Source organism: Strigops habroptila, chromosome 2 (assembly GCF_004027225.2).
Source record: "Strigops habroptila isolate Jane chromosome 2, bStrHab1.2.pri, whole genome shotgun sequence".
Classification (NCBI taxonomy): domain Eukaryota; kingdom Metazoa; phylum Chordata; class Aves; order Psittaciformes; family Psittacidae; genus Strigops; species Strigops habroptila.
The window spans coordinates 42579051-42867408 of record NC_044278.2 but is presented as its reverse complement, the minus strand read 5'-3'; the positions used below and the strand labels follow the sequence as shown (position 1 = coordinate 42867408).

Below are 288358 nucleotides of genomic sequence, written 5' to 3'. Positions count from 1 at the left end.
GTATCTAGGAACTGTGCACTGTTGACAAAAGGATGAAAGAATCTGAGAATAAAATGAATATATCTAAAGTGGGAAATGAGATTTATGTATGAAAGTCAAAGCGACAGTCTTGCCCTTTAAAGCAAACTGCATTTGCGGAAAACAAATACGTCTCAATACTTAGTTCACACAGAATTCGGGAGGTTTCTACACATATACATGGGGATCTGCTTACATAAACTCTGGTGAAGAATACGAACAGAGAATAATAGGAATAATTTATTTCTTTTTTTAGTACCGAATCAGTAATACTGAAGGAAATCAGTACACTGCAACTTCTTTTTCATATACAATTCAGAGGTGTCAACAAACACTATTCCAAACTTAACATGAATTTTATTGCCTGAGTCTGTATGAGGGAGGACAACATCTCTTTTCATTCCATATACAATTCTTAAAAACAACACTGTAATTAAATGATTCAGAAATACTCAATCGTGGAGCAATTATTTTTCCTAGTGCTTTAGAATGTTTCAAAATCCCAACAGAAAGCCCCCATAAAAATGTAGAGGTCCCACTGTACATAGTGTCAGTAAAAGTCTATTGTCTACGGTCTCCAACAGAAGTTTTGTGGGTTTGTTTGTCCTAGAAGTTGTCTCTACTTCCAGCTCTCCAACACAGGCATGTCAATAGGTAGATTCCCCTCTTTTGGCACATGGTGCCAAGCATTAACAGAGAAGGCATCAGCCAACAGACTTCTATTATTTTCCCAGTGTCTGTTTAGCCCACCAACACCATGCAATCAAACATTCAAGCTTCTTACTGTTTCTCTGGCTCTTCCTGTCCCTCCTGCTGGGAGATGTCACAACATTGTACATCTGTAGATCCTTGGCTTTACCAAGGAACTGCCACTTGGGAACTTCCAGCTCTTGAGGTGCTTTCACAAAGATCCTCACAGTGTTACCTCTTGGGGAAGCCCAGCTAGTATTAAGAAAGAAAGTAGATGACTTCCTTTGACAGCTTTTAAAGGTATCAGACTTTATTACTGGCTTTCTCCCCACTACCACCATCTTTATCAACTTCACCTTCTAATTAGGTCTCATAAAGATGAATCTCCTCATCTTACTTAAAAGATTCATTGACCCTCTGGCATACTGTTATAACCCAGTAACCTGTGAATGTAGTAATTAGGACATTATAAAACACAGAGTTGACTGCACACATTTCACATTTAGAGGAAGAGACATATGCTGTGTTGCGAAGAGAACCAGCTGAGGCAAGAAAAGCCCAAAGTGAAGCACAAATTAATATTTTAAGAAAGAAAGTGGATATTATTCATGGAAAGAAGAGATTGATTGGAGCAACAAACTTCAAGGAGAGATGAAAAGGATAGCACTGAATTTTCTTCAAGAAAGCTCCAGGAGCAGGAAGTAATAAAAAAGAAGCAAAACACAGAGGGAAGGGCAGCAATCACTCATTGATTTTTGTAACACATTCCTAGCACATCAGACTAACTGTAACAGAACACATGATAAGAAAGTAGTGAAGAATCAACTCTTATTACATGCTGCTCGTAGTGTGACCTGTGACATGAAGATGGACCCAAATTGTCTTCTTTACGTTCACACATTCATAGAACTCCTCAAGGATATTCATGCAAATTCAATAAGCACAACTTAACTATCAAGAAAATCACAACACCTTTCCTAAAGTACTTTTCCTGTGAAGACAACTGGCTCATTTTATTCTTATTTACTATTACATTGTCTTTCAGGCAATAAAAAAAGTAGAATGTGTCAAAATGTCTGACAACACCAAACAGCAACAGAAAGATGAAGCTGCAGAAACAAGCCAGAGCTATACATCACTGCGAGTACAAAGCAGGACTTCAAACACTTGTTTCAGACATCCCTAAAAGTAATGGTTTATGAACCACATACTTGGCTTTTTAATCAACACAGACATACTGCCTTCAACAGGAGTACACTGCACAACACTTAAACTAATATATCATGCTTAGCTCTACGTCAAAGTGAAAAACGTATTAATTGTGTACATGGAACTGTACCTAATTGTACCAATGGACAATGTAGCTCATTAAATTGCTAGATTTAATGACAAGATTGCTAACAGTACAGAGATATCTTCAACATCCTTTGGATCATCCTGGATTATCTCTTCAGCTTTTCCTCTCACATAATTTTTAATTTCCGTGGTAGTTAATCCTTTTATAGAGGAGGTTTTGAGCAAACACTTTAATTTTTGATTTTATAAGTGGTATATGATGTGAATTGATTTCCATGATATCCTTTTTCCCTTGTGCCCTTTTGCTGATTAAGCTCTGCAATAATATTATGTAATGAAGCCCACACATCACCCTTCCCTCTTTTATAAAACAGTCACATCACACCATGTACTTTTACAGGCACCACAGAAAAATGCCTTGCTGGTTATAAAACCCACACACCATTATTTTTTTTTTTTCTTCTTTTTTTTTTCTCCGTGAAGATCCTGATTTGCTTCTTCAACACCAATTATTTATCCCTGTAGCAGCCTGAAAAAATAGGCAATGTTAGTCTCTCTTGTAAATCCTGAATAAGCGATGTTAATGATTACAGTTTACAAAACCATTACTGCTGGAGACACCTAAAAGTTCATCAATGAAATAAAGTGCACCTTAAAGTCTAGTGGTATTCCTATTAATCAAAGCTTTTCCACTTTGCAGAAGCAGGCACGCTTTGTGAGCATGTGTGTCTGGGTAACTCGGCTTGCTGTAATTCCAGAAACATTTGTCTCCCATGGAGAACCATGCAGCCAACGGGAATCAATCAGGTACGATATGACCTGCAGAAAAACAGGGATCCAGTCCACTGACTTAGGTGCACACCTTCTACCTCGCCAGTAGGGTGCCTGTGAAGCTGGTCCCTTAAAGCAAAGCCTTTCATTTCATGTTTGGTGGGTAGAAAGAGGAAAGGTCACGGTGATGCATAGACAAACTTTGAAGACATTTCAAAATCCAATCATTCTCTTTTTTATTTATTCTTCATTATATTATATATATACACTACACTGCTGTAGGTTATTCAGCAATATGGGATTATTCCATCTGTCTTACCAGTTCTTTTTTTCCCCCTTTTCTTATTTCCCCAGTTATTTTCACCTCTGGCTCTTCACATTAGGAGGTCTTTGTCTTCACTGTCATTGACTTTTGGAATCGTTTGTTCCCTGTAGTGTAAACTGTACTTACAGAAATGTGCCACCATTTTGCACATACCTCCTGCAATCTGGACAGATCATATCAAATACACCAGGATTCTTTATATTGGATATTCTCACTAGGAAATTTAAGAAACAAAGTGAAAATCAAGTTGAAAGGTCTTTAGTTGCTTGACCCAGAAGCTTCCAACACAAGCGCCCCGCAGCAGAGTCTCTGTGCCTCTGCTGCACAAACGTGTTAGCGGTCACTGGCATCAAAGGCTGGCTTTGACATATTCCTCTATAAACAGTTATTTCTCACTAGGGTATTTGAAATTCCCTCATGTTATAACTTGAATTTTACATTTCTAGTACCTCAAAATAGCTCAGGAATGATGTACAGAATCAGTGGATATTATAGAGATGTTTAGGAAAGAAAAATAGTGTCAATGCTTGGAAAATGATGAAAAAATCTCCAATTTCCTGCATAGCTCTAAGATTTATTGTTCCCACCATTCTCTGTGTGAAGAGAATACACATATAGATATAATTCTTCCTATAACTTTCAAGCTGGTTTGCTGAATTTGACATGGAGGTAGAGGAATTAGATACACCATTTTCTAACATGTTTGAAGTTGGTAAGTGACTGGGTAAAACGGGGACCAGTAAGGGACAGACTGACAAGTTCATCCTCAATTGTGAAATAGGTGTTCTGAGTTTCAACAGAGAGAAAAGCATTGGTCAGAGCTTAGATTGTTAGCAAATTCAGCTATAATTCATCTGCAGTAAATCACACGTTGCTGCTTCTACTGCTCCCAGAACTGTTTGGTATATGTTTATTTTAGGGCTCTGTGCCTGCCATAAATTTGGGGTTGTTTTTCAAACAGTGACAGTGATATATTGGTATGACTGTGCTGGCTCCCAGAAGTGGGACTGTAGACATGCTGAACAAACAGAACTTCATGTTTCCTTTCTTAAAAAAAAATCACCTAGCATGAAATTCATCTATGGTCAGAGTCCATAAACATGGTTTACTGTTGACCACAGGGGCTATGAAAGAGTACACCCAAGAACATTTGCTGCAGGGTGAATTTCAATTAGTAGTATGCTCCAGCTGAATTTCTTTTCTTTTCTTCTTTTTTTTTTTTTTTCTTTTCCCTGATGATCTAAGTTAAGCAGTATCAGGATTTTCTGAGCAACATTGGACTGGATTAGATCTTCTAGGCAGGCCATCAGTGCAAAGACAAATGACCCTAAAAGCAGCCTTTTCCTTTCCAGACTTTTTCTCTATTTCAGCTGAAGTGAGAGAACTGAGAGAACTGTTTCATAGAATAAAATTAAGGAAGAAAATATTTTGTGTGTCCTGAAAGTGTAGTATCAGAAGAGTGTCCACCGTTGCTGGGAACAAGGTAGGAGACATGGTCAGAAATGTAGTTCAGAAATGGGACGCTCTCAGAGACTGATGTTTCCTATGTGGACCAGGGGGATTTCTGTGTGCAAGACTCCGTGCTCAGTAAGTGAAAAGAAGGGGCACAATGCAGGATGGGGATACCAGGGGAGGAGCAGGGGGAGACCCAGGAGGTGAACCATCAGCACATCAGTGGGATAGGATGACCACGAAAGCACAAGCCACAACAGGCTGGGTATCGCAGGAAGCAGGGAGGGATCAGGTGCCAGTGCAGGTGTACAAGGAAGAAGAGAAAATGAGTAACCTGGAAAGCAGTGAAAGGGTGAATGGCAGAGACACAAGAATATTGAACACTCCACACCCAGAGGAACGGAGGACAACAGTGTACATTTGCTTTTGACAGCAAATACTTTCAAAGCCCACTAGCTGACCACATTTCTTGTCCCTGGCAGCAGCTGGTCCATATAGAATAAAAAGACTAGTTATTTCTTAGCCAGGGAGATTACATACCAGGATGGCTTTAAAGATGTTGCTTCAGTTCTATGCCCACTGATAGCAATTTTTGAAGACAACCCAAATTTTGGTGTTCCAGTGCATTTGAGTAGCTGACTTTGTAAACGTAACCTTGTGTTCATCTCATAATGTGTGTGTGTTAATAGAGATATATGATTAAAGGGAAAATGCCAGAAAACTGGGACTATGTATAAACTATGCAGCTGGCACAAATCCTGAACTAAGAGAGATACAAGGTTGTTGCTACTTGTTCCTTCTCTACCCACCACCAGACAAAATGGGATGTTTTCCTAAACTGGTACACATTATGTTTGTTGGCAAGGCTAACGGAGAATAAAAACTCAAGAACAGCTTTTTTGTTGTACCTGCTGTTTAGATGGACTAACAACTCAGTGTTATAAACACAGCTGTAGTCTTTTCATCCACCAAAAATGACTTTTTAAATTGTGAAATGTGGGTTTGGAAAAAAAGGAGGAGCAGAAATGGTTGTGAATGCCGCTTATATTTTTATGATGATGCTTTGAAGTAAGGCTAGAACACCAAAGCTCTGAACGTTACAGTGAGAAAATGCAGACTGAAATAATTTTAAATCTCCTTCTCCAGACCCCTTTACATCCTTCCTTGTCTATGATAACAGCACACTCTCTGATCTCCCTTCAAGCTATACACACACAAATTGCTAAAGCCATTTTTTTCTCTTTTGACCTAATTGTGACACTTCCAGCTTTGAAACATTATTTATGCTGTCTTCTCCTCTCCGTTTTTTTCTCCTCTGTGCTATCTCCTTCAAAGACCCATGCAATTCTCTTATTCCTTACTTAATCCCTCTGACATGCTTCCACATGCCCTCACTCCTTTGCAGGTGCTTCCCAATCTTTTCTGACAGCTTACGCAAGAGTTGACTCCTACAGTTCCAATTATTTGCAAGATTTTACAGTGTTTGGGGTCAGATCCTGGCAAGCAGAGATAATGTCTTGCATTGTGCAATCTTTTTTTTTTTAGGAAGATTTTTCTAAAGCTTCCTGTGAAACTTTTTGGTTCACAAAAAGGAAAATATGGAAACAAAACTGAAACATATATGAATTCTTATGCTGATTGTGGAAAGGCTGAGTAGAAGTCTGTTGGAAAGCAATGGAGTCCTGGGATCCACACAAACTTCGCCTTTGCTTGGAATGCATCTTTTGAGGTTTATCATTGGCATGAACTGCATTTGAAACAAAAAAGTGCCAAAATTATCATCCCACACTTACTTAGATCTCATGATCACCATCTAGAGAAAAAGTTTTTCTTACCACATGTGAAAACAAAACATGGTTGATAAAGATGATATTTGACAGAAAGAATGTGGTCACTAGTTAGACGCCTCATAAAACTGTGATAGCTCTCTGTTCCACAAACCCTTTGCTTTCAGAGCATGAGGTGTTTTGGATGGAATGGTGTGATACCATTTCTATATGTATATATATGTAGTATACCTATTGCTATTCTACCAGCTGATGTGAGTCCAGATTTCAGCCCTGTGAAAACTGTGTTCTTTCAGGCCACTCAGCAACATGTTTGAATACCTGTTCTGTTTGTCCTGTCCTGTCCTGTCCTATCCTATCCTTCTTACAACATGCTCATCATCACGTTGCCAAAATCTTTCAGCTGAATGTTACACAACATTACTCAAAACTGTTACATAGTTTTTACAACTTTTCAACAGTTATTCTCCAGAGAATGCACTCCTGAAAATATAAACACATAATTTCGTATTACACCAACTAATTAATATTTTAAAAAAATCAGCATAGTTTCACAAAATACGAAGTGAGTTCTTACATTCCTGAAACTACAAGGAGACTCAGTTAGACAGAGGGTATTTTTCAGAGTTGGAGCTAGCCTCTGGAGTTAGCACCCTCACAGCCATTCCTGTGGCCAGAAAATCACAGCTGATAGGTTTTGGTGAATTTTTTTAGATCACACACTACCAATAAATTTTGAATCTGACTGCCTTTATAAAACTAACCACTGGGTCTTATTTGGGTGTCTGTTATCGTCTTGATTTCAAGGGGAAGTTCTCGGTGTAAACTGGACGTATAGAAGTGTCTATGGATCTGACTTCTAGTGGTTGTAGGTTATAAATTAGAATTGTGGGTTTTGTGAAAGGTATCTGAAAGCTGCTGCCTCCAGAATCAAAATGACATTGTGTGCTTTGTCCCTGAAGTGACTGCTAGGGAGGAACGTCATCCACTTAAACTTCAATATTTGCTGTTTTAGTTTCACTTCTGTGTAGTTCCTGATCCAAACAGATTTGAACTGCAAGTCCTAATGATGCATAGCACAAAGTGGTATGACCTTTTAGAGTAGACCTCAGGGTCCTAGTGTTACAACAATGACACAAAAAGATACTTACAAAACTAAAGAGCTCAAAGTTAAAATTTCTCTTTTAAGATCAATGAAAAGATTTTATTTGAAGAAGTTCCCCGTTTCTGTGAATAATGAGGCTGCTGCCAGACAGCCTAAGAGATATGTCCCCTCGGGCAGTGGTATACAACTTAAACCAAGTGAAAGAGACTACAATATATTAGTTAATCGGTGGACTTCCAGCTTCTCATTAAGAGTCTCCACTGAAGTTTCAGTAACTCCTAAGCATTAAGTAACAAAATAGAACCCACTTCAGGGATCCAGCCAACAACGGATTAATTCAGCAAACTTCTTCACCTAGTGTGGGGATTGAGTTTTAATCCTAAATCTAAGGAGTATTAAAGAGGAAAATGCCATAAACACAGATAGGCCAAGACAAAAACAAACAATCAAAACCCTTCAAAACAAAAACAAACAGGGCAAGACAAGACAAATTTTTTGCCATAGAGTTTGGAAAAAAACTACAGGACTTGGATTGCCTGACACCATTAAGAGCTTTCTCAAAGGAATATGAATGTTACCATCTATAAATTACAGTCTTTACAGTTGAACATCCCTGAAAAGTTTGTTTGTTCTTTAAAGTTTGACTTACTACAAATAAAATAAGGGTTTAGCTAGTGGAGCATCAGAAGCATTAAATTTGCTGAGATGCTCTGAAGACCCCATGTCTCCAGTCAGATGCCGGGAAGCCTCGGTTTCAATTATTTTGCATCTTGTGGTGGATAAAGATTTCAGTCGTGTTATGTCAAGGCTGAAGTGTGAGTTTATTAGACTTATTATCACTTATTAGACACAAGATCAACAAGTGGAGGAGGGGACAGGCAGAGGACGAGGTAAAAAGGAGGAGACATGCATTGGAGTGCCTGGCCACTCTTTCCCCATATTCTCCAGCTTTGGTAGACATCTGAAGTTCTCTCCATCAAAACAGGTCTCTCCCATGTGGACTTTCATGATGTTTGCCAGAACTGATCTCTGTGAGTACTCTGCTGCTCTGTCAGATGTCACTGAGCGACTGGAGGCTTCAAAGTTTCTAAGGATGGGCAGGACACATGCGTATATGAACCACTATGGCATAAAACTTTTCCTTTAGGAAACCAGGCTAAGACCAAATCCTTTGACATGTACATTCTATGGCATACAGTCATGAGGAAGTGTTGGAGGACAAGAAGGAATCGAGAAGGAATCATCTTTGGGAGCCACATAAATACAGCATTCTGGGAAATTTTATAGCATGTTCAACTACTGTACATTTTCCTAAAAAGTCTTGTGTTCTTTGACAGAAAAAAACCCAGAAAAATACTTTTGTTTTTCTAAGAGCTTCATTTTCATCTTCCGCATGGTGTTACAAGTTCATGAGGATAAAAAAAGACAGGAAGGCAAGGAAAGGCAATAAGTCCATGCAGCTTATTCTAATCAGCAATGCTACTGTTTCAGTCAGCTATCTGGCTAAATGGTCCTCCACTTTGAGTTTTAGTATGACAAGTTCCCAAGAAAGAAAAAAAATTCTAAAAATTTTAACGTGTAGGAAAAAAGTCTACAGACTACAAGAGCCAGTAAGAATGTATTATTCTGGTAACTTTGAAAGTAGGTTTGCTGTAAATTAGAGGGCTATAGAAAAATATTTTTCAAGGAATTCTGAGTTTCTCCTTACCAAGAGATACTGCCATTTTTCCCTAACTTAAGTCAGAACAACCCTAGAAGGGCTTGTCATCAGTTATTCTGCTGACAAAATACTATTTATGCAAGGTAGTGAAGACCTAAGGAAGTTACAAAGGTCTTACAGAATCATGGAGAAACACAGTGACTGTACTAGAGTGGTCCTTTCAGCTGCACAATGTACGCTTATATATTGCTTTTCCATATCTCAGTCTCAGTGCCAGGGATTTATTCAATGCATGGAAGTATGAAGATGAACAATGTTTTTTCTCACCTTTACAGAAAGCAGTTCTACAACTGCAATGAGCAGATATTCTGCACAATGCAATGGCAGTGAGGGAGGCTTGAGTTTTAAGCTCAATTATCCTGTGCCAAAGGAGCTGCAAAACTTTATACAGAAAGTGAGGAATTTCTCACTATGGGAGAATCGGTGGCTTACGTCAGTTTAGACTCAGTATCTATTCTTATTTTTTCCTATATTTTAGGAGATGATGTTAATGATTCTGCTTCAAGTCTGAAAAGAAAAGTTAGAAAGAGTGTAGAAATACCTAATAAATTGTCTGGGCTACATACCTAAATTTGAGCATATTTGCACTATTTGTGTTACTCTTCAAAGAGATGGTGTCTTAAGCAAAAATTAATGTTTAAATCTGTGGAGCAAAATGTAGAAAATATGGTTGATTATTAAATGTTCTTGACTGAGTAATTCAACAGAACAAGACATAGAAAGGGAAAAGATCGAAGTATTATGTTAATAAGCTTGCAAAAAGGTGGTGAGGGTAACATCTGTGAGCTATATATAGTAGGGGGCAGAGGAATAACAAGTAAGACAGCCACTGTCAGAGATGGAAAGACTCACCTAAAGGATAAGGTATTCCATCTAACAATCTCAAGCTCAGGGATCTACAGATCTCCCACGGGCTCTGTCTTTTCGTAGTTTGTAATCTTCCATTTCTTCTGTGAGTTGTAGTACCGTGAACATACTCATTTGTATTGAGGATAATTTGATTTTTTATTAAATCTGTTTTGTGCCAAATGAAAACCCAAAGGGTATTATCTGTATTAATGTATACAATGAATAGCATTTTTTAACCAGTTGAATGACATTTTGTCAATTTTGAAAAGATCAGTAGGACAGCAAGGTGAAACCTATCATCAGCCCAGACTGGGAATAAAAAGAAAACATGAATTTCAGAAATAGCTCTTAACTCTTGGACCTCTCCCACTTTCCTCAATACAGATGATGAACTACAAGCACATGTGATTCATTGGTTTCTTCCTGGTAATCCCACTGCACAAATTTACCTGACACCATGACATTGATGAAAAATGTTTAGAAGTTCAAGCTAATTAAAAATTGGAAATGTAAATAAGAATTTGTAGTTAAGCTTGGACCATTGATAGACTAGTTTAACCTGTACTCAGAACACTAATTCATAGGTATTTTATATTAAGAGCAGGTAATCCAGAGTTTTTATTTATCCCTTTCTGGTAAAATCTCTGTGAAAATCCCAAAGATTCCACCCACAGTGACTTTGAACTGCAAGTATGCTGACCTTTAAAAATCAACAACACTTTGTGGTTTTGTTCATATCTTGCCCTTCAGTGACAACTACGATAAAATCAACGGCAGACTGTCAGTGTCTTGGACCATGGACTTTCAGTGAATCGCCAACTCTTCAGATCCCTTGTAATTCATGGTGCAGTTTTTCCCTCAAGCCAGAGATCACTGGTGTGGGAAGTACAAGATGTCAGTTGTGACTTTGGCTCTAGCACCTTGATAATAAAACTATACTGCCTTCAGCCCTAAGGCAAGAACAGCTGTAAATTGTATCAGCTGACTATGGTACCAAAGCAGCTTTGAGTCTCACAGGTTGCTATGATGGGTATTTGACATATAAAGTGCTACTTTGGGGTCCCATAGACAGGAAGGCTTTGCAGGCTCAACAGCATCCCAAAGAACATAGATTACTGGGAACAGAGGGAGGGAACAACAGAACCTGATAACTTGAAAACATTTTTTGGAGACAAATGCTGCTCCAACTCCACCTCAGTGACTCTCAGTGTAAAGTATTTGTTATATTCTTGAAACACCAGAGGTATTGGGGAACTCAGCTCTTGGGCTGCTTTTGAGGAAGCTGCTGATAAACTCTGGCTGGATGTAAAACCACCCTAAGCTGTGTGACTCATGTGGTTGCCTCCACCATGCCTATTCTTCCTCAAAACTCTGTGTTGCTGCTTCTGATTCATGTGAGCTGTAGGGGTTGTCTAAACTCAGACTTCAGGGGGCATTCTTCAGTGGTGTGGACCTCACCCTTTAAGAACTGAAGTTTCAATATACCACCAGTACCAGCAAAGTCTCCAAATAGCTATTGTATTGTCGTGGTTTGAGCCCAGCTGGTAACTTGGAACCATGCAGCCGCTTGCTCACTCCCCCCGCTTCTTCCTCCCCCCGCTCCTGGAGGGATGGGGAGGAGAATCGGAAGAATGTAACTCTCACGGGTTGAGATAAGAGCAGTCCAGTAACTAAGGTATAATACAAAACCACTACTGCTACCACCAATGATAATAATGATAAGGGAAATAACAAGGGGAGAGGATACAATTGCTCACCACCTGCCGACCGATACCCAGCCCGACCCTAGCAGTGATCTGGGCCTTCTGGGTAACTCCCCCCGGTTTATATACTGGGCATGGCATGCTGTGGTGTGGAATACCCCTTTGGCCAGTTTGGGTCAGGTGTCCTGTCTCTGCTTCCTCCTGTTTTCCCCTCCTCCCTGGCAGAGCATGAGACTGAGAAAGTCCTTGGTCAGAGTAAACATTACTTAGCAACAACTGAAAACATCGCTGTTATCAGCGTTGTTCCCAGGCTGAAAGTTAAAAAACACAGCACTGCACCATCTACTAAGAAGGAGAAAAATGACTGCTATAGCTGAACCCAGGACATGTATCAATGGCAGCTAGCAAACGTGTAATGGTAACCCTAGAGCAGCGTGGGAGAAAGAATGGATAGAAAAGCTTTAACTTGGAGTTAGCTCTCTTGTATTGATATAACTGCAGTTACCATTACAAGATTACTAAGTACAATTTTCTCCTGTGTCTCATCTGAGGTTCTTTCCCTTGTTTCTCTAGCAATTTTGAGAATATTTATGTTTCTATTAGTCTTCTATTAAGATATTTCTCATCTTTTGTTTTATGATCTCACATTGGTTTTCCTTTGATAGAACATCTCTTTTGTCAAGGATCTTCTCTGTGATATTTGGATACAACAGTCTTTGAAAGAAATTAGTCCTTGATTAGTCCCTGCCCATTTCTCCTCTCTCTCTTTTCCTTTTCTTAAACTTATCCCCAAATTTCTGTGAAATCACAGATTTCAACTTAAAACTTGAATTCCTGAGATTAAAACATATGCAGTTAGTCCTGAAGACATTTCTTTTTCTCTCAATCACTATGTGCGTGTTTTTCTGCTCCTGTCCTGTACCTTTGCCATATCTGTACTGGACAGCACATTAAAAAAGAGGATGAAATGGATTTTCTGCCTTTCTGGTGTAATTTCTTTCTCCCATCGGTTTCTATGAAAGGATCAAAGACATCTACTGAGATAGCAGGAAGAGGTTTAAAATATGTTTGTCCTCCATTTTCCTGCTGCTCTGCCTGAGTCCCTTTTTCCTTTTGCCATTTACAGCACTAGTAGCTTCATTAACAAGGGGTTACAACCACCATACCTGCCCTGATTCTCCAAGGAGTCTCTTCGTGTCTTTGGCTACCTGTTTTGCTACTGCTGCACATTCAAACCAGGCCCTTTTCCAGCTAGTTTGACCTGGTCAGCAAAACAACAAAAGTAGCTCTAGCCTGAAGGTATATCCTGATTGAAGGAATCCCTACTGGGTACATGCCTCCTCAGCCTGCACAGAGCCTCTCCAGCTGCGTCCCTGCATACTCCGTAAAGCTGTTGGAACACGGATACAGACCAGGAACAGAGGGGCAGCTGAGGCTCCTGATGCCTTAGCCATTTGCGACTGGTTCTTAATCATCTGTTGGAACTATGGATCACGCGCCTTAGCCAGAACTGGTCTCCATGCTAGTCAAATTTAAGCAGAAGAAACAAATAGATCAGATTTCACAGCATGTGCAACCTACTCCTCCTCAGCACCCAGGGACTGAGAGTTTTGTCACTATCAGGCTCGGCTCGGATTAGCACATCACACTTACTTCAAGCAGTTGTAAAATGTCTGCCTTTTCTGCATAAGAAAACAATTTGGATGCACTCCCAAAACACTGAAGGGAAACAGGCAAAGGTAAGTCAGCTCAGCATAGAAACCATAAGAACAATCATTCTCAGCCAGTGAAGGAAGCTGACAAAGTATTTACCAGCAACCTCTAGAAGTTCAGAAAATCAGTAGCAAAGAATGCTCTGCCACTACGACATGTAGCTCACCAGTGGATTTTTTATGAAATCAAGATGACGCTGAAAATAGAAGGACCTCCCAAGAGCTTGTTTTGTACCAAGGATGTGCCAATTCTGTTGGGATCTGAATAAGAAAGGCAAAAGTACCTTATTGTATAAAGAATAGAATATAAAAGGTGATAGCAACAATAGAGAAGGTGACAACACTTCTGATGCTAACAGATCTAGTAGAAAAGGTAATGGCAATATTACCCCCCTGCTGATGCTGGGAACCCCAACTACCCCAGCACTGGATAAGCCTCTTCATATGGATTATGGCACAATGTACATATCCTGTCTGTGGCCAGGTTAGTTGTTGTGGTGTAGGGCTTTTATAGGATTTTCTTAGAAGTAAACAATTCTATTTATGAATTCTGCTGCCAGGTAGAGCAATGCTTATGAAGACATGCTGCTTCATCTGAATATAAGACAAAGTATGTAGGTGCTGTTGTCCACATGTACTGTGTGGGACCCCCACACAGGCATCTCTATTTATCAGTTAAGTTGGTCCAGGAGTCACCAAGTTATCTGAGAGTGGTACACTCCTACACATCTCCACAGGAACGAGCTAAGGATAGTCATGAGATGGGCTCAGGTTACTTATCATGCTAACATACAGGTCTCTACAACCAAGGCCTCTGTCTATATGTGGCTCAAAATCACTATCACCCAGTTACCCCATCTTCTGCAGAGGCCCGCTACACAGATCAAGTGAATCATAGGAAATCTGCTCTATCCCAAAACCTTACTCCCCCTGCATACAGAAAAGGAAATGTCATATTCCGTGAAAATCAGTTAGTTATTGGAAGATTTTTTAGCTGAGCCAGAAAAGGACTGGAAAGAAAGCTACAATCTACAATCTCGGTACATTTAAATGTTTCTTGATTTTGTAAACAAAGTTGAATTGACAGGTAAAATAGCGATGTCATTCTGTCTGCCTTTGAAAACAGCTGTCAAGGAAGATCAAATCCAACAGTATTTCCAGTCTAAAAGTAAGCTCTGAAAAGCACTGTACTGCATGCATTTCTCAGTCATGCTTTGTTCCTTTAGTACTGCTCTGGCACAAATGGGTTCTCAAACCAGCTGATAATGTTGATCACCTTGGAGGGACAGATAAAGGAGTCTCTCATGAGAAGACTGAGAACATTCCTCGCTTCTAGGTCTTGTCTGCCCTGCCACTGGGGAAAGCGCTTCCATCTCTGGACACCAATTTCTGTACCAAGGAACACATATGTGGCCCTTCTGCAATCACAAGATGGTCCGCCTTGGGCAGGAAGTGCAAGCAAGCTCAGCATCCTCATCTTTGAAGATAAATTACAGCAATTCAAAAATTCTAACTTTTTCTTATTGGCATCTGGAATTGACCAGTCATACCAGTTCTGCTTAACAAGCTGACACTTGGCTAAAGTATCAGACCTCTAGAATGATGCTCTGCTTTACTCATACTGATGCCCTGATTCGCAAAAGGCAGATGAAATTGTGAGTTGGATTCCTCTACTTTGATGCAGAGTGTGTAACAGACATGTAGAAAACTTAGTCTACCATCAAAACTTCCTTCATAGCAGGCTAGCTGACAGATAAATCTCTCATATAGTTATTCAGACTCAGAAATAATGAAACCATTTATGCAGAATCTGGACAGTCTAATCTTTGCCTTTTGTATTGCCTAAAGGCCCAGTTGAAGCAGGAATTATACCCACCAGAAACCTTTCTTTATGTCTTTTCACAACGTTTTGCAGAGGAAAAAAGTTCTATGAATCATACTTTGTTTTGCTCCAGAGACAACTACTAATTCAGCCTCAAAACATCAGTGCTCTCCTTATGTGCATCTTCTGAAATACTTTCTGAGCACAGTGCTGGTTATTTGCAGTATTTTATAGTAATTTACAAAACCACTGGATACCAGATTCTTGTTAGACATAAGCGAAACCTCAAACTCACTGAAGCCCAGGACTGCTGTGCTGGTTTAGGTGTTAAGTCCCTCTTGAAACACATGGCAGTCAGACCCCTCACGAGTTGTCTTGGTAGGGCTGACCCTGAGCTGGTAAGTGAGGCCCTCCTACAACTTAGTGATTGTGCTGGAGGACAGCTCGGAGAGGAGACTCTTGCTTCATGTCAGCCAGTTGGACAAGCACTACATCTTCTTTCCTGCATGGGTTTGGCGACAGTAGTACCATTCCTTTCTATGGCCTCAGAAGGTGAATGTCAGTCTATTCAGACCTTCACAAGCCTATTTTGATTTTATTTGTGACATTTCTATTGAGGCCACATTTGGACAACATGTGGATTAAATGAATGATGTGCAGTCTTCCAGGAAGCTTTTCATATGCTATTCACTTCCAGCAGAAGGAAAGGCTTTCTCAGCTTTCCATTTTAAACATTGAATCAAACTGAGTCTGCAGATTATTGTTTCCTCATGCAAAATGAATGAATAATTAACTGTCCATGGAGTTCTCTGTGTAGTTCCCATCCCTGAGGAATTTTAGCAGCTTACGGAGTACTCGAGATTCATGAACACAGGAAATGCAGTCTCCGCGTGAATATTTATGATTATTCCACATCATATTCTGCCAATAATCCTACTGTTGTTAAAACATGAATCCAAAACTAATAATTTATAGCACATGTGATGATGATACATTTCAAATAATGCACAATATAGAATCATAGAATCATAGAATCAACTAGGTTGGAAAAGACCTTTGAGATCACCAAGCCCACCACTAAACCATGTTACTAAGGGCAGACTGATCTCCCCTCATGGCTGCCTCTCACAATCTCCACTCACAGCCACCATCATCTGCCCCCTCGTAGTGGCCCACATTGTATAGCTGCCACCCCTACCCCTCATGGACACCCCTCATCTCCCCTCAAGATCTCCCCTCATGGCTACCTGTCATGGCCCCTGGTTACCCCCACTCTCACCTGGTGATCTCCCCTTACCCCTCGTGGCCACCCCTCCTGTCCCCTCACAATTTCCCCTCATGGCTGTCCCTCCTGTCGCCTCATGATCTCCCCTCACCCCTCATGACCGCCCCTCTTCTCCCGTCATGATCTCTCATGGCCGCCCCTGCTCTCCGCTCACGATCTCCTCTCACACCTCATGGCTGCCCCTGCTCTTCCCTCACGATCTCCCCTCACATCTCATGGCCACCCCTCCTGCCCCCTCACAATTTCCCCTCATGGCTGTCCCACTTCTTGCCTTACAATCCCCCTTCATGACCGCCCCACCTCTCCCCTTATGATCTTCTCTCATGGCCGCCCCTGCTCTCCGCTCACGATCTCCTCTCACCCCTCATGGCTGCCACTCTCCCCCTCCCGCCAACCAACGTCCCTGATTGCTTTTGTTTTGTTCATACTTATTTTCTTCTCATCAAGAGGAAAAAAAAAAGGGGGGGGGGGGGATCGATATTATTTAAGGTGATGGAATTTTGCTGTTTTGTACAGACCGATGGAAAAATTCAAGCTCAAGTTCACAGAGATAAGTTTCTACATCAACATCTATATTTAGGCATATAAAAAAGTGTCCTGGTTTTCTTACTAGAACATCTGCACTTTGTTATTTTTTCAATATACATGTATTTGTCTGCCGCACCAGTTCAGAAGTTTTCACCACCTACATTTTAAAGCAGTTCTCTGTCCATTCATGGCAAGCAGCCGCTGACAAAAGTATGTAAACTAACAAGTCTTTAGAGAGCTCATCTTAAAAATGTTTCAGAAATCACCAAAAAAGTACCCTCAGCAAGTCCCGCTGCAATGAAATATAAACCACATGGGTTGGGAGCTTTTTTCTGACAGCTGCGTTAGAGGAGGGCTATGAAAAGCATAATTTGTCATTCCAGTTCTGACAGGCATTTTTAATAAACTGTGATCTTTCACAGGCGGTTTTGGCAGCAGAAGGGGTAACACACAGGTTATATGCAGCCTACTAGGATTTATTTCCTTGCCTTTTGTCCCTAATTGATGGCTGCCAATGTAACCTCTTCCTAAGGTAATGCTGCCACTTTCCTTGCGGCAAAAGGACGTGGGGCAGCATGAGAAGGGCCCACAGTCACGATGAAGTCCTCGGAGCAGCTCCCCGAGCTACCGGACAGCCGGCAGCGCTGCCCAGCCCTCACGACCGGCAGCTGCAGCCGTCGTGACAGGAAAGGCTTCACAGCGCTGCGCTCCGCGGGGGCTGAGGGGCTGACCCCGGCTCGGGCCCACAGGAAGGCCCCGTCCTCGGAGGCCCTGGCCGGTGTGAAACAGGGCAGGACACCCCGACCCGGGCCGGAGAGGCTGTGCAGCTCGCTCCGGAAGGTGCCCGGCCCTTCCCGCTGAGCGGCGCCTGGGCGGTTTCCAGGAGACCTGCGGGGAAAGAGCGCGGGAGTGTGATCACCTGCAATTCCAATGGAATAGCTTGCACTGATACACACCCAACATGTATTACAGTAGCTGTAAAAGAGTCATTAGGGTGGGATGCAAATATTCGGAATGAACGATGTACAAAATTTGGCAAGTGCTAATAGAACCATTAAAGCACAGCTGAATAAAAAATATGTGTCTTTTCCCCTCAATGGAAGTGTTTAAAAGTATTCAGACCCTGAAAATTAAGCTCTACATGTTGTTCAGGAAACACAGTAGTGTTACACCCCTAGCATTGCAACCCTGTCTGTCTCAGCCACATTCCTGACAAGCTCTCCCTCACTGGTACTCCATGTCCAGCTGCCCCAGCAGCATGCTTTTTCCCCTGCCCTATCAGCTTATAATGGATCCGCTGGGACAGACCCAGCCTAATCCAGAAAAACAAAGAATAGGATTAGTTTAAGATTATCCAAAATCTTTCAATCTCCCCTCTTCTCTCCTGCAGACTCCCCACTATTTTCCAGCACAGACTCCTTTACAAAAACCTTCAGTCTGGAAAAAACTTGTCTAAATATGGAAAACCTTTTCTGGTTTGTGGGTATTGTTGCTCTAATATTGAAGGACATCCCCTTCTTATTTCAAAAGTGCATGGCCATATTGGATTTATTCCTGTTCTGACTGAAAATATGTAGAGCTAACACTTATGTAGAAGTATAAAATTGTTTCAGTGGCTTTTGCAAGCTGAATAAAATCAAATTCCCAGAACATCCTGGGTGCTTCTTCCTAGCTGTAGATGCTATAATGGGAATCTTAGCAACTAATGAGTAAACTTCAAGAAGGCTTGAAGCTGCTGGCAATGAAGACTCAAATGTTTGGAATCTTTCAGAGCAATCAGTTCCCTGGTGAAATAAAACTCATCTGGAAATCTCAGGAGCACTGTCATTGCAAGGTCAGCAATTCAAGCCTATGATGCCACAAAGCCAGTTCGTGATATCTTGAGGGGTGCTTCTGGCAGGAGAAAATTAAGAAAGTAGAAAATTAAGATGGTAGAAAATTAAGATGGATATAAAAGAAAAAAGCATCTTTAGAGTTGAGCCAAAATTAAATTTCTCCATCTTTTATGAAAATGGTGGTTAGATGAAGCAGAGACATCCAAGAAGAGTCCCACCTGAGGGGAGAAACCTTCAGTCTGCATTCATATTTTTGTAGATAACAGAGAAACCAGGGAAGAAACTTAGTAAAAGTGCCAGAGATAGGAAGAACTTTTGGACTTCCCCCCCCCCACACACACACACATTCTCAAACATAAGAAATGAGAACAGACAATAATTCACAAAATCTGATATTCCTGGTGAATATGCTGAACCTGCTGGAATTTACTTGGCTCTGACTTTCAGAACTGCTTCATTCTGACTTTAAGACGAAAGCTTGGATAGGTCATCAAGTAATCCAGACTGGTTCTATTTGTTTTCACTCTTTCTTAACACATTTTTCTTGAAAGACATTAAAGGTACACAGTGTATGTAAGGAATCAAAATACCAGATACAACTGCATACATCTGCAGAAATACGGAATTAACATCTCCATGGATATGTTGGAAAGAGGGAACGGATCCTGGCTGAGTTTCGTAGGAAGCAGAACTGCAAAATGTATTTGTGTCCTCTAGGAACTGCTTTGTGCTCAAGAGTCTGGGTGCTTCAACTGCTGTCTTTGCGGAGCCTAGGCAAAAGGACAGTTTAGCCTGGGGACTAAGTCACCACCTTAGTTGGTTCCCTTACTAAGGCAGGTGTCATATTCTGTTGTGGATTTTATGTATTTTGTAAACAGGAATTTGTTCTATACAGTTCACTTATTCCTGGGAGCAGAAGTCTCACTGTTTTTGAGATCATTTCCAGAAACAGTATTCCTGAAGATGGCACATTTGGAATTGGCATTATTCATACTGCTGCATAGCAGCAGTTGGCACCCTTGTCTATCAAAGGTGCTACCTAAGCAATATAAAATATAACCAATACCCACAAGGAGAAAAAAAATATTATTTCCTACTCCAAAATATATCTCTGCAGAGTACCTGTTTCATTGCATTTAATCTAAGTTACTATAGAGTAGATGAACACCCTGCCTGCAACCATGCTATTTTTTAAAAGACATCAGTGATTCAGCTGAATGGTGACTAAGCCACTGCCAAATTTTCCCTGTTAGCTTGTGCCTATAAAAAGATGCTTTGCTGGAATGTATCATCTGCAAATACCACTATCTTGTTGGAGTGAATAGGGGTTTTCCAGTCACACTATATTACTTTTTTCATAATTTAAAAATATATGCATATGAAGTTTTTAATAGATTTCAAGGAGGTATCAGGTCATACACTTGAGCTGTATTGGTTTTGTGGGGCAAGGTTTTGGTAGAGAGGGGCTACAGAGGTGGCTTCTGTGAGAAGGTGCTAGAAGCTTCCTCTATGTCAAATAGAGCCAATGCCAGTCACCAAGCCCATCAGCAACGCTGGTAGTGCCTTTCTGACAACATATTTAAGAAGGGGAAAATGTTACTCCACAGGAGCAATTGCAGCCAGAGATAGGAGTGAGAATATGTGAGAAACAGCTCTGCAGACACCCAGGTCAGTGTAGAAGGAGGGGAGGAGGTGCTTCAGGCACTGGAGCAGCCTGTGATGCAGACCATGGTGAAGCAGGCTGTGCCCATGCACAGTGGAGGTCCACGGTGGAGCAGATACCCACCTGTAGCCCAGGCAGGACCCCACGCCAGAGCAGGGGGATGCCCAAAGGAGGCTGTGACCCCGTGGGAAACCTGCGCTGGAAACTGTGCTGGAGCAGGCTCCTGGCAGGAGCTGCAGCCTCATGGAGAGAGGAGCCCACAGTGAAGAAGGTTTGCTGCAGGACTTGTGACCCATGGAAGGACCCACACTGGAGCAGTCTGTTCCTGAAGACTGCAGCCCATGGAAGGGACCCACACTGGAGCAGTCTGTTCCTGAAGGACTGCAGCCCATGGAAGGGACCCACACTGGAGCAGTCTGTTCCTGAAGGACTGCAGCCCATGGAAGGGACCCACACTGGAGCAGTTCATGAAGAACTGCAGTCTGCAGAAAGGACTCCTGTTAGTGGAGGACTGTCTCCAATGGGAGGGATCCCACGCTGGAGCAGGGGAAGGGTGGGAGGAGGAAGGAGCGGCAGAGACAACGTGTGATGAACTGACCCCAATTCCCATTCCCTGTCCCTCTCCACCACTGATGGGGAGGAGGTAGGGAATTCAGGAGTAAAGTTGGGCCCAGAAAAAATGGAAGGGTAGAGAGAAGATGTTTTAAGATAAGTTTTTATTTCTCATTACCCTACTTTGATTTGATTTGCAATAAATTAAACTAATTTCCCCAGTCAATTCTGTTTTGCCTGTGACAGTAATTGGTGAGTGATCTCTTCACATCCTTATCTTGACCCATGGGCCTTATTTTCCTCTCCCCTGTCCAGCTGAAAAAGGAAGTGATAGAGTGGCTTTGGTGGGCACCTGGTGTCTACCCAGGTTCAATCCACCACGTGACAGACAACAGAGAGAATGCAAAAGAGGTATTGTATGTGACCATTGGCAGAAACTGTCTAATTTACTTTATATTAACTGAATCTATCTTCTAAAAGGACAAACAGATACATTCCAATGAACAGAAAAGCAGAATCATCTCACATCCTGGATGTCAGTTTGCAGTTCAAAAGATGCTGGTTCAGTGGCTTGCTCTCTACAGATTGCTGCCTTTGGTAAGTACGGTACTATGTCTATGAACTAGAGATGACATTGCCTACTTCTACAAACATTCCTGCCTGCAAGTAGACAGCTAATATAGCAGAATAAGGAGAGGAGAAGGCGAGTTCTTAATTTACATCAGCAGAGGGAAAGAAATTAAATAGGTGAAGTAAGCTAAACTGGAAATGAAGTTAGGGAACAACTATTACAGTTTCTTGAGTAGGGCACTTAATTCTTCTATACTTCCTTTGGAAAATTCCTTCTAGGGACTGTAGCAGAAGCTCCTGCTCATGACATTCATCGGGTGTAAATCTGGAAAAAATAATAATCCTGGCAGTTCACTAGAAGGTTTGTCTGGTCTGGAAAAACTGATTTCCTGGGAAATATTTTTTTAAAATCTGCCCATAGTTCTGTCTAATTTCTCTGATGATTTACAAGACTAGATATCCTATTTTATTGCCATGGTGAGAGCGAGTCTTATAAAGCACAGACTAGTGCTTCAGACTAGCGCTTGTCCTTCTTTTCACCTTGATTTTAAAATCTCCCAGCTTGTGCCAGTGAAAGCTGTTACACATTTAATTAGCTATTTTGGTTGATGCAGAGTTAAAGACAGTTCAGTAAATAACCCATCTATTATTTCCATCCTCATAAGTCAATAGTGAAAATGATGTCACTCACCAGACAGCATATGCAAATAAATGTGTATGTGATAGACTGCAGCTGAATTTGCTGGCATCTAACAAGTGTTTAATTGCTTTGGAGTGCTACTAAAAAAAGCAATATTATTAGGACTTTTTTCTTGAAAATTGGGTTTAGAAGCATACGGTCAGTGTTGAATAATCGTAGTCTTATAATTAAAACTAAATAGGTTAGAAATTACAAGGTAGAAAAGCTCAACAGCGTGTATATTTATGGCTAAACAGATTAGTGTGTGGTGGGGGATGCTTGTGTGTAGGTCTTAACATTGTGCTCAAGTAACATGCCTGCTGGGAATTACCATTATGGCTTAGGAAGAACTGTGGTTATCTAAGGAGGCCTCAGGGAAATGAATTCTTAGTTGGGGCTGGCATGAGTATAAATTAACCAATTAAGGCACCTGTATCAATACAAGCAGCCTGACTCATTGTTTAATAAGATAATTGGAATTCTGTAGAGGAAATAAGGTTGATTACAAGGATCAAACAGAGGGAAAGTTCTCTAAGCATTTGTCTCTAGCTTGTCACAAGCTGTAGTTTAGGGTCCAATGAATCTGTTATGAGGCTGCTGATGTGGAACAAACAGGAGTATGGGGAGTGAAAGATCAGATCGTTACCTTTTAATGCTTACAACAAAATTGTGTACATACTTATCTGTGAATAAATAGACAAAGCTCTGCATGTTGAAGAATAAACATGAAGTCTATATTCCAACTTTTTGTATGTATTTTAATTCCCCAAATATCCTAGTTCTACCTGATGAATTGTTCTTGATACAATGCAATTTAGCAGATGATTTTTCCTATCACTTCACATATGCCTATAAAACAGTTTGCAATGCGACTCCAATCCTAAGTACTTTTAAGTGTCTAATCCTTGGCTTTGATGGGTAGATTTGCCCATCAAAGCATATGATGAACAGCTGGTGGAGAAGAAAAAGTTAAAAGAGCTGAGGAGCTATTGGGTTCTTCAATTCAAGGAGGTATGATGGTGGATGATTTACTCTCTATAAACAGAAGACAAACTGATCTCCACAGAGTGGGAAGAAGTCAAAGGATATTCACCATATTCTCAGGAAGACATCTTTCACAAAAGGTCAGCAGATCTTTCACCGGACTTCAAAGAACAAAATGAAATGGCATCTGTGGTTTCTTGTGTCCAAATGTATGTTTTCCTTTGAAGAATTCAAAATATTTTTGGGAAACTGAGGCCTATTTAGCTTCTCTTTTATGTTTCTGAAGAGTAAAAATTATGCGAGAGAAAAAAAAAAGAAAATTGAATGAAACAAAAGACTTGGCATTATCTTTTCTTCATGTGTCAGATGAATGTTTTGGGTGTACCAGACATGCCATATTTTGTCTAGGATATCCACTGAGAAACAATAAAGAACATGCAACTGTCTCTTCATTTATTCCCATTCTCCTGCCTTTCCCCTCCACTCCCCTCAGCCTTAAATCTGACAGCCACCATTGGAGGTGGAGTTGAACTGAAACCAGTTCCTAAAAAAAAAAAAAAACCCAAAATAACGAAGGTATATCACCCAGCACCAAACAAACACAGTTATACAGTATGCAGAATCCAAATACAGTTAGACTCCATGATCTTCAAGGTCTTCTCCAACCTAATGGTTCTACGATTCTAGGAATTTTGTATGTACTCTTTGGGGAACTACTGGCTGTGCTCAGAGATAGCATTAGACCCAGGAGGTTCCTCACAAAAGGGTAAGGCTCAAGCCTTATCTCTCATCCTGCACAAAATAGTTGTAGTACTACTTGATCTAGCCTATGGAAAACATGGACAACTACCCTGCCCGCCTGCAAAACCCAGCTTTGCGCTCTAGACAATCTGTCATTGAATGATTTCATTAGTATTTAGTCATCATGTTTTTCTGTAGTGGGCCACTGCGATGCAGTGTGTTTCTCCCTAAAATCTGTACTAAACTATTGCTGTTCATGCTCAGAAAACATACTCATGGAATGAAAGAGCGTACACTCGCTTTAACATTCCCTAGTGTGGTATGCCCTGAAATAAGGGAAAAACTGTGATCCCTTGAAGTTTTTATCTATAATGGAGTAATTAATATATAGAATATAGCATTCCACATACCTAGAAATAGAGTAGTGCCTAGTAGAAACACTCAACTGAAATGTACTTGAAAACACAGAAAATTAAAATGCTTGTATTTTATGCTATATTTCTCTGTATATACATTGCATTGTTTACTTTTGAATTCCAGCTCCTACTTTTTGCAGGGCAGGGATTTCTAAAGGACTCCAACTGTAATACACTGTATCTCTTAGGATGTATTTCTTCCATGTGGTACACTATGAGAATCCTGTAGTTCAATTTGGGAACTGTAGTAGCAGTTGAGAACCATGAAATCAAGGAAGGACCAGGACTATAACTCTGTTTAGGTTACAGGAATTTTCAAAGAAGACTCTTCCATTCCAGGAGTATAAAAATATTTTCTTTTGATTGAAAATGTCTAATATTTCTGACCAACAGTTTTCCAGTTTAATGGAACACTGACATTTCAGCACTTTGAAAATTTTACATCAAAAATAAATATGAAAAAGGATGGAAATTCTCAATTTCATAATAAATGACACTGTCTAGGACACATAGCACATCATATGTTATCAAAACTTAACAGTAAAATAAATAAAAGTATACTGTAGGCTCTGGAACACATGCTGAAATATTTACTATTTTCTATGACGAGAGTCTATCGATCTTATCAAACTTCTCTGATAAACTTTGCACCTTCTGGACCTGGTGATTTTTGCAGACTGTACAAATGAAACTAGCAATTCTTTTCTAGCATTACACACATAGAAATAAAATGTGTGCTGATGGAAACTGAGGTCATGCAGAAATTCTTTAAATGCAACCATATTGAACATGCATTAGGATTCCTCCATAGAAGAAAATCAGACAAACAATCACATTAGGAGAAAAGGATGAAAAAATACGCACTTTCTACAGGCACGCAATGAAGTTAGTGTCTCAGCAGATACGAGATTCCACTTTGAAATTTGTTTCATGGACCTGAAGCTTAAGCAAGTGGAATGACTCAAGGGTCGTTGACAGGAGACAGAGAAAGAACTGAGATGTAGTCGTATGTGCCCTGAGCAGTTTTCTCGCTACAGACCCCTCCAATGCATGTATATCTTGGAACTAAATATTATAGATAAATCATTGCTGAATACAGCTATCATGGCTTTCAGATATGCCTGTTCTGGAAAACCTCACAAACAAAAAGAAAACCAAAAAAAACCCAACTTCTTACACCACAATAAAAATAATGTGTTCTGCTTTTGGCATTTTATATAGCACAAGGTAAAGTATACTCTATATTGCCAACCACAGCAGCTCATGATTAGGACTCTGAAATCTCTCTCTTTTATCTGAAATGTTTTCTGAAAGCAAATTCAGGCAGATAGATAGAAAAGGGGAAGCAAACACACTTACCCCACTCTGCAATAGCAATTAATCAAGAGATCTACTTGAGAAACATTAAGTGAAACACCAGATTCTTCGAATAAGATGATAATTGAAACACAGGTGTTGAATATCCAGCGATCTATCTGCAGATCTGCCTTCTCCCAGAGAATGGAAAAGGCACAGAAGGATTAGCCTATGGTGAATGACATTGTGGGGAGGGGAAGAGCTGGTCTGTGAAGGGAGGAAAAGTCTATCTCAACCTAAAATTTGTCATCAGCTACATTGAACAGGGAGTCTTTTCAAATACATGAAAAATGACATTGCTATTCATAGAGTACGCATAACACAGGTTGCCACACTAAAGTGTTACCAATACTGTCCCAGGGACCAAGAGATGTTATGCATTCAGCTGCAGAACACCACAGACCAAAGGTGTGCTCAAGTGGGAATTACAGCTAATACAGTAAGAATTATCCAAGAGTTATGTGTAACTAACCCCTGCAGTTTATTGCCAGAAAAAAAAAAAGAGCACTGAGGCTTTTAGCATCTCTCTTTACACTTATACTGCATTTCAGGAAATGAGAAACCTTTCATCTCTGGCTACAAGGCAGTAGTAATGTTTTGTTTTGACATAAGGTCTGGGGAACAGATTCACCCGAATCACTCATTGATTTGCACAGCTACAAAGAAAGGGTGCACTTTCAGCCCATTTGTAGCCCCTACTGCCTTTTTAAATATATTTTAAGAAGTGCACAGCTTCACAAGCCAATCAGTTCAATAAAGCTGCATGCATAAAAATATGTGGATAATTCTCATCTGGCTTCTTCATGCAGTTTCATGGGGAATCTTGGCTGCAGGCCAAACAACTGCAAAAGCAAAGCTTTTTCCCCTCAGCATTTTAGTGAAGTGCACATAATACATCTTTAAGTAAATTAGTGTTGAAACAGGTTTCAACAGCTTCATCTTAGGAAGTCAAATGCAAACCAAAAATAGATGCTGTTTTCAATTTCCTGAGCAGCAAAGTGATTTGAAATAATCCCTTGCCACACGAAACAAACAAATAAAAAAACCCACTAAATTTGGTAATTATTCAATAAATACATGTGCTTATTCAGTATTTAAATTCGGGACCCAAGAAATTATTTATTAGAGAGGGTCACTCAACCAGCAATGGCAGAAACAAGTGTGACACTCCAAGAAAACTCCTTCCACTGTACTTAGATGCTCTGTGGTATTTACAACAGAAAACTCAACTTGGAGTATGCAATGGTTGTTAAAGGTATCTCTACAGAGCAGTGCAGAACATCTAAATAGTCATGTACTGTAAGCATACCTATGTTTTAAGTGACAGGCAAAGTATAAGTGAAGATATGAGCAGATACTGCTTTTACGAATAAACAGTAAAATACTGTCTAAACAATACATGTTTTAACATCAACTTGAATTATGAAAAGGAGAAAAAAAAAAAGGAAAATTCCTACAGAATGGCATAGCCATCAAATCAGTTGTAAATATAGCAAGCATTTTAAAGCAGAAGAGCCCTTACCTTTATTGCCTTTAGGTCTGATAGGATTATATGCAGTTTCACAGGTAACTACTATCAGAGTTGCCTGAAATAAGTAATTGCATTTTCAAAAATGGAAATGAGATGGTCTCACTTGAAGGTTTAGTACTTCCTTAAAATATTTATGTAGCAGAAGTGGTCCCTGCCAAAGAACTATAGATGTGTTGAATGAGAGGACAAAAAAACCAACCAAACGAAAAAAAAGCAGCAGCTAAGCATTAAGCTCCGTTTTTACTACATACTTCTCCCAAAAGTATAAAAACATAGTGTATGATTTCATAAAGACAGTTGAGATAAAATCCCTGAAAGAAGATTTCTGTTTCACTGAATGTACTTGACTAGTACAAACCAGACTGTCCCTAATTTTGCTAAAAACACATACATGTTAAATTATTTTTCTTGATGCCTGTTAGTAGAATTGGCAGCAAGTAACTAAAATTAATTACTTTTTGTATCATTTTTGGTAATGTGAGTGTGATGTTCTCCTGTTTGCTTTTCTGAAGGTTATGTCTATGACACTCATCATTAGTGGCAGTTTCTCTACATGTAAGGAGGCAGCATGGTTATCATGACAAAGCAGTAGGATCCCTTTATCTCCAACTCTGTAGGACAAAAAGAAAGGGGAGAACAAGGGAAATGTTTATAACATTTTATGTAAGAAATGCTTGATTTTATTCTGCTTATGTGGAATCACATCTCAAGAAAGTGAAAGGAGAAAAAGGGAAAGTATTTCATGGATCCTTAGAAAAATAACAAATGGGTTGTTAATTGGCAAGTGCTTAAATGGCTGGTTCTAATCAGGGTAAATGGACTTGTTTTTCCAACACTGGGTCTCACATTTAAACAACAAGAAACAATTGAAAAATCTCTGCTGAAGAAAGCAAGAGGAAGTGGGTTGTCGCCAGCTGTTCAAAGACAAGATCTTGCAACAAATGTGTAGCAGCAGATGCCATGTGAAGCATGGGGAATGTAAACGCATATGAGTCACCACATAAGGTTGGAGGGGGGGACAAACTGCAGGCCAGATCCTGGGGAAAAAAGATATTTTGGCTTTAACAGTTTCTCCACTTGCTTTGTACTTTGTTCACGTACACAGTATAATTTTTTTTTCTTTTGAAAGAAGGTGTCCTTAAGCCCTGTTAAAGAAACACAAGCATGAGGAAAGTATCTTACAGAGATATTATGCAATGGGCCTATCACATCAAAAAGGAGATGGTCCAGCATCATTTTCTGTCCATCAGGGAAAGTAGTTTTAAACACTTGTCCCTCTCCTCTCTTGTTTTACGTTAACAATAATAAAAATTGTTAAAAGGATAATTTTTACAATTTGCAACATTTCACTGATTTGTTTTCTACATCATAAATGGCTCAACTGGTACACGGGGGAAAAAATAGAAAATTTGTGTAGTAGCAGAAATAGAATAGCTACCCGCTGTTTCTCATAGTGATAATCCCAAGGATCCCATCTCAGGTAGGGTGCCCCTTGCCAAGGGGGGAAGTCTTTTTAACAGTTAAAGTATGATGGAACTTCAACTGCAGGTGACACTAGGATGTGGTCCTGGAGAGTTCAGTAAAATCCTATTTCTTTAAAAGAAATGGGAAGGAAAAGACAGGGAGGAGTCCCAGACTCAGCTCCTGCCTTGGCTGTCTCAGCTGTACATACCTAGGCACTCTTATGCTGTAGTTGCTATAAAATACACACTGATTTACACAATCCCATAATCTTATAACAAGACAGGTCATTGAGGATTATCAAATTTTCATCTATTTAATTACAAAATTCTCTACTTGTTTTTGCCCAGCAACAAAAAGCTCTCACATAGAGAGGGGGAAAAAGGCATTAGCAAAAGACTTTGCATAGAGGTGGATGGTTTTTTTGTGTTATGCTAACATGTGACAGATCCTGAGAATTACTTTCTGCCAGCTGCCCTGAGGCAGCCATTCCTGATTTCTCCACTGAATTCAAACTACTTAACAAACCACAAACAGGAAGAGGCTTTAAGATTGTTAAGCTCTGGGGGACAAATTAATTAGGAAAGGAATGAAATCAGCTTCTACTGCCCTTCATTCCTTGCTTGTCAGACATGCTGTTGAAAGAAACTGCTAGTGGCATCATACATGATTCGGCCCAGATTCTTCTCCAGGCCCATGATGCAGTCACTTCTCTGATCATGTTTACCATTGCTGGTGGTTGGGTTGCCACCATCAGAAGGGATGGGACAGCATGGGAGAGCGTGACAGCACCCATGCTTGTTCCTCAGACCTCAAAGTTTAACTGCAAGGTCACCAAATCTATAGCTCACAGTGTTTTATTCTTCAGCGATAAAAGCAGACCACAAAGCAGTTGTTGTATTTCCAAAGGAGGGGAAGTCTAGCCTGACTTGGTTTTGTCGTAAGTGATTAGATTTTACATTGTACTTAGGTACTTATCCTAATCTAATTAGCATGTTGGTTCAAAATCAGCCTAGCAGAAAACCTCTCATTTTCTTACCCATTGTGCTTCATTTATCACCTGGATTTCTCAAAATTGTGAGGGTTTGGGGTTTTTTGTTGTGTTTGGTTTTTTTTTTTTTTCCTCTGACTAGGCCCATTTCTGCTTAGTTTATAAAATTTGAAACATTCATAGCCCAGGGTTCCAAAAGCAATGAATATTTATAATCCCATCTTCCCAGCACACTCAGAGGTGTCTCGCAGCATGACTTCACATTAGAAATGTCCCACCTGTGGGGATCATTCAAAAAACCACAGATTACAAGCCTGTACAACATAGAACAAGGTCAATACCCAAATTATGGGAATTATTACCTTAAAAAAGGTTGCATATCTGATGAAGCACTGTACCAACACTGACTTGTAGATGCTGCACTAGCACAACTCTCCTCTGTGAAGATAGTATTTCAGCTATTAAGTTATGACATTATTTCCCAGTTCTTGTTCTGAGCCTTCTCATGAGTGAGCTGCAAATGGCATAATGCACACCTCTCACCATTTACAAAGGTATCCCCTACCTTCAACAGCAAGGAACAAAGCTACCTTCAGAGCACACAGAAATATTATAGTTTAAAGAACTCGGTGACTAGTGACAAATCACAGGCAGGACTCCAATGATGACAGTTGCTTAGAAAATCATAGAATGGTTTGGGAATACTGCAAGCAAAACTGTGTGACCCTGCAGGTATTTTCTGTTAATTCATTGTAAGTATTTTTCCTTTTCTAGACTGACGCCACACTTAAGAAAAAAACAACCCTCACCCCATCCATCTCCAAAAATGCAAGAAAAACTTACCATTGATTGAGATGATTTTCATATTCAAGACAGCTATGAAGTTTACCATCAGTTTTAACAGCTGTCAAGCAAATATGGTTCCTTCCATTTTGCAGACAGGAAATTAAGGTGCAGCAGCAGCACTGGAATTAGCAACTATCTAGAGGGCATTTTAGGCCAAGAAAGTTTTGCCATTGATTTTAATCAATGATGCTCCAAGATATAATGTATCCTCCAGTATCCTGCCCTTTCCTATTTTCCCCAAACTTAGGGTGAACCATCAAATTGATGCTTGCCCTGTAAATCCCATAAGCTATTAATGCAGTTCCCTTAGCTGGAAGATAGATTAATGACCTGAAACTACTGTGGAATATTTGCTACTTCAGTGCAAATTAGTATCATATTTTACCCTTATTTTATGCCCACATCCAGCACTTCCTTCTGCAAAGGATACCAGAAAGAGCTGGATATTTAAATGTCGAAGTTCTAAATCTTCTCTTCAAATTTTTAATCAAACTGTTTAACGCATGAGTCTTAAACTTCTGCATTTCCTTTTTTTATACTTTTCTCACCTCATATTTTTCTGCTAAGAACAAAGAAAAATTTGAAACTTCAGATGTGTTTAGGAGTTTTTTTAAATACTAATAAAGTTTTAAAATGCTTTATGTTCTTCAGGACTCCACTCTCCTCCATACTCCACAGGTTGGGCTGGGACTGAATACAAATGTCTTCCATTTCACTCAAGTCTAAGTTCTCAGTTTTAAAGTAGATAGTCTTAAAGTTTCTAGGTATTGCATGCTATCCTGTAAATATTTTCTTGTCCACAGTCTCCTATCTTTTTTTTTTTTTTCCTTTTAAATATGTATTATTCTTCCACTGCCTAAAACAACATAGTTCACTCAATACATTTCTCTGATACTGGATTCAGTTTCTGGAGAAAGCAAACTCATGAGAACGTTAAAATGGCTGGATGCCTAAGACACATGTTTAGTTATAGAAGACTCCAGTCAAGTCTTATTTCTGTAGGAATTAAAACTTACGTCAAAGTCTCAGTTTCTCAGGCAGGCACATCAGGCTATTAGAAGAAATAAAGGAAGTGGCAGTGGAGGAAAAGTCAAAGTTGTTTTCTCTCACTGCTGCTTCTTGCCAGAGCTTTTCAAAAGTTTGGTCTTTATCTACAAACAGTAAAAATAGGTTGAAACTGTAAACTTTCAGGAAAACTTTCTTTCCTTCTACACTTCAAACCCTCAAAATTAAAAAAACCAAACATAAAAAAAAAGTTATGAAAATCAAAGCAAAACCCCCCAGCAGTTTAGAATGAAACTATGCATTTTATTTTATGGTCTATATTTGCTATTATTAGAATTTACAAAGAAAACATAGCCACTTTACAAAGGCTTTACTGTTGAATCCTAGTGGTCTGTTTTGGCACCAGCGTTAGGTACCAAATCACAGGCAAATCACAAGGTAAATTGAACACAGACTTGCAACCACAGTTACTTACACTTAATCAAGCTGCCTTGTAAACCTCATTAGTTGTTCTTGAAGATCATTGTGGTCAAAACACTTTCCGGGAGTACATTTCAGACACTAAACCCTCTCTATTAGAAACATTTTTCACGTCCAGTCTAAACATAATCAAAATAGACTAGAATAGGCTATTTCAGTTGCAAGCGACCTACAAGGATCATCTACTACAACTGTCTGAACAATTCAGGGCTGACCAAGCTAAAGCATGTTATTAAAAGCATTGTGCAAATGCCTCTTACACACTCACAGGCATGGGGCATTGACCACCTCTCTAGGAAGCCTCTTACGGTGTTTGACAACCCTCTCAGTAAAGAAATGTTGTATCTACTTCCTTTGTCAGGCTAGTGACTTTTCTTTCCCATCCCATTTTCTTGCCATCCCATTTCCCAATTGTGCTCTTTCTTATCACTCTTCAAAGCAGCTGATCCTCTTAACAGTCCTTCTCCCTCTAGTAACTGGTCTCCTCCCTGTCCTTGTTGGCATGCTTCTGTGGGTCGTCCTTTCTGTCTGTGGATAAATCTGCCACATCTTCCTGTTCAACAAGGGTCTCTAAGTCTTCCTGTCTTCTCTTTCCCACATAATATCCTCAGTGGCCATCTGAATGCCACCGTTTGTGTGACTGTGCAGTTTAGTCCTTCTCCCTTCCAGTTTGTGAAGGTACACTGGCAGATGATTGGGCCATGTCCTGAGATGTAGCTCCGTGATCTGACCATGAGAAATTACTGGATGTGGCAGAAAACAGAGCAAGAAGTTAACAAGTGTTATGGCTAATACCATGAAGAATGACTGAATTTCACAGATGGTTAAGAGGGAGTGATGTGAAGATCGCCAAATGGGAGGTTTAGATTGGATGTTATTCGCCAAGAGGATTGTCAAGCACTGAACAGTCTGTTCAGGAAAGTGGCTTAGTCACCATCCCTGGAGGTATTTAACAGACGTGTAGATGTGGTGCTTAGGGACATGGTTTAGTGGGACTTGGCAGTGTTAGGTTAACAGTCAGACTTGATGATCTTAAAGGTCTTTTCCAATCTAAATGACTCTGTGATTCCATGAAATCGATTAGCTAGGTAACCCTATCAGAAACACCAAGTTTGGATACAAAGGTAGCAAAAGTGGGACGTGTGTAAAAAGTAATCAGAGTGGGTTTTGATTTGAGAGGAGACAACGTTAGAGAAAGAGAAGTGATCAAGCTAAATGGGAGAACAGGCATGGGAAATGGAGCAGAGGGGTACAAAAAGGAGCCAACTGAGTTGCTGGCCAGTATGCTTGAGCTCTGTACATGATCATCGCAATCCATTCTATCTTCTTATTCAACTCAACTCTTAACTATTTTCTGTTAGGCTTTGCCTAACATGGGAATTATTGCACAGACACTTCTTGTGAGAAATAGCTGCAGTCAGGTGTCTGCAGTTGGATGATCTATTGCCCACAGCTTCTGTATCCTGTCATCCTTGTTTGCTTCATTTTTTTCCCTTGAAGTTAGGAAAGAGAGATAAAAGACTACAGCAGCAAGGGAGGTAGCAGTGTAGGGTACATGAAAAAACAAACTCCCCCATAAAATCCTATCCAGACACTGCTGTTTATTGTTATTGGTTCATTGGTGCCCAAGTTGCTAAGCTTTTTGGCAGGGAAAATCAGAACATACTGGACTCCACTCTGCTGTAGCCAGCATGCGTTCAGTACCCAATGCAATTAGTTTAACGTCAGCTCGAGTATCTCTGCACTGCAGCATTGCCATAATCTGTTTCAATAAAGAAGATAGAGAGTTAAACAACTACACCTCCACTCAAAGCTTCGTCTTGTTCTTTTATCCTAGAGGTAACACTACAAGCAGCACTAACAAAAAGAAATAAAAAAAAAAATAAATTGGCAGTAGTATTGCTCCTGATATCTCAGTAACTTTAACTGGAATAATCTCAGCAAATTAGATCATTTCAAGAGCCAGCAGAAGCTTTCACAAAAGCCACTGAGACACCAACTGATTTATATACAACACTGACGCAGGGGGGAATATTACTAAACCAAAATTCAGTGGAAAAAAAAATACAATCTTTGGGTTTCAGCCTTGATTTAATAATTGAAACATCACATTCCCTAACATTACACGTGACATGCTGTGGTATCTCTTCTCTAATGTGCCATACTCACAGACAACTCCCTGGTTTAGATGTTACTAGTCTGCTATTTGATACATAGTGTGCCTTAATTCTGCTGTTTTCAGGTAAATCGAAAGTCATGGCTATATAACATGTAGATACCCATGCATTTGCACTTGTCTTTCCAATGGAGCCTTCCCAAATGATCAGTTTAGAAAGGCCAACACCATTTGGCTGGTACCATTCTCTTGAAATCCAAACTGTTTGAGAAGATAAATTATTGTTGCTACATGCATAACACCTGACATATTTTACCCACTGAAATGTGCTATAAAATACATTTCCAGTGACTGTCAGGGAAAGAAGGATTGGTGTTGGCTGCCACTAGCAACAAGTCCCTTCCTCCAGCCTTTTGCCTGAGTTGTACAAAGCTGCCATAAAGATTTATCTACACCCATGAAGTTGGACTTGAGGAAAACTGGGCTCTCAGGTACTTCCACAAATTCTCTCAACTTTAACTTGTGAAATAGATGCTGTCTTTTGACTGTTAGCTCAGTGTGAGAGGATGACAAGGAGGAGAGTCTGGGCTCTTGTTCAGTAATGATACTGCTGCTCTCCATTTGTCAACCAGCCAGGGACAGTTTGTTGTGCAAGTGTTATCATTTTACTAAGCAGATCCCCCGTGTCACACTACAGCTGGCAAACATCAGAAACAGAATTAGCTCCATTAAAAGCATGTGCTGTGCACCAGCCTTCAAATGGGACACACTTCCCACATTTGAAATCTTCACTCTGGCTTCCCCACATCCCCCTTGCCACCAAACTTTTAGAATACCAAGTTTGAAGGTTTTCAGCCTCCCGAAAAAGAAAACCAAAACCACTTAGCAGTCACACAGTGAGAAAGCTATCTTTTCCAAAATGTTACATTTAAGATTGATTCAGAATCATAATGGAGTGACCTCAGCTGAGAAAAGGGAGAAAATAAAGTTAATTAAAGTGCTGTCCAGCTGGAACTTGAAAATTCTTCAACAGAGGGAATATATCACACCTTGCCTCTTCCCATGTACGTTGAAAAATAGCAACTGCTGTGGATTTAATTAAAGCTTTGAGTTAGTTTTTAGTTAATACACTTTACTTGATTTGTTATTATTCAATCAAGATGCAAAGTCATAACCCTCATCATGAAAAAGAATGATTTCCTCCATTATGATAATCTACGTGATTGTTGGTTTTGAATTTAGGCAGAGTTTTTATAATACCTGGGGAAAGCTGGAAAACATAAATACTACTAACTTAGCTGGTTTAAATTGGCCTTGTTCATTTGATTCAAAGGTGGAGGTTTTTGCTTGCTATATTTTGCTCGATAAATTTTGGTTGTTTCTCAACAGCATATTTCAAACTAAAATGTCATATTTAGAGATAGATACTCAGAGATTGCACAAGCCTCCTTCTTCATCAAAGCCCATAAGTCAGGGTCCTTCACTTGTGAAGAACTATGCTGCAGCTAATTGATTATGGGCCCACCTCGAAGCACCAGTGTACTTCCTTACAATCTCTCTGTGGTTTCCTTGTCACCTACAGAATCCAAACCCCAGCTTACCAAGTACACCTGCACATAATTAAAAAAAACCCCAAATATCAAACACATTCCCTGTCCCAACAAACTATCAGCATAACAACTCAGAGGCATTTTGGCATCAAGAGCAGTAACTTTTATATCAGCATTCGTCAGGTCCAGTGCCACATTGTGAATAAAGGATGAATTTGAAAGCACCACAGGGGTGGATAACTCAATCCACAATTGCCCTGTTAGTTGTGGAGAGAAATCTGAACTGGTATGAGACTGGTGAGCTTTACTCACATACAGTTCTTCACCAACAGGGCTCCGGTATTTTCAGAGGCCATTTGCAAAGCTTGAATAGAGCTGGGATGGCACGTGGCCCAGGTTAATAACATGCTCCAGATACTGACTGATCTTGACCTGATGTTGGCACTGCCCTCCCAGGCATGGGCATGCTGGGAAGCCAAAAAACATACTACAACAATCGGTTTTCACCATCTGAACATGGTCCCTACCACACTCTATCTGGTGGATTGGATTAATTTTTGCAAATTGAAAATAAATCCCTCTAGCCTAATTGCTAAGTCAAATCTATGAGCTGAAGCCATTGCCTACCTGTCTGCCTCAGTGGCCAGGGAAAATGGAAAAACAACCACATTACAGATTTACAGTGTGCCTTCAGTTACTAGTGTTAAGCAGTAGAGGAAACTTTTTACCCTTCTAACTTAACCGCTTCCCCAAACCACACAGAGAATCTGTATTTCTTACTTCATTCTCCATTAGTGTGGTACACATCAGGGGCACAGTCAGTGAGCCTATGTAGACCTGAATCTATATAAAAAGACAACCCATGGTCTTTAAAAATATACATACTAACAAGATTGTAGTTAAGGTGAAAATGTTAGCAAAGCAGGGTTCACTTTCATCTGGAGAGGTGAACAGCTTAACAAAATACATGCAAGGCTTCTAAGAATGGGTAAATGAAAGAAAAACTTGTATCCAGTAGTTATCTGGGAGATCCCACAGGGTCGTTGTGTAAGTATGAGCTTTTCACAGCATAATCTGTAACCCAGGCAACCCAGATATTTTTAAAGGTGACAGGATTGGAAAATAAGGTCTCCACTACCTGCAGTCTGAGATAACCATTACAAAAAAGCAGAGGCATCGGCAGGGAGATTTATCTGGTGATAAGGAGATGGGGAGAGGCTGAGGAGCTACGGAAGGATCAGTCAGGCAGCTGTGGAGAAGAAAATGATCTCTGGTGCCTACACACATGCAACCTGCCACACTGCTCACTTACAGGGTCTGTTTCATTTTTTTCTTTGTTTTAAGTTGACCTATGGATTTAATAAATTAAAACGTAGTTAGAAAAAGTACAAGTAAGAATAATGAGAATTTTAAAAGAGGTTTCCCTCAATCAGCATTATGATAGAAAGTAGGAAAGATAACAGAGAGCTGCTGCTCTCTGTGGCTTTCTGTCCTACTCCCCACCTCAGCAATTATGATTTTATGTCACATCAAAGATTCATAGAATATGGATTTAGATGCAAGAAAATGATACCTGGATTTTAGAGGAACTATATTCTTCATATTAACATTTTTTAATCTTTGTGGTTTTTCCATTGTTTCATATCCTCTGCAAAAGGAAAGGAAAAAACCTCACAATAGTTTTTTAAAATAATAAAAACCTTTCTTTTGATGTCTTCTGTCCTGTAGACAAATGAAAGAATATGAAACACAAATTAATCCTCTAGTTTAACATAAAATGTGGTGGATAAATCTATAGAAAGCATTAAACAGTATTGATGTACTTCTATTTAAGTTTTAGAAATGTGTTTCTATGTGTCTAGGATAAACCAGGAAAATAGATAAAAAGACTTAATACACATTTTAATGTTAAAAAAACCCCAAAACCAAACAGAGGCATGAAACTCATTAGGTATGGAAACTGAAATTAAAAAATCAGTATTCCTGAAAGTAATTTTCCACATTCATAGCAGTGCAGAAAAACCAAATCTAAGGCAATATGGTAAAGAGAAATATCACTCATGTAGCTCCTTCTAGAACAAGAAGTAGTGCTGACAAATATACATAGCATAAGAAAATGTTACAACACTCAGGAAGATCCACTTGGAAAAAAATGCTTCTCTTTAGAAATTGTCTACTGCAGCCTTTGAATCAACTCAGTGTCTGTTTTAGAAACACCAGATACACACTCTCATCTATGCTGGTGAAAGACCCCGTGGCCTGAGGATGAACCACCCCACAGAGCACGCTGCAGAAAGCAGAGGTCCAGCAGTGGCTCAGCCTCTCCATTGAGGGCAGGTACAGGGTAGAGTTAGTGTGCCTATGATGATTCAGATTAGGGTTGATTTGAATTAACTACTACCATGTAAATGGTAGCCTGAAAGATTTGTTCCGCAACACACATACTCACCACTCGGACGAGTCTGAATATACAGCACAAACATTTGCCAAGTGTCTAGACAAGCATTTGCAGTGGTATTAGCTGAGTAAATTTACAGTGAGTTTGCACAAGCTACAACAAAGCCGTGAACATCAATCTAGAGAAGACCAAAAAAAGTAACACAAGGAGTTAATTCCCGTCTTTTAGGTGACGCAGTGGGTCAGACACATATACACAAGAAAATGCTTCAAGAAAGCACAAGAAACAAAAAGGTGAGAAGACATCTGTACGCAATACCATGCAAGCCAGTGTGTTAAGACAATACCCAGCTTATGTTCTACTTGCTTCTGTTTCCTATTCCTCGTGAAATTAAGTAGCTAGAAAGGATGGATGATACCTTGTGGTAGAAATAGGTGAATTGAAAGGGAGGAATGAAGAAAGTAAGAGGAGTAAGAGAGGCAATCAAGTGAAGGTTGAGCAACTTTTGCCAATTCACTGACCTTGGTATATTCTGTTAGATTTTTAAAACATAATTTTTTCTTTGAAAAATACTCATCATTGGCCACATGCCTGGATGAGTCAAAAAGGAGACACATGGGTACTCATCAGACAGATTTAACATATTGTCGTTGCTCTCTGGAAATTATTTCAGCTAATGAATGTTCCAGAACAGAAAATTCTTCCTTTGGTCCAAATATTACAGAAAATATTTAGTTTAAACGAGTCTGCCAGCATAGTGTCACTATAAACCTATATCTTTGACTGCACTGATAGCAGCCAAATATCCATGAAATAAATAAACAATGAAGGGAAAACTAGGGCATCTATCATACTATGGAATGAGGAACACAGTCAGAGTTAGTTTTACTAAATGCTTACCCAGAATTTCTGTGCTTCTATGTTTCTTATACAGAAACGTTGACATTGCTTAATATTCTATGCTGATTTTTTATTTCCAAAAGAATTCATAAATTAAGAAGTCTATTGTGCTCAGAGTAAGGTTATGATCACTGTACGATACGTCAAGACATTCTTTCAGACTCACTGAAAATACAACTTCATGAAAATCGCTGCTACTGCTAACAACTCTGTGAAGTTCTTTGAAGTGCCGTGTGACTGTCAAATATGTCAGTTGCTGAGAGAGCCTCTCATGATGCTAAAGAATGAAGTATTCAATTTGTGAGTCAGGAAAAGTGGAATAGAGAAGTGCTGAGACAGAACTGCGCAGGTTCAATAGTCCATTCAACAGTGCTTGAGTTGGACACACAAACATCAGATGGCAGAGGTAAATCAAAGTGCCTCAGGTTGCCCACAAGCTCTGCATGGCACAGTGGGACCCTCAGAGCCATTAGAGAGTCCACCCACATGCTGCACTGCAACCATATGAACATCCTTGCAGAACAGAGGCCAAAATGCAGAGGTAGGAATTAAGGGAATAACATGGGGAGGCACGTATTTGGAAAGCTGATCTGGGCAATTCAAACTGAAGAGAGTGACCATGTGGCAACTCAAAAAGCCCTGAGTGACCTATTCATTCTCAAGCGACTGTGTGGCATCCCACAACCCCTTGGGTTAGATGTAGAATCTCTGGAGCACCCAGTTGCAGGTTGAAGTTCTGCTGTTTGGGGAGGGTGTTTCACAGCCTCTCCCGCAAAGTTATGTTTTTTTACAGGGTAAAAGAATACAGACTCAAATGCTGGTTGTCAGGGCCAGTTCCTAATGTTCTGCATTATACAGGACACTCTGATTATGACCCTGTTATTTTAGCCACTAGGTAACGTAATGTAAAACCCGCACTCTAAAACAAAAAATAGTAACATCCCTCACACTCACACAGCTTTGACTGTACTAAGCATTTTTCCAATATATTAGGAAAAAAAAATAAAAAGAACACATGAAGAACATTTGGTCCTTTTCATTTTCAAGTTATAACTATGCTTCCAAACTAAGGACTGCAAAATAAAATTATGATGTCATAGGACTTTGAGTTGGCATCTTTTTTGTAACACAATGCAACACATTTTTAGTTTCTTCATCTCTAAAGTCACAAAAGAAACGCTGTTGCTCTACTGACAAAAACAGGTTTCTCATTTCCATTCTCAAGATACCTCCAGTTTTTGTCAAGTTGAATCTGAGCTAGCTTAGAGATTGTTATTTTTTTAATGTAATGGCTTAGCTCTTAAACAGCAGACATATTTATTTGAAGAAAATAAACCAAAACAATTTTACTTCTCTTTCTAATATCTGAACATTAAAAGTATTGCTGCATGCTTTTATTCTCCAATGTTCAAATCTGACTCCACCAGCTTCTTACATTTTTAATTTATTTCTTATATTTATATCTAAACTTGAATCTGCCTTCCCAAATTCCTTCCAACTCATGCCAAAATGTGGCAAGAAGTGAAGATGTGCTATATGCCTAAAAATCACTTTGATGTGTTATTCCGCCTTGTGTTCATGTGATTGGCACACTTTTTTTGTATATCACAAGAGACCACTACCCTGGTGAGCAGCTCTGTGGGTGAAGAGATGGCCAGGTTTGCTAAAGGTGAAAGATGAAGCATTGAAGTCCATGAAATTGTTAATCTGAAAATGCACATCAAGCATGTGCCAAGACACAAAGCCATGTGACTAAATGAGATGGTGTCAACCTTGTTTTAACACTGCCTGGATTTTATATCACAGCCTTAATGTTGTTTAATCCAAATATTACTATCTGGCTGTCAAAAGGGTTGTCAAAACTTACTTTAATTAAAAGTAGACATACAGCTAAGGGAAGTTGAGGGAAATTACTGGCCTGTAGGGTTAGGCAGGAAGAGCATTATTCACACTCTCAGTAATGCGTGGATGTCTGTGAAAGACCCAAGAAAGAATCAGAGTTTTTAGAAAGAATAATCTCTATACCAGTGTGCAGATTAACCTTGTAATCTTGTAATCACAGATCTTTCAATCTATATGAACAATAACTTCCGAAGAATCTGTTAGAAATAATGAAGCTATGATTAAGTGCAAATAAAGAAAGCATGCCAAAATCTGAGGTGGCTGGCTAGTCATAGAAATATTTTTACATGTTTGAACTAACAGAAGATTGGAATACTTGGTTGGAAGTTTTCAGAGGAAATAAACTTTCTTTGGAAAATGTCATTTTGCGCCTGGGGAGTTCCACTCGGAAAGTTCATTTGGCATTAAAGCACTCCAGACAGTTCATGTCTGGTAGCAGGAATACCATATCTGCACCATATCCAAGCTATCAGTCTTGTCAGCTCATTAACTGGACCTCTATATTGCATGAACACAGCTACCTGGCCCTGTGATCTGAGCAAGCCTGCACAGACCTACATGGGACAGCCTGTTCTCCCCAACCGGGCCACACTGCCTCAACCCTGAGTTGCCTCTGCCTCAGTTGAATCTGCCTTGAGAAAACAGATGAGCCCCCACTGATAAGACTTTAATAGGAGTTCCACATTGCCATGTATTGCAGATAGCAAGACACACATTATTAGAGCCCATTTGGAGCATTTCCTCAAACAGGAATCTTACTGCTGCTTCAGTACCTGTCACAATTCATCAATATTTATTTTTTTTAAAGGTGGCATCCATTGTATTTATTTTATTTGTTTTTTCAATATTTACACAGAATGTAATGATCCGCTAATTGTTCATTAAGTGCTAGGAGTTCATTTATCTTGTTACAAACCAAACTAGGAAATCTCCAACTGTTTCACAAGAGCTCATAACCAGAGATTTATCAGCTGTGGATCAGTATGCACAACCAGGGTTTTCAGAAGTCCTCAGTTCCATGTTAAATATCCAAGAGAAAGACATATTTCTTAAAACCACAAGCACAACCTAGCCACTCCACCTGGAGCCTGCAGGGTAGGTGGATCTTTGGAGAACAGGTATTGAACTGCCCCTGTGCTAGATTGTTCTTGTGGTTCCCATTTGCCTTGTCCCTCTTCCCGCCACCCTGATTTCATGGCCAGAACACTAGATCTCAATCATCCTGAGGGATAATGAACAAAATTGCAATACAGATAAATAATATTAACAGCAAGACTCTTGAAACCTTCTGATAGGTAAGCAAAGAAGACTCTGTTCATACCATTACACCTCTATGTACTATAATGCAGTTATCCTAAGTCCTTGCTCCTTGTTTAATCATTAACCAACAGGTTTTCTGGTGTTGGTCTATGGCTGGGTTGTACTAGCAGCCATTCTGGATATATTCTAACTTATCACGTTGGAATCTGTCAAGTTACTCCAGCTTTACTCAGAAAGGTACAGAAAAGGACCCAGCTCTATGCAGCATGTTGGTGCAAGGCAACGCGGATATTATAAGATCATAGTAATAGGTATCATCTCCTGTACCTCAAAGAGTTATCATGTTCACACACTGCTGCAGGTATGTGACTAAAGAGGTGATACTATTTTTCAGGGTAAAGCTGGAGGTTACTAAAATAGTTTTAGATGAGTTATTGCATGTATTTTATGATCTTTTTCATAATAATTTAAGTAAGTTTGGCAGATTTAGGTCATGCCACAGGTTAAAATAACCATTATTATTCAGAAACAAAAAAAGGAGATATCAGAAAATAGGAAAATGCAGGACATATTTGACAAAACCTTAGATGAAAAGACAGTCCTTGTAGACCTCTAAAGGCTAGCAAAGACTGTGAGTACCACAAGCTTCATGGTCAGCAGCTCTCCATCGCATCTCTCCTCTCAGTGGGAGCACTGAGACAACAAGCAAAACGTGCCAGAAAATAGCTACCCTCCTTGATTTCTTTGATTTAGAATTTATTCCTTTATTCTAGTCAACCAAGGGCTCAGCAGATAATTGTTTTATAAAAAGAATTACGAGTATCAGAACTTCAACAGCTCTGAAACGTCCCTTGGCAAGCAAACTACTAACTCTTCCACCCACTCAGTACACCCCCACTTGTGAATTGCTATTAGCATTGCAAATGCCTTTCCCTTTTCAGAACTATTGATTGTGCTGTTAAATAGCAGCAGAGACTTAACTGAAAATTTGCTTTAGCTTCCATTCCCCATTATCTATCTGTGTGTCTGTCTGTCTATATATCTATTATCTATCTATTATCTATCTGTCTGTCTATCTATCTATCTATCTATTTACCTATCTATTAAAAAACATCCAATTCTATACAGCTACCACCATTACACAACTATCTAGCTATGGGCAATATGTATTTTTTATTATTATACCCACTCACCTTTCAAAACCTTTATTTGACACAGTCTAAGTATTCTTCCTAATATTTAGGGGAAATGCTCCCATTGTACATCCCCCACTGAGCAGATCCTATATGAAAATGTCATGCCTAATTAAACGAACTTACTTGGCCAGCTCATCCATGAGTCTCTGGTTTTCTCACTTAGTACTTTGCTTTGCACCTGTATATATGGATATACATGGATATGTTGGTTGTAATGAGAGCGAGACCAATATATAATTGCTCTTACATGCAGACATTGCTTGGAAAGGCGGACAGAAGACTGTATTCTGATTGGCAGGAGTTCAAAAAACCTGCAACTGTGGGCAGCAAGAAAAACACCACACTGATAGGAGTATTCTTGATACGCCTCATGCAACCTCTGTGTAAAGTCATCAACGTATCACATGTTGCAAGACTAGCAGGAACATCCTATACATAATTCTTTGTAAATTGCTGTGGCACCATGAAAAGATTCACAGCACAGCTCTGTGTCCAGGCAGGGAGGAGCCAGAAAGATTGCAATTCAAACAGCATCTGAAAAATGAGGATGAGCAGGCTATGGAAAATCAACACATCAAAAGGGCTTTGTCTACCCCAGTCACAGACAAGCTCGAACAAGGCTTCATTTGCATTTGCACAAACAGCAAAGTGCGCTACAATAAGCTTCCCTAAATTGATTAGCCAGAAGGAGGGGAAAGCAGACCTTCCTAGCAATGCTTTGAAGATTCATTTGCATGCAGGTGCATGCTTCGACTTCACAGGTATCATAGGAATGAGGTGATGCAGAGCAGGGGCAGCCACTCCAGGAGACCCACCTTGGGAGAGCCCACGGAGCTAATCCTCAGTCACAGCTACCAAGGCAGTTTTCCACAAAGTGCTCAGTTACAGCTGGGGGAACAGATTAGGTTTTGGCACAAGTTTACCATGCTTAATTTGATGCTTTCATAGCAGCAGCTCCATCCCTGTAATCAAGAGCTTTTCTCTTTGCTTTCCTATTTTGATTTTAAGTTTGCCTAGCCACAGTATTTTGACAAATTTACAGTGCATCAGTGTTAGGAATGTAACACATTCAAGTAATGTTGCAGACAAGCCATATGTAAACTGAGACAAGCCTGGATACCCATGGGGTCACAATGAAGTGCAAGGTACAAGAAGAAAAGTTTCACAGGGAGGGGTTATTCAGTGTTTTTTGACACAGAGCTTCAAACTGAGAGAATCCACTGCTTTGAAAAAGTCTCACATCATCACATATGTCCCTTCTAATAAAAACATCAGGTAACCTTATGTTCCAGATATAAAGTACTCAGATAGCTTGGTTATTGACTGTGCAATGGCAAATTTTTCATTAAAGCTGGTTTCTAGCTGTATCTCAGGAACCGAATGTTTATTTAAGTGAAAAGTGACCCTGAAACCATTGCTACTGAGGATCTGACCTTATGTGGGAAAGTCTGCTCAGCTCATCGGACAGATTGCAATAATATATCTGAGAGGTGAAAGATAAAAGCTCAAGTACAACTGGTGTGGCAAAAAAGGTTCTCAAAGGAATATATTGTTCTATCAACACTGCCTTTCATAGAAATGTGCCAGCTTTAGGGATGGTTTCTAAGATTCAGGGGAGTCTGGGGACCAGATAGAAATCTCCTCTTGAAAATGAGAATTTAAATTATTTCCTGGACTGGTCTGGACCAAGCAGGCATAGCAGACCCAGGCCAAAAAAGCATAATCCCAGAAGAAAACTGTCACATATACAGCTGGTCTGTATGAGGAGAAGGGGAGGGAGAAGGGGAGCTTGAACTTACAACTCCTGCACGCCAATCAACTTTTTTAACTAATTGACCCTTCTGAGACCATTACTTTCCTACTGGTTAGCTATTCCTTCCTTCTTATATCTGCAAGCAAGAGGGTAAATTTTCCTGTGATAGGAAATTCAGCCACATATTACATCCTAAGGAGAGTAGTTTCAAAGTGCTTGTTTTGCTCTTGAGACTCTGTGAGGCAGAGCCTATTTGCTTTAATCTCTATGAGTTCAGAAATTCAGTGACCTTTTTATATATGTATATGAAAGTAAGATCGCTCACGAGGCAGGTGGCCCCACACTCTTGCAGCTCTAATTTATAATTTTTCATTGGAACTACATTTGACTGCTCTAGTTGCAGCACCTCTAACTGAGCTACATGTCTCAGATTTCACCCAAGGTAATTTCCAGCTAATGATAAGTTTATCACTTGCTTTTACATTGATTTATAGAAACTGCAATGAAAGATCAGGGAAAAAAAATCTGTTAGCTTTAAACTGTTTCTTTTTTTATAGCAAGCTAGTTACATTAAGTCAAAAAGGATATTAAACTGCCACTCTGTCATCCAAGAGCAAGCTGAATTAGATTTGCTTATTTGACAAAATTCAGCAAAAATGAATTCATGTTTCCTTAAATGTTGCATACACACAAATATTCTTAATGTTTAGTGAGCAGGCAGTTTAGTAAACATAACAGCGTGCTATAAAACCTCAGCAGCATCTGAGTGTGAACATCAGAAACATCAGAAAAAGGAGGTACACACACAGAATAATATGCTTGGACTGAAATCACCATTTCCGTGTACAATTGCATAGTTTATTAGAAGTGATTTTTAAGCCAATTAGTAAATTAGATCAGGGTGTTCTGAGCTTCTTTTTCATCAATCTGCAAAACATTAAAAACAATGAAATAATTATACTAGGCATTTCTACTGAAGTGGTTATAGGGCAAGTTGCTACATTTTGGGCTTACTAAGGAGTTTATAGCCAAATCCCAAAGTATGGGACTCTGACATAAAATGAACCCTTTTACTGCAGCTGTGTTTATTTTCATACAGAATGTGCCTACTTTTGTGCTTTATTTCAGATCATGATCATGCTTTTGAAGGCAGACCTCACAATTGGTGCCATTTGGCATGCTTTGATTCATATGGTGGAAAGGTCTCAGAGGATTATTTTCTAATTAACCAGATTCTTTTCAAATTATATGAAATTGGAAGATGAGATTCAGGAACACACGTATTGCCCTCCAGATGCTATGATCATTTTGTTCTTTGGACCTGACCAGAGCTAGTTTGAAGTAAAGCTTACCTGAAACGGGGGAAAACTGCCAACATCAGGTCTTCAGCACCAGTTGGATCTCTTCTTATGGCACTGAACTTCTTGCACATGTAGGAACAGACTACAGAGTCCAGAGACTTACAGTAAGCACCAAAAATTCCCTTCCCCTCTTCACAAGAAAACACAACCACAGTGAACTGTGGATTTTCCAGGCAAGTGCTTTTGACTCTCTGAGGTATGAGTGAGATCATAAATTATCCAGCTACTAAACCACAGAGAGGTTTAACCTGATCTTTCCCAAATAGCAATTAACCTAAAGTTATCCTACAAAAACACCAATGACATTTCAAATCAGGTTGGGATGTGTCATTAGGAGAACATTGCCTATGTACCTACATATTTGCTGGCTTACATGAAAACCTCGGAAATAGATATCCACTTTTTGTCTTTATTTTAGACTGTAAGGTCACTGGCTTAGGGACCACATCATTGTGATACAAGAAGAATGAAAATTCCCATCCTGTTTATGATTTGTATTTGCTACTGCTAATCAATTCGGCAACAACATCTCCCTCTATTTATTTCATGAAAGCTAAGCGTGCTGGTCCAAACATTTGGCAATTAGGGATTTTCATTTCTAGTGAAGTTATGCACTAATGATGCATCTCTAATTAAGTTATGCACTGTTGCTGAAGTGTCTCACAAGGACAGTCAGCCTCAGTAATACATAGCCTCCCACAACACATAATGGCATTACTTAAATTTCAAGTATCTAGAGTTCTTTAAATACTTAATTTTAAATTTTAAATCAAACCATAAAAGTTGAACTGCATATTTTGAGTTAAGTACAAGCTGTGCTTTCTATGACCTTACACATACCTATAGCATTATTTTGTTTGTGGATGATAAATATCAGGAGTTATAGCTAGTTTTCACGCAGACAGGCACTCATTAGTGCTCCCAAGGACGGTTTGGGTGAATGTCACCCCTTAATTCAATACCCCCTCAAGGAAGTTTGACTGTTAATGCAGCCTCAGACAAGTGCCAGTAGTATGTAGCACATACATAATTATGTAGTTGTCTTGAGTAGCAAGTGACACTTGCATGACATACATTACCCATAACAGAAAAAATATTACTACCAAGCTTTGTGGAAAAGGGTTTCCTGTGTATAGAGGAACTAAATTTGGATGCCTAATCAGACACTAAAGCAGCCATTACCTGATTCTGTTTATCATTTAAGCAGGCAATAATTGTACTTGTCTCTGCCAAGGAACATCATAATTTCCAAAGTAGTGAGTGGAAGGCAGTGATACGCTGGGAGGAATTAGGAAATCCATGAGCTAGATGGGAAACTCTCTGATTCTAAATGGAAATGGAAGGAGAGCCTGGCACATCAGGGTCAGCAGGCTTCTACCAGCCAGGACTTTCAGGACATGCTGTGTAGACCATATTTGAGTCCTTGCCCATATATAGGAGATCCACTTTATACCTTGCCAAAAGAAGGAGTTCCACAGGGTCTCCTGGATTTGATAAAAGGATAAACCCAATCTTGGGTTCCTGTGTTCCCATTGTCTACATTTTTATAAGGTTCTGTGAATGTGCAACTTAATTTTGGCATTGTAGATGTGTACTTCACTTTCCTCTTATTTGTGTCATGCCGTTCCTACTGGCATAGCAAGCTTTAAGAGGATGGCACTGGAGTGCTTTAACAAAGTCCACCTTTGCAATACAATCCTCCAGGGTATCTATAAAGCAGCAGGGTTCACTCCATTTTAATGCAAGGGTCATCTTGGAAGCTGGTAATTCAATAATCTGTGTGGAAGAAGCTTCTTTCACTGTCTAGCAGCACAGGACTAACTCTGGGAAGCTGTAGGGAAGTTAGAAGCAAGTGGTATGCCTGAACATTGAAGGTCCTCCAGGAGTTCTTAAAAACAGCAAAGCTGAAGCAGGACTTCTGCTTGTCTGTCCTTTAACTTAAATCATAGCTGTTCCCTGGCAACACAAGACCAATATGCAATGTTTTGGAGATTCAGCGTACATTTGCTTTGTTTGCTTTCTCTTTATTTGAAGAATATAAATGAGTGTAGAAAAAAAGACAAAATTTTCAGCAGAAATCTTGTTCCCAAGGCAGAGAGCAGATGACTGGAATAGAAAAACTTTTGCTTGGTAAAGGACAGGGTGGTATTACAGAACCATGAACAGAGCAGTACTCTGTAAAATGAACTAAACAGAGCCTAATGGGCCAGTCAGGTGTATGAACAGCATGTCTACATTTTTGTAGACATCAAAAACCTGCTTGCACAGAAGCAGTAATGCCATTGATAAACTTCTCAGAGAACTTGGAACATAGCTAATGTGTAATTGCTGAAAGACAGGTACAGAGTTCACTCCAGACTGGGACAATGAACACTCTTTTGATTTTCCAATGGAGGACCCTGCTGGTGGTGAAGCAGAAGTTATTTCAAGTGTAGAGATGCAGAAGCAGGGAGCAGAAGAACTTGCTTATAAGAGGTAGCTAGAATTGCTGAAGAATATTAAGACTGGCTGGGAGTTAAGGCTGAGCTAAGTAGCTGTGGGGCAGCTGACTGGCCATATGCTATGAGGAGAACTGGTCATGCTAATCTTAGAGAAGACTCCTATACTGAGGAATAACTTAACCTTTTTTGAAAGAGTGCAAAATGTTCACAAGGTAATAGAAGGTCCCAAGATGTACATTATCAACAGCAGAAGTGGAAAGCTTAGCCCACTTTAGCACTATACTACCTGAGAATGTGATATAATCTGTGTAAAGAAGCTTTACGGTGAGTATTTGACATCTTTCAAGATATGCAGTGCCAAAGCCACCAGAGCATCTAGAAACATAATGAAAGGCTAATGGAAATATCTGTTAAACTTGCTAGCTCTGCTAAGTGGGTAAAGTGTAAGGAGAGCTTGGTTTACAGAGACACCATAACAGGCTCCAAGCCAGCTTTCAGTAGCAGGGGAAAAAATTAACATCTCAGTGGAGGTCCAGAAAAAAGGCAAGAGAAAATGTGCCTGCAGAGGATTTAGGGCTCATTCACAGAGCACAAGAAGAAACTAAGAATACCAAGACCTGTGCAGCTAAACTCCAGAATTCCAGCACTAAACACATTTTGCTATTCTGAAGCTAAAACTTCCCCAGCAGATGCTGCAAATCCTGCCAATTTTTGTAGTGGTTTTGTGAGGTGGGCAGATGTGCCCATTATAAAACCATTGCCTTGCACATAGCATTTCAGTACAACTTAGTTACTACCAGCATGTCTATTCCCATGTTTCTATTCCCGCTTATTTTCCTCTTTGTAGTGGATGAAGCGCAAACAGAGAGACCCAGCAATTAAACTGTCATTCACAAAGCCTGGAATTGAAGCACATTGTTTCAACAGGGGCATCTGTGCCTGCATTTGCATTATAGCTAGGTCCTTCAGTGGTTTCACAGTCGCCTCAGGGCTTATTTCATAGCCAAGCTGCTATTTAGTTCCCTTTGAGCAACCTCTTCTGCAGAGGAATTTCCTCTGTCCTACAGTTAAAAAGCTTCACAGGACAGTCTCATGTAGCACCCTTGAATGGTAAGCTCCAAGTGACCAAGGGTTATATGCTTTTAAACATGTACACCTATCTGGGAGCTACAGAAAGACTATTTCTGCACAAATAATATATGCTCACAGCACCAGACGTCTGTCAGATAGCAGCAAGAGCTCACTATGGGTGAGGCAGGGAGTGTTGGGGCAGTGGGGCAGGATGCAGCAAGGACCTCCTCCAACAATCCCAGCCCACTGCAGCCAGAGATAGCAAGGAAAGCTGGGCCAGGAAGGGTGACCAGGACATCCAGAAGCAATGGGGCAGCCAGGCACAGCCATGGGAACGGAAGGGCTGCAGAGCCAAGACAGGGAGCCAAGAGCAGGGTGATGGGCAGGTGTGGGCATGGCTAGAGTAACCATGCAGGGACCCACCTCCAGGGCCAGAGATGCACTTCAGCTCCTGAGCTAAGGGATGATCTCCACAGGAGGCTTCTCACATCTCCTTTTTACAACCGAGTTTTTTCCCCAGCCACAGCTGACCCCTGCTTGCCCATCAGCATCTCATCAGAGCTTGATGGCCTCAAGCACAGGCAGCCAAACACCAGGGGAGGGAGGAACAGTCTGCAGCAACACCTGATGGGCTCAGAGCTCTGATATGCACATCACTTTCATAAGCCCTGGGCAAGGAGTCCATTGACTATGTAGCTTTACATACAACTGAGCACAGTGGGACCCAGCTGATCACAGCTTTTAGGCATCATGACAGGATAAATGCTAAAATCCAACCAAGATATACATTTGAACTGCATGTGCATACTCAACAATTAACACAGAATCAGTGACCAAGGTGCACACAGCTTCCTACAGTATTTGTATAGAGTCAAATGTTAAGTGCACTATCTAGCACCACCAGTAAAGAACAACAAATCTCAGAGAATTGTATATCCTTTGAAGCTCCCAATTTGCTCAGTAGATCAGTTGTCCATGTTGTTGATCTCACATCTCCCATCTTAAGCAAACGCAAAAAGGGAAAGAAGGGCACTTGTGAGATTGTAGCAATCCACCTTGAAGCAAAAGACTGTTTTAAAAAGCTGAATGTATTTTTCAACATAGTCAAAGACAGAATATTTCAATATTCAGCTAAACTGCTCAGGACTCTCCAGAAAACTTGATATAAAAAAGAAAAAATAAGTGAGAAAGTCCCAAATTCAGGAGATACTGATATGATTTTTGGTATCTCTGTCTGGTATTGTGGTACATCTGTCTGAGCAAATGCAGAGAAAGCCAAACTCCATCTGCCTGCATTCAGCTGCCTTGACATCAGCCATAGATTATCCGAAAGCCACAAGCTTGCACAGTAGGTAGGGCTGCACATCAATTTTCACATTGGAGTTGAGCACACTGGTTTGCCACCAAGCAAGTGTGGTAATCCAGTCTCTTGGCCAGGGCTGCCTCATGTCCCACCACCCCTGAACTCACTTGAAGAGACCTGCCTGTTTTGCTCTCCCCTGATGAAATTTATTCCTGTGTGGAAAGCCACCACAAATCTTCATCTTTCTTAGTTTCTTACGCTATGATTAGACGATTTATTCCCCTTGCACTAACCTTCTGCTTTTGAGTGAATTTTTCTTCTGATAGGAAAAGTATTTTCCCTATGTAACAGGTTTTCATTAATCCTTTTTACTGCAGCGTCCTTTCAAAATCACAGGCTCCAGCATATCTCCAGTTAACACCTGGTGACAGCTGTTTTAAAATCTTCGTATGTTTCAGTATGCAAGAGATGGCTGGCCAAAGAGGACAAAGATACTGGCATTACAGCACAAATAATGGTGTCAGGTCAGAGATGAATAAGGATGGTGTTTTCAGGCTAGATAGGGTAGGAAAGGACAGGGCACACAGGCACACAAAAATTGAGGGGCAGATGGGGAAAAAGTGATAGGAAGACAGGGAGAAAGGATGAATGATACCAAAGTTTATAAAACTTTACATATTCCTTGAGGCTTAGCAGTATTTAGCCAGAAGCAGGAGTTCATTTTATTTAAAAAGGCTCTATCTCAGCATTACAGAAATAGACTGGTCTCTGACTGGCATTACATTAATCAGTCTCATTATTGCTATTATAAGAAAACTTATCTCCATAGTTATGCAGGGTATAGCTACAGACATGTAGAATATGGCTCCAGAAGAACGTGAGCAGGGACTACCGAAGCAGCTGATTTTCTAACAGCAGTGGAGCTATTCCCATATTTGTCCAACCTCCTTAGCTCTGTGCACTGTTCCTCAGAAAACCAGCCTCTGCCACATCCCAACACAACAGATGTATCTCAAGATCTGCTCATTGGTGATGAAGCATTGCACAGAATACTAGGTACAGAACAAGAGATGGTATCAAGCAGTTGCTTAGTTATCTTTTCTTGCTCAAAGTCTAGAAAGGAACAATGGTGAAGCTAATTAATTGGAGGCAATTAATTGCAGGTGTTTGCACAAAGAAAAAAGTACAAAATGAAACAGAATGACTTTGGATGTGGTCCTATCTTTTTCTGCCTTGTCTTGATAATTCATATGGGGTTACCCATTTGACATCGAGGGAAGGGTTCAGTTTGGTGTGAGGTTTTCAGTTTGGTGTGAAGACTTTTACATGTAGGCATTGCTATGTAAATATCTAAACTCTATCTTTAGATAGTGGATGCTAAGTATCTCCTTAGGAAGAGGTCATTTGAACACCTGCCTGTTATTCAGATGCCTAAACATACGCTTAGGCTTAGCATCATGTTTGGGTGCTGTGAAGCCACCAGACCGGCCCCCGGCTCATGCTCCAAGGAGTGCAGAATGCCTCCTGGCCCCCTCTGGTGCTGGCCAGCCCTGAGCAGGGGGACTGCTGGGCACCTCAGAGTGCCCTCAGAGCTATCTGTGGGCAATTGACGACTGTCCTTAATGGCCTTGCAGGTGCCCTGGCCCTTAGGCTGGGTTGACTGTATCTCCTTTGTCAGGAAGGAGAGCTTAGACTCTCATGTGCTTGTTCACATATAGACACTGAAGCTCAGGTGTCTTAATCCCTTTAAACCCTGGGAGAGGCCTGGTTATGAAAGATGGGGTATACAGGCATTGCTTGTATTATATTTCATTTTTTATCTCCAATTTTTAACCAGTTTTCACATGATAATCACACCCAATTTTTGATACTGTTCCTCCTTAACACAATTTTTAAATTATCTAATTCTCTTTATTAAATTATTAAATTAGCATTGAATTGCTACAGTAACATTCTTCCTCCCCCTTACATTTTTCGCTTAAAAAAAAAAAAGAACAACAGAAAAAGCAAATGTAGAAATTATTCTGACTATCTAAAATAACTTTCTGTATCTATTTCCACGAATATGTAGCATGATTTTGTGCTCAAATAATGCTCTGGAAGATAGATGGTCTCTGTCAGCTGAAGTTCCAGTTATGTAAATGAGGTAATTTACCAGATCTTTATCAAATCCATGAACTTTTTCGTTGATTAAAAAAAACAACCAACCAAACAACAAAGAAGTCTATCTTTGCACACAATTTTTTTATTTTTCTGAGTACATTTGTTTTATAAATGAGCTCTCTGCAAGTGTTTCTGTCAAGGTTTTAGTTCAGATCAGGAATGTATTTCTGAAGCCTAATTTCCCAGTTTTTCCCAATTACCATGCCTTGGTTTGCACTGGGGATCAATCTCAGGGTACATGGATTAGATTTCCTTCAGGTGAAACTAAACTGGAAGGTGATCTTCAGGAATGCACCTCCTGTTGTCTAATTCCTAATATGCCTTCATTTCCTGGGATCAGAGTAGACATAGTCTAAGGTTAAATTAATCTGGAATCAGGTACAATGTGTAGGTACAGATCCTCAGCAGCAAATGGATCCCATTACAGATCCAGTCCTGTTGAGCTGCAGTATTTGCTGAACTAGATGCAGAATCAGAGAGCTAGAGCATTAGATCCTCAAAGCAGCAGAAACTTCTTCAGTTTTAGTAGCATGCAACGACGCAAACAAATTTGCCCAAAACTATGCAGATTGCCTGTCTGAAATACTTCTAAGCATCTTCTAGTGTGAAGCCATCCTTCATGAACAGTTTTTTGCCAAAATACATGGTAGGTTTGAAAGTGCTTAGTCCTATTTTTCAGTCAGGGAATTAAACTGTGCCTGAGGATGCCTTCCCAATCCTTCCCCAAAGCAGACACATGAGTCCCACACAACAAGCTGCTGTCCAAACCACAGGATTATTTTTCTTGTTTATTTCTATATGTAGAAGATTAACCCCTTTATTTATTTTCTTTTTTTTTTTTTTTTATACTGTGTAAAAGACCATATATGATGCTGCTTTAACTGCTAGGGCCAGGACAAAACACTATGGTGAGCAGGATATGTGATGGTTTCTATTATGGAATTTCAGCTACTCCTCCAACATATCTTATGCCAGAGAAAAGATACTCGACAACATGAATCACTGCTCTGACCCAGTATTAACAATTCCTGGCAATCAGAAAGGAAAGCTTTCTATGGCAGCAGTGCTAGTAGTTTTAAAAATGCTCCCAAATGAACTTTTACCTTCTGAAACCACCTAGATCTTGGTGGAATTTATGTTATGGTACCAGGGATGAATGCATGTGGAATTCTCAGTCTTGATCTTCTGTTCATACCTTTGGATTTCACTTCTATTCCAGGTTTCCTTCAACATGCCTTAATTTCCCTGTTTCTCTATTTCTTTTGGTGTGCACTGTGTATCCCCACACACATGAATCTATGTCATTCTGAATTATCACCTTTCTTCTTCAAGGAATGTGGTCACACTCAGTGTTGACACATACAGAGTTCTTTTCAGAGGATTAATTTGACCTCCAAATTGCCTATCTTTTTGTCATTGAAAGATATTTGACATTCATTTCTCTTCTGATTCTCCTTTACTACTTACAAGTCTAAAGATGCAGACATACACACACAAATAGGTATATATGTATGTGTTGGTGTGTACACTTATATACACATACACGCACACTTTCTTTCTACACGTTGATCTACTGACATGCACAAAAGATTGGTTTGTATCTATACAGGCAAGTCTCCATCTCTTCTCTGAAAACTCTCTCACCTACATGATTTTTTTTCAACTTTTCACATCTTTATAACAAATTATTTTCTAGCCTGAGCTTTACCAGTCTTCTGGCTGTTTTAGCATTTGGGCAACCATTTAACTGCTGTTTTTCAAAAGCTATGGTGAAACTAGAAACCACAGAAGTTGTAAGCAGGGAGACCTTCCAAGGTAGCAATAATCTTCAGAACAAAATGCAGGTTTATCTAAGTGTTACTGTACAGGAAATCAGCAGCATGCACAGTAGAGAATCAAGCAAACATCCAGATGAATACATTGCATAAATTATGAAATATTAATAATAAATAATGCATAGCATCTTGATAGCTTTTTTGGCAGAACTATGAACTACATGGTTGATGGAACAGGATATAAATACAAGACTTGAATTTTAATAAGGCATTTGAAACATTTTGAAATATTCTTACATTTATTGGTTTGGACATTCTCAGGGTACCATGCTTTACCTACCTGTAATATCACACTGAGACACCTGACATGTTATTTCCACCGCCCTTCCCTTTGACACTGTCTTCACATTTGGGAAAATGATGGGGCGTGTGTGTTAGTTTTACGTGTGCCATCATGCTGATGGGACAGTAATCTCTTTTCTTCTTTTAAAAACTGAACTGAGATGTTCTGCGTTATTTACAGTCTCACTTTCAAGGCTGCAGAACCCACTGTTCAAGCATCGCTGAAGGTCAACAAGTACTGGGAAGAACTGTTAATTAACTTCAGTTCCAAATGAGAAGCATAGCAGGGAAACCTGTTGAGAAACCACACAGCCTGTCTTTTTGACTAAGGCTTTGGAGAGAGACTTGGGAAATTGAAAAAAAGCAGCAAACTGAACCAAAACCTGCTGTTTGTAATGTGGGGACCATTATGTGGCTTAACCTCATAAAATCCAAACAATAATCAGTTTCTTAGTTCACAGGAGGAACCCACCGAGGAGAAACACAAATACCTAAGGCATTGCACTAAGGACCCTGGTGGTACTACTTGGAAACACTGAGGGAGATACATATTGGAAAAATTAAGAAGAATATATCTCATCTCATGAATCACATAGTGCAGCATAGATATTCTGTGGCAGAAAGAAAACAGAAAGGTAGCAATTCTGAAAAAGATCTAAGGAGTATACACAGGAAAAAGGATCAGAACTAGGATTGTGGTATTCAGTAACAACAAAAAATAAAACTAACAGCTAGCACAATTTGTAGCTCTTTCATTAGATGCTCCATGGTGTGCAGTCTGTAAAACACAGTTGTGGAGCAGGGAGGCATCATGTTTGCCAGTGGTCCCGTGAGCTTACCAAGGTGACCTGGAAGATGGGGAGGTTTGGGTGGTCCTTCCCGATAGAGTATTCCTGAAAGCACATCCCAAATACTCCCATCTGGCTACTTTCAAGCCAGGATGAATTGGAAGTAGTTCAGACAAAAGCAAGACAAATGACAAAGAGCTAGAGGGAATGACTTCAAAGGAAGGATTAAATGAGCTAAAATATGCATAGCATGGCTAAGGAACAACTGTAGGTCAGAAGACAGGGAATACAGTAACTGCTAGCCATTCTTAGAGGTGTAAACAAAGAGGTGTCTCATTGACAATAAATAGGGAAGAGGAAGAATTCATCATCTTACTAATATTCTTTTGCTTCAATTTTTGCTTGGTAATGGTAGCTTTACCATATCATCATGGACTGCCAGCAGGAGGAAAAAGGCAAGCACTGAAAAAAATCCAACCCTTTCCCTTACCAGTGCACTTTGAATTCTGTTTTATAATTCGATTGCCTCCTTTTCTTTCTTACTTTTCTTACTGCTCTAGGCTAGGCTCATCATTACACAGGGCTAAGAAACCAGTTCTCTCTCAATCCAAGAACATTTCAACAGTGCACTTTCAAAATAATTTATGAACATTTCCAGCATTGCTACCAGATTGCTCCTTCTTCTATGCCTTGTTATTGCAGGACTAAGCAGCCTTGGGATTCTTTAGACTCTTATGATTTCAATAAAATAAAATAACAATTTTTGAGCATGAGAATTCCTCCTCTTATCTGTTTCGCTTTGATTTTTTTTTTTCCCAGATGCGTCTTTAGGTGCCATGCAGAGAGATGTGAAAACAGACACATAAGTCTCACCTCCAGGAGGAATATGTCTTGTTCTGGCATCATTTCCCTGCAGACTGCAGCTAATCAGGGAGGACAGAAACTCCAGCTGTGCTCTCCAGCAGACAGAATTTATGCCTAGGACTGTTCTTTCAATATTATTGTCCCCTATCTTTAAATGCTAGTTTTTCAGCAGCCACCTTTGTATTATTTTCTTTCCGTTAGATTTTTTGTTGATTACTAACAATGATCAGCTTTTTCCAGTAAGCATTATTTTCTCCAGTAAATCCTTTGAGGATGTCATTCCTACTATACCTTTTCTTCCGTCTTACTCTTTACTCTCTGGTGTAATTTATATAACTCCTTCTGTGTTATCTTTGACATCAGAAGGTCAGTACCTAGACTGCCTTTAATCATGCAAGTGAATGCTTAGCACTGGGGAAACTTTTCCTGGAGCATGAAAGACCGGTGTTCTTTCAAGCAAGAACATTAACCCCTATTGATATGAAAGATTAGTTTTGCTAAGAAGGGTTTTAAAAGCATAAGTTACGAACATCTAATACTTTATGTTCAGTATGAGACCCATTTGACCAAGAACTGGAAGAAATGAGACAAATATCACTGAATTACAGTAGTTACGGCTGTGCAAAACTCACATACTGGGAGTTGCTTCATCTGCTCTACACTCTACTCTTTTCATTATGGAAGAGCTCCCTACGCTACAATTTACTTTCTTTTTCAGGTCATAAATATGTTTACATTCACAATGTAAAAAAGAAGTAACATAAAAAACTACATTTTAAAGCAAAATAAGCCTGTGGAACCTATGATGATAGGTTGAAAATTTTTAAACTGAATAGCTTTCACTGGAGTTAGTAGCTTAAGTAGTGTGAGAAAATTCATAGGGATGTGTTTATTTTGATGAAACTTCCAAAATTGGTTTTGAGTAAGCTATTATGAGAGTGGAGTGCTGCATTTTGCATTTTGGCAAAGTAAAGCATTCTGGTTTTTTTCTTTTTTTTTTTTTTTTTTTATAGAAACCTCTCTGTGATATATAGCTATACTTCTATGCAATATCATGCACATATAATAATCAGAATTAGATTTCACATTGCAATTTTTTATATTGACAAAACTGGAGGAATCAAAGGTACTAAAGGTGTAATGATTGGAATACTACATGGGAATTTCTGATTTTTTAATTGTATTTAGAAGTGAAAAAATGGAATTCCACTTCTTTACAGGGTCTGGTAAAACTTTTTTTTACTTTTTTTTTTTTTTTCCTTCCTGTGGCTTTCCTGGTGGACAAGCAATCAAATTTAAAAAAGGGTAATCTTTTTCCAACCTTTGGCTATAGCTAACAATACTACTTACAGACAGCAGTTTGAAAAGTTACAGTATAATTGATGTAGCATGAAGTGAGTCAGGAGGGCAAAGTTGATATGCAGATACTAGCATAATCCATTCCTCAAATTCCAGGGAAGCTTACATTCTTTCCCAGCATGTCATTTCCTTATAGCAAAATAGTTCTACCTTCATAGCACAGACCTCTCTTGGATGCACATGCAGCAGCTTTCACATCCTGAAAGACAGCCTCTAGTCTTCTCTGCTGTCATAGACCCTGGACACTTGGAGGAGAAGACAAATGCCTGAGTATTATTTTTTAGCACAGAAAGCAGCCGCTAAACAGCAGCCTCTACATGCAGCTGTTTCTACACAGTACATCACATCAACTCAGAACTAAAGGCATGAATAAACCTTTTAGCTTCCTGATAACATGTAAACATGTTCAAATCAGTTTTGCAGTAGATTACTGATTCTTATTTATTTTACTGCCTGAAAACATTTGAGAGTGGCCCAGAGCAGAACATTTTCTTGGTTTTAATTTATTTAATTGTTTGAATAAGCAGACATAAAAAGAAAAATGCAAATGAGCTTGTTTTCTGGAGGGATGAATGCACTAGTAGCTTTCCAGTGGGACACTGTTTTCAATCTGCAGCATGCATGCTTGTGCAATTACAAAATTGCAGAATAGAGTCGAAAATTTAGAAACCACCTTATTTGGGCTCATGATTAAGCTTTCAGGTCCCCTTTAGTAACGCAACCATTTGGCAAATCTGACCATACACTTGTGAGATGAACCTGTTTTGAAATACCTAGTTTGCCTGTGCAGCATCCAGAAGTAAACAGTCACATCTGTGATATCCTGCTCTCAAAATCAATACAGTGAGAGTTTCTTCTGCTGGCTCAGTCTCTGCATTCAGCATGGACACTGGTATGTGAATGCGAAGGGACAGAGGGATATGAAAAAGAAGTCAAGAAGTCAAAGCAGAAAAACACTTAATTAGCGTGTGGTGGGGTTTCTCCCTCAGCCTTTCTGCTGGATTCCTCCCCAAAGATTACATAACCAGTCAGAAAGCTCAGCACCACTTCTCCATACCTCCAGATGTACTCATATGGCACAGAGGTACTGCAGTCATGATTGGCTATTTTCTAGCTAGACACGTCAGAGGAGATCCTATACGATCTCCTTCCTAACAGCTGCTTTTCAGAAACAGAGCCAGTCTTAATGACAGAAGCCAGCAAATGCAGTAGTTGCTCAGCACATATGAAATGAGGCCACTTGCATTAAAGAGCTTATAAATGCATTTAGTTTTCTAATTTCGGGATCTAAATTGAGGCAGGAAGTCTAATTGATCATACATTTTTCCTTTTTTACCCCTCTGTAGATGTGCAGATCTTTAATTCTCAGTGTTGTGTATACACACTATAACCTGTCTATGTATAAATCAGTGAAATAGTCTTCTTATATATAAACTCAGTTTTCCCTAATCAGTGTACATACATAAATATGCATGAAAAAACTACTTCACATGCTAGTGCAGCCTCATTCATTTCTCTGTTCTTTTATTCAGCAGTATTAGGGTCTGGTTTTTTTCATGTAGTCAAACTCCATTGACAGTATGTAGCTGTCATGGGTCTGTCTCACAGGCTTCTATGTATCAGAGACTAGCTTTAAAACTGTTTTGACAGGTTAAAAGCTGGGAATTTTCCAGGACAGGATGGAGAGAAGCAAGAATGTGAGAAGTGAGAAAGAATATTCCTTGACACCCCCTAATCTCCTCAGTGCAGATGGCACTGTCTTTTTCAAGTAGTTTCTGTGCACAACAGCCATTGCAAAAGAACTAAAGTCTGAATGCTGAAAACAGTCTTCTTGGGAGATACACACATATTTGTATGTACGTCCATCCAATATGCACAGTCGTGCATGCACAAGTGGAAATTTGTGCAAAGCTTCTCTCTTCTTCCTACCCCATCCATTCACTAAAAGTAATTGCTCCCCTAGATGCTGTAGGCCACATTGTTAATTACTGTCTTTCTTTTCTGCACCTGAGGCATCACACTGGTACAGAAAACAGCCTGCAAACAGATGGAGAGCTGCTGGAGATGAACCTGCAGGTATGTGAAAAAATGGATACAGACTTCATGACACTGCAGACTCAGATGGTCTATTAATTTTCAATAATATTCTGGAAAAGAATGATGTATTTACATGTTTTTAGATTTAATTTGTTTTCAAAAAAGGAGTTACAAGACTCAATTACTTTTATAATTTCATCACCATCATAAACATCACCATGTTTAAGGAATATTTGTGGGAAAATATTCCAACCACCAATGCACTACCCTTGTATTTTCTTAGATAATGATAACACTGTCCATTCGACAGCCAGATGCACATGCATTATATTTGGTGGTATCAAGGCTGGGTATCTTGCAGACCAGATCAACATGCCAGCTTGAATTGCATGCTTCATGCAACCTCTTGCCTGCTGCCTTAATGCCACTGCCTCATCCCCAGCATCCACCCTAACCGTCTGCTTCTGCCATCATGTTGTTATGGAGAGCCACAGCAGGCTGGAGCAAAGCTATTCCTTTCAGCAGGCCCAGCTTGCCTCCATCCCGCTTACATGAGGCAATGTCCTAATGAAATGAAAATGTTTCGCTCTTTGATCCAGCCTAGCAATTAGCAAAAAGTCATTGCAGTAGTTGACAACAACTAGTTTTTCATCTTCAGAGGCTGAGGATCAAAGCCAGTACAGCCACAACTATGAGGCAGGTATGCCATTAAAGGTGCTCAGTGGTGTTCTGCCCTACAGAGGAGGGCACTACGAAGGCAGACAAAGCACAGGCATCCAGACCTACCTAATGTGCACAGTGCCTGCTTCAAACCAGGTAAAAGGGTTTCCCTTTCATAAGTACTTCAATGTGGCCATTTTCTGTGTAAAAGTACCCAAGAGAGGTATGTGAAAACCAGAATCTATCCTAATACAGCCATTTTACTCTATTCTAAGGGAAAACTTGCTGCACATAGCAAAGAGTTGCAGTTTTTAAACTGGGAAAAAAAGCCTTTCAGACTTGGCTGGAATTTCAGTTCTGCACATTAACCAAATTACTTTAAAAAGACAATGGAAAAATTACCAATAGATTTATCATATGACTGTCCAAAGGGATCCAGATATTTTGGTCAAGAAGCAAGAAAGAATGAGTTAATTATATCATGACCAGATCTCTCATCCATACAGGAGTGAAGAAGAGCAGGTGATTCTCACAATACAAAGGGCACCCCTCCTTTTCCAATGTTGTTATCATGCATACTTTGTAGAGCAGTCTACTTGGTAGAGATAGGTGCACTCTTAGTCATGTGCTATACACAATCTGCCATGCTGTTACATGAGTGTGTAAAGGGAACTCTGGAACTTAAATATGGTGTGATTTCCTCCAGTACCCCAATGTTGCATATTAGTATTTTGCAATCCAGCAGAGATTTTCAACATCTGCTATCACTTTATGAAATGCTCTATGTATGCAAAAACAATTAAATGCATAATACATTGTATACGCTACCATATATTTAGCTTAAATCTACTGTCCTCATACTTTTAAAAAACACATTAAATATAATATTTACGACATTAGGATCAGCCTATATCATTATCACCTGCCCAGGTTAATAAACAGTATATGTTGCATGAACTTGGGATTCCTATTCAATGATTGGAAGTGAAAGATTCTTAATTTGTCTTTCCTCCTGTTCTGCAGATGGCACAAAATGTGAAAGTTTAAAGCCAATAGGGTTAGATACTTCTCCAGTTCTGTCTCTCATTAAAATTGACTCTTCAGGAGCAGTATCAAGGCCCCAGGCACTCCATCTGACCCATGGGTGAAGAGGTGGAGGTAAAGATGGTCCTTGGAGAACCGGCTGCCCCCCAGTGCTGCAGAAGATGAGATGGGCAACTGGCCAGTGGTGGTGCTTAGCCACAGCACTGCAGACTTCTTAAAAGCAGTGCTAGGAATAATATTAGCAGTTGATCTGAGAAAGAAATCCTATACCGACCCTATTTTAGATTCTTTTCCTTCTGCATTGAATTTTTGTTTTATTGTGGACAACAGTTCCTGGTATAATGCAATTATCTCTAATGAATTGCTTTTCCCAGCTGTCACTCTCATTGTACCCAAAATTCAGGGTGATTTGTTAGACCTGTAGCAGGGCTATAAGACTAAGACTTCAGCTCTTCTCCATTCTAACAGGAGTGTTTCCACGGGTAAGAGTAGTTCTTTGATGAGGACTATTGACTATGGATATGCAAGAAAGATGCCAGTATTTGCATACCTACAATTCAAGGTTTGTACACTGGGATCAAAGCAAACTTGTCCAATAGTGATGATATATCATGGACTGTTCCCTGGCTGCCATAGGCCGTAAGATGCTTTTTCCTTTGCCGACTTTTATGAAAAGGAGAGAAGCTCTATGAAATCAATTCACACTATCAAAATGGTGCTTTAGCCAGGAGTCACACAATTAGCCACATCTGCAAAGCAGTACATTTGCTGATTAGTAAATTCTCATCTCCAAGAACCTAAGCTAAGTTTTAAGTTTAAGCACTTTCATACAGGGAAAAGGCATTACCATTGCAAGCTTAAATGCCAGGAAGCATAACGAACATATGACTGAAGGAAGGTTTTTTCTCTGAGGGAAAAAAAAAATTAAAAAAATATGGATTTCAGTTTGTTGGTGAAAGTTCTGGTCTGTTTTTTACTTTCCTTCTCATTCATATCACCTCTTGCACTTTCAAGATTTTTCTAGCCTTTTGAGACATATATCTTTGGTGAGTAGTATATCTCGGTCAGAATTTAATTTGTTAACTTTTAACTCACACTTGGTAGAAAAACCTTTTAAATCCCCATAAAGTAATGCATGACCCATGTTGCTGTGAGAAAAAAAAAAAGTTTGTTTTGCAAGCATTTTCTGTTAATAGTGATTAGCACCACTGTAATTGCAAATAACCTAAGACAATACAAAAGGTATATGTTTATAATAAATGGAGTGGTTTAAGTACAGACTAACATTTCTGAGGAATAATGTAAGTATAATTGGGAAAAAGGGATGCACTAATGACATCTCAGGACCCCTTTTCATAGAATCATATAATCATATCTAAACCTCCCCTGGTGCAGCTTGAGGCTGTTACCTCTCGTCCTATCACTTATTACTTGGGAGAAGAGACTGACCCCCACCTCTCTCCATCCTCCTTTCAGATAATTGTAGGGAATGATAAGGTCCCTCCTGAGCCTTCTCTTCTCCGGGATAAATAACCCCAGTTCCCTCAGGTAGCATTTTCCATGTTCCTTACACACTTTCCTATGAACATCAGATAGGCTAATGCACCTTTATAAGCATGAAATATACACCAGAGAACAAGTTTCAGAGAGGTAATTCTAATACTCATTATGTCTGTATAAGCCCACAGAATCATAGAATGGTTGAGGCTGGAAGGGACCACCGGAGGTCATCTAGTCCAACCTCCCTGCTCAAGCAGGGTCACCTAGAGCACATTGCTCAGGATTGTGTCCATACAGCTCTTGAATATCTCCAGGGAAGGAGACTCCACAACCTCTCCGGGCAACCTATTCAAATGCTCAGTCACCCTCACAGTAAAGTTCTTCGTCAAGTTCAGGTGGAACTTCCTGTGGTTCAATTTTCACCCATTGCATCTTGTCCCAGTGCCTGGCACTACTGAGATCCCAGGTTAATTTACATCCAGACAAGATGGCTGTCATAATAAATACATGTCTAAATTTTAATGTCGAAATATATACTGTAATGTTTATTATACCTTAATATAACAATAAATGAATATATGCTTATATTGAGCAGTGTCACCTAGAGCATGTTGCTCAGGATTGTGTCCAGATGGGTCTTGAATATTTCCAGGGAAGGAGACTCCACAACCTCTCTTGGCAATCTTCTCCAGTGCTCAGTCATCCTCACAGTAAAGTTCTTCCTCATGTTCAGGTAGAACTTGCTGTGTTACAGTTTATGCCCATTGCTTTTCATCCTATTGCACCACCAAGAAGAGTCCGGCCTCATGTTTCAAAGTATGTAGTGTACAGGATATACAGTTTGCACTTAATTTCTCACTTGTCTCTAGTATCTACACTTTTAACAATCTTGCAGCTCCAACAAGTTGGTTTTTGCCTATGTGGATTTTGGTTTGATTTTGTTCTGATGAAATTCTCAACCTTTCGAAAGTTGTACTATGGACTGATAACATAATGACATTATTTTTTCAGTTGTGGAATTAAAAACTGGAGACTTGTCTGAAATAAAAATTTCTCATATGAAAAATCATTTCTATTTATAAATACTAAAGCTTTGTGTAAACCGCCACTTTCAACAAAATCTAATTAGGGAAAAACGATGAAAACATCTTTTCACTCTTATCCCTAATGAAATGTTGAGGTTTTGAATTTAAAAATACTTCTAATTTTCACAATCTATAGTCTAGATAATATTAAATAAAAATAATATTAAAATAATATATATTATATATTATTATATATAATGTATGTTATATATTTTATTATACACAATATATATTATATTATATAATAATAATAAAATAAAAATAATACTAAATAAAAATCTGAACAAAAATATTCATTTTTTAAGTGAAATATTTTAGTTTATCCAATTATTTTTGTTTTACTAAATTTCCTTACAAAACAAAATTCAGGTTTTCCTTTTGTCCCTATTCATAATGATAACAAACCTGGTGTTTTCCAGTAGAACAGAAACTCTGTTCAGACCAGCATGCACTGACTTTATTTGCTTAGTACTCTAAGTTAATGTTATCTGTCAAGCTATGTGGAGTAGATTCAACATGAAAATGCTCACCGTTTTTAGAGAGATATATATATATCTCTCAGCATTTGGAAGGATAGAGAAATTCTGCCCATAGCTGTAGTCTTCTGGGTTAGCACCTCCTGACTTTGTGGGTAGATGAGCACCTCAAGCACACTGGAAGTTGCTTTGATGATTTTTTGATGCTCATTATGTTTAATCATCTACTGCTTTTATTTATATTTTCATAGTTTACATAGCTGCTTGAAAGGCTGTTTTTATTCAACTTTCTGTTATTTCTCTGTAACTGATTATGGAAAGCAATTTACAACTGATGATACCAAATTTCCATTTGAATTAAATATTAACAATATCCTTGGTGAAAAAGAAATTAACGATGGAAGGGGATATGTGATGAGAATCAGAGAAGGTAACAATGATTTCTGGAGATGTAGTTAAAATTTGCAGTATTTGGAGGATCTGAAAATGGAAGAAAAAGGGGATCTAATTAGTGCAGTGGATGAATGCATCCTCTATTCTTAGTAATCTAAAGCCTAGCCCGTTGAAACAATTTTTTTAAGCCCACGTATTGCAATAGGGGGACAGTCAGCCATGACATTACAGGAGATTTTATGACACGTTAAAGAGAAACTGGGGCTCTTTTAGTAATGTGTTGCCTCATGTTTGTCTTCACAGTTTCCTACTTTTCAATTTTATATATCCACTTGAAATTTGCATCTTCATTTTTATGTAAGTCTTGCTTGTAACAAAGGATTCAAAACTTTCAGTGAAAAGTAGGAATATAGTTCTGTCCAGAAAAAAGCTGACATCAAACCCACTATACCTCTTCCCTGTTTTTGGAGTTTACTCAAAATAATAGAAAGTCAAATATCAGTCAAATGCAATGAATACAAATGACCATGAATCTAATAAAGGAAAGATTATACACCCTTGATTGGAAAGATGTAAATTTAGCTTTGAGAAAGGATTAAGAAAACTCTCCTTTAAAGGACAGTCCTGTCTTGTAAACTCTGAACCAAAAGACCTGTAATATCTTTTGTTTTCTTTGCTACTTTCCAAAATTATTGTTGTTTTACACATTGGAAGCCTAGTGCTGCCATTCAAATCACTGTGCCAGAGCCTGTGCCTTCCACAGCTCCATACTCCTGGTACAATTATGAATTGCTTGTGTTGAAAACATCTTGCACATTTCCACCAGAATCCAGTTTAGAGGAATTCAAGGTTTAGTTGTTTTGGAATTTGTTTTTAGCTAGGCAAATTGAAAACCCTCATTATAAGGCACAGAGTTATTTAAGATTTTGCTAAAGTTCACCTTTACAAAACACCATCTATTAAGAGGAAGTCACTTAATCTCTCCAGGCTCTTTCCCACTGCTTTTAGTATGAATGTTCTTAGACTGGTGCCTGCAAAACGAATGTGCGAACTGAAACAAGAATATTTATCTTCAGCTTTTGCTTTGTCTTTTTATTATATCCCTCCTGGTGTTGCTTTTTGTGAAGCTATCTGGGGAGACATTCCCCCATGATTTTTTTCTCATTAATACCATCAGTTATGAAAATGGAGTTTTTAAAAACAGAATGGCACTGGGATAGCTGGAAGCCATCAGTAATGAAGTATCCAGAGAACTCTGGCCACACTGCAATTGCATGGCTGTGCAAAGTGTTGATTGACAGGAAAATAATGCTTGCTAAAGGATAGGCTGGTCTTCAAAGAGAATTATTTTTACACAGATAAATACAATTTTCAGAAGCAAAAGCAATCAAAAGCCTTTCATTTTGAACGTTTACTGTGGAGGTATTCCTTATGGTTATTATCCCATTATGTATTTTGGTATCTTTAATGAATGACATTTTCTTTCTTGCTCTGTTTTCATGCCTAGACATTTAATATAGGTCCTGTATCTTAGATTTCAAAAAATCTGCCATTTTTCTGACACAAATCATATTTCATTGGATAAAATAACTATGACTTGACTGCAAAGAACAAGGAATGAGGCAGTCTTTTGAAAACACAACACAGCTTTCTTTATAACCTGCACCACTAAAACCCATTCCCAGAAAGATATTTCATGACTTTTTGCTTAGATTCCTTTAGCAATGGAGAAATTAATCAGATTCACTGCAAAGATTTAGCCTCTCCAGTACTCATGGACTCAGTGGTGTCGTTTGCGTATTTTACCATTCAGGAGCACAGGATGGCATTTTTCTTCTGATGAAGTAGCACAGATTCTCTCCCCTGTTAATGTTATCCTTAGCCTAGTATTCATCAGGCATCTTCTCTGTGAGGCTCTCCGAATCCTTTGGTCATGTCCTCAGTGGTCACATGGAAGTTTTAGCAACCCGTAATTTCTCTGAGCCCGCTAGTTCAATGCCAACATGAAATCTCACCTGTCAGTTCTCACCTTCCTGGCTCAGTGTTTGTCCTTATTCTTAGGCAAATTTGTCCAAGATCAGAGTGTGGAAAAGTTACACACTTGAAAGAGACTGTTCTTAAACAGGTTATGTATTTCTCTAATTTTTAAATTCAGGAAGACAAAAAGAGCTGCAGAGATTCCTATATATAGTGTTGCGATCTGACAAGGAAAGACCCAGCATCCTGGGAAAGGGTATATTTATTACATTTATACTTACATTGACTATTTTACTCCTCAGGAACTTTGTATGGTAAAATTGTAAAAGTGTCTAGTTAAAGGCACATCACCATAGGGAGCATTTGAATGGCACATGCAAAGAAAACACAATGTGAAAACATTATTTGTAAGGTTTGTTTTGTGCTTGGGTTTTTGGGTTTTTTTTTTCTTTCTTAAAGAACTGAAAAAGTACTTGAAAATAGTATTCTTCATTTAAGACTTCGCTGGGTCATCGACAGAGAGGCAGCAAATAGAAGGCCAGCTGAACCCTTTGGTTAGGGGAAAGTGTGGATTTGTCTGCTTTCACACGTCTATGGGTTGTATAGCAAACTATAGGGCTTGAAGGAAAAAATTGAGAACTTTCCAAAAATTTGAAAACCCAATTTAGAAACTTCAGCTAGAAATGGTGATGTTTGGTTACCTTTCTACTGGTGCAATCTCTACTGATACATCTCTAGTGATGCAGGTGGTGGTCGCAACTTGTCCACCTTTCCTAGATGTATAGTGGACCTCGTACTGATAAAGCAGAGCACCCTGTGATGATTATGAAATTAAGAAGAGTAGAAACCACTTGGGAATGTTGTTTGAGACAAACTGCAGACACTGTCCAGTAGGGCATTGCAGATTAGATGCGCTTTGTACTGTATAAAGGTGTGTCTACACACCCCTATACATATGCTTTCACTCTTCATCAAAGTACTGAATTCTTTAATCTCAATTGTATTTTACTGATGGGGGTCTACAAGAAATCTGAAGAGGGACTTTTTACAAGGTCAAGTAGCGATAGGACAAGGGGGAATGGCTTTAAACTAGAAAAGGGTAGCCTTTGATCACATTCTTTACTGTGAGGGTGATGAGGCACTGGCACAGGTTGCCCAGAGAAGCTGTGGCTGCCCCATCCCTGGCAGTGTTCGAGACCAGGTTGGACAGGGCTTTGAGCAACCTGGTCTAGTGGAAGGTGCCCCTGCCTGTGGCAGAGGAGTTGGAACTGGACTACTTTTAAGGTCCCTTCCAACCCAAACAATTCCATGATTCTAAGATTCTATGATGCCTCATATATATACACCTAAGAATTGCTTTGCTGAGAGGTGAGCCTAATTCTAAGGCAATTCAGCTTGTCTTATTTACTGGAGCTGCACTTTGAGTCAAATTGGCTATAGACACTTTTTTCCGGAAGTATTTTCCTTGTAATTCTGCTGCAATTTTTCATTAGATAGCGATCTCTTTCTTAACTTTTTGCTCTCTTTCACACATTTTGCTACTTATCAGTACTGCTCTGCATAAATATTTTACATTTTTCTGTTTCTGACTGTATTTTTCTTTACTTATTGCTAGCTAGAATTTACTATAAAGAGAAGACAGCAGAAACTTACTTTTGGTGCCATTGTTCATATAATATTGAGATGCTGAAGATCTACTGCTGATCTCTATCACAACCCCTTATAAATTCTTCTCCTCTTAAAATCCACTTCCTCTCTTTGGTCAATTTGAAACCAGTGAGCCAACTTTTCACTTATTTCATGTTTCTGCACTTTAACCTTTGATGAAGTGCTTGGCTAAACGCTTTTTGAAGATGTAAGTAAGTACTTCACTCTATTTTTCCTAAATCCTGTAGGATTGAAAAGTCTGCAGAGGAAGTCAGGCTGGTTTTGACCTTTTAATATTTTTTATTTTTATTTATATATAGATGCTTTTATCACCCCCCCCCCCCCCCCCAAAAAAAAAAGTTATTAAGGACATAGGATTCTATCCCTAACAAACATAAACTTGATTTAAATGTCAGGATTAATTCTTGGGCCAAGAAACTCCTGTGGAGACAAAAAAATAGCTCAAACTTTGCATTTCTTCTGCAGAAAAGGACAAGAACACAGCTAACGTGCAGAGGAGGGCACAGGCAGGTTTTGCCTGAGAGGCACTGTGGTGCTTGGTGCCTTCTGCTGCGCCAAGGCCACAAGTCCCTGGTGCCAAGTATGGGACTCTGGGCTGCTGGCCTTTGTTTCCTGCCACAATCTGAATGTTTAATGGTAGCAGTGGCCACAGGGGCATGGCCCAGCCAGGAGCAACACGCTGGCTGCAGTGCAAGTTCACAGTGCATTTGCTTCCTAGTCCACGTGGAGTGGCTTCCAGTAGCTGTGATTTCTAGTGACAGATTTCCTGTCTAGTGACAGGTTTCCAAATCAGAAAGTCAGGACTCTCCTTATGCAGAGCTGACAAATCTGATGGGAGATTTTCTGTGGCAGGCTCTCCTTGTGACTACCACAGGCTACAGAACCCTTTTGGAGGGCAAGTCTGGCTCTGCTGCCTGTTCCTCCCACATCTGGGAGTAAAACAGCATGAGGAAATAGCACAGAGCTAAGAACAGTGGGAGGCTGGTGGGCTTGGGACAGGGGCATGCTTGTTCCTGAACTGTGTTAAAGAGGTCTGGGACAGAGAGAGCTCAATGATAATCACAGCTTGTAAGTTACCTCTGAATATATTTAAAAACCTGCTAATCTAAACCAGATGTAATTTATTAATGAATAACTTTGATCCTAAGCCTACCTGAGACCCATCTTACCTGTTTCCCCAAATGCCAGATGTCAGCACTGCAGACTAGTGATCAAGCAGGAGGGAGAGCTGCTATATTGCAGCTGGGCAGAAGAATGACATGACAAGTGGACCACACTCTCCAAAGCCCAGATGTCACCAGTCCAGGTGCTGTTTTCCAAGCCCAACCATGCAAGAGTTGCAATGCGCTAACAAATCACCCCCATGCTTGATGTTAAGCCCAAGTGTCCTGTTGCTATGCTGAAATGCAAACACGTGCCAAAGGCATCTGCTTCATTGTATTCATGAACTGGGCTCCAGCTTCTCGAAATAAATGTTTTGCACACTGCTGTCAGCGTATGAGCCATCTAAAAATTGTTTTGTCCTAGATCCATCAATTTTGTTCTGAACAAGATGCTCTAATATTTACCTGTCAGTCCTGTGTTTAGATCACCCTCACTCTCAGTCATATTTGTCCCTTAATATAGTTTCTTTTCCCATGATAGATCTGGTACTTTTTTTCACCTCAGTCTGTATGTGGGAATGAAGAAAGGAAGGATGGGGAAGGATGAGTGCAAGGTCTCTGTCACTTTTGCTGTAAGGTTTCTTGTCACCCACATGGCTATACCACTGTCACATACCTTGGAATATGTTCAGATTCATTTTCCTGTGATACTTACTTACCTATATTCTCTGTGTCAGACAACTTGTGTTTCGAGGGATATTTGCTCCCAGGAATGACACTTTTGTCTGAGATCAGGGGATGCAATTGATAAAGCAGCTGCACAAGTAGACACACTGGGACTTGTGGGAACTGAACTGCAGTCCTCAGCAGCACTTCCTGAAGACAGTGCCACAGTCTCAGCTTGTTTGTTTTAAAAGAGGTCTTTGCTCTGGAACCAGTGCAACTTGACTTCATAATATGTGTTCAAGGTTTTTGGCTTTTCTTTGTTTGTGGAAATACACTATGTACTGCCCTCCCTGAAAACATCCTAATTCAACTTTTTGGGGGAAGGATCATGGACATGGTGGCTATCAAAGCTTGTGTCTGAAGCTTGATCAGTGCCTCATATCCCGAGAGGATGAACTGGAGGAATGCCAGAAGAGGGAGGGCTGTTGGAAGTGAGGGGGAGGAAGGAGGCAGACAAGAGAAAACTGATTGAATAGAAGTACTGGTATTTTAAGGAGATGATTTAAAAGGTTTAAAATTTTGCTGAATCTCATCGAACAATAGGGATTGTGAAAAAGAAAGATAAATGACTCTGTTTTCATTATTTGCTGTTGGTCCCACTGGCTTTTATTGAAAGTAAATATTCATAGTTAATTTTGGTAGTGCCTCAAAACAGTATCTTACAGCAAAGCATTGTTCTTATTACAAATTTCAGAGTGTTTATGAAAACGAATCAATTAGTCAGCTAGCAGAATTGAATTTCAAATATGAAATGAGCTACCCACGTTAGGTATAGCCATACATAGAAATTATGTGCAGTCTGCCATAAATTACGCAGGCGTTCAATGCTGAAATGCTGAAACGTGATTCATTGCATTTGGAAGATTTGAAAGCCCTTTCATTTGCATACTTTGAAAGATGGTTAATAATTCAGACCTATTCCATGGAAAATGTGGCTAGAAGGAAATGTATAAATCCCTTAACAAGGCAGGGTTTTTCACTATTTTGCTGTTGTTAAACAAGCTAAAAGTTTACCATAGAAAGACCTACACAGGTAAAATTCCACCTCAATAAAGGCATCTCTAGATAGGCAAAGAGATCAACCTAACACTTTTCAAATTTCATGTGTTAATGATGGATTTTAGACCTCATTATTTCAGAGATGTCTGTTTAATTTTGCTTTGAGTGAAAATATTCTGTAGTTGGTAATCCCTTGCTGTACTGATTCACCAGCAGTGACCTTAATTCCCTCATGCATTTGTACATTTCTCTTCTTCCTCCTACCTTCCATGTGAACAGAAAACTCTCAATAAAACAAAAAAATCAGTTTCCCAAACAAAACATCATCTCTTCAAGAAAAAACAGGCTCTTGCCCACATCTGCTGTGAAGAAAAAACCCTGTAATTTTTCTTGGGTCTATATAGAGGAACTTTCTGTATCACATAGCTGAAAATTAATGTGCTGATATATGCAGAAGAGGGAGTGCATTTTTGACAGGTTGTGGTTCAGTCAAGAGCAGAGAAGCAGGCAGAAGTATATAGAGCGGAAAGTAGTTCACAGCAGCATAGGAAAGTATGGTGATCTCTTAGGGTGATGTCCCTTGCCATCCTTGCTATCTCCGCATATAAACTGTCATGGTCCATGAAACAACGTTTTAAAACCATCAAGGTATCTTTCCACATTGTTTCAACTGACAGCTCTCCTAGAACCTTCCCGGCCTAACTGTTGAAAACCTTCTTCTAACTTCAGGCCTCAATACATCAAGGGACCTAACATAATGAAAGTATATAAAAAATGGCCATTCCTGATCAGCCTAGAGCTCTTTCTAGCCAAGCAGTCTGTCTCTGCTGCAGCCAGAGGTAGGTGCCTCTTCCTCGGGAGCACTTGAGCAAGGCAAACGAAAGCTGATGTTTCTTTGGTGTATCCTCACTGTTCTTTTTGCCTCTGGAGAAAGACACTGGCTTGGGTAGAGACATCCTACAGACCAAATCCAGCCTTTGGTCCCATATTGGGCACCAAATTAATAACTGTGAAGGAAATAGTCCTTCTCAGACAATAATGTGTAGCCTTTCCTTTCCCAGAGGCCAGATGGTGATTTTCTTGCTGATGGTGATTTTTCTAGCAGAGTACCACTGAGGTCACTAGCAAGTCACGTAGGTAAGGGAACCTTAGATGTGAATTTTGCACTCTTAAGTTCAGGATTTATTTCACTCAGTGTGTTGTAGCCTCTCATCTTTTAAAACAGGGTCCCACATTTTATGCCGCACTGTGAGGCTAATTATTCTGAATTTATTTGCACAGCCCTGCATTTGCCATCTATTATTACTGAAATATAAAATGATCTAAATTCTTTCATATCTGGCTGCGCTATCTAATTATTCCTCATTTGTTTTTATTCTCTTCCAATTTAGTATCATCTGCAAAGTTGGAAATCATGTTTTCACATCATAATTAGACCTCTAAGAACCTAAGAAAACTGCTTGGTGAATAAGCATGTAAAGGGCTCGTGTCCCCCTATCCTCCCTCCCCCCCCTTCTCATTTTAATGGAGATTCAAAATGAGACAATAAAGCAGAAATGCATAAAATTATGAGCTAAAAAATTCAAGTTGTTTGCCTGTGGGCCAGAATGTTGCAACAACCAGAAGCAACATGAAATAGTTATGATAAGAAAGTTGGTTAGGAATAACTGGTAGGGATGTAGAAGCTCAGCTGACGTGTGCACAACTCCTTACAATCCATGCTGTATTAGATGTGCTTATTTAGATAGTTCATCTGCCTTGCTTGTGTCAGGACCGTAAAAGTTCCCTTCCTCTTCTGTCCTATCTACATGTAGGTACAGAGACAAGACAATTTGCAGCTGTGACTTTGATGCAGACATAATTTTCTACCTTGAGCAAGTTGTTCTCTACCCCCAACATTAAAGATTATGCCACCTTTAAAGTATGGCTAGTGGTATTTCCTGCACACCTTTAAAATATGGGTTATAGTATTTCCTGCACCTCAGAGGTACGTATGTCTCACATGTGAATAACAGAGAAGATTTTAGCATACTTACTTAGAGTGTGACAGAAGAGGGCTCCTTTGATTATGTTACTTAGCATACTGCAGCAGAAATCAACCAGTTTGACATTTTCTAAGACCAGCAAAGCAGAGCAATTCAGGAGCCTTTGCTTCAGTCATATGTATAACTGGCAGTCTCTATCTTGAATAGAATGAGCACCATATACTGTCAGTCTTTTTTTCCCTCCCTTTGGCTCAAGTTGTAGCAGTTGAATGCATTGTTTCAAGATGTTACAAAGCTGTAGACAATGCAAACCACTACACATTTTCTTGAATGTGTAGAAACAGAACGAGGGAATAACTGTCCCAAAAACAAACAAACCAACCAAAAAACAAACAAACAAAAAAAAGCAGCAAAGTACACAGAAGATCTCTCTCCATTGTACACATTTCAGTCCATGTTCTTCTGAACAAGATTAATGTTGGGATCCACAGCCCTGTCAGAAGAGGAGCAAATCTGATGGATCAACCTCATACAGGATCAGCCCCTTCATTTCCAGGTGGAGGAGATGATGTTCTGCTTCTTGCACTCTAGAGGCACGTAACAATACTCAGGTAATCACAGGGTGTTCCTTATGTCAGTTCAGGCAGATGCACACTTTGCATTTGCGCCAGTAAGTACATGTTGATCATGATACCCTCCTCTTTATAATTCAGACAATGCTGAGAACAGGGCACCTGCATTAAATTGAACCCCTCATGTTGGCCCATGCCTTGGCTCCATTGTGAGAAATCACAAAACTTGGTGACAGGCCATGGGAAGTCAGCTACACTTTGATGTTGGCTGCTTTGTTGCTTTTGAGAAACCAGACATGAAGACTGAAGCTCATTTTCTAAAGACGCTGTCATTGGCGGCAGGTGCAACAATGCTGGGAATGAGACTGGGCAGGCCATCATGCTTGTGGAATCCATCTGATGATCTGAATATCTCTGGGCCTGATTCCGGTTTCCCCAATGGTGTCAGTCATGAACAGCCCCTTCAAACTCAGGATAGTTGCACTAGGGACAAGACTGTCGTATAGCATGAGAGACCAGAGGCACGTGGGGTGTGCCAGGAGGGATAGATTTTTTAATTGCAGCCTGAGGGTTTTTTGGCCCCCACTTTGTAGGCACATTCAATTACTGGTGCAACTTAAGTCATTTATATGTCTTCCTGACTGACATATAAATGTCTAAATGTCTGTAAATGACTAAGATAGATTGGTTAATGTCCTACCTGAAAATTATGCCCACAGGTGTTTGCAGCTGTTGTTCTGAGTGAGCAGAAGGAATGCATAGGTACAGAACTTTGGCAACTTCATCTGTTCTCTGTAGAACACCAAAAAGAGGGAACACATTTTTTTAAAATCCAATTGATCCTAATAGGATAGGATATTTAAATACAGTTATTAAATATCATCTCTGCGGGCAAGGTTAAGGGCATCTGGGTAATGTAACTTCTTATTTTTCTTAAATCTATCAAACATTACTCTTAATTGTAGCTTCAACTATAAATTTACGAAGTTTGCAGCAGCTTGGTTTTAGATGACATTCCTGCAAAACCTATGATGTTGCGAGGTGATCAACTCATTTGTCTTGGAAAGTAAAAATGTTCCTGAAATGGTTGCAATGAATATTTTAAAACTTACAAAAGTTTCTGTAGAGATCACCCTGAATATGGATTAAATTGTTCTTTGAGTGCGTGGGTAGTCTCCTAAATCTGACACAGACTTTCTATTCCTTCATGAGATGATTCAAAGATTTCAAAGGGGGTTAATTAATTTAAAAATGCAGATTTTAAGAAAATGCTAAATGCTCTTTGCCATTAACACACATCTCTTTGGGTTTTTTTGGGGTTTTTTTGGGTTTTTTTTTTTTTTTTTTAATTCTGGATCTTTTTCAAGCATATCCAGTTTTTCTTTAAATATTAAGAATAGCTGACAATGAAACTGAATACATTACAGCAATCTGGATGTTATTAATATGCCAATAAAATGACAAGGCAACTCTAAGGGTTAAAGAATTGGTGTGCAAAAGAAAAGAAAGAGGGACAGACAGTTCAAAATACCATCTGAATCATATTTTTAAGCTTAAAAATAGAAACTATGATTCTTATGGTGAGAGACCACATCTGAATAAAGGATTGTCAGCAGAGTTCTCTGGTTTTATTTCTGCCATTATTATTCTACAGCCTATTGCTTTTCCAGTTTACTGCAGCCCATACTTGCAGATGCTTGTGAGACAACACTGAAATGTGGAGAAGGCAAGCACCAATGTACCCAATGCCATTTTTAAAAGAATCAGCACATCATTGTCTCCCTGCTGTTCATGCTCCATAAACTTCTTGTAAAAATTGACTTTGAGATAGTAAAAAACTGCTTTCAAAAAGGAAAGCTTTAGACGAGATCCCTCCTTAAATCCAGTATGCCCTAATTATGAAAATCTTCTAATACTGGCTTGGCCCCACTGGGTCCTTTAATGTCTCATTTCCCTCCCAGCGTCTCACTGAGCCAAAGCAACTGGATGAAGCCTCTAGTCTCTGTGAGTTACGTGATTCCTGTGCCATGCCTGGGGTGCTCGCAGTGCTGACCACAACCCTTCCAAACTGCCAGAGGAACTGAGCATCTGTGGGATCTTGTACCCCATGCTTCCCTATCACGACCAGTACAGATGCATTGCTATGCAGTATTTAGTGAAAAGCTAGCACACAGATATTTTATGTAGCAATTGTTGGTCCAAAAATTCAGCCACCTCTTTGCCTGCATTCCTCCAGCCCTTTCTATTCATTACTATCAAAAACGTAAAGTGCTGTAGAGAGCCCTGAATCTCTACCTTTGTACAAATTTTATCTGCAAACAGCATTTCAATGTAATTAAGTAGGAATTACACCAAATTCCCACATTACAGCTGGATTCAGTGGAGAGGTCTGTGGAGTAGTTTTGAAGAAATCAGTGTGGTTTTGGGCTCTTTGTGATGCAAGTTCCTTCAGATTTCATGGCTTTGTCACGCTTGAGATCGTGTGCACTGCACTGATCAGCCATAAAACTATCCTTTATTTGAAATTAAATGTGGAGAAGTTTAAATTGTTCCGTGTGTATACAGACATAAGTAGCTCATCTTTGGCAGTGCTCAGATTATTTATACTGCAGCTGCAGTGAATTTGAGTTGCACCAAATGTAGCTCTCTAAATGTCAGCTTGATTTTCTCAAGACCTACTTTTCACTTGCTACAAATATTACTTGTTACAGATGTTAAAACTCTTTGAAAGAGGAATGTCACTTTGGGTGCAGTCAAAGCATTCAGAAGTAATATGGATCATGAAAGGATATTTATTTGGTTTTGTCTAAAAAATTAACAAAGTGACCTTTGTATGAATTTAAGAATTTGGAGATTTTGGGAATTCACCTCCTCTGAAGGTAGATAGATAAAATTTTACCATAACTTCTGATGAATGTAGTTAGTGTTAATGTGAATGTTTGGTACATCTGTATGGAGGCAAGTCCAACATGATCATCTTTTCTAGAACTGTATTACTGCAATCAAGTCCAGGAAATGTTCATTTAAAAGCTGACAAAAGAAAAAAAAATAATTCAGATGTCAATTTATATAGACTTCTTAGTGATTATATTAATTTTTTTGTATATCCAAAAGTTTTCTTCATTATATACATAAGAAAAGCAAGCAGATAATTCACTGTTTATAATATAAGACCTTCGGTTGCTGCCAGAGAATTAGATGGCCCATAATTCATAGCTTAAAAGTGAAAAGGAAAGTCCTACATGCTTTTCAGAAACTCAGAAAATGCTGAGCTCAGGCTAAGTTCAAATTTTATTCATTGAGACAAATTAAAAGTTCATCAGATAAGAGTTGTATTACAATAATATTGATTGTAATTTTCTTGATTGAAGGAAGCGAAAAATTTCTGGGTTTACATTCAAGTGAAAAAAACAGAAATAAGGAGAATTTGTGTGCACCTGGGACAGATTGGACACATTGGAAGAAAAATGAACTACCTTAGAAGACGATTTAAGTAGACAGTTATCTCTTAACTTCAAAGGGTGTTCTGTCTTCAGTCATACAATTACAGTCAAATATTTTTGCTTGGACCAGGTGAAAAAATCCTCTGTTTTCTTAGCTACTGAGTTTTGAAGATCCCCATTGTCTTATTACTGCAGATGTTAATTCCATGATGGGGCAGTGGCAGTGTGACAGATCTTGCCCTTCTGCAGCTTTGACTGTCAGACTACACTGATTCAAGTTACTGTTTGTTACTGTTTTGTTTTCTGAGCAGTCACCTTTAATTACTCAAAGTCTTAGCCTCACTTCATTGTAAATCAAGAAGCTAAGTTTCTAGAGTGAGAAGAGTTATTTTTCATTGGATTTTCACTGGTTGCCTTGTTTGTCTAAACCAGGGACTGTTTGAATGGGAATGTATAATGGGAAGAAATGTCACTTTGGGCAAAGGCGTGGCAGAAATTGCCTTATATACTTTTTTCTGCTTCACATATTCATCTCTGAAATGCTTCCAAACCATTTTAGTTACTATAAGGCTCTAATTTTTATTGATCTCACAGATCACTCATTGAAATTTTCACCTGAGTTACATAAGCACATACCATTTTATTGCTGTAGTTTTACTATTATAATGTCAGTTACGCCTCATTACTTGTCAAAAACAATTCTAGTGAGACAAGAAATATTATAACTTAACAAAATTATTGCCAGTGAAGTTCTTTTGAAAGAATATTAAGAGGAGGAGTATAATGCAGGTGCTCTGAATCCATTTCTGGAGGAACACTTATTTTCCCATTAACTGAAAATGGAACCTTGGAGCTGTGATTCCCTTGGGTTTGTGACTCTCCTTGACTGCCCCCAGTCTCCAGAGAAGTCACTGGTGGCAGCCTCCAGGACTTCCTGGAGGGATGACGCAGAGGGATGATGAGGCTATGAAATACCCTCAGGCATGTTCTAGGGGCCAAATATAGTCTGGGGTGAATTTGTAGTTACTGATGTTGTTAGCAAAGGTATCAGTACAAATTCAAGCAAAAATTGTTCTTTGCTTCAGGTCCAAGCACAGAAAATAATTAATTCATTTTGATTTTTAGCAGATATTTTGATTTAATTTATGAGAATCTGAGAAGCTTGGCATGTATTCAGCAGTACCAGCCGTTTTACCTGTGCAAAGCTTAGGCATAGGAAAACTAGAAATAGATGGGAAGAATATATATGGGATAGAAAGGAGAGAGAAGAAGAAATCAATTCAGCTAGAATATTCAAAAAAACCCTCATGCTCTGCTGAAGGAACAAGTACAAGGACTTTGAACGTTTGGATTAGCTGGGGGACATCATCTGAATTAGATCCACTTGAAAGAGTGAAAAAGCATCACTGCTCTACACAGTAATGCCACAAGTCTTCAGCTTTTGTGGTTGTTGTTATTAAAGCAGTATCTTGCCATCAATAAGGAATGTTTTACATTTCAGTTGTAGCTTCCAGCTTGAGCTCACAATTCACATTTTTTCATGAAAGACGTAAGTTCCATTTGCAATGAAGTCCAGTTTAATTTTCATCTCGAGTTTGCCATGTATACTTGATTTCTTAAGCATATTTTCCAGCTCTGGTATTCTCTTATTAGACTCAGGATATTATGACATTTTCAAAATGCTTTCTATTTATAACTTAACATTATACAATGTCAAGAATAATCAAAAGCATAAAGAGATGACAGAGAAAAATCCCATTTATATGATCTTTCCAGGTCACAGTTCTGAGTTTCGCTTATAATGCCTGGTTTAGGAGCTAAAATTACCTTCTTAGCAAATGAAAAATGCAAACAAAAGTTATCAGGAAATGGACATGAACACTTAATAACTTTCTTAGCACAGTTTGTCAAAGTTCAGAGGTATGTGGTTTCCTCAGAGATGTTTCATGACCGATGTCCAGCCCTAAGCATGACTGACTTTTTCAGTGTATGAGGAGGTAGCCCCAGCTGACAGTTTCTCTTTCATTTAGGCATCATTTTCTCTCATTATTTTTTCATTTGGTCTTCATTTTTCTTTTCCCAAGAACAAAATACAACTGTAAGTTTGGCATTTCTTTACTCGGTGTGTCTTTATTTAAACTGTGCATTTGAAAGATTTGAAAGAAGTACTAACTTCAGAAATCTAAGTAATTCCTATCATTTTGAGACAATAACTTCATGGCAGGCAAATTTTGATTAAATGTTTCTGTGATTTACATATATATATGCATCCTCTTAAAATATATCATATTTTTATTTCCATCAGCTGATTGCTTTATTGTCTTTAGTTTTAGCATTAGGCCTTCATTAAGCTTCAGCCTCTCAACTTTTTGCATAAAGCTAAGCTACTTCACACATAAATGGTGAATCAGATGATGGCAGTGCTTGTTTGCACTCGGAGTTGGTCGTACTATTTGAAACTTTCATTATGCTGATACAATGAAAGCAATATGTGTTGAAAAACTATTAGGGCCTTGGGGCAAAGCTTCTCTGGGGTTTTGAGGTGTAGTGAAATGGAGGAGAGTTACCATCTCTGTCTTACTGACCATGCAGCTGATGGTGCACCTGGCTAGGGAGAGGAGAAAGACACCTCTAAATCATATTGCAAGTTGCAGCATAAGGATGCCAAGAATCTTGAAACTCTCCTCATCCCTCCACTTCTTTTGAAATACAGACCCTGTGCAATATGTTCTTCTTGCAGGACCTACAACTTTCAACTATCCCTGTGCATGCAGCAGCTCTGCCCTGCTCCTTTCCCCCGTCCTTTCACCTGCTGCAGCACTGGGATCATGCAAATAGCGCTAGCCTGGCTGTGGTGAGGGGAGCAGTGGATGAGAAGAGAATTTCAGTGCTATAGCAAGGCTACAAAACACAGAACAGGTCAAGGCATGGCTTACGATGCATTGCATATGGGATGGTAAGGCACAAGAACAGTAACGTAAGGCACACGTCAATGGTGTCAGCACCTTCTAAGTTTGGTGCCGTTTGGTACATTAAGGATTTCAATACACTATTGTCCTGGGTTCAGCTATAGCAGTCATTTTTCTCCTGCTTAGTAGCTGGTGCAGTGCTGTGTTTTTTAACTTTCAGCCTGGGAACAACGCTGATAACACTGATGTTTTTAGTTGTTGCTAAGTAATGTTTATTCCAACCAAGGACTTTCTCAGTCTCATGCTTTGCCAGGGAGGAGGGGAAGCCGGGAGGAAGCAGAGACAGGACACCTGACCCAAACTAGCCAAAGGGGTATTCCATACCACAGCACGTCATGCCCAGTATATAAACCGGGGGGAGTTACCCGGAAGGCCCTGATCACTGCTCGGGTCGGGCTGGGTATCGGTCGGCGGGGGGTGAGCAATTGTATCCTCTCCCCTTGTTATTTCACTAATTGTTATTATCATTGGTGGTAGCAGTAGTGGTTTTGTGTTATACCTTAGTTGCGGGACTGCTCTTATCTCAACCCGTGGGAGTTACATTCTTCCCATTCTCCTCCCCATCCCTCCGGGAGCGGGGGGAGGAAGAGGGGGGGGGGGGGGGGAGCGAGCGGCTGTGTGGTTCTGAGTTACCGGCTGGGCTCAGACCACGACAACTATATTAATATGTTGCCTGACAATGCAGCTATGAATATACCTGCATGTACTTCATGATCTGTTCCAAATGCTGAAACATCTCATGTATCTGGATGATCAAAAGCATACAGTGCCATGTGTAAAAGAAGTAAACAAGTGTTATTTATAACTTATAGACATTTAAGCTTTGGTCATGGCAGAATCTGTTAAGTTGAAGTTGTAGGATTCCTACACAATGTAAAAGAAAGATTGCGTGATTCATAAGGGTATGCACAACACTAAGCAGTGAGCCATCTGAGGTAGCAATAGCAAAGCCCTAAGGACTTACTCGTGTTTTAAATCCCCACCCTCTCAGAGGCTTAGGTGCTTAACTGTGCATTTCTCTCCACGCATGATTTATGGCCATGAAAGTAGGCACCTAATCCTCTTCTTCACAGAAAAACAGATAGAACAAGAATCAATATTTTCTTTTGAAAGGGAACCAGAGGAGAAGTAGGTGGTGATTCCTCTCACCTCCTCCTCAGCTCCTTTTCAAGAGGACATCTCGTTTCATTCCTTTTTTCTGCTAGTACAAGCTCAGTCTGACCTGGAAAGTTCCTCAGTATATAGGCTGCTGGGGAGGATAAGCACTTTCAAACTCTGCCCCAGAAGACATGGCAGATTGTATATATACATTTAAAGATTGTATACATAGATTTTATTTATAGAAGATTTAAAGATTCAGTGAGCTAAGGAGTAGGAGTAAGATTAAGCCTGATTTTGCAGTGTGGTGATTAGGCCACTTCCATGGGTATGGAAGACTCTAGTCTATGCTTCAAGGACAATTTAGTTATATTCTACTACATAGGCAGTGGAAAATGCATGACAACTGTTGTTGAAGCAGAAACTGATTTTAAGGAATCTCCCTTCAGAAACAGTTCACTCAGCCAGCTATCCTACAGAGGCAAGCTTGCTTCATTATCACTGTCCCAAGAAATGCAAAAAAGCTCCAAAATTACCTAAATTAAATAACTAAAAAATTATAATGCAAACTTCAGCATTATGCATTTCCTCTAGAAAATTTTAGAAATTGATCAAAATAATTTAATTAATTACTTCATTGTAAAAAAGCTTTTAAGAACCAATTAGAAAAAGCAAGTGGGGAGAGATGCAAGCTTGAAATGTAAAAGCAAAAAAGTGAAATTCTTTACTAAGGAAAAAGGTGGGGATGACAGTACATGAAAGGGAATTGTACGGTAGATGAAAGGCACAATAGCAGTAAAAGGCACACAAGGAAGGTGATAGCATGAACTGATGGGGAGTGCAAGTAGGATCAGTGCAAACTGGTATAGATTCACTGAATGGCACTGCTTGGAAAAACAAGTTTGCGTTGCATCAGTCTTAAGCATGGACCCGCTACTACTCAGATAATGATCTAACTGTGAAGAAAACCATGTAAAGATAGTTATGTAGCATATATATGAATATATAAATGGTTTGTATTTTAATTTCTATAGTCAAATGCTTGCCTTGTGCCATGCTGTGTCATGTTCTAAGACTTTCACAATAGCAACTGCCTGTTTGTGTATTTGGACAGTATCTAATTATTGTTGATAGCATAGTTAGTTTCTCCATCCCACATACACCACACAGATACATATATACACCCACCTTCTCTTTTTCTGCAGAAGCAGAAAACATTTGTTATGGAACATTTAGGGAAATGATACAGAACTAATAACACAGGATCTCTCAACAGGCTGTAACCTAGGTTGGGGAGCACCAGACAGGTGGTTGGTACCTGGGCAGCATGGAAAAAATCTGAATTGAAATGTCGAGGTTTTCTCCTGTGTGTAATATCATACACACAGTTGCTCCGGCAGTGTGTTCAAGCTCTGTCTACAGTAAAGAGTTTCCCAGTTGTCAGTTGCACTACATGAATAGATGGGCTGAGCAGGGCATTTATGTTACTCCATCACTCTGCACTGATAGCAGCACTGCTCAGAAGTGCTCCTAGGCTTGTAAACTGTTGCTTCTGTCTTATAATACCCAATATCACAGGCACAAGTCTGGTAGCACGAAGCAAATTTAGAATTTCCCCCTTTCTGTATGTGTCATTATGGATGGCTACAGATGGTTTCATTCTGTACAACGATCTGTCACAGAATGTAAGAGCTATGAAAGTGTATGCTTACATATGTGAAAAGTATGTAAATGTCAAATGTAAGCTAGATGGGTTGGACCAGATAACCCAGAGTTTACCTCAAGTTTGATAAAATTACTTATGAAGAAAATACTTCACATGAAAAAGGGAGAGCTCTAGCTGCAAGGAAAGCTAAAGATATTGATGATACATTGCTGATATGAAAAATTTAGACTTCAGTGTTGGTAATAATAATACTAATTAATGACATTAATATGGTAAAAAGAAATGGGTTTAAAAGCTTATAATATGTACAGATTTACCCATCAAATCTAGCTTGCTAGGCCATAAAGCAAAATGAATGAGAGCTATTTTTAGTAAAGAATTTATTTCAGAGAATTCATTGTGTTTTCTCTTCCATAGTATAGGCATTTCTGAAAATAATCTGAAGGTCACATCTGGAAGATGAGAATGTATTTTCCCATAGAAGATATTAAAGGCTTTATGATTATGCCAGAGCACACAGTTAAGTAAGTATACGGAACCATTAAAGTTTGACAAGGCACCTGATCTAGATCAATAACATTCCCAAATTCCAGAGGAATCATAAAAGTAAAGTAAGAAAAGGATTTAGAATGCCTTTTTTTCACACCTTTCCCAGCTAGGGAAACATCAAAACACAAAGAGAGGGTAGTGGTCTTTCTGTATTTTGGGGAGATCGTTGAAGAGAGAAGTCTATGGAATGTATAACATGGAAAGAACAGTTGCTGCTGTTTAAAGATCAGGCTAACAAACTTGATGAATGAGCACAATTTCTGTGTGAACAGTCCTGATAGCTAGAGAAAAGTAAACTAAAGGACATATTTTGCCTGGACACAAGAGCTTCTTGAAACTATGTTATATGTAGACATGCACAAAACAGATTACTCTAAAAAGCTAGGCTGAGATAAACATGGAGGGCTAGTGAAATGAATTTTAGATTAATTTAGGAGAAAGAAATAAAGCATATAACCTAAATGGAAATGCTTTAGAAGAAGAGATGAAACAAATGAGGCAGAACTAGTGGTCAAAGCTGAACACCACTCTGGTATACATGAGGAAGGTTACTGGAAAGAGCTGATTTTGAAAAAAAATAAATTGAATGAATGCAAAATATGCTTGTGTAAAGACAAAATAATGGCTTTAATACTACGCTGTAGGGAAAGCATGACTGCTTCATTTTATTTAAAGTAGTAGATGAATGCAATTAACCCCACCCCCAGCAGCAGAACACTGATTGTCAATCAATAATAAGAGCTGGACATACAGGTAATAAACCATCTGCTCAATGCTTACCCAGTTTGATAAAATAGAATACTTAATTTCTACATATAAACATACTTATATTGTATATCTACATGTAATATTTGTATGTACTTATTCTCATAAGAGTTAAATACATACAAGATTGATGGCAAAAGATGTGCTGAGCTCAAAAGTTTTTAATGTGCTGTGCAGAGTAGCCAACTGTCTGTTTTATTTTGCTGAGGCTCATTCATAGGATCATAGAATAATAGAATAGTTTGGGTTGGAAGGGACTTTTAAAGTTCATCTAGTCCAACCTCTGGGCAATGAGCAGGGACATCTTCGATTCATCCTCCTAGCATCTCTGTTACGTTCCCATTCTTTGAACAAATAATCTTAAGGTAGAACTTGACAGTTCTTTAATGTAGCTGTAGTTTAATTTTGAGGTTAATCTGTGTCAAGCTTGTACTGCTTTTTGGTTTTTGGATAGTAGCTTTAGATTGTGGGCAGAATCAGAAAAGTATGTTGCACAAATGGTGAATCAAGCAGTGTGCAATGCACGTCAGTCTAAGTGAAGTAACAATAAAACCTTTAGACCATATAATATTTTCATCTTCATGCCACATATGTTACAGATAAATGATTTTAAGAATATACAAGAGAATTTTACTGTGTATTTTAGCATGTGTATCTTTCTGTTTGTAAAGCATCTCATACTTCTCTACTGCAAGATCAGTTGTGCTGAGTGAGCTTTCCCCATGGAGAGGTAAAAAGAGATAAAGCTCTCTAAAAATAAGTAGAACACCAGCTTCTCTCACACAAATGTCAGAGTTTTAAGTGCCAGTTTCTCACAGATCTGCAAGGTCAGAAAAAATCCTACATGGGAGCTGGGAATCAACTCTTGCAAATATTGTCATGTGAGGACATACTTGCTTTCCCTAAAGGACTATGCATTATTGAACTTCACAGCTGCAGTGGTTTCAGGCATAGGAAGGATGTTGCAGATGGAGAAGTGAAAGCTTCTTACAGCCTTTGTGCAGAAGTAATTTCAAGGAAAGAAATGCATACTTTGGTGGTTGCCATTTTTGTAAGTTTTTAAGATTGTTTAAAGCTGTCTCTGGCTTGAACTGTTAAGCAAATCCCAGATAATGAGAAGCAGGCAGAAGAAAATAATACCCATTTTGAGCTGTAAATGTGGTTGGCAATACCCACATGCTAAGCTGATGCATCCACAGGTTTAAATTCTTTTCAGTGAATTTATTCCATAGCTCATATAAGTTTCAAATATACTTTATTAAAATTGCTGTTGAGATTAAAAAAAAAAAAAAAAATCCCTTCTTTCTGGAAAATTTATCTCACAATTATAACTGCTCAGGCAGTGTGCTTGCCCACTGCACTGTCTTTATATTTTAATATGTTTGTTTATACAACATGATTTTTAAAAGCACCCACAACAAACAAAATCATGTTCCCCAGGCAAATGCATAAGATGGGCTAGAATCTCCATTTGTCTGTGCTGTGCATGCTCATTTAGATTATGGTAAAGTGGGTATAAAACACTACAGGAATACAATGCAAATGACGTATGCCTCTTTGCAATGAGATAAACGATTATATGTGGTATTAGAGTGGTAATTTTATGCTTGTTAGTCATCCAATTTTGATTAAGGGATCATTTATTTTAAGAATAAGTCTGCACCACTGCTCACTTTGGTAATTTGGGTTTAAAGGTACTTGGGCCCTTAAGGTAAACACTGGGAATTTCCATATTGCTCATAAAATGCTAAAACTGGCATAGGGTGTTTTCCCTCCAAACACCAAAACTCTTTCAGATTAATTCCACAATTGTACATACTGGGGGGTTTGTGCATATTGGGGTTTTTGATAGCTCTTAAAGTGTTTCTACATTTACACATAAGACAGATTCTCTTGAAACAAGTTGAAATCAGATGAGAAAGGAGAGCTTTTAGCTAGGATCATATGGGAAAGAGATTTAAATTTTTACTGCTACCCCATGAATCTCTCTTGTGCGAGTTTTATGAGCAAAACCAGGACATTTCATCTTTTGCTTTCTAGATAATTGAGTTAAGGTAACACAGAGGAGTAATTATCCCTTCTGACAGACAGGATGTGTGACTCAGTGTCAGAAGAAAGCAGTTCTTAGGTGTTACCATGAGTAAATGAGTGTGAACATGAGTGCCATACTCATTGCTATTTGGATTCAGGAAAAACCTGCCTGATGGAAGATGTAGGGGGGGTTCTTCTTCTGAGGCCTATATTCGAATATGTGTTCACTTAATTTCTAACGGACTAGCTGATTCTTAGTACTTCCAGGCCAGAAGCTTGTATATGCACCAGAAGAAAAAAAGAAAAAAAAAAAAAAAAGAAGTCTTCTTTAAGTATATCTGAAATTTAAAGCTTTCATTTAAACATGTGGGGAATAAAGGGTGTCAAAATACAAGTCATCAGCTAAACTTTCTCTATATTGCGTTTTAAGCAATCTTTTGCTCCTCTCATATATAGACTGGCAAAATGGGGTTAAAAATTCTTACTCTGGCTCACAAAGGAAATAATCTGACATAATTATAATTCAGAATTTCAAATCATCTGCCATTTAAAGTATGATGCAACTCTTTGTGATTTGACATACCTATATCGGTTTTAAATTCCCAGATCATGTATCAGTTACAGTTGAACTGTTGCAGAGGGTCAGCCCATGGGCAGGGGATGTGTGCCAAGCCCTATGCTGCTGTGGCTGCCCTGCAATGGGGAATCTGGTTGGAGGGCGAGCTCAGAGCTGTCTTGGGCAGCTTCTGCAAGCAAGACTCAAGCCTTTGACAGCAGGATACACTGCCTGAAAGATGTTGCTTCTAGCTGAAGGAGACTGGGGTCCCCTACTACCTGCTTATTGTACACAGGCTGATGGGAGATCCATAATGCCAGAGTTTTTAGTCCTGGCAGAGAGACTAAATATACATTCAAAGCTGTATTAGCCTGTACGTATTTCATATCATGGTTTTCTTTTCCTCTAGTTGTTGCCACTGTTCCAGTGAGTCCGCAGGGCATATTTTCCTGAAAGTAAAGCCCTTTAGCAAGGACAAAGAGCCTCTGAAGATCCTCTCCTGGCATAGGATGTTTACAGGCTGAAACAAAAAACCATTTGTTTCATTAAAAAAAAAAAAAAATCCAAAGGTTCCAGTTAATCTGCTGATTGCCCTGAAATGTTCTGTTTGTTTCTGTTTGATATTTCCCAAGAAAGCTACTGCTGCTGCTTCCTCTTTAAACTCTTTATAATGGCTTTGTCAATACCTTTCAAGCATTTGTTTTTGTGTCAAGTTTGCATACTTCAAATATATGTAAATGACATGGTTATTGGAAAAGAAAAAGGGATCCAGGCTGCTGTAGATCCTTAAGGCTCTGAGAGCTGAAAAATTAGTTAGCTGCAGGTGTGAAATAGTTGTACTGTGCTGGATTGTGCCTCCAGCTGTGGAAACTGGGGGAAATATGCACACAGCTGGAGTGTGCACACAATAGTGTGGGATGTCAGGAAAATCTTCTCTAGAGAATGGCAATTTGGGGTCAAAACTATGACCTTGGTGCAGTGGAGTGGTTTCATGAGCCTTGGCTCTGTGCTTGCATATATGGATTAGTAAAGGGTAGCAGAAGCAGTCAAAAATGTGTGACTGACAGGGTCAATGTAGTGCATGGCTGCAGAGCTATTCAAAACAAATTGTACATATGGAGCTGGTGGACATGGGATAGGTATCTTCCTGATGGATGTGTTCCATGTTCTTAGCTTCAGATCAGCCTTAAACAGCTTTTTTCTCATTTTTCTCTGCCTGCCAAAGTGTTCCTGTCTGCTATTCACAACTTCAGTAGAATTTATTTCTTTCCACCTACCACGCACAGGAAATTTGACTCAGAAAGATGAGATGCAAATGTTATGCAGGGTTGACCTTTTCATTTACGGAGTAACTAATTAGCTCGACAAGTAACATGTTTAGTAAAATACGTATATGTCATTAGATAATCCTGCCTACCTCTTTATGGTTGCTTCCTAAAATACGTCTTACTTTTGTCGCAATTAACTGCAGGCTTGCTATTGTCAGCAGGACTACAGACTTATACCAAATGCAAAGTAATTTAATACTCACTTTCTGATCTGGCAGCCTCGTAGTTACTTCTTCAGTCATGCTTTAGCACCACAGTGTACTGCTGACAGAGTACCTTTTCCAGTTCTGCTTCCTTTTTGCTACTGGACAAAAAGGAATGTGTGGTATTAATGTGGAAGACAGTAAACTATAAACATTTATTAAGTAAACTTCAGGGAAAGGGAGACATTTCTGAGGTGGCCAAAACTCAAGTGGCAGTCTGGACATGATTTTATGGTGAATCTGTGCAACTGGCTTGACAACTTCCTTCAGCTAAGCTATGCAATGGTATTTACGTGTAGACTGCTATGCTGAGGTCTGCACTGTAGTTGTAATTTATATCGTTATTTCACCAATCAGCAGCTAAGCAAAGAAAGAGATGGTTGTGTTCATGATTTACTGTGGGTGGTATCCTGGTATTGAAAGGGTCTGAGGAGAGGTTGCTCTGTCCTTCACATTGAAAGAAGGGGACAGAAAAGGTGGTTATGTAGACACAAAGGGTCAAAAGAAATGGCCAGAAATTTGACCCTGGTCTTCTAGGCCAACGTCAAAAACACAAAGCCCACTCCAGTTCACTTTTCAGAGTCATTTATGGCCATGAACAGATGTTCTCAACTACAGTGAACCTTGAATCCTGCATGGGTTTCAGTCTGATGTAGGATGATTAGCATTCCCTAGCCCCGGATTGCAGTGTCTGGTTTTTGGTGCCACCGCACAGTATGGTGTGGCAACAGAGATGAATGGTACCCTGCTGCAAATGGTAAGCAATGATACTTTGCAATTCTAATGAACCCATCCTGTGCTCTTCAGTGTCCTTTAAATCCTGACAATTAGCAAGAGTAAAGAACGAGAAAAAGTCTTACTAGATGTAGGGTAAACAGGGGAGCAGAGCCTGTGACTGGCTAAAGCAAAGAGTGTTGTTAATTTCTTACTAATATTTTGGATTGTCCTGTTCCTTTTTCAAATTTGTTTTGGAAGATGCTTATATTTTTATTATAAAAGACAACAGTTAAGTGCTTCACTGTTTTATGTGCATTTTTTCTGATCCAGAACTGAGCATGATGTTGCCATTTAATCATCTGCTTTGTGCTTGTCAATTTATTGCCTCTTTACCTTTAATGAAGCAGAGGTGGTAGCTTTACAGATAGGGAACTAAATCACAGAGAAACTACGTGACTTTTTACATGACCTCTGCACACAAAATTAATAATCACTCTTATTGACAGGTTCAGGCACCACATGCAAGTGTTGTGAGTAGCTTAGCTATATTGGCAGTGCTGATTTGTGAAAAGTTCAGATTTTATGAGAGAATGTATGAGACATTAGCGCAAATCTTCTTCACATTTTCACTGGCGGTGCACCCATTCAGTGAAGGCTTTATGTACCTATGGACCCTCTCCTGGCTAATGTTGGGTTGGATTTCTCTCCCCTTTTACTAAAATGCCATTGCTGAAGCTGCACCGGTTTTAGCTTTTGGCATGGTCCCTCAACAGAACTGCTTCTTCATGGAGTTCCCTTTATCCTGCCTGCTTGCTTTCCTATTCATTCATACTAGCTTTCTTTCATCCCTTACAGCCTTTTCTCATACTCTTCCTTCCTCCTTTTCTTTTAGCAGTGCCTCCTGATTGAAGTTCAGAGAAGTCTTCCCTCTCTGTTGAAACATTTCACTTCTCTCTGTCATTCACTTTGTTCTTTCCCTGTCCTAAAAGCAGGTGCCAGCTAGTGCTGACATTTCTTCCCCACCAGAAATGCAGCAGATTACTTTGCTAACTCCTATGACAGGGCTTACATGCATACAGAAGTAGTCCTTGGGTAGATCATAATGTTGCTTAGCAACATTAGGCTAAGGGGTCAGGCTTGAAAAGGAGCTTATGGGAGGTCACCTGGATAAGTAAGACAATTTTAAATCAGGTGGCCTCTATGGATGTCATTGCTGGATTTTTAAGTGGGATGCTGATGTCTGAAAGCCTTGTAAGCAGATATCTTTAAGAAATGAGGACGATGGTGAAAGAAGGGCAAATATCTTGTAAGATGCAGGAAAAAGAAGAGCAAAGAGAATACAGCTCAGTCAGCTTTTTCAACACCGAGATGAATGATAATTAATGCTGGAGGCAAAATCACAGTATATATACCATCCAGCAGTAAACTCCAGACTCAAGAACTACTTGTGTAGTAGTTGGGTTCCCTCAATGGTTTTGGAGAAGATGACTCCAGATGAGGTTCTGAATAAAGCTCTGTAGGAGCCTATCTCTAGTCTTTAACTATACAGGGAGACAGGGAAAGTAAACTATCAAATTTAGGCTATGTTAATATCCTGCAGTGAAAGTAAGTCAGTCTGAAAGAAATTACTATATTCTATATGCTTTTCTAGATATGTTTTTGATAGTAATTGTAATTATTTGCTTTACTAAACTATATTCTATATACTTTTCTAGATACGTTTTTGATAGTAATTGTAATTATTTGCTTTACTAAACAGTGCTGTCACAATTGCTCAGTAATCAGAATTATTGGCCATATCTTGAGAGGGAAGAGATTGGAAGAGCAACCCAACTTAAATCTCTTAGTAATTAATTATCTTGGAGCAAGTAAGTGATTAAATTAGGATTAATTTTTAAATGTATGTATATATTCATTTATTATTATAGTAATTTATAATAAATATTACACTATATAATTCTACATTAAAATTTGGACACGTATTTTTTATAACAGCCATCTTGTCTGGATGCAGATTAACCTGGTATCTCTGTGGTGCCAGATAAGAGGACAAGAGGCAATGGGTGTAAACTAAACGACGGGAAGTTCCACCTGAATATGAAGAAGAATTTCTATAGTGTGAAGGTGACTGAGCATTGGAATAGGTTGCCCAGAGAGGTTGTGGAGTCTCCTTCCCTGGAGATATTCAAGAGCCGTATGGACACAATCCTGAGCAATGTGCTCTAGGTGACCCTGCTTGAGCAGGGAGGTTGGACTAGATGACCTCCGGTGGCCCCTTCCAGCCTCAACCATTCTGTGATTCTGTGATTACTGTGAAAACCCAATGAGGAGATAATATTACAAAATGAAGAGCAGTAAATATCAAGAGTAGCAGATATAGTAAGAGGAAGGCAATGTGTGCACTTAAGAAGTCATCAAGAAGTGGAAGCAGAGTCTGCAGAGTCCCTGGTCATGCTCAGTTTTTTATCAACAGCAAAACAAGGAAAAAAAATCACTTTCAGCAAGGGATTAAAGAAAGCAATGGCTTGAAAAATAAAGACTATCCACTTAGCCTTTATTCATACATGCAGAATTAGTCCAAACACAGAATAAGTCCAAAAAATGAGTGATGAAGCTGATAAATCTCAAAATTAGATTATTTATCATGCGCTGTATTATGTGCACTTACCCACCCAATATTAAAAATTGCAATCCAGCGAAACAAAGGAAATGGCCATGCCGCAGACTGTCATAAAACACTGCTTAGAGCAGTCAGAGCTGTCAGACAATCTGCTATTTAACATCATGATAAAGGAGATCACAGATGTGGAAACCAAGGAGAATGGACTTGGGGTTTCTGCAGCAGCCAAGGGGGCAAATGGGTTGTTGTCGTGGTTTGAGCCCAGCCGGTAACTCAGAACCACGCAGCCGCTCGCTCACTCCCCGCCTTCTTCCTCCCCCTGCTCCCAGAGGGATGGGGAGGAGAATCGGACGAATGTAACTCCCGCAGGTTGAGAAAAGAGCAGTCCTGCAACTAAGGTATAATACAAAACCACTACTGCTACCACCAATGATAATAATGATTAGTGAAATAACAAGGGGAGAGGATACAATTGCTCACCACCCGCCGACCGATACCCAGCCCGACCCGAGCAGTGATCTGGGCCTTCCGGGTAACTCCCCCCGGTTTATATACTGGGCATGACATGCTGTGGTATGGAATACCCCTTTGGCCAGTTTGGGTCAGGTGTCCTGTCTCTGCTTCCTCCCGGCTTCCCCTCCTCCCTGGCAAAGCATGAGGCTGAGAAAGTCCTTGGCCAGAGTAAACATTACTTAGCAACAACTAAAAACATCGGTGTTATCAGCGTTGTTCCCAGGCTGAAAGTTAAAAACCACAGCACTGCACCATCTACTAAGAAGGAGAAAGATGACTGCTATAGCTGAACCCAGGACAGTTGTCTCCAAAGGATTTGCTATGAGCAAGTTTTTCTTTACCAGCTGTGAGACAAACCCTGACAACCTTGCTGCTTTGGAGGATAGATATGAAGCATGTTTGATGTCTACTTGTCAGTAGGCAAAGGAATGTTAGGCTGTGAGAGAGTTTTCCCACATGAGGTTCCAGCACAAGACAAGGTAACGAGAGGCACTCAGCCCCTGAGACCTGGAGTGCTCAGGCAAAGAAACAATCACTTCAGGTTTTAATTTTTATTTGATTTATATCAGAAAGAATATTTAATAGCTCTCATATTCACCTATGTGCTCTGTAATACTCACACATACAGACTATGCAGATTATGAGACAGACTAATGTCTCTCTGCTGAAATTACTGTAACAGCAAAGCCATTTTGAAAATGACAGTGTAAGTATCAGCTCAGATAATTCCGGAAAATTAATGCCCCAAATGAAATGCAGACTCAGAGCTGAGGGAACACATTTTATACTTTAGCCTTTCTATTTTTACTTTGTATATATTGGTTACTATGCTGTTACTATATACGCATATATCATCAGATACGTGTATATCATTTTTCAGTCTGAGGAGTATAATTTCTTTGGGGTTTCCTGCCCCTGTTTTTCAGCATGAGGATAATGCAATCATTTGACAGCCTTTCAAAGTGAAAAGGCTTTGGACCTCAAGCTCTGGATCTCAGAATCAGCTAAGCATGAATGCTGAGAGATACTGAAGAGAGAAAGGTGAACAGCTTGCAGGGTGAGGTGAAGATCAGAGGCATGCAGCGAGGACAGACTCAGTCTCTCCTAACCTGGAGAAGGGGATGGGGGAGCCACACACACCTCCAGGTAGCAATTCATTAATCTAATATGCCTTTATATTGCCCTGCAGAGGTGCCACTCTCTCTGCATTGATATTGAAGGCCAAATCATTAGCATGGACTAAAGCACCTGACTTTTTGAAGGCTGAGAGTACTTTAGAGAGATCCTACCCAAAAGACTATCTGACTCTGCATGAGAGGGACAAGAAAGAAAATCTTCAAGGGACATTACCAGAAGAATAATAAGGATGGAAGAAGAAGATGACTGGAACAGTATCACAAATTTGCTGGTTGTTTGCTTTTAAATTTGTTGACATATTTCTATTTTTTAAGACACAGAACTGCCTCATCCTAATTAGTAAATTGATACTATTTACTACTAATAACAAACAATTATTTTTAAACTGAGAATTTTTATATGCCTGTCATTGTATCAGACTGTACAATCATGGAACAGAAAGGACAAATTCTTTCCTTAGATCCTTGAAGCTTCCTCAGTTCACAGGGAGCTAGGCACAGGTTTTATCCATTAAAAGAAAAGCATACATAATACATTAAATAAACAAACTATAAGAATCCTCTGAAGGGGTTGGATCTAAAGCAAAATCAAGTAGGGAAGAGTTAGGGAGCCTGTATACCTCAGAGATATTCTGAACTGCAGTATATTTTGATCTGTTGCATGGATCACAGATAAATTGTGTGCATTGTGTGCAAAAGACATTGCACACAATGCAGATAAAGAACATTCACTCTTTATTCATATACCACTTAGTATACCACCCAGCTCTTCCAGGCAATGACATCAATTTTAATTTATTATCTGCTTTCTGAGCAATTTGATCTTTTCTCTACTTTGAGGCTGTGGTAGCTGCTTTTGATACTTTTGCTTTTTGATGTTTGAGTCATTATAGGGGTTTAATTGTCACACTAATTGTGGTAATTCATGTCTCATGTTGTCTTTTTACTGGATTCTGGCTCCAAGTAAATCTCATAAATGAAATGAGCCCTCTTATTTCATTTACCTGGTTGCAGGATGTAAAAAAAAATACTTTGCAGAAATGCAAGTTGCTAATATGCAAAGAAAGACATTCATGATCACAGACCACACAGCGGATAAGGAATTGGCTGGATGGTTGCACTAAGAGTTGTGGTCAACAGCTCAATATCGAAGTGGAGACCAGTGATGAGTGGTGTTCATCAGGGGTCAGTATTGGGAGCCGTGCTATTTAACATCTTTGTTGGCTACACGGATAGTGGGATTGAGTGCACTCTCAGCAAGTTTGCCGAGCTGTGTGGTGCTGTCAACACATCAAAGGGAAAGGATGCCATCCAGAGGAGCCTTGACATGACTGAGAAGTGGGCCACTGAGAACCTCATGAAGTTCAACAAGGCCAAGTGCAAAGTCCTGCACATGGGTTGGGGCAATCCCAAGCACAAATACAGGCTGGGCAGAGACTGCATTGAAACAAGCCCTGAGGAGAAGGTCTTGGGGGTATTGGTTGACAAAATGCTCAATCATGACCCAACAATGAGCACTCACTGCCTAGAAAGCCAACCTTGTCCTGGGCATCATCAAAAGGAGTCTGACCAGCAGGTTGAGGGAGGTGATTCTCCCCCTCTTGTCTCACTCCACTCTTGTGAACCCCCCACCCGGAGCACTTCATTCAGCTCTGGGGCCATCAACACAAGAGGGATGTGGACCTGTTGCAGTGAGCGCAGAGGAGGGCCATGAAAATGGTCAGAGGGCTGGTGCACCTCTCCTATGCAGACAGGCTGAGAGGGTTGGGCTTGTTCAGCCTCGAGAAGAGAAGGCTCAGGGGAGGCCTTAGAGCAGCTTCCAGTGCCTAAAAGGGACCTACAGGCAAGCTGGAGAGGGACTTTTTAAAAGGGCATGTAGGGATAGGACAAGCGGGAATGGCTTTAAATAAAAAGAGCGCAGGTTTAGATTATATATTAGGAAGAAGTTATTTACTGTGAGGGTGATGAGGCACTGGAACAGGTTATTCAGAGAAGCCGTGGCTGTCCCATCCCTGGAAGTGTCCAAGGCCACGCTGTTTGGGACTTTGAGCAACCTGATCTAGTCCTGAAGGTGTCCCTGCCCTTGGCAGGGCAGTTGGAACTAGATGATCTTTAAGGTCCCTTCCAACACAAACCTATGATTCCATGATTTGAAGATCGGAAGACTGAAGATTTGAAGATCTGAAGAATATTCAGGGCTTATCAATTATTAGTTTAAAGTTAGAGCAAGGAAACAGATTTTGTTATAGAATCCGTAAATCTGCCAAATCCTTCTGACTGAACTGCTTTATAGGAATCATGGAACATTACGGTCAAAAGGAATTGCAAGAACAAAATTAAAAGCAAGTTAAGAAAAGACAGGATGGAGTCACAAGATCTTTTTGCTGCTAAAACTACTGGAAAGCTATACTATATCCTACCACTTAGACAATAATTTCAACTTTCTTCTTTTCTCCCTCCCTTTCTTACAATGTTCTTTGCATGCAATTACATTATTGGTTCAGCTAGGATAAAAAGTAAATCTTCTCTCTCTCCACTTTGGTTTGCTCTATTCACTGGTTGTCTGGTTCAGAGAGATATCAGAGCAAGTGAATTAGATTCCAAGTAGGTTTCCTCACTGGTCAGTACTACTGGGGCCCTGTATATTCAACATTTTCTTTATAATCCAAGCGTTGTAACTGAGGTCATGCTCTTTTAGATGACAGCAGGATGTGTAGGACTGCAAACACTGGTAGATATTAAAACGCAAGATGTTTTTGACAAACTGGAGAAATGGTCTGGAAAAATGCAGTTCAATAAGTGTAAATTCTAGCTCTAGATTAGTGTACACAGATACAATATGGGAAACAAATAAGCATGGCAGCAGCCATGCTGGAAAAGATGTGGGGGATGCAAACAAAAAATGACTCAGCAATGGCCTACTGCTGTGGGAATTCATGCTCATTAAACTGGGATATACAAACAGGAATATAATCTCTAAGAGTACGAAATAATCCTCTTTCCCACTTTTTTCACCAGCCATGGAGCCTCAGCAAGTCTTACGTGTCAGGTGTTGGGTATCACCTTTCCATAAAGATGTAGAATTGCAAAAGAGAACTCAGAGGAGAATGCCGAGTAAAATCAGAGAATTGATCTATGAATAAAAATTGAAAGGAGTAGAACTGTTTTATCTGGCGAAGAATGCTTGCAAGGCACAAAATAAAACATGTTCTCTATGAATCAGATGAAATACTGAGAGTTTAGATTGCCGCAAAGGGCTGTGAGAAGTTTTTGGTATTGGTTAAGCTAGTAGGATAGTTTCTGGAGAGTGACGGAAACTCCATCAGCACAGTTTTAAGCACTGTTTGATTGAATTGTTTGATTGAAACCATAAGAAATGTCATAGGTAGAGAGAGCTTGGTTTGGAGCAAAGAACCCCCAGTCCAGGTGGCAGACACAGCTCTACTGAATAGGCTGCAGTCTGCCTGTTATGCCTCGTACTTTTGTTCAGCAGGTGACAAAAAGATATACTAGGATTTAATACTTTTCAAATTCTTCTAGAAGATCAGCATAAGCTTGGTTAGTCCAAAATTTCCACAAGACATCACACCTACTGTTTATCTCCATCTCAGATGGGAGAGGGACTTCCTAGGGGGGTTGGAACTATATGATCTTAAGTTCCTAACAATTCTATGATTCTATGATTCTATATGGGATGTGTGATCATCCATCAGCCCTGCCAGCATTACTGTTCAGACACATTGCCACATTAACATCACTGTACACGGTGGTGTTGAAAGAGAGCAATGTCCTGCTAACCTCTGTACCTCACTCGATGACTCCCCAGTATTCCCTCCATCTAACTTTCATGTTGCTTTTGAGGGATGGTCAGTCAGATTATAGCTCTTTCCACTTTCTCCCTGTTTCACTTGACCCTTCCTCTACATCATTTTTCTTTTGTTTTTCCATCCCATGTGCCTCCTCCATTCCTTCTACTTGTAGCATTTTTCAGAGCCAGGCCTCTTTTTTCAACACAGTTTGCATTCATTTAAAATGTGTACATGTGCTATTAGCTTTCTCTTCAGCATTTGCAGCTGAGGTTTCTTCTGTTCCTAAGGCCTTGTCAGAGATCATCACTTTAAATGCCAGACATGGAAGGGCTTCACAAACAGACTGGACATGACAACCACTCTGACTGTCTCACTTACAAAAACAATCCGGCCCCACATCAGTCAGTCCACTTAGTTTTCTGTTGCCTGATTGTTGTAGCTTATGACAAAGCCTCTCCAGACATAAGTGATGGGGATAAACCAAAAGCAAATCAAACCCACTATAATTCAATATTGTTGGAAGAGGTGAGACTGGGTTCTCTGACTGCTAGTGGCTTATGAAAGAGTAATTCTTAAATATTATTGTATTTGAAAGACACCAGTTAATACCGTATAATATACACCATTAGCTATTGATGCACTTGCTTTGTTTAGAGAAATCTGAAGAATAAAACAGATTGCTGTTTCCATCAAAACACTTCAAGCTGGATTTAATAGTGCTGAAATGCTAATTGTGAATTGTACTTCACATCATACACTGCAGACTAATTTAAAAAGAGGAAAACATATTATGTTAACTACCACAATGCATGCACTATGAGTCATCTAAGCATATGATGAACTGGAACAATACCAGCAGCACAACATAAAGCAGCTGAATTTAAGCTAGAGGGAGTACAATACATTTTGATCAGGCCTAGTATATGACTGAAAAGATATACAGCTGCACATACACTGTTAGATTTCTGGCAAAGAAAACAATGTGAATATTTTTCATCTCTCCCTCTTCTTTCCCCCAGCACAACCCTTCCAAATATATTTGCATTAAGTCAGTAAGAAATGAAATAAACACGGTCTTGCTTGTATGAAGAACAGGCAGCTTCAACATCAGTTCCCCATGCTCCACTGTAAAGCTGATCGTGCCCATATTACACAGATGCTCGCTTTTAGCATCCTAATGAGAACTTTCAAGAATTCAATGACTATTAAATTAGCTTTACTGAATGTTATCAGAATGCTTCTGAAGGTTTCCCATTATCCTATCAGCACAGGAAAGAAGGAATATCACACTGTCAATCCAATTATTTTTCTGTGTACTTTTTGCAAGGAGGGGAAGGGTCAAGCACATGATTTGTCTTCCTCAGGGGAAGAAGAAGGGAGCTGTCATCTTTGAGAATTCAATGCCAGTTCTCTGAAACTTGAAGAAAGACACTTTTGTCAAAGCCTCTCAGCCCTTTCAGTAACCACCAGCCTTTAATGGTCAACGTAGCATTTCCAGAGGCACCACCTCCCTCTGAAAAGAGCTATAGAGTCATCACACAGCCATATAGGATACTCCTCAGAATCCACAACACAAAGCTGCAATTCAAACATGTTAGTTTATCTTCTGCCTCATATAACAAGTTTTCTCTGAGATGTCCTTAGAAGCAGCTCTGGAAAAGCCCATCTGCCTTCCTCCCTCATCTGGGGTCTGAAGCCCTCTCAGAAATGAGATACCTGGGTGTGGAGGTGTGGTTGCTCACAGGGAGCCCTCCATTTTCAGTAGAAAGACCAGAAAACTGGTTTCCAGTCGATCCAATAATTTTCCATGTTTTCCTCAGTACCTTGGAGCAATGTCCAAAGCATTATTACAGAGGATAGTGTACTTCAGTATAGTTCCATCGTTACATTATGTGAATGCTAGATGTTTTTAGATAGGCATTACAATGGCTATGTCTCCTTTCCTTCAGCGTTTCTCCTTCACATCTCTGGATACTAAAATTTTTTTCCTCTGAAATATGCACTAGAAAAGTTTTTGATACTTTACTTTCTTGATTTCCATTCTGGTAGTTGTGCTTCCTCAACTTTTTTCTGAGGCTCAAGCATCAACAGGCCTCCATTGGTTCAAAATTGTATTCAGTTTCCGAGGTGTATAACAACCCTGTTAAGAACTGAGCCAGCAACTAGAGTAGGGATTTTTATATATATAAATCCTCATATGTCCCACTATGCCCATCATTCATCAATAGCTCAGTCAACTGTCCTGCTATTAGAAATGGATGATACCAGCAGGGATCAAAGCGCAAGGGACTCTGTGTGCATATTAACTGAATTAAATTGTAAATGTATTAAACTTCCATGATTTAGCTTGTTTAGCAACTAAACTTCTACTGGGTAAGCATAACAATACCCACATACAAATATATACCTACAAAAAGAGGGAATCAATACTCTCCATACATTGCAAATTTAAAAGAACCAAACACAATTAAAACCTGCTTAGCTTAACAGTAGCACAGAAGAACGTAATTATTTCTTTTGGTGCTTAGATTACCTTCTCTGTTAAAACCTTTTCTTCTGGAAAAACTTAGTGGTTCAGAGAGTATAAAGAACACTAAATAAATATGTGGCAACAGTAATTTAGTTATTTGTATTACTGGAAAAAAATGGTTTTATTTACTGCTTCAGCATAAACAGTGCCAGAATATTGCCTTTTCTTATTTTTTTAACTAAGCCAGGAAACAGTTACCAACAAACATGCCAAACCTCTAGGTAAGTGTAATATCCAGCTGTTAGCTGGCTGACTGGGTGACTGGAGTCGTGTGGTGACTTTGCAGTGCAAGGTGGTGTACCACTGTGCTGCAGAGCAATAGGGGACCTCAGTGACATTGTTAGGTGACAAATCCCAGCACTGTGCTCGTGAAACAGCAGCACTGCATGTTTCGTGCAGGAGGTAGCTGCCAGAGGGTGCTACCTTCTTTCAGCATCAGTCACTTTTGTGCCAGGCAGGTACAACCCCTGGCATAGAGCAAGGGGGAAGGCAGAGATGTCCTCCCATCTCCCATCATCCTGACCCAAGGCAGGATGTATCTTGCTCCTTGCACTCCATGATGAAGATTTCAGTGAGCCACCAGCCACCGCAGTGCTAGGAGCTTCTGCAGGTGGAAGCAATGAATACCAAACGGATGTCAGCCCCAGGCAGCTTGTGAGAGGCAGGAAGGGTCTTCCATTCCATGTTACACAAAGGAAAGGAGAGACCATGAAGGTGGGAGGGAGTGGGCACAACTCCAGCCTGGCTGGATTTACAACCTTCTTTGTAGCTGCCCTTTAAATACTGGAACCTGGCAATAAGGTCACCCCTGTGCCTCCTTTTCTCGAGGCTGAAAAAGCCTAGCTCTCTCAGCCTTTCCTCATACGGCAGGCTTCTCTGTCCTCTGATCATCTTCATGGCTCTTCTCTGGACCCTCCCCAGCCTGTTCACATCTTCTTTTTTAAAAGTTTAAAGAGCCACATAGCTTGAAGAGCCACAGAAAAGGTTCCTGTGAATGTGTGATTCAGGTTTTACTCTTCCTGGCTGATGAACAGTGCTGGTTTATTTCAAATGAAACAAGTGGTGTTGGCTGGTGTGAACTGTATAAACCATGCATCAGCAGGCTTCGTAATGCCAGAAAATGGATCCACGTAAGCTGAACCACAGCAGGGAAGTCTCCCTGCTACTAGTAAATTGGAGAATTAGATAGACAGCATGTATTTTCAGCTATGCAAAACCAGAACAGTTGCCCAGCTACTTTTCTTCATACTTCTTGTACATTCATTTTTATACATGGCAGAGAAAGATTTTAGTCTAAACTTCGAAGGCTTTTTCAAAGTCCACCCTGCAGCTTTTTCCTGTGTTTATTTTCACTTAGCTGAGTTTCCGTTGACTTCAATTTCAATCCAGTAAACTGAACTGAGCAGAGCTTTGGGGAGACCTTGGTATATGTCTGAGCACAAGGCCTTCTAGCTTTCTCTCCTCCTCTGCTTCTCCAGGGTACCACAGCAGCAGCACCACACAGCTACTTTACCTCTTGTCACCCCACAGCAATGATCAGTACAAGCTAAAAAAGGCAAACAGTGAGGCTATTATTTGAGAAAAGAAACTGTGAAGATGCCCATGGTCTATGGTCTGTGGAGATGACTCATTCCGCAGCACAATCTAATTCCAAAACAATTACTGCAAAATCAAAATCCTCACACAAAGGAGAGACGAAGCACAAAGTCTGGACCTCTGCTGAGCACATGCCTCTATAAAGCTGACATTACTGCAGAGATCATACTGCTATTTAGCCATAAAGCGCAACTGCCCATTTGCCTGAAACTCCTCCATGGAAAATTAAAGGTAAAGAAAATGGAAAACAGGGCATGTGAGGTTCAAATGTAAGTGTTTGTGCACTGAATTTGCTATGGCAGTTTAATTCTAAAAGGGAATTAGCACTCTTTTCCTCCACTGCAATTTAAAATAAATGACTCACTGACCAAACCCAATAGATTATTGTATTAATTGGTAACTTTTATGTTCATTATACAGTAAGAGAAGACCATAGTTTCTATAAATATGTTCATTACTCAGATAATTATGCAAAACAATTACACAACACAACTATCTTGGAGATAGATTATCTCCAGATGCATCACAAGCTATTCTATGAAGTGCTCAATATTTATTGTTTAGTTGTATTGGCTAGCTGTGATTGATCAAATGAGCCATATACCGTTCCGTCAATTCTCCATTGGGAACTACTTCTAGAGCAAATATCCACTAATTCTAACTTCAGGTGGTGTAAATATCACACATGTGAGCTCACACTTCACATTCACACTCTGTCGCAGAAAAAGTCTGAACTAACCAAAATCTAATCCAGCCAAAATGCCACTCTACTATGTATGGCACTGCCTGTATTTTTGCTTGAAGCAACATTTGCTAACTGTAAAACGCAAACAAGGCCAATTTCTGTGAAACATTCATATGAATAGTCAAATTTCTTCCCTTGATCTGAAACTAGTCACTAATTTGGTAGCAAAACTATTTAAAAAGCCACAGTTTTCCATTTCACTGCAGAAAATTAAGCGGTAACTAGCATGATCCAGTACAATACTGCAAATTGTCCATCATGAAAAAAACCTTAAGCATTTATTTTAGATCTGACTTGATATGGTTCTTATCTTGAGCTTCAACTAAATTTTCAGCTTTTATTGAGATTTAGAATAAGCCTAAGAATTCCAAGCAAAACCACAGTCAATGCAAGCAAATTTTATCTGTGCTTGTGTCTAAAAGGAAGTGAAATGATAAACCAGACTTCAGCATCTATTAACTGAGTAAAAATTTTAACAGATTAGCTGTTCTGAGTCCACACTGATTACAATGTCATGTTTTGTAATGAAAGTTTCAGGACATGCTACTAAAGCCTTAAGAAAGCGTATGCCCAGAATAGTGAATTCAAGTTCACCGTCAGCTCTTTAGCATTTCTGTATCATCATATTTCTATCATTTTTTGGAAGTTCCAAGGGTCATTATGCCAAGGGTCATTGAGGTCCAGTATGTTCTCTGAATTACCTCAAGCAGCAAGGTTTAAAAAGCCCATGGAGTACATCTCATTTTAGTATTTTAAAACATCACATATTAAGAGGTTCCAGTTTCATCATTCTAAAGACTTGCCACAGTTTATCCTAACAACACTTTCTTCAAAATATTCTTAGGCCCTATTTTCAGATGGTTTTCTCTTAGTTGGACAGATTTGACAGTACAGATAGGCAACTAAGCCCTAGGGCTAGGCATGAATTTGACTTCTTAATAATATTGTATCTACAAAGAACAGCATACGAAAAGACAAGTTGCTCTGTGCTCTGCAGCTTCTATTGACTTTAAACTGCAAACTCGTATTTCCTCCTCTGCTTTTATAGAATTTAATTGGTGCCAAAGTGAAAGATCCCAGCATGACCTGTCTCCAGTATAAGCCACTCCAGCTGTGATTGTGAGCAAATTTGTACATTCAGACACTGCTGCAAGGGAGACCTTCCTAATAAGCTGAGTTTTTGCACTGATGGATAAAAAAAGAAGTGCTTGGTTGGAAACAGGGAGAGCTGAGACTGCCCTTGCCCCACCCTTCAAGTTAAGCAAAGCTTTAAAGGCTCCAGTAAGGACCAAATGAAAACAGAATAAAGACTCGATAATTTACTCCCCACAGAAGTGTTAGTACAGGTATTAGCACTAAAAAGTTGCGTAGGATAGGTGTTAACCTGTAGTTTATTAACCTATATTGTGTAGGCATTAGGATTGCAGTTCTTCACATATTTTTTCCACCTTTCTGACCAGAATGTCACTAGGGGTACGGCTACTTTGCAGTCATTAGGTTTTGGGCTGTATCATGAGCAAATCTGAGGTAGCTTTAAAGTACTACTGCTTCTTACAATGAAAAACGGGTCACACAGCCTCAGCACAATATGTTTGCTGCCCACCACTGCAGGCTGGGCACACTTTATGAACTGTGGTGCTGTTGGGTGGGTAACCCTGGTTTTCAGACACTGGCCTCTTTTCTCTGAGTGTTGCAAAGGGGGTGGTCTGATTCAAACATATTATATGTGCTCATCAGTGGCATGACATATCCACAGTCACAATACACGTGCCAACCTGCTCCTCTTTCTGATTTTGACTTTACAAAGCTTAATCCTTGCATGTTAAAAGAAGAATTTAGCTACAAAAAAATTTAAGCAGTAGTTTCTCTGAGTATTTTGAGCTGGATATTGGGAAAAGAGGTTGATTATTTTTCAGTACAGCCAAAGGAGGGCCATAGCATGCAGGTAAAGAGCAACAAAGTAAAGAAATTATTGGGAAGACAATGCCAGACCTTTAAAATAATACTTCTGATGGAAGGACAGGAACACATGCAAAATATTTCTCAGTCTTCTAAGAAAAAACTGAAGCCTACTGAAAATAGTCTAGCCAGGAGAATTTTCCCAACCTTGGGTACTTATCTATTTATCTTTAGAGTACCACTGACACATAAAAATATGTCACATGCACATCTGGCCAGAGTAACAATTTCATCCAATTAAAGGTACCATTTTGAAGCTAGGAAAACAATGACCACGCAGAAATACATAAGCAAAAGAAACAGCTTTAAAATTACATGTCTTCATAATTAAAACATAAAAACAAATGGTTTCCCATAACTTCAGTTTGAAACAATTGAGTACCACCTCCACATGTTCAGAGGTGTACTTTCTGCAATCAGTGGAACTAGAAAGGACAGACAAAGCCAGACGTGCAAGGCAGAGCTGGCATATGGGTATTATTTTTTTCTTGCTTTTCTATGCAACTGAATTGCTCCAGATCCTGAGTTTTGTTATTTGTCATGCTCACTCCTTTCCACTTCAGTCATAAGCACAGTACCTGAAACCTTCTTCCAGTAATGATACTGCAAGGAGGGATAAATCAAAATTTTAACTTATGTAGAGTTTCTTCCCAGAGGTAGTTTAAAAAGCAGGAAGTTTCAGCTTGGCACACTGGGAAGAAGTTTATTACTAAGAAAGAAAGAAGGTCTTATTGAGCTGCTATGCTATAAAAGAAGGTAAGGTAAAATAATCTGCAGGATGATTTCAGGACATCAATCAAGTACAAATAATGGACCAAAGATTTAATGCCCTTTAAGATAGATACCACTACTGCTGAAATTTGTGATCCAATGAAGCATGGATTTGCCACTGACTGCAATAAGACTATGATTTCATTGTGTGTTTGCGTTACAAAGCATGGAGGACTCAGTTTTTCAAACTTCAGGAACAAAAAACCAAAAACTCATCACAAATCAGAAACTGTAAACAGTGATTAGAGAATTTACTGTTTTTTTTAACAGAGAAATAGTTATGTAGATTAAAATCAGACTATTTTTTGGTAAATCTAAAATGGTTTGCAGAGAAGCTTTCATTTCAATGACATTTAAAAGAGGGTCCATGCCAATTTCAGAAGGAAAACAAAGAAGAGAAAACAAAATCAAAACACTTCCCTTCTCAGTTTGAAAACTGACATTTTGATTCAAACATTTTCACATAACAGAATTATAAGGTTGTGACTTTGTCCCAGTATGGAGCAAAAATAGATGTATAACCTTCCAAAAAACATCATAAAATCAATCTTTTTCCTTTGACCTGCTCTCTAATTGTCTGAAATTATATCTTGTAGCTTAAGAAGCTGTCAAGAAATGTCCACAATTCAAAGACATTATGTAAGTAAGTAATAGATAAGGTATTTTTTTTGAAATGCAACTTGACTGATTTTGTAAAAACCTTGGCTTGATGGCCACTTTTAAATTGCAATTTTCCTACAAATGTGGAACTATAAATCCCTTCTTGCTACTAGACGTTTGTGAATTGCTAGTGATGTGAGATCTAACTTTCTCGCTTTTAATTAGCAAAAAGAAAAAATAGTCATTATTGGCCATGCCACCAAAATCTGGTGGTATTCACAAACCAGAGGAGGCTCTAATTTGCAGTGTAAATGAGACCAACTTAATTCTCAATCTAGGGTAAGACAAATACATGCTTAAAAATAATCCATTTAATTGAAGAGGGATGCAGGATTTTGCAAAACACATATGATGTTCGGTGTGAAATTAGAAGACTGTTAACGAGGTCAGGGGACATCTGTATATAACTGGACCTCCTGTCAAGGTGATATGGTAGGAGAGAACAGGCTATAACAGAAGAAAAGCAAGAGCTTGAAGAAAATTTGAGTCTTCTTAAAAGAATCAGATTTAAGATCAAAACCCATAGTAGTTGTTATACATCTGAGTCCATATATATTAGTAACCAGTTTTGTCCAGAGAGAGAGCAAACAACCAAGTTTTGCATGGGCAGAGTCCAGAGGATATGTGAAATCTTGAACTCAGTGCTGAGGTAGAAAAGCTTTGATGCTAGTATGTCACATTACAAGAGTTTGGTTGAAGATTCTCAGTATTTAAAGAAAACCCTTATTTTCACAGAAATAGAAAAATTTCTTTCTTTAACGCAGATTAAAGTTTTGTACCCAGTTATACACAGTTATAAATCGAAAATCAACAATTTTATCTAGGTCAGGGCACTGAAGCTACATTAAAATTTTATCCTCATTCACTAAATTTTAATTCTAATGTGGCATGTCTGACAAGTCTTGTGGGACTACTTGCAATCCATTGACATCCTTCTGTCATTGGTACTAAAGCCTCATCTTTAAGAGTCTTTTTTTCCAGATACCTAGCTGTCCCTGGATTATTTTGTCTCTGCAATGGTGTCACAACTGATGGCTGTGTAGGCATTCACATGCATGCACCCCGTTAGACAGATAAAGTTCAGGCTTTAGCTATAGAACTGCAGGTTTCTATGTAATCACTTAAAGGTGAAGCAATAACTCTAGCTTTTTATCCCTTCCAGCCTTTTAAAAGTTACTGAAACTGTTTGTCTGTAAATTAAAACTCCCAAAAAACTCTAGAGTTTAATTTGCAAATAATATTTTACCCCAGCAATGCCATTACTTCTTAATGACTATTTGTGGCAGAAATGTTGAGGCGCTAATAGATAAAACTCTCTGTGGATCTGGAAGACATCTAATCCTGGAGTAGAAACAGTACCACATGATTTATCTAGTCAATCAGTCCTGAATTACGAAAGAAAGAATTGTGGCCTTTAGCATTTGAGCAATTACCAGGCTTAAACACAAGCCTCTTATTGACTAATAGTTATGACACATTCATGGAATGTCAAAGTACATTCACAGATCATTCGGTAGCAAAAAAATCACTGTCAATACTTCAAAAATGCAAATAGTGAAATGCATACCTATGAAGTAGGTGCAAATGGATTCATATCAACTTGTTGGAAATTAACTTGACCTGGAAAAAAAATCCAAAGTTTTCTTCTGTTAGTATCGCCAAGCAGAAGCCAAGGTTTGTTCTTCGATCTGCTGTTAGCATGGCTATGACTCAATAAAAGAAATTTCCTGTCGGTCTGGCCAGCCCTGGGCCTGTGTACAAATGTAAAGAGAAGGAAAATACGTAGGACAGTAAAAGACATTCACAACATATGGGAAAATAGCAGAGAAAGATATTCTTTTTACTTGCAGTTACATTCCGTGACAGGTACCCATTGCTGTTGTCTTGCTTACAGATTTCCCCTGACACAATCGGGTTCGACTGTCCTTGTTTTTCACAAGACCCCAGACTGAAGGTGTTGCACCAGGTCTGAACTCATCAAAGTATCATGTCACCCTGCATTTCTCGCCGTGGTCCAGAAACCTTTTTTGCTACTGGAGAGCTTTAAATCTACTTCTTCCTTAGGTAATTTTGCACAGCCTCTAACAAACATTGGGCTGGGATGAAGAAAAAGAAGAATAAAATGCATCCAATAATGTACGTTCTACCTGATTAATGTAACTTGGCAGTGCCCTCACTGCATCCCTGACTTTCAACCCAGCATGCACTTCATTTTTCCCAACCTGTTCATGTTACAGTGCACCAACTTCTTAACCTGAATTTAGAGAAAATATTAAATGCTTTTCCTGGCACACAGTCACCGGAAGCTTCCTGAACTGTTTCCTCATTTCTCTCCTTCAGAGTCATTGCCTAATATGGGGAAACTGTATGTTTCACTTACCTTCTTCTGAAAGGAATAAAAATTTGATGACAAAACTCCAAGAGTGCCTAGAACTGTTTCTGCCCATTAGAAATACTGGCCTCATTCTACCTAAAATAGTTAGGTGGGAAGACTAACTACACGTACCTCACAGCCATAAGGCACCAGGTAATTTTTCTTAAGAGAAAAACATGATCTTATTTGCATGTGCTTTGTATTGATAAATGACATTCTAGTTCAAAGTTTAGAGGCTACTCCTGAACCTAGCCCAGCTACAACTAAGGCCAGAGTATTTGTTCTTCTTGATGTGTTAGGATTACATATATTATCAGTTTGAGGTTTTTTTTAATTGAATGCTCAGGCAAATCTTACCACTTTGTAATATTAGCCTTATTCCTCTTTCTTGTTGCGGGTCCTTAAGAGTTCCAAGTACCATTCCTCCTTAAAAAGAAAGCTCCTACTTGTTTACTTTTTCATTTCTCTAGCCAAATTTCAGATTGCATTTTCCTGAACGGCATAGCTATTTATCCAGGAGAAGGACTAAAGGACAGATTCCTTCTGACATTCTCAACATAGTGCTGTGAAGACTTCTGGCTTCAAAGACCCATAATGATGAAAGACAAAAGATTTTAAATGGCTCAGCTTCTTGAGTAAATTACCAATACATAAAGTTCTAAATAGGCCCAAAATTCATATTCCCTTCCTCAGCAAATTACACCAATGAAAGCAAATTAAAACTATCAGGAGCACTGAACACATACATATTCATTTACATACAGAAAAGAGAATTCATAGCCCATTCCTGTGGCTGTGGACAGGAAGGAATTCCAAAGATGTAGTACTGCAGTGCACCATATGTGAGGCACAGGAGAGCACTGAACACTACCATAGTAGTCCCTGAAACCATGAAATCATGTACAGCAAAGGAATAGCTCAGAGCACCACCTTGTTCCACTGATCCACACTCACCACCAAGCCCTGCCCATTCAAATAAGCTGCCTATTGCCACTGACTAGCATTTGGTATCTCAAATAATAAGGATATTTCCGAATTCCAAATACCTAAGAACTTCAGATGTTACGGCAAAGGAAAGCTTTGATGAATGTTGGTCGATATAAGCAAAAAAGTGAAGAAAAAAGTCACCACATTCTTTTAGGCATCAGATATAGCACTTTGCACGAAGAAAAATCCCCCACTGAGTTTGTAATTGCCTAGTAGAAGAGGAGAATTCAAAAATGAACTCAAAGAAATAATTTAAAACTTTGATGATCTGTGATATTATTAATAAGTTTTTCAACTTTAAAAAGCCCCTGAGTAGTATATAGTAGGCCTACAAGCAAAAATAGAAATAAAAACTCCTCAGACTTCCTTATCTTCACATTGAGATGGATTTTTGCTATCAATGAACAACTCTTTCACTTTTAACTTAGGTCTACACATCAACATGGTTGTTATTATTCATAACAGCAAAGCCCTTTCCACCCTAGAGCAGAAATAATAACTGCATCTCCAAGTTCTTCTTTCCCCTGAAATTCACAATGTTATTTAAATAAGTCTACTATGCCATAGGTACAGCAGACAGGGCTGCTTTTAATGAAGGGCTGTTTTTATTTCTGTCCCAGCTTTATATAACATGACTGGAATTTGCTTGTGGAAGAAAGGATCATTACTAGCATGCCATCTCTCCCCTGTGTGCAAGGTCTTGTGACATCCTTGGACATTTTCAATATTCATGTTGACATCTATATTCTGCTAAGAAGAACTATGCAATTTACGAAACTGCACAGGCAAGACAGTATCCTTGATGTTTCCATAATACATAATGTAGTGTTTCCCTCAGAAGAGAAAAGCAAAGCAAAGCAGGAAATAGATCTATAGCCTAAGTAAGTCATTAGCTGTGGAAGAGCCATCAGATTCTTCATTTATGCCTGTCCAAATGATGCAGCCATCAGATTCTACATTTATGCCTTGTAGAATGGGCTGCTACTGCCTGGCTTGTGACTGGGACTCTGATCCTGCTGCCACACAGCTAATGCTGATTGAGATACATCATTGCACCTTCTCTCCCGCATGGCAGGGAAGTGAATTATACCATCAAGTAAAGTTTTTTCTGATCTAATTGCACAGTTCAGTCTTTCAAAGGGACTTCAATAAAATGCCCAGAATATGTGCTGTTATCATGGAAGCTGGGTGTTCATGTCCCAAGGACCACCGGATCACTCCCTGTTCACTTTCCATAGGAATATTCTTATTCAGAGTACAGAGGAGGTTCCTCTGCAAAACTACCTGACACTAAGTTGGATGTGTGTTTCCCAAGCTACTCTTTGCCAACCATGTAAAAGGAAACAAATGCAAATATTTGCAGTTCTATTATTCACAAGCAGACATGAAACAGTATAGAAAAGTTAATAACAAGTGATGCAAATGGCTTGGTTTCTATACTGTACTTAGAATTTCACCTTTGCTGTGGACAGCCTCTAAATGTATTTAGATTTCTTCAGCTGAACCTCAGTAGCATATTCAGTATTCAGTATTTTTTTACCAAACAAATTATTTGGGGTGTATCAATAACTCAATTATTAAAATATAGCCTACCTTCCAAGACAGCCAACAGAAGTAGACAGACAGCCGTGATGGAAGATATAGGTCTGTCTTATTTTAATTCAGATCTGCTGAAAACCAAACTGGAAATTAAGGAATGGTCTGGAAAAGGACCTTTATGTGAAGAATCTGTGTGTAACCACCTGGGAAATACCCATCTCCCTGGTTTCAGACATGTTACTGGCTTATTTTTTTCCAGATCTATGGGATTCACATTAACGCCACCATCTACAGCTGTTGTATTCAGGAGTAAGTGATCGCTAAATCAGAGAAGGAGGAAGAAAATGTTACATAACTCAGGGAAACAAAATCTATAGCTCTTTGCCCCTTCCCTCTTACTCACCAACCAGAAGAAATTCTGGAACTAGCCAAGACCTGTTAGGAAAAGCTAAAATACAAATAAGGCTTCTATGGATAGGCTTTCATTGTTTCAGCTGTTTTATCTTTTAACTGCATAGTTTAGGAAGAGATACAAATTACACCAAGTTCTGAAAAAAGGGCTATCTTGAGGTGTGTAATGATCACATCGCCAAGACGCAAGAAGTTTCTTCCAGGAGCTGCTTCCCAGCAGCGGAGCAGATGAGCATTAAAACCTTAAGGCTGCAACCCCCTGAGCCAGTTCAGGAGAGGCTCTTCCCTCAAGTGCACTGTAGAGGTGAAAGAAGTGAAATAGCTCACCTAAGAGGTAGGGCATCTGGAAGACTCTGAAGCCTTTTGCTCACATCTTGCTGAGATATCCCTGCTGAGAAACAGAAAGTCGCTGTAGACTGCCTTTCATATTGTATGTGCAGGTATTGTATACAGCCAAAATGAAGAACTGTTCTGAAGACCTCAATATAATGCTCAAGATAAAAGGCACACAACCAAGTTCTACCAAAGTTAAAATCATATTATTTTTCAGACTGACCTTCTGTAAACTTTTATGATTGCTGAACTCAGAGTTTAATACTGAACCAATTAGGTATTTCATGCAAGAAAGACTTCAGCCTGTAGTGCTGTGAAGCTGGGATCCCCTTTGAGCAAGAATCTGTTTTAAAACAAAAACACATGCACAAAAATCCATACTACTAAAAAGAATCCAAATCTAAAATTGCTTTAAAATCAAGCATGTGTTTAAAATTGTGCCACTTTTGTAAGGTTTAAGGCTTAAAAATAAAACACTTATGAAAGTTTACGACAGTCGTGACACAATAGCTGTCATTTAGTTTATTCAGATTAACCACATATTGGTACTTTTTTGCCTGGGAATGACTTATTTCTATCAGTATTATAATATTATGCATCACTTAAACGCGTGTGTAACAGCAGTTCCCAAACTCTGATCATTTTACTAATTCATATTGCAATGCACAGATAAGTGATTAGTTACCCATTTCTCTGATTAAAGTAGGTAGCAAGAATATTTCACTAAGGAAAGAGGTGTGAAACGTATGTTGCTAATGAAACAATGTGGGTGCAAGAATGAATTGAACTAATTTTAATATTTGATATTAATCAGATGAGATAAAGGAATTACTGACACACTTTCCCAGCTGCTCACTCTAACACCATAGTGATAGATAAGCTGCTCAAGACTTAGATACGAGAGACTTAATATAGCTAATAGTATATTACAATGAAGTCTGAACTAGGATATGTGTAAAATGACTGTGTGCATATGACATTTCTTACTGCAAGAGGAAAGGCTTGAGTCAGCAGGAGGCTAGAGAGCTATAGGAATGAAATGAAATGAAAATGAGCTTTTCAATTTGAGGGACATGAGAGAACTGGGGTTCTAACTCCCAGTGAAAGCCAGCAAGCAGAGCATATACCCCACCTGACCCTGTGCAAAATCATGTAGTGAGAGAGATGCAAGCCCTCTCCAAGCACTATGCCTGGACTAGAACAATGTTCAGAAAACATATTTATTCTAGGTTTGAGCAGCATTATCTCCAGTGCTTCAAGCCTCTAACGCAGGGTAGGATAGCTAGCTTTCCTATTAAAAATTCCAGGACAGGACTGGAAGGTGAAGAGATTTTGTTTAATGAAACTTCACTGGGTCTTACACTTCAGTGGTACATTAAGACCTAAAAACATTTTAACCAAAACCTTGAATTCTGCTGTAGAATTCGAACTACAGACCTTCTGTTCTAGCTCAAGCAAATAATGATGCAGCAGTCTATCCCTGTTGAGAAAGTGTCTGAATACAGCCCTTGGAGCGACTTCTCTTTATCTCAGTTTGAAAATCCCAGCTTCAACAGATGCATCTCCACTAATATTTTAGCTGGGGTCAGGAGTGCACTTTTGAAGAGACTCTCCTGAGCATTCCTCTTTACTTCATTTTGCTTTTCACTACAGGACAATCTCAGAGCACACAGACTGCCTCCATTTGGGATGAAACTCAACTGGGATGCGCTGAGTGTGCTCCATCTGCTCACGGGCATTCGTTCAGTATCTGGAAGTGTATCTCTAGGAAGGTGTTAGTGTGGATGTTTGGTCTCTTGCATTCTCTGCTTACTTCTGCAGGATGATCACCACCTGCTAATTCAGACATACAACAGTGCACGCTGTACATATACTACTAGTGCCAACCTGTACACCACAACTGGCAGAGAAAACTTTTGAGATAGGAATTGCTTTAATTGAAGTCAACATTTGAACAAATAGGTGTTCATAGAATTTCCAATATTACCCCTCTGCAGAATTTCACAGCTCTTTAACAGGGATAAGAAATACAGAAGTAGCTATGGGACATATAGACATATTTTATTGTACCCATAAAATGTTCCTGATCATTATTGTAAGCACTAGTCCCTGTATACTAGGTATGTAACTCTTGTCATGTTTTCTGTAGCATCATGAAAGAGGTTACAATTTTAGGAGGGATGTGGATTGGAGGTGAATTAGTTTCATATACATTCAGATATTTCCATAAATTCTCCCACACAGAAGAGACAAAAAGACAGGCAGTTTTGCAGGAAAAATCTTTCAGAGTTAAACATTCTTTTCTAAAATTAAGTATATGCCAGCATTTTAATCTTCCTTAAAAGAAGGTTGGAGTAATGAATAATAAAGATATTTATTTGTTAAACAATGAAATATTGGAGCACTGTATCAATTCCCCCCTCCCTTTTCTTTTTTTTTTTTTTTTGTTATTACTTGATTTTCCATTTCAGTGAAAATCTGTTTGATACTTGGAACCAACAAAGAGGCATACATCTGTTGAATATTGATGATTCATATTCAAGCTGTGGTACCTAATTACAATGCATTTTTCATGGTACCATCACAGATTACCATGGTTGATTCTTGGTCAGTCATGACCTACTAAATTAGCACGAATTTACCTATTATATTTTTTTACCTTTCACATATTGTATAGGGTATGCTTTTCAGTCCTTATGATCAAACATACTGCCTCCACAAAGCATAGCATTAAAGACAAGTTATATTGATCAAACCACAAGCAGGCAGCTTTTAAAATACTCGACAAATGTAGAAATGAAAGCAATATTCACAAACTGAATGTGTTAGAGCATATGAAAAACTGAGTTACTCCTCTAACAGCAAAACACAATGTATCTGAGGAACTTCAGTATAAAAAGCTTCACTCCTGAATAATTTTAAGAGTATTTTTAGATATTAGTGTGGGTGTGGGGGAAAAGCCCTCTTTGCTTTAAAGTCTGCCTTTTGTTTAAGCCACCATTTCAAGAGATGATGTTATGCAATAAGAACTGGGAAAGGAAAAGAGTGTAAAACCAAGTGATTCGAACCAGTTATAGTCATAGTATTTCACATAGTCTGTACAAGGTTCTGTCTTAGAAATCTATAGAAATATGTAGGTATATAGTTTAGTAGGTCATTGAGGTTTATGTTCATATCAGATGAAAATATAAATATAATTCTTTATTTCCAAACAGGTTTACACCAAACTATTTTCTCTTTACCAGTAAGTCTCAATCCATATGCCGTTATTACTCTGTCTTAACTACCAAGTCCTGTAATACAGAAATCTTGAATAGATGTTCTCGCTACTTGTTTTAGATTAACTGCAGTCCTTTGTGTCATGCAGTGGGCACTATATCAAAGAAAAATTCCATTTGTGTCCAGGAAAGCATCTGGGCTAGTACGTGAGAGGTAAGATACTATCTACAAAATAGGAATAATAGAGCAAAGGAAAGCCAACATTTTTTCCACAAACCTCAAAGACAGACAGTTTCTAAGGGAGAAAGGACTACTTACTTTCAGTGCAGTTTGCACTCCTTAGCCCTCTGCTTAAGACTGCCAAAATACTTGCACATTCTGGGTCTCATTAATAGGACTTTCCAAAACAATGTCTTGTTTGTGATGACAGCCGTTAGCAGATATTGGGTGGGAGAGTAAGGACAGAGAAGGCACACAATCATGCTTCTCTCTTATGTGCCCTTCTCACTTCTGGCAGTTTCGGGGACCACCAGAATAGAAGGTTACATCTTCATCATGATGTTTAATAGGTTGTCAGGCACCTTCTTCCCATGAATTCTTTTAACTACTTTTTAACCCAGTTATATTTTTGTACACTGACAAACTCAGGTTTCGGTTTATAAATGAATGCTTCATGTGGTTTATTTTAAACAGCTTTCACTGTGTATCCCCTAGCTCTATGCTTGTGAGAAGCAGTTATGGGAGAAAGGAGGAAAGGGAGGACAGGACTGAAGGAGATCAAATCACTGTTTCAAGGGGCCTCAAAACACAGAAGCTTTCTGATTATATTTGAAAACTTGTCCACTCTTCTCTATATGTACTTACCTGGATACCAAATCTTATACACCAATATCTATGTTATTTAAAGTCTTGTAAAACAAGGCTTAAATTGTTTGCCCTGGCTCCCAGTTGGAGCCTCTGTTTCAATACATCATTCCCAAAACAAGACCCTTATCTCTCAGGAAGGGATGACTTAGCATGTCTGAAACATAAATATTGCAAGTATAGGAAAATCCACAACAAAACAGAGATTTTGGGGGAAAGATACTCCAGTAGGAACTTGCGGTTACTCACTAAGCATAGCAAATAGGCTACAAGACTCCAGATTTATTTCAATGGAGACTGCTTAACCCAGTGTCACTGGCTGAGTAAAAAGTTTAATGTCTTCTCATGTACCAAGCCAGAAATATTCACAGGGAATATCACTACAGTTACCATCAAGCTGTAAGAAGGTGGTCTCTTAGGAGAGCAGAGTCATAACAATGAGGAAAATAAAGCATTTCAGCTTTGTTCTCCTATAAATCTGGCTGGGGAAGTTCAGTGCCCCTCTTTTAGTCCCATTCTCTTGAATAATAGAAGCCCAGCAGAGATGACAGAAATGGCAGGGTGGCATGCAGATAGGTTGGTCACACTAGTTCACACCCTAAAGAAATGTCAAAGGCCTTTTCTTTCAGCAATTTATGCACTGAAAGGCCACTTCAGTGGCTGGCACATTTCTACTGAAGTCCAGAGTGTCTTCAGATAAAAGAATACTTCACCTTTAAGGACATGACTGATCCCGAGATCAAAATTGAGATCAAGATTGAAATACTTTAAGTAACGACAGCAACATACATATTTAGACTCGTGTCCCAAATGCAACATGGCAATTATTTATCTACAGAGTTCTAGGGACACATCTTTTTTGCCAGGAACGCCAGGAGTTGAGGGAAGATGCCCAAGTATTTTGATGTTATCGACTCACCACCTCTATTTACCTGCCAGGTGCTGCATCATATTTAGCAACTGCTGTCACCGCCACGATGACGTTTGTCATTGGCTTGCCATTTTCGTGTATTTCTGAATACCTTGCAGCTGCTTCTCTGAAAGAGTGAGTCATCTAAAACATGTTAAATCTGAAAGCCAGTCTCAGTTTGGCTCCCGGCAAAATCAACACATGTGATGAACCATCAACACTTGTGAGGAGGAGTTCAAGGGACATGCAGTTATACCCTGAAGTGCTGCGGGGAGGCAAAGTGCAAAACAGCAGCACACTTCGCACGGCATGGGAGCTCAATAACTCCCCTGTAATCTCCTAGGGGCTAACCCAGAGGACCAGTAGGCACCATGTCATGAGCTGCAATTCGACTGTGGTGGGGCACCCATCCCTTAAAATAGGCTTGAGGGAAAAGAAGTCTCCCCCCATTCACAAGCAACCTTCTTGTGATCAACACCCAAGCTATGCATATGTCCCCATTCTGCTGTATCAAGCCGTGTATTCTTGGTTATATTACACAAGAATCAAAACCAAATTTAAGATCAAATCTCACCAAGCTAGGGCAAAACACTAAACAGGTATACCTAAAATACTATATGCAAACATACATATGTATATATAAAATTACATGATTATGCATATGAAGCTTCTTTCTAAGGAAGGTACCTTCAGATCAATAAGCATATTGATAACTATTTAAATTCATTGATTTTCAATCTTTGAGGAAATGCAAAATTTACTTTAGCTGGGCATAAATTGCTCCCATTTGGGATTCTCTTAAACTCCAACAGCAAATAAATTGATATGAGGCTGCAGAAATTCTTTCATACAGCAACAGAAAATAAACAGGAGCAAAACATTTAGTTACACATATATGAGAATGAAACAGCAAAGTTATTTGTTGACATTTCCTCAATCATTTGCTGTAAATGATGCGTTTTTAAGATGGCCAGTGACTGTCTTCTATTGATTGGTGTTCAGTGGCTTCATCTACAATGATGTTCTCAGAGGTTATTTGAATTTTGCCCGAGGAGGTCTCAGAGGTATTTTTATTTCGTTTTAAACTTCTGCCTCCTGTAGAAAATCTGATTTGCATAGTAGATGCTCTTTCAAGTGGTAAATGTCAATGTCCTATTATTACTTTACATATTCCAGGTTTATAACTGAACTACTGAGTGACGTTAGAATATTTTGTGTGTTTCAAACTATTCAAATTCTTTGCTTCATAAACTTCTGAAAATAATAAAATCTGTTTTGATGGAGCATCTTCTAAACATGACCACGAGGTAAAATACCAAAAGCAAACCTTTGGGCGGTTTGTGTAAGCAGTAGCGGAGTGATCACAAAGTAAACCCAAGAACTCTCAGGAGTAAATCAATCAGCGGTAACCCCTTTTTTTTTTATTTATTTATTTATTTTTTGGAATATTTTAAAGAAAATTTTATAATACTTACAATGTACATTTAAGGCTACATTGAAGTACTGGACACCACACCTTTCTTTCTCCCTTATAGACTTCGTCTCCTCCCCTTCTGACTCACATTCTGATTTCCAGATTATTTTGTCTTCTAGGCCTTTTGTTTTTGTACAGGAATGAGGCTAGGCAGCCAAAGATAAGCTCAAACACATTTATGCATTTAAATCTGAATTTTCCAGGAGCTTCTGCTCTTTTGGCATTGTTACTGTTCCTCAGTTCCTATTCTTCCTAAAATATTCCTTAGAGTCTTCCTGCTGCCAGGCACTTGTCGGACCTGACTCATATCCCCTTGGGGTCAGCAAGTGGTCAGGGGACACAGGTTCTCTCCTATGAGATTCTTGTTGCAGAATTGGGGAATATAATTCAACAAAGTCCTGAAAAACTGGAAATGCCAAACTTGGGAAGTTGAGTGGTGATTCCGTTATTTGAAGGAGCCAGTATCGAGAGTTTCATTTTATTGAATTTACTTATCTATAGGCCTGCAGTTCTTAAGAGCTTGGAAAAGCTGTGCATTATCATTGATGCAGAGGCTGTTCTCTGCCAGAATTTGAATTACTCAAGGTGTCGGCTTAAACCATGACACAAGGTGATTTCAAGGCACGTGCACACACAAATTTTCACTCATGGTGAAGGAAATAATGCAAGTGACCAAACAAGGGCCTTAAACGTACCAGCAAAATGATGCTTCAGAGCAAACGGGAATTTTCTGTATACGTTTCATCGAGTAGCTCTTTCTAAAGCCAGAGGAACACCGTATATAAACATACATATATGTTTATCGTATATATAAACAACATAATATGATTATATTGTTTATAATCATATAATATATCATATATTTATGATATATTATATGATTATAATATATCATATATATAATCATATATAATCATATAATCATAAATCATAAATTCTGCATAGACATTAATATGGTCCTGCTTGAATGATGAAAAAACAATAATTTGGAAAAAATGTATTAGAAGAAAATGCCAAAATTCATCACACAAACTATTCTGAATAAGGAATGTGACCAGTTATAGTTTCAAGCATTTCCCGTAAGTTCTACAAGCATCTTGAATTATGTAAGCCACCAATTGCTGGCATACCTTTTCATAATATATCATCCACTAAAATAAACAATACATCATAGCAGGGCATTTGAACTAGATGATCTTAAGGTCCTTCCTAACCCAAACCATTCTATGATTCTTTAATTCTATGGGTAATTTTTTTTTTTTTTTTAGTTTATCTATCTTTTCACTGATGTAAAATAGGCAGGATGTATATCTTGCCAAGCATACAGCTTGGTTAACACCTCTTCTCTGACACCTAGAAACCATGCATTTCCCATTCTCAGTACCTCAGGTCACACTGTGAGAAGCTGAAAATCTCATCATAAACCTCACTGATTACAAGGGTCATAAAACTGTAGTAATACAAAAGTTGAATATACACTTTCTGCTGATACTGTAAGAAAATACTGTAGTATTTTCTTAACCTGGGAAACCTCATGTGCTTTCAATGGATCTGATGCTGCAGGTACTGCAGACTCCTGAAGACCCATTGCCACTGACCACCTCCCTGCAGCGCTGTGGGTCCCTGCCTTCAAAGGCCACTCCTGCTGGTAGTGTCTACAACCAAGCGTACATGCCACATTGCAGTGCCATGCAGCTACATTTAGGCTACCTTGGAAGCTTCATCATCAGCAGAGAGCCTGCCTCAGGTTAATTTAATCAATGTCATTTTACTGCCTTTGATAGCTCAGTAACTCCATTTCAATCCAGTCTGGTTACCCTTAAGCACCATCCAATTGTGCCATCGCTCTGTGAAGACACAAACTGTGACAACACAAACACATCCCTAGAAACATCTCAATAGAGAGATGCACTGCTCAGCAGATGTCATGGGCAAGTTCCTGTTTTGTTTTTTCTCAATGGCCAGATCACCAGAAATGCTAGGCAGAACCTAACAGAGAGAGGCAAATCTTGGATTCTTTACTGACCACCCTAGAAAGTGATATCCTGCCTTGGAGATGTCCTGAGAGGTGGTGGCTCTCAGCTGGATTTATTCACACAAAACAATGATACACTGATATTGAAATCCTCGGGCAACACAGCAGTTTAAAGGGAGGAACATCAGGCCGAAACCAAAACCCAGCGGAAGTAAATAGGTAAGGAGCGAAAAAGCAACCACTGGACACATGGAGGAAAAGCTCTGGCCTTAGTTTCTATATTGCTTGCATTTGTGCTGGAAAACAACGCCCAGCACTTTCAAGAAAAGATGACATGGGCACCATCCAGGCCCAGCAGCAGAAGCCTGGCAGGTCAGAAGCACCACAAGCTTCCTGAACACGTATCAGCTAGGACAACTGCAGTCTTTGCCTGTTTGGAGACACCCTCCATCACCTCTCCAAGCTGAACCCAGGACACATGGGCACCAGCGGATCCCTGGTGTGAGGTGTCCCTGCCCATGGCAGGGGGGTTGGAACTAGATGATCTTAAGGCCCTTTCCCACACAAACCATTCTGTGATTCTGTGTTGGAGGGACAGGGCAAGCCTGTCAGCCAGGGCCCGTCCCAGCCAGGAGGAGAGCAGCTGGGGGCACCAGGGCAGCCCCAGCCCCCAGCATCTGGCACCTCTCTGGGAACAGGGACAGGAATGGGCTGAGGCTGGGCTGGGCTGTGGACCCGCAGGTGGGCCTGGCTTGGCAGGGACCATGACCAGGTAGGGCTGTGGGTAGCCGAAGACTAGCCCCCTCATTCCTGGGACAGGGGCTGGTGGCCCCAGGGGCTGACATAGGGTCCTGAGCCATAGGCAGGGGAGGGAGAGCCTTGAAAAGGTTGGGCAGGGACAGGCAAGCCTGGTGGCGCCCTCAGGGCCGGACAGCATGGGAGATTATTTATGTAGCTTTATGTCAAGGATTAGATAGTAAAGTATAATCTGGCTTTCTCCACAGCTGAGCTTTTGCTGCTTTGATGCTTACTGACGCGAAGCAGTATCTCCAAATAAGATTTGTTGGTGAACATTTGGGCTGTTTCGAAGAGTGCTGGTACTGAGTAAGGCCGATTTAATGCTTTCTCTTTTGCACAGACTTCTTTTCTAACTACTGCGCTGATGACAGGGCCAGCTCCAGTCATGAGGAAAATGTTCCTAGTGTCTAACGTATCTGAGGCAGCAGATTGCTACAGCCAGCAAAACACATAGCCTTGTAGGTTGGCTGTTGAGTCTGAGGAAGAGATGTGTAGGAAAGCAGCTATTGCTGGTGAAGGGTGGGCAGAAAGGCAGAGGAGACCTTCTTAAGAGCAGCACCCCAAAGACCTCCAGGAATATCCTTTCCCTGGCAGCACAGCAGCAAAGCCCAGCTTGCTAAGGCTTTCCCTCTTTGCCCCCTAACCAAGATCATAGAACCAGAGAATCACAGAATGGTTTGTTTGGAGGGAACCTTGCAGGTCGTCTAGTCCAACTCCCCTGCCACTGGCAGGGACATCTTTCACTAAACCAGGTTGCTCAAAGCCGCGACCAGCCTGGCCTTGAACACTTCCAGGGATGGGTCCCTATGTTGTCCCAAAATCAGGGTTCTTCATCTGGTGTGCAGAGAACCAATTAACACACACAGTCGAGATACTTGTTTATGTTAAGTTTGTGCAGAGATGGGTGCTAGGTGGTAACTCCACAAAGCTAGCATACCCTCAGTCTGCCAGCTATCCACTTTGTCCATTTCAAACAGTGAAAATCAGTGTTTTCCATATATGTAACAGTCTGTATCTATAGTCATTGGTTTCCACAGTCTCTTGCCTCTGTTTAAAGACATAGTATGTATATTTCACTATGCGTATTCCATGAGTTAGGGTCTTTTATATCAGGGGGTGGGACTTTTAGTATTATAACGAACCATGTTCCTTTAGGGACACAATTACCTTCTGGTCTTCTGAGCTTTTCAAAATTACTTCTGTATTTTTGACCCTAATCTTTCTGAAGTTAATTGTTACTTTTCTGATCCAGAGGGTCTCTTATATCTGTGAGACCTCTCCTCAAGGTCTGTGAGCTTGAAAGGAAACACTCTTTTTCCTTGCTACATGCAATTCTAAACTCAAGATTTTCAAGCTTTCACACACATAGTCCTTTATAAAATCTAAACTTCTTCCTTGCTAGATAACACCCATTTGCAGTACATGCTCTCTGGCACAGGTTCTGTTCTGGCTCTGGCTTGGCCTCTTCAGAATTGCAAAGTTTGCTTTTTAACTCAGTTTCCTTGTGAAGTGGGAAGGTATTGGAATTGCTGCAGACTAAAGTTCTGCTACAAATTATTACAACGTCCACCTTAGTAGCATGATGCAACAGAGGTGGATCTACAGAGAGAATCATGTTGGCTCCATCACAAGATGGAAAATTATCCAACTGATAGATTCTGAAGAAACTAATGAGTTTCCTGTCTTAGAAGAAGAAGAAAATGGAAAGGAAGAAATCAAAGAAACTCTGATGTCTTAAGGAACTTTAATGCTAATTTTGCATTCATTTTTTAGCCAGACTCCTACTGGACCATGAACATGGCCTCTATCCTTGTGTCCTTTGATATCATGTTTGTAATTATGAAACCTAATACAGTAATGGTGTCAAGCAAGGGAGGCAGTGTCTCCTCATATGCAGTAAGAAAGTTTACAAGCAGCACAAAAGGGGTAAGATATTTTCCCATTCCTCAATGAAATTTTTATTCTGCTGTTAGAAGTTCAAGAAGTCTATCCAACTTTTGAAACCAGCTGAACTCCATTCAATTCACTCTTCCTCTCAACCCTCTAGTAACTAATATGTTTTTCTTGTAAGCCTGATGGAATTTCAGAGCATTCAGGATTGGATTGTTGGGGGTTTTATTTCCTAAAATAGATGAAACTCTGAAGCTGTGGGCACATTTTCTCAGATAGGTGTGCCACCTTGTACTTCTGCTAAACACTAGAGCTGTAGAATAATGTAGATCAATACCAGTACAGAAATCAGAAGTGGAGGAGGATAGTACTTTTTCAGTTTGGTTTGGTTTGTTACACTCATTTCGTATTAAAACTACCAAATTAGAAACAAAACAAATGGCGATTTTAAGAACATTTTCTGATTGCTAAAGGTCTGGGTGAATTTTGCAAAAACAAAAAAGTTTTCCACAGATAAGTCCCTAACTTTCTATATACTTTTGCCAAACTATGACATAGCAGTGCACCATAATAGTTTTCCACAGACTTCTCTCCTTCTGAGGTTCACAGGAAGGTTCCCAGACACGCAGTTTCACAGCAATGTGCAACTACCTGCACAAAAATAGGCAGCTGTTGCTTAATGTGGGCTAGCCCTTATCCCAGAAGGTTACCAGGAGTTTCCTAAGAAGTTGAACTCAAGGTGAAGTAGCACAGAAAAGCATCTGTGATTAACTGAAGTCATCAAGAAACAAATCTACTGGTTGAGACGGCTCATGCTGCAACAGAAACAATATCCTGCAGAAACCTATTACCATTGTATAGCCAGAAAACACAAGCCTGTGCTGACAATCTGACTTATTTCTCTTCAACGTAACCTGCTGCACATTATAATTCATAAATTACCTGAACCAAAGCAGCCCTAAATGCAGACATACTCCTATACACTTTTATCAGTGAGGATGGGAGATTAGAGGTTAAGGTAGTTCCAGCAATGTTAGTTCTTACTCAGATACTCAGAGCAAATTTTTAATCCACTCGACTTTTTCTAGAGATAGGTTATCGCACGTAAGAGCTTTTCCCCTGATTCTTACGCACATCACATGCATAAGTAACTGGTTGTTACCCATCCAAAATTTTGCGTGGCAGTGCATAATCTCCAGAGTCTACAGCTTAATTGAAAAGGCACAGAAAGTTATTTTCAGAGGAATACCTCAAAAATACCTTCAGAACTAACCAGAACTTGTGTCTTTGCCAAGTCCTTGGCCAAAAAGAGACCATTTTTGTATATTTTACATAGATTCAAAAAAGAAAAGGAGTTCTAGTGTGAGAAGAGAGTCTGCTGAGAGAAAGGGACAGGTTTTTCTCAGCAGACTTGAATATGAACAAACTCTCAGGCAAGCTTTGAACCTTATCTAATAATTGGTGTTGATATAAGAAAAGTGACTGTGTCTAAGAAAGGAAGATGACACCCCTATGCCTATGGCATGCACTTCAAACCCGAATGAGACAAATTTTTCCCTTGGTACAATCGTTTCTACTTTAGTGAAACTCCAGCATAACGAGCATTTTATATGCACTGCAGAGGGACTGGAATACTAATTTCTAAATGGAAAATGATAAACATCTTCCTATATTTAGGCTTGTGGCTTTGAAAGGGAAGGCAGGCATGGCTAGAACTCCAAATAGAAATGTCTCTGCAGAGATGAAGATACTCAATATGTAGTAAAGACACAAGTTCTTTACAACAAATAAATCTCAAAAGTTTTCTGGTACTGGAACATTCATTCATAGAATGAACCTTTAAAATTAATCACTTTTGATTTTGCTATAGGGTATTAAAAAAATTATAACATCACAAAAGGCAGAACATATTTGAATAATAAACTCCTTAATCTAATGATGCTATCATACATAAATATTTGCCCATCACAACAGCATGCTTGAACCATTACATCTTTAAAATTATATTGACTATCTAAATATGTCAAGTTCAAGTGAGATTAACATAAGTAAGTTTCTCATTAATTTCTCTTCCTTCCTTGAGAAAATGAGCCATGAACAAATTTCAGAAGTTATGAGGGCTAACTTGGATAAGCAGCCAAAGTGTTGGCGTTCGCCTGATTTACCTTTTGAGTCTGAACCATAAGCCTCATAATCCCAAAACTTTGCATAATTTAGCAAGGTTTTCCTAATTTTGCACAGAAATGAATGAGAGTTCATGACAACCACATGCCCCAGGCAGAGGATGTATAGGCCTTGCAAGACTGGATTTTTTGTCTAAGATGTTTTTATCAGCAGAAAAAGACACTTTTCTACCATGCCAGTGTTCAGGACAGAAAACCACCTTTTTAATGAGATTTTTTTATTATTATTTTTGGAGTGGTGGTATCATGAATGACATGTCTTCTACTTGCCTATTTTGAAAGCTGTGATCTGGAGATGCACAAAGAAGGTGAACTGCTAACCTCACCTTTTGAATGTTTTACAATGACTGTTCCCCATTGTCCCCTAAAGTTAATCTCACACACCTCAGGTTTTTTATAGACACGTTTCACTTCCTTCTCTCAGCCAACATGGAGATGCTGACCATGAGACATATCAATAATTTCATCATAAGCATGCTTTCCTTCCTGTCATCTAGTTCAAGGGGTGACAAGCGCAGTAGGAAGGGAACAGGAGGAACTGATCCCTTCAGCCTGGGAAGGGAAACGATGACTTTTAGGTCTGTTCTTGAGACAGGAAAGAGGGGAGACCCTCCTTCTGGGACATGTGCTAAAGGAAGGGATGACAGCAACAGCAGGAAGCAGCATAAGCAAAATGATGAAGAAAAAATTCACGAGAGACAGGACTGCAGCACAGCTACTGGGAAAATACTGGGGGCAACTGACAACACATAGTTCAGGAGCTAGCTGTAGTTTCACCAGACTCATCTGAACCACCTTCAGTATTCCTGCAATAATGATAACTTCTCCCCGTGTTTGTTCCCAGAGACATTCAAGATTATTTCCATTATAATGTGCAAGTATGTTCCTTGTAGACAACGAACAGTTCTGAACTGAAATGTACTACTCAAGTCACCACTGACAATTTAAAGATACCCAAGTTTCAAGTTTTATCAGCTGCAGTAAAAAGAAATCTGTCCACCTGAGTCTGTAGGGGTTTATGTAAGTGCTAAAATAGACTGGAAACTTACAGACTATTAGAGAAAATAGAATTGTTATCAAGATACTACTTCTTCCTCAAAAGGAGCTCTTCACCATACAGCCACATTCACTGGTGAAGGACAGCTGCGAAGCAGTTACTTCTGGTTGATTTACTCAAACTTTGTATAAATGGTAACAGTTTCTCACTGAAAGACTTTTACATCTGTCATTCATCTCACTGAAAGACTTTTACATCTGTCATTCAGTTCTGCACTGGTAGCACTCTGCACCCCCACCTCTGTTTTAGGCTTGGTAACTTTTCTGAACATGATATAAAATGTATTTAACAGAAACCGCTACTTTTATCTAAAACCAATAGCAGTCCATCCACTTCATGCTGATAGATGCAGTATTATTAGCACTTAAGTGACAGAGTAGATAAAATAATCTTGTAAAATTCAGTCTTAAATGAATGGTAATTATTCCAAAGGCACTTTGTGGACACTGAGCAAAAAAAGGATAATATCCTTGCTTCTTCATGCATATATTGAAATTCCAGTATGTTGCCTTAAAGCAAATAACCAATCAACCGGAGAACAAGTCTGCTGAAAGGCACACACAAATTCCTTTACTTTCCTATCAGGTTGACAGCATGTCTTAAATGAAGAAGGTTCATCTTTTTTTGAGAGGTACTTAGTGGTTTCCTACCAGGTTATACGTATAAGCTAGCACATGAATGAACACACACTTTTCATCTTCATTATCAATTACGCAGAAAGGAAAAACAGATTGAGCATGTCCTTCCTTAAGAAAAGATTATATTTACATGAATTTGTTCATGGCTTAAGCCATTTCTCTCACATACCTTCAGCTAAATAGTCCTGTTGCCTCTTCATTCCTTTCACAAATTAGACTGTCACTGGGTCATGCCTTGCTGTTTAGTTATTTTTAGCCTTCTCATTACACCTGGAAATGTTTGCAGTTAAAGTGCTGCCATCTGGAGTTGTTAATGGCATGCTGGTGGAAGTGTAATCACTGCATGACTTTGTTCTGCGCTTCCCCAGGGTGCAGAAAAATGTGATACACATCTAATTTACATTAGTTTCTGCTTACAGCTGCTCATCATCAAATGTGATAATATATACAATTTGGTGCTCTCCTCCAATACCTCGCCATTAAAAATTACCTTTGACGTATCAACAGTCGCTACCATCACCAAAATACACCTGTAGACCTAAAAATAGCGTTAGGTCTGTTGTTTAATTTTTCTAGGAACTGCAAATTTAGGAGCATTTCAAATCAAGATGCGATTATATTGACCTTAGTAGGAGGTTCTTGTCTAGTTTGTATTGCCACTAAGAATGATTTTGGGATTCTAATTTATCTCTGCTTTCCACTCATTTTAAGCTGCAGAAAGGAGATTTTAGCTGCATTATCTGATTTGTCTCTGCTATATCATAGCAGAGGATGAAGTATTATTGGCTTAGCCATAGCAATTTATAAACCAGGATCCTAAATTCTGCTTTCCAGCCAGGGGCTGCATAGGCTTTGCAAAGGAAACTGCAGGGGCTACTTAGGCTTTGCAAAGGAAACTGTAATGTAGGTGCTTTGCTGGCTGTGTTTTGTTTGTTGTTGTTTTGGGTGTTTTTAACTACAATATTTTACCAGGGAACAACTAAAATTATGCTCATATTCAAAACAAATGGAGTCTTTTTTCCATTCAAACAAGTTATTCTGAGTCAAAGGCGACTTGGGCTTTTGACTAGAAGACAGACAAGAATTACGGAAGAGGAAACAGGAAGAGCTTCAATTTGCATGTAACTGCATAATTCATAGGGGAAACAACACATGCAGCATGTAGTCTGTTGTAGAGAAGACCTATATTTTAAGGTACTGAGCAATGTTTTCAGTCGCAGCTCTCGTCACTGCTCAAATGTATTCTGCTGAAGTTTCTCACTTCAGGGAAAAATCATCAGTTTTCACACAGAGGCTTGATTTCATCCCACGGACTGTACTCGGCTGAAAAATGTATGCCTAGCTTGGGCTCCATCATCACAAGGTCTCTTTTTGGCCATTAAGCACCACGAAATGCTAGTCAAGCTGTAGACAAGACTCACTCGCTCTCAATTACTGGGGAGGTTTGGAGTGACATTTCTCCTGATAGAGTCTTGTAAAGAGCCCAGAGACAGTAGGATATGCTTGAGTGTAAATGAATATCTGGAATGGGAAAAGCTGGTGTTTTACAGAATGGAAGGAGCCTTCACATCCCAGATAGGGAACAGGAGGTTATCCAAGCCACAGCACTCACACAGATCGTCCTCATCTTCACCCACATTAGTGTGGCCCAAGGAGGGTGTAGTCTCCAGCACCCCTGACACAACAGTATCCCTGATGCAGCCCAGTCCTTCCTTTCAGTGCCACAGAGGCACCCAGCTCTCAAAGAAGTTCAGTCTCTACGCTTAGGAGGTAATGCCGCCTGCAGATTTACCAGTCCTCTCTTTCTCCATCCTCACACAAAATACATTCAAATTTGAAAAACACTGTGGTGGAAAGTGAAGAGAAATCCCAGTGCAGTGAAATCTTCAGACTCAGTAGGAATCATAGAAAATGGGCTGAAATTAGACAGTTTTGGAAATCACAGCATGTTCTTAGGCAGCCAAGCTGGAGAATTTTGGCTTCTGACTTCTACACTTTGAGAAAACAACAGTTTAAGAATTCTACTTCATACATAACCTATATGTTTGAGTCACGCCTTCTTCAAAAATTCAGACCTCATTTAAAACTCTAAATATCAACCAATCTGAGGAAGTGACAGTGGACATGTATGGATGATGGGGTGTGTAATTTTCTCTAGATGCTATGTTGATGCAGTTACAAATTTCCATATTGCAATAGAGCAAAAAGTCTATCATTTGTCACAGTCACACAAAAAGAATTTGGAAAGCTGTCTTTGTACTATTTTTCCAAAACAAACTTTCAGCATCTCTCAGCCCCTCTCCCTTGTTAAAAAGCATGATGATAGTTCAAAAGAGGTACCCCCTGAGCTATATTATTCATATTTGCTCAAATGCTTTAATGATTTGTTTCTGGCTCTGTGGTCCTCACGTATTCTTTTTTGGTCTCAAATCAGACCCTATATACAAGCAATAGAGAATAAACTTGTAGAAACATAAAAAAAAAAAACAAAAAATTACTTTTCTGGAGCAGAGATTGCTTCATTCATGACTTTTGGGAAAAAGAGCTACTCTGCAGACTTGATTGGTCATTGAGATGAAGGTATTGGAAATGCAAGTGAAAATGCAAGTATTAATGTTAATATATTGCCAAGAGATGAAGAAGGGAACTGATATTCATATTAAAGGATATGTACATGAGGAGAATGCTGGGCATGTGGAGAGAGCCTCTATATTTGGTTCGGTATTTACATACCCTAGGGAAAAAAAACCCAACAGAATAGAAACTGTGTGGCTGTTCCTGTTACTAGAGTAGCAAGTTCTAAAGTAATGGAAAGAAATATCTTTGGCTGAACTTCTTTTTCCACATTCGCAAAATACACATCCGTAATTCTACTATCTTTGGACCACAGCTGCTGTGCTTTGCACCTCAGGCTTAGCCAAAAGAAATGAAATGCTTCTTTCTTGGAAAAACACAGGTACAGCATCTTAATGGGGTATGACAGGATGAGAAGGTTGTGCTACAAGACTAGTGGCAAACTTTCACTTTATAATATCAATATGAAAAGTTCTGCTTTTTTTGGTATTGTATCCTGAAGTTTGCATTCTTAAAGGTGGGAAACATAGTTTCCTTTCTGGGCATATTTTAGGCCACCTGTAAAAACTTGTCCTAGGTGAATAGTCAGCAGGATTATTCCCCAGTGCAATCATGTTGTTCGATGATCACATGAGCAGTGTGATCACTACAGCTTTATTCAAGATACTTCAATGGATTTTATTTTTTTAATCTAAGTGCAAGAATGAAGTGTAATACTTCCATTTCCTATTATCATTGCTTAAAAAAACAGGGAAAAGTTTTCATATGGCAGGTGGAACCAATGACCTTGTGAGAACTATTTACTAATATAAGAAGCCATCTGAGGATAGAATATTTATAATAATTGGGAACTTAATTAGATATCTGGCAGTGCTTAAGCAACTAATTTTTTTAAAAAAGACAGATCGACGAGGGTCACCTCTCCAACGAAATGAGAAAAGTAGAAGCAATGTTTTCTTTAATGAGTATTCAAAACTAAAGTCTTTAAGAATCATTTAACTTTTTAAAAGAATGTTTTGACAGAGAAAAGGATCTACTTTTAGGTTAATTTACATCAAAATTTCAACTATGGTTGAATCCTAAAGGAAGTAATGGACTGTCTCAGAAAACAGACTGCATAAAAATTGCAAAAAATACATTTGAAAAAATTTGAAATTGTCAAAAATACATTTGAAGATTTCTCTACAAAAATGAAGGCAGTGGGAACACAACTACGTGTACATTATCAGGTAGCACATCCAGGAGACAAAAATGCTGTTGAACCTTTGGCTTACAGCAGGCTGGAAACAAATGGGCCATTCTTTTCCTTCAGTGATCCTATGGAAAGACTAATATATCTAATATATCTCAGGGTACTGAGTGCAGGTACCCCGACGCTGGCAAGAGTGGCCTGTGTGAGAAGCGACTGGGGCTGTCTTGTGTTGGACACAGAAGGTCCCAGATGGTTCCAATGGACCCACTGCAGGGCACAGCTGAGCCCTGCAGATGGTGGCAAGTCTGGAAAAAAGTGTTTAAGGGAAAAATGTTGCACAGCAGCGTGAGGACTGAGGAAAACCAGTGAGACACACAGCCCTGCAGATACCAAGGCTATAGATTGACTGCAACCCCCATTCCCCAGCCTCCTGCACTATTCAGGGTAGGGAAGGGAGGGAGGTGGAGCAATTGAGAACAAAGAAGTGAAACTGAGCCTGGAAAAGGGTGGGGAGGGAGTAGGTTGTGTTTTCAGTTTTGTATTTGTTTCTCACTACCCTAATCTATTGTAATTGACAAGAAATCAAATTAATTTTCCTCAGGTCAAGTCTGTTTTGGCCATGATTGTAACTGGCAAGCAATCTCCCAGTCTTTATGTCCACCCATGAGTTTTTTCAGCTCATTTTCTCCCTCTGTCCTGTTGAGCAGGGGGAGTGAGTGAGTGGCTGGGTGAGCATCCAGCTACTGGCCAAGGCATTATAACCCACCACACTTGGACTGGAGGAATCAAAGAAGACCTCTTGCTGGCACCTCCTAGCTTCCATGCTGGGAGGTAAGAACCGTGTAAGACATAACACCATGGTTATGACTTATCCTGCTAATGCAGAGTGAGGTAACAGCAATCAGCATAAGCCATCCTTTCAGGAAAGGAAATTGCACAGTATTGGCAAGAAGCAGCTGCCTTTTAGGTTGGCACCATGAGTGCTAGTGATGAGATGAATTTTTTGAAACCACACAGAAATCAGTACAGCAGGAGGTTAAGATTCAACGCTTGTTTTAACAATGTCAGTGGGATATAGAAAAATTATTGTAATATCATAGAATCAGCTTTTTCTACAAATAACTATAATTTGAAATTCTATAAAGCACCAAATGCGGAAGATGAAGTCTTCTATTTGCCGATATCTAAGCTAACTTTAGTAGACAGACCAAAGGGTACAGTTTAATTTGGGTCTGAGATGTGTGTACATGCGACTACTGCATACTAGAAATTGAAAATAAAAATACTTCATTTGTAACCCACAATCCTTTTGAGTTATGCCATATACCTTGGGGGAGCCCTAAGCTTTAACAGCAGAAAGCACATCTAAATTGATTAAACAATTGAACAGAAACTGTACAAGCACTGCAAGGCAAGGTGGGAGATCTCAATTATTGGGAAAGAAAATGTATTTTCTTAAAGAGGGGTTCTTTTTTTATATATATATAGGTAATTTTTGTTCCATTCCTTTCACCTTTTTCACCATGTTTTTATTTGACTTTTTCAATTTGTTTAATCCAAATACCTATTGAAACAATTTCTATTTATTGCTGATGCATAGTTTGCTACATAGTCTCCCCTTCCTTACTTGAAGACAAATCCTCCACTTCAATGGCCTGTCTACTAGTTTCCAAGTCTACTTGTCAACTTCATGGTATCTGACCTCACATTTTTGAAGCAACTAGTCTTAAACAACAGAGAGGTATCAACCTATAGCATTCCTTCAGTATATTTCATCCCACTGTGAGATGCCCTCTTAGCCTTAATTTATCTGTGCTGTCTGAAATACTACGGCCTGTAGCTAGGTCTGTCTAATCTGTCTTCATAACTCATATCCTCACAGTCCTAAGCACTTAACTACAGTTCTTCGCTGCAGCCCTTTCAATCTTGACAGCAGGTTTTGCAATATGGGAAAGGAATTGCTCACAGCATTTAGAAGGTAGGTAAAGCTCAAATTACATGATTATAGGTTCTATCATAAACTCATTGGAAGTAGTTTGAATGAATCCCCCTTTTACATATCCTTATAGAATTTAACAAAGGTAAAACTGTTAGAGTTCAGTTGATAGTGCCTTTTGAACATTTTAAAGAAAAATAAGGAATTTAAAATTAGTGCAGATGACAATTTCTTCAGTAAGCACCATCAACTTTTCAAGTGGATTTGAGTCTACACCAAATAAATTTGTGAATTTGCACCAAAATGGCTTGTAAAATATACACATAATCAATGTCAGCATGAAATGTTTAGAAAATTAGTTCATTTAGATTTACAGGGACAGTAATGTCAGTTTTCCCACACAGTTATAACCATTGAAGTATTTCATACAAGCATATACTTGTAAGGACAGACCTGAAGAAGTTCCTTTATTGACTGTGGGGATTAAACAGCACTAAAAACTACGCTTTGCATCCAAACAGGCAGCAAAGCACTGAACTGGTACTAATACAGCACATAGGGGGATCCAATGAGGCAGAATTCCAGACCCACATGCTGATGGCTTTAAAAGAACCCAGTACCACTTGCTTTCAAGTCATCAAAAGAAACATCTCCTTTACCAGATTGGTCTTGGAAGATTTCTGGAGGCTGGGAAGTCTGAGCTATGGGTAAAGTGAAGTCATTTTATCTTGCATTCTTCAACTAGTAGCTCATTTGTATTGAGAAAGAACCACATTTCAGTCTTATTACCAGACGAAAAACAGACCATCCCATCCTTACATTTGTCTCACCAAATAAGTGTTTCTATTCAGGTGGAAAAGAACTTCAGCACCATCCCCTTGTAATATCTATTTCCAGTATCACTTTCAGCCATTTTTGCACATAACATTGCACACACTCACAAAAAGTGCATAATTACCTTTGAAAGATGTGTCCAAGAAAATAATGCAGAGTGCCAGAGCAAACCAGAAGATCCAAACCTGCATTTTATAGGTTACAAAACATTTTGGAGTAAAACAATCTGTTGTCATCTCCTTTGGCACTTCGGGGTGCAGTCCTTCAGGAACAGACTGCTCCAGTGTGGGTCCTCCACACGGCCACAAGTCCTGCAGCAAACCTGCCCCAGCGCAGGTTCCTCTCTCCACTGGGCCACAGCTCCTGCCAGGAGCCTGCTCCAGCACGGTCTTCCCACGGGGTCACAGCCTCCTTCAGGCATCCTCCTGCTCCATCATGGGGTCCTCCATGGGCTGCAGGTGGATATCTGCTCCACCATGGACCTCCATGGGCTGCAGGGGGACATCCTGCCTCAACATGGTCTGCACCATGGGCTCAGGGGAATCTCTGCTCTGGTGCCTGCAGCCCCTCCTGCACTGACCTGGGTGTCTGCAGAGCTATTTCTCATATATTTTCACTCCTCTCTCTTGCTGCAATTGCTCCTGTGTAGTAACATTTTCCCCTTAAATATGTTCTGACAGAGGTGCTACGGCTACTACCGATGTGTTTGACCTTGTCCAGCAATGGCCAGCAAAGCCTTGAAGCCAGCTGGCATGGGAGAAGCTTCTAGCACCTTCTCACAGAAGCCACCCCTGTAGCCCCCTGCTACGAAAACCTTACCCAGTGCAATCGGAAATGGAAAGAAATGGAGCAAGGAAGATTTTGAACCTCGGTTGTACACTTGAAACTGATGTTATCTGAGGCACCACTGGACAGCCCAACATATCACAGGAATCTTACATCTATTTCAGACAGTGGGCTATTATTTCTACAGAACAGAATACTGCCTTGTCTGTGCTTCACAGATGCGTGCATGTTAGTTTCAGTGACAATGAAATTGCATGTAATCTCTTCTGATTACACCAAAATTGCTAGGATTTGCAAAGAAAATATTTGAATTCATACATCCATAAAGTAAATAAAGCTTATAATTAAGGCATCCTAACTTTTTAGATCTGACATCAGACCATTCTGAAATGTTTAGAGAGGCTATTTTCGGTTACATCAACAAAGCACAGTTTCCCAAGGAACTGTGATATTTATGTGGAGGAAGAAAATTGGTTCTGTCTGCATGGATAGGAATGTTCACTTTTTATCTGCAAATGTGACATTTTCTACCATACCTTATGAAAGTAATTAATGAAGGGGCTCCATGCACTTCAGTCATAGGTTCGCCACACTACACCAGTACAGGACAGCAAAAAGTTCCCAATAGTTCAGAAAAACACCTATATAGATATCTACTATAATCATGGAAAGGAAAGTAGATACTGAAAAGAGTACAGTGGCAAATTTAATACTTGTATTCTTAACATGATGCTATTATTCAGTGCTGAATTGTTAACTGAGAAAATGGAGAAGTGCCTTGCTTGCTTTCTGTGTAGGGTCTGCTTCTATGCTTCAGTTTGACTTCAAAGGTGATTCAATAGGATTTCCAGCCCTGAATGGTTGAACAATCCAAACAATCCCTTGTTGGTTTTGTTTTGGGGTTTTTTTTCCTTCAATACCATTTAATAAAACATTGATTTAACATACATTTCTTAGGAGATATAAATTCAAATAGCAATCAGAATACCTTTAATTCCCTCTTTGCTGATCCACAGCATTAAATGAAATGAGAGAACACCTTTTTGTTTCCAATACTACTACAGCACAACAGTTGTTTCTTTGCCCGGTTTTATACTGGTTTTCAAAACCCAGTTAGGCAGCTTTCTTCAAACAAAAATTCAGATTTAGCCTTGCTGTCATGAAAGGAAAAGGAGCTTGTAAGACTCAAATAGAAATTCTCATGGAAGACGATGAAATCTGTATTCCTAGTTTCCCCGACAGCATTTGAAGTTAAATTTATGTCTTATCATCATCAGGAAATCCTTTTAAATTAACACCCTTTAGCCAAAAGGTGAGGTCAGTGGCAGTAAGTAAAAACAACTAATATCCAGCTAGAAAGAATCAAACAGGGACAGAAACCAATTTGCAGAATCTTGGCTGACAGCAAAATAGCTGTACATGTCTCCTGAGGTTTCTGATTTAAACTCTGTCAATGTATTACACACAAGCTGACTTGTCTCCCTGTCCTCCCCAGAGCACTAGGGACCAAAGCCCACGAAAAATAACATGATCATCTTCACATTCAAAAGGCCTCACATGTTGGTCTATACTCATTGGACTCTATACCCAAGGAAGTGGAACAGCTCCCGTCCTTCCTTCCTTTCTGGACATGAAGCGGGTTCCAGCTGCAGCAATGAACTGTGAATAGTGCTGTAGTAGCAGAAGAGATGAGGACCATGCACTTAGGTTCCCTCCAGCTGTTTCCTTCTCCACAACACTTACCTAGAAGCAAGTGAGGAGTAGAATGAAAGCAAAGCATGAGAAACAAGTACTGTCATAGATTTGATTCTCTCCTCCTCAATTTAGTGAGACAGGAGAACAGTAGCTGGCAGTGTATTTCCCTTGTGTTTGCTCTCCCCTATTTCTCCGTTCAGAGCAATATTGATGCCAGAAACACTGAAAACTATTCAGGGTAAGCTCAGTTTGATCCTTTCTAGTTATGAGGAATTTTGTTTTATCAGAGTAGATCTGCCCATTGCTGGTTCAGTCACATCAATGACACAAAACTTTAAAAGAGAAATTCCACATTCTCTGCTATCTTCTTCACCATTCTTTTCAGCATCACGTTTAAATTTGAAGCCTGAGATTTTCTACATAATCAATCCACTTGGCAAGATCTTAGTCACCACACATGATAAGCCCTAACCTGGGCTTAGGTTTCACTCCAGAACTAGAACAGCAGTGGGAGAAAGCCTCCTCATAACAATGCTCCCATTTATATTCCATGGCCTGGAGCACAGAATCATAGAATGTTTTGGCTTGGAAGAGAACTTACAGCTCTCTAGTTCAAACTCTCCTGCCATGGGCAGGGACACCTTCCACTGGGCCAGGTTGCTCAAAGCCCTGTCCAGCCTGGCCTTGAACACTGCCAGGGATGGGGCAGCCACAGCTTCTCTGGGCAACCTGTTCTAGTACTTCACCATCCTTGTAGTGAAGATTTTCTTCATTATATATAATAGAAATCTAACCTCTTTCAGTTTAAAGCCATTATCCTTTGTCCTATTCCTACATGCCCTTGTAAAAAGTCCCTCACTCCAGCCTTCCTGTAAGCCCCCTATATATGCTGGAAGATCATGTTCTTATGCTAGAATAATACAGATCTTCATGTTCTTCATCACTAAAGAAAGAGGCCAAGAAATGAATGAAACAGTTTTACTAGCTTCTTAACCTTAAATGCAGTTTAAGCATCACCTACTGTGTAAATTACTACATGGTCTCTTTGATCTTTAATGTATATATCCTAAAAACTTACATATTGTTATTTTAAATTCTTTATTCTTTCAAGGGGGTTTGCTGCCTGTCTTTCTGCCATCCCTTTTTTCTTTCCAACATAATCCTTTAAATAGTTTTGCAAGTTTTTTTCTGATGCGTACTGTGTATTCGTATTATCTAGGACAAAGACCCACAAGCATACTTCCCATTCAAATTAGTGGGCACAGACACTTAAACCCCTTTATGACTGTGGCTTCCAAGGCTTAGAGGCTCTACCTACAGGCTGGGTTCTGAACACATTCATTATTTTAAGTGACAATCTTGTTTCCAGAGCTTATAATCTGAATAAAAAAAACAGCAGGAGGATAAAGTAAGGTTTATTCCCATTAGCAGATGAGAGTAGAGATATAAAAAGTCTCTGTTAGGAGCACACATCAAGGTCATTTCTTCAGACTCAATTTCTTAGCAATGTCCAACATTCATATAAGATGTTTTTCTCCTTTGCTGCTGTAATTCCTACTTCGTAGCTATGTTTTGTTTATCTAAATAGGCACACTGAAGCAAGTCATACTGATTACATGAATTGAGCTGCAACCACATCTAAGCTGAACCAATGCATGCAAATATGGAGCAAGGAGATGGGCAGCAGTCCTTCTCTTGGACATATCCTCTTTCCGTGCAGTGGGCCACAGAGGTCAGCAGGACAAACATCCATTATGCATGAGAACATGACTCTTAATGCCCATGGTTGGAGCTGTTCATTACAGTCCAAATGTCCAGCAGATGTTTTTCAGCTCCATCAAATTGTTTCACAACTGTGTGAAGGGGTTACAAGATGGCATTTTCTGCCTTAATGGCTGCTAAGGTCCTAAAGATCCTCCTAGAATGACAGTTTTAAGCTGAAACAGGAGTTATTTCTGGAAGCTTTTACCATTTCTTGGCTCCTCTTTACTGCCTCCCTTTGCACAGAAGACTGGAAGTGCCACATTTGGAAAGAGTGGGGATATTTAGATTAGATATAAGGAAAAGATTCTTCAGTATGAAAGTGGTGAGGCACTGGCACAGGTTGCCCAGAGAAGCTGTGGCTGCCCCATCCCTGACAGCGTTCAAGGCCAGGTTGGATGAGGCTTTGAGCAACCTGGTCTAATGAATGGCAGGAAGGTTGGAACTAGATGATCTTTAAGGTCTCTTCCAACCCAAACCATTCTATGATTCTATGATTAAATGGGAAGGAGCTCAGCTCTTTATTAGGGTTTTTTTAAATGAACTGTAATGACTACTATGTCTACTATGACCTACAATTGCCATTTCTTTGTGAACCAGGCTGTGAAAAGATGCATCACCTGGACAATACTGTGGCAGTAAAAGTACCTGCATTATAGTTACATATAGCAACTCTTCTACCAACACAAATGATTTTTGTTTTGAGAGAAGAATCTTTTATACTCATTTACAGTACAGTTTTGCCACTGAATTTGAATTGGGAGCATCGCAGTTACAATATATTAGTATTCTTACAGTAGTGTATTCATGACTAATAGTTCTGGAAGCATTAATTACTTCTAAACAACCAGCTAGGAAACTTACTTCTTCAGTACACCAGCGAACTCCCAATGACAGAACAGTAGAACAGATTCTTATTAACCTGGCTGAGAAGATAAAGGTGATACCACAGTTAATGAATTTTAATAAAAATTCTATGTATACTTAGTTTTTTAAAAATGAAAGAAAGGGGAAAGTTGGGGTTTTTTTCCTCCTGATTAGCCAAAAGACAATTAGAGGTGTTGCTCCAAGACCAGATACATTTTTCTTAACTGAGTGTTGCATTTTGGGCTTTTCATAGTCCTTAACTTCACTATTTCTGCTTTTGCCCTAGATGCAGTGAATCAGCTTATGACTGATTCAAGCGAAACAACGAACATCAGAAACCTCACTACTACACAGTCATTTTGTCTTCTGTACTGAGACCACAACCTATGTCAGCAGCTGCCCCAGATCCCATTTAAAATACCCTGTTAACACAGAGGTGTTTCTTCTTTCTTGTACTTGTTCGCTCTTCATTAAAGAGTATCTGTCTGATCTTGGTTGAACAGGATGATTCTACTGAAGTTATCTTTAAGCAGCATATTGGCATGACTCAGCCTAAGAATATATACTGAAAATAAAGAGGGGGTGTACTTATTATTAATGAAAGATATTACATTTTAAAAATCTGTCCTACGAGTTGCTCAGTATCAATACATCACTATTTGGGAATAGGGGACAAGAAACACCATCTTTCAGGTCAAAACTGTAAGAAAAGAAGGCCCTGTGCTCAGTCCGTCAACAAACATGGCTCCCTAAACACATTTTGACACTTTGAGGTGATGTAAGCATTCACTTTAGTGTTCTGCATTTACTTGTAGTTCAACTTGTAGTGCTGATGTAAACCTCTCATCTTTTTTGCACCTGCAGATTGCACTTCTCTCCTTTTGTTCTTCTCTTGCCATATACTTAAGAGCTACTTAAGAGCTTATTATTCATAAGATGTTTCTCCTACAGCCTTCTAGGCAACTACTCTCCTAAAAAAATATTTACATAACCTGACTGAAAACAGGAACACTCATGGCAGCACTTTCCCTAGTGCCTCCTATTCATTACTGGGGATACTGGTCTAATTTTACTTCCATTAAAAAACAGGTATCACCTATAAGCAACTGATTTCAGAAGGCAAAAATTCTAATACATTTGGGTTTGCTTACAGAAAAGTACGTACCTGTAGCACAGCAGCTAATCAACTGAGGATTTATAATAAGCAATATTTTATAGCAGAAATTTCATTTGCATTAGTTACAATACTTCATCAGTTATTAGAAACAGAAAGTTTATCCCAGCCTTCTGTATCTTCAGGTTGGTGAGCTCCAACCTGAAATAAATAGTATTTGTTGATCAGAAAAAGAAAGCCCAACAACAGAGAAGCCTGCCCTTGAAAACTATTCATGCCATGCCATATAGAGGTATCTCATCCTCTACATTAAAAATAAACATAACACAAACTTGCTAGAGCAGTAAGATTATAGAACTGTTTCAATTGCAGTGGAATGTTAGGCAGGCCAAAGTAACTGATACTCAAAACAACACTCTCAAAAAGGGGTTCAAGCACCCCTCAGGTTTACTTCGTATTTAACAGGAGTATTAAAAGAGTTTCCTGGAAACAAAATGTTTCAAAACTTGAAAACTAAATCAAGAGGCTGCCTCTTTATTACTAGAGCTCTGGAAACTGAAGCAAGCACTTAGATCTGCAGTGGACTGGCCATGGTACACGTTTTGGGGCAGGGGAGGTTTTAAACCTGCTAGCAAAAAGGAGGGCTAGAAAATGGGGCTGGTGATCTGTTTCTGAGAGACCATAAAAAAGGGAACTTGAAACATTAATGTGCAGTTGTATTACTCCTACACTGCTACCACACAACAATCATGCAATAATTAAATGAACAATGTGCGCCAAACATTAAATCAGGACCTCATGTTTTCTTATAATGAGGTGATCATTTCTTATTTCTCATCACAAACAGAAGGAAAATGCAGATGCCTTCCCTCAAAATCTCTTGAGGAGACATACAGAGAGAAAACTGCCATCTGAAGTAGGTATCTAAACCAAAAGAGACCCTTGGAGAAAGGCATAGAACCACCCACCAATAATGGTGAGCATTTCTTCAGGGATGAAAAATGAAAAGCCACCCACTCCTGCCTTAGGGCCAACATCACCATGAGCATCATGATAATATAAAGCAGTGACAGAAAATGCTAACCAGGAAAAAAATAAACAAGGACAACTAATAATCTACTCAGGCCTGAAATGAGACTGTAGAGTAATTAGAGGCATCACTGTCACAGCCTCTGTTGGGAAAATGGCCTTCCATGGTCAGGCACTTTTCTTGGCAAGATACAAATAGCCTTCAGATAAAAAAGAATGGCTTTTGGAAACCTGAGTTTCCAACAGAGAAGCAGGAGATATAATATTAATGTCAGCAAGTAATAAAAAACAGATCATGGAATCATAGAATACCAGGTTGGAAGAGACTTCAAGGATCATGTGGTCCAAACTTTCTTGGCAAAGGGACAGTCTAGACAAGATGCCCCAGCACCCTGCCCAGCTGAATATTAAAAGTATCCAACATTGGGGAATCTACCACTTCTCTGGGGAGATTATTCCAATGGCCAATTGTTCTCATTATGAATGTTCTCACTGTGAGATGGAACTGAGCACCTTCTCCTTGAACAAAAGCGGGCAGATGGTACGGGAAACCCCCTAAGAAGCACCCTGGGGCATCATCACACCAGTTTCCCAGAGAGAAAGGAATATGTTGGGCAATTCACTCCAAATCCTCTCATTGAGAGGCAGCAACTCAGTAATCCTCCCTACAGTTACAACACACCCTAATATGAGAAGGGACACAGTATTAGCACTGGCTCTGGTTCATGAAAAACACTGATGCCGTTCTGTTGCTATAAGCCGATGGCCCTGACAAAGGATTCACAAAGGCATTTTAGCATCTGCTGTATCCATTGATTTTAGCTGGACTTTTAGCTAAAGAACTGAGAAAACAAGTCCAAAGGAAAATGTGTGAATAACATGGATACACCTCCAAATGAAGGAGACAGATGTCTTGTGCAGACTGATGACTGGTACCTTGTAAAATTTCCTTTTACAGGGCGCTTTGTCTTTACCAGTAGAAAAGGCTCTGATGGTTTTTCCATTGATTTTTCTTATTTGTTTATTTGTTTGGGGGAGGGTGTGAATTACAATTTCATAGATCAATGAGAAGTCATTTTGCTACATATCACTCCATGCAAAGGGTCAGTACAAAAATGAAACTGACATAAAAGGAGAAATATGTTACTTAAAGATACCTTCTTAAAGTAATAAAAAGAGAAGCTGCTGCAGTTACCAGTTGACAGATGTGTAGCTCTGAAGAAGAGCTAATTAATACAGTAAAATAGCTGTACCTTCTGTTCCTTACTATATCCAGTTGTGGACAACACTTCTAGGAATATCTCATTTCCTTTGTCATCCTAGCTGTAGAGGGAAAATGAGCTCTGATTTAAGTTCCTATTTCCCAACAGCCACTTCACAAGCTAGCTACTATACTTAATCAGCAATGAGGCTATAAATACACACAACTTGTTATTTCAATGTTTCACTTGATGAAACATAAGAGGCCACTAGTGGACAGCTAGAATAAGAATGAAGGATTACCGCAGTAGCTCCTGGATGACCTGATATAATGCAAACTTGATGAGAGAGTCAAAACTGGGGGGAGGGCAATATTTCACTCTGCCAGGTTTCAGTGACATAGACCACATCAGGGCTATTACCCATGATGGAAATGTAGATATGTTGCAATTTATTAGGTAAAGACAGGCTGTTTAATAAGGAAACAAAAGAAATGATAGATAGAAACAGCAGGGTCCACTGCTTCTGATGAGGCAGACTATCCCAGAAAAGAATGTCTGAGACTTGTATGAAAGATGTGACACTGCTTTTCTTCAGTCAAGTGTGAGGTATTCCAAACTGAAGGGACCTTTTGCACCTGAAATATTAACGAGAGGCATCTGAAAACAGAACATGAAAGCTAGATGCACATGAATGTAAATATTATGATAAATTGCCACCTATAGATAGGATATATAGGTAAAATGTAACTTCGGGAGTAGGTTGCAAAAGTGTTCACAGGTAATGAACCATTCTTCTACAGGAAATGAAGACAGATTGAACCAAAGTTAATGTCCCTAACATGTCTTCAACGTGCTATGGCATCAACACTCAGCACCATTGCTATAGCAGAAAAAAGGGTGAAACAAAATAAAAAGAGACAAAAAGATCAGTGAAAATGATCCGCCTCCTCCCACACATGCCTTTATTACAGGATTTTGCTTTGGAAAGTGGCTGCTCTTCTGCATATATCCACATGAATTGAGGAGACAGGGTTTCAAAGTACAGACCAAATTTTCAGGCTCTATGAAAACAACTTTCAAAGCCTTAAATTTCTTTTCACTAGAATGGGCTGGAATTTCTTCTATGAAACAAAAAAAAAAAAAAAAAAAAAAAAAAGACCTACCTTTAACAGAGAAAGATCAGTTTAATTAAATGGTTTTTTTCACCAAATAATACATTCTTTCCTTGTGAACCTAAAGGAAGAGGGAAAAGGTTTCACAGTAGCCATTCACACAGGGATGTGATTCAGAATAGAAATGAATGCAGACCTCTCCAAACATTCCTGAGTGAGCTAACCACTGAGTTACAGGCAGCTCTCTTCTGATCCATGCTGGGAAGAAAATACATTCTGAACTATTTCAAAAATCAGGCTATTTCAAAGAACAGGAGTGCTATCATCCAGCAAACCCTTCTCTACAGTCCCAGAGATACAGCAAAAGGATCAAAGCTATTCCAAAATCCACTGTTGGCTGTGTAGCATCACATCATATACTGCAACACCTACGCAGACATTCCTTAGAAAATCAGCAGTAACCTCTCTGGAAATTAATTCTTTTCTCTTTGTACCACAAAAGAGCACAACACATTTTAATCCCTTTTTGGGGTAAGAAAATCATAGAATCATGGAATGGTTTAGGTTGGAAGGGACCTTAAAGATCATCTATTTCCAACCCCCTGCCATTAGCAGGGACACCTTCCACTAGACCAGGTTGCTCAAAGCCCCGTCCAGTCTCGCCTTGAACACTTCCAGGGATGAGGCAGCCACAGCTTCTCTGGGCAACCTGTGCCAGTGTCTCACCACCCTCACAGGGAAGAACTTGTTCATAAGATCTAATCTAAATCTAACCTCTTTCAGTTTAAAGCCATTCCTCCTTGTCCTGTCACTACCTGCCTATGTAAAAAGTCCCTCTCCAGATTTCTTGTAGACCCCCTTTAGGTACTGGCAGGCTGTTCTAAGGTCTCCCTTGAGCCTTTTCTTCTCCAGACTGAACAAGTCAAGCTCTCTCGCCCTGTTTCCACAGCAGAGGTGCTCCAGCCCTCTGGTCATCTTTGGGGCCCTCCTCTGGACTTGCTCCAACAGGTCCATGTCCTTCTCTGTTGGGATTTAGAAGTTAAATTAATCCCAAAACAGTGATTCTAGTACAATTCCCAACCCTGCCATGAACTTCCCAGCACTGTTACAGGAGTAATTGACAATGCAGTTATATTGTTGGCGATATAAAAAGGGCTCTACTGCAGTATTTCTTTAGTGTCTTATGACTTAAGTGCAGCAGGTATTTGCTGAAGCAAATAAAACTATCCAATAAATCCTCTGTAACACTTTGGGGTGTGAAAAGAGATAATAGTTTCAAATGGATGCTACTGTAGAGGTGTTTTCATGACCCATCTGGGAAGGCCATAGCTAAACTGGGTAAGATGACCTCACTTAGGTTCCCTGCAATAAAGATGAAATCATCACTGGGCAACAACACACTGAATTTTAAACTTAAGTGCATGGAAAGGATATTTTGAGGGGCATATATATTTTAGCTTTCCTGCCGATCAACAAGTCAAGCACTCCATCATGATTGTAAATGTAAAGTGATTTATACCCCAGAATTCACAAGCAGTCATAGGAAATTTTGTTTCCTTACCATTACATTTTTAACAGGTTGGCAGCACAGCAGAGCCTCGATGTTGAATTGCAAACATCTCATTTAAAAATTCCTGCCTGTGCAGCACAGAAACATGACGCAGAGAAGCTGGGCAGGGGCTGCTATGCAGTGATCTGGTATCTGGGCCAATACGTAGCTCATCTGCAGACTTTTGCGTCTATTAAGGATAATAAATATTTAAAAGCTCTACCACCAGCTCCAATGGGAAAGAACACAGAGATCTGATGTTCCGATTTGGCTTCTTATATAGCCAGTCTTGAAAACACCATGGCAGTTACTGCCAGCTGCACTGATATTACCAGTCATTGAATTAGCAGATAATGTTCTTTCTGATGATCATTACCAGAAAATGCGTAACTCTGCATGGGTACTCCTATTGAGCATAAGGCTAAAACACTGGCTTTAATGGATGTAGTAGTATTGTCTTCAATGGGATCAGGATATCCTTAAATAATTTTTTTTTCCTTTTAATTTAGACACAAAGAGCCCCACTACCGTGTGCCCTACTGAACCTGCCCTTAACACATTCAATATAAAAAGCCTTTATATTTGTTGTGCTTCTTCTGATGTTTAAAATAGAAGCAAAACGTGTCTCTTTATCTAAGCTTGTCCATACCTAATTTAATTTTGCTTGCATCCTGATGAGACCATCCCCCACTCTTGCAGACAGGATGCAGTTAACTATTAGCATTTGCTAGAGTGAATCAGCAGGATCTGTATAACTTCTCACTGCAGATTTCCAAGCACTGAAAATCAAGGAAGGCAAGAGAAAAATCCTTGGTTATATCCCTGATTTAGACAAAGTCTAAGTGCATAATAAACTAAAACAAAAATCCCAGGGCAATTAGCATATGCCAGATATTGCAAAAGTATATTGCTTCCTTCCAATACATCAGAGGGACACTAGTAAAGCCCAGTAACAACAAATATTTCAAAACTGTTAGGTGATTCAGTTGCCTTTTCCTCTTAAGTACATAATTACCATTATTAATAATTTAATTGTGTTATACATAAAGAAATTTATTTTAGTTAGGAATAAACATCTCTCTTATAATCCTTTGGAAGGATTTCTTCTTGTTGTTTACCTGGTTTGTGTATGTGTGTTTTTCCAGTGGAATTTTTGTAAGTACAGAACTAGAGATGACTCAGAATTTTTATGAAGATAATTGGGATAAATATTTGCCATAAGACAGAAGGGACAAGTTTATTGCAGAGTTCCACTTTTTTATAAAAAATATTAATGCAGGAGCTTGTGGAATGCTGGAATTTGTATTATCAGGCAGAGTCTGGGAATATTAATCATAGAAAACTTGCAGTAAATCTAAGAACAATAGGGTCAAGGACTGAAAATTGCTGGCAGATAAGCTTTGTGCCAGAAATGTTTTAAATATGGTAAAAAAAGGTTGCAAAACCACCACGAAGTAATGGAAGAGGGCATCACTTTTCCCTGAAAAGATCTGTTCTCATTTGGACATGAATCACTGCATACCCTCTTCTCCCAAGATGTAAATTACATGAGTACAGTATCGCTCACACAAAGCACATGGATCTAACCAGCAGCAACAGTTGCCAACAGGTCCTTCATGGAATTGCTTCCTATCCTGTTCATACAGCAAAAGATGGAAACATGCTGAACCTACATATGTCCTTAATCAGTAAAAAGGTGAAGCTGTTGCACGCACATGAGCTTTTCCTTCAGATTTATTTTTAAAAAAGTATCCTCACCACATTGTTGGAAAACCATAGCAGAATACAAAGAGGCAAGGAAACAACATGAAGATTATAGTGCATCTGAGCAATTTGAAAATAGAAATGCAATGGCAGTTACACTTACAATGAAAACTATAGCAATTAAATCACTTTAGTGAACACAATTATTACAATTTTCTGCACAGTCACTACATTGAAAACAAATGAGAAAAGTTTAGATTGGTAACCAACAGAGAAAAACAAAGGATATAACCGCACTAGCTTTAAATTACTTCTGTTTTTGGAGAGATGAGTTATGCACTAGTCCACGATACCTGAAGAAATAATTTGCATAAGTTCCCAAAAAGGCATGTGAAATTATCACAAATCAAGAAGAGTGTATCACTTTTTTGCATCATTTCATGTTAATGGGCAGGAAAACAGGAACTGCAGGCTTTACTCTTAAAGCCTTGGGGAAAAAAACAAACCATGTTGGGATAAGAAATGTTGGATGATTTCATAATTGAAGTCTTCACTACGAAAATACATAATTTTTTTAAAGGACCAATAAGTTGTTACTCCGATGCCCTCACTACTAGAAACTTGCACTTCAGTCTGCAATTCCCAAGCTTCAGCTTCCAATCCTTCATTCCCAACTTATCTCCTAAATTTACCAGATTTTTACTGTGAGACAGCTTCTTGCTACATAGGCACTATGTCCACTTTTAAATGTCCTCTGTAGTAAACCAGATTTCCTTTTCTCTCTCCTTGCAAGACAGACTATGATGCAGTGACACGAAAGAGCCTTTTTCTTCCGAGTAGTTTTCTTCTGAGCTCTTCCCAGCTAGCTAACACTTGTTAAAGTACGTACACAACACAATTGCACAGAGTATTCTGGCAGTACTTTCATTAATGCCAAAACAGTAATAGCATTGCTATATTTTCATCGCATTGCTATATTTTCATCCAATATGTACCCCACTGAAATCGCTTGTCATTTCTGGCACCACTCTACGATGGGAGCTCAGTTCAAGCTCCCAGTCACTACACCTCCTGAGACCCTGAGCAATTGCCCCCAAGTCTGCCCAGCCTTGCCAGGCAAGCAAGTGCTGCTCGCTGGTGGGTTTTCTGTGGTTCAGACGCCACTCTGGGGAGCCCAGCTTCTCCCATGATGACCCTAGTACTTCTAAGTAATTCTTCTGCGTTTGCTTAACTCTTCATTAACTTCTCACTGTCTGAAACATTTGCAGCAATTATTTTGTTCAACACTAGCAAAAATTAAAAAAAGAAACATTTGCAGACAAGATGTGGCCTGCCTCATCCTACCTTCTTCATCTTCCACCCTCACTCAGGACAAACATAGCCATTTCAAACTGAACATCAGAACTTGCTTGTTGAAACATCTTAATTATTACATTTTAGTTCATTTAATATATGCTGTATTGATTTCACTTGGCAGTAATTATCTTTCTAAGAAGAATGTTGTTCTTCCAAAAGTAAGATGTTTTACTGGAGTCCATGACAACAGTGTGGTCTTTATCAAACAGATCTGTAATTTAATTAAAACTGATATCAAAGAAATAAATGAACTGTTTGTTATAAAACCATGTTGAATATCATTCATTAGAATGACGGGATTATGGCTTACATTGATTGTTATCATTCTTTTCATGATTGGTGAGAACTGATAAAAGGCCAGTCAATTTAAAGCTACCTAGTGCAGCCTGTTAATTTATAAACATACAGGCAGAACAGTAGCTTTCATTGTGTCTCCCATATCTTCTGTAATGCTCCCAGAGCTGCTGAAGTCAAGAGGTTTGGAGAACTCCTCAGACAGTTTTTTCAGCACTTCTGGCTGCGTTGCAAAATTGCAGTGTTCGATTTGAGCAGCAGCTGCTTACCAACAATACTGCTCACATACACTGCCGTGTTTCCACGTATTTGCTCTTACCTCTGGGTACTGACATTTGAATATGTGCATTTGCTGACTAGGTGAAGGAATGAGAGAAATATACAACACTTATTTGAGGGAAACAAAACACAACATATTTCAAATTTTTTCCAGTGGAAATCAACCACCAAAATTCAAATCAATAAACTTTTGTTTTCTTTCTTGAAAGTACTTGAAGAGCAGTGAGTAGTTTTGAAGAGAAAATAGTAAAAAAAAAAAAAAAAAAAAAAAAAAACAAAACACCAACAAACCAACAAAGAAACCCAAATCACACAGCAAACACAAGAGGAAAAGAGCAAGTAGCACACTAGGAGACAGGTAGGTAACAAACATGAGCTCTGCAGCCCCCCGGGAAATGCCCCTGATTGAATTGGCATGGCTATTGACTTCTCAGTCAGCACATGGCAAGGCACTGCATCCTCTGGGAAACAGAAGCCTTTGCTGTGCTTCTAGCCCGAAACCTTTCCGATCACTCTCTTTTAGTCCTCTACAGCAGCTATATACAGCTCTGTATTTCACCCTTTACAGAGGAGTGTGTCACTAGTCTAAAAACTTTCCAAGAATGATGACATGCACATATGCACTCCTCTGAGCACAAAAACCGCACTGAAGAGTAAATGCAGTAAATATGCCTCCTCCAACCTTGGGATTATGGATCCTGGCCAAGAGCTCCCATCAGGACTGATGAAAGATGCGCATTTTACAGCATGAGGTGAGGGGATGACAAATAAATCACACTATTCACCAGCAAAGGTCAAAGAAACCAAAAATCTAGTAAGAAACAATCAAATAAATGACCTGAGTGTCTTCACTGAATCAATAGAAACTTAGGCTTATAGCAAGTTATACTGTACCATTTAAAGGACCTTGATTGATTACCACCTGTCTAGATTGAGAGAGAATAGTAACACCTGAGAATGCTAACACAACTTTTAGAAGAAGGCTTCAAGGTACTCTAAACAAAATATTTAGAGATAATGCTCCAACTTTAAAGTCTCAAACTGAATCATGGTAGACAGGCATTATACAAAGCACCCATCACTGATCTATATGCATATCCTTTCTAAAATTCCTGTCAGAGTAATACATGCATAGACAGAGAGATAACCATACCTCTCAACGTGCAAAGAGAAATACACAGCCTATTTTGCCAGAAGGATGTGGCTAGTCTAAGATGTTCCAGAACAGAAAGCAGCAGTGCAGATGTCGCATATGTTCATCTGATTTCACCTTGAAAATGATAGGACCACACAGCTTCAATATCCAGACTATTCTCAGACCTTATCCAGATTAAATCAGAGTATTACATTTGCCAACCCTCAAGGTAGCAAGAAAATAGCTATCCACTTCCAAAAATGTTTGGATGCAGCCACGGACTCTCTCAGTCAGGTGACAGTCATTACTGATCATTTCCTCCAAGGCCCAGGAAATGTCTTCCTCATGTCCCCAAAGCTTTGAGTCACTTTCACAATCATATGGTAAACAAATATTCTTAGCTGAGGGTCCAGTCACAGTCCCTACCAAGTGACAAATGAGACTGCTGTGGCAACACAAGAGAAAGAGAGCTTTCTTCATGACCTCACAATCACAGTCCAGCATTTCAAGACTCCAAACTGTACCCGGTCATGCATGTAACAGTACCTTTACCACTGTCACGTGTGGCTTCACCCATGTACTATGCACCATTAAACGTGTGCAGTGAGGCTGAAGCAGTGAACAAGGACACTGCAGGATAAATCTATTGAACGATGAAGACAAAAATATCTCCCTGCATTACTGAGAGCCTGATTTCTGCCATCTGATCAGTGCTCCCTCAGCGTTGCCTGAAAAAAAAAGCAGGCTTCACTTGCTTTCAAAGGGATCACCTAAATAGGCTTTGTGTCCCAAAACAAGAGTTATTTCCTCTTCTGGAAGTAGGAAAAGGGCAGGCCAGCACACCACCCTACCCAGCTCCAGCCCTTGAAGGAATTTCACGTGGCCACCTGCATGAGCACCCGGGGAGTCCTGTGCTTGGCATGCTGGCCATGAAACCCTGAGCTAAACAAAGCAAGGTCAAACTTCTTCTGTACAGACACTTGAATTACCTTCTCACAACAATCAGTCTTGTCACATTTCTTCTGTGGCTCTCCCTTGCAATGATGCCATATTTCAACTATTACAAGGAAGAAAAAAACCCAACCTGTAGGCTGGACCAGAATTACAATGGAATGGCAACCTGTCAAGTGCTATAAAAACAGCTTTGAAAAACTAAAGTAGTTTTCACTTTATTCTTCTAAGAAATACTCCTGTCAATATTGATTAATACTGAGAAGTTAATACTACATCATTTTAAGAGCTATTTGTAGAAATTACTGAACATAGGAAAAAAAAAATAAAGAAGCTTCTCACTATTTCTGATCTCCTGAAGAGGACTTCAAAACCAGCCTGTAGTCACATGTGTATTTACTGACTCTTCAGATAAAACCATGAGTGGATTATCCACTGTATTAAACTAAAGTGGATATTGTCTCCAGAATATTTAGACAGGTTTTCCCTGTTGTACAGACATTACTGTTTTAAAACCTTTGTGAAGCAATTTCATGATAAAACATTAAAATAGGAGAAAAGGGGTATGATTTATTTATCTGTAAGTCATTCTCTGCAGACAGACAGACTGTTTGTAGCAGACTACATTTTTCCTTTCAATCATATCTCAGGTCCAGAATTCTGCTCCCTTCTAATAAACACCACTGATTATCAAGGGTGCAGTGCAAATTTGAAGGTCTGCAGAAATGCATCCAGTGAAATATTGCTTGGCCAGAGAGAGAACCAGGAAGCATAAGAAAGAAAAACCCAGTCTTCCAAAGCCATATGCAATTCAACACAGCATCTTTGCCATGATTTTCTTTCAGTTTCATATACAATGGAATGAAAAAGGAGTTACCCCCTTGTGTGGCAAAACCATGCAAGAGAAATCAGTATGAAGTATCTGTTCATGCTCTATTTTCATATTTCCATATTTACTATTTTAATTCATTGTGTTTTGTAAGTCTGACGCCGTATGATGAATTTTTATTGCATTTAAGCTTCATGACAAATATAGCACCTAGCAGACCTAATTATTATATCCTTTATTCATTACCATAGAAAGCTACATTCCAAAATTTTTCAGGGTAGACAACTCCCCCAGTCCCAGGTCCTTCCTCATTAAGCCACAATTAGTATTATAAATGGGGATGGTTATTTGGTTACAGGCAATAACGGCAACGCTTGCTCATCACAAAATGGGGAGAAAAAAATAAATATTACAAGAAATGGTTTAATAATAATAATAGTACCTCAATCACCTGCAAATAAAGCAGAATTCCATCGGGGTGTTCATTACCAGCTGCAGTTCAAAGCTAATATGGCCTTAACCTCAAAATAGCTATCTGCATTAATGTAGTAGGCAAAAGAATGAAATCATGCTTGTCCTTGACAAGAGCGCTGCAAGGTGCTTGAGACTGAGGATGTACAGTCAAGCTGAAGCTGGAGTCAGTAATCATTCTGGCTAAAGCAGCTGCAGCCTCAGGAATGCATCCTCAATGGCTCCCTAATTCTTAAGTACCATCCAGGCCAGCACCTCGCTGCCCACAGAGCGACCTAAACAGCACCTGAGGCTCCAATTTTTTAATATACATTGAATTAAGGAAGACTATTCTGAGATGTGTGGTCAGTGCTAGGTCAAATGAAAAAAGATTCACTTTTCTGTCAACTTAATTACAAATACAGCATTGTATAATCTCACTTAATTGCACTCTTCACCTCTTTAACATCCTCAGCTTTCTGTCTCAAGCCATTTCTCCTCAGCAAACCCTTTCCACTGACTGAAACCGCCTTCCAATAATTAAGCCCGATACACTCTTTTCCCCCAGAGGTACACAAGACCATGTTGGTGTCATAGAAATCAAAGGCAACAGTGCTCAGCAGCGCCTCAAGAGGGTCACCTAATTTGCCCCTTTGTCCCAAAGGCAGGATCAAATTCTTCTAAATTGTTCTTGGCAGAAGTTCACTTAATCTGCTCTTAAATCCTCCAGCGGCTCCACAGTCTCCCTTAGCAATCCAGTCTGTGATCAGCCTCTTTTACCATTAGAAAACTTCTCCAAATGCTCAGGCTGCATTTCCCTTACTGTAATTTAGCCCATCGCTTCTTGTACCAGTCTGTCGAAGGTAAAGCAGCATCGAGTCAGAGAATTTTTCTTGACTTAATTTACCGCCAACGAACACAAACATGCAATCACCGATGCTGCTAATGAGGAAAAAAGGACAGAAATCGCTGTGCAAAAGCCTACTTAAACATCTTTCCTTCCCCTTCCTGCTCTCAAATTCCCTTTTTTTGCCTATTTTAATCTCAGTACACCATAATTCTACCAGTGAGGCAATGGGCACATAGGAGGCTGAAGTGGTGAGAATTAGTTTCTAGAACTCTACAGTTAATGGCTTCCCGCCATACTGCTCTTTAGTTTCCTTTCTCCAACGTGGATCCCCCAGGGATGTCCCTGTCCCATCATGCATCAACCATTGCCAGAGTCTCTCAAGTGTGTCCTTGCCCCCAGCATGGGTCACCCACTGCCGTAGTGCCTCAGGCATCTTCAAACACGCAGGTTGGTTGACTTCTCCAAGCAAACTGCTACCCACATGCAGACATGCTGTTCCCCCGATAGCCTACAGCACTAAGTTGCTCACAAGCAGGCACCCATACATTTCAAACATCAAAGTCACAGGCAGTTCAAGGAGCAAAGGTTGGCAACAGTGCAATTCAACATAGTCAGCTTCCCCTCACCCTGAGGCCCCCCATCTCCAGGTTCTTCTGCCAGCCACTCGGCAGCTGGTGGTCAATGCTTACAGACAGGTCCCTGCCTCCCTCTATAGTGTTTTTGGCTTTTTGTCTTTCTTTCCCTCAACTTCCAGTGCTGATCCTTCAGAACAAGCAGAGTGCGGTACTGGTCTTGGGCTGTACAGGTAGGATTTGACTTCTGTGCTGGTATCTGGAGATAGCTACATACAGCTCATTTCCATCCCCACTGGAGTCATGCCCTGATTGGTTGCTTAGAACTGTTCTTATCAGCTCTGTTACTTCTGAAATCGTGCTTTCTTCTTTCATAATTCAGTTTCATTGCTCCACTGCTGAAAGATACTTATACATGCACTTAAGTACTTTCCTTTGCTTAATCAAAGCCGGTGTACTTGTATGCAAACACACTAATTGCAGGCAAAATTGCTCTTATGTAAGCCACTACCCGATGTTTTTCATGGAGTTGGAAATGTGCAACAAAGACCTTTGTGCCCATTAAACATTTTAAGAAAAGCTGTTAACTTCAGGTGAGGAAATGTGTCATGGGGAATTTGAGTACATTGTCATCAGTATCATCACAAGAGAAGAATAATTTATTCCTGACAGTTGTCTTTTACATCATGTCATTAGAACAATCCCTTTATAGCACTCATTCATATACACGACATCTTAAGTCATACCCATCCATCTTCCTCAGCAGATAAAAGACTATCATCCTTCTAATATATCATTTTTTCATTTGAAAGGCTGTGTCAGAAATCATTTCACAAGCGTTAACAATTCCAGCCTACTGATTTCCTGGAATCTTCAAGCACTTTCTAGGGATACCTTTCTTCCTTCTTTTTTGCCCCCACCTTGCTCCTTTTTGTTAAAAAAGAAAATAAATAAATGCAAGAATGCAAGACACTTTCTGAATGAAGGGCTAAGGAAAACAGATCTTTTTTAACCAGCCCAGATCACTGATAAGCACATGATTTTGTCATCAAGAAGTTTGTCTGACCAAATGGAATATACACCTGATCTGTCTGGTTTTCAAAACTGCCCCCAGAAATAATCTCTGAGTTAGAGAAGACTAGCTGGTCTGAGATGCTTAGAACAGTCAACAACAAACCTATTGTGAGTTGGCGACCAGCCTAGCAGAGGTTCTTTGTTCTGGTACTATACTAAATTCTCATCATAGTTAATACCTGATCTCAAGTTCTCCTCAGTCTCATCTTAGATCACAACAGTTTTCTCCTCATATCATATTTATCTCTCTATTTAGATAAATATGCACATCCCACATCTTACTTTCCTCACTTAAAGCAATCAAGGAAACCCAGGGTAATTCCACCCAGATTTAACATCTTTATAGCCTGTAACCATCTTCCTGCAGGTGACCAGCTTGTTCCAAAGTCAATTCCTTTCACATTTTTGTGGGAATGCTCAGTAAACCAATGTATTTCCTCTCCTTTGAAAAAAAATACTTTTTCATACATGGGTTCTTGACACAACTCTCACTGCTTTATCATCTTCACGTGTATAATACACATGCCTTTTTCAAGGACCATAACAGGGAGACTTACTGTTCCTTACACTGCATTTAGGCAGTTAGAGTCTGATCTAAATCAACTGAAAATAGTGGTGTGGTATTAAACCAGACTTGCATGATGTGTTACCTTCATACAAACACTATTTCATACACTAATTGTGTTCAGTCTACGGAAAAACTCCATGTACTGACTCACAAGTGCTTTTTACACATTGTAAGGCTCAATATCCCATCCTGATGTTAATTGTTTGCATTGATGGCACTGGATGTCAGTGTGCTGTCACTGAAGGAACAAATTTTTATGATAGGGCTTTTTAGTACAAAGATTACTTATCAAGGGAAGACAAAAGAAGTAAGAGAACCCATTCAAGATCTTGCAATATAATTAGCACAGTGTAACAGATAAGAGTTTTAATGCAGAAATCACCTCCTTGATGGTGGAGGAAAACATTAACATTTTTCCATTCTGCTACAATATTAAAGAACTGAAGTTTATTCCTCATGCAGCTGAAGGGATCTCTTCATAGCCAAGTAAGTATCACCCAGCCAAGAGACAAAGAAGTAAGACCTATATGCTTCAGTAAAAGCAAGCCATCAGATTGGTACCTTGTTAGACAATGTATTACAAAATGCACATTTATTTCTTGCTACTTCCTGCTCCAGCAGGAAAACGGCAGTGCAACCCACAATCTTCTCAGTCAGGACATGAAAACAATAAACCAAATATATGCTCACTGCTCACAGACTTCTGCTCTAGGGAGGCCTGAATCACTCGTGAGGCGCTACCCTGTTGAACATGCTGACTGAAGTTTACACGACTTCCTCACATATACACGTAGGCTTCTTAATCTGGAACTAAATCTCACTATACATGGCTGAGTAAATTCTACAACCTGGTGTCCTGGTTTCAGCTAGGATAGAGTTAATATTCTTCCTATTAGGTGGTGCAGTGCTATGTTTTGGCTTTAGTCTGAGAACAATGCTGATAACACACCGACATTTTAGTCGTTGCTCAGTAGCACTTACCCTGATCAAGGACTGTTCAGCCTCATGCTCTGCCAGTGAGGAGGGGCTTGGGAAGCTGTGAGGAAGCAGATACAGGACACCTGACCCAAACTAGCCAAAGCGGTATTCCATACTACAGCGTGTCATGCCCAGTATATAAACTAAGGGGAGTCACCTGGAAAGCCCAGATCACTGCTCAGGTCAGGATGGGTATCAGTGGGTGGTGAGCAATTGTATTGTGCATCACTTGTGTTTTTTCTCTTGAGAGGGTGGAGTTTATTCCTTCTTCTCTCTCACTTTATTTACTTATTGTCATTATCATTATTGTTGTTGTATTATATTTTACTTTTATTTCAGTTATTAAACTGTTCTTATCTCAACCCAGGTGTTTTTACATTTTTTTCTGATTCTCCTCCCCATTCCACTAGGGATTAGGGCAGGTGAGAGAGCAGTTGTGTGGTACTCAGTTGCTGATTGGGCTTAAACCACAACAGCTGGCAAGCAACATTGCTGACATTGAACTTCGACGCTACAAACACCCACACATTTCCAAATTTCAGTTTCAAGTGGAAAAAAAACCAACAACAACAACAAAAAAGGTTACAGAACCACCAAATCACAGAATGTTTGGGGTAGGAAGGGACCTCTGGAGGTCATTTTGTCCAGCCTTCTCTGCTCAAGTAGAACCACTCAGTCAGTTGCCAAGGAACTTGTCCAGGCACCTTTTGATTTTCTCCAAGGATGGAAACTCAACAACCTCTCTGCGCAACATGTGCCAGCGTTTGGTCACCCTCACAGTGAAAGGGTTTCTTCCTGTGGTTCCACATGAAGACTGAAGTAAGCTACTTTTAATGGAAACTTTTAATAGCAAAAAGTTCCTTGGTCAGGTACGTATCAGTGAGCACAACTCTCTCATTTGTGACTGAAGATTAAGAATTACAGACCGGTACTGCACTGCTATTCTTGCCCTCTGTGACTGAAAGAGTAAGGCTGACTGCACTCATAAATACCCTCACATCTGTGAAGAGATGATCTTCACTGATCTTTATAAATCTATGAAAAGAATTGAGCAAACCCCAAAAAAGACTAATGTCTGTAGGATAAAAGCAGTACTGGCTTATATAACCAGCTTCATGTGTATTTTAGTATTGTTTCTTTTAAACCTAGCAGCCAGTACATTAAGTCTGAATTTGCAAAGTCATTTAAAGAAAGTAGAAAAAAAATGCAATCTTCTGATCTCCATAGTTTTACATAGAAAAAAAAATGAAAACAAGACTAAGTTGCTTCCTCCAGTTTTATGTCTGTGGTAGGTGAGCATAACTATATTCACTTTAGTAAGACTCACCAAATAATAATAGTGTAAAATCCAGCCCATGTTTTTAAGCTGTGTAACTTTCAAATCTTACGTATATATAAAAGTTTTAATTCTGTTACATAGTAAGAAGATAGAAGACTGGTAATGTAAAAACCAAACACAAAAAAAATCCAACCAACAAAACCATTCAGAGTGCTAATGGGGTGCCTTTAATGGCCTTATAATGCCTACTAAGGCAATTTAGATATTCAAATAACAATACCTGTTTCTGGTGCTTAACATGTACTGCAACAGCTATTTTGGGCAGCCCCAGTTATTTACATTTTGATTGTTTAAGGCCTTTGATTCTTTCCAACCTACTTTAATTAGCTTACAGAGAGAGGGACAGGACAAGTGAGATGGCTTCCATTTGATGTAGCATTTCACAAAACCCTCGCAGTAATCAGTGACAATCAAGCCAGAAAAGGACATGCTGCAATGAATGTTGTACTCTATCACAAAGCAAATCTTGTAACTTTACACAGCAAAGATGCTGTACATGTTGCATATTTATCTCTCTAATGAAAGAGATAGATATATTGTTATTGAGAGAAGGATACACCTGAAAGCAGGAGCGATATTTCTCAGCCAAAACAACACTAGGGTACATCTTCAGCACTGTTTTCATGCTCTTATGTTACTACTAAATGACTGACTATGGCATTGTCACATACACCAAGAAAACAAGTTGTTTTGCCAGCATATTTCTAACCTGATGGATCATTACTTTTATTTCCCAGGAAGGATTGGATCATTGAATATCCTTTTTCATGGCTGTTATTTAAGGGACTGAGCCATGGAAGTATCTTACATGAACCTCAGTGTATTTTCTAGATTACAAAAAATAGTTTAAAAATGCAAGAGAAGGTATCAGTAGGTTTTACAGTAATTGAGTAGAGTGGTTGCGGGTTACAAAACATGACCCGTGACATTCATGATGACTGAACCTTACAATATTTCTACTACATTGGTGCTTGACTCTCAGTTTTCTTTTGACATTCATGGTATTTCAGTGCCATACTTGAAATTTAGCTGCTCCTTGCCAGTGTATCATCTTAATATATTGTTATAAAAATAAAAAGAATGGTAAAAGAGACCCATCTTTACTTTCTGATCCCCCCTACTCTCCAGTCTCCCTCACACACCATACAGAAGAAAGGAATACCCACACAGAGATCTTGTGACCACCCACCAGAATTCACAAGTAGAAGAGTATTATTCTAGCATCCCAGAATATCACCCACATCAAAGAATACTATATGATAACAGCATTAGGACAGATTAATTCTGAAAGATCAAAGCTTAGTAGTCTGTTTTCAACATTGGATGGTCCATGATGAATAGTTCATGATGACTGAACAGGGAAAGCACTTAAGAATCCACACAAGTTCAGAATTACCTTTTCTCTATCACACTTTTCCACCTCCATCACTGAGAGCTCCATGATTTCTTGAGGTGGGCCTATGGGTCTTTCTTTTGGTTTTGTGATCTTTTTGAAGCTATTTTCTCCATGGAGAAAAGGAAGCCAGGAGCCAAGCATGGTGACAAGGCCAGCAAAGGCAGTGGTATCACCAGCAACAGCGCAGTCTCACCATACTATGTGAGGTGAGATCCCAGACCACCAGGCAACTCCCTAATAGGGCATCAGGCCTGAGGTGAAGAAATCAGTCCATTAGTCAGGGCCAGGATCTATAGTGTGTGGCCAGGCACAAGCACAGCTGCAACACTACTGTGGAGGGTCACAGGCAGCAACCAATCTCATCCCCAAGCAGCCATGTGAAGCCTCTGCAGAGCCGCCTTCCAGCTTTTCCTCAAAATGCCTCAAGACCTGCCAAGGCTTCTCAAATACTGCCTTCTGACCAGAGACCCGGCCTTCAGTGCAGAGAGTCAGACTCCTGGGAGGGGTGTGAGATTGTGCTTCAGGTTCTGACACTGCTGTCCCAGGGGTAGGGTAAGCTTTCCCTGCTGTCTGCATTGTTCCATACCTTGTGGTCACCTCTGTAGAAAAAACTTTACAGCCTGGGTGACTGACGTGATGTCCTTGTTTAAGTCTCTCCTCTCTGACTTGGCCCTTCGTTTGCTCTTTAAAAAAGCTATTGAGTGAATTCCAAGTTAGATTATTTGAAATAACAAGAACATTTTAAAAGCAGTCCAAGTACAGGAAATCACTGTTGAAGGCCATAGCTGAATTAGCAATTTCATCTTTAAAATGGATTTATATTCCATCCTCTCAAGACTCCCATCCAAAAAAACAAATGTCTCAACTCGCAAGAGCTGACATCAGGTCAACAGTATAATGTCTTCTTAAGTATCACATTGAAGTGTCTTTTCAATGACAGTTTAGCCAATGAAAAATTTCCTTCTTCATGTATTGCCATAATTCAAAACCTAACTGAAAGTTACACAAATATCTCAACACTTCTCATCACTTAGAATAGTCTCTTTGTGAGTTAAAGGCATGTAATTTCGAGACAAAATATGGGCATCAAAGCTAGCCTAAGGGACTGGTACAGACAATAAAGAACTAAAAATGACTACTCATAGGATTAAACACTATATCCAGGTACGAGCAATTTTAACCTCATTAACTGTGAAGCAACCTCAGTTCACTAACTCAGATACTTAAATAATTTGCACAAACAATCACTATTCCTTAATTACCAGCACAACTTTAACAGCAAAGGTGTAAAACTGTGGAGACATCATTAATCAAAAAAAAAAAAAAGTTTTTACAGAATATTTACTAGGTTCTCCTTCAGTACTCCAAATTCATTCTGCCTGCCTACAAATTGAGCTTGAAGAACACTGGCTATTAAAGCTATGATTACTCCAAATTTGTCGGTTGCTTTGTAAGAATTTAAGATATAAACTGTGAAAATTGAGAGACATGTAACAATCTGATATAGGGAGGTCATTATGGTTTTTTATTACCAGTCTTGCATCCAAATTTAAGAGTGGAAGAGACTCTGGATCAGTTTTTCACCTTGAGTAATGCAGGTGGTATAGTGGTGGTGCACACAACAATCATTTAAGAAAGCAGTAGAAAAGCTTGTAGAGAAACAAGTGAACAGTCTTGAACTTGACAGCCATTTATGAGAATCAGAGACAGGGAAAATTATCAGCTTGGAAAGAAGGAGACAAGACTGCAGTAGAGAGAGAGATTTACAAATTGTCAGGGTAAGGATCATTGTTGAACTATTGTCTTAGGAATTAGTTCATTGTGAATGGAAAAACAAAAGGATAGAGGAGGAAGTTCCAGGACATCTCTTGGAAACTTAGCAGGGTATGGACAGGGAGAGGGAAGGAGAAAGGATTCCTCTGAAGGACATTGCTGAAGAAGCAATCACAGAGTGAAGAAGAGAGGCAATGTAACACAGTCACAGGTGACAGCAGCACAGGAGTCAAGCAGAGACTTTCTTCCCACATAGCATTGAAGGAAACCGGCTTTTCAAAAATCTGAAGTCAAATACAGATTTTAAGCTTAGGTGCATAAGTGAGGCTTTGAGAATGTTTTTAATAGAGCAGACTTACGCACAGAACTCGCTTCAGTTTTAGTGCAAAAACAAAGTTTACACTAAGTGGTTCATTATAATTCTTTCATATGTTGCTTTTTTCCTTCTTTCTACAGCTGTGTAATGTATGGTAGTAAGAAAACTGCCCCCATTAGATCTATTCTCAACAATAATACATACAGTTAAAATGCATGAGCTACAAAATAATGAACTTGTAAAATCTATGGAGGCAAGAAGTCCATTTTTGTAATTTGCTGAGGAACAGACTACAGAAGTGTTTAACCTGTTACTTGTAGATTCTGTCCTTTTCTCAGCATGTCTGGAAGCACAGGCTCTTCAACACCTCAGGGTAGAGAAGCTGCTGAGCATTACTCTGCCTCCTCTGCTGCAGCTACACCCACTCCTGTAATCTGTGGCAGCAACAGGGAGCAGCAGTCTCCCTCTTTTTCTCCCTGTGAATGTATATGTATGTCCACCAGTCCTGGGACTGAGCCATCTTCAACCATGTTGCTGCCAGAGGCTAACCTAACCTCTATCACTCTGAAATCTGTAAGGGACACAATGAATTCCTCCTAAAGGCACGTCCACCTTTGTTGATAGCCCCACTTGTGGGGTCTCCTCTTAACACAGTGCACTTAAGAAACTGTCACTGTTGTTTCACACCAACATTTTTACGAACTACTTTTCTAGATATGGTAAGTTATCTGCCTCTGGTATCTTTCAATGGATCCTTAATGATGTTCCCATACAGGACCTCTGTTCATGTCCCCCTAAGTGCCAGTCTGGAATGACTTCTTTTCCTCAGCAAATTCCAGTCACCCCCTCTAGAATGATCTCCAGATCTTCCCATGATATTTCTCTGGCAGTTGGCTGCATTCCAGGTCCTTCAGGAAGCTGATGTCTCATTAAGGACACATCCTTAAACGTAGGTTTGTGACTAAGCTACGGCAAAAGGAGAAATCATTTTACTTTCTTTTTTTACCCTTTATTTAACAACATGCTTTATAGAGATTTTTGTCTCTATACCAACTCCTCGAGTGTTTTAGTGCTCTTTTACTTTTAGCAGTAATATATCAACTGCTCATTTCAGTGCTCCAGCAGTATTTCTATTACATCCAGTGTCTGACCCAGCTATTCTAAAGTTAGTTTGTGTATCTCAACATTGTGTCTCTGTGTGCCTTTATACTATAGGCTTCTTGTTGCATGCTGCATTTGCACAGTCCCTGGCCAAAGATCACACATCGCAACTCACCTCACCCACCAAAATTGTTCTGAGGCCCAGCGGTAACTTCTGCAATAAATTAAATGTGGGTTTCTCCTGTGTCACAAAGAGCGTGTCAGGCTTAGAAATGTGTATTATACTGTCCTAGGAGAAATTTAATATGTAGAGCTACTCCTGAGTTTTGCAGGGTCATTTTTCCAAATCCAGGGAGGCATATGCACAACACAGCAACTAAACAGACAGCAACCAGTGCTCCAAGTTTTGGCTTCACTTCATCTCATTACAAAAAGCAGCTCATGTCCTGCTGTGGAGGAGGTGCAGGATTATGTAGGAGGTCAGACTCCATCATTCTGCTGATCCTTTCTGTCCTTTACTGTCTAAAAATAAGTTTTCAAAGCCCTTCTTAGGTCTAATGGAAGCTTCATAAGAAATTCTTAAACCGAGATCCATTGCTGGATTCTTGTGAGCAGCTGAATGGACCCATTTGCAAGTCAAGGCTCTGATCCAGTAGAGAGATACTTTCATGTTCACTTTATTAGCAGGTTTTTAAGTTGTAAATGTTGATGCTTGATTCTGCATTTCCTGCAGTTTCTTTTAAGTGACTTTCACAAAGCACAGAGTCAACTAATATTCAGTACTCAGCTTTGCACATGAGCTGGTGGTCACAAAAGGTGCAAAGCAATATTTCAGCACCTTTCCTTGTCCTCCTGCACTTCAGTGGGGTTATTGGTTATTGCTCTTGAACATTTGATTTCCAGCAGCATCACAGGTGATACTACTAGTTTCTTCTTCTATCTTCAAGCTAATAATTCATCATATAATAGAAAGCTAGCATAAGCAGATGCAAAACGGTAAAAAAAAAACCCAAACAAAACAATATTTTGGGAAACATCTAATTCCTGAGATGAGAAAGGTTGGATTAATTTTTTTTTCCTAACGAAAAATCACATATTTCTATTTTCACATTATTTTCATAGTTGCTGCTGAACACGCGTATGGCAATTTCCACTTAAAAGAACCACCATGATTTTTGGAGACTTATCCTGTGTTAAAATGCTTGGGTGTAGCAATATCTGGTTATCTGACCAATACATTATTACATAAAATTCTTGGATTTTAATAACATTTCTGGATATGGATCAGTTAATAAACTTTGTTTCACCAGACACATAACAGATATCCAGCTACAACTGGTTAATGAATGTTTCCCTGAAATGAAATCTGGAACATTTCAGACTATCAGACTGAGAGAAAAAAATAATTCTCTGTAAGAAAAATCCCATGTTGCAGATTCAGTTCTACATAGCTGAAGTTAATTTTACTTCCACTGGCAGTATTTTCACCTTTGAAAATCTTCTCATGCAGCATTGTGGTAGTCTTATGTTCACAGTGATCACTGCAGGATCTGCTAAAATGGGTTGATGGAAATTGAAGGCCAACCATTCTCACTCAGTCCAGCTTCCACAAGTACTGTGCCTGTCTGGCTTTATAGGTTCTGCAGGGAGCAGTAGGAACTCAGCCTTTCCTTGTGGGACAGACTTGAAAATCACAGAATCAAAAAATGGTTTGAGTTGGAAGAAACCTTAAAGATCATCTATTTCCAACCCACTGCCATTAGCAGGGACACCTTCCACTAGACCAGGTTGCTCAAAGCCCCGTCCAACCTGGCCTTGAACACTGCCAGAGACGAGGCAGCCACAGCTTCTCTGGGCAACCTGTGCCAGTGTCTCATCACCCTCACAGGGAAGAACTTCTTCCTAATATCTAATCTAAATCTACCCTCTTCCAGTTTAAAACCATTCCCTCTTGTCCTGTCACTACACGTCCTTGTAAAAAGTCCCTCTCCAGCTTTCCTGTAGGCCCCCTTTAGGTACTGGAAGGTTACTTTAAGGTCTCCCCTGAGCCTTCTCTTCTCCAGGCTGAAAAAGCCAAAGTCTCTCAGCCTGTCTCCATAGGAGAGGTGCTCCAGCCCTCTGAGCATCTGATCACCTCCTTCAATCTAGTGACAGCCTGCCTGCTGCAGTGCAGGGTATTCTTGGCCTTCATTGCTGCAAGGATTCATTGCTCACACATGTTCAGGGCACGTTTCTCCAGCCTGTCAAGGTTTCCCTAAATGATCACATACCTGGTGTATCAACTACTCCTCTCCATATTGTATCACCTGGAAACTTGTTGAGGGTGCATTCTGTCCTACAATCCAGGACATTAATGAAGATGTTAAACAATATCGACCCTTGGGTCACACCACTAGTCATTGACCTACGGCTGAACCTCATGCCACTGGTCACAACCCTTCAAATCTGGCTCTTCAGTCTGTTTTTATTCCACATCATTGTCCATTTATGTAACCTCTATTTCACCAGTTTTGTCTATGAAGATGTTAGTGGAGACAGTATCAAAAACCTCACTCAGGTCAAGATAATCTATATCCACTGCTCTCCACTCATCAACCAAGCAAGTCATCTCATCATAGATATCTATCAGATGGGTCAGGCATGATCTTCTACAGATTCATAAATCTCATAAATCCATGCTGACTACTCCAAATCACCTTGTCCATAAAATGTTTAGAAATATTTTATGGTATTATTTATTCCATCATCTTCCCCACTATCACGATGATGGTGACCAGGCTGAAGTTCTTTGACCTTCTTTCTTGAGAATTGGGATAGCATTTTTTTTCTTCCGGTCCTCAGGAACCTTCCCTGCTTGCCATGACCTTTCAAAGAGCAGCCTCACAATGACACCAGTCAGCTCCTTCAGCATTCATGCGCATAACCCACCAGGTCCCATGTGCCAAAAGAGAATGCAAAACTTGTCAGAGAATCATAGAATTATAAAATTGTTTAGGTTGGAAAAGACCTTTAAGACCACCAAGCCCAATTATTAACCTAGCATCGTGAAGTCCACCACTATACCATGTCCCTAAGTGCCACATCTACACATTATGCGTTTAAATACTACACATAACACATTATATTCCAGGGGTGGGGACTCAACCACTTCCCTGGGCAGCTTGTTCCAATGGCCATTCAGCAAAGCGTGCACCTGTCCAAGCCATGAAGAGCCAGTTTCTCCAGAAGAAGGCTGTGGGAAATAGTATCAAAGGCTTTACAAAAGTATAGATAGAAAACACCCACAGTCTTTCCCTCATCCACTAAGTGGGTCACTTTCTCACAGAAGAATATCAGGTCATCAGGACCTGTCTTTCATAAACCCTTGCTAACTGGGCCCGATCAGTTGGTTGCTCTGTACATGCCATGTGATGGCATTCAAAACGATCTGCTCCATAACCTTCCCTGGCTTTGGGGTCAGACTTACAGGCCCGTAGTTCCCCAGATCCTCCTTTCAGCCCATCTTGTAGATGGGTGTCACATTTGCTAATCTCTGGTCAACTGAGACCTTCCCCGTTAGCCAGAACTGCTGATACATGGCTGAAAGTGGCTCGGTGAGCACTTCCACCAGCTCCTTCAGTACCCTTGAGTGGATCCCATCAAGCCTCAGAGACCCGTGTGTGCCTAAGTGGTATAGCAGGTCACTGACCATTTCCCCTTGGATCATGGAGGCTTCATTCTGCCCCTCATCACTGTCTTCTAGCTCAGGGTGGTGGGTACCTGGAGAACAACTGGTCTTACTGTAAAAGACTGAGGCAAAGAAGGCATTAAGCAGCTCAGCCTTTTCTTCAACCTTTGTCACTATGTTTCCCCCTGCATACAATAAAGTTGGAGATTCTCCTTAGCCCTCCTTTTGTTGTTAATGTATTTATAGAAACATTTTTTATTGTCATTCCTTGATGAAAACTTAATCATCAAGTTCAGGAAGAAATCTCGTAGGAAAAACTGTTCTTAAATGGGAAACAACACATGAAAACCCAGTATGGAGGAGAAACTTTGTACCTAGCTGCACATGGTTGTCTTATCTTCAGGATGAGGTTCATCTCATCACTTTTGGTCACTACTCACCACAATATCCATGTGTAGAAATATAGTATGTAGCAGAGGGAGAAAGTTTTTCCTCCTTACTGGCCAGCATTTCTAGAAGTTGGAAACTACTTAGCCATCCAGCCAAGAATGTGAAGGCAGCATCAGAAAGATGGTTGGGGGAGGAGAGCTCTTTCAAATATTCTGGGGCACTATGCTGAGGGTTTTCTTTTATTCCTATGCCTAATCTTTTGCCATTCTCAGATAAGACTAACAAACTTTTACATAAGTAAACTAAGCAGATGGAAGCCATGTGTGGAAGCCATTGTCTAGCTGTTCTCACTGTGCAGAGACCACTGCTCTTAAATGTTGACCCTTTCTTTTTTTGTATGTTTAAGAGATGAACAATTTTTAGAACAATTTCACAAGTCTATTTAGTTTAGCTTTGAGGTTGAAACACTTCAAGCACTTCAAAAAAGTACCACACAGCTTTCTGAAGCCTGCTACAGATATCACAATTAAATGTCTGTTGTAGAAGAAGCATAACTAAACACAAAAGGAAACCATGATTCATTGGGACTGGGACAATTCAATGCCTTTTGAAGACAACTATTTACTTCTCCCTGATTTACCATTATCTGAAGTATTTCTCTAAGCATCAACAAAGTGTTAAAGTCAAGAATTTTAACAGCTCAACATATGAGTAATAGACTTTTACTGAGACACAGCTAACTGAAGGAAGACTGCTGGAAGGAAGATGGGACAGGAAGGATTGCTCAGGGATTGAATGCTATAAGCAACTCATTAGTGCTTGCTGCAGGCACTTCGCATACACACATGGAAGAGAGGCAACGAAAGCCCATCAAAATGTCCATGGTGGAAATGTAATAATTGTGATCCTAAGCATAAGATAAGAGAAACTTTTACAGATGTAGTTCAGGCTGGAAAGAGGCGTGGAACTATGAGCAGAACTAGACTCCTGTTCAGAGAAATAGGATTTTGTAAGTTTTTTAAATAACAGATTTGTAGGGAAGAAAAAGCAGACTCTATATCAATTCCTTCTCCTAATGAAAAAGCTTGTAAGACCCTGAATAACAATTATACCCTCAGGTCAAGGGTGCACCTATCTGAACAGGAGAGAAATTGAAATGTTATTCTTGCTGAGCCAAGGTGGAAAGAAGATATTCTTTGAACTTAATCTAAAAGTTAATCGAAACTATTTAAACAAAATCTGGCACAAGACCTAGAGGCTTTACTTGAAGAGTCTGGGAAACCTAAGTATGCCTCCAAAGGGCTCAACACCCACAGCTGTAATTTTTGCTAGGGAAACATATTTGGGGTAATTTGAAACCTGGCCTCTGAATTGCTTTTGGAGGTTTGATTTATGTTCGCTATTTATAAGAAAGGGACTAGAGTAAACACTTGCATTTTCTGGACAATCTCTGTAACTTTCTATAAAAAGCCAAGAAAGATCACTTCCAAATACGCATTTTAGATACCAAGTAGGTGCCCACAAGGAAGGAGTTCAACTATAAATTTACACGACAAATTTTTGTCTATTGGCAAAATCCTTGTTATTTCAGACAAAATTACTCTCAGAGGATATGGATTAGCTTCATTTTTCTTTGGAGAATTCTCAATGCCTCAGATTTCATGGGTGATGCATAGCTGTCTGTATTTCAGAGAAAGAGCTGCCATGCAGGAAGGCACCTTTCAAATAAGAATCACAGAATAGCTATTTGTGACAGTGATTCACAGCGCACTTGCAGTCCATATGAAGTGTCGCCAGAGCCAAAAGTTAATTTTTATAAATAAGATGAAACCAGAACTGAATTTTGGGACAATCAGGCAAGAACTCCATTTGATTGTGGAAGAGTCATAAATCAGGCAGAGGTTTGCCCAACAGTGCAAGCCACTTGCCAGCAGACAGAGATATCTACAACATTCAAGTCTCTGGCAGCAATTTTAACTAATGAATCCACTGTAACTAACTCATTAGCAGTTGTTCCAATGACTTTACCACTCTAAGCCTCTGAGGCTCCAGAAAGCTAGCTATTTTAGAGGCTGTAAATTTTGCTAAAATGTGGCAGATATTTGCACAAGGCTTTCCACAGTCAACAGAAGTGTGTTCAACTGTCTTTGAAAAATCTGTGGCAACCCTTCCTGACAGAACACATCCTACAGTGTTATTCCATGGCTACTCAGGCTACATAGCAAGGCCAGCAATAAACACATATCCTTTCATGCTCAACAGTCAGGCTGTTCTTTACTTTCGGGGCTAAAACAAAACCTCCTACAGCTACAGCTGTGTTAGGGACTATAGCAGCTGGCGGTGCTGACTTTGTGCAACAAAGAACAATAGATGTATAACACAAAAAGGTCATTACTGTGACAGAGTGGGACCTGCTCTAACAAATTATGAATATGTAATACAAAATGGAGTTTGACAGGTGTTTTCTGTTCTCTAGGCTGAAGTCCTGCAGGATGTAGAAAACTGCACTCTCAATTGGGTCTTGCAAAAGCTACCTAAACCCTCTGCTGTGCCACACCAGGCCTTGTGTGGCCCCTGCTCCCTGGCCAGGAGTGTATGACCCAAAGGCTTCCCTGCAGAGGGTTGCAGGCAGGAGCACCTTCCTGCACACACCTTCAGGCACTGAGTCAGGACCGGCCTCTGTGTGGCCAAGTATACAGCACCATCACCCTCAGCCCTCACCCGAGTTCTCTGTATATGCCATGTACAACCCTGGAATGCTGGTCAGACAACACTAATCTCAATGAGACACTCAGGTGAGATCAGAGGGAGTCCTTCTAACCTGGGCAGCCCTCAGAGTTCCCTGTTCCTCTTCATCAGGTGGACACCCTTACAGCAAAAACATTTTGTGGGAAAAGAGGGATAAAAGCCACTCCACACCGGGAATCACCTATGTTTTCAATACTTTTTATTCAGAAAATATTCTTGTCAGTATGCTGCAAGGACAACACATGCAAATCCTAGCCATCCCAAGGGTGGGCTCCCTGAAGATCCCCATTCGCATGGGGGGTGCTCTGTTGCAAGTCTCTCTAGTACACACGTGTTATATCACCATCCCTGTCAACTCTGCTTCTACCTGTTGTGCCGCAGCCCTAAGTACAGAGGAGCAGCAGTTCACAGAGACACCGTGACATATTTTCCTGTGTGACTGATTCTAACTCATTCAACAGATCTAGAAAAGCCTAGCCTTCCCTTGGTACATATGCCTAGTGCAATCCTTTGCACTCCAAGGCAGAGGATCTGGACAGACTTGTTGCTTTGAGAATAACAACACATTTTAATACTTAATAAGTTGTTTCTTGTCTCAGATGCTCAATACAGAATAATCTGCATTTTATTTTTTAAATATTGAGAGAGAATACATTTTATGAACTATCTGTCATCATCTCCCAGTTTTGCAGACAACACATGTAGCTGGGTCATGGTTTCAAGAGTTTCTACAGTTCAATAGCAGGTAATCCTTCTCCAATGAAAGCTAGGATTCTTAGACACTCAACACAGCAGGCATCAGAACTGCAGAGGGTAGAAAAACACAAAACCAATTAATTCTGAAAGACTTCAGAGAAGATCATGAGAACTTGCAGTCTAGTCAGTGCCTGCCCAAGTCTGGGTACAGCTAAAAACAAGCACCCAGAGGTGCTGCTACACTTCTCTTAAATCTGAGCCCTGCTGACACTAAAAGAGAAGTGGGGGAGGAAAGGACAGCTCTGTTACACAGGCTGGAAGGAATGAGACAGCCCAGTCAGGTCACACCCGATGTGCTGCTCTACCTTTATTTAGCTCTGCCTACAGCCACATGCTGGCTGCAGTAGTGATTGCAACTCCTAGTGCACTAAAAACATGGCTCCCTTGTGCTAAGACAATGTAAGATCTCACCCTCCCAATGTTCAGGACAGCAAACAGCTCAGATGCAGCCCAAATGCACTTGGAAGAGCCCGAGGCACCAAATCTCCTGTGATCTGCCAGCAAATCATCAGCTCTGTGTTGGCAGACATGAGCCCTTCAGAAAGATAACCTTCCACCACTCTGCGGCCCTGGCACTAGCTGACTGTCGGTGCCATGGGAAACTGGACAGACGACTCCAGAACAAAGTAAAAAGCAGCAGCAAGTGACAAGAAAGACAGGACTTCAATGCAGATCTGTCAAAGTGTGCTGGTCAGGTAAGGATATGGCTCTGAAACATCGATCTCAAACATCTGGTGTAGCTGATAGCTGAAGTAGCTGCCCTCACATCCTCCACTTATTTTCATATGCAAATCTGGCCTCATCGTGTGTGTTTGACGAATAACCTTTGCTACTGCTACTGATGTTCTCTTCAGTACGCACAGACTATGCACTTGCCACTATCAACTGGTACAAACCTAGTTTTTCTCAGACTACTGCATTCATTTAAAGAGGAGGGGAAGGCTAAATTTGAAGCTTAATTATTTAAAATAAATTAGCTTCCTTGCCTAAGAGTTAGGGATGTGATTTAACAACTTGGGAGCTGACATTTAAAAGTGTAGTGGTGAGTCAGATTGAAATCCAGGCTGTGCCAAAAGGGTGCCGTTGAGAACAGAGTGAAATGCAAATGTAAACTCTGTGGAGCTTTAGTCCTGATTGTAATATTACTGACAAAACTCAGCCCAGAACTCACCCAGATTCATCTTGCCTACCTTTTTAAACATAGATGTGACATCCCATTCAGAAGCTGTTATCCTATACACCATCTGTAGTTTACAAAGAAAAATCAAGACTTCTGGGGAAAATCAGCCTGATCCAAGCCGTAGATCTCAACTGCCTGCTAGAACCTCATATCTCCAGTATTCCCTTCCCTTTGAAAAGAAATCTCTTGACTGCATCACCCCTTACATCTGTGAGCTGTAGAAGTCAGGCAACTCTTGAAAACCTGCTTTAAAACCAAAACAACTAGAACTTACCCTCTACTCATCTTTCATAGCTTGTTGTCTTGCCTGCTCTGTTATTCTTCCATAATGACCACTCAGGATCCCTGTGGTTTATGAGCATGCTCCAGCAGGTGCCATTCTGCACACATAAAAGGTATCACTCATATCCATGCTGCTGCATTAAAGCATGGAGTTTATACAACTATCTATCTGGAACATACCTCCAGCTGGTTTTGAGCGCCCACAGGCACAGGACTCCAAATGAAGTCTTATGAGTCTTGTACTAAAGCCTCCCAGTTTGTGGTGACAGTGACACTGCTGTGCTGTCCAAAAGGACTCACACTCCTCTTGTGAAAAGCCCCAGCTTGTGCTGCCACATGGGGTTATCCCATCCCAGGTGCTGCTGGGCTTCACCATTTTGGCCAGCCTGAGGAGTGCTTCTGAATATCAGCCCTGCCTCCAGCCTATCAACCACTCCTCCAGCCTGGTGTCCTTCAAGGAGGGCTCTGGCTTCCTTTCTCATCCTCCAATACATCCTTCCATTTCAAAAGGAAAAAAATTACCACCTCTGCTTCTTTTTGTCTCTTTCTAAAGCCTGAATGATCCCATACAAGGGGGATCATTACAAAGTGAAATAAGAAACTATGTGTGACAGACACATTGCTGTGAAACTGCATTGACAGAGCTCAGAAAAATGAATTGAAGAGGAAAACTTTCAGTATTCTTACGTTTTAAGCACACACAGACAATGCAAGATTCCTATTTGCCTTTCAGGTACATAAATTTTTACTGGTTTTATTTGCTGGAAACAAAGCATAATGTTCAGTACCACAGCACAAGGCTAGGGATCCGCAAGCTCTATAGTCACTGGATAGATCAATAAAATAAATAAAAAAAAAGGCAGTTTAAAATCGACCAAATATAAAATAACTTCTCAGAGGGCAAAGAATCAGAACAGCCTACAAGGTTGATGGACCGCTGAAGAAAAAGGCTCAAGCTTTCTTTCAGAAAAAAGTTCTCCATTTTTTCAAGCTGTAATAAATTGGTATTTAAAAATATACATTGCACTATGCTTAGCCTGGAAATAAAGAGAGATGATCCCACTAGTAAAAATAATAATAATAAAAAAAAGGATTCTACTGTCAAAAAGCTGTGCTTATTCTACAATCTGTTCAATAGTGAAAAATATTATTTCCTGGAGTGAACTCAAGGTGAAGAGGGATTAAAGTGATAACATTAAAAAGAAGTGTCATTTGTTTATATCATCTAAAATAGGTTGGGATTAATGAGACAGAAGAAAATATCAAGATGACTTAATGCAAGCTATGGAAGATTTTAAGGTGCCCTTTCATGCTGAAGAGCGATGCTAAAATAGCACTTTCTAGTTCCATATTTCTCACCATTCCCCAATTTTCCCCCCTATTCTCCAAGTTTATAAGTAGTTACTGTTTCAAAATGACCAGGTTTGCAAAGCAGCTTTTTTTTTTTTTTTTAAAGGGGCACTGTCTAGTTTCAATATCCCAACAGGAAATTAAGATTCTGCAATCACAGTTTGCATCTGGAGCTAAAAAAGCATTAGCTGTCCCCATCCTATAAACCACCTTCCCAGCTGGGCAAAACTGGGACCCTCAGAATGCCTTTAATGTCTATTTGTTTCAGATTTTTCCCCAGAAATTACAATAGTCTAATCATTAAAGCACATTCACATTACATACAGGAAATCTAATTTCAGGCACCTCAGTATTGAGCACAGCAGGGATTTGAACACAAGTGTCACAAAGCAGTACCCTAAGTGGAATGGTATATTGATATCAGGAACAATTTGTAAGTGGCCTGGGAGCTGGGAGCAGCAGCGGCATTCCCCCATATTGCACAGATGCTTTGGCAGCACCTGCTGCAGACACCTGCCTGCAATTGGTGGGGTTAGAAGTACAGCGGAGTTGGGAGCAGGAGACAGGGTTGGGCTCCAGATGTTGAGGACAGAGCTGCGTAGGAAGAGATTGGTTTCCTTAGAGTTAAAAGAAGAAAGTCGCAGGGATGCTGGTTGGAAGGTACCTCTGATAGTCACCCCGACTAGCCTCTTGCTCAAAGCAGGAGTGCTGTCAGCACGAGATCAGCTCTGACATGGCTTTGTCTAGCTCTGTCTTGAACAACCTGAAGAACAGAGATTGTACCACCACTCCAGGAAACCTGTCCCTGTGCTCTACCACCCTTGCACTGACACGGCTTCTCCTCACATCTAGTCTGAGCCCTCCAAGCCTCAGTGTGGCCATTTATCCCTTGACATATTATTTGCCTCCACCAAGACGGCTTTGGCTCTGTCATCTCCGTAACTGTTCTTCAAGTAGATATACACACTACTATATACTATACTTGCCCTTCAACTTCCCCACTGATTCCCTCAGCCTTTCATTGTAGTTCAGGTGCTGGTGGCTCCTAAGCATCTTGATGACCCACTGCTGGACCCTCTTCTGTATCTAAACAGCTGCTACTGCTACTGGGAGGAGTATCCAAACAAACCAGGAAACACTACATTAGGTCACTTCAAGGTTTTGCTCTTTTTCTTTCCCTTCCTTGAACAACTTCTTTTGCAAAACAAGCATATTACCACAAAGAGTTTAAATGATACACATTAACCTTATCTTACAAAAATTAACATGACCTGAAAGCTGTTCCATTCATCCATGACAAAATGTAGGTTTATCCTCTTTACTTGAGGTGCCTAACAAAGACAAAGAAGGAAGCAAAGAAAGATCTAAGCTTAGGCCAGTCCTTTTTTCTGGTTGATAATTGAAAAAAGGACCTCTAAAGAGCAATTAATCTCCTTTATCTGAGCTGACTTGGCATGAGAGGCGTCACCTTCTGGAGCTGTCTACTCACCTCATTGCCTACAAATGGGGGGATTCTGACTTAGGCTTAGACATTAAACTCAGGGCAGATGATTCCCATGTTACTAGCAATGTTTGCTAATAACATGCAAGCTGAACAGACAAGCTAAATTCCTAAATTCAAACTGGTTCTACAAAGCAAGCAGGAGTAAAAATGCAGTTATATTTTGACAGAAGAACAAATAGTTACAAATCTAAATGCAAAGATGGCATTTAACGGTGAAATTTTCATCACTCTCCAAAGCTAATGTGTAGCCATTACACTTTTTTAGTGCAGTGTAAAATATACAGTATATGTTTAATTCAAGAGTTTAAAACCTACAGATGCTGGGAAGTTTAACTGTTTTCTTGTCACACTGGATGTCTTAAGTCTACCCTCTTACTGCATGCATATCCCCTATGAAATTCCTACATATGATTATAAAAAGAACACATGACATCTCCTAATTTTATTCTCAATTGCACATGATTATTTTATATGACTTGTCAATATTAGACTCATAAAGTGTAGAAATGTAAGCCCTTCTCTACTAGAAAACCACTCCAAAGCTCAAGCTCTAGTGTTATTCATACCACAGCAACATCACAGCAGATTTCAGTTATCAGCATCGCTGTCTTTTTCAAAGCTGACAACAAGGAGTAAGAGCATTGTGAGGGGTCATGAACATTTCATGAATGTTTTGGCTGGAAGAGGTAGATCAAAAGGCATTTTGGCAATGAAAAAGAGGACCCCTAAGAACAGAAACTATATGAAAAGGATCTTAGTTAAGAATTTATCCACCTCCTCACTCCTCAGTAGAAGCAGGCAGGAAGTGAACTGAAACCTTGGCTTGCCCTCAAGCAGCCAGGAGGTGTGATAGACTGGAACAGACCAAGACAACCAGGAACACACAGAGTGAGTGGGCCTGGAAGGGAAGAGGAAGAAGAAGAGGAAAAGCGGTACCATCTCTCCCATGCAGAAGCAGTCCTTCCTTAAGACAGCTGTAAGATGCAGTGTCATCTGAAAGCCTTTATGCAAAAGTACTGATTTCTCGATGAGATGTTTTTTTAAAACCTTTCAGTCATGCAGATCAGAGCACTGCTACAGCTTTGGATGACTGATATTGCCATACTGTCCAAGAGAAATGGATGGGATCAGTGATAAAATTTAAATCTTAACTATCACAGGGTTTTTTCTTCTATAAAATGCAACATTTCTTTAATCTGCTTCTGCTTTCTGTGAAGCTGCTTTTTTTTTTTTTAATTATGAAGTAGAAATTATTTGATTACAAAGTAGAAAGCCCAGTTGTGCAAAACCCAAAATATGTTTCCACTCTAAAATAAATTTCAGTTTCAGAAGCTGGTTCATACAATCAATGCTTCCATGTTTCTCTAGGGACTGTGCACTCTGGGTGCAATACATCTTCCAAGATGTATTCCATTTTTTAGCCTCTTGGTAAAGGTAGGGCAACACATTATAGGAATCTTTCACAGTTCCTTTCAGATGTGTGCCTTGCATGCTTTCACCAAAGAAGGGAGGAGAACATACCATAAACGGAGACACCTACAAAACAATGCAGACCATATGGAATTGCATTCTATGCTTTTTAATAGAATTGGCCTAAGCCAAAAATATTCAAAGGAGAAATGTATTTAACTGATGGGAGAAGAAATTCAGGTGTGGCCTCAATAAAGTCTGAGCAAGAAAGAGAGGGAAAGAGAGACAAATTCACATGGGCACTGGCACTGAAGATACAGAGGTAAGCTCTTGGATGGGGGAAAAGAGATGTACCTATCTTTTAAATAACAAAGTTTTGGCAAAAATTTATATCCTATAATTTTAGCTATCAACAGAGCATCCTCCAGCAAGTGGCGTAAAGAAAGAATTCAAATTTCTTCCTCTATGAGAATTGGTCATAAAACACCTCAAACCTAAGCCCAGGATGTAGGATGTAGGACCTCCCTGCGACATACCTCGCGGTCATGACCTTCAGCTCCAGCATGCTCTGCTTTTACAGCTCCCTTATCTATGTTTCTATATAACAAGTCCATCTCACAGAAAGCTAGTTCACTGAGCACATTTTAAGCTCAAAAACCTTATTAAAGGAACATAATGTGAGGATGATAGGACCAGGTGATTGACAGTGATTGTATTGGAAATGGGAAAGGCTGCACAGCTCTTCCTGAAATGCAGATTTCCCAGGACTGTGTTAGTTGGGATCCGATACTGTGTTCAACTCATTAAACAGCTTTTTAGGCCAGAACGGATATTTTCAGAGTCCCACTTCATAGGCTGTAACATTTCACTGTTTAATTCCTTCATTAAAGCAGTAAGAGTTCATTGTGCTGTATCATATCTAGATTAAAAAGGATTTTCAAGGAAAAGAAGAATCTATAAAACTCCTAGATAAAGTTATTCCAACAGTTATTTAGCCTTGCTGTAAAAAATATGCTTCTTTTTGTAGCCTGAATTAATCTGGTTTTACTTTAGAGATTGAGTAGCATCACACTTTCATTCACTAGATTAAATTGTCATCCTGTATCAGAAATGTCACTGTGCAGCAACTCCTAAACCATGATAAAGTAATGTGCTAACCTTCTTTTTCCGCAAAATAAAAAGATTGAGCTGCTTCACTTCTACTGACAGGCAGTATGTCCAGGTCTCTAACTATACTGGAAAGATTTCAAAAGTGTTTAAAACATCAGCACCACACTGGACTTGGACCCCAGCAGCAGCTTCACCAGTACAGAAGTCATATCATGCATTAACTCCTACTGGATATTTCTTCACCAGATATATATATATATAGGTATCCCTCAGTTTCCTTAGTCCCACACTGCACATGGGGTGGTTTCCAGAGTTTCCTGAGTGCACAATGACTACGTACCACGATGCCCAGTTAGGAATGACAGCTGTGGAAAACAAGAGCCTGAGTTATGAGTGCCTCTGATATCTCAGGTAGAGGCTGTCTTATGGAAAACTACATTGTGGAGTCAGAAATACCTGAGCTAGCTTTTAAAAACTCCACTGTGACAGCACTGAGCTCCATGCAGCTAAATTTATCTTGTTTCTTGGCAGTCTGCAGCATAGACATACTGAGTAAGATTCATCTGGCCAAGTGTAGACATTTACAGCTGAGCCAGACACCCTTGGCTCCTACGTGGACATCTTATCTGAGAGTAGGTGTTTGAAATAGATAACATGAGTCATGCCTTAAAAGAGCCTACTTTTCTCCGTGGATCACACAGGGAACCTGGAATAGCTCAGAGGTAGGCACCTTCAAGGTGTAGTAAAGTTTGCCAAAATGAATCCCACCCATTCTGAAGAGAGACTCTTGAAAAAACATGGCAGAAATTTTCAGAAGTCCTTTTTTTGCTTTTTTCCTCTTCCTCTTTCCATTAGGTTTGGTATGGCAAATAAAAGTTTGAAGGAAAGTTGAAAAGAAGTTTTGGCAAACTTTTTTACTCAAAATGAACCTTTCTGAGTACTGGATGAGACTATTGGTACTGTTACACTTCAAACTTTCATGTATTTAGAACTTTAATTTGCTTTATTTTAAAAATTTCTAGTGGAAAGTTACACTTTTGCAAATAACTTTCCTTCTTATTTAAAACTAGCAGCCTTTTCTCATTTCAATATTTTAGTATTTTCTTTTCTTATTTCCATATAACTCAAAGATAGATCTTTTCTAGAAAACATGTTCTTTTCACTTGTTTATATAAACAATATATAAAGGTCGAGGTATATAAAGTAACTTACTATTTTCCATTGTGGCAACATTTGCACAACAGATTTAAAGCACACGTACCATTACATTCACTAGATAAACCAACCAAAAGACCAATTTCTCCTCTATCAGAGGAAGATCAGGAGTATTGTGACCAGCAGCACAAGCATCTGTTCCTTGCTACTATCCCTACCAATTTCACCTTAGTTATTTCAGAGACTTTCCTGTTTCTCATTTGAATTTGGCAAGCAATAATAATTGTCCCCCAACTTTTTGCTTTAGAATCACATACTACATACTGCATGAACTCAGTAACTATTACTGCAGTTGATCTTCATTTCTCTGTAGACATTAATAATGACTACATATTGTCATTAGGATTTAGGAAAAAAAAAAACCAAACAACAAAGAAACCTTGAAAACATGTAAATCTGGGTAATGAAACACTTCTTTCTGCTTACAGCCAGTGCAATGTCATACTGATGAAATGGGCAGAGTGTTTAAATGATGCTTACAGCCCATGATCCCAAAGGGTCCATGCATCTTCTTCATTTCAGTGTTTTATATCGTAAGAACAAAGTAATTGGGCAGGTAGAGCCCACAGTGCCTGCAGTAAAGGTGTTTCAATATTTAGTTCAAGAGATCCCAAATCAGGTCCTCTGCTACATACTGCTTCAATAAAAACAGAGAAAATTAAGTCTTCATTTGTATTTTTTTTTTTTCCTTTTAGATAGTGAAAATGAGTATTTTCTATTAAAACACGATTATTTTAAGCCCTTCCTGTGTTGTTCTCTTAGCCCTCCTGGGATGCAATAGTTGGAGAGAATCAGGAAGATGTAGGCACAGAAATGCCATTCAGTTGCCAGTACCAATTACACCAATTATCCAATGTGCTACTGATCTTAAAGCTGCACTAGATGAATGAGTTGGAAGGGACTTGGAGATACAACACTGTTGTTGTGCTCCTTTTGGTTCTTCAGATCCATTCGTTTTCCATGTGCAGTGTTTTCTTTTAATGGCCTATATAGCGTCTACACCTGAGAGAAGTAATATTTTATGCTGTATTACAATACTATTTCTCTTTTCCTCTCTTTGAAGAAGACAACTGAAAACGTTCCTGCTTTAAATGATGACTGAAAATACAACAAATTCTCAGTACTGCTCTAAAGGAAGTTAAACTAAAGTTTTGCCTTTGAACTAGGATGGAACTTTATTAGTCAAATTTTCATTTACTTTGAAGTATATTTAAACTGAAGTTTTGAGCAGGTCTTTCTCAGCAGCTTTTTCAAGTTTCAGCAATGGAAAAGGTTAGCATACAAAAGCTTAAAAATGCAATATTTCTGAGTACATTAAATTAAATGCTTCTTTCACATCTTGCCATAAAATTAATTACACCAGAGAGAAAGAAAGCTTGTGTTATACAAGCTCTCAAAGATTTTTCCGTGAAAAAATTCATCCCCCCAATCAATAGAGACATGGTATGAAATTGCATTCTTACAAATGTTTTATCCTCAGAATTTCTGATTAACATAAAGTTGAATTCCACACTGTAAGATAATGCTGAATGCCTAAAACATAAATTACAGTGAGGTCGATCTCAAATAGAATCACCTATGAAGTGTTTAAGAAATAAGACTCCGTAAATAATGCTGCATTATAAGCATCCAACTTGTGTGGTAGAGTGCATTTTCATTTAATAAAAGCAAGATGCAGGATCACTTACAGAGAAAAAGAGCTAGAAACCCTTTTTTAGACACAAAGTAAACAGAACTTGGAGTGAGATATGCATACTCATGTATTTACATGAGATAAAAAAGTTGTAAAATCTAATCTAAATAAACTGTTGGGGGGCTATTAAGCATCACTTACATCTTTTACTTGTCAAGTTGTCAAACTTTTTATGAGTGATGTCTGAGTTTCCTCAGTCATTCTGTGATTCTGTGATTAGCATATGAGCATTCAGCCATATTCATCTTTGTGACCATGTAACTGCACTTTCTGGCTGACGTTATGGTTGTTTCTGTTGTGGGACAGGTAGAGTTCCATGGCAGTGGGCTTTGTTGAGGTACAATGATTGTGTAATACCTATGCTCTTCTTTATTTAACTTTTATTTTTCAATACGTTTATACTGTAACTCCATTAATTATAATGAAAATGATTAATGAAAGTAATAATACTCATTATGCTGTGCATATATTAACAGCACAAGCAGCACTTTCAGTCCTGGCATGCAGCATGCTGGAAATTCAGCTTGATTTTTGTGGGTTTTACTGCATCGCAGCACTCCTTTCCCATGCCCAAACAGACAAGGTCCTAGGGTTAAAGCACAAGTTTGTTTCAGACTCAGCAGTAAATTGTACATAGGTTTTATAAATTGTGAACCTTAAGCATTTTCTCTTCAATTCCAGATTTTCACTCCCTTTGATACTGGTCAACTCCTCAAAGTACTGCCTGATGATGAGACTGAACAACAGGCTGAACAGAGGCATTCTGCTGGGAAATGGCAGCACTCCCCATGATATACATCTGCCACAAGTTTCTTCTAGTACGTCATTATGGAGGGAGGACACCAGTAGTCACAGACCAAGACTGTTATAAAACAAATCTATTTTGATTTTACATAACAACCTTGCAGCTATTGCATACAATCAGCAGGCCTAGTGTCATGATTTAGGAGTGTGTTTTACAATGTACTGAGAAAACATTTTCTCAGGGTATGAATTGTGCCATATTTCCTTTATGGTTCAATATCCAGAAGTCAGCCTCCAGAAGTCAAGAAACCAGTCCAGGATTTTATGTTCCCATACTGGGAAAAAAAACCCACAAAAAACAAGGCAGTTTACTATTTGCATCTTCTGTGAAGATTTTCCCCACAAGGTCAAGTTTGAGAGCTTGTTCTGGTGATACAGAATAGCCTACTGCCATGTGTACTGTCATAGACACTCTGTACCTCCCCAAACACGGTCGTGCAGCTCAGAGCCCACAGAGAGGGTGAGGCAGGCAAATGGGGAACAGTAGTTGCTGCAAAAACTGAAAGATGAACGAGCAGGACAAGGCATCAAGCTGAGGAGAGCTTCACATAATAGACTCCTCTGGTCATCAAAAATGTTTCTTTATAAAGTCATAGTTTCCCCAAACAACCAATAGCTCTGTGTAACTTTTCGGTTGGGTGCTGCTTAAAATGTTAACAGTGGTAATAGAAATTTCAGTGGAGCAGTACTGCGATGACAATGAAATATTGTGCAGGAGATGCCTCATCCTTTTAATGAAATAATGAAATATATATATATAAAATAAAACAAAACACAGAAAAATGTTATCTGCCTTTCATCTAATGATCCTGAATATGCAGGAGCTCATATGAGCGTATTTAAAACCCTTAAATAATGAATAAATAATCATTATATGAACACAGATCTGCCTCACATGAGCTACCTAGTATATATTTCCATAAGGAAATTCATAAGGATTCACTTCCGTCTCAACAGGGCAAACGAAGGGAATAGATGAGATTTTAATACAAGAAATTAGGACTGACTGTTGAGAGCAGTCCTACTACTTGCTGTCAACCACACCTGAAGCACACAGCTATTGTACACAATGGGTAGAGTGAGCTATGGAGGATGCTTACTGCTGTAGGGTTGTCAAGGACCTTTATAAAGCTGCAGCTTTTGGCATAGTTGTTGTAGCAATCCTGAACAATGCCTGTGTGTTTCTTAAAGTCCTTTTCCAAGTCTCTGCGTGATTTAACTGAGAACCAATATTCTATTTCCACAATATTTTAAGTTAACAGCAAAACATTCTGGACATATCTTATTACTCTGCTCGTCTCTTCGCCCAGGGCTTCTCTGCTGCCTCTGACAGCTTTCTGATTGCAGCCTCTCCCCGCCCAGTAATGCCTCAAGTTTCATCATCCAAATTACTGTACTTTAAGTCCCCTGCAGTAACTGTGTTTATTTCCAATATCCCAACAGGAAGACCCCCATCAAGATGAGTCATTCTTATTTCCAGGGGTGTTGTGCTCATGCCACTCAGAGGAAGATGCAGCAGCAGCAGCAGCTTTGTATTAGCTTAATGGGGGGAAAAAAAAAAGCCCAGGGTCCTGCTTTCAGCTAGATTTCTTTCCAGTAATGCAGATATTTTTTTCCAGAAATGATGAAAATTACAAACACTTACTCAAACAAAAACCCTGTTGGAAGCACCAGAAAACCTCGGGGTTTGTGCCATGATGTGTGGAAATGTGAACCGACTATTTCGAACTTGCTACCGTCTGGACAGAAAGCTATGCTTTGCTGTGAACTGCTGGGCCTCTGAACTGTTCATTCATGCGTTACTTTTTGGCAGCCTTCAGCATTCCCACAGAATCACTGGCAGCAGCCTCACTAGAGAGCAGGTAAGCCTGACCCTGCAACTTATCTACCACTATTAATCACAAACTGGGGTTTAGCCACTTCATAATGATGATTATTGAGAGGTGGTTTAGGATGGTTAACTCTGCCGTGGAATCTCGCACATACCAATTCTCAGAAGATTCAGAGTAGTCCTTACTTTCCACTCAAAGAAGCACAAGAAAAGCCTTTCACCACGTTACCGCTGTAGCACAGATGGAGCCAGCTCACGCAGATCTTCAAACAATACAGCTAGAATCAGGTCAAGATGTATTGAAAGACTGAAGAGTTTTGGTTTTAAATCAAACACGGTTTTCCAGCTCTAATTCTGCTATCTTTGAATAAATTTTTTTCAGTTTGCACACAGAGAACACAGACTAGTCACTGGAATGTAGTGTCAAGCATTATTCACTCTTTGGCTCAAGAGAGGTAGGAAAAATAACCAAATGTCTGTGTATATCACCATACGAACCCCATGTTCCCAAAATTTTGAACAATGGAAAATTTCACTATATGCATGCATGCTTAGGTATGATATTATGTGGCTTTCTGGAACCACTGCAGTTTGTCAGTGATGTATGAAATGAGGAATCACAGCCCAGTGCACAGAAAACACAAGCAATGCCATCCAACAAGTAGGCTGGATTTTCAGAGTGCTCCTTAAGCTCTTGCACAGTTGGTCCTATGAACAGTGGGACAGCCAAAGTAAGAGATGCAATTTCAATATTCTGACAGAGTTTATGTCACATATATAAATTTAAAAGCTATCATTTTAATTGCAGACATTTGTTCTTTCTAACTACTTTTCTTTTCCCCATCAGAATGAACGTGGTGCCCGACAGGCTGTTTGGAAGATTAGGGATTTCTTTGTTTTTTTGCTCTTAATGCTCTCCCTGAATTTATTTATATCTTGGCTGATTATTAGAACTTGTTCCATATGGTAATCTGGCAATGCCAAGCCAAGGATTTAAAATTAAAAAATAGATTCTTTCAGCAAGAATATATACTTCTGTGACTTGGAAATTCGCTCAAAAGTATTAGGACACAATTTAACCCAGCTTTTCAGGGGAGAAGTAGGGAGGAAAGTAGCCAGAGGGTAAATAGGACACTATACGAAAGACCAAAGTAGAAATTCTTTTTATGTTGTTGGAAAGCGGTCCAAAAGCTCATTGTGTTGAAGACCTTTCATTAAAATCCTACTTCAACAAGAGAAAAGAAGACAGCTTTTCTGGATTAGAGGTTTTTCCACTCTTCTGCTTCTGTAGGAAATGCAGCTAAGAACCCCTGGGAGGAGAGCAAAAAGAAAACAGTCCAGGAAGCGAACAACTTGGACCTAAACTAGAAGATAGATACAGGGCTGTATAACTGGAACAGAAAATACAAATAAATTACATGTTTTGGTTTTTAAACAGCAGTAGAGAAAAGGCTGTTCTGCAATGCCAGAGGGACAGTGAGAAATGAGAAATTATATACATCTAGGCTACCTTGAAAATTACGCTCTAATGTGCCAAAGGAGATGATAGCAATACCACAGTGCAGATTTTTGACCCATGTTTCAAAGGCGTCTGGAGTTGAGTTGACCAAAGTCTCAGATTCCCACTGGGTGAGGGGGCATTGGCTAGAAAAGACAATTTCCTGCTTTGTAACTGGTTTGTATACAGAGCTTGGTTTAGCAACCCACCTTCAGCATAAATTTAAGTAGAGGAAACACATAAACAAAACATAACAAAACAGAAAACAGATTTTCAAGTCCCACAGGCTTCTGAACAAGTATGTCACAATTTCCCCAGAGTATTCAGAACAGGACATTTACAGCACTGTAAAAGTATATCGCATAGACAGCATCAGCAAGGGAAAATTGCATTTTTATTGCCAATAAAGTAAAAAGTCTGAATTCACAGAAAAAGTACTTTTTCCACAAACAAATTATTAAAAAACTCATTTCACTGAAGACAACATTTTCTATTCCTCCAGTTCCAGACAATGGAGACATATATGTAGAACAGAAAAGACTAATCAGTACAATCCTGGCCAAATTCTGACCAAAACTGTGGATGATTCAATATTATCAGTAAAAGTGAGGTCAACACAACATTCAAGCAAGACCGATTTCAACCAGTAGATTTGGTTTTTTTTTGTTTCAGGATCCTTTCAAAATCCAAATAAAAAACAAACATAGAAATCAGTTGTGCTGCTGATTTTGTTTGTCTTGGCCATTGTGCAAAATACAGGTATAAATGTGCTGATAAAGTTAAATCAAACTTTGGTTTTCTTTTCCTCTCCTTACACTTAACGAACAAATGAGTCCTAAGAGAAGAGCTGATGCACATTGCCATCAGTTTCAATACTATTAAAAGATATTCAGCTACTGGTTTAGACTGAGGTTTGAAAAAAGGCCAAGATCTGCGATCTTCTATAGAAGTCTGTGAGCGAAGGTCAGCTTTTGAAGCCCAGGAAGCAACCAAAACTGTTCTGGAGAGGGGGCCTAGCACATAGAAATGGGACATCATCTGGCTTTGCTATTAAGTTGCTGCTACCAGTGAGACCCAGCCAAGGGACCCCACATCCACCAGATAGTTGGGGATCTGCCCCTGTCCCTGGGGACCCCAGCTGAGACATGGGGTGTTTTGGTCTTCCTCGCCCAGCATGCAGAGGAAGCGGTGCACCATGCATTGAGGAGCAGCGTTATGGTGAGTCAAATCGTCATATCCCACCACTTGTTTGCACCTACACAATGACAGAGCCCTTAGGCATATTTTCCTAGCTGGTAGTCCACTGGGAGCACGTCCATCCCTCTCCAGTGAACCAAAGAGATGACTGCAGGAAGGTACAGAAAAGGCACACTCTTCTGAGACAGCGAGAAGTCCTGCTGTAGGAAATTGCATAATCTCAAGTGACGGTTTAAAACCAGCTCAATACACTTGAAGAGAACGCAGACAATACATCAATAAAACCATACCGGACAAGGTCAGCACGGTGACATTTCCCTGTCTGCTGGGACCAGTCTCTTACCAGTGCTCAGGCAAATTTTATACTCCACATCTGAGGGGAGAAGAAGTGCTCTGCTCTTCCCCTACTCCAGCAAAACCCATGTGATTTTCATGCAACCCAAGACACAATAAGTTTAACAATTATAGGTTGGTTTCTCATAGCAATTGAAGGTGAATGGTCTTTTCCTGTTTAGTCTTTCATGCTGAGGCCAAACTGAGAAAAGCTAAAGGTAAGGTGGGAAGACAAACCCTTTTCCTGCAGATTCCTCTTTTCTCCACACCAGCCAGTGAGAAAGTCAGGGCCAAAGGCTATTGTGACATGGAAGGGACTGCAAACTAACTTCTAGTATTTCTTTTTTTTCCCCACATGAAATTTCACACACATGATTCTAAAAATATGATAGTAAAGACATTACATTGTAAGGTCATGACAGGGAATAATAGCACATCTGTGAAAATTCAATTTTTGTGTAAGTATATGCTGCATTTTCTAGTTTCTTTCTTGATCCACTGTAGAAGTTAGATAGCGCTTGCCACCTCACATATGGATCAGCTTGCCATTTGCCAACATCCCTTTATAGTGAATGCAAAACTAATAGTCTCTTTATCCTTTCCAGTAGAGCTCATTGTGTCGGTAAGAACACTTCAGGCAAAATAGGATTATCATAGCCTGCATACACAGTACAGGACATGTAAGTTCAAAAGTTTCCTCTGATTATTGATATCCCAACTGAGATACCACCCATCTCATTTTCTGAGACTAGTTAGCATTCTCTCTGCTATTGCACTGACAGCAAAAACTTGCTGACAGCTCTGTAGTTATGGCCACAAGAACTCTGTATTGTCTAAAATCAGATCCCAAGAACATTAAGTTAGTCTAACAGAAACTGACCAGCTTGAATTTATGAGAGCATGGTTAGTGGGTGTACTAATATTACACGAGAACTCAGAAGCACCAGCAGAGATTGCTCAGCTCTCCTCAAAGGTGCTCATCTCCCCTCAGAAGGAAACCACTCCTCCAGTACCCTGTCTCATTCACACTATCCAGATCCCCCAAAAGACATGTTTTGGTGTCAGTGCCACCCCTCCAACTAACCATTCCTCAACATAATTCACAAATAATTTCACAGTTTACCTGCTGAATGGCTGCCACTATGCCTAGTTGCACACTGCTGAAGTTAGAATTCTGTATTTCTACTTCACACCAGGGAGGTCTCCTGGCAGCGACAAATGTAATGCCAGGGTGAGATCTGTAGTATGTATGGTGGAGCTTGCTCAGGTGTCTGCATTATTCTCCCAAGTAGGAGCACGTACCATTCTCTCACCAGCGCAGAGAGGATGAGGAGGAGGAAATGAGAGCAGCTCCTTCCAAGTCTTCTGCACACAGCCTGTCAAAGCCATGCATGTCTGTGGGACAGCACTGCTTTCCTTTCAGCCACAGAAAAACAGGCAGGACCTTTGAACTTCATGGAGGATCAGTAAAGAAAAAGGGAAGAGGCTCAGGTGTAATCCAGCATATGAAATGACAAGTATTCAGCATGAAAGGGGTAGGACACAAAGCAATCACTGCCCGTAGCTGTGTGCTGTCTGGGGAAAAGGACTGGGAGGAATTCCGTTTATTATCCTATGACTTATCTGAGCACAGGGAAAGACAGAGACGCTTCTGACATCAACTTCATTACCAGTGAAGCTGCACAGCTCCTACCATGGTGTGTTCACAGCACATCCCTGAGAGACACAACTCTCCCTCTCCACAGCCTGCCTATGAATGAATTATAGGAAAAAAACATGCTGCTCAGTCTTGCTCACTACTCCACAGGTACTAAAACCTTGCTGCCTGGATTGGAAACAGAGCTGCAGTGCAGTACCCTTCTGTGCCTGCCTCACCTTTCCTCCCTCCTCTGGGAAAAAACCTGTCAGCAAGGCACTTAGCCTTCCCGGAAGCCCAGAGGAAACACCTTTGAAAACACCAGCAGAAAGCATCTAAATGCCAGTTACAACCTGCTGCCCGATTACAGCTTCTGTCATGATTTTACTGCTCTGGAAGGGCTTAGCTTTCCCACACTGAAGAAACAGGATGGTGAGGGCGGAGGACATAGGTCAGGTCCTGGTTGACCAACCTGATCTTCTGAGATAAGGTGACCCGCCTGGTTGATGAGGGAAAGGCTGTGGACATTGTCTATTTGGACTTAAGTAAAGCATTTGACAATGTCTCCCACAGTGTTCTGGATAAATTGGCTGCTCATGGCCTGGGTTGGAAATTGGGTGGATGGCCAAGCCCAAAGAGTGATGGTAAATGGTATCACATCTAGCTGGTGACTGGTCACTAGTGGTGCCCCTTAGGGCTTGGTGTTAGGGCCAGTGTTGTTTAATATCTTCACTGATGATCTGGATGAGGGGATTGAGTGCAACCTCAGTAAATTTGAGATGACACCAAGCTGGGTGGGAGTGTTGATCTGCTGAAGGATAGGGAGGCTTTGCAGAGGGATCTGGACAGGCTGGACCGATGGACTGAGGCCAATGGTATGAGGTTCAACAAGGCAAAGTGTTGGGTCCTGCATTTGGGCCACAATGACCCCACGGAACACTACAGGCTGGGGGAAGAGTGGCTGGAAAGCTGCTCAACGGAAAAGGACCTGGGGGTGTAGATTGATGGAGCTGAACATGAGCCAGCTTGCGCCCAGGCAATCAAGAAGGCCAACAGCATCCTGGCCTGTATCAGAACTAGTGTGGCCAGCAGGGCCAGGGAAGTGATCTTCCCTTTGTACTCAGTACTGGTGAGGCCACACCTTGAATCCTGTGTTCAGTTCTGGGCCCCTCACTGCAAGAGAGACGTTGAGGTGCTGGAGCAGGTCCAGAAAAGGGCAACAAAGCTGGTGAAGGGTCTGGAGCACAAGTCTGATGAGGAGCAGCTGAGGGAACTGGGGTTGTTTAGTCTAGAGAAGGGAAGGCTCAGGGGGGACCTTATTGCTCTCTACAACTGCCTGAAAGGAGGTTGTAGTGAGGTGGAGGTCAGTCTCTTCTCCCAGGTAACAAGTGACAGGACCAGAGGTAATGGCCTCAAGCTGCACCAGGGGAGGTTTAGATTGGATATTAGAAAAAAGTTCTTCACAGAGAGGGTGATCAGGCATTGGAACAGGCTGCCCAGGGGAGTGGTCCTGTGGAGTGGAATCACCATCGCTGGAAATGTTCAAAAACTGTGTAGATGAGGCCCTCAGTGATATGGTTTAGTGGTGGTCTTGGCAGTCCTGGGGTAATGGTTGGACTTGATGATCTTAAAGGTCTTTTCCAACTTAGTTGGTTCTATGATTCTATAGAGAAAGTGGTGAATCAGTGGACAAGACGAACATGGCATTACACTGGATGCTGCACACAATTCCTTTCAGGAAGAGAAATAATGGTTACAGGAGTAGCAATTACCTGATGCAGGACTGCAGAAAAACCTCAAGGAGTATTTCCTTATTCATAGCAAGGTTTAAAAGACAATGTCTATAGGCCCTGTCACAGTTAGTACATGCACACACACAACCACAGGCAGCAGACTCAGCCCTTCTGTGCTGTAGTATCAAAACAATGTCTACATAAGCCTAGAAAACCCTCGGATCCTGTCCCACAGGGGACACTCAGACAAACCATAGTCTGTCTGAACATATTTCTGGCTTCCCACATTTCTATGCTGCTCAGCATTCTTCTGGAGTCTACCCCAGATCTGTGAATCCATACATACATTCTCTGAAGGCAAAATACTCTTCCATCTCAGAGCAAGCATAGTTCAGAAACTATTACAACTTAAAATGTTGGAGCAAAAAAAATGAAAAGGGGTCACTGTCTGGATAGCCTGAACCCCAAGCATGCAAAGGTCACAGCAATGGAAGGGGCATCTTAATGCAAATGAAACTCAGCCCTCACCTCATCTTTCAGTTCATTCAATACCTTCACTGCTTATCAATCATTAAAGTTTCAAACAACCACCCTGTATATGAGCCACAGTGGCTATTTCAAACACAGATACCCACGTGGAAGAATGCATTGCAGCACAGGCTGCAATTACGGTGAAAACAGACATCATGGAGCTGTAGTTTGAAGCAGTTCAGCAGTGACCTTACAGATCTCAGTAACACCCGAAGAGCTGCTGTTTTCTCCAGTGAGCACCACTTGGGGAGGTCTGGAGCCAATCACTGTGTTCAAGAAAAAAACATTCTTGCACATGATGTCATGTCTTCAGTGAAAACACTATAATATCAATGTTAACCTGAAGGATTTGGAAAGAATTCCTCTAGTATGGAATTTTTTAGGCTTATAACATAAGTATGACCTGGCCTATCTATTGACAAATTTATTCCTCAAATATTTTCTTCTGGTTCTTAGAGGATGCTCATGCTGTTTGGGAGAGTGCAACTTGGCACACATCACAGCTGTGCTGGGTACCATGCAAACAAATGAAGAATATATGCAGTGTACATTTTTTGGTCAGCCTAGAGAGGCCATAGGAATGATAGATATGTTGCAACCACTGACTGTAACACTGATCAATACCAAGAGCCTAGCCACTGTTAACGCTTTGTAGGTGTCCTGGGGCAGGCCTCAAGTCTCCATTTTCTACTCAACAAGGCTCCCATCTTCAGTCCAGAACTGTCTTCCAGTGCTGTAATCACGCTTTCTCCCTCAGCACAGATGAGTCTGTTGCTCTCCTGATGAGTCTGTTTTAGTATTCTTTCCCAAAATATAGACTAATTTAGACTGGAAAGGAGGGTCCACACAGCACACAACCATCACCCCCTGCTTAAATACTGTCAATGGGAAAGAAGTGCAAGTAGAGAAAGTTATTTGAAGACAAAAATGAAGAAAGAGGTGCACAAACTATCAACTTTTAACTACCTACCTCTCAGCTTGGGAGAAGTAGGAGGTGAGGCACTTGCCATAACAGCATCAGGACACAAGCCCCAGAAAGAAAAGTTGAGTTTCATGCCAAGCCCCGTGTGATTCTTTGCTGAAGATGATCCCACAGGACCCCTGCCATTCGCTGTGGTGCCTTAGGGCGTTCCTGTACCCTGCTCTGCAGTTGGAAGTAGCAGCTGCTCCTCCCCAGGACTGCCTGGTATTGAAAATCCTACAAGAATCCTCTTAGCTGCAACTTCGTATTCTCACAACCAGGCACCCTGTCGAAACTTTGTCTTCTGGTTTATTTTGTTGGTTTATTTATAAGAGATAAACACCTCGTGGGAAGACAGGCAGACAAAACACAAATCTGTGTCCTTTCTCCATTTATTAAGAATAATGAAATGCAAATAAATGCTTTGCTGGGAAAAGTAAATGTTCCAGCAGTCAAACATGATCTTATTCTGATATGTTTGTATGCTATTTGAGGCCACAGCCTCAGCCCAGCAGCTAAAGGAAGCTGACTGACTTTCTTTCCCACCATAGATATGTGTTGGCAACACCACTAAATTCTTCATATATATCATCCATAATATACATGGTATTTGGGCATTCTCAGCATAATGTCTCAGTGCAACAACTCATGGTAACAGCCTGTCTCTTGAAGATGTCTACTACTGCACTATTTGCTTTCTAGATGGGAAATAAAGCTATCAGAATCATAAGGATAAATAATTAAAATACATCTAAGAAAATTATTTCTGTTTAAATAAATAGCACCAATTATGTGATTTTCCATGCATATATACGGTCTAATACACACATGCAGGGGAAGCTTTAGTAAGTTGCAGAAAAGAATGTCACTGTTCCAGAAACTGCAGTGAAGTCCTAAAAGTACAAAATTCCACCGTTTTGGGGTTTTTCTTCTCTCTCCTGATCTCAGTCACAGGTTCTATAACACTGATTTTGTCCCTGTACTTCCATTTGCTGTAGATGGTGGGTGACTAAGATTTATCTCGCAACCATTTATGCTAGCATGTTTTAAGACAAATCTGTAAAGGTAAATTGAGTGCATTCATTTAAGTCTCAAACATCAAAGAAACTAAGATGAACTTTAAGCATATTGCTTTTCAAAAAGTAATTTTAAAGCCAGTCTCATATTTTTGATCATTCTGAGCTGGAGGTAGCTCAGACCATTCTCTTTTTGTCTAACCTTCAACCTTGCTCACTATCCCTCCTATGTGATGAATGAGAAACACCGGTGGATCAATTACCTAAAGTCTGTTGTAAAATGGCTGCATGCATTTTATAAGATTCATATTTGTTACGGAGGATGATCAGTACAGATATATATCGTGTAGTGGCGATGTAGCAGAAAGATTAATCCTTGGAAGTAATTCAACCTAACAGACAGGTATATATGTAGATCCTGCCAATATATCAAACAGTATCCTGCAGAGTAAGATAGACAAGGCTGTTTGCACACCCACAACCAATACCCAGTCCCGACCTGTGTGAAGAAGGAAAGAAAATACCACATGCAAATAATACTGTAATTGCTATCTCCAGTCCTACCTTTCTTCAAAGAGATAAGCAAAGCACAGTTCAAAGACTGACTGAGGTCTGAACAGGGTTTTGACCCCTTCCAGCTCAACTGTTGCCAGTTTCGTTTTGTCAGAGACCTCTCTTCAAAATGTGCTCTTCGGTACTGATATGGCCCAGCTCCTGTGCTCTCTATAAAGAAGGCAAGTTTCAGAACCCTTTTAAATGTAGAAACCCCACAATGCCAATGTCGTTTCAACCAATTTTTTGAAGCCTTATTATTTTTTTCCTTGGGATTCTTAGTGCCTTTGCACTGCCATGCATTTCATGCTGTCCTAACTGATAGGTAGTTGAAAGGAAGGCCGACTGTTTACAAAAAAAAAAAAGGGGGGGCTAGAGGAGTGAAAACCATAAAACAAAGTAACTACAAATGGGACACCGCTGTAAAATTCAGTTTTCAAGACATAGAAGCGAGGGAATAAATCAAATAACTCATACTGTCCAAGGCAATATGACAGAGCATGGAATTTTTGGCATGTAACAGTCTCATGATGAATGAAAACACAAACAAAAATCAATGGCTGAGTTGCTCAAAGAACAAATTTTCCCTAGCAGTAAAAAGACTTGAATACTGGCTGCCAGCCTAATTTCATTAGGAAATGCATTCCAATTAATGGAAGCTCTGCAAACAGGAGATAATTACTAAGGCGAGACAGAGGAAAGGCCTTACAGCCTTACAGCTTCTCTTACTTGGTTGCAGCTTGCCCTTCTCTCCATCCAGTTCATTTAGGGTGTGGGTTGTTGGGTTTCTGCAAGTGTATTTCCCAAGCCCCCCCTACCATTCCTGCTTCACAGGACTCTCTTTGCCTGCTTCTGACATCGGCCTCATCCCACATGCACACTATACCCTGTGAAGTTTCCCATGCTGGGGAGGCATGTGTTTGTTCTCACATGTTGGTGTCTGAATGCCAGTTGTGCCATTATTCCTGTGCTACTTGTTTATATTCATTTTGATGCCACATTTCCTGTGCCAAATTAAATACTGGCACAGACAGGTGCCTGAAATCAAAGTTGTGCCTGCTTACGCTCTGGTGAATTCAGTTTTTCATTTCCATGATTTCATTTCCCAGGAAAACAGCAATTATGTAACCTCAGTAGAAACAGACGCCAACAATATTAAGCTTGCAACTGCACTGCTTTCACCCCAAGGGCTTCTTTCAATGGGAGGATGGAAAGTTTCTTAAAACCAAACAAGCAACATGGACCTTTTGTTTCAACAGACGTGCTTCCTTATTCTGTCTGCACGTAGGCAGAAACTTGAGCCATTTTCCCTCCCTCACATCCTCCCCTAGAACGCTGTGCACTTACCAAGTGGCTTTGCCACATCTCTCTCTCAACCAATATTGGCCTTGACTGAGAGGATATTGGGCAGCCCACCATGATGGCTTCAAAGTAGCACCTTCTGCAAAGCCCAGTGGTGAGGATGTGTCATCCCTGAAGTCCCAGTGCTGCACACCAGAGGATGCTACTGCCAGGGACAAGGACACTGCAGGAGCTGCATCCTGCTTGCGTATTTTTGTTCTGCAGAAAAAAAGTTCAATTACATCCATCTATACAACAAATAAATCCTAAGTGACTGCAACTCCATTCTCTCACTCTCTCTTCGATGTCCACCGCTCATCCTGGGCTGGACTGAAGCAACTGCAATGCCAGCTTACTTGGACCAGCGTCAGGGACATCACCTAGCTCCAGCATGCAACCACGGCAGCCGAGAGCTCAGCACTAGTAGTCCTATCCAGTGACAGGATATCCAGCCCTGCCATCAGCACCGGGCTCCTTGCCATCTTCTGGGCTGCCACTAGCTACGTGGGTATGGAAACATATGGGCAAAGTCTATATAAACCAAACCAACAGCAACAAAAGCATTGAGGCAACCCTACTGCTTCTATAGACCTAAATCTCAGTGGATCACCCACTTAATCATCTGTTTACATTTAACCTACTTCAAGTGTCTGTCCACAGCCACCACATGGCATTACATACTTACAATAGCTTCACTAACAGTCAAAAAAAGAAAGAGTGAGCAGAGAAAAAGCAAGGGATAAAAACCTTTATTCCATCACTGATTAAAATAAAAACAAACACCAACCAAAAAAAAATCAGACTATACCACAGAAAGCAGTAGTACTACGTTAACTATTATGAGGCCAGACAATGCCTGTTTCCAGAGGCTGACCAACTCCCTACATGCATTTTAGACATGACATGGTATTTCCAGCACTGAGGTTATGAAGTGTCGGGTCAGACGTGTAATGTATCTTTCTCTCCCATTGTGGCAATACGAGATCATAATGTTAAAGGTCTTCCCTGGCATGGCTGCCAAGCTGTTTGTCTGAGCTGCAGTGGTATTTTTGGAGACAAAGACTTGGACACAGTGTGGGACAGGTGGCCTGGCAGCAGTGGTAGGAAGCTATCAAACCGTGCAGCGTGCATTTCAAAACACAAACCAGAGGGAGAGGAGATAAATCATTTACTGTATTTAACTTAGCATATTGCTAATTTCTGTGACTCATATAGTCTTGCGGAAGACTTCCTGGCCAGGATAAGCCGACTTTGAAGGAAAGATGATGTAGTTTATGGACAGTCATGCATTTGTGAAGTTTGTGTACATAAATGCGTAGGAACAGCAGTGAAAGCAAAAAAACCAAAGATGGGAAGGAATCTGTATTGCTGTATCTCCCTTCATTCTCCCTGGCCTCAAGGACCGCCCTATGCTTCACTGGTCAAAAATGAAGATGAACCATCACCCGAAGGCTGGCACGAAGAGGCAGTAGTCAGCAAAACCATCAGTACCTTGAACTCTACTTGGAGTGTCTTGTTTCCAGTGGCAGAGCAGGACACCTGTCATTGTATCACCAGCTTGCTCGGCCAGAGCTTGTTGCACCCACAGCGTGGGCAAGCTGCAGATAGTCCAGACTGGCAGCCAGACACACAGAGGAACCACTGCACATTCACGGCAGGACCAAGAGTGCGAGAAAATCTGGACTCAGTGGAAAACATCTCGCATAGCACCTCTGACCTAGCTCAGTGCCTAGGCCCTGAGCATTGCTACCACAGCAGCTTGTACATCCCACACATGGCTACCCTCTTACTAAAGGTCTCCTCAGCAGCAGATAGGGAAAAGGCTTCTGAACAGATTAAAAATGTGGCCATGACTGCCCTGCAAATGGGACCCTTCTATTTCTGGGATACTTAAGAGTCCCCAGCTCAGCGTGTCACTAGGTATGTACTTATCGTGTGCCTGGGGCTGTCAGGCACATCTGGCTGGACCACATGTGGTGTGAGATTTGCAAATCAAAGGCACAGTGCACATGGTTTTTCCTCCTACCCAAATTCAAGTCAAAAAATTCCCAAACAGGGGCCTCCCTGGGAAGAATGCACTGCATAGTCTTTCTTTTGAAGGTAGTTAGCTTAAATCCAGTTACTAAGACCTACACTAATTCTGTGCTCTTCATTTTAAGATGGATTCCTTGAGAAACAGGATTGTCTGAACACTGGCACTTTAGTCCCCTCACTTTTAAACACGCAGGCTGCTTTCAGCTAAACTTGACAAAGGGGCAGGCATCACTGAGCTACTGAAATCCAACAAGCTCCACAACTGACACAGCCAGGTAGACAAGGGAGGCCCAAATTGGCACCCCTGTACAAGAAAAACTAATCCCCATTAAAACAACCACAGTGTTAGTTACTGGAGTTACGGGGCAGAGAGACTTTATTGCAGCTTAGCAGTTCATAAAGCTTCAGGCAGACTTCATCGCTAGTTAGTCGCAGGGTAATGGAAACGCTAGACACAACACTATGAAAGCAATCTTGTGCAGAACTGCCCCCATCTCACAGAACAATTTCTGAAAAAAATTAGGATGTCACACAATGCTGCACGCCCTACAGCAATTGGAATTATCTTTACCAGCCAAACTTATAAAAAAAGATATCAGCTATAGTTGATTAGACATTTCCCCCACATCCCTCACTAATTTATATTGTATATTATACATTTACTGATTGTGCTCTCCCTCCTTCTCCCCCACCCATCACGATCTGGCCCAGAACGGACACCAGAATAACCTACTATCATTTCCAGGGTCATCAAAACAAGTGTGCCCTTGCATCTCTCACTCTTTTATTGCAAAAAATACACTATTCGCATGCCTGGTTCTCTCTGCCATCTGAGTCAGGAGAATGAATCATCAAAAATGCTATTGTCAGATGCTTTCTATGAATTATGTTCTGCACTGCAGTGGCTTGCTCTGCTCTGGACTCTCTATTTAGTGTATTGGTATTTATCCTCAGGATTGCTTTTAAAAAACATTGAAACAAAGTCTCACTGTCTCCAATAGGGGGCAGCCCATTTTAAGTCATTTTAAGGCTTGTTTTTAATGGGCAGGAAAATGAAAGTGTAAGCCAGTTTGTTAGAAGACTGATATGGAAAAGTAACATCACCATAGGTGAGAATGCATTTTGTCCAGAAAACTTTATGATAAGAATGAGAGATAGATTAAATGCAGATATTATAACTCAGCAACATCTCGTCAGTGGGATACCAGTAAGCTCCAGGAACACAAATGTACCAACACACAATTTTAAGGAATATCATTCCTATCAGCTATATATCTATTGCTTCATTTCTCACAATCCAGCTTCATTTCAAGGGCAATAAGGACACAATATTTAGAATTTGCTATCATCAGGTACTTGAGGTACAGAAGAGAAGCAAGTGTTGCTGATCTTTGGTGTACAAGTTTATGCTATTAATATTCTTTAGCAATTACAGGCAATTAAGAATTCTGTGTGGGTTTTAATCCCTCTGACCCTGACTGGAGTGGGAACTGAAGGTGCTGAGTAACCTAACTGAACCAAATCTGTGCTTTGTACAAACCATGCAGACACCAAAAATAGACACCCTTGCTCATTATTTTGATACTGAATAATATAGAAGACAAAAAGATTGTAAAAAATTGAGAACCTAGAAACTAAAACTAGATAGTTTCATTCAAATAGTTTGAACAGTGAGAGCTTATGAAATGAGAAGTGCAGTACAGCAGAAGCCAGAGGATATCTATCAGTTAATTCTTCTTCAAAGCTAGTTTTAAAAATTTAAAAATACTTTTTGAAGGTTTCATGCCTGTGACAGACAATTCATCCCACAGATAGAAAGTTATTCCATTACGTTCATCTTCAGCAGAATAAGAAGTCATCAAATTGCTCTCCAAAAGCTTGTATTAGATCCTCCATCACTTGCTACTGGCAGATCAAAGCTAGATGACTTTCTTACAATATAGAAAATCAAGAATACCTGGATCTCTTTCATGCTGGAAGTCAGACTAGAGCATACAGCACCTTCCCTTCTTAGCATCTATGGAAAGTCCTCATCGCCCCTTTTTCTTATGCTTAACTAGTATTAAAACTAGATCTTAATGAAAATAGCTTCTTAATTAATTATTCTTTTAAACAATACCATCTTTAGCCTGTCAGGGCACAATGTAATTTCCTACCAACTCCCCCTAATTTTTTTTATAAAGACACTGAAACAGAGAATATATTATGAGAAAATAATTACATCAAGCCTTAGGAATGTAAAAATTGGAAGAATCAAAAGGGATAACATTTCCAGTGTAATGACTCTAAGAAGAACTGCAAATGGCATGAAGTATACCCATTCTCATGACAAAGGCTGTAATGTGAAAAAGTGCAAAACTAATCTGCCTCAGAAGTATGCACTAGCTGTTCTACCATCAATTATCTATTCCAATCATGTAGACAAGAGTTTCTGACTATAGGGCGAATCCACTCTGGTAGTTAATCCTGTTGTCTTGTAGTTCTCCCTGGAGACTTGAGGATACAAAGTATTATGTCCCTGTGTAGCACTGCTCAGATACAGTCTAACAATTCTACTCATCAAATCCTTGCCATGTGTGTATCTCCTTGAAGAACAGGGAGGACAAAAACCCTGTACCATCCCCATATCGGTTTTATTTCACTCTGATGTAGTAGCAGCCAGACTTGCAGCTCAGTCTTACTCTTTTGCAGCTACTTCTACCAACCCACTCTCTGCACAGCAGGATGCTGAACCGACAGATTTAACTCTTCTTCACACTATCAGCTGCTTAGTGAAATGTTCTAGGTCATGAACATTTGCAAATTAAGTGTCATAATGGGTTGTCTGAATTACCAAATAATCAGATTACATCTCTTTTTCTGAAAACTGCGTACCTCAACTGATATAGAAATTAAAATGCAATAAATACTATATAATCTTTCCCACCTGTTGAACTATGGAATTCCCTCAGGTATTTAAAGTACCTAGTTTCTAAAGGCCAGTCATCCTTCACTGTGTTTTATTTGTAGTCTGGTGAAAGCCTCCTTTTTTCTAGCAAAAATATCTCTTTTGTGATCTCATCTTTTCTTTCACCTGCCTTTTGTCACACAGACCTTTTAAGATTGACAATGATTGCTATTTCATTCCATCTTTTGTAGCTTCTTTGAAATTAGCATTCCAGTTTGCAGAAATAAAAAGCACCTCATATACTAACTTCAGAGTGCCCATTTATTTATAGCTTGTGCATTTTATTCCTTCCCTACTAGACATCTTCTTCATTTGGGCTGTCAATTACACAGAATTTCATCACAGCAGAACTTTTCATTGCATAGTGGTCAGATCAAACAGTAAGGCACAAAAGATCTTTATAGACAGAGTACACTGCATTTAATATATGTGAGATGTGAAAAATTTTGTATATGAACAGCTTTTTAGACCTAAGTAATATATTTCCAGAAATATTTTTTTACAGAACTAATATCTTCTCAATTTTCTACACATCAATATGCTATATTTCCTTTAAAATTATACATATACATTTTAATATTATAATAATCTTTACACAGAAAGCCTTTTCAATGCAATTAACAATTTAGCTTGTCATGTCTTCTAAAGAAATACATCTGACAACGTGATTCCAAAATACAGATTTCAGACTACAGTATTCCTTTGTGCAGAATAGATCTTAATATACTCACAGAAACACCACTTAAAGAGTTTAGGAGACAAAACATTTTCTACCCAAAGGCAATTGCATTTAAAAGAAAGAAGCAAAATGTTTTACTGATTCTGATTCAGTTATGTGGAATTACAAAACAGCAGTAGATTTTTAGCTAGTTACAGATGGAAAAGAGCCTTTGTGATATCAGGGCATGCAGAACAACTATTTCTTTTCCTCTGTAATTTTTAAGTGGGCAGTAAATTACCAGCAACTTCTCCCCTTTAACAGTCTATCCTCATTCATCACAATCAGGAATCTCACCACTTCAGTTTTTTATACCCCCTTTCTCCCTTTGTGTATCTTCTCTTCATCTTTTGAGAAACAAGGTCTTGGCATCAAGAAAATTAATCCCTTTGTATGGTTTCCTGCCTTTGGCCACATAAGACCTTCAGTCCTAGATAACTTCTCCAGGAATTATCTTTTCCTCAGATAATTTTACACATGTTAATACAACATTTAGCTATAAACATATATATGAACACACATACACTTGGACCCATCTGTATTTACCTCTCTCTGAGCCAGCCTTGAGCTGGCAACATATGCCTCCCAAACTAAGAGAGTGGGTTGGGGTTAAAGCTAAGACAGCCAGCATGTTCTTAGACATGAATTTGCATCATGGGAAGACACAGTTCAGCCTTTTTTTAAAAAAAAAAAAAAAGCATGCAAAATGCACTTTAACACGTTTCTTCAGATAAAGTGTTTGAGCAGCTGAAGAATAGCTGGAACTGAAGCTCAAACATGCTGCAGTGTGGCCTGCCTAAGCTCTGCCCTGACATAGCCTACCTGCCATGCAAGACTTCATCAGCGCAGATACACAGATGGTGGGGCCCACCCATGTCCCACGGCTATAACAGACCTATTGTTTTCATTCAGCTGCTTACAATCACTCAAAAGTCTGTCAAGATTCATAAGCACTTCTTAAATACAATTGTGGGAACAGAAGTTCAACTTCCAAGCACTTTTGCTCCATGACAAATCGTGCTGATCTTTAAAGCTTGGGGAGGGGGAAGAATATTCTTATGACCTCATTGTAGTTCTTTAGTGCTGTGACCCCGATTTTTGTAGAAAGGGCAAAGTATCACATACTTCTTGCTAATCCTTCAGTGCTTGCATTTAAGAGTCATCTATACATAGCTACTGGTCATACAAAATATTCATGCATATTTAGTAAAGTTGCTGCAAATGTGGGAGAAGATAGACTAAGCATGCTGTAGGCTGCTACCACAGATAAACTGAAGACAGGAATTGAACATGAACATAGGGTAGGTTTTCAATCTTGTAACTGGAACAGGAGAAAAAAAAGGCAAGTATTTTTCCGGTCACCAGAAAAAAGGGATATTAGTTCTTGAGAACAAGCATGGAGGGTCATGCCTTCTGTTTATAGTTTTATAAATGAATAAAAAAATCTTTGAAAAAGAACTTATCACAGCTTTAAAAAACATTCTTAGTATATTCCTAAAGCAATACCTGAAATTTGGTTATGCATTGGCACTTGGGTACTTCCCAAATTGCGTATTTAGTGGTATCATCAGCATGGTCCAGTGGATACAAGAGCAGCTTGAGATTCACAGATACTAGTGTGAATTGTTTCCAGCTGATCTGGGCATGGCATTTCAAAGTCCTCTGCAAAGCAAGCCAGCTTCATTATTTTCAGTGTTATTACATGGAAGAATAAATTGTTCCAGTGGACAAAAGTGATAGAGAGAAGGTATGTATAATTACTAACTTTACTAATTTTATATGAAATACCCAGATTCAACAGAATATCATTTTTCATTGCTGCATTTTAATTAGCAAAAAGGTGAAAAACATGCAGGTGAGCTTTAACTGTTCAGTATGCAAGACTTTTTGATGCATTACTTCCAGAGCCCTGTCAGTAGTGAACAAGCAGAAAATGGACAAACGCCTAGGGCTGTACTTCAATGTGATGGACTTTCTAAAGATCAAACTTCTAAATTGTCCTGATTCTTGAGAACGTGGAGCAGAACCTGTTTCTGTACATCTGAGATCCCTTGGGCTAACCATGATGTCTGTGCTGTAATGCTGAATTTGCTCTTGCTTTCTGTCACGCACCATTTCAACATTAAGAAATTTGAGTATAATCTTAGCAATCACAGCCCTGCAGAGAGCCACTGATAGATTACTTTGCATCAGATAGTTAACCTCTTTCTTAAATTTCCTATAGTCCTGTGGAAAACTGATATTATTACCATCTAGGTCATCAATAAAGTGCTAAACAGTCACTGCTAATAACCAGTTCTATAAGATACAACAGAAAGGCACATATTCAGTGAGGATTCCCCATTTACAGTCATGTTTCATAGCCTGCCTGACAGCTTTTACTCCATTTAAGAAGAATTGAATTGATTTCATTTCAGCCTAGTTACTTGATCAAAAAATCATGCCTCACAGAAGCGTATTATATATTACTTCAACAGGATGGCATTGATCAAACTGTATTTGTTATCTCTCAAATAAGAGAATAAAGAAAGGAATAAAGAGCCATGTTGATAAAATCTATTTTCCAAAAATCAAGGGTGACTTAAAGAATGATAGGAAGTGTAAATGTAGCCCAGTAGATTTTATTTTACTTTTTCCAGGACTAGAGCCAAATTGAGGCTTGCAATTATCCAGAAGATTCCTTTCAAAAGCACTAGTTATAAATTCCCAAGCTCTCAGTAATTTCTCACTGTTTCTGAGCATATTGAAAAATTCAAGCTTCATAACCCACAGAACTCTCCAGTGAATTCTTTAAAAACTTCTGGGTATTAGTTGTCAGGTCCAGATGTTCAAATAAGCCTAAGAGTAACAGTTCACACAGTAGCAGAGCAGCACAGCAAAGGTGGAAGAGGGTATTATATACTTCATGATCACCATCAACAGAGGTGCAGCAGCCTGCCTTTAACTGTCACGTGAAGAAGAGAAGTCATTCAATGAATACTTGGTTCTAATTCTAATGGACATTTTTTCACCCAGCAATGGTCCATTCTTTTGTTCAGACTACTTTTGTTCTTACTGTGCTTCTTTAAAATAAAAAAAATAAAATTTAAAAAAAAAAAAAAGGCCAGAAAAAGATACTTCACCCGTAATTCTATTCTCCATGGAGATTTTTGTGTGCCTTTATCAATTTCCTGAAGTCCTCAACTTTTATTTTATAAGACTTTCACACCCCTAACTTCTCACTTGGGGATTTTCATAGCAATAATTCTTCTTTGTTGGGTTTTCTTTGTCTTTTTGGTCATCAAGTTTAACATTCTTAGAAAAAAGAAAATGTTTTACCATCTTTTTTGTCTTGAAACTTGTTTTCAGCACTATGAAATTGGTCATTTTCATAAACCAGTGAGAATAGGGACCTGAATATATTTATTACAAGAAAACAGAATAAAATCAGATCACTTATGCCTAATACTACGTTTCACTTATGCCTAATGTTACGTTGTAGGAGAGGAAAAGCTGTGGTATTGCTGACTACAGCTACCATGACACTCAGTATGGAACTAGACCACCAAGGAAATTCCTTATGTGCATCCACCAGAGTTCCCTTCTCTGCTGTTGAAAAATTCACCTGGAAGATGCTGCTGACCAAAGGCTCATGGCACAGATGGAGGCTTCCTACTGGCCACGCCACTCAGCTCCTCAAAGAGTGGCAGCACGGACCAGATGGACTCCTGGCTCATGCTGCAGAACTTGCTACATGGCAGGTGTCTACAGAGCATGCTTTTTAATGGTCCTTCGCATATACAGCAGAGCAATTCTGCCTGCAGCCTCTTTTCCAAGGAAAGTTAAGTAGATCCCTGCTAAATCTAGGCATAGTTTCTTGGCTCTGGCCAGCTGAGATACACACGAGACAGCAACTTGAATGACACTTTCAAGATAAGATCACAAAACATAAATTGAAGATCAGGATACAAAATTCAATTAATATCATATGAAGTGCCAAGTGAGGAAAAAGAGATTTTTAACCAGAATTCGTAAGACTTTACAGTGGAAGGGCTATGTTTATTAGTGGTAGTTTATTATTTATACTATGTCCCAGGACTATTCTTTCTTCTGTGCAAAGATCCAACCTGCCTTTTTGCTTTAGCAAAAAAAGAGTAATTTGATAGATGTCAGTGGACTGTGTTTTCTGTTCTTCTGCAACAGCTATTCTCTGAAGGCTTAAACTGATTGTTCTTTTACCAAAATGTTGTTAAAGAAATGCCAGGAAGTTTATTCGTGGTTTATTAATACTGCAGAGGCCCCAAAGCAGCAAGATAATGTCCAGACTTCCAAAAAACAGGCTTGCCAACCATTCACTTGGCCAGCTTCCAATTAAAGAAAGAACATGACAGCCAAACTGCAGCTACAATGGCTTCAGAAATTGCTGGGGAATAAAAAAAGAAAGAGCAGAATGATCCAAGCCACAGAGCCCTACTCCAATTTTATACACACTAAAGCAAAAACCCAAAACAAAACAAAATGCCACTTGCATTTCATTTGTACCATCACACAAAGTCCAGACTGGGTCTCTAAGAATATTTCTTCCCAAAATGCTTTTTCAGAGTTCACATTAGTGTTCTGAGACCAAAAGGCAAAGCCACTAACCCACTGCAGTACACTGCTTGATCCTACCATAAGCTTTTTTCCCTGCAAAATATTAATAATTCTGTCATCTGGGTTCCTCTTATCTTTTTGATAAATGAGGCTACTGTCTTCCTAACTTATTAAAGCATTTATCCTCTCCCTTACATTTGGAACACTGCAAAACATGTATCTGATATACCTAAACATACTTCTGAATCTTTTCCATATAAAACTATTTTGGCAAAGGCCAGGTGGACTCAGCCTTGTAGTTTCTGAGATCTCCTGAGTTGCTCTCTGACGCAAGAATACCTGTTTCCCCCTTCGCGGCTGAACATCAAACAGTTCCCTTTTCAAGGTTAACACTTGCAGATTTTTGTTGACGTCTGGAGTGTTATGGGCTGAAAATGGGTTTTAAAGTTTTAGTTTTCCCATGAAAAGTGGCTCAGCTTCTTCTGAAGGCACATTCTATTATTGAGCAGTCACTGTTTTCTATGAAAATGAATGACCATAGGGTACATGAAAGTGCACCATTATATTCCTAAATAGGCAGAGACTCACACCACCAATTTCACCACCAGGCACAGACTCTGAAGGTGCTGCAAGGCTGTCCCTCCCCATAGTTTATGGAGGTAGGGGAAAGAGCATGGGACCTTCAACAGGACAGATGTGCCCACTTCCAAATATTCAGGACCAATTCTCTTTGGCTGCTCTTGCCACCAGGCAGAGCTTACTCTTACTTAAATAAGCTTGCAGCTTACTCTTCCATATTCAGAGATGAAAGCAGAGACATTTCAGATGCGACTACCTGTCCCAGCTGTGTCAGCACTTCATAAAGGAAGGAATTTCCTTTAATATAAAAGTTGACTATAAAGGGCAGTTGCACAATATTCTGTTGGATGTACACATCTGTCACTACTTGACATTCAGGCAGCCTTTTTTCTTTTTCATAATATATGCAATGTTGTGAATAAAGAGTTTACCGTGGATGTAAGTCCTGTAAACATGAGGTGTTGATTTTTTTAGAGCACTCCAAAATGTAGAACTGCTTCATTGATGTCATATGATTTAAATCTAAGAATTGGGTATCAATATTTCAGCGGTAATATTTTTTCTTCAAAGAAATAAAATTGACTCTATCAACTGCACAGTCACAGGCAAAAATCTGTGAGCCTGACAGGCAGAAGACACTCACTTTTCATGGTGCACTGTTCCTCACCATCTTGGCGTCAGACGATGCCCGTAGAGCTGTGACAGGGGCACCTGAGCTAAGATCCCCAAGACTTATATTAAGCAGGAGTTTGGATGTCAGAAGACAGTTATTCTTAGGTCTTCCTAATGAGGTCATGAAGAATTTTGTTTTCAAATGCAGTATTTCTGATTCCAAAATTATAATTGTGAAGAATCTGATGTTTTCTGGAGTGCATTATCTTTGTAGCTATTAATCTAAGATATTCACCTACCAGCGTCTGAAGTTAGGCACTTAAAATCTATATTCAGTTATGTAAGACTATAGGCTGCCAAGTGCTGGAAGATTTGTAGATATTTGCTATCATCCTGAAAAATTGGTTTGTTCATTTAGAAGAGTATTTTAATATTTGGTTTCCAACCCTGCCACCTAGCAGTTCATAAATCACATTTTAACACATACTTCTACATATTTTTAAGGTTCATTTACGGTGATATCTGCCTTTGAATATGTATCCAGTTTTTCTGACATCCAAGATCAAACAATTGTTCAGTAAATTTTGATGTTTAGTTTACTGGAATTGGGATTTCACTTCAAGCTTTGGCTTAATAAAACCAGCTATAACATTCTAAGAGTGGATTTAGCATTTATAAAGTAGCCAACAATCTGGAGAATTAACATCTGGTTTATTTATCCAGTCATGACCGAGCAGACAGCTATAGCAGTCTTTCCATATTCCTTCTATAATGCACAGGGGTTTGTTTTTTTTAGTAGTAGTAAATAGCCATCCCAAACAACAAAACATTACTTCATAGTGCTAAACACCAATTCACATGCTATACATTGTGCTTTCTCCATTCTACTCTTGGCTGTTATAAAAACATAAACTTAAAACATTTATTGCTGTGCTCAGAGTCCTTTCCTCTTTTTCATTATTTTTATCTGGAACTGGGAAGCTTTTCTTGAAGCAGTATTGTTTCTCCCTTGAAAAAAAAAGAAAGGCAAGAGAAGATGAGGTACTTGAAAGCCTCATGTCTTACGGAGTACCCCTAGTTACAAACATGTTATAATCTGTACACTTGTCATTTTATGTAGGAAGAACCAGATGATGGTGGAATTTGATTCAAGCTAAGAAAGCAGGAATAGGGCTTAGAAGAATGCTTACATCTGTCCCTAATTTGCTTGCACATAAACCCACGGTAATCTGCTTTATTGCCAAAGTCATATAAAGAAATTGGGCACCAAGCAGCATAGCAGGTAATCTTGAACTGGAGGCCCTCCAGCCTAATTAGACACAAATGCCCAGAAGACCTGAGACTGAAATATGGCATGTAGATTTTGAAATGTATGAAGAGACAGAACAGTCTCATTAGCAGCAGTCCGAGTGTATGTTTAAGCCTCTGAAGTTTCTTTTTTTGACTGAGGGAAGGAGTAAGCAGTGTCTGTGCCTGAGGCTAAGTACAAGGAAATGCATCCTGTTCCTTCTGGATTGGCCTCGATCTCCCAGCTCCCGCCCCAGCATGCTTCTCCTGCGCTTTGTGCAGTTCCTGGACACTCTCTTTGCAAAGACACCCCCACAGTCAGCAAGCTTATTTAATATCAGTAATACTGGGAAAGCCAAAACAGTATAAGTCATTGAAAAATAAGACAAAGAAGCAATTCTGTGGAGAGTTTAAAGAGATATTGGTTCATTATTCATTATTTAGTAGATACATTTCTTTAGAAAGTTAGACATGGAGTTTTGCTAGAGCCATAAAAAGTGATAATTTCCCTTATTTCAAACCTCTGAACTTATTTTCTTTTTCTGGCATCAAACAACTATTGTTGTCTACTTTCTGATTACCAGCTTGTCTCTCTCTGATTACAAGCATGCATCTACTTTGTAAAGTGATGCAAAATTATAAGCGAATTAAAGAAATAGGCAGAGGAGAAGCCTGTGAGAACTTTAAGAATGAATGGCTGTGGCAGAAAAGGCTACACATGACATAGAACTGACCTCCATGTTGCAGATTTCAGGCACATTCAGGGACCATCTATTTTTGGAAACATAACAACTATGCATAACTAACCAGAGGGTGTGATAGAAATGTTTTTATCAAGTTATCTGCCTCTCAGTTATTTGGGAGAACAATGCAAGGTAACACAGTATTTCCTTTTTGAATTGGGTTTTTAGATTATCAGGACATATCACACTGGCCACAGAATTACAAACAACTTCTGGTTTTAATAAAGGGAGCTTTGTGCTCCTTTTCTTTTGCTGCAAGCACAACACAAAGGAAATACAGGGGCACAGCAGAGTGGAGAGATCTTGTGTGCAGTAAAAAATCGTGGATAAAGCCTCCTGTTAATTGACATTCAAGGTCAGTTTGTGATGCTGTGGCCTATTTGCAACTGCTGTATTAGTGCCTGAGGTCACCAATCAGCCCCATTTTGTTGATAAGGTTTATGGGAAGACTATATGACATTTAATTTCAGCAGCAAGCACGACTGAAGCATTACTGTTACAAAAGAAACAGGCAAATTTTAGGTGGGAATAATTTTTTTAAACAACTTTTCTTAAAGATTTTATGATGTTTCTAGTTTTTGTAGGTTTTTTTAAAAAGAATATGTACCAGGAGATGCATTGTTCTCTTCTGCCCTTCCCCGTGCTTTACGTTTGAGATTCAGGGAAAGAAAACAAAGCCTTAGGAAAGGAGTTACTTGGCCACAAAATGGCAAGCCTTACAGTACTGCCCATCTCTGTCTGACCTCACCCAGCAGTGAATATCAGAGGTGATGCCTGGCACCGAGAGGCTGTTTCCTCTCGTGCTTCCCTGGTGTGACCGAGGCATCCCCTCTGGTAGGGGACCCGCAACCCGCCGAGAGAACAGAGCTTTGGACTGCGGGCATGTCTGTCTATGGGCAGACAGACATGAGCTCACTGCCCACGCAGGAGCCAGCTCGGGTCCAGGAGCCACACAGCCTCATTAGAGCAAAAACATGCCCAACCTGATGCGTCTGTGCCCAGCAGAAGCAGCAGAGATTACCCAGCAGCAGGCATCCACACACATGCACCTGGGACACCGGGCAGAAAGCCTGGTGGGTGCTGAGATGGAGCACATGGACCAGACACCCTGGCAGGTAGGGTGCTGAGCATTCCCATGTTGTCCATGAGGGGAAAAGGCACCAGCGAGGCCGGTGACCCGCCAGCCTTCACTAAGGATAAATGTAAATAAGAAGGAAATAAAAAGAGGGAAGCAGGCAAGCCTTTGCTGGCTGAAGCAGATGAGAGGGGAGACGCAGCCTCACTGGGCCCCGGCCCATGCAAAAGCACCGCAGGCTCCAAGGGCACGCACAGGACGGGTGGCTGGGTGCTGCTGGGGGGCAGAGGGCACTCATCACCACCGCAAAAAGCTGCCAGGCACAAGGAGGCTGGTGGTGAATCCAAGTGAGGTGGTGGAAGCTGGGAGGGGAGAAGCCCAACCGGGCAAAGCAGGGTGGTGGGGGGCAGTAAGGAAAGAAGCCTGCCACTCCGGCCCTGGGGGCCCTTCTCTGGGTGAGGAGCTGCACACTAACCGCGAGTCCTCGGGCCGGGGTAAGCCCCTTTACCATACCCGAGAGGTGCTCCGCGCCCCCTCCACTGCCCGCGGCAGGCCCCCCCTTACCTTCCGGCCGCGGGCGGAGCCGCTTCTTGCCTAGCCCCCAGCTTCTGCTGCAGGGGGCGGCGGGCCTGGCCCGGGTGTCCCCGGCGGGCGCGGCGCGGCGCGGCGCTCCCGGGGCCGCCGGCGGCGCGGCTGGGCGCGTAGCGGGGAAACCCCGGCACTCCCGGCCGCCGCGGCGGGCGCCTACCTGTTGCCAGGGAAACCCTGGTGTCTCCTCAGCCGCGGCCTTCCCCGGCGGGCGGCGGGCGGCAGCCGCGCCGCTCCGCTCCTCTCCTCTCCCAAAGCCGCGGCGGGGCCTCGAGGCGGGAGTGGCGGTGGGGCAGCGGCAGAGAGGAGTGGGGTGACGGGTCCGGGGCGGGTTGCGGTGCTTGTGGGTCCCGGAGACGGGGCGGGGGGGTGAGAATTTAACAAGCATTTTTATGTATGAGGGGCTGGGGGTGGGGTCTTTAGGTATATTTCTCCCAGTTTGGAGCACAATGAACTCCGCTCATTTATTAAGCTGGGGACGGATTCAAAAACATTAATTGTGACTTGAGTAGAAACTGCCAGCCCCTGCAGCCAACGCTGCGCGGGGAGCCGAAAGAGAATGCTGTATCCGGGCTTTGCTATGCAGGGCTCTGCCAAGCAGGTGCAAAAACCATGAGCAGGTTTTAATGGGACAAATGGGTAACACCGCCTCGCGTTCTGTAGTGATTTTCGTTGTTTGATAATAAAAGCTTTCAGACAATGGAGAACGGTAGCATCGCATTGACTAATTCAGTTGCAGTTCTCCTGTCTATAGCATAAGGGCATGCCAGTGTCTGGGAAAGATTGCAGGAGAAATAACAATGCAGCTCAAAAATTGCCTCTACTCCTTTTAGCTACACAACTGTTTACTTCGGAGTTAACAACTGATCGATTACAGGAATTGGACAGAGGCTCTGGGTTAAGGTAACTGTGAGGCTAGCTGGGCTTGGCAGCACCCGCTCACCTTAGGGCAGATTTTGTGCCAGCCCTGGCTGGCTTTGAATAAAGCTTTCTTGGTTGCAGCAGAAAGGATGGGTCTCTGTCAGGATCCTCGTGGGACTGCTTTATTTCCTAAATCCTGTAGTACTATGGCTGTAAACTAAAATAGTGTCTTACAGTAAAATTAATGTGTGCCCACTCCTGCGTATCACTGAGCTCGAGTCTCTGCTGAAACTCCAGCCCAATCTTCTCCCAACACAAAAGCTGCTCACAGAGGAACAACCATTGTTAGCTTGGAGGGGAAAAAATGCAGTAAAATTAGAAGAGATAAAGATAACACTTTGTCTCCAGATATTCTCTTGCAGCAGTTGCTACGGTTTTTCACATTCTGAGGTTGTTTTGCCTCATCAGCACTAAAAACTGTCATAAAACACCAAAGCCATCAGCTGAAGGGAACTCAGTACACGTGCTCTGTGCTTGCTCCAGGCTTTCCGTGTCAAGATATGCCACAGGTACTATTTTTTAGAGTCTATGAGATCTTCAGGCTACCTGCACACTGACCTGCAAGGCAGATTCTTATATCTTTCCCTTGTTTCAGCAGGACTTAAAGCTCTCTCATGAATGAGAAAGACACGTGCTATGTGTTGCATGTGCACTGATAAATTCATTTTTAATTCATTTTCCCTTATGAAATTTTCCTTTCCCTTTTTTGCATAATTATTTCCATTGTCTTACATACAGCATGAGAGATGACTATTCAGTTTAACAAGTACCCCTGAGAAGGCAAAGAGTCTTTCTTTCACTGAGTTTTGGGGCAGTTGCAACCCATCCTCTTCAAGCATTTGAGTTATTGTGCTAAAGAGGGGAGCTTTTATACTGTTGTCATGATTACCTTTCCAGAACATAAGGCTGCCTGTCTTCTTTCTTGAGATTTACTACCAGTTGTTGTTTCTTCACAGGATTAAGAAAAAAAAAAAGAAGGCAAAAAAAAAAGAGCTCGAAGTTTTCTTGTAGTTCAGTGAAATTGTGTTGACATAGCTTAATTCTGAAAAATACAAAGGACACACGGACCTTTAGATATTTTTTCTAAAACTTTTTGACTATGACTGTTCTAAAGTTCATGAAACTTGAGGTGTTCATGAAATGCCAGAGATATGGTGCATTTTTTAAGTCCCAGTTTGTCACCTTGCATGAACTCATGGTATAAGGCTGGGAGTACAATGAAGATTAAAAGGGGGACGAAGAGAATTAATGGTAGTTTTTTAAGACACTAATTTTTTTGTGGCTGGCATTCAGATGACAGGTGACCTTTTAAAATCTACCAGTGATAAAGATTTGTACCTGCCATTTTGGCGCACATACAACAAAAGCACCAAGTCTGAAGTATTTTTAATCAAGATACCTGCAGAACATCACAAGATTTAGATATTTCAGTCGTTTATCTCATGCACTCTTTCATCTTTCTCCTACAAGAAGGATTCAATTTACCAAGTCAAAGCAAAGGAACTATGCTGAATTTTATCTAAAGGGTTATATGCAAAAGCTATGTTCTACTGGCATTGGTCCAGTAACTAACATATGCTACAGCAATGGTAACGCCACATGGGAGTGATGGGCTGGGCTGCGGGGTGAACGGAAATGCTAAGCAAAGTACACGGTAGAAAGAGCTATTCCAGGTTTATCTTCACAGTGCTATTTTTAAATTTCAAGATGAAATTTGAATGGCTCAATTCAATACAGCCCTTCTTTCCATAGCTTTAGAAACCAGAGCAGCACAAGCACATGGAAAATATTTCCCAGTTACAGTGTGAAGAAACTAAGCAGGAGGGGCTCATCCTAATCGCCATCTGCCTAAGGGAAGGGACAGCACAAAATTGCACTATTCCTGGACCAAAGAAAGGACCAGCTAGTTACCAAGTCTTCCTTGCTCTCCACAGAAAGTTATTACAGCCCACCTCAGGAGGTTTGCTCCTGCAGTGTTTTGTTCATGCTACCAGTGGCTTTAGTAAAGACACTTAGTAAAGACAAATTTCTGCTTGTGTTCCTGCCTCAAAGTTTCCTTATTTCAATTGCACCAGTTTTGGGGTGGAGAGGTGGGAAACAACAACAAAAAACAGGATCAAAAATGTCAAACAAAGGAAAAAGAGAAGGTAGGATGAGATTATATTTCCCCTTTTACAACTATGACATTGTCTTAACCTTTATCCTCCGAAGACAGTCACAGCCAGACCATCATATTCTGTTGCTTACCATGAAGGCAGGTCCTTCAAGTAATGGGGTAGTTACCTGAAGGTACTTACCTAACTATCAGATAGTTAGGACGAATGTCAGGACTGAGTTATGGTAAAACTAGTCTGAATATATATTCTTCACATAAACAGAGGCAGATGTGAGAATTATTTGGCCACTTAACAATAGAACTGGACCATCAGAGAAGAGTAAACTCCTGCAGACTCTTCTCTCAAATGAATTATCTATCTATAAAGAGCAGTTCACAGAGCAAACCCCTAAGATGACAAAAGGGAAAGTCTGTTCAGTAACTCAGTGCAACCTCTACCACAAGTTCTGTCCCTGACCACAGGTGTGAAATAACAGAGCACCTCATTCAAAACTATCTGTAGAGCTGCTAAGCAATTTGTAAATAGATTAAAAGACAAATCTGCAATTAAAACTGCTGCCAATTATTAGCTGTTCCCAGGGAAAGTGAAAGTGTAGGAAAGCCAAGAAAAGGTCATTTCATCTTCACTTTGCCTCTTTCAGGCTCTGAGCTGCTTTTATCTTAGGAGTGGTCATGTCGTAGAGGCTATCTGGTTTCTAATCATGTTAAGAAGTTGGGTTAGCAGGCATGGAGAGCTAAACTATTCTAGTGAAGCCCCTTCCTCTCCGTCATGTTCCTCACACTAGCTGACTTCCATGGGGACAGAGAATTGCTCCTGCAGACACACATCAGCAGGATTCCACTTTGCCATAGAGCAGAAACTGGAAAGCAGCTAGTTACACCAGCATTGCGCTCATTCCCTGCTGTTAAAAAGGCAAGAAGTGCTCATGGGGAAGCTGAGCGCTGGGTCTGACACATACAAACTAAGAGCAAGGCTAGCTGCAATGTCTACAAGCATAAAACTTTCATTCACAGTTTCTAAGTGTTCTGCTTCACAGAAGTCTGAAGCTCCCAGTAGTCCCTCAGGAGCTTACCTGGGATCAGAAAATTATTTTATCTAGCACGGAAGACAGATGGACGTTACCATGATCAGGTTCAGAAAGTTCCCAGAGGTGGATAGCCCACTGGAAAATATTACCACTATGTTGGGCTTGCTTCTGTGCTATATGGATGTATAATTTAAGACAGTGAGATGAAACTTAGCACACAGCATTCCAGTTACTTTATTCCTAGCTCAATAATTACAGTCAGTTAGCCATTTTATAGCTGTATATAGCACTTAATCCATATTGCAATAATTCATGTACCATGTTATACTGCTGCACTGAGCCTCTGCCAGTTTCAAATCAGTCACCTCTGTCAAATCCCATAGGATATGAGGGCCTGTACGACCTATTCAAAATCATTTTCCATCCTGGATGGCCACATATGATGTAGCTTTCATTAGCAGTCAGGTGCCAGGGGAAGAGCAACTGATGTGGAGAAAGGCTGTTGGAAATGGTATTCCTCCCTGTGTCATACCAGCTGTTGAACTTATGCTCTATTGTTATCTGAATCTGCACTTGCAGTGGCTGCCTGGACAGCCTCTTATTTTAATTGCAATTACTTTCAATGACACTAAACTGGGGGAGAGGACTTGGAGTTAAAGCAGCATATTTTATGTTTATAGAAATGATAATCATGCTCAGAGCACAGACTAACAGGGCTTTCATAATGATGGCAGTGAAGGCAGAAGATAGAGCTTCCATTTCTACAAAGCATCAAGGAAACCCTTCTTTATTGCTATCACAATCTGCTGTTGGCGCTAACTATTTATGTTGAATTTTATGTATTTATTATGAGTTTGTCACCTGCTTCCAAGGAGACAGGCTTCTGCTCCTTACCTTTCAGGAACGCATTAATCCTGGTGATCAGTTAATGTGTGTGCGGAACGAACAGAGCAAGGGGAGCACAAGCTGCAGCAACATAGTGCAGTGTAAATCCTGGGAACAAACTGAATGAGATAGAGGAGCTGGAACATGGGAACCATTCTGAATCCTGGCAATTACAAGCAATGAGAAAGTAGAGAACCCAAAATTACACTCCTAGGCAGTAACAGACTTTTTTTTGTTCTCCAAGTGGAAACTTTACTAATGCAAGTTGGGATTTTGAAACAACAAAATCCAAGTTGTGGCAGAGTTATTTCTCCTTTCTGCTGCTGGCCCCAAAAAGCAGGTGTCATCACGGGTTGTTGGCTGCCTCCTCTTGTGCACAGGGGACAATGATTAGAACAGCACAAAAAGCCTGGTGAAGCCACCAACTGCTGGCACGTGAGAGTCTGCCTGACAGAAAAGCAGTGGGGTAAATAAGCAATATCACCCATCAAGAGACATCTCTTCGTGCTTTAGGTTAGCATAAAGAGAACTTGATCTGTTAAAACCTTACTTTTTTCCTATTTGCTTAGTTGCCAAATTTGGTGTAGCTCCACTGGCTATGTGACTAATCATGCCTGTTAGCATTTTTCCCCCTGGTGATGAACCTAAGTAAAGTTACGTCAGCTCAGTCATTACAAACCCAAAAGCACTGAACGAAAATACGAAGGGAATCCTAAATTCTGAAATCTTCAATTCCTGTCCGATCTGACTTTTATCTTCTAAGCCCTATGAATGCCTTAACTTTATAATGACTTTTAAGGATGTGATAATTTAATCCTTGATTTGCTGGTTTTTCATAGGGACATCAATCATCAAATCAGCTGTTTCGGGAAACGAATCGATCAGGTACATGAACAAGTTCTAGTAACTGCAATTGAAATGTCTCCCCCACTTCATACCTCTTCTCCACAGCCTCCATAGCAACCATGTTTGCAGAGGTTCTCAAAAATTCAGTCTTCAGGGAAAACTAAACCCCTACATGTACACTAAAAATCTGAAACAAGAAAACCAGCAAATTCAGGCTCAAGAGGAAACATCACAAAATCTGAACTTCCAAATCACACATTAATTCCAATTTTACAGCTGATAACCAGTTTTCAGCATCAGTATAGCCTTGTCATGCTTCTAAAAACTAGAAAAGAGGGAGGGCTTTCCAGTGCAGCTCCACTGAAACCTGTGTCTAATAATTTAAACTAATTTATAATTCATAAAGCGCTCACAGCAAGTCCAGTATCACAACAGCTACTGATATTTATGAATTTGCTGGGCCCAGTTCTGTTGATATATTATGTAGATTATTAATAAGATTAAAAAAATGTTTATTGTTCATCATTCATTAAAAATACTGAGAGCTATCTGCAACCTGGAGTTATGGTTTGTGTTTTCTGCAGATCTTGCTTCATTTGCACAGAATGGGTCAAATCGTAAGTGGTTTGCGGTGCTCTTTAACATACACCTATGGCATAAATAGGCAGAAAAGACAGATGCTTGGCAAGTCAGCAGTTTACTGATTTGACATTGACTGCATTTGAAAGGTTAACATGACTTCTGTCCTGAACAAAAAGAAATCAGGGGCTTCTGTGTTCCCACTGAACCAGGTAAGTGCTGGTGCTTGGAAGGAGAAAAGGCACTGCTGTCACACAAGAACCTGCATTATAGCAGAGATGAAACCCAAAGGGTAAATACAAATTTCTCTGCTTTCTGAGGCAGCATTTACGCAAAATGTATGTATGTAGAAGTACTTCCTGAATGTTGTTTTATTGCCTTTCAGTTAAGGAAAAATGTAGTGATTACAGAAAAGCAAGCTTCAAACTCTCTTTAGAAATAGATTACAGTATCAAACCTAAATTAGTAAATCTGCAGGTACTCGGTAATATCCTCCTGAACCTAAATGTGCATTATGAGGTCTTTTATACAGAAGGCACTATACAAATTCACACAAGACATGAGGAACCTGATTTGGAGTAAAGTCCTTAGACCATGCAAAGAGGAGATGCATTTAAAACCAGGTCTATCTATACCATGTAAATAATAACAAGCACATAACTAAAGCATCAGGCAAAGCCAATGTGAAGGCACACTTCCCACATTTATCTTCTTTCTTTGTAAAAGTGCAGCTGCAATACTTTGGCTCTGTTTTGCTAGATTGTCATTCCTGGTATTGTACATTGTCCAGTTCCTCTGCTGGCATTTCGTTTTGGATCTCTCTAGATCCAAACCACAGTGGCAGCAGCATTACCCTCATGATACAGTGCTGCAGTATACAGCTGTGTATTATTACAACTGTGTATCATTAGAGGGAAATCATTTTAATGCTCTTGTAAACACCACCAGAGAGCCAGGAGACTATTTGTATTTGCTTTACTGTCACAGACTAAACTGCCTTATTCCAACTCTGTCCATCAAATTAAGTGTTGGACCAGGTGTAAAGTACTCTAAACCTGCCAACTCCAAGCTGGCTTGAACTTCAGTAGAACAAGGCAACCACTTTCTACTGCAGACACTGCAAACATATCTGTTACAAATAGAGGTACGGATAAGGTGCCCTTTCTCCATCATTCAGAAGTCTGCAGTGCTCATGTTGGAAGCATGGCACTTTGCTCCAAAAGGCTTTGTCACAGGTTTTATACTTCATATTGGCAGAACATTTCACACAGCTCATTTTCCCCACGTAGAGAAAATGTTGGTGTATAAAATATTGGGTAATCTTCTTACATAAAACATCTTACATTTTTATGTAAAAATACTGAATATATTTAGTTCAAAAATCTTTCCTTCTGAGGTAGCTCTTGCTGTCAAGAATAAGAAATGTTGGCACAGTGTTGAGAGATTCTCTGACCCAATCACTGGAAGCCACAGTAGGATTTTAGGAAACAGTAATCCTTTTCTTTTGGAAAGATGAAATATTCAGTTCATCCCATTACAGTTAGCTATAAAAAAAAAACAAACAACCAAAACTGTCAACCAAAACATGGTTGCTGAAAGGGGTTTTCAAACCTTAGCTTAGGTGGGAGGAACAGGAGGCAACCCAGGAGCACACCCAGCCAAGGAGAGTGAAACAACAGCCTGCAGAGCCACCAGACTGAAGTTTTTTCTGTGAAGTGGGGTGGTGGTAGTGGCTGCAGAGCATCCCGGAGGGTGTACCACAGTGGAAGTGTACCCCAATCTAGACTTTTAGTTCTACCTTTAGGCACTGCTGTTGGAAGTTGAGAAGGAAGCTTCATCTGCCCAGCTGAAGGCCAGGTCTATAGTAAAAAAAAAAAAAAAAAGTGCTGGAAGGAACTGAAGTCACAGGGAGTGGGGAAGCAAGTAATTATTACACTTTCTTAATGCTGAAAAAATGCCTGTGGGCAGTCTCCAGAAACAGTGCCAGTAACAAAAGGAATTCTGAATGACTGCACACTTGAGCACATTTCTTCTAGCCTTCACTCTTGATCTTTTGTGTTTGCATTCTGTAAACAGCAAAGTCTTCAAAGCTAAGCTCCGCTGCTCTTGGATAGCAAGATGTTAGCTTGCCTCTCAGCTGCAATCAAAATTTGAATTATATGTTTAATAAATTGGGAGTGCAATAGTTAGTTACAAAAGCTAACAAAAGTACCTCCTAAGATTTGCATAGCAATCCTATGCAGGAGGAGCTTCAAAGTACAACCATCAAATATTCACAAGTGCTTATAACCTTTTCACTTGCATCCAGATGCTCTCTCCTATACCATGCTGCGCAGGAACTGCCACTAAAATCAGCACAATTCCCCACAGAAACCATTACTGAACTTGAGTAAAAGTGACAGGATCGAGCCCTTGAGGGAGGCGTGAGAAAACCCAATATTAGTTTGAATAATGAATGTGTCTGAGAATATCCTAATCTCCTTATGAAGAGAAAGGCAACATTTAAATACATTATTCATGATAAATTATTCAGTCAGCTGTGTGTGAATTATCCTGGGAATATTTCGCTGGCTTTTAAAACTTCTCCCTTAAAATACATAAATCTAGCTTGGGAAAAACATCCCCTTCAGTGGCCAACCACATTTTCAAACTAGTCTGTCAGCCAAAGATGATAAACTTAAAACATTTCTTTTAGCATTTATTTCTATTGAGGAATCCCAATATTCTATCTAGGAATCCCAACAATGTATTTGCATTATTGTAGCACCATGTAGGAATCCCAATAATAGCTTCTCATTATCTCCAGTGCTGTACAAAGATGTGACTATAGTGCTGTTAGACTCAAATTAAAGTATAAATGTATCCTAACAACATGAGATTTTATAAACCTGAATCTAAAACTCTGGAAAAAAGAACTAATGGTTGTCTACACATACATATTACACGTGTATACCTTCAAGACCATCTCCATGAAAAGCAGTGTGTTTTCAATGTCTCACTTGCCGCATGAAGTGAGACAGAATTGCTTCCTAGGACTCCTTCGGTAAGCCCTACTGCCAAAACCTGAGAAGCTCAAAGGAAGAATGCATCTATGAATGAACAAGATAGCTGGATTTCACTTTCTGAGCAGTGAAATCTCTTGTGTGTAATATACTTAGAAAACTACTTTTTCAGAAATTTGTCCGGTTAAACTTACTGTGGTGGGAGACGTTTTGTACATGCAAGCATAAAGAAACAAGCACACTCCAAAGTCACCACAAAAGACAGACATTGTCAGAGCAGGCAACTTAAGTTCCTCCATTCTTTACTTCCCTCCACTTTTTGCTTTGGTATGACAGTTTACAGAAAATATTCGTGTCCCTAGCAGAACTTATAAAGGTAACACAGCAGATGTCGCAGCTTCTTCTTTATTTACTCTAATGCAATGGAAGGGCTATGAGATGGACCAGTGGTAATGGAAGGTGTTTAAAACTCTTACAAAAAATACCCAACAGCAAAACCTTAGTACCACAGCATCACAAGAAAAGAAAGAAAATGTACTAAATCCAAAGAAGAAACAAACTGGAAAAAAATTATTTTTGCCAGGTAAGCCAAGACAGAAGAAGAGAAAAGAACGGATAAGAAATGTCATCATAGCTGGAAAATGAAAAAGCTGTGGCAAATCTTATCTTGAGCTTCAGTGAGAAACTCTGCTCTGTCTCTTCAGGGGGACTATTTGAATCACATTTGTGATTCTTACTTTATTTTTACAAGGTCTATTTTGCTTTAAATCCTGTGCTCATTCCTGGTTATTTTCTCACTCTTAATTAAACTTTCATATCAGACTTTTATTAAGATAGAGGCAAAGCATATACCTTTCTCATTCTCTCAAGGTTATCTTCTGAAATAGGATTGAATTCTTTTAACAGAGAGAGGGTGGAGAGTACTGCTAAATCTATGAGAAGGTTGTAATTCCACAATTATTTCTAAGAATACAAAAGATTGTTGTATCTTGTATCGGACAATCCAATTAGCTCAGTGTCTGGGAATTAAACAGGCTGCTGATCATGCGGGAGAACTGACCTATTTCAATGGAGAACTGTTGTCTTTGCATAGCAGGCTCACGGGCCGATTTCTCCAGAATCAGTCTGAAATTAAGCATGGGCTCATCACTGCTTGAAGTAGGAACAGTAACTGGTTCTTGAAAAGTGCAGCTGTAACAACTCCCAGATGGTCAGCATGCCACACGGAGTTTACACAGGGCTTGTACGTGGGGTGCAGCTTTTAAGCAGGGACAAAAAAAAAAAAAAAAAGAAAGAATTAATATTTGAAACATATTTGAAGTGACCAGAAGTCAATATTTGAAGTTTTGAAACTAGCTGGAATGTTTCCATCCGCAATGTGATGCACAGGGTTGGGAACCCAGGCATGTGTGGAGAGCACATCCGTGTCAAGACTGGGATACAGGCAACAGCCCATCGTGTATGGCCCTGAAAAGCCAGTCTAGATCAACTGAGAAGTAGGTCTGTAAATCCTTACTGTTGGCTTTTGTGCCTGGGGAGACATAAGGGAAAGGAGTAGAAATGGCTATACGGTACCTGTTCACTGATTGATATGCAGCACAATGACCATATTTTCATATGGGTATTCCCAGTTGCAGAATTAACAGATTTGTTTTCTAAACATGTAATTAGCTAAACAGGGACCCAGATCCATGAAATGTTTAGAAAGTTTTTTCATTTCAGAGTTTGAAAAGAAGTCTTGCTGGTTTGAATTTTTTCACTGAATATGTATCTCAAAAGAAAATTTCCCTTCCCTTTCCCCCTCTTTTTTTAATCTGTGTATGACATAGAGTGCTGAGTGTTATCACAGCTTTGGAACTGTGTTTTGGAGGGGGTTTTTTGTCCTGTAATTGGTTAGTTTCACTAGTCCTCTTCCCACTTTGGAGTGTTTCCAGCTGCAATCAAGAGCAGAATCACACAGAGCTGCTTCCCCTCTGCCACCCACTGTGAGTGCCCTTCCTGCTAGGGACAGTGCCAGGGCTCTGGGCTCCCTGGGGTATTACATACCTCCATGGCCACCTGCCTCAGCCATCAAAACTTAGAGAAGAGAGAAAGTACCCTACAAGTCCTCCTGGGAAAGGTTATTGGGTATGCCGAAAGGGCATCATACTCAATATAGGGTCTCTCTCACAGAGGCACATTGCTTTCTCTATCCTTTCTTAGATGTGGTTTATGATGCCCAAAACATTAACATTTGCGTCCACAAGCTCTCCTGATACCATTTTAATCAGTACATTGATTAAACAGGAAATTACAGAGAAGTAAATCATCAGTCAACAAGAATTTGTTAAATGTTTGGTAAAGGGCAGGTCCACAGTTTCAGAATTGTGAATGTTTTTGTGGCCTTCACATTTTATTTTCGTCAAGTTTTCATTCTCAAACTTTGTGTTGATCTCCTAGGCAAGATAATTGCCTTATTCAACAGAAGACCTTTCTAAGTCTCAGAGCACTGCATGCTTTAAAAGACAAAAAAAAAAAAAGGGAGGAAAATGACAAAAATTCAAAAGAGAGCAACAAAAGTAAGAGATGTTTGGAAAACAAGTCCTATAGCAATATATTAAGAGGCCTAGTCATTCAATCTAAAGGTAATAAAAGAGATGTAACTGCCAGAAATACATAAAGAAAGTAATAAATAAAAATCAATATCAGTTTCTGATGTGGCACTCTTCATAAATAGATCTTGAAGAGCTTCGTATAGGAGGTCACTCTCATTAGATGAGGACAAAGCCCACCTATTTTCAACAGTATAAAAAATGCCATTTTGAAGTTCAATCCAGAAGGTGAGAAGGTGATACATCTCTGCTAAAAAGACTTATTTTCTGAAACCTCCTCTAGCACTGTAGAAAGCTTTTATTAAAAATAACATTTTTGTTAATTAAGAACAGTAATGGATTTCTTTTGTTTTTTTTTCCCCAGCAGCATTTTCCGCCTTTTGAGTCCATAAACACACACATATACACCTTACACTCCCCTCTGGTGAGACCCTGCCTGGAGCACTGTGTTCGGCTCTGGGGCCACCAACGCAAGAGGGTTGTGGACCTACTCAAGCAAGTCCAGAGGAGGCCACAAAGATGCTTCCCAAGAAGTGTCTTCACTTCTCCTGTGAAGACACACTGAGAGAGTTGGGCTTGCTCAACCTGGAGAAGAGAAGGCTCCAGGGAGACCTAAGAGTTGCCTTCCGGTACCTAAAGGGAGCCTACAAGAAGTCTGGAGAGGGACTGTTTACCAGGGCATGTAGTGACAGGACAAGGTGAAATGGATTTAAACTGAAAGAGGGTAGATTTACATAACATCTTAGGAAGAAATTCTTTACTCTGAGGATGGTGAGACACTGGCACAGGTTGTCCAGAGAAGCTGTGGCTGCCCCATCCCTGGCAGTGTTTAAGGCCAGGTTGGACGGGGCTTGGAGCAACCTGGTCTAGTGGAAGGTGCCCCTGCCTGTGTCAGGGGTTTATAACATGATGAGCTTTAAGGTCCCTTCCAACCTAAACCGTTCTGTGATTCTATGATTCTATGTTTCTATGAAAAGTTGGATGAAAAACAGTAAGGCAAATAGAAAATTGGCTACTTGTCTCATATGAAGTGCCACAACTGTTTCTCTTCCTTGACCATTCTAGAAGCCCTGAGCAGAAGGCAGTCTAATTGGTCACGTCTTTCATACTGTTAAATATCTTAGAGCATAGAAGATGATCTCTCATTTCCTCCATAAAATAGTGGGCTCTAACATAAAGTTTTTGTAGGTACAAGTATACCAGAGGATTACTATTGGCTATTTGGATTCCTCATCAGGGCCTGATATTATAGTATGTTTAAAAGAACTATGAGGTACTAAAAAATAATGCTTGGGTTTACAAGCAAGGAAAAAAGTTGGGACTGTAAAATGTGATGTTTCCCTGTAGCACATACTTGCAAAAAGGTCCCCAAACTCTTTCATTCATCCAGTGGAAATTGCTCAGTGCTTGAACCCTCTTGTGCAGCAGTAGGCAATAAAATTCTCACAGGTGGAGAAGCACTGCTGCCATTCAGAGCAGTACACTTATGTCAATTGGCCCTATCTCTGCTTTGAACAGTTCACTTGATAGATAGTTCAGCAAATCGGCATGTTACCTCTTACGTGATATTTTTCACACTAAGTCAGAACTATACTGCAGGATGAAAACAAACCCTAGGGTAGCCGCCTATTCCAGCCGGGCACGGCTGGCTCCTGCATTGTTCTGCTGCTCCCAGCCATCATTGCAGAGCTTGATGTGATCAATACCACATCCAGCCAAATGCCAGCATTTGTCACCTTAATGAAAAGTGACACATTTCAGAAATTACAACCTCAGGAGGAAATTCATACAGAGTCCAATGAATACTGGTCACTGAAAATTCACATTATAACCAGTGGCTAACCAGTGGCTAACCAGTAGCTAACCAGCCCAGTGCCCACACACTCCAGGTTTGAAGGAAGCTTTATGATCACAGTATCAGTATCTATTGAGATGAGTGGTAGCTGTAACAGGCTTCAGTGCTGAGGCTAGCCATGCCATCCTGGATGTTGCATGAATATCTAGGAAGGCTTGAGATCTTTGTAAGCTTTTAATCATTTTGGGGTTTGCTGTAGGCTGAACTTACTGCCACTGCCTTCTGTTTTGCTTGTCTCCTCAAGTTCATTGATTAAACTGAGCCACTTTTGCTCCAGCTGAAGTCAATGTTTCAGCTTTGATTTCATGGGGCCCTGGCCTTGCCAATATAAAGGAATTAGCCTTTTCTGGTGAGGATAGTTAGCTGTTAATGGGTATAAGACAAGGGAAAGGCAAAGGTCATATAAAAGAATACTTGTATCTCCCATACAAAGATTAGATAAAGCAGAACAGAAAGGGAGAACAAGTAGACACTGATAAATGCCAACATTACAAAGCCATCAGGTAAACCTAGATGATGAGTGGGAAAAAGATAGGCTCCAAGATCAAGCGAAAACATTTCAGGCCAGCACCGTCACAAGAGGCATTACACTAGTACGTGTTGATGAGATCTGGTAGTGATGGGGGTGCTGCCATCCAAACTTGGATCCCCTGTCTTTCCTGGAAGGAGAGACACTGCCTACATCTTTGAAACTGTTGCTTCTGTGCCGCAGTATCCACAAACCCTATGCACTTCTACTACTGCCCTGCGTACAGTATTTGTCACTGTCCTGGGTTCAGCTATAGCAGTCATTTTTCTCCTTCTTAGTAGCTGGTGCAGTGCTGTGTTTTGTAACTTTCAGCTTGGGAACAACGCTGATAACACCGAAGTTTTCAGTTGTTGCTAAGTAATGTTTACTCCGACCAAGGACTTCCTCAGTCTCATGCTCTGCCAGGGAGGAGGGGAAGCCAGGAGGAAGCAGAGACAGGACACCTGACCCAAACTAGTGAAAGGGGTATTCCATACCACAGCACATCATGCCCAGTATATAAACCAGGGGAGTTACCCAGAAGGCCCAGATCACTGCTCGGGTCGGGCTGGGTATCGGTCGGCGGGTGGTGAGCAATTGTATCCTCTCCCCTTGTTATTTCACTAATCGTTATTATCATTGGTGGTAGCAGTAGTGGTTTTGTATTATACCTTAGTTACTGGACTGCTCTTATCTCAACCCATGGGAGTTACATTCTTCCGATTCTCCTCCCCATCCCTCTGGGAGCGGGGGGAGGAAGAAGAGGGGGAGTGAGCGAGCGGCTGCGTGGTTCCGAGTTACCGGCTGGGCTCAAACCACAACAGTCACAACTACAAGTAACTCTGTTTTCACCTACTCACAGGTCCAACCCAGCTGCGTAAAACGTAGTTTTAATCCTAGAGTTTGTGTTTTCCACTGGGGTGATCATTTTGCAGATGTGTCCAAGAAGTGGAAGCAGCCCCCAGAAGGGCACCCTTATGCTAGCAGCCTATCCGCACCCCCATTCTCTCACCAGAGCACCTGACATATTTGCTGGGAAGGATGTCCGAAAAGAGAGATGATTTACAGAATAGAAAAGGAATTTTTTATCAATAAACAATGAGTCATCCATAATCCCTCTGAGACAGATGCAAATCTCAGCCGCAGTAGAAAGGAACGTAAATGCCAAGGGAAGGGGATCTGAGGGAACCATAACATGCATGTTCAAGCTTTCAGACATGACCCTTTGGTGCAGTTACCTGGCTACCAAGGTTTTTAGGTTCCAACCCTTAAACTCATATTCGAACAAAAGTAGGAAATGAGGAAGCATAGCCATAAAACCAAAAAGCAGTGCAGCACAGAATGCATTTTGTTTGTAGCAATGAAGCTCAGTTTCATATTATATTGAGGCTTTCTTCTTTTCTAGTAAGTGTTTTCTGACATATTTGGTAAGAAAATTATGATACTGTTGCAAGTAGATAGCTCACATTCTTGCCGTGCATTTGAACATTTATTGGGGAGTGAAGTCCCTTTTGGGGGTTGTTATTTGTCACAGGTGGATATGGATCAGTGAGATATAAGACTGTTTATTTGTTTGATAGCCTGTAAAAGCATCAAGTAAATTTTTCCTAGTATTTTAATGCCGAGAGATACAAAATGCAGAAGACACAATGAAAAAGGAGAGGGAGCAGTACAAGAAGAGTTTGACATAGGGAATCTAGAGGGTACCTTCCACTTAGAGTGACCCAAGCTGGTGAGAACTATATACGAGTCCTATGGTCCATACCCTGCCTCTGTTTGGAAGGCAAAGAAATCTGTGCGTGCCTGCGCTTGAATCTGCAGCTCACAATACAGAAAAGAAAACAAAAAAAGGGGGGGAACCCACATACTGCTAAGTGGAAGAAGCATTTACTTAGTGGTTTCTCAGATAAATCTTCACTCTGCATGATGACAGATCCCCTCATAACAACAGTCTAGAGATTTGCTTGGTTGACTTATTGATTATTGAAAACAGTGCTTTACTGCTGGCTTTCCCAGAAGGACTGTGCGGCATGTTTGATTTTAACTCTCCCTTGATATTTGTAAGTGCAAATATTCATTTTCAGAATTTAAGCTTATTAGGCACGTATCTACAAAAGAATAATGGTTCATGCAAGACTAAAGTAACTGGGGATTTTGCCAGATGAGATCCAATAAGAAAATTAATGTTATAAGCTGTTTGTCTCCATCTGCCATCGAGCAAAATGAGCTTAAAATATCTGCATAGATTAGCCTGGGACCATTTAGGCAATATATTCTCCATGGAACAAGGTCCACTTCCTGCAAAGAAAAGTATATATTTATATGCACATATATATATACACACACATGCATTCTTATATTCATGCATTTGGATCACTAGTATGACGTGCAGACGTGTAAGTATTTACAGAATCAAGCCTTAAATGTACCACAGACCAACAGAACTGCTGCCATGCCAGTGATTAAACTAATGGTTACAAATACATTTTTTCTCTTGCTCTCTGACTGAGAATTATTTTTACAGTGAAAAAGGGAATAAAATTAATTGCAAGCTTTATTTATACAGCTGTTGTGAATGCCTTTTCATACTATAACTGCCTTTGTTATAGGGAGAAAGGGTCAGGGTGCAGGGCTACCAAGGCAGGCAGCAGGGGTTCAGAGGTATAGGTTGAGACAGGGACCTCTCCCCATGACCCCATCCCACTGCCCTAGAGGCAGCTAGCAGAGCCAGGCTGGGGACTGTGACCACAGGCATGAGGATGGAGCAACTCAGAGGCCAAGCTGGGAGTCAGGATTGGCAAAAGACACCGGCAGAGCTGCAGCGTAGCTTGGGCAGGGACAAGGGTGAGGGCTGGAGGCGAAATGCAGCTTGAGCCCGGGGAGGCATCCCTGCCTCAACAAGGTTTCCAGCAGCCCTTTCTCACACAGCTCTGCCCCTTAGCTCAGGCCTGGTTACTCCATTCCACCCTGCGGTGCCACCCTTGGGCATACATCTCAAAACCTTTTTGGGTCGTGTGGTTTATGCAGGACCCTGTCAGAAAATTACAGCATTTTGTGTGGTTTAAAAAGCACCTTTTCTTGGGTGTTTAAAAAAAACACAACCAACCAACAGTGAACAATAGTTCGTGGGTTTGGTAATCATGAACCATACTTTTCTTTTTGTTTCTTTTCTGAACTGAGAAGGTGATTTCTGGTATGCTTTTTGCCCGTTTTTTAGAAAATGCCTTTAAAACCTTCAACTCTTGTATTTCTTTTAACTTCAAATAGTGAACAGTATTGAATTGCTGCCATAAAATACAAGTCCCCTAAGGAGACAGACATGATTACAATATTAATATTCCATGTAGCAACAAATATATGAAGTGGTAACTCATTGCTTTGGGAAGAAACACACTCCCATGATTAAAGAAACGCATCTGGGAGCAAGGCTGCTATTCCCACCTCTGTGAGTGGCTTGACATACAGCATGCAACAAATCACTTGAGGTTGGGATTTGCAAAAGTCGTCTGAACAAGTGGAGACCACAAGTGTGAAATTAGGCAACCTCCATCCTCTTAGTGTATTCAGTAATAAGAATGGCCATAAATGTCCTTCATCTGATATTTGTATTCACACCAGCTATGCAAAGCATAACGTAATGCCTCAAGCAGAAATAAATTTTTAAAAATCTTTCTCCTTGAGAACAGACTTGATGAACAACCATATATCCCATTTCATGAATGATGCGATTTTGTGGACAAATAGCTTTTTCACATTTTGCCCTTCTTGGCTCTTTGCCCACAGGCTCGCATCTGTTCCTTCCATTCTTGGTACACCTCTACCCATCCTATATAAGCATTAACCAATCCCTTATTGCAGTCTTAGAGCTGTTTACTAACAGGGATTTTGATCCTGCTCTGCCAGATTACTGTTGTGCAGCCAGTGGAAGTACATCTCCCCTCTCTCACCCCACAGCAGTATTGCCTGAGCCCACCTTCCCACCCTGGCACTTCTCTTTTCCACTCTTATCAGGTTCCCACAACCCATCCTGAGATCAGACAAACTCTGATGCATCCCCTCTCACACCATACTGCTCTGAACCAAGGCTATAACCTGCCAACAGTGTCATCTTTAAGTAGAGTGGCTGGCACACTTGGTACAAAGGGAGCACCACTGGGGCTAATTAGAAGATTAGCAATCTTCTAATAAGCATGTTTCAAAAGGCTTCAGATTCCAAAATCAGAGACACTAAACAGGTGTAGCATTCCTCAATGCAGAGATGTTTGTGTCCAATGGCCCTCCTCCTCCTGTCTCAATTAGTAATCTAAACATAGCCGAGAACATCTCAATCAGGCTTCTAAATTTGGCATCCACAAAGGGAATTGCTAAACTGAAACCCTTAGAAGCTACTACAGTGAAGAAATGATTCTTCTCACTGTTTGTCCCTTGACATAAATATATGGAATATATATGTAATGTTTTTGAAGATGGATATAACCCAGGATCCAGGAAGCCTCTGATAAGGCTTTGAGTTGTGCAGTCACACAATTTGCAGAAAGGTCGGTCTATGTGGTTTTACCTGCTAAATTTCTAGAGTGACAATTTAAAATCCTGAAAGATTAAAGACATTTGAAAAGGGCCACCATCTTCCAACAAAGTGACATCTTATGTACCAAAACTTACTTTTCTTCTGAAGTTGGGCGTGTTATTTTGTTGAATTCAAAGCTTCCCAATTCTGCCATGCTAACTAGCAGTTTGCTTTGTTGTGAAGAGGGTGAATTCTTCTGTTCTCCATGGTCATAGTGCCTAGGGAAAGTCATATAGGCTCAAATTACAGCAAGACAGATTTAGACTGGAAAACTATTGTAACAGTAGAGCTTGTAAGTCAGTACAATGGTAATTCAGGAGTCTGTGGACCCTCTCATGCTGGAGATTTTGAAGAACTGGGTAAACATTTGTCAGGAATCATGTAAATGTTTCTGGGAGGGGACAGAATAAGGGTGGCTTTTCAGGATTCTGGCTGTCTATGATTCTCTGAGACAAAACAACTCTTAAAGCATTAAGCCAAAATAGAAGAGCAATGCAGTTTTCCTTTTTGGCCAATCCCAGAAGAAAAGCAGTATTCTTATGCCTCACAGTACTGCACTGAACTCAGCCATGAAAGCTGTCATAACAACATCCATCCAACCGTGCATACAAAATGCACAGCTACTGTAACCATCGTATGACTAAATGTGTGTTTACCTACAGCCATTACTTGCCTAGCCTTGCATTTTTTCTGCAGGCGTTGACTGATACATGCAATTATGGTGGCTCCATGCATAATTCAGTGCACATGGGCTAGATTCATTTTTATTTTTTTTCCAAGGAAGCATCAATCTTCTTCTTAGGAAGAGAAAAAACAGGAGAAGACTGGTCAATAAAGATAGCAAGGAAGCAAGCTAGCACCTCTAGCCCAAGTGTGTCAATCATAGTTCATTCCACTTCATCTGCAACATTCAAAACATACCATGAGCGTCAGACTCCAATGTGTATATTTCTACACCAGCTGAAAGTGGAGCATACAACAATATACAGTATACTACAGTCACTACCCAGATTTTGAGTCTCCATTCCTTCCTAAAGACTTAATAATTTCACCAAATTCTGTGGACTTAATCTAGATTTACTTTGGCACAAAAGTAAAGGAATGCATTGCAGAGCCATCTGTTTCAGAAGCCATTTGGTGAGAAGTTCTTAGAGAGAAAGGTTTGCATAAAAACAGCATAGAAATCTACAGATTAAAGCAAGTTGGAAAAAAAAACTCATCATAACCAAGCAAGAGATTTTCAGTGAGTAATGCCATAACTTCATGATCATCATGATTTTAGCAGGGATCTTGGGAGAGTGTCTGAACAAGAGTCTTGGCTCACAAATAAACCTCTTAAAGCAATGTCATATTCGTAGGCCAAGGTGCACAGCCTGAACTTATTCATGATAAATGCCAGGCAGTTGGTGATTTAAAAAAAGAATAGGCATTTCCTATTGGGCCGTTAAAAACAGATCTGCTTAGTGCAAATAGAAATATCCACTATTAATATTTGAATTACAAATTTTTCTGTTTTTTTTTTTAATTACGCACCTGGATTGCCCAATCATGCCATATTGTGGAGTTTGGATTGGCTGTTTCAGTGGTTTGCCCTTCTCACGATGCTTCTGAAAAAGTATTTTTTCTAACTTTATTTAAATGAAAAGCTTTCTAGAAAATGGGGAGCTTACTCTAAAACAATTGTTTCTAGATGGCTTTATTGACACTACAGAATCAGCTGAAAGTTTTCATCAGTCTTTTCCAGAGAAGATGCATAACTAGCTAAAAAGAAAGAGAACACAGATAAGACTAAATCACACTTCCCAGTATTATTGGATTTTTCACTTAATGCAAAAGCAAACCATTTTTGCTCTCCCATTTCCCTAAATACGAACTCTTCAGAACTAGTCATAACTCTGTAGCTCCTCATATTTTATGTATATTTTAACTGCCTGTTTGGACTTAATCAAAATACTGACCTGTTGTGAACTAGGACAAATTTCACATTGTCAAGGTATATATCACTTCCTACTCTGCCTTAGAGACACTCTGGCTCTGATACACCTCTCTGAAAGAAAAAGATAAGAAGCAGAAAGGGAGGCCCTCAGCAGAAGTGACTTGAGCTTAAGACAGAAAGGACCAACCTTAAATAGCCTCTGCTCCACCCAACACCTTATGGGATTTTTCCTTCCCAATGAAGCTGTAAGCATCAAAGCAGGCTGATGGCAACAGACTGGTGATACAAAGAGTGACACACAGGATTTCTGCTCACATGCCCTGGATTTAGCGTTGAGTCCCTCAATGTGCGGTGTCTTGACCCTTGACAGAATGAACAACAATGATCCTACAGAACTTAATGTTGATAATTTCCTTGCTGCTGCAAATGCCAACAGAAGCTCTGCCACTTGCACAGGTTTGGTCCTGAGGCAGCCACACTCTTGAACTCATCTTTAAAGGCTGTACTTACAGGAGTGCTTGGCTGAATGGTTCAAGGTCTGTTATCTGGCCTCATAACCCCTGCAGATCTTCTTCATCAGCTGGTATTATTTTTAGCCTTCATCTAGCTGAGTTGTTGAATGATTACGGAATAAATGCAGACTTGGAGAGATGGGCAGTGCAGCATTTGAGTTGTGTTGTGATACAAACTTGAATTTTAATTTTAGACTTTTATTTTATCAGCTCTATCAAGAAACAGCTTTGAAGTGGATAACAGTTGAACTGGGTTTTTTAACTGTCCAGTGAGGACAGCACCATGAATACATGTCAGAAAGTGATATTCAGTGCCTGTTGTACCTTTGCCCATTGTACTCTTTATCCCAGCTACGATTCATCTGACTGGTTTTAGCCCTTCAAGGCAAGAGGGGGCAGACCAGGTCCAAACTGCAGTATACTGAGGACTGAGGAATCGCAGGAGCAGGAGCCCAGCATACTCACACTAGGTATTTCCTCACAGAAGGGTTGGGAACTTCAAATTGCCAACATGGTAGTGAAGGGGAAGTTGTGATTTTGCATATGAAGAGTATCAAACAGGGTTTGATTACCACATGATTCTCAGAAGTAAATTAAACCTAAGGGCCACCTTTCTTACTGTACATCATAGCATCACAATTCTTGCACAAAGATACATGCACACATATTAATACTGTATATGCTTGCAAATGCACACACACACATACACACAGCTAATGTCAAGATCCATAATCAGTTGCTAGCAGGGGGAAAAGGAGCAAAAACATAATTCCCAAAAACATAAAACTGTTTAAACCCTCAAGTAGAAACTCTCATTAGCATACAATACTCCTCATGTTCCACATAGCTCTACTGAATATTTCAATCCAAAGATTATCCGCATAATTTATTACATACATCCCCCTCAGGCTGAGCTTGGGCCCACCATGAGGCATTTTTCTGAAGCTCTAAAGCTGTTTAATCTTCTTTTCTGGCCCCTCTGAGATAACTTCTGAATGGACTCTTTAAGCTTCTCATATTAAAAGGTGATCACAGAGCAAGGCCAGAAGTTCCCAAGTTCCCTTCAGAGAGTGAATGCATGCTGGGCTTGACCAGTTATCAGTAAATACTGATAAATTTCAACCTCTTGTACAAAAGGGTCTGTGTATGTTGAAGCAAATATATATATATAGCAGAAATTTTTTCCTTATGACAGTAAGAAATCACTAGGAAATTACCAGGAGGGAAAAAAAGACAAATATTTTTAAACAAATAGCCTGAACCTTTCCCTTTGTGGCTGATTGAAATGAGAGATATGAGGGCTGGATTCAGCCTTTTATTATGAGACACTGAGGCTCTGCAATATAGTTTTTCCCTTCTTTAATTTAGATCTGTGCAAAATATTGGCATGAAATACAAATAAATTACAAAGCACTGAGAATTAGGCCATTTGTCTGTAAAACTAGATATAATCTCCAAAATAGTAAAACACAAAAAAATTCATCAAAACGTATTAGAGATGCCAGCCCATATATTACACAGGCTACTTATGAAACTGTAGATCACATATAAGAACCACTGAGTCACAGAAGCCTAACATTAGATGTAAGAGGCATCATACAGATTGATATTAATTAAAATAACAATTACTGCTAAGTATAACATTTTGCTAAACACAGTAACAGATCAAAGACTGGTGAGGTGTTCACAATCATGAGAAAAATAAACATATTCACCCTGGAACATGTACATATATACACCTATATGTATATATTGCTAGTAGGAAACAGTTGAGGAAATACACAAATCTGCATTAATACATCATTTTAATTGCTAAAATAACATTTCTTATCTCAAAATCTCTCTACTGGGACTGTAAGTTTATTTAAAAACCCTATAGCTCTTGGCTTATACAGATACTATAGGTCTTAAGAGCCAGTGTTCAGGCTGGATTTACCCGGTTCATTTGGGTTTTCATAGAATCATAGAATGGTTTGGGTTGGAAAGGACCTTAAGATTATCTAGTTCCAACCCCCCTGCCATGCCATGGGCAGGGATGCCTCACCCTAGACCATGGCGCCCAAGGCTTTGTTCAACCCAACCTTGAACTGCCAGGGATTGAGCTTTTACCTGTTCCAGTGCCTCATTACCCTCACAATAAAGAACTTCTCCCTTATATCTAACCTGAGCTTCCCCTGTTTAAGTTTGAACTCATTACCCCTTGTCCTACCACTACAGTCTCCTCCCCAGCATCCTTGTAGGCCCCCTTCAGGTATTGGAAGGCTGCTATGAGGTCTCCATGCAGCCTTCTCCAGGCCGAACAGCCCCAGTTTTCTCAGCCTGTCTTTGTATGGGAAGCGTTCCAGTCACGTCTGGGGTAGAAGGGCACCTCTGGGCCCAAGTCAGAGAGGCAAGGGTGGGATCAGCAAGGGAGTACAGCTGCAGCATAGCTTAGGCAAGACTGAACACTAGGGCTGGAGCTGAAATGTGGCCCCCAAGCCTGGAGATGAGTCTTCCTGCAGCTCCTTCTGGCCAGGTCGCTGCTTTCCCAGCGGTGAGAACCCATATTTCATGGTGGCCAGATATCAGAGGTGGCCTCGTGCACAGCAGCCAAACCACCAGTGTCGGAGAAGACATGGCAGAACTTGTCCATGCCATCGGGGCAAATAATGTTTCATGATGGAAGCGTCAAGATCTCCAGTTTTACCTGGACAATAAAAAACACAGAACGTGGTAAGATAGGACTGATGGGTGTGGGCCCCGACCTCAGTTTCAGAGGGCCACTAAAGAAAGAAGCCATGCCACAACCTTAACACAGTGACAGTTTTCTTTCCAGTGCCCCTTCAGCATCTCTTTATGAAGTACTATTTGTTTTAGACATAGATTTACAACATTGCATCCTCTCCACATTTAGATGCGTCTGTAGGATACTGGCATCCTCACACCGATTCTACACTGAGTTCCTATTAATGTACTTGGGCATGAGAGGTAAGTCAGACTCACTCTTCTGATCACTTTCATCTGGAAAACAGTGAATGTGTTTCTTTGCAGGCCAAAATCTTGTGTCTTAATGGTATAACCCTCCTGCAATGACTGGAAGCCTGCAGAAAAGCTATGTGGATAGGGTATGAGGAAGTACTGCTTGGGCTACTTTCATCAGCAAGGATGTGAAATAAAGTATCATCTCCTAATGAGGATTTGAGGGGATTTTTACATCACTTGAGTTCTGTCAGTAGATCACCAGAGTTTTCACCTAATGATATGTGTAGGCAGGGCTGTAGATCAGATGTGGTGGGGAACGCACATGCCCTGCGCCATAAGGCAACTCAGGAAGGTCCATGGGGTCACCTGGACTGAGTCAAGAAGGAGCTTGCAAAAATACCATCACCATCCCCTATTACCCAAACACAGACCATCCACTTGACCTATGACATTTCAGATCAATATAGTAATTTTTTGAGTAATTATGATACTGTTTGCTCAGGTGGCATTCATTTCCCATTACAAGATTTCTGCCCTGATAGATTAGAGGTACTCTGGTATATCTTGGAGCTGAAAGGGTTATACCCTTTCTGGATAACATTTGTAGGTAGAAGAGAAAAAGGTCATTCATAATTATTTTTCTGGTATACTGGCTTAGCTACTCATTTGATTTATCACATGTCCTTTCTGACACAACATGAAATAATAAGAGAGTTAGATTGTCTTTAGGGAAAACAGGCATCCAGCTCACAGAACACATCAGTTTCAATAACACAGTTTAAAGGAATCCTTTCAATATAGTCGGGGATTTGTTCACCAGTTTGGGTTGAGCTGCTTGCAAAATAGATAGAAGAAACCTCTTTGTGTGATATAACCAGATGCCATTTGCGGAGCCTGTGACATATGGTCCTTCAGACGTGGAGATAATCACAGCGGATAATTCTTGAGAGCCCGTTAGGATTCCAGAGTAGCTGTCTCTGCCATGTGGTGCTTGCTGATGTCTAAATATAAATTCACTCACTTTATTTGCAAAAACACAGCTGAAAGACTTTTAAAAGGAATAACATGAAAGCAAGAAAGTATCAACCCTAACTACTCAATCAAAGTGAGAAATATATTCCTGATTCCATCCAACTTCAAGGCAAATTAATGAACTAAATAGAAATCTGCAGCTGAAACTCACTGATATGAGAATAATCTAATTTTCCACAATGAACGCAATGAGGATTTCAAGGGAGCCTACACAAGCTTTTGTTCAACAGAGAGCTTGGGCAGGCAGTGGGTACACCTTGGTCTTTGACCTCCCCCCTCTAAAAGAAACAAAAAGTAAAAATAAATCAACCCTTGTTTTCAGGATAAGAAGCAAAAACCATAAAGCTTATGTTGTTATCCCAAAAAGTATTTCAAAACTACCTCTTAAAACAGAGGCTCTAAAAGTACTGGCTTCCCCAGTTGTGCACACGGGGCCCAGGCTGGTATTTGCTCATATGCCATTCCCATCCTGATCTTGGTCCTCCAGTACTGACAAAAATAATTCTCTGCGAGAAGAAATGACAGCATGTGGTTGTGAGTGTCTGAAACACCAGCGATGCCTACACTGCACATCTTTACCCTACGCAGAAAAGGACTAGCGCTTAGAATGTTTGGCTCTTTCCAGCTAGTTCCTACCACCATGCCTGGGAAAGGTACTGGGGATACCTATGCTAAGGAATGGTCTCAAAGGGAGTGTAGACAAGACTATATCAGCATTGGCTTGACACACTCTCTGCAGGCTTTGCACCTACAGGGACCACCACAAGCCTTCATGCATGCCACAATTTGTGCCATGAAACCACAGCATGGCTGGCCTATAGCACAAACCTCGCAGAGGAGATCATAAAATCATATCATAGAATAGTTTGGGTTGGAAGGGACCTGAAAGATCATCCAGTTCCAATCCCCCTGCCATGGGTAGGGACACCTTCCAGTAGATCAGGTTGCTAAGAGCCCCATCCAACCTGGCCTTGAATACTGCTAAGGATGGGGCATCCACAGCTTTCCTGGGCAACCTGTGCCAGCACCCCACCACCCTACTAAGGAAGAATTTTTTCCTAATATCTAATCCTAAGGTCTGATCTCAGACACTTTGAATGAAGCACACGGAATAACACTCATAGTTTAAGGCTGCAGGCTCACCTGAAGACCAGAGGCTGTGCAATGCAAATGCAGCCAGTATGCTCTGCAGGGGACTTGCCTGAAATAGCAAGGCAGTTTGTGCCCCTTCAGCCCAAGGCCAGAGTTTGATTCCTTGCCATGTGAGCAGCACAGACGTAACCAGTAAATCCCTCCACTGCTCTCAGATACCGAATGAAATAGGCAGCTCCACAAACCAGGATCCATGGACACAGAAGTTTCACTGGACAGCAGACTACTCCTGAAACAATCTTGGAAGGTATGAAGGGACATGGTGTCATCACTGGAAACACTGGAATAAATATTTTAGTAGTTGTCACCACAGTAACTGAAGGATATGAAAGAAAGTCCTACAGACTTCCTACAAAGTCTGCAGGAAGATGTAGCACCTTGTATTAAGCCAGCTGATGAATCTGTATCTCTCATAATATATTTGCTGACCTATTAGCTGTCTGTCTTCTGACACAAGAAAGAAAGGGTTTGGGTTTTTTTCTCAGTGCAATGCAAAACACACTGGATGAAATAGCATCTTTTACTGTACAGAGGGTCAAAGTTCTTCTGGCCTTATACACCCCTGAAAGCAGTATGTGTGAAAGTGGTACAAAAGTCTTCCATGGGTATTTTTAAACTGATATAGTTTCAAAACTGCTTAGTACCTTGACAACACCCACATCAGGTGGATAAAGGAGACAAAAATACCCTTGCTGGAGGTAGAATGGGGTCAGCTGTTGGCAAACATGCCTTATTTCTAGGGCATGCTCCATTTGTAGCATATATCTACTCACTTGCTATGGAGCGTAATTGCCCAGTTCAGCTGTGCAGATAGTGTCCAGCAGACCTGTTCATGTCTTTTAGATCCAGCATATCAGAGACTTCTCTATTCACTCAAACAGAAGAGTCCAAGAAAATCGGTTATTTTGGTGTGGATTGTTTAAAGCATCATCTGTAGGTCCTGGAAACCTGTGCTTCGAGACATTAGCAGGTAAATGGGGGAGAAAAGACTGTTTACAATTCACTTGTAAAGTTTTAACTGCTTCATAGCTCATCCTTGGCACAAGGCAGAAACAAATTTGCATTATCAGCCTTGGGAATGTGAATTTTGTGCATCCCAGAGTAACAGAACATCCTCTGACTTGAGGAAGAAAATAATATGAGCCATTAACTTTTCATATTTGTCATTCCACCCATTTTAAGAAATAAAAGTGCTTGAAGTACTTTCATTCAATTCATTTAACAACAGAGGAACTAGAACAAAGACACAGGATTCCCATGCTGCAGGAGATACTGATCACCCTGGATATGTTTCCTACAGAAATGACACAGAAAAGTGGAATGTATGAATGGAAGGAGCAAAAGTTTTGCACAACTGTGATTCAGGAACTTTTGGATTAAAATCAAGCACTTCTTGGCATTCCAAAAACAAGGCATTCTCTTTGATTCACTGTCCTGAAATGAAAATTCTTGTTTTGAGTCAACATTAATCTCTGCTTTCACTCCAGCTGCCAAAAAGACTTTTGGGAGTTGTCTTCCCTCATCTTCTTGTTCTCCCAGGTGAGCACTGCTCCCCAGCCAGACTGTATTTCCCATGGCCTCTCCGCAGAGCGGAGGTCTAGGAGCATCCTGTGATGTATCACACTGACTCAGCCACAAGAAGAAACAGCCATTGTTTTTCATTTTTCATGGGCACAATTTCATCAAAATCTTTTTTGCTGTGGCAAATTTCAATTTGGATGAAAGCACTGTTCCTCGTAGAAAAAATAGGTGACATTTTTTATGAGCTATTAAGCATCCCTCAGAAAACAGATCTGAAGAAAGAATTAATAAAGATCTATACCACTGAAGGCTAATTTTTCCCTGTGAAGAAAACAAAAAATAGTATGTGAATTAATCTGGCATCTAATTCTTCTTCTAAAATGATAGAGGTTTATCATGCACTTATTTGTATATGTAACACTCAAAGACAAAGTAACATGGTCTGAATTTTACAAACCTGTATGTTTAAATAGCACCATGACTTACTTGATTTTGTATGACATGGTTTGAATTTTTTAGAATCGGTATATATATTTATTTAGGAAAAATGCACAGTGTGAATGTCAAACTTTGGAATAAATTCTGTTGTGCTTCTTGTTTCTAAGGGACAGATCCAATTTAATTCATATATTTTCCAATAGAGATGTATGGGAAGAAAACCACTTTTAATACCCATGGTAGAATAAATTATTTAAAACTTCACATTCCTCACAAATTCCAGTCCTCTTTGTATCTAGTAATTATACACTCATGAATTTTAATTATTATAAAATATTGTGTAATAGATAACTTGCTGTCCAAAAAATCAACAACAATATTCAGAGCTTCGCTTAATTTACTCATTTCTCCTAGTTATTGATAATCCTATTGGATCGTAACTGGCCATCTGAGATGGGTTGATTTTGTTACCCGGTTGGATGACATCCAGTTTGAATAAGAGGCAGAACAAGTAACAAATGATGGAGAATTAGAAATGCCAAATGTATTTATTTTTGATAGTCACAGACAATTTAAATTATTCCCTCCAGCCACTCTGGTATGAGAACAGATACAATCAGTATCGCAGCTGGATTTGTCAGATCTATACACAGGCATGCCAGGGTATTCCTGTCTTTCTGTAAGCTCCTGTGCCTAGGCACTGTGTTAGAGATTGGAAACTGGAGCTCGTATTTCCCTGACAAACTGTATCAGGAAACCCTGGAGACAATATAGACTTAGGTGTAGGTATAGAATCATAGAATCATAGACTGTCCCAGACAAATAAAACTAATTTAGAAATCGAGATCTCCTTGGTGTCTGATGAAAAGAAAGACAATGAAGATAAAGTCTCCTCCTTGCGAGACACAGTGGCTTTCCAGCACTGCACTGTCAAGGCAGGAGGAAGGAAAAGCTTCATGCTGGATTTGGAGATGTGGAGCTGTGAAATAGAACAGCACAGAGCTATTTATACAAATCAGAAATGTACTTCAGTATCCCCTCACCTTCAGGGTGGATGCCTGGAGATTCTGACCAGAGGTCTATGGGGAACGCCTTGGGCCAGAGACCCAGCAAACACATCTTCCCAGCTCAGATGAACTGCTGCAGGGAGCAGGAGCACACAGCAAGGAGCAGCAGGCTGCAGCCAGCGCCAGCACCCTCACCTCGGCACAGCAGGGGATCACACGAAATGAAGGAGGAATCTCCTCCCTCCAGCTTTAGCAGCTGAATTCCCTCACCACCACGCTGGGAGCTGGCAAGGAGGACAGCCTGCACTAGGGCTGTCGTTATCAATGTAAATTAAACAGTTACCACCGCAGGGTGACTCTCTGTTCTTTTCCGTGAGCAGACAGCTGCTCCAGAAAACACATGCTCAGGCTGCTCAGGCTGAAAGGAAGAACCGCAGAGATTTTATTTATAGAGGCAGTAGGCAGGTGCTCACATTTAATGTCTGCCCAGTAAGAGGTGGAATTGTCTCTTTTTGCCCACGACGACTATGGACTTGATTATTTGCTATGCACAAAATGCATTAAATATACTCTGTACGTCTCCCTTCCCATTGGGATTCAGTGCGTAACCTCCATACAGCTGTGTTGCCCTCTCTCCTGCAGCAAAACATCTACTCATCTTACCAAGACAGAAAGAAAAAGTACTGCAGACTGTGGAAAACTAAATGTAAATTGAGGAGTTCACACTGCGGTGTGCCTGGCATGTTTCTGGACAGCAGGAGAGTGTCATGAAATGAACTTCTGTCCATCACTTTAGTATGAAACATTTCATCAAGGTTTGGAAAGCTAGGTATGAAATATTAATTAATTACTGCTAAGTCTCACTATACTGTTGTGAAACTGGCACAGCACAGTTTTGTGCAGGTTCTTTTCAGAAATTATTGCCTTTTATTTCAGCTACACGATCGTAGCACTGCATAATTTATATGTGTAAGATCCTTTTGTAGGGCACATTGATAGAAAATCTCAGAAGTACCACAGAAGCTGCGATCTTGTCAAGGTTAACAAGGATTTTTCGTGGTTGGTAAACAGGCATAACAAAAGCAGTTCCTGTGCTTGTGCCATCCATGATTTTGGTAGCAGCAGGTTTGCCATGATGACTTGTGACAAAGCAGTAAGAGAGCAAAACTAAGCTCTCCAAAATCCAAAATGGAACAAAAAGGACCCCTTGCTGTTAATGCAAGATGCCAGCTGTACATCTGGCACATATGTATGGCCATATATGTACATATGGCACAAACATATTTTGAAATCATATGAAAATGAACTTTAAAATGGTTTTCATTTGAGCTAGGGAAGAAGTCAGATTCTTTTGGGACTGCAGTGCTGTACACCAGTCACCAGCAATGCAGAGAGCAGAAGCAATTCCACTATGGACTGCCAATGACAAAATCAGGAAATGCTTTTTCAGTATTTCTTGCTCAGAATGACTATTCTGACACGCTATTTTTACATTAGCGAAATATATCAGCAGAGTGACAATAATTTACAAACTCTTCCTTTCTTTGGAAACACCTCTTCCGTGTTTGGAAAAATATCAGCAGGACAGAGTGGAGAGTGCTGTGGGGGATCTGCTACAATGCACAAACAGACAAGCAACAGTGATGTACAAGTCAGGCATGACAGTATTGCTCCATGGGTGCTAGGGTGACATTAATCCCACCGATGCTGCCTGCTTAAAAACTCAGTTCCTATACCAAGCCAGGTATCCAGACTCCTTTGACAAGAGTGCATCTGCCTCTCCTCCTGGGCTGCAGCGGGAGTCTCAGCGACAAGCTTTGGCTGTACCTTTGCACAGCTACAGGTGAGTGAGGGGGATGCGAGGGTCTTGCCAGGACAAGGAATAAAGCTCACAACTCTTTGCTTTCCAGCTCTACGATTAAACCGCTAAAACATGTTGACAGTATGTCTGAATCTTGTTGGAACATCTATTGCAGAAAAACAGCTTATGCCTGCTCCTGGAATTACTTATAATTAGAAGATGTAATTAGGATGTGGACAAACAAATAGGCTCAAATGGATACAGAAGCCTGTCCCTGTGAGGGCACAATTTTCAGAATGATCAAACAACAACAATCACCTTTGTAGGCATTAATTTTCATAGCTTGATGAAGAAACATAAACAATAACCAGCTAAAGAATTCTTTCCTGTTTACAGTTCTTCACCCCAAAAGAGCAGACTCTAATTAGGACAGTTTGAGAAAGCCTGTGTGCTGTTTCACTTGCTCAACAAGGTCTGCACAGCATGGACCACCACCCTCGTCTGCACTGTGCACAGGGCTATGGCACTCTGATCACCCTATCCATGGAAAAATGACAGCAACCCAAGTAAGCACAGATCAAGCTAAAGGGACTCTGGCTGCAGGTATCTCACTGGAGATAGGTGCAAAGAGATGTGCTGCTGTGGCTGCATGGGAAAGTGATGCAGCAGCTGAGGTCAGCGCAAGCCTGGGGACATCGGCGGAGGACAGTCCCTGAGTCAACACAGCATCTCTCCCTGCCTCTGACTGCCCTTCATTGATATTCCTGGCCCATGTGCTTTCTCCTTGGCATGTACGGGCAGAGAGTAGCTGTATGTAAGACTAGAGGCACAGGGTAAACTGGCCTAGAAGACCACATTGGGGACCAAGCCATCTGGGGGAGATGCACCACAGACTGTGCTGAGACAGCCTGTCCAGACTCTACTGGAGACCTCCACCTTGCTGCCATCTGTGCTTTCACCCTGAACCCCACGCATGGACCATAAATCCAAACACAAAGGGCTACTGATATCTATCAGAGAGGAGCTTTAAACAGAAGCGAGATGCTTTGCCATTCCTGCTCCCTCAATTTACTGGTGAGGGAACAGTTGTCCAGAAAATAGAAGGTCTCCAAGGAATTATTCATGAACACAGCACTGCCACAGCATCTTCCATGTCCCACCAAGCAGTGATGCCGGGGGAACAAAACAGAGGGGAACAAAAAAGAGGCAACTCTTTCGTCTTAACCTTATGGCACAGTCGAATGGCTGATAAACTGGAGGGGAAGGCGGGTAAAAATAATAATAATTTAAAAAATTGCCACAATATTCCTGAGGAAGGAACTCAGTGGGTATTTCTGGCTGGTACATAATGAGGCTGCTTCTATGTCACTCATGGGTTTTGCTTTCTGCAGGTTCCCTACAGTAATGTAGGCAGGTACTAAGCCTGCTCAGCCTACAGGAAGAAGCAACTCATGTCTAGCAAGTACAGCCAAAGCCTCAGTCAAAAATAGGCTGGATCTCAGGATTCATTCCAGCAGGAAGCGGAGGCACAGATCTATCACTTGCAGGTCAGCTCCTAGAGAACTGGAAATGCCTCTGAGAAAGCGTAGCTTACCTGAGAGGCAGGTAGCTTACCTGAGAGTGAGCCCCTGATTTTTCTCATGCACTCTGCATCAAAAATTTTGCAGGGATGCTAAAGCAAAGGGAGAAGGGGAGGCAAGTTTTGGCCAGCAACACCCCTTGCTGTGGAGGAGACCTGAGGCTGCACAAGAATTTCCAACCAAAACCCTAAACTGCAGCCCAAAACCCAAATATGTGTTCAGAAACACTTATTTCCCCCTGATTTTTACTTTTCAGAGGTAAATTTTCAGATGGAATCTAAAAATTGTTTCAAATCCTTGAAGGCATGTAGGCACCTTCATGCTGACAGAAACACAGTGGATGGGATAATCATTTAACTTCTACAGTTTTTGGTGGTGGCAGGCTATTAAGTCAGCTTGGTGCGCACTCAGTCCCATGGCCTCTGATTGCAGAGCTGAGGATTTGTTCCTATTCTGCCTATTTACTCTGCTGTAATTAGTTTCTTCATCACAACAGACTTGGCCTCTTACCTGCCAGTGCAGCATTTTATCAATGGCTACTCCAAAGTCCACCTCTGCCATCTCACCCTTACCTACCACATCTTCAATTCCCCTAAGTAATTTGGAAGAAAAAAAATTTTGCCTGTGGTGATCATTTAAGTATCGTACATGTCCCTAATTATTTTTCTTTCTAATTTAACTAGTAATGAGGTAAAGTTGCTTTTTTTGTTTTTAATAAGGGAACTATTACTTTGGCAACATTCCAGTCCTCCTTTATGTTAGCTGGCTTTAGTAATAGTTCATGTACTCTTGCTGACAGATGAAAGACTCTTAAATTCTTTCAAAACTCCTGGATACCATCTGGCCCTAGTGATTAATTGCATTTTTAAATTGTTCCTCATTTTTATCACCTACAAAAAAAGAAGCTTTAGAGTAAGTATTTCCCCCTTGTCCTCTGTGATGAAGACAAATGCAAGAATTTGTTTCATTTTGCTGCAATTTCCTGATTATCCCCAACTGTTCCTTTTTAAAACAGGCAGTATCCTCTGACAGACACATTGGATTGAACGCATTTTCTTCTCTCACTGCTACAAATAACTCATGCAATTCATGCAATAAATAACTTTTTTTGCTTTTCTGACCAGCTCTGTGGTTGGCCAGCTATCTTTTGACTGCATAAGCAGCAGAGGACTATTGAACAAATAATTTGATTCCTCCCCCATTGATGCTTTTTTCACTTTTTCCAGCCAATTGCCACTGCTAGGCTGTTGAACCTGCTGCCCCCTTCACAGATTCAATTTGCCTTGAATGAATTTTGCCCCTTCACAGATTCAATTTGCCTTGAATCAATTTTGCCCCTTCACAGATGCAATTGCCGAGGTGAGTATCTCCAGAGAGAACGCCTTTAACACCGGAGCGGGGGGAAGCACAGCGTCCAGGAGCCTCAGTTCGGAGCGGCAAGAGCGACCGAGGGAGCCTCAAGTCCTCGACAGGACTTACCCAGCAGCCGGCAGCTCAGCTGGCGCGAGCAGCTGACTCACAGGGGGCGGTGCCAGGAGTGACGGCACCAGCCCTCAGTGGGGAAAAGCCCACCCCAGGGAGCGCGGGCGATCAGGAGCGCGGCGAACAGGGCGTGGCACGATAGTCAGGGCGTGGAGCGGCAGTTGGCGCAGGCAGGGCGAGCGGGCAGCGAGCGGGCTGGTGAGCACTCGCCTCAGGACCAGGGCCCACCCTGGGAGCTCTGCCCCGGCGGTGGCCAGCGTAGGCACCCAGACAGAGCCGATGAGAGGGGAGGCTGCGGCGCAAACGTCGGAGTGTAGAGAGTGCCTCGACTGGTCTCTTCAGGCGAGGATGCGCAATGGACAGGGCTGCACTCGGTGCGCCCTGGGGGAGGTCCTCCTGCAGCAGGTGGCTGAGCTGCGGGAGGCTGTTGGAGAGCTAAAAGATGCCAGGGAAGCTGAGAGGAAGCTGGGCTGCTTGCTCCAGGCCCAAACTGCACAGGGGCTGCAAACGTCCAGCACTGCTCATATAGGAAAGAAGGAGGGCAGCAACCCAGGAAGCTGGGAATTAGTCACAAGAAAAACTAACAAAAAAAGGAGGAAGAGGACAATTAACGACAAGGGGCTTCCTCCTAAATCTGATGTCCCCACCCAGAACAGCTTCGCAGTTCTGCAGGGGGCTAATGAGAAAGCACCCACCACACCTAATGAGCATCCTGCTGATGCACCAGTAAAGAGGATCACTACTGGTGCCTCCAGGAAAAAGCAGAGGGTCATAGTAGTAGGGGACTCTACTTTGAAAGGCACAGAGGCACTCATCTGCCGGCCTGATCCAGTCTCGAGGGAGGTGTATTGCCTGCCAGGGGCTCGGATCAGGGATGTTGCTGAGAGGCTGCCTGCTCTAGTAAGTCCTGCTGACTATTACCCCCTTCTAGTGGTCCATGTGGGTGCTAGAGATATAGATAGCAGTAGCCTGGAGAACATTAAGAAGGACTACAGAGCCCTGGGAGAGGTGGTTAGGGGCTCTGGAGCTCAGATAGTTTTTTCATCAATTCTCCAGGACAAAGGGGAGGACCTTAAAAGAGCTAGGCGTGTTTGACAGGTTAATAAATGGTTAGAATGGTGGTGCCATAGTCAGGGGTTTGGCTATTTAGAACTTGGGGCTCCATTTGGGAGGCCAGATCTACTGGAGGCTGGTGGGGCTGGTCTGACAAAGAAGGGGAAGAGCTGTTTTGGTAGGAGGCTTGCCAGGCTGGTCAAGAAAGCTTTAAACTAGATGTGTTGGGGGAGGGGAGCATTGATCCATCCCAACACTCCTGGTCAGTTGCCAGCACCTGTAATAAGTGCTTGGAGCAGTGTAGAGATGTTCCAGCTGCCCCAGCCATTGAGTCGGCTGCATTTGGAGCTTGGCTAAGGTGCCTCTATACAAATACCCATAGTATGGGGAACAAGCAAGAGGAATTAGAGATGTGTGCAAGGCTACAGGAATATGATGTCATTGGTATCACAGAAACATGGTGGGATGGCTCCTATGACTGGAGTGTCGGAATGGAAGGTTACAGGCTGCTTAGAAAAGACAGGCCAGGCAGACGGGGAGGGAGCGTTGCTATCTATGTCAGTGATAGGCTAGAGAGTATGGAACTCTGTCTGGGGACGAGTGATGAGGTAACAGAGTGTTTGTGGGTCAGGATCAAAGGGAAAACAGCAATGGGGGACATTACGGTGGGGATCTGTTACAGGCCGCCTGATCAAGAGGACTCTGTGGATGAAGCGCTCTACAGACAGATAGGAACAGCCTCACGCTCGCAGGCCCTGGTCCTCATGGGGGACTTCAACCATCCTGACATCTGTTGGAGGGACGGTACGGCCTGGCACAAGCAATCCAGGAGGTTCCTCGATTGTGTGGAAGACAACTTCCTCTTTCAAGCAATAGAGGAGCCGACGAGGAGAGGTGCCATGCTGGACCTCGTGCTCACCAACAGGGAGGGACTGGTTGGAAATGTGACGCTCCAGGGCAGCCTTGGCTCTAGTGATCACAAGATGGTTGAGATTGAGATCCTCAGGACAGTGAGAAGAGCATGCAGCAAGCTCACTGCCCTGGACTTCAAGAAAGCAGACTTTGACCTCTTCAGGAGCCTCCTTAGTAAGGTTTCATGGGATACAGTCCTAGAGGGCAGGGGGGCCCAAGACTGCTGGTCAATATTCAAGGATCACCTGCTACGTGCTCAAGAGTGTTGCATCCCGACTAGAAGAAAGTGCAGCAGGAGGGCCAGGAGACCTCCATGGATGGACAAGGAGCTGCTGAGGAAACTTAGAGGGAAAAAAGAAACTTATAGAAGGTGGAAGCAAGGACAGGCGGCCTGGCAAGAATATAGGAGTATTGCACGAGAAGCTAGGGACCAGGTTAGGAAAGCTAAGGCCCAGCTAGAATTAAGTTTGGCAAGGGATGTAAAAGATAACAGGAAAGGATTCTATAGATACGTAGCAAATAAAAGACAGACTAGGGACAATGTGGGCCCTCTCCAGAAGCTATCAGGAGAACTGGCTACCATGGATTTGGAGAAGGCTGAGGTTCTTAATGACTTCTTTGCCTCAGTCTTCACCAGCAAATGCTCTGACCACACCACGAAAGTCTTGGAAAGCAAATGCAGGGACTGTGAGAATGAAGACCTTAGGCCCACTGTAGGAGAGGATCAGGTTCGAGACCATCTTAAGAACCTGAACGTGCACAAGTCCATGGGACCTGATGAAATCCATCCACGGGTCCTGAAGGAGCTGGCGAATGAAGTTGCTAAACCACTGTCCTTCATAGTCGAAAAATCCTGGCAGTCGGGTGAAGTTCCCAATGACTGGAAGAAGGGTAATATAACCCCCATTTTCAAGAAGGGGAAGGTGGAAGACCCAGGGAACTACAGACCAGTCAGTCTCACCTCTGTGCCTGGCAAAATCTTGGAACAGTTTCTCCTGGAAAACATGCTAAGGCACATGAAAAACAATGAGGTGGTTGGTGACAGCCAACATGGCTTCAGTAAGGGGAAATCCTGCCTGACCAATTTGTTGGCCTTCTATGATGGAGCCACAGAACTGATGGACAGGGGCAGAGCAGTTGACATCATCTACCTGGACTTGTGCAAAGCGTTTGACACTGTCCCGCATGACATCCTTGTCTCTGAATTGGAGAGACATCAATTTGATAGATGGACCACTCGGTGGATAAAAAACTGGCTCGATGGCCGCACCCAAAGAGTTGTGGTAAATGGCTCGATGTCCAGTTGGAAACCTATAAGGAGTGGTGTCCCTCAGGGATCGGTGTTGGGACCGGTCCTGTTCAACATCTTTGTCGGCGACATGGACAGTGGGATTGAGTGCGCCCTCAGCAAGTTTGCCGACGACACCAAGCTGTGTGGTTCGGTTGATACGCTGGAGGGAAGGGATGCCATCCAGAGGGACCTTGACACACTTGTGAGGTGGGCCGATGCCAACCTTATGAAGTTTAACCAAGCCAAGTGTAAGGTCCTACACCTGGGTCAGAGCAATCCCAGGCACTGCTACAGGTTGGGCAGAGAAGAGATTCAGAGCAGCCCTGCAGAGAAGGACTTGGAGGTGTTGGTTGACAAAAAGCTTAACATGAGCCGGCAGTGTGTGCTTGCAGCCCAGAAAGCCAACCGTATCCTGGGCTGCATCAAAAGAAGCGTGACCAGCAGGTCGAAGGAGGTGATCCTGCCCCTCTACTCTGCTCTTGTGAGACCTCACTTGGAGTACTGCGTACAGTTCTGGTGTCCTCAACATAAAAAGGACATGGAGCTGTTGGAGCGAGTCCAGAGGAGGGCCACGAGGATGAGAAGAGGGCTGGAGCACCTCTCGTATGAAGACAGGCTGAGAGAGTTGGGGCTGTTCAGCCTGGAGAAGAGAAGGCTGCTTGGAGACCTCATAGCAGCCTTCCAGTATCTGAAGGGGGTCTATAAGGATGCTGGGGAGGGACTCTTCCTTAGGGACTGTAGTGGTAGGACAAGGGGTAATGGGTTCAAACTTAAACAGGGGAAGTTTAGATTAGATATAAGAAAGAAGTTCTTTACAGTGAGGGTGGTGAAGCACTGGAATGGGTTGCCCAGGGAGGTTGTGGATGCTCCATCCCTGGTGGTGTTCAAGGCCAGGTTGGACAGAGCCTTGAACCACGTGGTTTAGGGCAAGGTGTCCCTGCCCATGGCAGGGGGGTTGGAACTAGATGGTCTTAAGGTCCTTTCCAACCCTTACAATTCCATGTTTCTATTCTATGTTTCTATTCTATGTTTCTATTCTATGTTTCTATTCTATGATTCTATTCTATGATTCTATTCTATGATTCTATTCTATGATTCTATTCTGTGATTCTATTCTGTGATTCTATTTTGTGATCCTATTCCTAATTCTGAGGTTCTTGGGAAGATTTTCCTTTTCTTTTCCATCTCACTTAATTGCAGCCCTCCATACAGTGCATGTTGCTTCCGACTGACTTCATACAATCTTAGTATTTACTTTTTTCTTTCTTTTCTTGCTTAAGAATATGAATGACTTTAAATAAAACTGTAGAGTCTAGCACCATGCAAGTGTTTTAGCACACCTTAATAGCAGAAATTTAGTTGACACACTGAAAACCACTGTTGCTTCTCTTGACATAAAAGCAAAGTCTGCAATACATTAAAGAGGCACAGACAAGAAAGAGCCCCAGCCAACAATGAAAATGCAAGTATACACTGTGCAGCACCTTTTCAAGAATTAAACACTTGCCAGGCTCTATCATACTTCACATAGCGCAAGATAATCTAATTTACAATAATACTGTGACAAAATAAACTAATAAGTATCTTTAATCTCTTCACAGCCACATTCAGAGAAATATCATTGGTGGCACAGTAGGTAACATGTAATAAATATTTCATTGGCTCCCACAGGTAATATTTTTGCCAAGGCAACTGGAAAAACCATGCGAGTTTACTGGCCCACATATTCAAGCACAACATCTATCTGGGGAAAACAGCTGAGGACTATGTACAAATTAATATCATAAAAATTAAAAAAAGGCTCAATCTCGGTGACATACTTCACTCAGAGCGAAGTATGTCACTTTGTTATTTTATTACTTTACTATTGTTGTTGTTACTACTAATAATAGTAATTATTAGTTAAATAATAAACTGTAATTGTAAACCACTATTACAATATCCAAAGCATGGGAGGTTTCATAGTTCTGTATATAGAAAAGAAGCTATTGCCTAGAAGCATGACTGGGGGTAAGAACCAAGCATGGGTGGGAATCCCAGCCGTTGCAGTCATTCAAAATTAATTCAAGATTTCTTTTACAACAGACTTTTTTCCAAGTGCAGTAGATCAGGATGTGCATAACACTAGAATGAAAGAAGGTAGTAAAAGACAATATATGCAATTAGAGTAGGCATCAAACCATACGTTGGCTTCAGGATAAGTTGAACTGGTTTTTCCAATGACTCCGAAGAGTTGGAGTAATCTCCAGAAAGGTCGCGATTTCTGAAAAATCAGGCTACTTAATTGCCACCTGTTGCTTTCATCTATCTCTGTCTCTATCCTCACCTACAAGCGATATTTGATGGAGGGATAAGTGTCCATGACACTACACTGTCCTTGGCCTTGCATTTTCTAAAGTGCTCTCCACTCAGGAGACAAGGTATCATGCTTTTTCCTGGCCTGAGTAGACCAACTGAACATGTACTTGGGGGACAGTCATTGTTAATGCCAGTGTAGGCAGGAAAAAGTGCAGACATCAACTCTTCCAGGAAGCCAGAAACTTTTCCAGGTGTCTGGCTTTGTTGACATCTTTCATCCTCATGAAGAACTGGAAATCAGAGCTGGATCTGAAACCCTGGTGTTTCTGCTGTGGGCTTTTCACAGAACCTAATGTCAAGCTCATTCCCAAGAGCATCACACTGTCTCTGATAGCACACATGATGGAGATGTCTGAGAAGCCAGGAGACCATAGACTATTCTTCCACTTGCTCTTCCACATGGAGGAAGGACCATCTACTCAGTAAGATATTTCAGTCCTTTCGTGGTAGGCACCTAACTTTAGGCATATATCTTAAAAAATGTTGTCCACAGATCCCAGAAGCCACAGAAAGAAAATCTGTATTAAGCCACATTCACCCCTTTCATCTTCAATACCCATATAAACAAGATTGATATATAACTAGACTGGACTATTTGTATTTGCCTTGTTGTTGTATTAAAAATATTAATAAGGAAGATATCAAGTTACAGTGTTCCCTTTTCCTGCAGTGGTAATTCTGATGGAAAGCAATATGGACAGCTTATACTGTCCCTGGGCAAATATTAAATAAACAAAAGGCTCAAATACAATAAGCATTAATATTTCATGAAGTTGGGAAGAACATCAAGAAAGCTTTTCTTGGTCACCTTACCTAGCACTCTCCCTGTGGGACTGAAAAGAACATTAATGAGAAGCAGAAAGAAATACCTCAAGCAGCAAAAGTACACACCGAGTATGAAAATGAACTCCTTTTTGGATCTCTCAGAGGAGTGGGGCTGTGCAAGAGACAATATTTCACATGTCTTAGCAGGATATTTTGAAAAGTCAGGCAGCTGAGTCCTGTTTTGCTTGTTCTTTTATTTGCTCTTTCCCACAGATCTTTCCAAAAGCCTACTCAATCAAAACACTTTACAGATGCTGTCTCAGGCATCTGTAGATCAGACAACTCTAGATCAGACAATCTGGGCCAGCAACCCAAAATCACTGTGCAGTACCCACAATGGTTAACCATCACCTGAAGAGGTGTAAGAAGTCCCTTCTTCTTTCACTGAAGATTGGAATGGGTCCTGAGAACACCTCAGGAGTGGGCTGGTCCTTCTCAAGCCAGCAATCTTATAGTCATGGGTGCCCATTGGTTTTGCATTTCAAACCTACAGTTGAACGTGAGGAGATTTTGCCACCAATGCTAGGGGAGTCCCAGCTGCCTGTGCAAGCATGTGTGCTAGAGCAGCAAAGTGAGAAGCTTTTGGAAGTGTGCCATGACAAAGGTGCACATGGTGTTAATTTGTGTCACTTCACATGGGGTTCATCTTGCTTGATCTTAGACAGTTATAGCACAGACATCTTCGTCTGAGCTAGTTGTCTAATTCTCTTTATAGTCAAGGAGAAATAGGCATTCCCGGGGCATAATTCATCTGCTCCCCAGATAGATGTCTGAAACAGAATAGATGAATCATTCTCTAGAAGCATCTCCAGACTCTCTACTGTCTCCACAGTCATAAAGGAGGCCAGACGACAAGTTCAGATGTAGACTTCTGTTCAGTGGACATATAAAATTGAGATGAGTGTCACCTTTTGTGACTGAATTGCATTAAATTTGTGTATTATTGAATGTGAACGCAGTGAAGAATACAATCACCTTCATGTAAAACAAAGGAAATAATTTTCATCAGCCCACTTTTTATTGAACTGTGCCATGAATAGCTCCAAGTCCATTTACAAGGAAAATGCCAGATATCCACTCTTCCTGAACAAGTCACAGGATAATGTATAACTTCTTGGAGCACCCCTTTATGCATCCTCTGGCATTTCCGGTTTCTCAGAACATGCATTGTTCCGTCTTCACAGTTTCTCATGACCAAGCTCGGACCTCTAGTGATCAGAGTACATGTGCCCTGTAACCAGTTTACTTCTTTTTCTTTCTGAAAATTAGTCCTTTAACAGATGTGGAGGGTCTATTCTGGCCATGGCCATTTATAATTATAATAAAATCATAGTTTTATGGAGACGCTCTGTTCTTTAATTTTGTGTACTCCCTACAGATATCATCTCTGATTTCTAGAACACAAAATGTACTGCATGCACCTAAGAAGTGGTTGATGACTACTGCCCTATTCCAGTTGCACGCCACACCATAAAAATGTCTGCAGTCTGCAGCAGAAATTATAGTCTGTAGTGCTCTTTTATTTTAATTCAGCTCAGCACTGCACAGTAATTCTGTTCCAGGAAAAGAAAGAAAGAGTTGGCAATCAATATGTTTAGACTATCTGTAGGCTTTACGCTGAGTTAATTACCAATTAACTCAATGTACTTAACACATTCGCAAAGCCTACAATGGACATGCTACATATTTATTTCTGATTACGAATTTCTGTTTCTTACCCAAAGCTGATCTTCTAATCTTTGTATGTAAATAATACTTTTTTTATAGTTTTGATGAAATGGAAAAGGGTGTCCATAGTAGCCTTTATTGTGTTAAATACTTTCTGCTAATTATCTATTAATAATAACCCAGATCACCAGAAGTCTACAGTAGGTATATCTGCTCTGATTTCTCTGGCAAAAGCATTTTTTCATTAATCATCAAACAGTACTGTGATTAGCTCCAGACACTGCTCTTCAAACAAGATCACAGCATGGAAGTATAGAGCTCTTATTTTTATACAGTGGGGGATTTAAATGGCAGAGACCAGAAGTTCAGTGTGCTCCAGTGACTGAAGGTACCTGCAATAAGTCACATGAGCTCCAGATATGTCCCAGCTTCCCAGTTTCTTCTGGGCCTCTCTTTAGCCTTTAGAAACAAAGTGCATTTGAAGACCACTGTGAAGCAAAATGGGCAGATTTCAAAAAATGAAATGAAAGTTAAGATGCTCTGACATAACCTAGCAATTCATAAAACTTCCAGGTAATTCAGAAAGTGATTGCAAGAACATGTTTCCTGCATGTTACTCGCACACATCAGCTCCCAGTGAAGACTTTTGTGTTCACCTTTCACCACAGAAACATTTTCAAATTAATTCAGTTTCCTTCATATTTTATACTAGAAATAGTATAAAATTAGAACAGTCTCAAGTAAGCTTTAATATAGTCATTATACCATAACTTGGCCTTTCCTTGATTTTAGCATTTTAAATTCATATTCTCCTGTAAGAACACCTTACCCGAGGAAAGAAAATGTAGAGAAAGCATCTGGAAAGAAAAAAATGAGTTTAATTAAATAGCCATTTTCCGGTCTTTGTGGTTTATATTTGAGGAGCAGATTCTTTCCTAAGTACTAAAAGTGCACATCGTTACATTAATTTAACTAATAGGCATTAGTTATGACAGCCTGCCTGGTAAAGGTTCTGAGCCAGTGTCATTCCTATAGATTTATACACTTGGAAATGTGCACTTTAAATGAGAATCTTGCCAGTGTCAAAATTAAATTAAACTGAATTAAATCAAGTGTCCAATCACAAAGACCTGAGATTCTTTTCAGAATCAGGTCCAAATTACAGTTGTAACTCTAGCCCAAATACAGAAGAAAATTAAAAGGCAGTTCCAAATTCATTATACTCTGCTGAAGTTGCTGGCTACACAAATGCAGGGCTAAATCCTTAGCTGAGCAAAATGACTGGTACCAAAGCTCTTCCAGGACAACTACTGCCACCATCACAACCTGAAAAGTTCCCACAGCCATGATGCCCTGCAGACAGTGTCTTCTGCAGGGACTATGATCATCGTGGGGACAAGTGCTCACAATGAGATGATCGTCTAAGACCAAACTTCAGGTCCACCAAGTCCCCACTCTCAGGGGTCCAGCTCCAAACCCAGGAGGATCTACTAGTGAAGTGCTTTCAGGATTTGTCTGTCAGCATTGACACACAAATGTCTTGATGGGTTGATGTCTACCTCACCTGAAGTACGATAGTCAGTCATAGGCAGTGATGTCTTGCCTCAGAGCACACCAGTCAGAGCACCTTTAATCAATATGGCATTTGTTAAGTGGGGGATGGAAGGTCTGAAGAACAAGAATGTCAAAGTTGCGCCATGTAGCATCAATTCATGTAGCATCATCATCCATGTCTGTCTTCGCTGGCTAGACCAAATGCAGTGCTACAGCAACCATGGGTTTGTAAGAAATGTTGTTAGAAATTAACATGAGTGAGATGAGGGCTTACGTTTTGATGAAAAGAATTCCTATCATGAGTATCTCTGCCTTAAAGGTACAGCTCATCTCAAGATGAGATTTTGCGACTTTATCCTCACACAGCTGGATCACAGTCATCATAACCAGTGTATGAACCTGCCAAGTATCTGTCATTAATACACCTCAATGATCAAGGAAAGAGCCCTGACCTGCCGCTTTGGTGTCACAATGTTAAAAAAAAAAACAGAGGACACAAACAAAAGGAGACACGATGCACAAATCCCCAGATACCACTGAGCTAGCATACCCCATCCTCTGCCATCTACAGGGGCTGTTGAGACTGGGGATGGTAGTCATGCTGTGCCAGTGGTAGACCATTCTCTAGCAACCCACAGCTACCCTGGGAGTGGGAATGGTGCTCTGCAGCTATTGCAAGGTGTGAGTCTGAGAGATACTCAACACGTGTGAGACACCATGCTTATCCCTAGCTTTCTCCAGCTTCCCAAACCCTGTGTAGCTCAGCATTACCAAGGATAAGCCCACTGGTTTTCCACTCCTCTCTCCTGCCTGCACCAAAACCAAAGTACCTATTTCCAGCAGATATCTGCTACAATCAGAAACCAGCTTTGTTCAGCTACTGTGCCTGAGGCGACCTCTCGTCAGCCAGTCTCAGAAGTCTCTTTGAAGGCTGGTTTATTGGATGCCTATGAGAAGACTGAGGCAGAACAGGTTTGGGGTTTTCTCTTCATATTTTGTTTTAAAGAACTTCTCTTTCTAAGTGATGCTCAGAGATGCCTACTCCTCTATGCAATATTCTCTATGGGAAGGAAAAATATTACAGTTCAGTGTATTGTAGAGAAACATCAATTATTTGCAACTTGTACTACTGTGCTTCCCAAACACATGCACCAAATACATGTACATACAGCATGCCTTTGCTTGGAAATGAAGTCTAATATTATGCTTTTCCCAGGGGCTGATGTTTCCTCACCCGTTTTAGTGCAACCAAGGTATCTCAATATAGCTGTCCTGTCTCACTTTTAATTTTCCTGGACAACTTTGAAAACTCTTTTCCCTGGCACTGCGTCCGCACACATCTGCATTCAAAACAAGCTTATCTGTGCCCTTCTTCAGGGAAGGAACAGGGTGAGGAGAATGAGGGGTGATACAATAGCTGTCCTGCCAGCAGTCAGCAGGGTAACATAAACAAAATCAGCAGCCCACTTCATTCTCTGAAAAGAAAAGTGGCAGAGCACCTTATAAGTACTATCCTGCACAGATATCTCCTGTCTGAGCACACTGAAGGGCCACAGCTTGAACAACAGAACTATTACAATGCTGATTGCATGGTATAAGCTCTCTACCTGTGCAATACAAAGCAGGATTAAGCCACAGAAGGAGCTGCAGAGATGCTAAAAGTGATATGGACTGCTTAGGCAAGCCTCATTGATACAGTTGCCTGGTCCATATAGGAAGTGGGAGCAGCCATGTGCCTCACACCCTTGCTCTAAAATTCCTTACTTGAGATAACCCCCACATGGTCCAAAAATACTCTTGCTATTTGTACCAGGACACTGGCGAAAAGGTAAACTCCTGCTACTTCTGCCAATAGTAACTGAACGATTCCACAAGCTTCCTTGCTCCCTAATGAGTGATCATTAATCACTGTGTATTTTCTAAGCACAGTTTAGAGTTTTAATAAATGCCAAATAAAGAATTAACAAGGCCATAATCAAGAAAATGTGTTTCTTGATTTGAGATCACTGCAGCAGGATGGCTCAGAGCCAGATAAACAGGGTGCTGTAGTTCATGTTCCTATTCCATGTTCCTGCATGTTCCTTCACTTGTTGCTTGCAAAGAGACAGGCAGACTCACATTTCACATATGTTATATGTGTTGCTATAGAAGAAATCCGACTTCTCATTGCTCCTCCAAAGGGAGAAGAGAAATGAGGGGAGAGGGATTCCTGATCCAAATTAAGACAGTGTGTGCGAGACCCTCATCTCACCCACTATTGTGGGTGTCAGCAAGAGACCTCATTAGTGGAAGGAAGCCACAGGGGGGAGATGGTTAGATTAAAACCACAAAGCACACACCATTTTCAAAACTCAAATGAAATCAGTCCCTTCTCCATCTCAACTTGCAAGTAGCTCCTCCTCTCCCAGTCACGTCCTGATTACTCCAGCTTGAACCAGGTTCCTGCTTTCCAAGGAGAGGCCAGTACAGCAAATCCAGTAGGAACTTGCTCCCTTTCCTGTCTCTCCCACCGTGGCTATACTTTATGGACAATCAGGCTGTGGCCAGAAATAGAGCACAATTTCAACAACCCATTACAAATGCACAAGGAAAAACTCTAAGAAATGTACAATTTAACTTGAGACAAAACATAACCACCACACATGCTGAGCAGAAGAAGGTAATGAAAATAACATTGCCCAATCACAACAGTGGGCTGCTGCATGGGCTGATGGCATTATAAATGCAAGCTAGGAAGAAACATCAAGCTGAGCTGAAACCATCTGGACCCAGTTAGGCAACAGCAGCTGGCTGGGGGGTATGAAGCATGGTTTGAAGGGGAATAACGCAGTCACTGTTTTCTTTCTTGATGGCAATTCTCTAAACCACTCTACCCCCTCTTCCAACCAGGAGTCAGTGCCAGCCTACCATACGCAGGGCAAAGTGCAGTTGAAGAAACATTCTTTTGCTATGCAAACTACACCTTGCCTGGGAATAAGACAATAATGACTGGATATATCAAATCAATGGGAGAAGCAAGAGGATGACACAAAATGCTGTAACAGAGGCAGTCACCACCGAGACAGTGCCCAAGAAGCATCCTCAGCATAATGATGTGGCCTCACAGCTCTGAGTATGTACAATCTGCCAGATCTTTAGTGATCATGAAACCAAAAATGATCTTTCTTCTCACTGTGGACTCACTGACACCGATGCAGTTCAGTGCATACAAGCCTGGCTGGAGAGGAAGTGGATTTGTCAGTGTTTGCTTCCATTGCTGACTTTTGACATAGTATCAGGCAAGTCACTTAAACTGTATTCTCCCTAATGGTGGGGTTTTTCACCCCTTCGTGATGTGACTTGACACCCCCAGGCCTGACACATACAAGTGTCGCAGTCAAAGCCAGCGGCACTGATCCGCGGAGAATGTGCTGGCAGCTTAGGTATTCATAACAGTCATGCATTTGCGACACTGGATTCATGGAGATCTGTGATTTCTCCAGCCAGGCTCTGATTCCTTCCCTACATGTCAGCCTGCCCAATCATCAGTCCCAGTCTTACCAGAGTTCCCTTGAATCTTGATCACCCTCTCCATTTTTTACCTTCTTCACCTGCCCCATCCTAAAGGGGACCTTTGGCTTCAAAGCAGTGTTACATACCAGACTGTGTATTCAGTTGCAAAAACTTCCTTTGTTTACTGTACAAAATCTTATCAGCTGATGTGCATGTCCATTTAGAAATTACTCAGTCTAGCCCCGCAATTAGTTGCAGTAGAAAATAGAGAAAAATCTTTAGAAGTGTAAAATTCCATTAGCATTTTTTAAACAAAACTGTTTGCTTCAGAAAATTTTATGGTCAACCTGAAAGAGTTTCCTTTAATACATGTTGCCAAAAAGAAAAAGAAATGTGTTTTGGGTCAGACCTCAAGAACTTCATATATTGGGGGTTGGTTATGAAACAAAAACTCCATTAACATTGTTCTGATGAAATGCACCTTGTCAAGTCATACAGGTGTAATATTTTTTTCAGCTGCATGGGTGGAGATCTTATTTTTAAATATGATCTAATGTGTGGAAAGCTGCTCTCTCTTTATTATTCCACCCATATTTGAGGAAAAGGAGATATTCCCTTCCTGAGTGGAGGGCAGAAAGAAAAGAGGTACTGAGAGGAAAAATCCTGGGACAGCACTGGATTATTCACCATCACTCACAATATTGCAGCACCTTCATGCCCCATCCAGACTGTCAGCTGCAGACCTCACCAAGCACATGGATGTGGCACTTCCAGATCAACACTGTCATTAGGCAAGGACAACAGAGGCCACTCCCCCAGCACAGCCCCACAGCAGGTGGCAGAGCCATTTTGAGTTGGCCCCCCAGCTTGATGTTCAGGGGAAGATGATTAGAGAGACTTCCACCTCCAGGGGGTTTCTGCCCCGGAGACTCTCTGTTCTAAGAAGTTAATAAATGGGCTGATAAAGTTAATAAAATATTATTTGTATGTCTAGTGCTGCCAGTTCTCCTTGATTGCCTCTGATGTGCAATTCATAAATATTTACCCACTTTTTTTATTGGGCAGATGTGTTACCGCCCAAGTTGGCAGTACCATTTTTGTCAGCCATTTTATTTAGGAAAAATGCTCATTGTTTTATTAAGGGGTCATGAATTTCTCTGAAAATACAGTTTTCTACATGAGATATTCCCTTGTGTGATTCAATAACATGGAAATAAACACTCTAATTGTCCAGAGAAAAACTGCCTCCTAGAAATTACCTTCCCCACAACATTTCATTCAAGCAGTTAATAGTTTAATACTAAACCAATTAAAAGCAATATACAGCTACATGAATAGGATATTAATTTCCTCACCACAAGTGGAAAGGAGTGGGTGCTTTGATTCCCACAGGGACTGCAACACCAAACAGCAGCATAATCTACAAAGGCTGCAGCACCAAATGAGGGATTCACCGAGCACAACCGGATCGTTACTCTGTGTGGATATTAATGTTACAGCCAAAGCCTCATCCACCCTGCAGTAGCCCCAGGTTATACTAAGAAAATAAAGCAAGGTGATCTCCTTACAGAAAAAGAAATAAACAAACCACTCCACACTTTTCTCCTTGTAGCTTATGAGATTGGTATGAATGCGAACAGTCCTGTGCCAAAATCTCTCTCGCTTAAATTGTCATTCCAAATTAATTCTGACTGTAAAAGAAGTGCTTCCACTGAACTGATCTCTTCAAACCCCTATTTCCTATTGCAGCCAATAGTGAAAAAGAACATTTCATCCACTTTCAGCAACTTTTTTGATTCAGGATTAGCCACAAGAAAATGAGACAACAATATTAGTTATCTCTCTGTGCACTGGGACAACACATGATGCTAGCCACGTAGGGGTAGAAGCAAATTCACCTGAAATCAGCTGAAAATAGTTCCTGCAGTCTTAAATGGGACTGGACCACCTGTGGATGCAAGCTAGCAGGACAGAAGCCATGTCCTATCCATCGCTTGTACCCCTGGTGTGGTGGCCCAGGCAAGAAGAGAAGGATGGAGCAAAGGCATTGGCACATCAGCCCTCCAGCTAATACACTAATAAATACTTCCACACATCAAGAACTAAACCTACTTTAATTAACATGAGAAACAGATCTACAATAGGTAAAGCAGGAGGAACAGTACAAAATGCAAGGTAGCAAAGTGGAAGCAATAACGCTGATGGGAACCTTTGCCAGAGTTTTGTAAGTTTAATTGGTCCTTTAAATGCTGCACATCCCAGGCAGCCAAGACTCCTATTTAGAGTGTTGTGTATTAAAATTGAGCACGACACCCAGAGAGAGGTTTTAATTTATTTTTAAGTTGCAATCACCTAGCCCTCATAGAACAGTTTGTCATATGTCACCAAACAAATAACACTTCAGGGTATTTAGGTTTCTTAAAACCACAGCAGCAGCTTTTCCAGGTGTTCCTAGATCTCTGCATGCTATTATAGTGGTCTTCAAAAGGTTCAAGGCTTCCCAATGAGGTTTTGTGTAATTTTTTTATTCATGTAATATGAAATATTATCAACACACATTGTCAACTTCAATATGACAACAATTTACTCTAGCATTAGATGTCCCACCCAAGCAAGATCAGACCACATTAGGAGTTCAGGAGATCTGTCTAGGGAAAGTGAGATAAATTCAACACAGATGAGGATTTCCAAGCTTTCCCAACCCCATCGTGTCTCCCAGAACTGTTTTGCCTGTGGTAGCAGTACCTTACTTTATTCCTCATGGATTAAATACTAACCTCAATTTTTTCCTTCAAATACCTAGAATGACTTCCCTCCTCCTGGTGAAAGCTCACCACTGCAGGGTGAAAGAAGGGGCAAAATGCTTTTCGTTTCATCTGTAAAAGTAAAAAGCCTCCCCTTTGGTTTCTGGGAGGTTTCCTATCTTCATAGGTCTACCAGCTATTTCTTTCAATACCCAGTCAAGAAAAAGAGATCATTTATATCACTCAGAAGGCAGCTTAACATTTCATCACAAACATACCTGCTATTTTCTGTTTTCAAATTGTCCAGCGGCATACCACAATCTCTGCAGTGTAAGGTAGTCATAGTAGCCTCTGTGGAGAATTTTTATCAGCAAAATGTATCTTGCAAGTTTTGAGCACCTTCAACTAAAAGCATTTTGGTTTACGGAATAATCAAACAATATGTTTTTGTTCCGTGACTATGAATGTAATTCCTGGCTTTCCTTGCAAGCCCTGATGTGGATCTGAAAAAAGAAATCTATCATCATCTGCAATGTTTGCTATATTTTTCAATTTCCATGAACACTGTTGCCAACAAACGACTTTATAAAAACATTTGCATAAACAAGACACAGAGTAAGTGTGAGTACAGCCAAATAGAAGTTCCTTAAAAATGTGAATGAATATTCATCCCATTCCCTTGTAGTTTTCTGGCTCCTATCAGTTTAACGTTATTGTAAGTACTATCCTGAGAGCAGCTTGCTGGTTAGATGTGGGTATTGATTCAAACTAGTGCACTTTCACATTGTCATCTTGTCATATTAGCTGGTGAAATATCACTTATCACCATGGGGAGAAGAAAGGAGAGAAAATCCAAAGCATATAGAAGCATCCTTAAAGGGTTTATCAGTAGGGATTTAACCTAACCTCTTCCCCCACCATACACACAGATTTTCTAGGTTAATTTTCTCTGTAAGTTTCAAATCCATAGAGCAGATCCAGTCCTATCAAAAGCCAAAGTCTAACCATACCAGTGTAGAAGCCTCTGGAAGTGCCAAGTGCTTTTTAGCTCCCTTTACCATTCTGCAATAGTTCATGTTGTCACCCATCTGCCTGCCATTGAAAGTAGATTTCTCACAACACCTCACCCATCTGCCTGCCACCATCATTTCTCACAACAAATCTGTGAGGACAGGGTCTTGCTCAACTATCTTAATTAATGAAAAGCTATTAGTTTGATTGCAGGTTGTTAATTGTTCTAGCTCTGCAGTATATGCCATTAAAATCATTTTTACAGAACTCTTCTAATAACTAGCTATTCTTGTAGTGCAATTGCTTTTAAATCTCGTGAGGTTAATGTGTAATACATGACTGTTCCAGTTTGAAGCTCTCAGCACTGAGAAGATATAGATCAGGTTTCAAGTTGTTAATTTGTTATGGTAATCAATACCTTTTTCTTTCTAACCACAGAGACAAACTCATTTACTCTTTTCAGTTTGATATTGGATTATGAATGATTTACATCTACTACTGTAAATGCCATAGGACACTTAACAGCATCAGCTAGGAATTTATAACTTGCTTTTCAGTGGGTTTTCAACAGAATTTTTCTGCAAGTCACCAGGTGGCAGAGGTGGGGCACCAGCAGTATTTGATGGCTTGGGACCATTGTTCAAAGACAATCCCATGATTCTATATTCATAAAGATCCACATTAAAAAAAAAAACAAAAAAACAAACAAACCTAATATTCTATCAGTCAGTCATTCACATTTCACCAGCTAGCATCCATTCCATGCATGCTCCAAGAACAACAAGCAGTTGCTTGGAGCTTGGCAGCCGCATTACAACTATCAAAACCTTTCAGTTGTGCAGGAACACAAGTAAATCTGATAAACATGCCTGCTAAATAGATTTGCGTCAGCTACAAACAGGCTTTTCAGAGTATGATTTCTTGAAGCATTTTCTGAGTGTTATCCTAGGTTACAAATTATATGTAATCCAAAATGTAATCCAGAAGGAAAAAAGGATCTGGAAATTTCAGCATTCTTCTCCCTGTGGTTGTAACTTGAGCTCACATCATCTCATAGGTCCTCCTTAGGCCACCAGACTGGTGCTTTGCGCATTTAAAGAGCACCCTGAAGACAGACATGAAGTCCCATGAATATAGATTTGTTTACAGGGTTGGGTTTTGATGATATTTCAGGTGTATTAATTTTTTAATATTTTAAAAGGTTAGAATGACATTTCCTCCTTCGATTATTTCCTTGAGTTTCTCCGTCATTCCTTGGAAGCTTAATTCCTTCTTGTGTTTCCTCTTTTATATAGTTTTTTAATTGCTTTCTATTTCCTCAGCACTGCAGGTTTCCCCACACATTCTTTTAAATGATAGTTTATTAGCAAGTGCTGTGGTCACACTTCAATATCTCATCTGGGTGACATAAAACCGAAGTGGCTCAGTTTATAGGGCATGAAATTTTGATGAGTTTTAGTTAATTTTGCATGAAGATCAAGAAGCCATGGCAGCAAAAGTCATTCATGGGAAGTGCTTTCTCTGTGGAAGAACACTTGTAAGATGAAGTTGTTCCTTGATTGAAACTCTTTCTAATTACATTAAGCATATTCTCCCTCTAAGCTCCCACCATTACTAAGCTTGTTATTTCTTTTCCTGAGGCCCATGCACGTTCTGACTGATGAATCCCATGCGGAAATATTATGGCTGTATCTAACTCCAGCATATTTCAGCCTGATGTCTTTAACTAGACCATAGATATTGAAACATATGAACCTTTTATTTTCCTAATAGTCCAAAAGAGAGTGTTTTGGCATAAGATCAATCAGTACTTGTCTAATGTGAATGGCCCTCATAAAGCACTGATTCAGTCATTTATTTTAAAAAATCTCATTGCTGTTTTGTTTGTGATAAGTGTGCACTCAGAGCATTTCCAGAGCAAGTTGACATACACCAAAATAGGGAAAGCATTTGTGAGAGTTCAGTCAGCCTACACTTGGAACATGAAAAACCTCAGGGGAGCAGACTTTGCTTTATGCCTCAAGAGTGAGATCTGAGCTCTGTCAGAGCACAGCAAGAACTTCCTACAGTAAGAGCTATATAGCACTGGCACTTCAAACATTGAGTAACAGCCTTCAAACCTGAGCTGAAACATCTTTTATTTTATCTATTAAACTGGGTAAAAGGGAGGGAGACCTCCTCTACAAGCTCCAATACTCTAATCATGTTCAGCATCAAATCACTACATTGAATTATGTCTTAAAGTTATCTGGAACTTAGGTCTCTCTGAGCAGAATCAAGGCAAAAAGTTCCTACCTGACTCTTATCACTGAACAGAGCTAGCTGGATTTAAAGAAATATGATTCATAAATGTATTTGCACACTTAGCCCTTGAGTTCAGCTAGCTACTATTTCTAGGTCTTGATAAACAGGAGCTTTCTCAAATCCAAAAGAAATTCAAAGCCCTTTGCAGCCTACTCCTTCCCTACCATGTCCACATCAGTAGTCATATCTTACTACCACCCAGCCCAAGGTACTAGTTTTATTTTCAATTTAGATTTACAAGTAAGTACCTTCTATGATTTCTATTGCCGATAGGAAAAAGAGAACAAAAGACATCCCTTATATGACTCCTTGAAGCACCATCTTGCCTGATGTTTGCAAAATTTATCAATAGCTGATCTCTTCATGTGCTGAGATCACTGCTTCAGGCTGAGCTACTTTGCCTCCCTGTTTTTCTGGGCTCCTCAATATGCTATCAAAATCAGTTGTCTCCCATCTTAGCCTTGGATTGCAAACTCCTTCCAATTGCAAGCTCCTTCTTACAAATTTGTGCAATGCCTAGTATCAGGTTCGAGACCATCTTAAGAACCTGAATGTGCACAAGTCCATGGGATCTGATGAAATCCATCCACGGGTCCTGAAGGAGCTGGCGAATGAAGTTGCTAAACCACTGTCCTTCATAGTCGAAAAATCCTGGCAGTCAGGTGAAGTTCCCGATGACTGGAAGAAGGGTAATATAACCCCCATTTTCAAGAAGGGGAAGGTGGAAGACCCAGGGAACTACAGACCAGTCAGTCTCACCTCTGTGCCTGGCAAAATCTTGGAACAGTTTCTCCTGGAAAACATGCTAAGGCACATGAAAAACAACGAGGTGGTTGGTGACAGCCAACATGGCTTCAGTAAGGGGAAATCCTGCCTGACCAATTTGGTGGCCTTCTATGATGGAGCCACGGAACTGATGGACAGGGGCAGAGCAGTTGACATCATCTACCTGGACTTGCGCAAAGCGTTCGACACTGTCCCGCATGACATCCTTGTCTCTGAATTGGAGAGACATCAATTTGATAGATGGACCACTCGGTGGATAAAAAACTAGCTTGATGGCCGCAAGCAAAGAGTTGTGGTAAATGGCTTGATGTCCAGTTGGAAACCTGTAACGAGTGGTGTCCCTCAGGGATCGGTGTTGGGACCGGTCCTGTTCAACATCTTTGTCGGCAACATGGACAGTGGGATTGAGTGTGCCCTCACCAAGTTTGCCGATGACACCAAGCTGTGGGGTTTGGTTGATACGCTGGAGGGAAGGGATGCCATCCAGAGGGACCTTGACACACTTGTGAGGTGGGCCGATGCCAACCTTATGAAGTTTAACCAAGCCAAGTGTAAGGTGCACCTGGGTCGGGGCAAACCCAGGCACTGCTACAGGTTGGGCGGAGAAGAGATTCAGAGCAGCCCTGCAGAAAAGGACTTGGGGGTGTTGGCTGACGAGAAGCTTAACATGAGCCGGCAGTGTGCACTTGCAGCCCAGAAAGCCAACCGTATCCTGGGCTGCATCAAAAGAAGCATGACCAGCAGGTCGAAGGAGGTGATCCTGCCCCTCTACTCTGCTCTTGTGAGACCTCACTTGGAGTACTGCGTACGGTTCTGGTGTCCTCAACATAAAAAGGACATGGAGCTGTTGGAGCGAGTCCAGAAGAGGGCCACGAGGATGAGAAGAGGGCTGGAGCACCTCCCGTATGAAGACAGGCTGAGAGAGCTGGGGCTGTTCAGCCTGGAGAAGAGAAGGCTGCGTGGTGACCTCATAGCAGCCTTCCAGTATCTGAAGGGGGTCTTTAAGGATGCTGGGGAGGGACTCTTCCTTAGGGACTGTAGTGGTAGGACAAGGGGTAATGGGTTCAAACTTAAACAGGGGAAGTTTAGATTAGATATAAGAAAGAAGTTCTTTACAGTGAAGGTGGTGAAGCACTGGAATGAGTTGCCCAGGGAGGTTGTGGATGCTCCATCCCTAGCGGTGTTCAAGGCCAGGTTGGACAGAGCCTTGGACCACACGGTTTAGGGCAAGGTGTCCCTGCCCATGGCAAGGGGGTTGAAACTAGATGATCTTAAGGTCCTTTCCAACCCTTACTATTCTATGATTCTACGATTCTAAGTAGGTCTTGGCCTATGACTGTCAGTAGCAGTGTCATTAACTGAAATTCTAGGGTTTTCACAGGCTTTGCTGCAAATTAATCTTTAACAAAAAAAAACATAGACGATTCAGTGTTCACAACAGAAAAAGTATGCTTAAGAAAAGGAGTAAACACACCATGCCAGCCTCATCCCAAAGGACAGACTTTCAGATTACATAGAATAGCAGAACATTCACGTCAGTAGAATTATGATGATTGATACCAAAGACTCATCTGTCAGTCTTTGAGTAAAGCTTACAGATGCATAGGTCTTTTTTATAAGGATTTATTGAGCTCAATATGCTGTTAAAAATTTTCAAAGGACTTTCATTTCACAGCTTCTAAACCAGCAAGATCTTAGTAATCTCATGAGGGAAATAAAATTTTGTCATATGACTTCAACACCCTATGCAATTTTTCAAAATGAAGTGTTCCTAAACAACCTCACAAGTCAAAGTTTTTATCCCAACTAATCCATGAGGAAATGCACATGCCAAATCTGTTCTGAATCAATCTGAGCAGTACTCACATGAGTCTACCACCCACATCCTGCTTAGTCAAATCTTCTAAGCTTTCTTCAGCACTAACGATGGTGTTGTCCAATTTTTTTGAAGATTACTGATGTATGGTTAAATATAGAAAAGACAGCCTAGAAAAAAAAAGAACAGTTGTGAGTCCACGTATCAACAGGGAGAACTATAACTACCTCTGACAGTCCAACATAGAAAGGAGGGCTCCAAACCACATTTACAGCGAGGCCAGAAATCTTCCATCCTTTCTATGTCCCTTACTGCTTCTAGGAATCTGTCAACATCCCTAATGATTCGATGAACAACTTCTCATTGCAAAATACAATACAGAACCATTCGAAGATCAGGAAAGGTAAGAAATACACCTGCCAGCCAGAGCACAGAGAATTTTGCCTTCTCTAACAGCCTTCAAATACATGGGAATACCAAATAAAAAATTCAGCTTAAAAAAAAAGAAAAACAAAAATCGAAAAAAAAAAACCGAAACCAAACCCCCCCCCAAAAAAAAAAAAAACAAAAAAGACAACCAAAAAAAACCAAAACACCCCAGACCAAAAAAACAAGCCACCACACATTTTCTTCTGATTATTTTTTGAGAGGTTTCAAGGAAACCATGGAGTAACCAAAGCACAGAAATATCTACCTCAGAAATGCCACTGGGAACCCAGCATGGATTTGCGGTCCATAATATTTAATGTTGTTGAGTGATCCAAATGAATTAGTATTGATTTTTCTATATGTTTGTCCCTTGCCAAGATGTAATCACTTATTAATAATACCAGAACTGCTATTCTAAGAGGAATTTTGTCTCCAAATTGTATTTATTTAATTTTTTACTTTTCATATTTGTCTCTTTTTTAACATGTTAATATCAGGGTCAAAGTTCTGAGAGCACATATGTACTAAAACTTGTTTAGCAGTTTCTGCAGTAAGGAATTATATCCATACCTACCTAATCAGATAACCTGTCTCTCCACCTTTTCCCCAACCATGGCTTCATTAGCCAATGTGTTAAGATTACTTCTGACAAATAAGTAATAGCTAATTTGTACAGAGTGGTCTGTTTCTACCAACATTCATTTTTTGACCTCTCAGGAACACACTATTTTTCCAGCACCTTTCCTCATGCAACACTATAAAAACAAAAATAGTTATTTATTTAAAAAAATACAATTATTGCAGAGATCTTGCAAAGTCTTACAACAGTAAGGCAAAATGCAAAGCATGTGCATTGAAACCAGCTGTCACCTCAGCGTTTAGTGAAAATGTTAAGAGACAGAGCCAAGGATGAATTTGAAAACATAATATCATATATATCATGATGAATCATACCTTGAAATTTCTTACCTTAACTAGCCTGGAAGGGTGAGTTGTAAGTAAGATGTCTCTCCCATTTTGGAAAGTAACTCCATAGCATGTGGCAGATTTATGTGCTAAAAGAGTTGAAATTTACTAGCAGCCTTTAAAGATGGTATGAATACATATTAATTGGCAAAGATATAATGGCATCATTGGTAAATTTCTATTTATAGAACTAGGGATATAGTAGAAATATAATACATTAGGGAGCCATGTAGGCATAGGCAAGAACAAGATAAAAGCTCTACTAGAGATCAGGATTTCTGATTTAAATACAGAACAATATTTTTGCTTCCTAAAAGGTCCAGAGTGAAATCCTAAAGATACTTTTTTGGCCATAAATGTCAGTAATGCTAGGTTAACACTGTAAAAGTACTAGGATCCAGCATCATCATAAAGCATAAGACTTACCTGCAAGCTCCAAATGGCATCAGGACATGTATATACATATATATGAATGGACCACTTTAGATTTGAATAATATATATCCCCTAAAATTAACAACGCCAGAGAGAGGTAATTGTTCCAGGTCCCACACCCCTTGCACCTGTGTTATACCTAATATTCATAAAAGGTTAGCAAACAAAAAAAGCTTTTTCCAAAAATGCCTTTATGACAAGCCTTATGACAAATATTACATTATAGATGCACAGCCGCATTGCAATTGAGGAAGAAGTAAGTATGAAAAATAAGCACTGCAAAGATTCTCCATATATCTTAAATGCTGAGTAGATTAAGCTAAAAGGTAGATCAGAAGAAAAAGAAAATAGAGGGCAGATGAGGGTTAGAAGTTTTTGGAAATTATTTGTCCTCTCACCTGTGTTCAGCAGCAGAGACAACTTCATCTGCAATATAAAGGGGAAGGGACACAGAGAAGCCCCAGCTGAGGTGCTGTTCTGAAACAGGGCTCCAGGACAGAAATGTTTCTTCTGCTTCCACAAAGAAATCCTGTGTGACAGGTGGAGCAATCTGTAGCTGTGAAGTATATTTGAAGTTCTCATTTATTTATTTTTTCATATTTCTGTACTTTAACTTTGCTGCCAGTAAATAATCAAGAACTTAGCCCTTTGCTTTACTTATTTTTCTCTGAAAGCATGTCTAGTGCTCAAAGTGACTCTGATGATTCTAAAAAAAAAAACGGGATGTCTTTATTCCGTGGAAATAACACACCTAAACAAAGCAGTTTTCCAGATAGCTAGGAGCCAAGACAACTTTGGGACTTCCAGGAGTTGGTCTGTTTCCAACCACCTTTCCTTTGAGTGTTGATATTGTGAAACAGCAGGATGGAAGGAGTGACCTCCCTGGGGTTATTGTCCTGGCCCCCTCCTTGCAAGGAAGCAGGTTGTAAAAAGGTGGTAAAAAGACAAGGCATGCTTTCAAGAAATTGAGTATCATTGATGAGTGTTATAAGTATCTCCTGGTATTTCTGTGAGTGAGAGGCATCCTGTCCTTATCATATCTTAGTCCATATGTTGCCTTTTCAAATCTTTTTAACTTCATGTCAACAAGCTCATTAACAATTTGGTGCCAAGCCTAAGTAATTTCAGGACTGAAACTACATTCTTTAGATAATGAAATAGCCAGCAAGCAATTGCTCTGTACATCTCAGGTTAGTGCTGCCAGATGCTCCTTTCTCTCAGTCTCCCCGGCTTTGGATAGAGCTGCAAGAGTCTGTACTTCCACCTCTGCTTTCTTATCCCTTTATGAGGAGCTGAACAACGCCATAGGATCAGATGGCTCCAGACCTGCAGCTATCTGCAGCACCAGTAAATCAGTATGTTTTGTTCTCCACAGCAGTTTAGGAGAATTCAGTGAAGAGACTGTACCTGTAATAAATAATGTATTTATGAGATACTGAGATAGAAAGCCTTAAAGACTACTCAGCAGAAAAAAGCCAACCGCATGGGCAGGTGCATTAAAGGCAGTAAGAATTCACCCTGTTAAACACTGAGCATCTACAACTCACCCACTTCCCTACAAGCTTAGGACAATCAACAGTTTGCACAATCACGTTCTTAAAGACTCTGTTGCTCCTCTTAGGTGCGGAAATTGAGCTCCTAGGCACAGCAGAAGCTTGTTGCACAAGGACAAATATTGACTTACGTGAGAAAATAAAGTTTCTTTCAGTTTGGTTTGGCATGCAGATAGGACCTCTGAGACCTTCAACCCTTACAGACTTCAGCGTTAGGTTCCTACTGCAAGGTGTAATTCTGCAATCATCATTTTGCCTTTCCGAAAATACATACCAAGTTGCAGGTACAGATAGTATAAAAGGGGAAAAAAAGCCCTACTGTAATTTAGAAACTGAACAGCTCAAACAATCCTCCCTGTAGGGATAGAGGATAAGAGCAAGAACAAGCTTCCAATAACAAGTGTTAGTTCAGTGTTAGTAAACAGAGTACGTTCAACATACTTCTGGAAAACAGTTATTACATCCTGACACCAGGAAATAGGGTTGGGTAGGGTAGGGTAGGATACAAGCTATGATAGGATACAATAGGATACAATAAGATAGGAGAATTTCCTGCTGAGAAAGCAGATAATTATGTTTTCTTCCAAAGTTTTAGATTATTAGCATTATCTGAAACTTGGGAAAGTCTATTAGAAAGCTCATTCAAGTTCAAAAATATGGGATGAGTAATTTGTCTCAACTACACATATCTGAAAGATCTTTGAGTTCACAGATAAATCTAAGGTCATGTTCACTTAAGAATACTAATTACACAGCACATCTAACATCATTATAAAACTATCTTCAAACTAGTGAGGATCTTAGTTCAATATTAAGGGTTAAATTTACAGTTTTCACAACTGAAAGATAACTATGAGGTTTAAATAAGAATACCAATATAATATTAAGAGTTCCTAATTAGAGAGAAGAATTACTTTTAAAAAACTGATTAACAATTGTTAAATTAACTGTTAAATTAACTAATAAAATTTCAAAACTTAACATAACTTTGAGATTTCTGATTTCAATGCTTTTTTCCATGACTAAACCAATTCTTTCTACTTTGCCTCATCCGTCTGGACCACTGCTGGGAAATGTCATTAATGTTTCAGACCCCACTGTGTAGCAATAGTGCTACTTGCTGAATGGAGATAATTGAAACAGGAACAGGTATTTCTAAAAGTGTTTTTGGAATTCCTTAGAGACACATTTACAAATCTGGTAAATATTATTTAGCTTCCTACAGAAACTGCTGCAGTATGAAGGGAGATACTGGCGCTGCTGCTGCTTTTGTTTCTGGAGTATGATGCAATACTTTGTTCTGTTCTCTACCAGGTTTCCAGGGCTCAGTCGAAGGCCAAAGCTTCTCTGGTTTTCACCCTGAAAGATGCTTAACCACCTGAAGAAGGAAAACAATTTATATAAAAGAATCACTGAATCACAGAATGGTTTGGGTTGGAAGGAACCTTAAAGATCATCTAGTTCTGACCCCCCTGCCGTGGGCAGGAACACCTTCCACTAGACCAGGTTGCTCAAAGCCCCATCCAACCTGGCCTTGAACACTGACAGGGATGGAGCATCCACAGCTTTCCTGGGCAACCTGTTCTGTGCCTCGCCACCCTCACAGTAAACAGCATCTTTCTAATATCTAATCTAAATCTAACCTTTTTCAGTTTAAAGCCATTCCTCCTTATCCTATCACTACACACCCATGTAAAAAGTCCCTCTCCAACTTTCCCGTAGGCCCCCTTTAGGCACTGGAAGTCTGCTGTAAGTTCTCCCTGGAACCTTCTCTTCTCCAGGCTGAACAAGCCCAACTCTCCCAGCCTGTCTTCATAGGAGAAGTGCTCCAGCCCTCTGATCATCTTCGTGGCCCTCCTCTGGTCCACATATATTATTTATTCAGCTGCTCCTTCTTTCCAAAGAGAGCGTCCTTGGTTATGCTGATGTGTATGAGCTCTCTGGTGTAACAGTTTCCTGGCTGATAATGACACGCGATCATCAGAGCAGCTGGCACGTCCAGGTTCACCATCCATTTGCCACTGCAAGTTGATCACAGAGCTTCACCTCAGCACAGCAAGTTAAAGCCAACTGCTTCCATGTAGGCTACCATATGATTTTAGAGCATTTGGAGTGCTCCAGGGACTACATTCCTATTTTGCAGATATACAGCAGCATCCTCAGTCTGTGAAGCATTATAACCTGCAGATGACTGGCAAAGTATAGGCATACATGCACTTCAACTATGTAGTACAACAAAGCATAGATAATTTTTAATTGACTGAAGTAGATGTTGGCTACAGGGGTAAGAAAGTCTGCACTACACACAGAGGGTCTTAGGAATTGTGCTGCCCAACTGTTTCATGCCAGCATTGGTGAGAGGTTTGCAGAGAAAGCTCCAGTCAAAAGGATGCTTTTTTACAATGCAGGTGGTTCCCAAATGACTAACTCCAACATTGGAGACAGCTCAGGCATGGCAGCACAGAGATGTGAAGCCTAGTTTGTCCTGCTTCACAGCAGCTTCCTGCATAAACAAGCTCTTTCTTTCACACTTCTTTTTACTCTTTCCAAATCCCATCACATTGCAATGCAAAGGAGGCTGAGCTCTGGATATTTGTTCTTACCAAAACTGTTCTCATTTCTCCTTAGGTATTTCCACTGAAAATATCCCAGCCGGGTGTAGTGACAACATCTGAAATGTGATAAGACATCAGAGACATGAAAGACATCAGCACTTAGCCTACTTGGAGGGGGTGGAGAGAAGGGGGATGGGGTGTGTTTTTTTATCTCTTCCCTGACATCATGTTGCTGGGTGAAGTGAGAAGCTTTATGGGCCTAGGGAGGTCCCAGCTTCCAGGAGCCAGAACCACAGGCTCGGCCTGCAGTCTTGGGCTGTTTGAGGCTGGATCACGCCACCCACGGGTCCACGGGTCTGGCTGGGGCTGTGCACCCATGAGCAGCAACCAGGGCACCTTCAGCCTTCTGAAAGCTATGGCCAGCCGAAATGCATGGCTTGGAGGTAGAGACTGACAATTGCTCCCCAAACTTCCAGCTCCTCTCCTCCTGCATGGGCTTGATATGCCACCACTCCTCCCAGGCAAGTGATTCAATTCGTAATGAATGAGCCCCTAGCCAAGTGGTGCAGGGTCAAGCGCCTGGAATGATACCAGAGAAGGAAATGCCTTCAGCTGGGCAGTAGAAATGAGCAGATGTAGGATCCTTTAAACTTAATTGGGGATCTTGGTGACATCAGAGAATTCCAGTACTTAATTTGTCCAAAGAAGCAATGTATAGACTTTGGAAAACACAAAGCTACAGAAATGTTTCACTGGATTTCACTCGGATTTAACCCAACGCTGACATTACTGTGACTAATTCCACTTCTTTCTCCCCTCACCCTTTCATACCCTCAAACATGACTAATTTTAGCAGCAAAGTCATGCTTCTTAGTCTTAGCAAGGCTCTCTGAAGTTTTTTTAATGATTACTGCAGTCCTGCACTATGTCAGTTAGTCCCAAAGAAAAGCATAGGTCTGCAGACCTAAATATGATGCGATGTGATATACTTCTGGGTTTCCATTTAAAGTGAACAGCTATATCCCACAGCTCAACCACAGTATTAGTTGATTCCATTGCCCTCATCAGCCTGAAGTTCATTTTGCAGCCTGAATGTGTAAATTAACCTCACTTAATAGACAGAAGTCAGGACACATTTCTTGGCAACAAATATGACGACAGCATTTCCACAGTGAATTATTTTGAGATTCTCATCCCATCATGGTAACCACATTTTAAAAGAATCACTTTGCAATTAATTATAGCAGCTTTAGTAATGGTATGGAGCTAAGTAAAAAGTGTATAGTCACCTATTGTGTGGGGGTTGGGTGGAAAGAGCCAGTCAAATCTTTGCCCAAAATAGATATGCAATATCTCCACTTACCTGCCCTTCTCTTTGGCTGCCTCAGTGATCTTTAAGCAAAACTGAGAAGTGTCTAGAATGAAAAAAACCTATCAAATTGCAAATTATCATAGGTTTTTCCTATGTCTTTGAACTGCAGCTTCTAAAAAGAGGCCAGATTCTATAGAGGCAAACTTCACCAAAATTTCAGTTGCAGCATTTTCTGTTAAAAACTGGCATTGTTTTAAGATTGATATTACATAAAATATATTACTTTTTGTTTGCATTCCCATTGAATATTTTAAAATTAAACACTGTGATTACAAATAGTTCGTTATATATTTTCAGTCCCCTATAGTTACCCTTGTGATAAGTTGTCCCTGTGCAAAAAGTAAAAAGATCAGAATATTTCTACTATTACATTAAAATAAATTAACATATTACTTCATTACTACTATTAGAAGATCACAAAGTAATGAAAATTATCAAAACAAAATACAAGTGAAAGTACAGAAAAGGAAAAATACACATTTCTGGGCTCTGAAATTAAAATTTTAGAAACTTTGTCCTGCCCAAAATTTTTTTGAAAGGTGAAATTTTGAAAATCCTGGATTTTGTTCTGTAGCCAAACAAAAATGAATTTTAAAATGTACAAACTTTGGAAGTTGATAACAAGGTGTTTTCCCTGAAAGCAGTAGCTTCTTCTGCATCTCCAGTGTGAGATTCCCAGAGCAGAAGGTTTTATAAGCTAATAAGAGAAAGGCAAGTTTTAATCAAGATCACTTCTCCAACTTAAAGGGAAATTCTGAGACTTTCTGGCAGACTTCAGACAGTGTCAGATGACAAAAGCAGGGAATCCATATTGTCTTTTTCAGTGACAGAATTTGCTCTTGTCTTGCAAAACGAGGCAGAAATGGCTTCACATCTTATGAGAGGCATTGCCCGCACAGAGAACTCAAAAAACTTATTATCTGCAGGCAAAAGAATCTCAGAGAGCAGAAATAAAGGGAATAGGCTAGAGATTTCCATAGTGTCCCTAGAGGAAGTGGATCCAAAGGCATCAAAGACCATGCAGAACTTTTTGACATACATTTGAATAATGTCTTTGAAATGGAAGAATGGGAAGACATGAAAAGTGGTATGAAAATCGCTTATCTACATTGCTCTGCTCACTGTCTGTGCAGGTGGCACGTCCTCACCCCAAAACTTTCAAACCTTAGTGCCTGCCATCCGACTCTGAGAAGGCACCAGAATAACTGGTGCCTTTTTTTTTTTAATGGCTCCTGACACTTGCCAAATTGAGCTAGTTACTTGCAGGTTTCCCCTCCTGCTCCAGTATAGCCGTAGGTGCCACTTGTAAACCTTTTCTTAGGCTCAAACCTCACCTCTAAGAAAAGCAATGCCAAAATAAAGACTATCGGCATTCCTGCCATCCTTGCTTCTGTTTAGATGCCCTTGCAAAGAAAGGGCCTTATGCACCTTTGTCATCTGGGGTCAGCTTCTTCAGGGGTGGGGTGGAAGCAAGAAGTTACCTGTGATGCAGACACCTTGGGGTCCGCGAAAGCCCTGCAGGCTTTTTGAGCTCCACTCATTCTTGCTATCCATGCTAGCACCAAGCCTGGGAATTAAGATGTCCTTAGCACAAGGTTAATGACAGAATTTCACCTGTTTACACACAAGCAAGGGCCAGCCATAACCTGGTCTAATCTGCATAAGTGGTTTATGGGGAGAAAAAAACTCTAAACCGCAGAAAACAAGACACTGAAACCAAGTGTGGCCCAAAGTTGTTTTGGTTTAGATCAAATGACACATGCACAGTTTCTGAACCATAGAATTTATGTGCTTTCTTAACGATTAATATTTAAAAAGATTGTTTGGCACTGGACATTCAGTACATGTCTTGCAAGGACTTGGCACAGAGAAGAGGTAAGTAATCAGAAATGTGCCAAAGACTTGTCAAGGAAAAAACTTACACTCAATACTAATCAAGCTCAACTCTGTGCCAGTCCTCCCACTCATCCTTTCATAGGAGAGCTAAGTCTTTCAGCATGAGTCTGCCCATGCTGTTTCAGAAACAACCAACACCTTTCACAGTCAGTTGACAAAAATGAAAGTTTGGGAGGCTAAAAAGAGCAAAAAAATACAACTTACCTTCTGCTCATCAGCGAGGATACTGCTGGGAGCAGACTCTGCCTGTTCTGCTCAGGCAACTTCCAATAGTAAAACACTTCATTTGCAAGTCTGTGGTAGTAAGAGATAAATTTCAGCATGCCCCCTACCTGGCATGTTTCAGTCCCCGTTGCCAGTGCCATGGCAGCTTGACATCAGCCACCATCTTTTTCTGTTACAGACAAATTCACACTACAGGCTGTAGCAGAGACACCAAATTCATTAGCGTTGTCCCTGTGTGGATGAGAGATGCAGCTGCAAAGTCAGCTCTGCCCCCTGCACCTCTTGCATGTGGCATGCTAAAGGTCTCACCCAGTAAACAGCAGCAGTGTGGGGCAGGGACTCACAGATGGGTTTTGTCTGGCTTGCTGGGGTAAGATGGTGTGGCCAACCTGTGTTTTCCTACTCTTTTTAAAAGAAAGCCTCACACAGGACAGCCACAGACACCATCTCCTGGAGTCAAGGTCCTGCCTGCTTGCAGGATGGTGAGCACCAGCTGAGGTTACGCATGTCCCTCCTCCTGCCCAGTGCTCTCCAATTGCGCTCATCACCTCCCACAGTAGGGGAGAAATCAAGTGGCTGTCTGCTGTAAAAATCTTTCCTCTTCTCTTCCACCTTTCCTCCCAGGGTCTGAGGGTGCAATGCCAATATTAATGAGCACGGCTCATGAAAGCCCTGCAGAGCCCAGCACGCTCGTGTTGCTGGATGGAGATGGAGAGGTTAATTAGCTTGCCAGGGGGTGCAGGAAGCCCTTGTCAGAGCCATCGGTGCTATTAGTATTCCCGTCATTTATTTACATAGCAACAACCATTTTCTGGATGGCTTGCATCCAGGAATTAAAACAGGGAGGGCTATTCACAAAAGCTGATTTTTTGCACCTAAATTAGAAGACTAGTTTCCCAAAGTGCCTAAATTAAGTAAGTGCTTTGAGTCATCTCTGGAGTAATATCTCTATCTCCAGTGAATATAGTGAGACCCTGGAGACACAGGTGTCTGTCTGAATACAGGTGATTATAGTTAGCTGGTGTGTACCCCTGTTTCCTGTACAGTTTATGTAAGCCTGATTTCATTTAGGTTTAAAAATAGGATGCATCAAAGACCACCTTTGATCAAAACCAATTTACTCAATTTGCAATTGCATGTCCACAGAAAGTTTCACTGACTTCAGGAGCATGGTCTGAAGATATTTTTAAAGATATCAAAATGTTTGTTAATATCACATCCACTATACACACAGAGGGTACATGTCTTTAAACATGTGCAGGGTCAGAACAGCATTTGGCTGGGAATATGAACCAAATCCACTTTTAAAATTTTTCACTTTAAAAAAATATATATATTTAACACTACATTTCCAAAAAAAGTCAAAACAAAGCAGCACTCACACACAGAAGTCATGTGCTCTCCTACCTGACGCACTTAAATAGTATTCCAGTGTTGCACACATAACTCTTAGTATTACCAAAGATGCTGCATGCACAACAAATGCTGAAAAACTGGACTACGCTGGCTGTTGTGCCACTGGGACACAGAAGACAGGCGCAACTAGTGTCACACTGGGAAACAGCATTAGAAAAAGAAGATTAATCTCCCAGCTTCCAAAGCACATTGCAAACATTACAAGAGAAAATAGGTACATTTTGAGGGTAGTCATTTTCTTTCTTTTTTTTTTCCTGTTGAAATCCCTTTTCTTTCTCTCTCTAGCCTACATTTCAAAACACTAAACAACACTTCCACATCATTCCTACGATGTTCATTTCCTGCCAGGGAAAGTCAATGAGCAAAAATGATCATTGTGGTGCCAATCATCAGCCCAAAGTCGATTATTTTTCCAAACTGACTAGAGCAGGTCTCTCATCCCCACAGTGAGAGATAACACACGGCTTTACAGCCAGCAGGCACCAAAGGGAGGTGCGTAGGAAGGGGCTGGCACAGTGGAGGTGCACACCCTAACTGTTTGCTTTAGAGCAGCATAGCTCAGAAACAATAGAAATCTTCTGGCTCTAATCCTCAGATTGAAAAATATTAAGGTTAAAAAAAAAAAGAAAACCCTGAAGGAGCAGCTGACATTTAAATATTGCAATTGTTCAGGGACGTTAGCAGGAAAAGGAAATGTAGCCACTGTTGCTGGCACGTTTGATTTTCTCTCTCTCCCCTCCCTTAGCAAGGTTTACACACATTCTCAGAAGTGCTGCCCATTAGAGTGACCCTTGCTGCTTCTTTTGCTGAAGTTAGCAGTAGGAAACACCAGTGTACTTCAGAAAACATTTCAGGATCCCTCAATCCCAGGACTGGCAGGGGTGAGACCAGATTGCTGAGCTCCAGTGGCGCTGTTTTGTTTTCTCTGTCCACTGGATGGAGAAAGCATGGTCAGGCTACTACAAAGAAAAGGAGTGCTGGACCCCAGCTTGTGATGCTGTAGTATTTGGTCTCTCCTTCTGCTCCAGCAAGGAAATTCTGCAGGATGCACCATCATATTGGAAATTGTTCTCATCCCCACTGCTAGATCATAGGCCAGTGGGTGGTCATGAGAAGAACAGTCTTCTCGTGGTTGTGGCTGCTGGTGTATAACATGACCTCAAAAACAAACCTTTGCTGAAATGTACAAAAATAGAAGAGTGCAGAATTAAAAAATTTTCATCACAACTTTAACTTCAATGTAACTTTCAGCCCTATGATCTGAGTAATAACTTATCCATTTTGGATTCTCTCTGCTTTTTTCCTCCTAAATTAAAAATCTTTGCAAATTATTATTGTTGTTATTAATCACACTTTCTACAGTGAGACCTAAGGCACCAAGGATTAATGAGCATGTAGCCAAGCATTAATGTAGATAAATGGGACCTATCTACCTTTACTTCAAGCATTTAGCTCCTCATGGTCCACACTGGAACAAACATGTCAGATAATGCATATTTCCACACATCCCTACAACACTAGTCCAAAAACCAACCCTACCTAATACCCACAAAGTAGCAGAACCTGAGAGAGTTTACAGCCTAGGTAGGTAAGACAGAAACAGGAGAGGGAAGGTGGTGGATCACATGAGCAGAGTGTGACGCATGGGGGAAGAGAAAGACATATCAGTTGGGAGAGTGGGACTACTTAGGAGAGAACTGGAAAACACTGAGAAGATAAAAAGGTGCTGATGGGGACAGCATGAAGCAGAGGCAGTAAGAAGGGCAATGAGTATAGGTGACAGAACTTCTCAGAAAGGGAGTGAGCCAACACATCACACAGGGCAGATGCAGCTCAGCCACAGCTGCACGAAGTTGTAGAATCATAGAATGGTTTAGGTTGGAAGGGACCTTAAAGATCATCTAGTCCAACCCCCCTGTCATGGGCAGGGACACCTTCCACTAGACCAGGTTGCTCAAAGCCCTATCACCTGGCCTAAAGTCCTTTGTCTCATCTCACTTCCCTGGCCCCTTCAGTGCTGTCCCCAACACCTGGGCACTGTCACCCTGTGCACCAAGAGACTTCGGTGGCACTGCCCCCTCAGTGTGCTGCCAGGCACTGGTGGCACTGTGCCAGCAAAGTGACACTCCGGACACGGAACAAGATACACCTCCCTAGGGAGCCTGGTCCTTAGCTCCTGGATCTCACGGCTAGAAGAGGCACTTGGAGCAGTTGCACTCAACTCATTCATAAAACAAGCCACAAAGGGTCACCTGGTTATCCTTGCACAGACCCAACCAACACATCTTTGATTACCATTCAGAAAGGCACTCATACTGGCTATGAAGATATCAAGGGATGGTGAATCTATCATTCCCTTTAGTCATTGATTCCTCCAGCTAATCCTCTTTACTGGGGAAAAAAAAAAAAAAAAAAACACGAAAAAAAAAGAAAAAAAATATTGGGCTTCACACCTGGGTTCCTGATAATCTGTCACCCTCAGAAACATGAAATTGCACTCCTTGAAGCTAGATATGTGGGATGGTTCTGTGACAACAAGTCTTGTGAAAAAGATACATTCATTTGGACAGGCAGCAAGCATTTTGGTCAGATTTCCACAATGCTTGGGTGAGAACATTAATTTGAATGATATGGGCATATTCTTTTGGGCCAACTCTTCTGCCAACATTGTGCAACGTTATTATGTACCTCACATTCAAAAAGAGGCAGTAATACTTCATCACAGAATTTCGCCGGGGGGCCAGGGCTGCCCAGCCAGAGTCAAAGATGCACAAAAATGGAAGAGGTTTGGTTCAAGTCCTTGCTTTGTAGGCATTTCAAGAGAAAAACAAAGGGGTTTTTTCCATATAGAGCCAAGAATGCCATTTTCTGCCCAATTGCCTTGTTTCATGGAATGTCAAGTAAATCTGCCCATTTAGTAGATATACTCAGGCAGTAACAACCAGTATGTGAACAGAAAAGGACTGCTTATTTTGCTTTAAAGGATCATAAATCACATTTGTCCTTACGCATAAATGTTGTGCAACAAAGCTTATAAGAGCATGGGCCAGCAGGAATTTCAAGGAAATAATTGCATTTTAAAAAGTCAGCCACAGTGCTTGAACATGGCAGCAATGAAAACTCATGCAAAAAATAAGTACCCAAACACAGAAAAATGTTTTTAATATTAACTGTCTAGTAAAGGTATCTTGCAGTATCAAAAGTCAATGGAGTTTTTAAAAACACTAATACTTTAATTTCAAATATTGTAAGAATAACTGTACACCTAATGCCTTGATAAGACTCCTTGGGCTTTGCTTTTCAATAGCCTTGAGATCCCAGCAAGGGCAGTTCACCAGCTCATATAAATATACAACAGCTTAGCAAGAGCACAGGACAGCCATTTTTTCCATAATTATCTGATAGGTTTTCATCTACTTCCAATCAAAATGTTCCTCCCACTGAAACATTTATTTTGCTTGAACTGCAAAATTCCCTTATAGCCGCTAGGCTTGGGGTCTTTCTGAGTCTCATGAACAGTAAAAATAAATAAACAAATCAATAAATAAAAATAAATCATTCTATGGCAATAATGTAACCTTTTAGAAGAGTTTCCTTCTGTTCCCAGTACTGGAGGGAGGATCAGAATTAAGCTATCAGCAAAACATCATAATTCCATAAGGAGATGAGAGACCCAACATGATCTGCAGGCCAGAGCATGCAGGATGTGTGGCTAGGAAACAGAAGTGAAATGTGTGTGTTTTTCAAATATATTTCACTGGAAGGTAGTTTATAAAAAGAATTAATGATACTCAGAACTCAAATCTTATCTCCCTAAAGGGCAACAACTCTTCTACAGAGAAGAGATGCTTTCAGCTTAATCACAGTGCTAAGTAAAAAAACTGTATTTTTGGCCAGGCAGAAGAGCAAAGATTTGCAAGAATTTGAATTATATTTTAAATTATCTTTGACTTTAAATTGTCTCTAGAAATAATGCTGGGTATTATCTTCCACATGGAGCTGAAAGTGAAATTGGCTTCTCTGCACAGGTCTTCTCCACAGTACAATAAATTGTATTAATCCATTAGTAGAAATGTCAAGCTCAGATGACAATTATCAACTGGCTTTGCAAAAACACTGGCCATTCCTCATTAAATTCATGTAAGAGATCTAACTAGTGAAGTCCATTCTGAGATGTCTGATGACCTTTTGCTTAACGTAACAATGTTCTTGCAGCGCAAGACTGACTTTGACGCAAAACGAACCGTGACTTCCAGGCTCCACAGTTTCACATCAGGCAGAGCAGGCTCAGGGCATTACACACGCATGGGCAAAACTGCATTACACCATCCCAGGGAAGAAGGATGCTCCACAAGCACATCCTTTCCTACCAAGGCAAGTCTAGGAGGTAAGATGGGGCTGAAAGCCAGGCAGAAGGCCTTGAGAGCTGCGGCTTGCAGATCATGGTGGGAGCAATGGTGTTCGGTGGCGATGCAGAAGCTGCTGGAAGGTAGCAGCTTCCCTCACACACCCACAGGCCCTGTCCATAGAGCAGCAGTGACAGCAGCCAGGCTGGCCAGCAGGCAACTCAAAGCCCTGGGCTTCCTGGCATGCAGAGCTGTCTGCTGAAGTCACCAACTTTCTAGCCCTACATCTGTGTTTGGTAGGAAAGCTGGAACAGAGGAAGATGGATCAGAGGAAAATGGGTCAGGCTCTTCTTTGTTTCCATCATGGCAGAATATCTTCATCTGCAGAAGTGGGTTCAAAGCATCTAAGTTCCTGGCTCTGCTGATCACAGTGGTGGATTTCCCAATTGTTCCAGCAGTGCTGGTATTTAGAAAAACACGCAGCAAAGGGCTGTACAAAACAACATTGGCTTGCTGGTGAAAGAGGGATGAGCGAGGAAAGTTGTTTTGGTTTCCTCCAGCCCACTGCTTTATTCTTAATAGCTAAATTTATTCAAACAACACAGAGAAATATGTATCAAACAACTCACATGAATGGATATTTTCAAAATTAAATGGCATTTGGATAAAATTTCACCAGTTCTGCTGAAAACAAATAAAAAAAAAAGTCTTTTCTAGTTCTGCACAATCCTAATACTGAATACGGCTATACAGATATCCAGACGAATTTTGATGGTTTATACACTGGGGTGACACTATTCATGGCATTCTCTTAGCAAACACAAAGAGAGAGAAGACTAAAGGCTTAATCTGTTCCCTCTGGAAACTAGAGCACTGCCCTGATGAGGCAGGACTAGGCTGCCTGTTCTATAACAGTATGTATAATGGATGAGACTTTCAGTGGGTGGGTGTTCAGGTGCCAAAAACTGATGCACACAGAATCATTAGTCACTTCTGAAAAGTCTTTGGCAGGATCCCTAACTATATGGAACCAACCCACAGCTACACAGCTCACAAGCGGGATGCTACAGATTTAATTGTCTGTTATGGAGCAGATATATGGTTTGTTTTTGTTGAGTTATTGAGTTTGTTGATGGCTTCTTGGACCAGAATGGAACTGAATGAAAAGGGAAGATGATTCACAGAAGAATGGCTTAGTTGACCAAAATATACCTCCTCTGCTCTATGATGCTGGCTGCCACTGCCAGCTCCCACTATAGGCAGCCTGAAAAAGTATTTCCTTCCTTTCTTTTTATCTGTCACTTCACAACAGTGTAAGTGTGTGTCCTTCTTCACAATGACTGATAAAGGCCTGAAAGCATTTTAGGAGCAATAGGGTAAGAAGAGGGGATGAGGAGTAAGTCTTATCCTAGTTCTGCCAGAGCAGTTCAGGATGAGAACTATTGTGGATACATCACACCAGAAGGGAAGAGGTGGCAGCACTGAACCTTTAACCGATTTGTTCTCTGTCAGCAATAGGCATTGGTCACCAAGATGAAATGGATATGAAATTAATGAAGATCCTGAAAGAGTTAGCATGGCTAACATTTCCTCCACAATCACTCTATTCACTCTCACCAAGTCAACAACTTGCTAGTTGTAGTCAATACCGCCTCCCTTCTTTTACGTGATTAATGGAAAAGATTAAAAAGGGAAGTGCCTGTTGGATTTTTTTCCTGCCACTTACTTTTCAAGTCATCTATGAGGCTCAGCTCCAAATCAAACAAACAAAAAGATGCCCAAACTTAGTGGGCAGCAGAGAGCAAAGATGCATTCAAGAACAGCTCCTTCAAACACTCAGCATTTTGGCTCCATTAAAACAAGACATCACCCTAGCATTCAGGCCAAAGGGACTGTGGCTCTCTCAAAACTGAGACTCCATACCTCCTGGCAGACACCTCACTGAGCCAAGTGGAATCACTGGAGACACATTGATAGGAATACATAAAGCAGAATGGCAAGCTCAGAGCCAAAGACCTGCAGCAGGGATTTACCCACCATGTGAAGCTAAGCAACAGGGTGCATCAGATGAGCAGAAAGTTGTCTATGGCAGCAGTGAGGTGCCTCACCTGAACTGACAGCAGTGCCCCCCTGCATGCTGTAAAGCAATGAGGAGGAAGCGTTTTGAAGGATTTGAGCCATGCCTGATCCCCATAACACCACTACTTTCACAGTCAGCCTTTTCAGTGTAAACACATCTCCCCCTGAGATGACACTGCAGTGCCTTCATCCAGCTCTGAAGTGTCCAACAGCAAACTTTAGCCCAACTACTGAAGTTGGGTCTCAACCCTGTAAATCTCCTCTAGCACGTACTGAGATCTATGATCTTTGAAGTGTTTGACCGATGGTGAATCTGAGCAAAAAGGGAAGCTTGACATGCCACAGAGAGCAGGGGCAAAGAGGCAAGCTGTGGAAATATCCACAAGGAAGGATATCCTAAATCCTTAATTTTTGTTCATCATGGACTCCACAGTGCCACTTAGGAACCTGTTTCTCCAGACACAACACCATTAGTCCAAAACTAAGTTTAGCATCTCTTTACATGCATCTGAACCTGTATCGATAACACCATTTCATCACTGCATGCAAAATGTGCTGTTTGCATGGCCACTTTGCAATCAAGACAAAAATCAATTCAGCCGAACTCTGACAAAAAGACCAGCCTGTTCATTTGGTTCCTGCTTAACACACATAATAGAGATCCAAGGGGATTTGCAGAAAATAGCCATGTGCAGCGCACTGACACTAAAACACAATATTAACTACAGAAGGTATCTGGCCAAACCTCGCCACAGGTAGCTCCTCCTTCACCCCAAGGTAAATTTGGCAATGACATGACCAGCTCCCGGTCCTCCAACAGTGCAGGCCTTGCAAGGCTGTCAGACTTCACACACCTTTCATGATTTGTGCATTTGGTAGGTGAGTCACCCCTCCGCAAGGCTCAGATACAATCTCAGGCACCAACATGGGAATGAAAACCGCTTGGCTTGGGTACCAAATTGCTTGTCAGGAGAACATGACTTTAGTGTTCGCCCCTTCCCCAGGCAGCTCTTGATATTTTGCAATTTGCAAGCATTACCAGAGGGCTTTTCACACCTGCCTGGGAACAGGCCATGAACTTCATCGTGGCAGGTCAAATCTAATGCTCTCTGTCACAATGACTTTCCGAGCAAAAGTATCCAGCCTGTGGCTGGCTCTGCTATATAAAATCAATGCTTCACCCGCAGCCTGCTTGACAAATCAAGAGAAATTGGGCCAATATCTAATTCTGTTTTAAAAATCCTCTGGAACTCAGTGGTACAGCAAGGAATAGGTCAATTGGTAGCGGTTGCTTCTGCCTACAGGTTACTTATCCCTGGACTGCAAAATAGAGCTGTGTAAATGATCCACTTTTAAGAAGCAATTACTGAAAGGCTGGATATCTCAGCTTTAGAAAAAAAAACCAACAACAAAACAAAACAAGCCCACAACTCAAACCGGGGTATTTACAAGCAGAGCTAAGCACCTCTTACATCAGAACACTGACAGTAAGTCATTCAGCTTAACAATTACAAATCACTGATTTATATCCTACTGCTTTCCAAATAGCCTATATTGGGAGCCCTAACATGAAACTGGTTTTATCAGCCTAAGTCTGCAACTCTTTCCTATATCCATCACTTTCCTATACCCATCAAGACACTTGGCACAGACCAATAAACTAGAAGGGCCGAGATGCAAGGGGGGAAAGGATGGATAAAGCGTTACCTGGCTTACTCAAAGCATAGCAGACATTGAGATCAGGGCATGCCAAGCTACAGAACCTGTGAGCAACCCAGCTGAATAAAGCCATTCAGTGAGACTGGCAGCTTTCCACCTGCACTGAAGCACACGGTTTTATCATCTGAAATTCATTGATCTGTGCAAATTATTTGCCAAATATGAGCTAACTCAGGCATAATTTGTATAAGCAGCAACATGAAACTGAGGGCAACATAGCAGCTCTGTATCTACTACTCCCAGGAGTCAGAGAAGTGCTAACATCAGTGCATACCCTGTCCACTATATATATCTTACCCAGGAGAGAACTCCGAAATGGCACAGCAGTACCACTCAGCAGAGTGCGTTTTCTGCTGGAGACGTGTATGCTCCCTGCAGACTTGTGGGGGATCCTGCAGCCATGACCGCCTGCCTTGGAGCTACTGACCTCAGGCCAAAACAGCACTAAAAATGAAGCCTGACTTGGCCATGTGCAGTCCAGGATAAGCATGCAATGGCTGAAGTCTGCATAGCACCTTCCTTCTTCCAGGCCATTGCTGGGAAAGCCCAAGCAAACACATGAACAGTGCCAGCATCCAGACCTGCATGGCCCTATAATATGGGGCAACCCCCACAACTGCCTATAAGATTCTAGTGTGCTTTAGTCAAAATGTATTAGATAAAATGATCATCTGGCTCTTTTCAACCAAAATCACAGTCACCAAACCCCAGGTGAGGACATGACTCCACCTAAACATCTGTCAGACCAAGCAAAGGTAATTTATATCTTTACATTGATGGTGTCTGAGGACATTCAATTACTTGGTAAGTCTGAGTGTGAAAAGGATTGATGTTCCCATTTTCCCCAATTACTCATAAATCTATCTGTCTCTTCCTCTCATACACGTTTTTGAAGAGCACATTAAGGACCTTATGAATATTTTTCTATTGTCCAGAAAACTTTGAGAAGGTTTCTCCCACGCACACGCAAAGAACACAGTAGACAAAATGCCTGCATGAATTCATCAAAACCAGCTCTGTGGCAAATGTTTTCAGTTCTGAAATGGAACAAAATAATTTTAAAAATGCTCCATGAAAAGCTATTATCGGGGGAAAAATAATGAAACATTCTTCATTCCACATGGCAAAGGGAAATACTGTCTCCATCTCCATGGGATTGACAAGGTCTAAGGCATTCATGTGAGGAATGCCAGGCCCCATGTCATGGGGCTGGACTCCTCAGCCCCAAAGGGATCCTGCAGGCACCTGGTTCCCACCCCCTTAGGGAAGGCTTCTGCAAACAGCAAGGATCCAGGAGTAGTGTGCAGAGCTACTACATACATCCAAGTCACCTTGCTAGAGATAAAGACCCAGGAAAGAACCTCAAAAATTACTGGAGCTATTTGAAAAAAAAAAAGAATTAAATAAAGGAAAAAAAAAAAGCTTTCCTTGCAGTGAAAGTCATCGTTAAATGTGTAGTTCCTCGTTATATGTATAGTTCATCTAAGAAAAGGTTAAAAGGTGTCTTGATCAGATTTTACAAGGGGCTGCACTGAGACACAGATGGATCTCATGTCTTTTTTTCTTCTCCCGGCTATTAAAGAGCCGACACTGGGAAGATGAAGCTAGACGGATTCAGATTAGAAATGAGGTGTAAATTTTTAACAGAGCAGGTAATTAATCATTGAAACAGCTTACTCAGGGATGTGCAGTCTTTAAATAGATGCTGGATTTTTATTTAAAAGAAGACATGCCAGGTCTCGAATGAGAGTCAGGGGCCCAATGCAGGATTACTGGCTAAGCTTTTTGCTCTACCCCTACTGCACAACGTAGGTTTCATAACCATAATGCACTATCAGGGCTTAAAAATCTCTGGAGGATATTCATACCATCTAACCTTAGGTATGTCTAGCCATCCTCTGTAGCCAAAGGAGACAGTGAGTCGTCTCCAGAGGGTAACATACAGAAAGGGCCAGACTTGCATGCTCTTAAGAGCCACTTTGTGCAGCTAATGTCATTTGTAACCAACTCTAACCTCCAGCCAACTGAAGTTGAGCTCATAATCAGAAAAACAGCAAGCCACTGACCACTGAATGCTTCCTGCCCTGCTCCTTCTTTGGGGGTGCAGAGATGCACAGGAGGAAGGCAGCGAGCTAGCACAGCGGCAGCACCTTTCTACCCGCTTTTCCCTCCAAGTTCATGCTGACCCATGTAGAACCAGAAAGTCACCAGACAAGCCCTACTGAACCTGCACTCCACTCCTCACCTGGCTTTGGGCCAGGTTCCTGAGGTGGTTCACCAGCAGAGTCCACATTCATTTTAGTGGCCTCGGTTGTATAGTTAAACAAGACATTGCTACTTTCTAGTTACTTTTGCTGTAGGAGAGAGGAGTTTATTTCATACAAAGGCAAGGCTTATCACAATATTTGATGCAATAGCAAGAACCAATTGGATCCCAAATAAGCTTAGAAGAAGGGATAGGTTGCCTCTTCCACGTACCACTGTGGAAAGTAGCCTCATGTGTCTTCCAGTGGTAGGACTTCCTATAAATCCTTCACATTCTTTAAAGAACTGTAATTCTTTATACATCTTTACAAATGTTTGCTGTTAACACTTGCTGTTGCCAACAGATGTTGCCAATTTCTGTTTGAAATGCAAGGAATGAACCATCATAATTTCGGACACATTTGAAAAAAACAAAACCAAAATACAAATCCCTCTCCAGAAAAAAAACAAGAGACTTGAAAATTTTACCAAACCAGTAAGCAATTCATAGACAGATTCACAGCCAGGTATCTATGAAATCTGGTTTCAAAAATCACATCCTAAAGAGCCAATGTTTCTTAGCAGAAACACAAAGCATTTCATGTGTGGACTCTGTCACACGTAGTTCTTTAACAAAGACCACTGTGACTGGCAGCAGACTGATCACCTTGCTGGTAGGCAAAGGTTATAGCAGACTACTTTTTATAATTATACATGAAATATTGAAAAAATAGGTGCCTGGCAACTATAAGATGGGAAAAAGCACACCTTATTCTACAAGAGCTAAGCCCAAGAAGTACATACATTCATTTGATGATACACAGTTTCCTCTACGTACTTTTGAAAAATTGCATCACTGCTGTATAAGCTGTTTGCCTCCAAAATATTTCTGATTTGAGCTTGGTAGCTGCAACATCCACCCTTGCCATGAATGTTTAGGATTGATGTACCCAGGACATCAGTTTATCATAAAAGAAAAAGAAATAATATCTATATATATACACACATAAATGTGTGTGTGTGTATACATACATACATATTTTATACACAGGTATATACTTCTAGATAAAAATGTTGACACTAACAGTTTGTCAGAGATGTGACATTTCCCATTACTGAGTGCTATTACATTCTGACTACTAATGAGTAGCAGAACTTAGATGTTAACACACGGAATAGGCAGGCAATACTTATGTGCAATGCCTATTTTTGGATCTTGACATTTCTCTGAAGTCAGTCGCTCAAGGAAGGAGCTATGGCCACTTGGAAGGCTTAGAAAAACACAGCCTAACCTAACAAACTCAAACAAATTTGTGATGACTCACTGACTGACACATCAGGGGTACCCATCGCAAGATAAGCAGGGAAGATCTCACCCAGTTCTTCCACATACGTGAACTGGAATCACAGATTAATGCTAATTGACATAGGGAACTAGAGTGGCTTTAGAAGAATACCCAGGAAAATAATTATATACCATGCAACATTTGCTGACACTTTCCAATCCACTTGGCAGCATGATGATGCTCAAGGAGCACTGAAACAGCCAACACTCAACCATGCCCTTTAAGCAGTTTGCCTGTAGAGACAGTGCATGACTCACAAAACAGGGTATTCTCAGCTGAGACAGCAGCTTCTGAGTCAGCAGCAAGCAGCCAAATGTCTGCTAGTAAAGGTGATAAAAAGGTCGGGCTGATAACTGAAAGTGAAGGGAGAGCTGGTAGAAAGTTGAGCTCCCTACCTTGGGGAGCACAATTTGGGTGGAGATGCTGTAAGATGTCCTGCTGGTGTTGCAACTAATCAAGGAATAGGTGCATTTTGGGCTGATTTATTAGTTCTTGTGGATACACCTTCCAAAAACAAGCTGTTCTGTGGAAGGAGGGAATGACACATAGGGCATTGCCACACAGAAAATACCTTGTGAGCTCTTCTTAAAGAACAAGAATTCAAAAGCAAAACTGTTCTTGCCATTAATGGACTTCAAGCAAAATATGTCCCCTGCTAATACTCATCCGTCCCTTCTCAATAAATTATACTTGAAAGTCAAAGCATATATCAGAATAAAAGGAAATTCATGAGTTAGATGTCCCTCAGCTCCGGCAAGGAGGGGTCCACACTGAGCTCCAGTGCCTGCTGCTGTCACCACAGGAGAGGTAATTGCAGAGACAGAGCTAGCAGCACACAGTGGTAGCTCCCAGACAGGATCCTTGGGTACCACATGTTTTTATACAGCACTGCCAGCCAGGGAAGACAGAAGTTTCATAGGTAAACTTGGCTGTCTATTGAGAAAGGTCCCCCTTTTCTTTCTTGCATTGCCCTTTAATGATGACAATAGGAAATGCAGACAGTAAAGATGAAACTAAATATAAAGAAACCACACTCAAGGAGATATTGTGTGGTTCTGAGTTCCTCTGTACTTGGTGAGGAGTTCAGAGTGTGATGAGCACACTTGTGAAAGAAGCAGCTACAAAACTTATCATCACGTTATGAGCTATGCTTATGTTCTGAAATGGTATTTTACTTACCTGTTACCTATAATAGTACCAGAAAGAAGACACCAAGAAAATCTTCAGTGTAAATGTGAGAAAAGTATTACACACAGAGAGTGAGAACTATGCAAGGGTGAATTGTACAATAGCTAAAGTTTGCTTTTATACATTCACAAAGGAGTACTGTGCTTACCTGACACTGGTAGAGGAAAAAGTCAAAGTTTAGTTTGCTCCAGTAAAAGTGGAGTGAAAGCTCTTTAGCGTGAAAAGACTCAAGTACTAGAGGACTCATATCCATCAGCTCACATCAGCTCCACTTTTTCCAGTCTTTAAATGTAAGTCTGTAAAAGAGAAAAAACACATCAGCCAAAAGTACCCACTGCATGCCTGGGGCATGGTGTGAGGGCATAGCAGGGTGTCTGGAGGCACAAAGCCTGATGGAATAGCAGTAGAGGGCTGCTTAAAGTGGAGAAAGACAAACCTGGTGCAATTACAACCTGCTTTTTGGACATGGCCACTGCACCAGCTGTCTCACAAACTGACTGGGTGGTATCTCAGAGCATGATAACTGGCACAGGCCAGACCAGTCAGGGAATGTGCTGGTATTTAAGCAGTGTGGGCAATCAAAAAGCCAGCACTCAAGTATGCTGTGCATTATTCTGCAGCATATTTTCAGCCAATGTAGCTAGGTTTGCACCATCCCTTGTCTGAAAGATCACATCCCATTCCTGAAACA

The 288358-nt window shown here is 40.5% G+C and overlaps 1 long non-coding RNA gene across 1 annotated transcript; it reads right to left on the bottom strand.

The window, feature by feature from the left end:
- Positions 1 to 71958: 71958 nt before the first annotated feature.
- On the bottom strand, positions 71959 to 207899 carry LOC115604119. Its single transcript, XR_003990126.1, has 3 exons — positions 207742 to 207899; positions 89549 to 89649; positions 71959 to 75732 (listed from the first exon to the last, which is right to left on the bottom strand). It is a non-coding gene; the product is annotated as an uncharacterized LOC115604119 (long non-coding RNA).
- Positions 207900 to 288358: the final 80459 nt, after the last annotated feature.